Source organism: Emys orbicularis, chromosome 11, assembly GCF_028017835.1.
Source record: "Emys orbicularis isolate rEmyOrb1 chromosome 11, rEmyOrb1.hap1, whole genome shotgun sequence".
NCBI classification, from domain to species: domain Eukaryota; kingdom Metazoa; phylum Chordata; order Testudines; family Emydidae; genus Emys; species Emys orbicularis.
The window spans coordinates 27,329,296-27,617,653 of record NC_088693.1 but is presented as its reverse complement, the minus strand read 5'-3'; the positions used below and the strand labels follow the sequence as shown (position 1 = coordinate 27,617,653).

The 288,358-nt window shown below is 40.3% G+C and overlaps 2 protein-coding genes across 2 annotated transcripts; both read left to right on the top strand.

The window, feature by feature from the left end:
• Positions 1–9,204: 9,204 nt before the first annotated feature.
• On the top strand, positions 9,205–30,258 carry ARL5A (ADP ribosylation factor like GTPase 5A). Its single transcript, XM_065413167.1, has 6 exons — positions 9,205–9,266; positions 12,505–12,565; positions 14,822–14,969; positions 17,038–17,121; positions 27,731–27,882; positions 29,300–30,258. Exons 1-6 carry the CDS (start codon positions 9,221–9,223, stop codon positions 29,346–29,348), a joined length of 540 nt encoding a protein of 179 aa, XP_065269239.1. The 5' UTR covers positions 9,205–9,220; the 3' UTR covers positions 29,349–30,258.
• A 52,911-nt stretch (positions 30,259–83,169) lies between these two features.
• Positions 83,170–284,943, top strand: NEB (nebulin). Its single transcript, XM_065413682.1, has 165 exons — positions 83,170–83,205; positions 85,645–85,689; positions 88,188–88,373; positions 89,999–90,106; positions 90,923–91,027; positions 91,343–91,447; positions 91,554–91,658; positions 92,418–92,522; positions 97,802–97,906; positions 98,101–98,208; positions 99,732–99,848; positions 101,372–101,473; positions 101,559–101,666; positions 101,760–101,864; positions 102,579–102,677; positions 105,411–105,515; positions 106,133–106,240; positions 106,324–106,437; positions 107,235–107,432; positions 109,482–109,589; positions 111,048–111,146; positions 111,782–111,886; positions 111,975–112,082; positions 112,932–113,243; positions 113,338–113,544; positions 115,462–115,566; positions 115,955–116,062; positions 117,339–117,650; positions 118,913–119,119; positions 119,397–119,501; positions 120,875–120,982; positions 124,802–125,113; positions 126,110–126,316; positions 127,018–127,122; positions 127,288–127,395; positions 127,913–128,224; positions 130,451–130,657; positions 131,965–132,069; positions 133,109–133,216; positions 134,744–135,055; positions 135,205–135,411; positions 136,043–136,147; positions 142,992–143,099; positions 144,219–144,530; positions 144,759–144,962; positions 145,546–145,650; positions 146,659–146,766; positions 147,538–147,849; positions 149,166–149,369; positions 150,429–150,533; positions 150,640–150,747; positions 151,889–152,200; positions 160,317–160,520; positions 161,616–161,720; positions 161,826–161,933; positions 163,466–163,777; positions 168,637–168,840; positions 169,957–170,061; positions 170,168–170,275; positions 171,486–171,797; positions 172,530–172,733; positions 173,876–173,980; positions 174,086–174,193; positions 175,331–175,642; positions 177,172–177,375; positions 177,969–178,073; positions 179,648–179,755; positions 180,336–180,647; positions 181,759–181,962; positions 182,634–182,738; positions 183,394–183,501; positions 184,487–184,798; positions 185,875–186,078; positions 187,909–188,013; positions 188,183–188,290; positions 188,944–189,255; positions 190,247–190,450; positions 190,653–190,757; positions 192,091–192,198; positions 192,939–193,250; positions 193,945–194,148; positions 195,132–195,236; positions 195,955–196,062; positions 197,757–198,068; positions 198,968–199,171; positions 199,476–199,580; positions 201,014–201,121; positions 201,885–202,196; positions 204,501–204,704; positions 204,948–205,052; positions 205,661–205,765; positions 205,863–206,174; positions 208,085–208,189; positions 208,457–208,555; positions 209,268–209,369; positions 209,595–209,702; positions 211,071–211,382; positions 211,550–211,658; positions 211,744–211,844; positions 212,375–212,479; positions 213,774–213,881; positions 213,980–214,093; positions 217,420–217,617; positions 219,058–219,162; positions 219,680–219,784; positions 219,877–219,981; positions 220,370–220,477; positions 221,464–221,577; positions 222,157–222,354; positions 223,782–223,886; positions 224,887–224,991; positions 225,508–225,615; positions 226,279–226,386; positions 227,260–227,367; positions 227,909–228,013; positions 228,105–228,209; positions 228,406–228,504; positions 228,779–228,889; positions 229,065–229,169; positions 230,683–230,787; positions 231,576–231,680; positions 232,476–232,580; positions 232,888–232,992; positions 233,724–233,828; positions 234,324–234,428; positions 237,498–237,602; positions 239,923–240,027; positions 240,233–240,340; positions 241,641–241,745; positions 242,552–242,656; positions 242,774–242,878; positions 243,746–243,850; positions 243,939–244,049; positions 244,986–245,096; positions 246,454–246,555; positions 246,712–246,816; positions 251,832–251,942; positions 252,100–252,204; positions 252,949–253,053; positions 253,473–253,577; positions 254,495–254,605; positions 255,019–255,129; positions 256,213–256,326; positions 256,465–256,569; positions 256,942–257,046; positions 259,084–259,188; positions 260,054–260,146; positions 261,943–262,035; positions 263,662–263,754; positions 264,184–264,276; positions 265,409–265,501; positions 266,079–266,171; positions 267,356–267,448; positions 268,079–268,171; positions 268,657–268,749; positions 269,239–269,331; positions 271,226–271,318; positions 271,591–271,683; positions 271,955–272,047; positions 273,050–273,157; positions 273,488–273,671; positions 275,135–275,227; positions 276,567–276,716; positions 283,673–283,782; positions 284,770–284,943. Exons 1-165 carry the CDS (start codon positions 83,170–83,172, stop codon positions 284,941–284,943), a joined length of 23,358 nt encoding a protein of 7,785 aa, XP_065269754.1.
• Positions 284,944–288,358: the final 3,415 nt, after the last annotated feature.

Below are 288,358 nucleotides of genomic sequence, written 5' to 3'. Positions count from 1 at the left end.
TTAAAGAGTTTATAATTCTTTTTAGGTACATCTAGTAGCTATTTCCTTTGAAATTATGGTGGCCAAAGTGAGAGCAACCATTGACACCTTTTGGCTTGGTCTTAGTGCTGCCTCACAGTAGACATGCCTTTTTGGTACTGCCACTACAATTTTTAAGCAATGAGCTACTGTTTGTACTTTCTAGGGCTGGATCCTGAAAATGCTTACTGCTGACCATAAGGCTTATTAATGTTAAGTCTAGTAATAAGCATTTGCAAGTTCTGGCCTTCAGTGTTGCATACTGTTTATCATATGCCTTACAAATATTTTCTGGGACATTATTAAAAAGAGAGCATTCTATTGCTAAAATAACCCTTTGTTATTACTTCTACTCTGTATTACTACTAGAAAATAAAGTAATGTAGCAAGAAATTATATTGTACAGTACAAAATTATAGTATATATATTTTTTGCCAATAATATAAAAAATAGAGCAAGGAAAAAAAGCACATTTGTAATAGCACAAATTTACAAGAAATCCATGTTACATTTGCCATTGCATTTTTGAAAAAGTAGGTACGTTGTTGATCCAGTTTCAGTGGATTTATTGCATTTTCCATCATTTTAACTTGCTGCCTGAAACTTCTCCAGCAATTTATTTTACAGCCTTGCAATTTGCATATGTAATTTGCTTTTTCCATGAAATTTTATCCCTCTTCAATGTTAACTCAGTAAAAAAAATCAGTCTTTTAAAATTAGAAAATTTGTTATACTCATTTCTCCTATTTCTACTCCCAAATTTTGAAATCATATGACGATAAGTAAGGTCTTAATTAGTGCTCATTTATAATTTTTTGGCATAAATGACTGAAGAATATACCACTAATCATATTTGTAGTCCAAGGTCTGTAATGAAAATGAAAATATCTCAAACAAAATGACATCCTGGGGCTATAAAAGCATTTTTGCCATTGCATACTATTATGCTATTGGGGAGAGGGGTTGAAATATGTAAAAGCTACTAAAGGGTCCATACTAGCCCACCTAAAACTTCCAGTGAAATCACCGGGAGTTTTATATATGCAAGGAATGCATTCTCAGGCCTAAAATATGTATACATTTGAAATAGGCCTGATTCTTCTCCCATGTACACTGGTGAAGTCAATGGTGTTGCATTAGTGTAATAACAGTGTAGGAGGAGAGTCAAGCCAAATAAAATACTGTATGTGCACTAAAAATAGATATGGCAAAATAATGTGGTGAAAACAATCATCCAAACTCTGAACCATGGACCTTGGGCTATTTACCTCCCAGTCAGTCTCTGATTATTGGCCAAACCTGTTTCCACTGACATTGCAGGGAGTTTTCCCTCTTGCATCAATGGAGGCCAGTTCAGGCTAATTATGGTAGAGAAAATTATTGCCTTTATTAAACCAAAAGAGTACAAATTTATATTTTCTTTGTTGCTGATTTGCCCCTTCCTATTTTTACTTATATAGATACTGTATGTGTAGCATTCTACAAGGCATGCTGGGTAAAATATACTATGCAAATGTGTACAGTGTTGCATGTTTTGCTCTCCCTCTGCTTTAGTGGCTTTCAAGGAAAAAAAAGTGGTGTTATTTTTGTGAACAGAAACATTAACAAAGAAAATGCAGACCGCATGCGTACAATAGCCTAATTTCTATGGATTTGTTTTATGGAATTTAGATGTATAAAAATGAACTGCATTAAAAAAAAATTTCTATAATAAATGAAAAACTATCTAAACATAGTGTTTAAAGACTTTTAGTCTTTGACGTCTGTTCTTGAACTGTACACACCAGCTCTAATTCTCAAAAACTTTAAATGTAGGAGACAAGCCTTCAAAAGGTTGGACAAATGCTCAAAATGATCAACGAAGAACAACAGCAGAAGATGTTCAAAATTATGTGGGAATTAAACGTGTTTGAAGATTTCATTAACCTCAGATTCAACATTCTGCCTGATATAAATAATGTACAGTTAATAATCAATGAAATTGAGAGAAATGATGTACATTTGGGCCTACAAAGTGAATGATGCACTGTTCAGGAACATATGGCCCCCAATGCTTGCGACCCAAAAGTGCAGCAATTTACTATAAAATCAGTCTCTATATTCCATACATTAGTGAAAAACTCCTACTTAAGGCCTAATCCAAAGACCACTGAAGTAAATGAAAAGACTCCCATGGACTGCAATGGCCTTTGGATTAAGTCCTTGATGTGCTGGTCTATCAGTTTACAACCCAAAGCTAGTCCAATACACAAGATTAGCAAATTACAGAAGAGTATGTGTGGTATGAAGGACTGTGGGGAGGAGTCGGAGCAAAGCCAAAATACTGTTTATGCTACCCCTGAAATCTCTGTGAGAACTCCTTGTGGAGTTCTTCCCCTATTGGTCCATTGGGGAGCAAGATTTCTTTCTCCACAGAATAGACTGTGGGGCTGACTTTCCGAGGCTAACCAAAATGTTCAGAGTAAATCACTACCACTTAAAGTGTGAAGTAATCTCATCTGTGCCCACTGGTGGATGTTCGCCTATAACTACCAACTGCAGGCAACACAAGCACTGTGTACACCCCACTCAGCCCAGTATCCTACCACAAGCCCTGTAAATTGCAGGGTAGCAATTTACATGCCCCCATCTTATTTCATTACAGTGCCCAGTCCCTCGTCTTCTGGACACCCACAACGTACACCGATCCAATGCCTCCATGTTAACTGGCTCCTCCTTCCCCTGTTAACTGGCTTCAGCTCAGTTCAACACTCTCCTTAGCACAAGGCACTGAGACAAATCTCTAGTAAAACCAAATTGAAGTTTATTTAACAAAGCTTGATTAAACATTCCAATAAAAGCAAGTAACAGGGTTTGGAAACAAGGTTACAGGTAAACAAAAAACATAACACGCACTCTATAGTCTATGTTTATTAACAAGTTACTTTCCTGTCTAATAAGGTATTTCTCATCCAAAATTCAGTCCATACAGTGCTTGTCCAATCCAGAGAGCTGGGATCCACTTTTCATGAGACACTCATGCTGCCACAGTATCTCCTCTGTAATGGATCATATCTTATGCTCTTTCTTCTTTTTCTCTTATATAGTCCCAGGCTTTGTCATTTTTCATAATCAGGGTGTTTTATTAACTCCAGCTCAGTCCTGAGGGCCCCCTATTCAGATCCTCTTTTTGGGGTCTTTTGTCTTTGTAAATACTCAGGCCTGCATCTGGTCCAGCCTGTAAACACAGGGCTTGTTGGGCTGAAATATGTTGATTGTTCTCACTCTAGACTGAGTTAGCTGAGACCCAAGTCCACCTCAGGTCACATGCTTCATTTCCAACAGTTTCAGAACATAATATTCTACATTTTACATATCTCTTAAAATATTTCCCAAACCAACATTGCGCAATAACCATGACAATCAGCTAGTTCATAGCTTTCGTCACAGACTACAAACAACCTCCTTCAGAGAAATAGTGGGAGGATATACCAGCCTGATGTGTCTGGGCACATCTGTGTCACAGGGGCTCACCGCCAAACCTGGGAGATCCTCAAGGATCCACGTGGGCGGTGGTCATCTGTACAGAGAAACTCTGCTTTTGCACTAGCTATGGCATCTGGTGGACCAGTCCAGCTTCCTAGCAGTGTGATTCCATAATGATCACCGGTAACACAACTATAGTCTGTCAATGTTTTTGTTATGAGCCCTCTGCCTGTTGAGGACAATATACAGTATCAGATAAGCCACGTTACTTGCATCTGATTTAACTTTGACTTTTAAGTTCTTACTGCACATGCAGTTTCTTTCTTTCTTTTTTTTTAAACATTTGAATTCAATCAGTTTGACTAAGCGGCACAAATGAGTCATGATCCAGAGGCAAACACATGTGAGTTGTGCTCTGAGCTTGTTTATTAATAAAGTGCTGTGAGATTCTGCTATGAAATGGGATGTAAAGTGCAAAATTATATAAGTATTAGTTTATATTTCTTCATATTATCCTAGAATAGATGCTAGAGATGGGAAAGATTTATTAAGCCAGTTAAGCCATCCCCTCTGCCAGTTCAGGCTTCTTCCCCTTCATTGCTTTGAAAATCCTGGAAGCCTGTAGAAATGGAAAAAAGAAGGAGCTCTTAGCCAAGCTGCTTCCAGTAGTGGGTGACCACTGCATCAGAAGAGAAGGAGAAAAACAGAAGTCACTCCCAGGAACAGAAGCCTCAAAAAGGAACCAGAAGCCATCATCTGGACCAAAGCCTCCATCCAGTGAGAAAGGAATGTTCACATCAGCAGTGGACTGGAAGGAAGATAGAGGCATACAAGGAAGAAGGAGGTCAAGCAGCAGGAAAGCCATTGAGAGGCAATCGAGGGGGACCAGGCAGCATCTGCAGGGGGAGAGGAGTACCAGGCAGCAGAGTAGGTGAGAAAGGGAGCGAATGATAGAGAAGCATGTGCTTAGGAACAGAACAGATGGGAGGAGGAAATGCAAAGCAAAAGAAGACTATGATTAGGGTTTTCAAAAATGACACAACACTTATTAGAGATAGCTGAAGTACCTAGATGTTTTCCTATTATTACTCTTCCGTGTAAGCAATATTTCTAGTTGCCACAAGGAATTTGTGTCAATACCAACAGGATTGTAACTGGAAGACTGGGTTGGGCAGCAGTCCGTGAGACAAATCCTACTAGGATGTAAAAATGTTTGAGAATCCCCTGTCTTAGATGACTTATAAAATTGTTTTCTGTTTTTAGTGTCTCATTAGAGATGGACAATGTCAAATCATCATGCTGTATCACAGATTTAGTGCTCTGTATCCATTAAAAATCACCCACAAAAAAGTTTATTTTAATGAGACTATTGATCTTGAAAAACTTTCATTTCTCTGAAATGAAAATATATGCCATGTTAAAGAGTCTCCATCATTGTTGGTTAATGTTAGCAGGCACAAAAATTGCTTCATGCAAAGCAACTGGATGTGTGTGCTTTTCAGCGGTCTTGAGGAAACCAGTGCAATTGCTCTTGTATCACACAAGTGCAGCAATTTTTTTTATTTGTTGAAGGTGGTCTGGAATAAATTGTTAAATAACCAATACAGCCAGAGTAAGAGGGACAATTGGCACATTTGTCATGTAAAACTTGACACATGCACTATGGTACGCTCTGTTTCTTTGTGGCATTCAAATGATTCTAAAGTTCTTTGGCCTGGTCTATGCTGCTGGGGGGAATCGATCTAAGTTATGCAACTTCAGCTATGTGAATAACGTAGCTCAAGTTGACGTACTTAGATCGACTTACCATGGTGTCTTCACTGTGGTGAGTCGACTACTGCCGCTTCCCCGTTGACTCTGCCTGCACCTCTCACCGAGCTGGAGTACCGGAGTCGACGGGACAGCACTCGGGGATCGATTTATCGCATCTAGATTAGATGCGATAAATCGATCCCTGCTTGATCGATCGCTGCCCGTCGATCTGGCCGGTAATGAAGACATACATTTCCAAGTCACTTTTAATAAAAAACTGTTATAGCACTAAAAAATATTTAGGGGATCAGAAAAACATTGCAAAAATGATGCAAAGGCAGCTTGAATGAGGGTCTTTATCTTTACATCATGGTGGCCACTTTAAACTCTAGATAAGTAGGGTTTAAATCAACGCTCAAGATTGGTAGAATAAACATTTGATCAACCTCAAAAATTACAGTAAGATGGTTTAAACATCCAGCTGATAACAAAGTTTGAGGTTTTATTTCAAATGAGAATTGCAAAGATGCATTCTGAAGTTAAAAAACAAACTGTGTGCCACTTTTGATTTTCATGTTGCCCATCTATTCATATCTTCCAGTAAGTTGGTAACGGTAAATTTACAAAAATCCTGACCTTTTCAGAGAACTCATGGTATGCTCATAGTTTACCATACCTAGTAACTTTATAAATGTAAACCTACTTACAGATGAGAATTACTTAAACTGAATGCAATGCAAGTACTGCAGAGTGGTCTTAAAAATTTGGGCCCTAATGTCAAAAACACATGTATGTTTATAATTACAGTCAGTAATCCCACTGAAGTAAAAAACGACTACTGATAAGTGTAAAATCACGCATGTGTGTAACAGGATTAGAGTTTGGGGGCCAAATTCTAGCAGGTTTTATGCATTGGAGCTGCTAGGCAACTCACAGCCAACATGGGAAGAACAGGATAGAAGTTGTCTATGCATATTCTGTCTCTCTCCATAACCCATGCAGACAACTTCATAGGATTATAGAATTGTATGGGTTGAAGGGACTTCCAGAGATTATCTAGCCCATTCACTACACCCTGAGGAATGATTAAGTATACATACACAACAAGGAGTCTGGTGGCACCTTAAAGACTAACAGATTTATTTGGGCATAAGCTTTCGTGGGTAAAAACCTCACTTCTTCGGATGCAAAGTGAGGTTTTTACCCACGAAAGCTTATGCCCAAATAAATCTGTCTTTAAGGTGCCACCAGAATCCTTGTTGTTTTTGTAGATACAGACTAACACGGCTACCCCCTGATACTTAAGTATACATAGACCATCCCTACCAGATGTTTATCTAACCTGTTCTTAAAGATCACCAATGACAGGGCTTCCATGACTTCCCTGTTTCAGTGCTTAGGGCCAGTGCTTGGACCCTAATTCTCCTTTGGTGCAGACTAAGCCCATTACTTCTTATTCTATGCTTGGTGGACATGGGGAACAAATTGATCACCATCCTCTTTAAAACAACCTTTTATATATTTAAAAACTATTGTCATAACCGCTCCTCCCACCTCTTTAGTCTTCTGTTCTCTAAACTAACATGCCCAATTCTTTCAACCTTTCCTCATAGGTCAGGTTTTCTAAACCTTTGATATCTGTTGCTGTCCTCTGGACAGGCTCCAGTTTGTCCACATCTTTCTTGAAGTGTGGTGCCCAGAACTGGACATAGTACTGTACTCCAGCTGAGGCCTCACTACTGCTGAGCAGAGTATACGTGACACTTACAGAATGACATTTGCCTTTTTTGCAACAGCATCATGTTGTTGACTCATATTCCATTTGTTATCCACTATCATCCCCATATCCTTTTCTGCAGTACTGCTCCCTTGCCAATTATTTCCAGTTTTGCATTTGTGCATTGATTTTTCCTTCCTAAGTGTACTACTTTGCACTTGTCTTTATTGAATTTCATCTTATTGATTTCAGACCAATTTCCCAAATTTATCAAGACTATCTTGAATGCTGCTCCTGTCCTCCCAAATGCTTGTAACTCCTCCCAGCTTGATTTCATTTGCAAATTTTATGTATTTTGTCTATTCCATCATCCAAGTTGTTAATGAAAATATTGAATAGTAGTGGACCCAGGCTAGACACCTGCAGTACCCCATTTGCTATATCCTTCCAGTTTTACAGTGAATTATTGTTGCACCCTCTGCAACAGAAACTGCAGAAAGGCATTCTAAGTCACCGCCTAGGGGCAAGTGGTATGGTCACATGTTTATGTGAGATACCTACACAAACAGTCAGTGCAGATTGCTGCTGGCCATAATACTTACAAACATTATCATTACTTTTAAAGCATATAAGTGCAGCAAGTGGGTTTCATTTCTATCCCTACCCTGGTCAGAATCTGGCCCTTAGAATTTTACTCTTCAGTTGTTCCCTGGTAACTCAGAGCAAGAAACAGAGCTAGTACTTCCAACCGCACACATCCAAAAATCATTAGTCAGGCCCCTAAATATCTTCAGATTGGCTTAAAAAATCATGAGATTTTCAAGATCATGCATTTGGCACTCTTTTTGTATGCCTTCTGTTTTTCGAGCCCTTAGGGTTCATATTTTCAAGATTCTTTCCACAACCACGAGGGCTATGAAACTTATTTTCTTTAAAATGAAAACTGAGATTCTCATGTAATCACAAAAAGAACAGGAGTACTTGTGGCACCTTAGAGACTAACAAATTTATTAGAGCATAAGCTTTCGTGGGCTACAGCCCACTTCTTCGGATGCATAGAAGGCATGGAGGCTGTTCAACCATATGCATCCGAAGAAGTGGGCTGTAGCCCACGAAAGCTTATGCTCTAATAAATTTGTTAGTCTCTAAGGTGCCACAAGTACTCCTGTTCTTTTTGCGGATACAGACTAACACGGCTGCTACTCTGAAACCTGTCATCTAATCACCTGGCTCCAGAAAGTTGGGCTTTAAGAAAAACACCCCAACACTGTGAGACTTGATTCAATCAAGAGTTGGCAACGCTGCCTTTCTCTTGTCCACAGTCACACGTGGTGTTTTCTGCAGCGTGGCACGGGTGGTTCTGGGCACTCATGGCATGGTGGTGGTTGGCAGGGAGCAAGGGGTAGACACAGCAGCAGCTAGTAGGGGGCGACTGAGGGGCAGTCCTGGCAGTGGTCTGGGGCAAGCGCAGCGAGGTGGCAGGGAGCAATGGGCAAGTGCAGCGGTGGGTTGGCAGGGATGAGGAGGGGCAGTCGGGGCGGTTGGCAGGGGACATGGGGCAGTTACAGAAGTTAGAAGGGGGCGGTTATGGCGGTTGCCAGGGCGGCAGGCGGTCACGAGCGCTGGCAGGGGCGACGCTCGGCATGGGGGACGGCGGCCCCAGTGGCGCTGCTGGGTGGGCAGGGCGCTGGGGGGGCGGGGTGTGGGTGCTGTAAGGGGCAGGCCCTATGGCTGGCGGAGGCCACACGCCCATTGCCCTGGATCGGCCCCGCACTCAAGGGCCCAGCCTCCACCGAAGCTGCCCGGGCTGCAGGCGGAGCGCGCGCGACGGCTCGTTCAGTACCCTGGGGCCGCTAAAGTAAAATGAGTCACGTGCACGTCTCTGCCCATTCGCGGAACTCGCCTACTAGGGGGCGGGCCGTGGTATGCAAATGACTCTTTAATAGCGTCACGCCCCTCTCTCGTTCGCTCGGCCCTTCGGGTGGACGGTGGCCCGGAGGAGCGACTCGTTGTATTTTATACCCCCCCTGGAAGCCGTGGTCGGGAAGGCGAATCGGAAAAGGGAGCTGGGCTAGTGGCGATGTCCGTGAGCGGGGGCTGCACGGCCAGGAGTGCGCAGCCCCAGCGGGCCCGGCGCGGCCTCAGCCTGCCACCTCCTCGGGTAGCGCGGGACAGGGGCCGGGACTGAGCCGCCCTGGGCCCAGCAGGGAGAGCAGCCGCGGAGCCCAGAGGAGACGGGAGCTGCCGCGGGGTCGGGGCCGCCCGAGGATGGGAATCCTCTTCACCAGGATCTGGAGGCTGTTCAACCACCAGGGTGAGGGGCTCGGTCCGGGGCCGCTAGCTCGGCTGGGGGGTGGGGGCTCTCCTGGGGGAGGAAGCGGGGCCCGGTGGAGGCGTCCCGGGGGTCCGCTGTGGCTGTGCCGGGAGCAGTGATCCCGGCAGGCCGGCTCTGTGCTCGGGCTCGCTCCGTTTACGTGTCACGCTCGCCGCCCGCACCCAGGGCAGGTGCTCCGTGGAACCCAGCGCTCCTGCGGCATCAGCGATGCACCGCCCGCAGCGGGAGCGGAGCAGGCTGAGCCGGGCAGACCCGAGTCCAGGTTCCCCGTCGAAGTGCTGAGGCGTGCAGGGCTAAAGAGCGAGCAGGAGGCGCTCTCGTGTCCCAGCTGTGACTCAGAAGCGCTTGTGGGGAGCAGATGGGGTCACTCCTCATACTGCAGCTGGACTCTGACATTCACAGAGGAGCGAGAAGGGTCAGAAAGCAGCACTGGGTCGCTCCGTTTTTGGCTAAAATACACCACGTTCCTTTTCTGCTCATATTACGTTTGATTGTTATTTTTTCCAAAAAGGCAAGCACCGGCTCAAGAAATAAGCTGTATCATTAACTTCTTTGTATCAAGCGTTCTCTGATTGTATTAGTAAACTTGTTTCTCTGCATCTCTATAGTAGTGACTTTTGCCTTAATGAGTCTACAAAACCTAGTTTAGTTTTTGTTTAGGAAAAATGCTCTGTGAAGATCACAGAGTACTTGAAGGCTAAGAGATGAATTATTTAAGTATGAACCAAATACAACTTCTTATGGTGCCACATAACGTTTCCTTCCTTCAGTAGATTAGATTCAGAACAATTCCTGCTATGTTACTCTCATCCAATATTCCCTAGTCCATGGAATAACTAGTCCAATTGCTTGTGAGTTTTAACAGAAAAGTTGGCTAGTAATCTTTACAAATGAACTCCACATATTATGTTTTATTTGCTGAACATTACTTAATAGTTGTCCCTCTCTAATGTGTTTAAAGGCAGAGACAAGAGTTGGCAGAAGAGAATAAAGGTACAGAAGTGATTTGTAGAAATTAGGCAGAGAAGTGCAGATGGAGAAAACATATACTCAAAACAGCACTCCTTTAATGACAGATATGACATACTGCTTCATGAAAGTGCTACAGACATGGAGATGTTTCAGGAATTATGAAAAGTGTCCAAATCACAATTTTTATACTGGGTCAAGTAATAAATAAGTAGTGAGCATAACACACATCCTAGTTTGATAAATTTCTTAAATGAGACAGGGTGACACTTATCACAGTACACTGCTCAGATATGCATTCTGTGGTCAGAATAAGGCAAACTGCAAAATACTTCAGAAAACTTTTAGTTAACGTGTTTGTGAGTTTTTCTGCTTCTCTGCTGTATTTAGGGTTTTTTTTTCAGGAGAAAAGGAAGCGACTAACCTGCACAAGGGAAAAAATAAAACTGACTAAGCAAACTGCTGTCAAATGCAAAAAGTGAATAAGTTGCTTTAAAAAAATTACTTCTTGTAGTTTAAAATAATCTTAGGTTACTTGTAACCATAATAGATACAAACTCTACAAAGCAAAGTAGTTTTTTTTTTTTTTTTCTCTCTTTGAGTTTGAATTTTGCCTTATCAGGTAGTAATGAAAGAGTTTCTTATGTAATTTTTTTGCGTTGTCTAATTTTTTTAACTAGATGTAACAATTAGAATATCTGAATATCTTGTGTTCCACATTAGTTTTCTGTTAATTAGCAGCCTCTTTCATGGCTAGTGTTTTATTTTTTAACCTTATTCACGGTATTAAGCTATCTGCAATTTGTCTTTCGATTTGTGTGTTTAAAAAAAAAAAAGCTAGCTGGACTAAGTAGGGAGCATTAGTGCCACCTGTAGCCATGACTAAGATGTAACTGAGATTCTGAGCAGCATTGGGTGGAGCCAAAAAGGTATCTCATAAATATTTTGCTCATCCCCAAATTTATAAAACTTATTTTTAACATCAATATTATAATTGCAATAATATACATACAATCATACCATACTGCTGAGTATGCTCTGTCGGGTCTTGTTGCTTAATGTATGTTTTATTAGTGACAGTCAGTAAGTCTTAATAGCTGTCATGAAAACTGCTTATTTTAGAAAGAATATATTTTGTTCCTAATGCCACTTTCTTCTGAAAGATCTCTAATATCACATAAAATGCATGTTAACTTTTCTGTAAGTAGAATTTGTAAGCTCCTTTAAAGTTGCTTTTCAAATGAATTTATACAACTTTATACATACATGCTGAATGGCCCCCATAGTCAGAGCATTATCCATTCAGCACAAAAACTTTTAAACCCCACTTTTTTGTCTTTATTGCAATATCCAGCTCCACTGCAGGTCTTCTGCTCCAGGTGATTTCCTAGCATCCAGTATGCTGGCGACATCACACCTGAAACAAAAGCGCCTACTTACAGGGGGTCAGGTAATCAGCCATTTTTTTACAATATTGTGCAGTTATGCCAAGTTATTCAAACTTGAATTTATACCCTCTGGGCTATAAAACAGCTCTTCAAAACCACACAATATTGATTAAAAACAAAAAGGCACTTACGTGACCCCCTGTTTTAGAACAATTGCAGCCGTAATGGGAGGAATTACTGCTGTAGTTGAGGTTTGGGTATACTTCAATGGCTTGATTTTTAGCATGTCTGTAGACCACTTGGGCAAAAGAATACCCTTGCTCACATTGATGAGCCCTTACTCACATGTACATTTTCTTTGAAGTGAATAAAACTGAGTAAAGTTGTGTACTTTAGTCCATGGTGAGTAGCTCCCAACAATACCACTTCTTCTTCAATTTACATTTTGGTAAATAGGAAATAAGAGATGCTGAATGAATATAAATACTTGGTTGAGGATGGCATTTGGTTTCAAAATGAATTTGCTTATAAGAGGCTCCAAAAAAATGATCAAGGCCCAATTGTGTTGTGTGCTATACAAATGTATAGTAAGACCGTCCCTGTCTGAAGGACTTAATTTAGTTAAGAGAACACTCAACAACTAGGTGTTACAAAAAATAGAGGGAAGACAGCAAAAGCAGTGATAGTTCATGTTACCATGTGTCTCTATCTATGTATACAACGTGCTTTGATGCGTGTGCTTTTTTTTTTTTTTTTTTTTAATTTAAAACAAGCACCAGTGTGAACTCTTCGCTGAAAAGCGCTAAAGTGTTATTAGCTACAATGGTAACTGTGACTTACCAATTAAATTTTTATTTCAGAGCACAAAGTAATCATTGTTGGTCTGGATAATGCAGGAAAAACAACCATCCTTTACCAGTTGTAAGTACATACTATGAATTCGCTGGCAAAAAATATTAATGTATTTTTGAGAAATCCACTCTGCATCTTGCTCTGACTTTTCATTAACGCCTTTTGTTTCCTCACGTCAGTTTAAGAGCAACACACTGAGCATAGGTGGTGATCGTTTCATACATAAAAATGGTATTGGGAAATCCTGTTGTCTGACTGGTTAGAAAGCAACTGATTCTGGCCCATCAGCAGGGTTTGGAGCTACTTATATTTAATGAACGGTGTCATAAATATCAATGCACCATAACAAGCTATGGCTATTTGCTGGTCAGAATTCAGGATCTTAATGGCATTTATAATGTATAGCCACTATTATGTCAGGGACCACCAGTATGCACAAAGTTACTGAGATTCATACATTTTGTGGAAGTGTTGTTACTATCTAGTGCCTAAAAGTCAGCCAGGAATGAGGCCCTGGGGTAAGATCCATGTTAGTAAAAGCTGTTTGTGTTGAAGATTAGAGGTGGTTTGGTCAACCAATCCATGTTACAGGGTTTTTTTTTAATATGGAGTCGTATCTTTTTCACAGTAAGCACTTCAGTATTTTGAAAACTGATTTAGTTGGGGATTGATCTTGCTTTGAGCAGGGGGGTTGGACTAGATGACCTCCTGAGGTCCCTTCCCACCCCGATATTCTATGAAAACTCTTTTGACTCAATCCCAAAAACTGTTCAAGGAGTGTTTAAAGGGCTATTGTCATCTAGGTTACACCATAAGCTTATGTTTTGGATTTTGTTCAAAATAGATGTATTTATAACTCTTTTAATGTTTTGTTTGAAACTCAAAGCCCAGGCAGTATTTGCAACCTCAGAGTACATTAGCACAATAAAAGCCAGAAAAATAAAATTCAACCAAAGGTGTCTTGCTCTGTCATTTTCATTATTCCCTTCTACCTCTTGCTCTAATCCTCCTGTTCCGACCCTGCCCTTATTTCATCTTCCTTACAAATGTATGTTATGATGAAATCACTTATTACATGCTCATATACCACTGGGCAGTGGGGATTCGTTCCCAGAATACTACTGCTGGATTCTGTTCAAATAATGTTCTAACAGCGTTTCAAGACTCAAATCTCTCTCCGCGCAACCGAAGACTTAGAAGAAATTGGAAAACTTTAGACAGTCTTTTTATTTTTGTCAAGTGCACTGGTCAGTTTATGGAAACAATAGTAATCATAAGCAAGTTCTTGAAAATGCTTCATTTTCCTTGAAAATGTTTTTGTGTGGGCAGTACTGCAATACATTTCATTTACTTTGAATCCCTGCATTGGATACTCATGGATACTGCTAATGTGTTACTTTGGTTGTCTTGGCAACTAAGTCCATCAGTTGATGTACTGAGTTGATTTAAAACAGTATTTTAAAATATCTTGGTTTTTCCTCAAAACATTTTCTTCTTTAACTTGTGGTTTTTGACTTATGGGGGTGGGTTTAGGCAAAGGGAGGAGGAGAACTGATACAGTATATTGGGATGGGGTTGTCTTGGTTTTCTTTTATTATTATTTATTATTATTTTTCAGCAATCTTATAAATCAAGTTGTTTAGCACCATTCTTTTTATTTCAGAGTTGGAGAAGAATAATCATTCTCTCCCAGACTGAGCTACAATGTGCCAAGTTTCATCGTGGTGGGGGAATTGACGTTTTTCTATCCACTCTTAAGCAGTGGAAGCCCTTAAAACAGAGTAAAAAAGAAGTGCTCTCTGAGGGCTTGTCTACACTACCACACGGGATCAATTTAAGATATGCAACTTCAGCTACGTGAAGTCGGCATACTTAGATCTACTTACCGTGGTGTCTTCACTGTGGTAAGTCGACAGCTGACGCTCTTCCGTCGACTCCACTTATGCTTCTCGTTCTGGTGGAGTACTGGAGTCGACGGGAGAGCGCTCAGTGTCAGGTAGTGTAGACAGGTCCAATCCGGCAGGTAGTGTAGACAAGCCCTCAGTTTTATAGTTACTGATTGTGCAGATTTGTTCACTGGAAGTCAAACAGTAAATCATTCATCTGCTGTTTCTTTTCTTCACCCCACCCCTTCTGTTGCGTCAAGGAATGCCTACCACAATTCTGCAGATGAGCCTTCCAGTCTGAGACAACTGTCCATTTTAGTTTTTAAAAAATGGGCCAATTTTGTGGTCTAGTATGTGTGACCGTGCATCTCCAAATACAGTTGACTTTTGTCAATATTGCGTATGCAGTTTTTGATCAGTCATTCTTTTCCTTTTGTAGTTCTATGAATGAAGTGGTGCATACTTCTCCTACAATAGGCAGCAATGTAGAAGAAATAGTGGTTAATAACACACGTTTTCTAATGTGGGATATTGGAGGGCAAGAATCTCTTCGATCTTCATGGAATACTTATTATACAAACACAGAGGTAAGAGTTTATTCCCTATTGGAAGATATGTTCTTATAAGGAATTAAAATAACCTCTTTATGAATAATCCAAGAGAGAGTTTGGTTAACTAAAGTTTATATCTTACTCCATTTCAAATATTACTGTAGCACTTGTAGACATTCTGGATGCTTGTATTTCAATTTGTATGTCATCTTCTTAGCATGCGGTTCCAGTTCACACCTATATATCCCATAAGCTACATAACAAAACAGTATAATTTAAAAGAACCAGAAACTAACCATCAAAAAAAGTAAGAACTTTTCCATGTAAGGTACCCTTTTTAAAAATGAGAATAATCACATGTGAAAATTCCCCTTATGCTTTTCACAGACAATCTTAATCAGGCACAAAACCCACACTGAACTCTTTCAACATATACATCACCAATATTCATGCATCTTTAACTAAGAAAAGTACATAATTGGTGATATCAGAAACTCTATGTAGTTAAATTGGAACCTTTGCTGCATTGTCAAGGTTGTCAGTTCCTCCCAACATGTTTTTCCTTCAGTGCTAAATGTTCTGTACTCTGCCCCTGGACCAAATAATGAAGAAACTTCGCTTCTGAAAAATGATTTAATCATCATAAAAACTGTAACTGTTTGGCCATTTTCAAGTGACTCAGATGTGCATGTAACTCTAGATTTCCTGTCTTCCAGCTGCATGCTTTTACTTGACATGGGGGTTGGGGAGGGCATGTGTGTGACCCTAGCACAGGCTACCCACTCTCCCTTTTAAAATAATTGCTAGTCATTTCATTGCAAAATAGCAGGGCAGGTGGGGGAAGGAATTCGGCGAGTTAGTGTGCTGCTCTTGTAAGAGCATATCAATTACAGTCAATGGGAATTGGGTGTCTCTGTGCCACTGAAAATCTACCCCTAAAATTGTAGTTTATTAAGGATGAAATCCTGACCTCATTTGAAGTCAGTGGGACCAGGATTTCACCCTAAATGCTTACAGAAACTTAAGAAACAATTGTTCAGTTAAAATGGGCAAAAGTGAAATCCAAAGCCATGATAACAGAGCAGGCTTCCTGAATTGTAGAAATAAACAATTTAAAGAGGACTTAAATAAAATAATAAATAATTTTGCATGCCAAATTTATTAGTATACAAACTTAAACATAAATTACAAATATTTTAATACTAGAATTATCAACGAACCATTGATTTGTGGACAGAACTGTAATATGCCTATGAGTAGGGCTCTACCAAATTCACAGTCCATTTTGGTCAATTTCACAGTCCTAGGATTTTTAAATAGCAAATTTCATGATTTCAGCTACTTAAATCTGAAATTTCACGGTGTTGTAATTGTAGAAGTCCTGACCCAAAAAGGAATTGTGGGGGGTCGCAAGGTTATTGTACGGGGGTTGTGGTATTGCTACCCTTACTTCTGCGCTTCTGCAGATGGCGGCGCTGCCTTCAGAGCTGGGCACCTGAACAGCAGAGGCTGCTCACCAGGAGCCCAGCTCTGAAGGCAGGGCCGCCGCCAGCAGCAGCACAGAAGTATTGTCACCCTTACTTCTCACTGCTGCCTGCAGAGCTGGGCCTTTTGTTAGCAGCCGCAACTCTCCGGCCGCCTAGCTCTGAAGGCAGCAGCGCAGAAGTGAGGATGGCGTGGTATGGTATTGCCACCCTTACTTCTGCGCTGCTGCTGGTGGGGTGCTGCTTTCAGAGCTGGACGCCCAGCCAACAGCCACTGCTCTCCAGCCACCCAGCTCTGAAGGCAGCGTAGAATTGAGGGTGGCAATACTGAAACCTCCCTAAAATAACCTTGACCTCCTGCAACTCCCTTTTGGGTCAGGACCCCCAGTTTGAGAAACTCTGGTCTCCTCCTTGAAATCTGTATAGTATAGGGTAAAAGCACGCAAAGACCAGATTTCATGGTCCATGACGTGTTTTTCATGGCCGTGAATTTAGTAGGGGCCTACCTATGAGGGAGGAAGTTAACACTTTGCTTATGACCCAGGGTGCACATCTATTAAACTTGTTTAAGAGTATGCACACTATGTATTTGTTTACTGATCATTTTTTACCCTTTAAAGTTTGTCATCGTTGTTGTAGACAGCACAGACAGAGAGAGAATTTCTGTAACTAAAGAAGAACTTTATAAAATGTTAGCACATGAGGTGAGTAGTGTTTTTACATTTTTGGTGAATATTTACAACTGTTTTTCTCACAAATAAATAGCATGTGAATGTATTATTTACCTAACACACTTGGCTATTTGTAAATATATTTACAAAAAACGAGTTTGACTCTTCTCTTTTTTCCTCTCTTGTTTCCCTACTACAACATAACTTTTTTTAAAAAACTTTTTATTAAGGCAAAGTTACAATAAAACATTAACATGCTACATCATACATTGCTTATTCAAGATCAAGTTAATATTAAAAAAAAAATAATATTAAAAAAAGTTTGTGGCACGCCGGTTGGGAAACCCTCCTCTTCTGAATATGCTAAAAAGGGTGCTGAGATTTCAAAATACCTATCCTCTTTTTAGCCCTTCTCTTGTGTACATACTTGTTATGAAAGTGTTTTCCTTTACAAGGACAGTCCATATTTTACTGTACCACAATTCCATAAGAGAAGTCATATTTTTCCAATAATGTGCAATACTAATTCTTCCTGCTAACAGTAAAAAATAAATTAATTTGTCATTCTGTTTGAAATGTGTATCTTCTGCCAGAGCACTAGGGTTCTCTAGGAAGCTGACATTTTGTCATAGATGAATCTCTTTAATGATGTCCTCCCAAAACTGTCTAATTCAACCACCACATGTGCAAATATGTTACCCTTTCCCTGCAACCTCTCTAACAGAGCACCTCCCTACTAGCAAAGATATGATGGCATCTGACTGCAGTTAAGATCCATCTATATTGTATAACAATTTTCTTTTAACTACACAAAATGAAGATGTATATCCTCTTTCCCATATAGAGACCCACTCTTCCAGATCAATTTCTTTGTTCAAATCTTGCTTTGGACCAACTTCATTAATTCCTGACACCGATGTCCTTTCCCTTAGCTACTTTCATTAATAATCAGGAATTTATCCCTAGGAAATATAAGTGATTATTTGTTGTGGGTAAGAGCTGAGATTACTCAGATTTAGACAGCTGTTCCTGGGTCCTGACTTGAAATTCTATCAAGAAATATGTAATAATGTAAATAGTATAAAGATAGTATAAACTGTGTTTTCAGTTTTTATAAGTCAGCATTTTATTGTGAAATATGGATACAGGATGGCTTATCTAGACCTTTAACTATGTTAGAGGAATTGTCCCAGGAGTAAGCAGGAACAAAAGGTTTAATTTCTGAGATATGTACAAGTTTGACTGAAAAAGATCTTGATAAGAAAACATAACTATTTTAAGAAATCTTTCTGCACAATGTTGTGATCTTAAAAAATTAGTGACTCTCTTCTATACAGTAAAGTAAATTCAAGAAAGTGTATCTGTCTGTAGTGTACATGACATAATTCTGAATGCCTGACTTGGAAAGCACATAACTATTAGTTGGATGACTAAACCTGCTGTTTGGAGGTAGATAAAGAGCAGGGCGGAGGGTAGCCCAAAGTCCAAGGGCAGCACTTATATGAACCCATCCATGGCTGCTGGGAAGTACCAGGGTGCTGTCCCCAGACCTTGATTAGGGGTTCCATCTTTTTATGTCTATATGTGTGTGTGTGTATATATAGATATAGATATCGCTAGCAGGGAACAGCCAGAACACTGATCTATCACTCCAGAAGCTCTTGGCTGCTGCAAGCAGGTGAGGGTAGAGAAACAGAAAAGGTTTCCATTACTCAGTTCCTTCCCCATTCCCGCCCACCTTTTTTTTTATTTTATTTTTTTTGAATGAGGTCAGAATTGTTTTCCTTGTTGAATAACTCAAGCTTCTTTCTGTGCAACAAATAGCTTAATCTTGTAGTTTTACTTAACAAAACCAAAAGCAAGCTGATACTTAGGCTTGGAGAGGTCTTCTGTGAGCTGACTCAAAAAATAAAATTGAGTACATCTGATTCTTTCTAAAAATATTGGGAATATTTTGAGTATTGAAACTGAATTAAAAGAATAAAATTGACCAGAAAACATTAAAACAACTTACAAGGCTGTGGGTAAATATTGAAGCCCTAGAAAGATAATTAAATAATTCATATGTGATAATTGACTAAATGAGAACACAGTATCTCTCTCTCTCTAGTGAAACCACAGAAGAATCCTTTGATAAAGGAGACGAATGAGACCAATATAGTATTTCTAAATGAAAATGCCACAAATGATTCAGATGCCTCTTGCAAACCAGCTTTTTCTTTTTAGATAGCAGAAAATACCCATGTTGGAGGGAAGGGAAGATCGCCAGTATAAATGAGAAATGCTTTACAAGGAGGCTGTTGTAGTTAATATTTTAGTTACCCAGTGTCATACAATTGATATACTATTTAAGAGACTTGCATTTGTGCCTACCATTAGATTAATTTTGTTTATTTTCCTACCCAAAAAGCAGTTCATGATTAGCACTTAGGGTAATGATTTACAGATGCCAGTCATAATTATAAAGACACTTTTTGTTCTGGTTACATCTAATATCCATTGATGCTTTAGCTGACCGGATATAGGACCCAACTTTGTTCTCAGTTATTTATACTGTAAGTTCTTCAGGAGAAGGGAACATGTCCTCTTACTGCCAGTAAAGAACTTGTCTGGGTGGGCTAAAGGAAGGAGCAGAAGGTTTGGCGCAAGAGGTTCCTGAATACTAATCCTGCCACTGAGTCACGTTTGGCCTTAGTCAAGCTGTTTCACTTCTCTTTTCCCTATATGACAAATGGTGGTAATACCCACCAACCTCGGGATCATAGCAGATTACATATGAACATTAAAAAAAATACACAAATTCTAGTGATAAGTTTCATCATTCTCAATTTACAGATGGGGAAAGTGAAGTAACTTGCTTGGGGTCACATATAGGTCATAAGTTTCAGGAACATACTGACTTTCTTGAAGTACGGTAGAACCTCAGATATGAACACCTTGGGAATGGAGGTTGTTCATAACTCTGAAATGTTCATAACTGAACAAAACATTATGGTTCTTTCAGATGTTTGCAACTGAATGTTGACTTACTACAGCTTTGAAACTTCATTGTGCAGAAGAAAAATGCTGCTTTTAACCGTCTTAAATTAAATGAAACAACCATGGAAAAAGTTTCCTTACCTTGTCCAAAAAAAATGTTTTTTAAACTGTCCCTTTATTTTGTTAGTAGTTTACATTTAACACAGTACTGTATTATATTTGCTTTTTCCCCCATCTCTGCTGCCTGATTGTGCACTTCCAGTTCCAAATGAGGGGTGTGGTTGACCGGTCAGTTTGTAACTCTGGTGTTTGTAGCTCTGAGGTTCTACTGTACTGCTACCTGCATCCTGTGCACAGCTGTTAATGAAATGTAAGGCTTGCTTAAGGGAATACTGTCCATTTGATTTTGTTGTAATTTAATCAATTAAAATATATACTTTCTTATATAGCACTCGGATAGTAAAAATCCGTAAATGCTTAATGTTAGCAGAATAAACAACTCTGTTTAGGAGAGTCTTTTGGGCAGGCTGAGAGTAGCAACACCAAACATATTTAGAACCTCTGCTTCCCCTTTCAGTCAGTGTACTCCGTTGCTTTCCAGTAATAGCAGAAGAGGTGAAATGGATCAAAAACCTTTTAGGGCTTAAGAAAGGCAGTGCATTAGGAACTATCTATACTCACATCATTGATATACTCACATTGGGTCCGATTTTATTTAATCTATTTATTACTGACCTCGGAACCGAATGTAGAAGTCGGCTGATAAAGTTTGCGGATGACACAAAGTTGGGAGGTATTGCCAATTCGGAGAAGGATCGGGATATCCTGCAGGGAGACTTGGATGACCTTGTAAACTGGAGTAATAGTAATAGGATGAAATTTAATAGTGAGAAGTGTAAGGTGATGCATTTAGGGATGACTAACAAGAATTTTAGTTATAAGCTGGGGACGCATCTGTTGGAAGTAACGGAGGCGGAGAAGGACCTCGGAGTCTTGGTTGATCGCAGGATGACTATGAGTCGGCAATGTGACGTGGCCGTGAAAAAAGCTAATGCGGTCTTGGGATGCATTAGGCAAGGTATTTCTAGTAGGGATAAGGAGGTGCTGCTCCCGTTATACAAGGCACTGGTGAGACCTCATTTGGAGTACTGTGTGCGGTTCTGGTCTCCCATGTTTAAAAAGGATGAACTCAAACTGGAACGGGTACAGAGAAGGGCCACTAGGATGATCCGAGGAATGGAAAACCTGTCGTATGAAAGGAGACTCGAGCTCGGTTTGTTTACCCTAACCAAAAGGAGGCTGAGGGGGGATATGATTGCTCTCTTTAAATATATCAGAGGGATAAATACCAGGGAGGGAGAGGAATTATTTCAGCTTAGTACTAATGTGGACACGAGAACAAATGGATATAAACTGGCCGTCGGGAAGTTTAGGCTTGAAATTAGACGACGGTTTCTAACCATCAGAGGGGTGAAGTTCTGGAACAGCCTTCCGAGGGAAACGGTGGGGGCGAAAGACCTCTCTGGCTTTAAGATTAAGCTTGATAAGTTTATGGAGGGGATGGTTTGATGGGATAACGTGATTTTAGTCAATAAGTCAATAACATGCCATCGCTGGTAATTAGTATCAATGGTCAATGTGGGTCTGGCTGGAGAATCTTGCCTGCATGCTTGGGGTTCTGCTGATCGCCATATTTGGGGTCGGGAAGGAATTTTCCTCCAGGGTAGATTGGCAGAGGCCCTGGAGGTTTTTCGCCTTCCTCCGCAGCATGGGGCAGGGGTCGCTTGCTGGAGGATTCTCTGCGACTTGAAGTCTTTAAATCATGATTTGGGGACTTCAACAGCTGAGTCAAGGGAGAGAATTATTCCAGGAGTGGGTGGGTCAGCTTTTGTGGCCTGCATCATGCGGGAGGTCAGACTAGATGATCGTAATGGTCCCTTCTGACCTTAAAGTCTATGAGTCTGAGGCCTTGTCTACACCCAGCCGCTAGTTCGGCGGCTGGGAATCGAAGTTCCGGGTTCGATTTATCGCGTCTGGTCTGGACGCGATAAATCGATCCCGGAAGCGCTCGCCATCGACTGCGGTACTCCAGCTCGGCGAGAGGAGTACCGCGGAGTCGACGGGGAGCCAGCCTGCCGCGTGTGGACAGCGTCTGAACCGCGGTAAGTTCGAACTAAGGTATGTCGACTTCAGCTACGTTATTCACGTAGCTGAAGTTGCGTACCTTAGTTCGAAGTTGGGGGTTAGTGTAGACCAGGCCTGAGTCTATAAATGCACAAAGTTTAAAAAAAAAAAAAAAAAAAAAAAAAAAAAAACCCTAAGAATAAAACAAAATTTTCCTCTAATCTTTCATGTATAGTAGTAACTTTAGTGATTACTTGTAGAATTAATAGATACAAACACTTCAGGTGGAAATGTGACTTGCAAATTGACAATGTCCCTTTAAAAACAGTTATTTTCAGGCCTGAAATTGTACTGTATATGTCATGTTCTATTAAAACTTTAATATTCAAGTTAAAGGCTTTCATTCTCCCCATGGTACCCTCTTGCCTCACACCTCATGGAATTTATAAAAGATGAATGTTTCTTAAAAAGTTGAATCTTCCCAGGCACTACATGTTAGTGACAAGGTGGTCTTTTGTTGTGTGATCAGCTAATAAAGAGTATTAGGCCACGATCCCTCATTGCGTAGCAGATTGGTAGACAGCTGCACCTGCATGAAGTACCATTGAGCCTCTGCAGTGATGCAGCAGTCTGCCCACACACTACAGGATGGCAGCCTTCGTTTTTACTAAGGATATGTAGTTACTTAGTCGGGTATAACTGAGGTTCATTTACCTGTTTTCTCTTGTAAGTGGTTCCAATTTGATGTGTTGAAAATTTTAATTTAATAAATTTAAATTTCTGATTATATTTAAGGTTTTAGGTTTACTAAATGTAAAACTGGCATTAATGTGGAGTAATAAGATGAAATACAGCCACATAAAATGGAGACCTGTGTACAAAGTAATCAGGTGGCACAATATAGGCCAAGCTGAAGATCAGCACTCTGATATTTTTATAACTAAATGTCTACTGTTAGTAGAGAGGGGAGGGGAAAATATTTCATCCTCTAACCTGAATATCGTTATAAGTGATCATGGTATTCTATAGAAATGTTTAAGAGCAAACAAGAGCAGTTCTTCCTTTAACTTTGACCTCCATTTTGTAGTCCACATATGAGATTTCAGTATTTAACTCTGACAGATTAATCTACCATCTATTTGTTTATGACAGATGGTGTGGTTGTGGGTGAAAGCCAGAAGAGAGGTAACTTAGTTCTTTGAGAAGAACTAAATGTAATATTAGGTGCCTATCATATGCAAAGCAAAACTCAGAAGTTTTGCTATTGCATCAGATGTTTACTAACTGGTTTTCATGCAATACTTTTAGGCAAGAATATGACTTCAAAAAGGAAATTGGGGGAGAACATAAGAACGGCCATACCGGGTCAGACCAAAGGTCCATCTAGCCCAGTATCCTGTCTACCGACAGTGTCCAATGCCAGGTGCCCCAGAGGGAGTGTACCAACAGGCAATGATCAAGTGATCTCTCTCCTGCCATCCATCTCCACCCTCTGACAAACAGAGGCTAGGGACACCATTCCTTACCCATCCTGGCTAATAGCCATTAATGGACTTAACCACCATGAATTTATCCAGTTCTCTTTTAAACGCTGTTATAGTCCTAGCCTTCACAACCTCCTCAGGTAAGGAGTTCCACAAGCTGACTGTGCGCTGCATGAAGAAGAACTTCCTTGTATTTGTTTTAAACCTGCTGCCTATTAATTTCATTTGGTGACCCCTAGTTCTTGTATTATGGGAATAAGTAAATAACTTTTCCTTATCCACTTTCTCCACATCACTCATGATTTTATATACCTCTATCATATCCCCCCTTAGTCTCCTCTTTTCCAAGCTGAAGAGTCCTAGCCTCTTTAATCTCTCCTCATATGGGACCCGTTCCAAACCCCTAATCATTTTAGTTGCCCTTTTCTGAACCTTTTCTAGTGCCAATATATCTTTTTTGAGATGAGGAGACCACATCTGTACGCAGTATTCGAGATGTGGGCGTACCATCGATTTTATATAAGGGCAATAATATATTCTCAGTCTTATTCTCTATCCCCTTTTTAATGATCCCTAACATCCTGTTTGCTTTTTTGACCGCCTCTGCACAGTGCGTGGACATCTTCAGAGAACTATCCACAATGACTCCAAGATCTTTTTCCTGACTTGTAGCTAAATTAGCCCCCATCATATTGTCTGTATAGTTGGGGTTATTTTTTCCAATGTGCATTACTTTACATTTATCCACATTAAATTTCATTTGCCATTTTGTTGCCCAATCACTTAGTTTTGTGAGATCTTTTTGAAGTTCATCACAGTCTGCTTTGGTCTTAACTATCTTGAGCAGTTTAGTATCATCTGCAAACTTTGCCACCTCACTGTTTACCCCTTTCTCCAGATCATTTATAAATAAGTTGAATAGGATTGGTCCGAGGACTGACCCTTGGGGAACACCACTAGTTACCCCTCTCCATTCTGAGAATTTACCATTAATTCCTACCCTTTGTTCCCGGTCTTTTAACCAGTTCTCAATCCATGAAAGGACCTTCCCTTTTATCCCATGACAACTTAATTTACGTAAGAGCCTTTGGTGAGGGACCTTGTCAAAGGCTTTCTGGAAATCTAAGTACACTATGTCCACTGGATCCCCCTTATCCACATGTTTGTTGACCCCTTCAAAGAACTCTAATAGATTAGTAAGACACGATTTCCCTTTACAGAAACCATGTTGAGTATTGCTCAAGAGTTTGTTTTTCTATGTGTCTGACAATTTTATTCTTAACTATTGTTTCAACTAATTTGCCCGGTACCGACGTTAGACTTACCGGTCTGTAATTGCCGGGATCACCTCTAGAGCCCTTTTTAAATATTGGCGTTACATTAGCTAACTTCCAGTCATTGGGTACGGAAGACGATTTAAAGGACAGGTTACAAACCTTAGTTAATAGTTCCGCAACTTCACATTTGAGTTCTTTCAGAACTCTTGGGTGAATGCCATCTGGTCCCGGTGACTTGTTAATGTTAAGTTTATCAATTAATTCCAAAACCTCCTCTAGTGACACTTCAATCTGTGACAGTTCCTCAGATTTATCACCTACAAAAGCCGGCTCAGGTTTGGGAATCTCCCTAACATCCTCAGCCGTGAAGACTGAAGCAAAGAATCCATTTAGTTTCTCCGCAATGACTTTATCGTCTTTAAGCGCTCCTTTTGTATCTCGATCATCAAGGGGCCCCACTGGTTGTTTAGCAGGCTTCCTGCTTCTGATATACTTAAAAAACATTTTGTTATTACCTTTTGGAGTTTTTGGCTAGCCGTTCTTCAAACTCCTCTTTGGCTTTTCTTATTACATTCTTACACTTAATTTGGCAGCGTTTATGCTCCTTTCTATTTGCCTCACTAGGATTTGACTTCCACTTTTTAAAGGAAGTCTTTTTATCTCTCACTGCTTCTTTTACATGGTTGTTAAGCCACGGTGGCTCTTTTTTAGTTCTTTTACTGTGTTTCTTAATTTGGGATATACATTGAAGTTGGGCCTCTATTATGGTGTCTTTAAAAGCGCCCATGCAGCTTGCAGGGATTTCACTTTAGTCACTGTACTTTTTAACTTCGGTTTAACTAACCCCCTCATTTTTGCATAGTTCCCCCTTTTGAAATTAAATGCCACAGTGTTGGGCTGTTGAGATGTTCTTCCCACCACAGGGATGTTGAATGCTATTGTATTATGGTCACTATTTCCAAGCGGTCCTGTTATAGTTACCTCTTGGACCAGCTCCTGCGCTCCACTCAGGACTAAATCTAGAGTTGCCTCTCCCCTTGTGGGTTCCCGTACCAGCTGCTCCATGAAGCAGTCATTTAAAGTATCGAGAAATTTTATCTCTGCATTTCGTCCTGAAGTGAAATGTTCCCAGTCAATATGGAGATAATTGGAAATCCCCCACTATTATTGGATTCTTAATTTTGATAGCCTCTCTAATTTCCCTTAGCATTTCATCATCACTATCACTGTCCTGGTCAGGTGGTCTATAATAGATCCCTAATGTTATATTCTTATTAGAGCATGAAATTTCTATCCATAGAGATTCTATGGAACATGTGGATTCACTTAAGATTTTTACTTAAGGGAGGAGGAGTGGGAGAGACGATTTCACTATAAGAAGGAAGAAGTCAGATGTCTCATGACGTATGGTAGAATTTATTAATGGGGCCAGTGCTCCTTGCTCCATATTAGCTTGCTATTTGAGTTTAAATGCAGCATCAATGAAACAGTTGTCTTGAGGTTCAGTGGCTGCTTGATCCAAAATGCACTATATCAGTTATATACCATGATGAAATTGCATGCTACAATCGGCAACTTCTGCAGTATCTAGTCTGTTGCATTTAGAATATGTAGTGGTTATATAATGTTTAATTTGTAGTTAAATAACGAAGCTTTAGTATTGCTTGTACAAATTTGAGGGAAATGAGGGAAAACTAGAACTTTAAACAACATCAGCTTCATTGGTTTGTCACAATTATCAGACAATTTTTTTGCTTTAGGAGCATCAATCCAGTAGTGACTGTATGACTTTGTTAACTCAAGGTCTGACATAATTAACATCTGTTTGCAGTGTTGTTGTAGCTGTGTTGGTTCCAGGATATTCGAGAAACAAGGTGGGTGAAGCAATAGCTTTTATTGAGCCAACATTCTGTTGGTGACCGAGACAAGCTTTTAAGCTTACATAGGTCTTACTTCAAGTCTGGAAAAGGTACTCACTGTCTCAGCTAAATACAAGGTGGAACAGATTGTTTAGCATAAGTAGTTAACACTTATCTGTTATGGAAGGGTCTGGTGCTGCTTTGAGTTGTGAGTCTATGGGGGGGGCTTGCTTAGGATGATGAAGTTGGAAGGTTGTTTTGAAGTCCAGATGAGGTGATTCAGGAAAAATTTCTTTCAGGATGTGGCCCCTATCTGCGTGGGCTGGAGCTTGGGCTCTGAAGCCTCGGGAGTGGTATGGTCTTGAGAGCCCAAGCTCCAGCCTGAACTGCAACTTCAAAATGCTGTCTACCGCTGTTTTTTTTGAGCCCTAGTGTGAACCTTGCTAGCCTGAGTCTGACCCTGGGTGGGAGGCTCACTCCAAAATGCTGTGTAGACATAATCTCTGTGTGTGAAATGCTAGTGCAGATTAATGCACCTTGTCCACGAGCCCTTGAATGAACTGTTGATCCACTGTGGATCCATAATAGATTTTAAAGATGGAAAAAACTCTCTAAACAAAATGACAAATGTTTCCATTGCCAATCAGAAACTGTTAGACTAGCAGTTGCTCTCATATTTTGTAAGTTTCAGTTATACTTAGAAACACAGGCAATATGTTTTCATTCTGGATTTTGAAGCCTTTCAAAATTCTAAAAGCAGAATGTGTGTTGGCACTTAAGTGAAAGATGCATGCACAAATGTTTTCAATATCATAAAGACACTTCCAAATCAGAAACCTAATTTGACTCTGAAAAATCTTGAAATCCTAATAGAAAAATAATTAAACCTCTAAACATTTTTCTGTCTCTTCCTCTGTAGGATTTAAAGAAAGCAGGTTTGCTTATTTTTGCGAACAAACAAGATGTTAAAGAGTGCATGACGATAGCTGAAATATCCCAGTTTCTGAAACTAACTTCAGTTAAAGATCACCAGTGGCATATCCAAGCATGCTGTGCTCTAACTGGCGAGGGGTAAGAATTCTTCTTGGGAATACTTTCTGAATAATTTTGGTACCTGTATCGTGGTATACATAGGCTGTTATTTGACGTACATCCCCTAGCACACCTATGCATTCTGAGACCTGACTCTCAAGGCACATTGAAAATTATATCCTTTTAAACATGAATTCTTCTTGTGCCCTGTATTAAATTCAGCACCATATAGAACATTCAAGAAAAACAAAGACCTGCCCCAAAGATTTAGTACCACTGGGAAATAACTGTCGTGTACTGTGAAGCGATACTGTTCGTTACGTGTATGGGTTGTTTAGCGTCTGAAAAGGTGTAACTCACCTCACTAGTCTTTGTTAAAGCACACAGCAGTGGCAGTTATGTGGCAGGTTACAATGAAACGCAGATATGTCTGTTACAGAGAACACCTGCTTGCTTATGTGAACCAGGGAGTTAAGAAACCTTTATCTATTTTTCTGGTATTGTCACTGAAATAAGCAAAATAAAATGGAGAGAGACCAAGGTGACTTGAAGACAAATTTTAATGCCAAGTCTCCAAAGTGACACTAGTAATTTATTTTAAAATAAATTCAAAAAGAGCATTTAAAATCTGACAGTGTCAATTGAGTGCATTCATATTCGAGGTTATTTGGGAGAATTTTAGTGGTATCCTGAAAGGCTCCATGTTTCATTACCATTTTCCTTTAGGTTGTATAGTCATGTCTAGCTCAGATAGAATTTAAGTTGGCTCAGTAATCTAGTTTCTTGTTAACATCATATAAACCACAACCTAACTGATACTCTTGAAAGTCATCAGAGCAGTGATGGTTCAGATGGGTACAGAGACTGACCTGACCCTAGATGTGGTCACATCAGGTCACTGTGGTGACATATTTAGGCTTGGCAGAATTCAATTTTTGAGGAATAATATCAATGTTTATTTTTAAGATTCTTTTTTCTATTTCTATCGATTTTTAAGAGTTCACAGTTGCAGTGAATTATTTAATGACAGTTGATGCTGAGATTCAAAAAGTTTTAAAGCTGTATAACCATTAAAACACAAATCACCAATAGCACATCTTAAAATATACAAAGAAAACATCCATAAATCAAACTCTAAGTTCAAGTAGCATTTTTCTTTCTTTGAATCTCCGTAAATTTTTATTATTGATAATCTTTTTCATTGGTTTGTGTATGTGTGGTGAAATCGTTTGCCAACATTTACCAATTTAAAAATCTAATCCTTCAAAGCCTAAACACATTGTTAAGGGATTGTGAGAAGTTTACAATCTTACTTTTACTGTTGTGTAGATTGAAATGATAAGGTTGCAGGACTTTCACAAGCACATGCTGTCTGAGTTCTGACTAAAGTTACCATGACAGAATATTTATAGGGTTTTTTTAATGCAAAAATACATATTTTAATTTTTATTTACAGATTGTGCCAAGGACTTGAATGGATGATGTCAAGACTTAAAATCAGATGATTTTTAATGACCTCTTTGCACCGACATTGCATACAAAAGTGCTGTACCTATGGATACCTTGGTTACCTGTACCTATGGTAACCTGCAAAATTAATGGGTTAGATGTATTTATAATAAACTGATTTCAACTTTATTTTCTACACACATATATTAAGACCACCTCTTTGAAAACAGATGAAGATGAAGGCTCTAGTTTATTTTCCCATTAGTTTACTCTGAAGATAGGTTTAAAAACGGTGGTTGACATTCTTCTCAAGATAAAGCCACTCAGGACTATGTGTGGTGAGTATGAAGTGAGAGGAAGGAATTTTTAACTTTACATTTTATATTCCAATATAACTCTCCTAGTTGAAGGTGTTGGCCTCATTATTCCAGTAAATTAGCAAGCAAATCAGTGGCATAGGTATTGACTTTCCAGTATTTTAAAAACTTGTTCAAATGTGCTACAGATACAAAAATATTTTCCTCTGTGTACTGTACATATTTGTGTATATTTATACCTCAAGTGTAGGTTAACTGAAATCTGTTCCAAGAAAAAGTGAATAACACTGCATCTCAGTGTACTGAGAATAGTACTAATGTTGAGATTGTTGACATGTCACAACTGCTTTTCCTTTGTTCTCTGTACTGCTCTAACCTTCACCAAATAATTGGTGCACCATTTCTTTATAAAGTGAAATCTCTTAAGACTATTGGTTTTTATGCTTGTCATATATATACTCTGCAATTAAGAATGATCACAAAAAGGGATAGTGTGTCTGAATGTGGATTTTATACTTTGTTCAGTATTGGCAACTAACTGCAATTCTTTGCTAAAAGGTAAAGAATCCAAAAAGTTAGCATTCTCATTTTGTTGGATAAGACCATTCCAAAAAATGCCTGTGTTGTGCTCTGCTTTATGCCATCATGTTGAGTATTTATGATAGATTCCTATCTAGGGGGTAAATCTTCACCGTTAATAAAGGAGAAATGTGTCTTAGTTTTCCTTATGCAAAGAAGTGACCAAAAAAGTGTGCTATAATGTTCTCACCAGAAATCTTACAGAACAGTCTATTTTGTATTAATATGTTTTCAGAGAAAGAGGATACTGACTGGTGATAATCCAAAATTGCTGAAGTAACTATTTGTATCTGTGTATAAGAGACTGACATGGGGGAGAGGAAAGGATCAGGGCCGGCTCCTGGCACCAACATCGCAAGCAGGTGCTTGGGGTGGCCAATGGAGAGGGGCGGCACGTCCGGCTCTTCAGCGGCAATTCAGCAGCGGGTCCCTCAGTCCTTCGCGGAGGGAAGGACCTGCCGCCGAAGTGTCGCCTATCACGGCTTTTTTTTTTTTTTTTTTTTTTTTTTTGGCTGCTTGGGGCGGCAAAAACGCTGGAGCCGGCCCCGGAAAGGATACACTATTCCACTGTAACTGATGCTTGATTCTGCTCCTATAGAAGTCCATGTGAAAACTCAGAATTAAATGATGTATGTAAATGATGCTTCAGTATCATAATGCTGAGGCCCCAACTGAATGGTCATGATTCATAGGGAATATGCAAAGAATTATGGGAATCATGACTATCCTGTCCTTCCTATATTGGTAAATGGGAGGAGTGTGGGCGTCCTAATATAGAAATAGTTGAGAACCACTGGTGTAAAGGATTTTGGTTCTTCATGAGAATGACACTTGGGTGGTGTGAAATGTTATTGGTATCATGAAATGTGTGCATAATCATAATCACAGATTTTCTGTCTTATTCTGTACATGTGTATATTTAAGTAATATTGTAAAACTAGACAAAAAAAAGTTTAAGGACAAGACCATTTTAAACCCGGTTTAATTTTTAAGGCAGTTTTGAACTCCTCTTTAGAAGATGAGATTGTGAAACACATCCAGTTTCCATTTAATTAGTTTAGTTTATTTGTGTACTGCATTATATTGATTAAAATGTTGACATAGTATTCATGGGGGACAATAATGAAGACCACTTCAAAAGTGTGTATTTAACAGCTGAGTTGTCCCAAGTATGAAGTATAACTTTCTGATCTAGTCATGAAATCTCTTTTGCTAATTGGCTGATGGAGGTTCGGCTATATCCATTTTTTAAATCCATACATGCATTTATTTACATAAAAGGCATGCACAGAGATCAGTGTTATTAACTAACTGGTGTATTGCATAATGTGTAAATGTTTTAAGGAAAAAATAACAATGCAAAGACTGTTTCTTAGTTTTATCTGCAGGTATTTTCAAGAAACAAAATTTGCATCCTTAGAACACGGAAATGAATAATTTTAGCTTTCCTACTCTAACAAAAAATAAAATGCTGAACTTAACTACATTCATAATGTTCATCTTCAAGTACCGCGACTACTCTTTTTCTAGATTTTCTTTCATGCTTGAAGTGCTATATTCTTTTGTCTGAATCGCTGTTCCTTTTAAATTGTAAAGTTTTTTTATAAGATAAAAATTACTCTTATTAACAGAATATGAAATACAAAACCGTATTCATATACAATTCTTTAAAATATTTTGTTGGAATTTGCTGTTCTTACCCTCTTCAAGGTTTTTATGGCTTAAAATGTTTGCCTAATAAATAGCATGGCTGAAGGGAATCTATAAATATTTTTCTAAAAGCATGACTTTTATGTCACAAACAGGGTTTGGAGACCTTCTAATGCATGTGAACTATCTTCCCTCTTCCAGGTGACAGGGAAACCATCCATTTCCATTTCTATCTCAATGCGGTAGCCAAATATCCATGTGATTTATTATTTGTGTTGAAGTAGTGGCAAGAGGTCCCCATCAGGGGTTGATATCTTATTGCATGCACAGGGAACAGCATTCACACTCAATAAATTGTTCCAGGCCCAAAGTGTTTATAATCTAACCAACCATATACAACTTTGGGCTTTGAACAGTAGTGGAGTCTTAACTAAGGGTAAACTAGGTAATCCACCCACTTCTTCCTGCTACCTTCAATGTTGCATATGTGTGGTTTAGGTTTAAACTTACTTTTAAAACCAATGGTGATCCCATTTAAACAGAAAAGAGAAAGCGAGGTTGCCTTTCTCCTCTAGTCAGGACCTGTTACTTAATATGCATGTAACTTTACCAGCATTGTATGTTTGGAGAATTGTTGATTTCTAAACTGGTAATCAAGAGGGGATATGTATGAAACTGATATGAATCTTGTGTTTATTCTTAACTAAAAGTTATAATCAGCTGATTAATATCTCTTGCTTATGATATTCATTGCACCTTTTAGAATGTGGAATTTTTTTTCAGGGGAAAATGAGATAATCTTGAAGATGTAAGCAGGTAGTATTGTCTAGTAGTTTAGAGTACAGAACCAGGGATAGGAGATTTGGGTTTTGATCCTGGTGACCTTGAGTGATTCATTAATCTTTCTTTTGTCTCCATTCCCGTATCTAAGATGGGGATGGGATAGTTGCCATATCTGCCTCACTGCGGGGATTGTGAGGCTTCATTAAAGTGTATCAAGTGCTCAGATTTAAGGCACTATACAAAATAGAAATTTTGCACCCAGATATTACAATGATGGCCTTAGCAGAAAAGTATGTAATAAGATTCTGTCTGCCTGAAGGTGTTTTAAGAGAATTTGTGCATTTCTTCCAAATTATTGTAACGTGAACTTTTACACAGAATGTGTAAGCATCTGTATGCAGTTCATGCTTGTTGGTTTTATCCCACTGCAGACCCCTCTTTGCTCTCCATCTTAATATGTAGCTCCTTGTTATGCATGGAGATATGTTAATTATAAACTTAATTTAGGTATGTTAAGGCTTAATTCTGTACATAGAAGAAATTCTCTTTGCCTAATTTCATTAACTTTCTAAAGCCACTCCAATTCTGAACAGTTACATTAAATAGTAAGTGACAGAACTTCATTTGTGCTGCTCTTAGTAATGGTCTGCAGTTCCATCTTCTCCCTATTGTTCTTGGCTTTTATACAAATTTCTTTTATATAAGCTTAACTCCCAGTTGAAATGTAGAGTCCTATACATAACTCCCACTGAGATCAATGCCAACTGAGGGTAGTGTATGGTCTTTGGTATACAACTTGGGAACGATTTCCCCCCCCCCCCCCGTTTTCTTTTTTTTTTAAGTTCATGTATACCTCAAAATGACCTTAATAGTTAAAGGTTTGTGTTTGAGTTGTGAATATCCATCTGTGGAAAACTGAAAGGTACACTTGATGAATAATTTGTGATATGGTCTAATTGCCACTAGTATCTTGAAAAATAAATAACTGCATGTAGATTAATTCTTTTTTAAAAAAAATAAAAAAGTTACTAGGAGACAGCATGTAGAATTTTGGAGAATAGATCAGCAATACATGCAGACATCTAGCCTCATAATTTTCATTGTGCTGCAGGGAGACATGGTAGCTAAATTCCTATGCATTATGCTGAAAAAATATTCCTAATTGTATTTTTCCTTATTCCATGTACTACCTCTTCTAGTTAGTTTTGTGTATACCAGTGGTCCCCAACCTTTTTGTGGCCAGTAGCACATTCATGTTTTCAGAAGACTGTGGCGGGCGCCAACAATTTTTCTAGGCTTATTTTGTATTTGTACATTAAATAATATGAAAAACATCATATTTAATATTACATAATGTATGAATCCATAAGATAAAAAAGGTAATTTTACATGTAAAAGGTATTAATTAAATTATTCGGCAATTACTCTTTCACCTTACCATGTGAATTTGCTCTTTTTTATCTACCTGTAAGAGAAATTAAGGAGTTTTTACAAAATAAATATCATAAACATTCGGTCCATTCTGCAGAGGCAGAGCAGTTTTGTTTTGTCTTGTTTTTGGCGGCCGTTCTGGGCAGTGCAGAGAGAAGCCTGAGAGAAGCTGCGAGGACAGAGAACACCAGCGCCCGCAGCACTCTGTCCCCAGCAGGTGCGGGGACCTGGCTTCTCTCCCCTGCTGGGCACTAGGCGGGCCCCGTGCCTGCCGGTGACACGGAGCACCGGCGCCTGCAGCCCCGGAGTTCTCTGTCCCCGGCAGGCGCGGGGCCGCGGCTTCTCTCCAAGCCGGAGAGAAGCTGCAGCCCCGCGCCTGCCGGGGACAGAGAACACCGGCGCCCGCAGCCGGCGCCCGTAGCCTACACCCCCAGAGAAGCCACAGCCTCATGCCTGCCAGGGACAGAGAACACCAGTGCCCGCAGCCTGCAGGCCTGGAGTTCTCTGTCCCTGGCAGGTGCTGGGCCGCAGCTTCTCTCCCCTGCTGGGCACTAGGCAGGCGCACATAAATGCCCCGGCAGGCGCCATGGCGCCCGCGGGCGCTGCGTTGGGGACCACTGGTGTATACCATGTTATATACACGCATCTAGCTGTGTGAACACAAGTGGTGTTGTCCCTTCCTCCTTCCCGGTTTAACCTATACTTGATGGCTAATTTAACATTTTTGTTACACAGTATTCAGAACCTTCTATACCCATACATTCCAAACATTTCAGTTTCCCACAATTATCAGTTGTTGTGTAGATGTAAAGCTTATTTTGTGGGAGGGAGGGTAACTTACTCTCTTAACAGATCAGCTCCAGAGTATAGGAAACTGAGTTCCGATAACATTTAAGTATATGACTTAAACCCAGAAAGGAAGGAAATTATGGTAAGAGAAGACCCATGCCCTGCAAGTGTTAAATATAAAAACATTTAAGTGGAATTTTTTTAATTGGCTACTTTAAAAAAAAAAAATGGCAATAACTTTGCTTCTGTCAAACCAATTGTATGTGTGGAAAGCAGTTTTTCAGAGATTCCATTCAAATGAATATAATACCAAGCCTTTAAATAGTCCATCCTTCAATGTTACAAGTTAAGTATGGTATGGTACTGCATAAAGACAGGATATAATGAAAGAGACTGAAGATAGTCTCTGCATATTGTAATGAGGTATACAATATTGCAAATCATAATATTGTATATAATTATTGAGGTGAGAAAATGCATTTAATGTACAGATCTGAAAAAAAATGGTTGTAAAGAAGCAAAAAAAGTTGCAACAAAAAAGTCATTAGAAAAGAATTGTGTCCTTGCCTTATTGGGGTTTACCAGCTGATTATTGTTGTTAATATATCTAGTGTATAGAATGTTCTTATATGCATGCAAGTGCTATTTTTTTATTTGAAGAAAGTTTAATAGTGCCATCTAAATGACTCTTGGGTTTTGTTGTGCATTATAAGACAACTTTTTGTGCAGGTACACCTGTTTTTTGAGTGTCCTTTATGATTTTAAATTTGAAGGTATAATTTGTACTGAATTAACTTGAAAAGGCTGTTTCACTCAATAGACTGTAAATGATTTTTCTAAGCCAGTGGTTCATGCTACTCTTGTTGAAACACTTCCCGAACAAAACACTGATGAAGTAGAGCGGTTGGAAGAGAAGGTGAAGGAGCAGACTATTCTCCTACAAAGGCGTTCACAGAAGGAAAAAGTGGGAGAACCACTGCTTGAACTGTTTATGGTCAATAAATTTTAAGATGCTGTTGTGTATGATGGGCTAATAACTATCTGAGCCATTTTAAACTCTAGTATGTTTTTTTAAAAATGCCTTTTAAAAGTGTTTAAACATGCCTTTGGTTGTCTACTACCTAAATTGTCTTCAAAATTCTGTCTAAATTGACAGAAATAATATGTACACGCCTTGTTACAAATTGGAAGTTTGAGGAATACATATATACTTAAACTAATGAACCTTTTTTGCTTTGTGGTAATTTTTAAAAATTGTGGCTAATTTAGTCTCCTTTAGCTAAAATTTTGTTTTCCTTTTTGTATCAAATGCTTCCTAGATAGTTGAAATGATCAAGACAGCCAGTTGGGAGGTGGGCAGACTCTGCTATGCCTCATGTATGCCATGTCTGGATCTCAGAGTAATTATACTAGTTTTGTCCATAAGACATTCTGTGTTCTGCACTCCACCCTGGCTCAGCTGTTTCTGGAATACCTACTTGCATTATTGTTCCCCTAACTCCAAAATGGAGCCAAGTGGGGTTAGCTTGTTGCTTTCTCTACACTTTACCAAAAACTAAGCCACATTTATTTCTTCCATTTAGCCTAATTTCTTCTTTTTAGTACAATTAGGTACAAAGGGCAAAATTCACTCCACCTGCACAAAGCTGGAGTTATCAGCTCTCTATGCAGGTGGAGTGTGGAGAGGCTAGGGGACATGAAATCCAGAAAGGGGTCCGTTGGGGGAATGGCAACTTCTAGCTAGTTGCGTGGGGCCAGGGGATCTGCATAAATGCAAGTAATTGGGCCCCCTTGCCTTCTTCCTGGCCTTTTGCGCCATCTGGTGGAGGGCGGTAGCAGGGTTTAAGGTGGGTAGACTCTATGTATCCTATATGCTATATGTAGAAGTCTGTTTCTTGCTTATACTTCAGTAGAGAAGCTCTGGCTCTGAACCAGTATTTGGGCTTTAAGAACCTGTAGCTGCTCAAAGCACATACAGAGTATAAGAAGGGAGAGCAGATTGGGGAAGGAGGAGAGAGAGACAGTCAGAGACACGCTCCACCCATCCTTCCTCCCTATGCATCTGTCATGAATCTTTAACTTTCAAGCCTCCGACTTTGGCCTCTATCAGTTTTGTCATCTGATAGTCTATTAGAACATTAAATAATGTAACTGAGAGACCATATCCCTGGCATACTTCTGATTCTACTGAAAACAAGCTTGCAATAAATATATAAATGTGAAACGTTGCTTTTTCACCCTAAATATTGACCCTCATACAGGTAAATGTACCGATGGCAAAGTGCCTCCATTAGGAACTCCTAGATGGTACAGTGGGTCTGCACTGGTACTCTACATTCCGGGTGAAAATTGCCCTAAATATATATCTGATACTCAAACAAAGGAGTTTGGCATTTTAATATGGATTTGATGTTTGTCTTCCCAGCTTGAAGCTGCAACATTGGAAATTTCCATATCTGTAGTGTAGGAGGTGATGAAAACCTTAATTTTCAATTTCCAATACAAATTATTTTAATGTTATTCTTTTCAAATAAAGAAGTTTTGTTTTTAGATGGTACAGTAATAAGAATTTTAGATCTGTAGGAAGTGCATTGGCAAAGTAGTACTACATGAACACTTTCTAACCAAACTGTTAATGGTGATCTGAAAGATATGTACAGCTACGGAAGTTGGTCCAGCTTGTGTGTCGAATATCCTGGGATCAAAATGGTTACAACTACACTTCAGTGCTTAGCTTTGTGCTGTTAAATTATGGTCAGTCAATGGGAGAGATGCTGACTTTTAAAAAGTGATGGACTGGTTTGGAGCTCATTTTCAACAATACTTCAACAAAATAAAAAAAAAATGCAAGTGGATCATTGTATGTGTTGTCATTTTACAAATAAGAAAACTGACTTGGTAACCATCATACTCTTTTAGTGTGGAGTTTCTGGTGCTTTGGAAAATATTCAGTTCGGTATAATGTATGGAAAGAACTAAAAATGTTAGTCTCTTTACAGGCTGTGAATTGCTTTTGGTTTTCTGAAGGTTTCATAAATACTGTATCATGCAAATGATCAACTATTAATTGATGTGTGAATCACATAATAGTAAAAGTTGCTGATGTTGAAAGTGGATACAATATAACAGTATGTTATATCAAAGTTTAGCTGACTGACTGTGAGGGTCACTTTTTTGCATCAAGTTGTACAAAGTACTGTAGAACTTATACAAGAGGAAATATGAAGGGATTTTTGGAGACTTTAAAAGATTCCAGGTTTTGTCTAACTGATCATGACAAACCTTTACAAAAAACCTAATTATTTTTTCTTTTGTGGTATATTTTTGTGTCTACTAAGTCTTAAGTGTTTTTTGTCATTTCTAAAGTCTTAAAGCTTCTTTAACTTTGAATTTGTTTCATTCATAGCAGGTTTTGCATAGGTATACTATGTATGCATATGAAATAGACATTAACCCATAACTATTTTGCTACTTTGGTAAACATGTCAATAAATTGTCACTTTAATGCTTATATCCTACCTCCTGTACCCATTTCATGTATATCACACTTTTAATATTCATTTGTACAGTTCAAATGTACCGCATATAACTATTCAGTTATGATTTTTCCCTCCACTATCATCTTTGTTACATCTTTGTTACAGCAATTCAAATCCAGTATGTATAACACTATTGAATTCAGAATGTACCAGCAGATGGGTTGCCTTTAAATATGGCTAGTGGTTTTTATTGTGTTATTAATTAGGTATTATTTACTGCAGAAGAAAAAATTTCAAGCTCCCAGAAGCACTACAGGGTTTCTGGGATAAGTCAGGCCACTTGGAGACCATCAGCTAGCCTCGGTTTAGGTAAAGCACAAGGTCTTGAGCTGCTGCTGGAATTGTAGTCAAACGGGGCTGAGGCTTAGAATCTTTCCTTTCACTCTGATCTATTGCTCCCTAATCTCTCGTGGGAGTGAAGTTTTTCTCCCATTCCAACATGTCTATGAGAAGCAATGGCAGTTGTGCATATTGGGGCATTTGGAAGGGGATAGAGATAATTTTTGACTGAAGAGCAGCATGCAACTTTCCTTAAGAATGCATCCCCCTTCCTACAGGATCTGTTCGGATCTCAGAGGTGTGGCATACATAGATGTCATTCTCTTCACCTGCTTACCCCCTTCATGACAGTTTTGGGAAGAGTAGAGCTTCTGCAGTAAGTGCTGCCTCTCATAGTGAGAACTTCCTATTGCTTTGATTCTGCCTCTCTCTAGCATCTGGTAGAACCATTGATTTCAATGCAAATGCCTGAAGAACGAGGTACAACTCATGAGTTAAGTGGAAGGAGTGTCTTCCTACCTTTATCCAAGGGGCAGACAGCTATGGGCAGCACATATGATCTCAAAATAAACGTTTTAACAATTAGATCAAAACTGATCTCTTTTTTGTGAGTTCAGTGAAGGGTCCCATCCTCTAAAATAGGCACTCCTCCTAGCTGTTTGTTTTGGTTTTGTTTTAGGATGGCAGTTAGCTTTTATTAATCCAAAGGGCTGTTTTGGTACTGCATTGAGCCAGACTTTCTCTGAGATAGTAGCTATTTACATAAACTTCAGACTTGCAGACTCATTAAGTACAGTCTGTTTTATTTTTGCAAATACACAGAGCCCCATGTCCCCTGATTAAAAGAAGTACTTATGCCTAGAGGAATAGGGCCGCTGGCTTACAAGTACTGTCTCTTTACTGGTTTCAGAATGGTAGCCGTGTTAGTCTGTATCAGCAAAAAGAATGAGTAGTACTTGTGGCACTTTAGAGACTAAACCTTATGCTCAAATAAATTTGTTAGTCTCTAAGGTGCCACAAGTACTCCTCGTTCTTTTTGTCTCTCTACTGTATATTGAAAGTTTGTATGAGGCTGACAAAATGCAAAACTTCAGTGTTCTTTGTAGTAAAATAAAGTTTACTTGAACATGTGAGTTAGACTTCTTTTAAAGGGTAAGTTAAATAAGACACTGAAGTAGTCCCCTCGCTGTTAGAATGTGACTTGATGTGAGAGTGTGACAGGATTAAACCTCACACTGGCACTAAAAGGTAAGCTGGTGCAGGAGAGCTCAATTAAGGTACTTGGTTGCAGCTGGTGGGTTAGCTAGGCCACAACTCTAGATAAAGCCCAGCTGGGGAAAGAAGCCCAGATGAAGAGGGGACTGCAGAGAGATAAAAGAAGAACTCTGCCATCCCTCTGGTCACTAGAGAGTATCAGGAAGGCCCTGAGAGAAGCAGATGTCAAGTAAGCCCAGGGAGGGGCTGTAAGAAAGTGTCTGAAGGAAGGCCAAGGTAGGGAGAAATCCTGGGAGGCAGCGAGGAGTCTTGGAGCAGACTTCAGCTGCTCACTGAATGGGTTCTGGACTAGAGGGATAGCTTAGTGGTTTGAGTAGGGTTACCATACGTCTGGTTTTTCCCAGACATGTCTGGCTTTTTGGTACTCAAATCCCCGTCCGGGGGGAATTGCCAAAAAGCCAAACATGTCCGGGAAAATACTTCTCCCCCCCCCAGTCCCCTGCTTACCTTGGCTCCGGCAGGCTGTGAGCTGCAGGCAGATTCCCCCGTGGCGGTGGCTGCTGCAGTTGCTCCCCCCAGACACAGCTCTGTAGCTGAAGAGCCGAGTTGCCCCAGCGGCTTCACGGTTTGCCGGGCAGCCCCCAGATCTCCAGACCCTGCTCCCCCGGGCTCTGAGCAGGGGGTTGGACTAGATGACCTTCTGAGGTCCCTTTCAACCCTGATATTCTATGAATGTGACAATTTATTTTCTGTTTTCTCTGTGAATAGAAGAACCCATTTGTTCCGTTGTTGGCGTATATGCTTATATCTGCTTTTGGCCACAGATTTCATAATGTAGTTTTCTCTCCATCTCATTTGGTTGTGATGTTTTTTTTTAAAAAGTTACATTTCCTTATCAGTCTGTTTAAATACATGGGAAAACTCAAAATTAAACAGTATATATTGTAAGTATTTCATCTAAGTTATATGAAAATATGCTCCATTACTGTGAACTTCCCAGGTTCTACAGGGCTGTGCTTTTAAGAGGCACAGCACACAACTTGCAGGCATGGGGGTGGTTAAGATGGCTTTAGGTTACCTTTGATTCCTGGAGGCCTGTTTAAGGCCTCTTGTACAGTGGGGTAAATGCATGCTATGGGGGTGTGATTTCTGAACTACACTAATGTGTTGTGCACTTTAATGTGGTGGTGTTTGAAACAGTACCCTACTAAGCACAAAAAGTTCCCTAATGTGCTTTATCAGCATTGTCTACACAGACCAATTAATGTGCAGTGTGTTGGTGTGCTTTAGAAATCACACCCCTGTAAAGGACGTTACCCCACCATGTGGACAAGCCTTGAGTTACTACAGCCTCCTTGGGCTGCATTAGGCACCTCAGTATTCTGCAATATCTTCACAGTGCTGTGGCCCTGTCCTCGACACACACCCCTTCAGCCTCACCTGTGGCGTGGCCCCTAGCCCAGGGCTTGTGAGAGAGTCCTTGGAGGACAGACAGAGCTGCCTCCTGTGCTGGGGGATTCCTGTGCCATATGAGGCTTTTAAAACTCTTTAACCTGGCATAAAGAGTCCAAGGTGGGGATTTTACCCATAAAATTTACTTTCCCACTGGTTTATATTGTATTTACATGACTCTGCTGTTTTAGAAGAGTTACTTGTTATAAGCCCTCAATGCTGATGAAATTCAGTGTTGACAAGCACAAGGTAATGAACAATACAAGTAACAATCTGAACTAGTCATACACATTAGTTAAGTTAGAACCCGACAACCCTCAGGAAACACAGCTGTGTATTACTGTAGATACTCAACAAAATCCACTGCTCATAGCAATGGTCCAAAAAACCAAACACACCCCAAATAAAATGTTAGGATGCAGAAAGAATGGGATAGAAAAGTAGAGTGGAAATATATTTACCATCTCTTAAATCAATGCTATTCCCTCAACTCTGCCTCTGAATTTAGCAACCCCCATTTTAAAAAGAAAAAGTAAAAATACAAGATGGTTGATAAAAATGATTAGTGGCCTGGAAAGACTTCTACACTGAGAGAGAAGAGTTGTAAAATTAGGGCTGTTTAATTTAGAGAGTAGGTAAATAAGAAGGGACATGATAGAGGATAACAAATGGTATAAGAAAGTAAACTATGTGAAAGGTACAGCAACTGCCTGAAGGTAGCAGCTTTAAAATTGATCAAAAGGAATCCACTCTTGTGCGGTGTATTAACCCTTTGGCGTCATAGCCACATAATATCATTGAGGCAAACAGCTTAGACTTCAGCTAGAATTAAATATATGGATAACATCAATAGCTACAATAGAAAGAATTTTTAAAGAGCCCTTATGCTTCAGTGCATAAACAAACCACTAATTGATAGGGCCAGGAAGAAAATTCCTGCAGGGGCAGATTATGCTATAGTTGTCTAATATGGGATTGAGGTACCTTGCTCAGATGCATAAAGTACTTGCTACTGTTTGAGATAGGAAACTGAAACTAGTAGTCTGAAATTTGATATGGTATAGCAATTCCTAAGTTATTAGCTAAAGTAGTGTTTCTCAGCCAATGGATTGCAACACCTGGGGCATGTGTGTGTTATGAAAGGCAATCAAGGAGGCCACCAGGCACTAAACATTTTATTATCTAAAGCAAAGAAAATATCACTCCCCAATTCCCCCCACACCCTTTACCCATCAAGGTCAAGGATTCTCTATCAACTTCTGAAACAAATACATTATATAGGCTTATAATTTTTATCACTGAGACACTAACTCTTATAGTAAACATAAGGTGGGATCATGAAAATTTTGACTTTGAATAAGGGGTCACCAACCTGCAAAGGTTGAGAAATGCTGATCTACAGCATAGATGATAAAATCCATAAATCATTTTTGGTTTTAAAAAAAATGAAGGCATTTTATAACAGTGCAGTAAAGGTGTTCGATAAGAGGACAGAGCCAGGAAGTGAATTTTTTGAACAAATGTTTTTTTTAATTATCTAAAATATCAAAGCTGCAACTAGTTACAACTTGTTAGTTTCATTTTTATTAAAATCTTTCCATAGGGATGGGCTTCCTTATGAATTTTGATGCAAACTCTTGGGCATAACTATATGTAATCTGATGAAAAGAGAGGAGATGTGGATGCATAATCAAATCATATCCATCTGTGCAGGAGTTATTTTGCTAAATCTTGCTGTTCTCAAAAGCAAACGGAGGAACTCCTGAGCTCCAAGCAGTTACTGTGTTCAAAGTAGATGCAGTGAGAGTTCCCCCCTCCAGTTCCAAAGGTGAAAGGGGGTTTTGGCAAATGCTGCTCCACCAAGCCTGGGAGAGGAGGCAGGTGGTCTCCCTTATGTTTTATCAGAGAAAGGGCAGCTGGGCTCCCCTTGCTTAAAAGCAAGCTGCTCATTAGTCTTCTGTGAGATCTCTGCCTAATGGTATGTCTACACGTAAACTGCAACAGTGGCATTGCTGCAGCTGCACCACTGTAGCACTTCAGTGAAGACACTACCTCACAGAGAGGCGGTAGGTAGGTCATCGGGAGAATTCTCCTGTCAACCTAGCATTGTCTACATTAGGAGTTAGGTTGGTTTAACTGTATTGCTCAGGGGTGTGGATTCGCTCTCCTGAGTGATGTAGTTATAGCAACCTAATTTCCTAGGGTAGACCTGGCCTTAGTGTCCACATCTGTAAAAGTATGATGATACCTCACAGGTGTACCATGAGTTAATTAAAAGAAACTCAATTTGAACTTTCTTTAACTGACTAATCTAAATGTCCCAGTTCTCCCAAAGTAAATCCTGCCTTTTTAAATTCCTTTAAAAAAAATACAGGTTTTTGTGCATCATATTGATGTTTATAAGGATCTTAGTAGCAACAAACATGCTTGTGCTAATGTCTCCTCCCTGGTACTCAGCTGCCTCTTCAGCTTCAGATTTGCTGCTGCTTTTACCAGTAAGCACCTACTAGTAGGGTCTGGGGAAGAACTTGTGTGTGCACTCCTATCCTTTCCATTCAGGTGCTTATACTGTACCTCTTGCCATGGAATCTGAGCATAAGACTAAAGGTATGCTGCTAGTGCAAGTGGCCAATGTGGTTTAAAAAAAACAACAACAACCCAACCTCAGGAGATTGGCTGTGTGAAAATGTTTTGTAAGTTTTCATTTATAATAAATTTAGGGCTCACTTTAGAAGTACCAAATCTATACAGAAGGAAACTCTCAAGTTGAAGACCTTCTAATATATGTGAAATATGAAGATGGTGTGGATAGCTCAGTGGTTTGAGCATTGGCATGTTAAACCCAGGGTTGTGAGCTCAAGCCCTGAGGAGGCCACTCTAGGGATCTGGGGCAAAAAATCAGTACTTGGTCTGGCTAATGAAGGCAGGGGGCTGGACTTGATGACCTTTTGGGGTCCCTTCCAGTTCTATGAGATAGGTATATCTCCATAACTATTAATGTTCTGATATGTAAATTTAAACTGTTTATGAGGACTATTTTTAAACTTTTTGGCAGGGTTAAACAAAATCCAATTGTGGATGGTGAATCATAATGCAAATAGCTCTGTAAACATCCCATGAGAAGAACCTACTGTCTGCTGATAAAGTGTTGTAGTTACCAAACACTACTTAAACAAATGATGTGAACTACTTTTTTAAAAGGTGAACCGTAAAGGGGAAAAAATGGATATGAGCCCTCTTCTGCTACTTCATGATGTATAAAGGAGGTCTGAAAAGTTCTTAATGGTTTTTTTTCATGCATTTTAGGAATATAAATTCTTATTGTCTCCATTTTTGTTGGAGGAATCATTGGATGATTCAGAAATGTAGATTGGTAACTTTCTTAGCCCATAATTGAAATGAGATGGTATACTGCCTCCTTAACACACAGCATTTTCCCACAATTATGTTAGCTAAAAGAGAGTTTTGAACAGTCTAACTAAAACTGAAAGAGGAAGTTAAATCTACTGTCTCAAATCATCCATAGTCTTTCAGAGTAGACAATAGCTGTATTACTAATGTAAAACAACCAGCAGGGGGAGAGGTAGAAGGAGGAATTAATGCAAATTTGCCAGGCCCATCTTTTACACATAAGAAAAAAGCACAACCTGCTTGTTTTTTCTTCACAGTTCCCTTTTAAATATACTGCCCTAGCTTTCTTCTGTCATGTAAGCTCAGAATAGAAGTTTTGATAGGTGAGGTAGTGGACTGAAGACAATTTTGTGTGGATACAAGTTCCATTTATACATTATTTGGAATAGAATTTCAGCATTTCATTATGCATTAATGAAAATGTTCAATATAAAAACTTTTAACATTTCTCAATCCTATTGTTTTGTGTAACATAACTGGAAAAATGAGCCATAAGGGTTTATTTATAACCGCACCAATAGCTATGACTTTGTGTTATCCTACATGATGTGGTGGCTTTTCAATGTTATGTGGTTAATGAAAAAAATTAAACCATGTTAAAATGACCTGCAACTTACTATTACCATTTTGTAAGGAGGACTGGTGTTGGGAATACTGTTTCATACACTATAGCACTCCAAATATGATGTGTTACTTTCAAAGGGGATTTTTCCTCCATGTAACAGAAAATAAGTGATTTTACAAATACCCTAGCACAGGATTTTTCATGTAATTATGAAACTCCAGCTTCTGGAAGAAATTCTACAGCCTGGGGCGGGAGGAAGAGTCTGGCTGAATGGTTGTGGTGCTCCTTTCTGGCCTTGGAATTTGTGAATCCCTCTCTTCATTCCCTTTGTTCGTAGGATATGTGGAGAACAGGATTGCCTGCATTGCCCTCAACATGTTCATAGCACTTGCAACTCTGCATTAAGATAATGTCTGTAATCAAATCAAAAGCTTCAGGGCTTCAGCCAGTCACCTGTAGGAGCTGTTTCCCTTGGTGCACAATTGGCTAGGTGTGTTCTGTTTGTCACCTTCCTCTGATGCTTCAGAGATTGGCCACAGCTGGAGATGGGTCACTAAATGGGGTGGACCAGTGCTCTGGGGTAGTACAGAGAATCCTCTTTCAAGATGTTTGGCTGGTATGTCTTGCTTCCATGCTCAGGAGTCATATGGCTCACCAGACTGGGGGTCATAAAGGAATTTTCCTCAAATCGGATTGGCACCTTCTGCAGTATAGGGTGTGGGTCACCTGTTATCATCTGGGCATGTCTCACCTAATCAGTTCCCTGCCACTGCAGAGGCATCAGGCATGGGTGGCATCTCGGTCTCTTCTGTTGTGTGCCACAGGCAGAGAACAGTTTAGTCTCCTGAGGACTGAAATGCTTTAGTCTTAACTCAAGTTATTGAGTTTAATATAAAGATATTGGGTGTAATTTAATGGCCTGTGCTATACAGGAGGTCAGACTAGATCTGCTGGTTCCTTCTGGCCTTAAACTATGAATCTGCAAGATAGCTACTGCTGTAGCAAAAAGAACAACTTTTAAAAGAAGTGTAAGTGCTGTCACAATAGTGTCATAGTGGGGCACACTGATTTCAGGTATTACTCATGATTGCTGTGCAGATCCACATATCTTCTTTCATCTTCCCATAAGGAGAGTATGGTGTATGTTGATGATGGAAATCCACATGATAACTTGCATTTATATTGCTCCTTTTGCTGTCTCACCTGCACTCTGCCCACTAATCCATCCCACGCGAGAGCTATTGACAGCATTCCAAAGCCCTGAGTAGCTTCAGACAGCTGCCTTTAGTTTTCTCCAGAATGATTTCACAAAAATGTCCCCAGGTGTGTCTCCTGTCCCTGTTCCCCCATTAAAATTGCATTGGTCTGAGGACACGATGAGCAATATTCAGACCAGGACCAGAGGACATAGGTTCTAATATCTACTCTTTTGTATAAAAGGTGGGGACGGTTAAAACAATCAATGGACAGAAATCCACTTGGGACGAGTAATAAACTCAAATCCTGAAATTCTAGCCCCATTGAAGTCAATGGGAGTTTCCTCATGGAGTTTAATGAGGCCAGGATGTCACCCAAAATTACTTATCTATGGGTAAGGCCCTACTTAATTTGTGATATTGCAGAAATTGTAGATTCCTCAATATTAGGCTTCCACTGCAATTTTTATTTTAATTAGCTTACTTTGTACAGCTCACGATTTGGGGATTTGCAACACACTCTTTTTCTCATTAGTACAGTAGAACCCCATTTAACAGAGCTGATAGCAGCTGGGGCTCGGGCTGTCAGCCCCACGCATTAATGACAGTAATATAGGTGCAGCAAAATGTCTGGTTATCAAAAATTTACCAGGCACAACGTAATACTTGAGTGTTTATATTGTTTCAGCAAAATTTTCTTACATAGGTCTTCTGTGGCTTTTCCAAATTACTGCCATTAATAAAGATCCATTATTACTTTCCCATGATTTTCCATGTCTTGTCAGCAATTCAGCTACAATTATGTGACAAATCATCCCACAATTCAAGTAGGGCCTTATCTATGGGATAATTAATTACTTGCACCTCTTAGTCTCACCAGGGATGAGCCATCCTTGTATCAAGTAGCGAGACCTATCTTATAGATTTTGTGGTCTCTATGGTTTTGAGTTAGAAAAATCATTTTGTAATAGTAGAGGACTAGGAACACCAGAAGGTGAGTGCTGTTATGAATTTGTTTGCTATTGTATAGGTATAACATGACAGATTCATGGGAAGGAGCTGGAGAGGTTATCTAATCCATGCCCCCCCCCCGTGCTGAGGAATGACCAGACTGTTTGCCCAGTCTTCTGGGACCTGACCCTTCCTCCATGAGTTCTCAAATATCATCACAAATGGTTTCAAGATTGCGTTAGCTAGTTCCTTAAGTACCCCACTGTAAATTTTCATCAGTCCCTGCTGACTTTGATGCATCTGGAATAAAAATGGTTATTTATACCATTGGAAAACTGGGGTTTCGCTTCTCATCACCTGTCCCAGCCCCTGTAACAGGAAATAGACGAGCTTTGGCAAATCATGAGATATCAGACTTTGAAATTGCAACATTAATTTTACATATAAGCTTTTTTTAGACATTTCATAAGATTCCAATTGTTCCACTTATAGCTGGATTCAATGAAACTAAGAGTGCCTAGCTTTACAGGAGGAGGGATAGGGGAAAAGTACAAATGTCCCTTTAAAATGTTTTAAAATAAAATAAAAATCAAAGTATGCAATGTAGTATAAAGTGTTATTAGCTTTGCCTGCATAACTCATGTAGCTTTCCACCCTTCAGGAATGTGACAGTCTCAATTCATGCCTATAAAACCTTAATACCACACTGCCAACATCACACGGTGTGTGTGTGTGTGTGTGTGTGTGTGTGTGTGTGTGTGTGTGTGTGTGTGTGTGTGGAGTAGGAGAGAAGGGTGTATGGGGATGTGCTCCATTTGTATGCTGTGTTAATAGATTATGATGCTTCTAGACTATCATGAAGGCTTTCCTAAGCAGGCTGACATCCTTGTTAATTTCTGTGAGGGGAGGGGTAGCACTTATTCCCCCCCCACTCTTTTTTTTTTTTTTTTTTAATACTTCAAACTTAAAATAGGGTTTTTCATGCATATATCTTGAACTCCCTTAAAGTGAAAGGTAAATACCATTCCCCAGGCTCTCCTTAGAACAATGGAGCCCAACTTTCTTAGGTAACTGTCCCAGTTCAGCAGACTTAGACCTTGCCTAGGCCTACATCTTGCCCTGCTCTAAACCCCAGCACACACTCAGAGTAGCTCCACTCCAGTGTGAGTTAAAGTGTGAACAGTTGAAGAGGCAGCTCTGGTGAACTGGGGACTAGCAGAGTTTATCATTGTTGGGAGGATAAACCTCTGGTACCAGTTAAAAGGACCTGGAGTGAAATCCTGGCGCCACTGAAGTCAATGGGAATTACTGGGCCACTGATGTTAACGGGGGCAGGATCTTGTTCCACGACAAGCCATGTTGATACATGTGTCAGTAGTTAGAAACCCTGTTGCATTATCATATGATGCCGGTCTTGTTTGTTTGGGTTTTTTTGTTTTGTTTGTTTTTAAAATGCTAAAATTCTCCTAAGTTTCTGAGTTGTCCTTCTGAATCTGCTCTCCAGTGATGTTTTGGTGTTAGGAAAAAAGATTGCAAGTAGAGAGCAACAACAAGGTGGAGTTTAAATTGGAATCACTTCATCTAAAGCAACTGTGTCTTCAGTATCTTGATTTCTTATGCTAGGCTGTTACAAAAATGTTACTTTGGGGGTGCATCTTACAGCAAAATCCTCTGCTTTGGTCAAAGGCTGACTAAATGGGCTTGACAGTAGGGACACAATCCTCCCCAAAGCTATCGAGTGGCAGCAGTGCTGCTCCATGGCTACTACTGCCTCTGAAGGCTCCAGTAGTTCACCTTGCAGCCATCACATCCCCCTGTTGGAGTGACCAAAAGAACCACTGCTTTTGTCTCTCAAAACCATCTGCATGCTATGTCGGAGGGAGCTCATATAAAGCCCCGCTCCACAGTCCATATGTGGTATGGATCCTGATCCTGTCATGTAGATTAACTATGATTGGTCTGCTGCTGGTTGGGCCATAGTGAAATAATTATTTTCACCCCCAAACACTTCCACTGGACATATCACCAGAACTGAACTTTGCACATTGTTAGGATTTTCATTCTGTTTCCTTGTATCCATAGTCTCTGAGCAGCTTCCACTGTTTCATCTTTTTCTGTCACCCAGCAGAGAATGGAAAAAGGGGATCAGTTCAAAAGAAAAATGCATATTTTAGTTGTACCATCTGCATGGGCAGGAGGAGCAGCATCATACAGATTGAGAAATAAAGCAAAGCATGGCGTATATAATTTTTTTTCTGCACTTACGTTTCTAAGCCTTGTTCAGCCAAATGCTATTGTTTCCTTGGTAACTTCAAAGGGGGAAAAAAATCAGCGACACACTAAATAGGCAAAATAGTGAATTTACTGTCTGTGGTATATCAAATTGTATCAAATTCAACCTTACTGTGCGTAGGTCTATAGATGTCACTCCCATTGCAGTTACATCAGGGCTGAGTCTGGCCAAAAATGCAGGGTGTGTGTGTGTGTGTTGTGCTATATAATATGCATTATTATGTGTTTCTGGTGGTTGATGCTGTGCAAATATAAAGACTTGTCTACATGGAGCAGCAATGCACACTAGAAGGGTATGATTTCTAAAGTGCACCACCGGTTTGCATGCTAACGGCCTGTGTAGTCACGGCTGGCATGAAGTAAAAGTTCTCTAGTGCACGTTAATGTAGTACTGTTTGGTGTGTGTTAAAAATTAAACCCTTCTAGTGAGCATTGCTGGGAAATGCTTTCTAGTGGGAAAGCCCTTAGTCCCCTTTCACAAACAACTTGCAATCTAGAACAGACCGATAAACAAAAAGGGTAGCACAAAGGGGTATGAAATACCATTAGTGGGGTCAGGAAGGTGAATGGCTATGTCTCAGTAAATAATTTCCTCCCTCCCACCTGCTTTTATTAAATAATATAATAGCTCTAAAAGCCCTTCACCCTTGTTATTAGAAGTGCCATACAGAGTTGGATTAAGGTGTAGGCGGCATAGGCCCATAACTAAGGTCCCAGTTCCTGGAATCACATGGATACATCAGCGTCTTCTCAGTTTCATTATTATTATTTTTTTTAATGAATGTCTGCAGCCCTCATGGCTGTGAGGAAAAGCTTGCAAACCTGACCCAATTGTAACCTGTGCAGTGATGAGTGAGTTGGCAAAAACACACCTTTCAAAGTTATTGCTGCAGGGAATTGCCCCATGCATCTTAGTGGTGCTGTTGGTCACTGCACAGTCTGCTGTGCCTGAGAGCCCTGCTGCATGTGGCAGGAAGAGAGGAATCAGTGGGCCCAGCCCACCAACTCAAGCAGGTATGTCCCCAGATGCTAAAGTAAACCCTAGGAGGGGGACCTGCTGCCACTCCCAGAAGGGAGAAGAGGGCCTCCATCCTGCTGGCCCTGCCTCTCCGGGTGGGATTGGTAGCTGGAGCCATGGGGGAGCAGAGGCAAGGCATGGCATGGATTGTCTAGGGTCTCTGGAATGCCTTAATCCAGGGGATGGCAACTTTTCAGAAGTGGTGTGCCGAGTCTTCATTTATTCACTCTAATTTAAGGTTTCGCGTGCCAGTAATATATTTTAACCTTTTTAGAAGGTCTCTATAATATACAACAATAGTTTAGTTATATGTAAAATAAATAAGGTTTCAAAATGTTTAAGAAGCTTCATTTAAAATTAAATTAAAATGCAGAGCCCCCCGGACCGGTGGCCAGGACCCGGGCAGTGTGAGTGCCACTGAAAATCAGCTCGCATGCCGCTTTCGGCACGCGTGCCATAGGTTGCCTACCCCTGCCTTAATCCATCCCTGATGGCTGTTCCCTGTAGGTGTTTGTTTGGAGGAGGATCTTCAGGCAGGAGTTAAATTCTGAATGGGTTAGTGTCCTTGCAATAACTACTGTATTTGCAAACTGACCTAAATACAGTCTGTCTTTTTAAGCCCTCTGCTACCTCAACCAGCCCAGCTTGGCGGGAGCATGAGAAATGAGAGGCCCTGCTTCACAGCAGGGCAGCAATCCAGACTTTGTCAGAGCCAAAGATCAATGCACTGAGACTGAGGTGCCTTCTCCCTGCTGCCAGCCCCCTCCATTTACACCAAAGGCCCAACAGCTCAAGCACCTCAGCTAGTTGCAAGTGCCATAGTACGTCAGAGGGAATGCCTAAGGTAGCCTGATCCATCATCACCTGTTCCTCAGTTAAAATGCACGCTACAGATGTTCTACCAAAAGTGTGATTCAGTCACTCATCATGAGGACTCAGAACCTTTAAAAGATGGGAATCTCAATAAAGCATTTGACCTAAGCCAAGTCTCTCTCTCTCTCTCTCTCTCTCTCTGCCTTCACTTCCACGTTACACACTAGCAGGAGCTCCACTGCCATTCTCTTGGGTTTACTTCCAACTTCCCTAGCCTGCCACAAAGTACTCTCTTGTGACCCCCTTCCTTTCCCCCCAGCATGCCTCCTGCCCAACTGCCTCCTTGCACAGAATATCTCCAACTGCACTCAGCACCTGGTGTGTTTTTTTGCATACATGCTGCTTCCCTGCTACTAGTTCCACCTATGAGGGCATGGTTCCTCCTAGCAGTAGGAGGAACTGAACTGCATTGGGAGAGGCCAGGGAAATGGGGGCATTCCTAGCAGAGAGAAGCCCAGGTCAGTCAGTACTCAGCTGCCAGAAACCACCCTCTTTCAATCTTCCTTGTGGTTCTGCAAAACCCTTAGGAACTAGCTAGTTCCCAAGGTTGAGCTAGTATCCTAAGGGTTAACAGCATCCAGTCTTTGCTACACAGTGGCTACTGCCTTGCACTACTGTGTTAGAAATCTTGTTCAGGGGATTTGCTTTCTAGTTACCTCTGACTACTCAGACTACTGCTAAATGCTAGATAGAAAGATGACAGCAAATGGAACGAGAATAATTTCTGGTTTTACTATGTTGTAATATGAAATTTTTTATTCCAGGTATTTATACAAGCTGTTAGCTTCAGGACTGGACTCGGGGGTTACATTCTCTGTTAAACGTGAGATGAGCTCATGCAATAAAACATGTATGCTGTGTAATGGATAATATAGCAGCTGCCTTCTTGTTGTTGAACATGGAAACCTTTTGTGATAGATTGCTGCATTTGTTGTCTTATGTTCTGAATGACTCTTGCACCATAAATAATTTATTTTGATTGTATAATTGGCAGCATAATGCAAAAGAAAAACTTAAGTGATACTTTAGGAGAACACAAGATCTCTCTCTCAAAATCTTACTTCTATACAGGCTAATTTGAATGGATTTTAAGCCTCCTCACATGGATTGAAAAACAAGAGATCAGTGCTAGGCCTTATTCAATAAAGGAACAGGGGATATACTAGACCATTAATCAAATTCACAGTTGTTATCAAATCAGAAGGTGTTGCAAATACCAGTGAGGACAGATATAGTACAAAAGAACAGAGAGAGACCAGAGGAACTGTATTGGCAAGAAAGAGATGAAAGGCTTTTCACCTGGGCGGGGGCGGGGGTGGGGGTGGGGGGAAGCCAGGGCCGGCTCTGACTTTTTTGCTGCCCTAGGCAAAAAAGCCACCGGCCACCCCCCCATTGCGGCAGGGGAGGGCGCCGAGCCCGGACGCAGGCCCACAATCCCCGACCGGCCGGAGCATCGGGGGGAGGGTGGCGAGACCGCCCGGGGCCCTGCTCTCCCTGACCGGCCAGAGCGCCGGGGGAGGGCGGCGAGCCCGCTGCGGCTCCGCTCTCGGGCTGGAGCGCCCCGCAGCGCCGCCCCCCTCCAGGTGCCGCCCCAAGCACATGTTTGGTGGGCTGGTGCCTGGAGCCGGCCCTGGGGGAAGCATGCTGTTACCTTTGAAGAAAACCAATAGGAAACACAGATATTCAGTCTGAGGGGACTAACAACAATATTTAATTTTTAATGACTAGTTTAACATTTGTCATTCATAGATTTCAAAGTACTTTTTAAAGAGCGAGTTTCTTTTTACGGATGGTATAACTGAGGCACAGAGGGGTTACGGGACTAGCACAAGGTCACACAGGAGGTCTATGGCAGGGCCAGAAATTGAACTGAGGACTTCTGAATTCCAGTCCAGTCCCATAGGAGATGAGGCAAACTCATTATTGTGTCCTTTAAAACTGAACTGCGCAATGCACTAGAGAATGAATTTTGGGGAAGTATCCTGCATTAGGCTAGATAATCTCATAGGACTTTTTCATCTCTAATTTCTATGATTCAGTATGTTTGTTTTCGACAAAGTCTAGAATGGTATTATAGGAAGTTTCTGTGGTGTTTTCTAGATTGTGTCTCCTGGAATTTAATATTGTGGCAACTGAATCCTTAGTAGATTAAAAGTGACTGTAATTCAGGAAATAAATCATTTGTGTGTTTAAAAATATTGAAAACTGACAGGTTAAAGATGTATCTGTGTTTTTTTTGTTTTTTTTTTAAGTTTTATCTCGTATTTGGTAGCCAACCCAGTATTCCAGTGTTACCAGATATTGTTCTTAATGTACAGGATAAAATGTAAGAATTAATTATGTCCTGAGTTAGAGGTCTACTTTTCCTATCAGTGTGTGGGAAGGTTTACATAAGGAGCTTCCATTAATTCCAATGTAAGTTAGAAATTTTCTATAGCATCCCAATCATGAATGTGAGACTAGCCCCAAGGGCTCTGGATATTGTAAGCTGTAAGGTGCCAAGGGTTTCATTTCATTTCCATCACATACACTCACCTGGATGGAAGAGCTATGGGGACTGGCTGATGGCCTAGTGGCTAGACTCTTGTATTGCTATGTAGGGGACAGAGTTCCAGTTCTTAGTCCTTCCTAGTAGCTAGTTCTGCATAGCCACTTGGGCAGTGGGGAGCTATGCTTCAGATCCTGATCCCAGCAGGTTTGAAGTGTTTGTAAGGACTGGGTCTTTGCATAATAGTTAGCATTCTATGCCACCCTATGGTATTTCCCAACTGAAGTCCTAGTATGTAGCTGTCACTATATCAAGAGTAGTTAGTGCTGTATAGTATCAAGCATATATTGTCATGCAAGAGCTTGTCTACACTTGAACGTTCATTCAGATTAAAGCAGAGTGTGAATTTTGGAAGTGGATTAAGCTAAACTGAAAGAGGCACTTTTATTCTAAACTAAGAGTGTCCCCATGGGGAGCTATTTCTCCACAGCTGTTCTGGTTTATTTATTCAAGAAGACAAGCCCTTAGTAATGCAGGCTTTATTCTCATTTTGTATCTTACTACTCTGGACATACTGTGGTTGTCTCATAGAGCCTGGTACTACTGTGTGGGAAAACTCCAGTTCTATGTCAGGTAAATACTAAGACATACCTAGACAAAGGCTGGTCTAAATAGATAATGTTCCTTGCTGTAATATATGACAGCAGGGCTTGAAGAGAGCACTCACTCTCCCCTTTCTGGGGAAACCATTCTGGCAATATATTTGCAACCCAAATAACTAATCCATGCACCGGTCCTCAATTCAAAGTTCTGTCCAAGAAAGTGGCTCTCAGTAGCTTGAGAGCGATATGACGTTTGCAGCTAATGCTAGTTCATTATTTTGAAAATTGTGTTCTCTAAAAAGTCACTTCTTTTCCTTGACATGTTAGGATTTGTACTATAATACGCTGCCAGTCCCCATCTCTCTCTCTCTCTCTCTCTATATATATTTTTTTAAACTCTGTAAAAGGAAAGGTTGCTGAGGCTTATCTGTCCCCCATGCTGCTCATCTATGTGGACAGTAATGATACTGCCAGGTGTGACCATGAGCAGATCAGCAGTGACTGCAGGGCTCTGGGAACAAGGGTGAAGAAGTCCCTGTCTACCTCCCAATTGAGGTAAGGGCCCAGGAGGAGATATGAATGCATGGCTGCGCAGATGGTGTCAACAGGAGGGCTTTGGCTTTGTCAACTGTGGGATGCTGTTCTGGGAAGGAGGACTGCTGGGAAGAGAAGGGGTCCACCTGACCAAGAATGGGAAGAGCATCTTTGCACACCAGCTTGCCTATTGAGGAGGACTTTAAACTGGGTTCAAAGGAGGCAGGTGACAAAACGCCACAGATAATCATAAAAAGGTGACTTTAACAGAGGGATAGATTTTTGGGGAGGACATGGAAAATTACAACAGAGGGAAATCATTGGAGGACTCTGCTCAACATCTTAGATGTCTGTACACAAATGGAAGGAGTATGAGGAATAAACAGGAAGAACTGGAAATATTAGAACATAAGCTAAATTAAGACTTAATTGGTATCACAGAGACTTGGTGAGATAAATCTCATGACTAGAATATTGGTATAGTGGGTACAGCTTGTTCAGGAAGGACAGGCAAGAAAAAAGGGAGGAGGTGTTACATCATACATCAATAATATATAGACTTACTCTGAGGTCCAGAAGAAGGTGAGAGGCAGACCAGTTGAAAGCCTCTGGGTAAAGATAATAGGAGGAAAAATAGGAGTAAGATCATGGTAGAGATCTTCTGTAAACTACCAAATGAGGAAGAGGAAGTGGGTGAGGCATTTCTAGAACAATTAACAGAAATCTCCAAACTGCAAGACCTGATAGTAGTGGGGGACTTTATCCACCCAGATATCTTTTGGAAAAATATGTCAAAACACAAAATTTCCAGTAAGTTCTTGGAATGTACTGTGGACAACTTTTTGTTTCAGTTGAGGAAGTACCTGGGGGACAGCCATTTTAGACCTGATTCTAACCAACAGAATATTTGGCTAAGCAGTAGTACTGCCAAAAAGAATTTTGGGGATATAGTGGATCAAATTGAATATGACTCTACAATGTGGTGCAGTGGCAAAAAAAGGCTATTATTATTCTGGGTTCTATTTTAAAGGTTAAAAAACTGGACATGTTTAGTCTTGAGAAAAGACCATTGATGTGGGACCCAATAATAGTCTTGGGTTGTTATAAGAGGACAGTGATCAATTGTTCTCCATGTCCATGGAAGGTAGGACAAGAAGTAATGGGCTTAATCTGTAGCAAGGGAAATATAGGTTAGATATTAGGAAAACCTTTCCAACTGTAAAGGTAGTTAGGCTCTGAAATAGGCTTCCAAAGGGAGGTTTTGGAATCCCCATCGCTGGAGGTATTTTAAGAACCGGTTGGATAAAAACCCTTCAGAGATGTGCTAGGTTTACTTGGTCCTGCCTTAGCACAGGGAGCTGAACTTGACCTTTTAGAAGCTTCTTCCAGTTCTACATTTCTATGGCTCTATAAAAAGAGAGCATACACTTAAAGGGCTACAGATAGCCAAATGCTATAACAATGCAGGATTTCTGACAACAACATTCTAGGAGGTACAAGTCCCCCACAGACCACAAGAATCCAGGATCTATGCACTATGTTGCCATGAGCTATAAAATAAGGTGAATTAAGGACATTGCAAATTAAATAAGTGAAACTTTACCTTCTGACTAACAGATGTATTGGAGCATAAGCTTTCGTGGGTGAATGCCCACTTCGTCGGATGTGGGCATTCACCCACGAAAGCTTATGCTCCAATACATCTGTTAGTCTTAAAGGTGCCACAGGACTCTCTGTTGCTTTTTACAGATCCAGACTAACACGGCTACCCCTCTGATACTTTACCTTCTGAGTCAGCTCTGAAAAAAATGCCTAATGCTGGTGCTAGGGGATACTTCCTGTTAGAGTTGTCTTTCATTAAATCAAAGTCCTAACCCATTGTAGACATTAAGGGTTATTTTGGGCATTTTTAATATGAATAGTGTCCTTAATGCCAGTGTCCTGGCTAAATTCCAATACAGGTAATAAAATTCTGCCTCCCTAAATTTCCCCATCATTAAGTGGCTATAGTGCAGTTTTCACTTTCTGTCCTAAGTTTACATAACACTGCTCCAGTTTCCACGGTGGGGAAAAGGGATTTACATATAGTTTGTATGTACCTTAGGATCCCATGGACATTATTCAGGTAAATTGTAGGAATTCTCATTGTGTACTTTGGGTGTCTACATAGAAAAGGTCAATTGGAGCTTCTCAGACTTTCCTCAGTCACTATAAAAGTACAAAAAACCCCACTTGAAGCACATCATCTTTTTCCTTTATTTATTTATTTAAAGCTGGTGTAAGTGGGAGTAAGATGTCAGGACTTTGCATCAATAAGCAGGATCCAGGGGTATAGAACGAAGCATAGGAATTAGGAAGAACAGTCAGAATGTCAGCATGCCAAAGGCCCAAGCAACAGAAGGAATTGATTTCAGAAGGCCTGTTCTCATATGATTTGATATGAGATACAACTTGAAACAGAAGTTAAATTGATTGTTCTATATTGCAAAAGGGAGACAGTATTTGTAATGATCTGTCTGCTTTCAGAAGATTGAGTTTAATGTGTCTCCCAAATGTACACTCCATGTACAGAAGCGGTAAGTAAGTAAATTTTGTAGAGTTGTAGCACTCCTTCCCCCCTCTCCCCTTAAGCCCCAGCAAAAATAACCACTATTGTGGCACTAATTTGTAAGCATACCACACAACTCTCAACAACTATAATGTAACGGTCTTTTATTAGCACAGTTCCCTCTCTGGTTTCCAGTGATCCCATCGGATATTAAAAATGTTCTTGTTTAAAATTCCACTAAACATTCCATAAGCAATATGAAAAAGCACTGGATCAGCACATCTTTCTTATACAGCCTGTGCTTCGCTGTCTGATGTTTTTAAATCACTTGTGTTGCAGCAGTTTAATGGTTATTGCTCACTCAGGCCATGTCTACGCTACAAATTTGTGTCGACAAAAGTGATGTCGATACCGAAAAGTTGACATGTTAAAAATCGCGATATTGTGTTCACACTTGCTCCCTCTGTTGGCAGATCATGTCCTCAGTGGGGGCACCATCATTCACTGTGAACAATGCACTGTGGGTACCTATCCTACAGTGCTTCTGTTGCTAGGTGTTGTGGGATGACGGAGCGAATTGCGGTGCATCTTGGGACCTGGCTAAATGTGCCGTGATGCATTGCTTTCTGTCACAGCACTCCATGGGTTTCCGGCTTTCTTTTGCAGCATTTTTTCAATGGCCTTCTTTGCTGTGCACCCTGGCATCTTTGTGAGAAGGAATGGATCCCACACTGCTCTCCTATGCTCTGTTAACTGTCATGAAGACCTCGCAGATAGCAGTGCAGTTAATCATGAAGTTCCTAACTGAAGAAGACTCGCAGGCGCCCAACATTCTGCATGATTTGGATAGGAGCAACTTTAGATTGCTTTTGGCATTCACAGAACAGGTGCATAGGGTAGACTGTCATTTTGGGGCTCGTGAAACAAGCACTGAATGGTGGGATTGTGTCTAAGATTTCCAAAGGGATCCACACCTCCATTTGAAATTCTTTAGGAGTATGCACATTAAAAAAAGTTGAAAACTACTGGTCTAAGGTGGTGTTAGTAGCACAGGCAAAAAAAAGAACCTTAGCTGTATATGATTTTTTCAGTTGACAATTGTCCCTTTATGAACAGTCAAGACATTCGCTTTTGGCCTGGAGTCAGGAAACCCGTGTTCTGGTACTGCCACTGATTATCTGTGGACAAATAACTTCATCTCTCTGTGCCTCAGCTTCCTAGCTGTAACATGGGGATAGTAATTCTTGCCTTCCTTTGTCATGTGCTTTGAGAGCTTTGATACAGCGTGTTTGATCCGTAGATAAGTATTACTGTAGTATTTGTACTGTGTGACTTTTACAGGGGATTCATTATATGGATATCCCTGCCCAGCATGCCCCCATCCAACATTGACCTGCCCACTATTCCTGGCACAGATCCTGACCCCACTGTAGACTTGCTCGGGGGCCCAAGGAAAGGAGGTAGGGAGGAAATATTATCTCGGAGCTGGCTGGGGGATGAAATCCATGCCCTGAGGGCCTCCTCAGAGTATAGCTAGGCCCTATGATCTGTCCTGTAATGTATTCAATCCCAGCATCTAAAAGCACTCTACTGATGCTCCCTACATATATTTACATGAAGTTAACTGATTCCATAAACTTTGGCCAAATTCTGATTTCAGAACTGATGTAACTGGAATAACTGATTGATGTCATTGGAGTTACTCCAGATTTGCACTGGTCTGCGATCAGACTTTCACTCATTGTGTCGCCTGACCTGGAGACAAATTACTAAAACAAAACATGATATAACACTGTTGTTTAACTCTGTGAAACTCATGTCAGCGTCACATCATTAGGTTAAGTTTAATTTTCCATTAAAATTCCAAAATAATCAATTGTTAAATCAGATCATTTCTTACTAAACATTTAAATATGCTGATTGTGGACTGAAGAGTAGTAGGAAACAATGAGGTTTATCACTCATCACTAATGAAAAGATTCCCAGTTTCTGGGAAGATGAGCTTTCTTCTTAATTGAAAGTAACCATTTGCTACGTGGTGACGGTGCTTCCTTTCTGCATGCTACACCAGTAACCGAATGTGCATTTTGTTGCTGCTATGTATAAAACAGCAGACAGCCAAGCATGATGGAGGTTGGCTTATTGAAGGGACAGAGTGCTGATGCTATCTTTTCCAGAGGCAGGGAAATTCTGCAGCTGTCTCTGCCCATCCACTATCATAACCGTGTTTTAAAAAAAGACCATGAAGTAATCTGCAGTTTAGCCTCCCAAGTAATAATTTTCAAGGAAATGAACTGAAAGATTGCTGGATTCAGTCAGATGAAAGCAATCCAGTGAGCATAGTTGCAATTCCCCCTGCAAAGGCCTTGCATGCTTTTCATCTATATAATACATGAACTGACTGGAGATACCTTTGACAGATAAAAGAAGAGACACTGAAAGATCAGTAACTTACTTTGTACAGTGGGAGACTGGAAGATTTGCATTCTCATCTTTGTGTGTGTGTGAGAAAGGAAGGACATGGGGGCAATTAGAGGGCAGCCTGATCTGTATTGTCATGGAAGCAAGAGGAAGCAGAGTAATTTACTTGTACTTGAGACCCAAGTTAAGGGATTACATTTGCAGTTTTGTGAAATACAGTGTGCAGCAAGAAAAGAGTGAAGAAAATAAATTAAGTCTAACCGTGTCTGCTCTACCTCTTACTTATGTTGGTTTGCCAGATACTTTAGATTAAACCATTCAGGCAAAACTCCCATTTAAATCAATGTCTCTTTGGTGTGAATGTCAGAAGCTTAGCAGAGAAGTTAGCCCTTAGGCTATACTGATTTACAACAGGTATGGATTGGCTCTTAGTGTTTAGCTAGAGTATCAGAGCTAACAGAAATAAAATTTATGACGCATGCTGGGAGATGTAGTTCTCTTGTGAATGCTACATTCCCTATTATAATGAAACCTGATCTTACTAATTTTAGCAACGTGGAGTGGGTGTATTGCTAAGTATCCAGAGCCACCAAAGAGTTTAGCAGTTAGAGCCATCAGAGATCATTCATGGTTGACTAATGCTGCTACTCAGATATTACAGAATAATAACTCTGGGTAGCTATTGTTGCTGATGGCCTCTCATAGAGCACTCTGTCATTGGGAGCTATTTCTACACTTTATTGACATCTGAATAACTAGCTAGTAGTCTCAAAATCTTAAGACTACTGCACCTAGAAATAATATCCTATTTCCAGAACTACATTAAAATATCTGAGAAGTACCAAGCATGTTACAGTGTTTCCCCCATGCTGGCTTTTTAAGTTGGCAACTAGTTTAGTGTACCGTTTACAATCAATATAATTTAAAGAGCAGAGTTCTATAAATGTCTAAAAATGGGTTTGGAATGAGTGGAAATATAGACAAGACTTGTATATAGTAGTTTTTAAGGAAGGCAATTTCTCTATCAATTGTCTGCAGGCAATTCCAGAAGGATCTGCATTTTCATCCAATTGTGCATTGCAATTTTTGGTTGGGCTATGTAGGTTGTAAAGGCATTCAGCCAGGTGCCCTGAAAATAAGCTGTGTGCTGATAACATGCTAGCTACAAATCTTGGCTAACTGTAGAGAGAAATCCAACTAAGTTCAGTCATCTACTGTTAAATTATTATTGTTGGAGGATGTTGTATTTAATGGTTATTGTTAATAAAGCTGTGTCCTTTAATACCAATTGGTTGGCTGTCACCCCTAGGACTAAGCAGGTTAGTGAATTGGATATTGAGTAGCTGACAGGAAGTCTCAGTCAGACAACTGCGGTCATGGCCAACTAGCATTGAGCCTTGTCTTAAATATTATTCTCATGTTTCTCCCAGATGATTCCTTCAAGGCGTGCTTCTTAAGTGTGTCTCCCACACACACACACACACACTTTTTCAGCCACCTTATCATCTTTTCAGCCACCTTGTTGCTACTGGAACTAGTCTTGCATCTAGCAGAAGCAAAGCAGCTAAGAAAGCGAATGGACAAGTGGCACTGTGCTGCCTAGTGAGATCTTTTTGAAGGAACCATACATGAATATGTAGGAAACATGGAAAAACTGGATGTTATAGAGAAGACAAGTAGCACTTCCCTTCCTCCACAGTTGAACTATATATTGATGATAATTCTCTAATTCAAACTCAACATCTTCATTTCTAGTCCATTTAAAGTTTGTGAAGGAAAAAACTAGCCTTCTGTGAAAGGGTTGGGAGCATAAGGTCTAAATTTACTTACAAAGATTGGTTTATTTCCTCATGCCCTCTTTGATGGACATAAATAACTCTCAGTAATGTCAATGTGAGTTACATGTTCACTTGGAAGGCAGAAGAGATGCCTCAAATGACTGCAAAAACACGACTAATTAGGGTAAACTCAGCTGAAGGCAAAAGCATATTTCTCCCTAGTAGTTTACGGTGGGGAATGACTTTAGTGAATAGTTGTATTTATCCCTCTATTGATCTAGTAGAGCAATGTGGAATGTTTGCAAAGCTATCCAAAGTAATTTAAAACTTGTCTACTGCAGAGTGTTTTTACATACACTGCGTCTGATCCTGAGAATTGCTGAACACTCTGAACCTGGGCTGGGTTTTGAATTAATCTGGTTGGTTTGTGATTTCTCATGATGCCATGCAGAACTCCTGATTATGGAACCAGAGGAAACCTGACTGAGGCCGATTTCCATGTTAAGGTTCTGGTTTGTGTTGAATTCACAGTGAAAGTTTGGGGCATGGATCCACAAGTGCTGATACCAAAGGACAGGCTTGCTGGAACCTTGCAAAATGAAATCAACAAGTTTGACACAGTTCAGGTTGGTCTCTGCTGCTGGTCACATTTTGGCTTCTTGGGGTGGAGTGAAGGGGAGAAACAGCACAGGAGTCCTTCTCCTGCACACCCATGCAGGAGATAACCACAACCTGGTGCTTATTGATTCCTGAGGTCAAGGTTGGAGGCATGTTATAGCTTCCAACAGCACGAGGCACCCTAAAGGGAACATGATATGGCATAGCCCTAGCCCCAGTCCCAGCCTTGTCCATACCCACTTAAATTAAAGGCTGTAGTAATTACCTGCCGATAGTCCATTCCCCATATGAGCCTGAAGGTCTCCTGCCACTGCAGCCAGAATATGTTTGGGATCTGACGCTGGGGCTGTGCACTTCTGTAACTGTGTTACAACCTGTGCATGTGGTTTTGAAAGCCACAATATTGACATGTATATTCATGCACAAGATAAAATTTTGAGAAACTGTGACCAGCAGTGAAAATTAGGGCAAAATTCTCCTCTCCCATCTGACCTGTGCATCTCTTATTCACAAATTGGCTCCCCAGTGTTTGATCTGCATGCATTTCACATGGAGAATAGAATCTGAGATCCAGACTGTGGGTAAGACTAATATTTTATAAGAAAACTGTAGTGCTAATATCCTAGTAAAGAAGAAAGGAGAATTTCAAAATCATACTTCAGATCAGATCTTATTTTCCTCTAAAGAAACATTAATCCTTGCTTGGTACAATCACTGATTATTTTAAGCACTATTGTGTGTGTTCCTGGAGATGGATTGACATGATCCTTTCTTTGTAGATCTGCCAGTATCTACTTATGTAACTGTTACATAAAAATATAAGAACATAAGGCCACCCTACTGGGTGAGATCAATGGCCCATGTATCCTGTCTTCCAATAGTAGCCAATGCCAGGTGCTTCAGAGGGAATGAACAGAACAGACAATCATCAAGTGATGGATCCCCTGTCATCCATTCCCAGTTTCTGGCACTCAGAGGCTAGGCTCAGTAGGGACACCCAGAGCATACGGTTGCATCTCTGACTATCTTGGCTAATAGCCATCGATGGACCTATCCTCCAGGAACTTATCTAATTATTTTTGAACCCCGTTATAGTTTTGCCTACACAACATCCCCTGGCAACAAGTTCCACAGGCTGACTGTGCATTGTGTGAAGAAGTACTTCCTTTTGTTTGTTTTAAACCTGCTGCCTATTAATTTCATTGGGTGACCCCTGGTTCTTGTGTGATGTGAAGGAGTAAATACAAATTTTATTCATTTTCTCGCAGCATTCATGATTTTATAGACCTCTATCATATCCCCCCTTAGTTGTCTCTTTTCCAAGATGAACAGTCTCAATCTTTTTAATCCCTTCTTGTATGGAAGCTTTTCCATACTCTCAATCATTTTTGTTGCCCTTTGCTGTACTTTTCCCAATTCTAATATATCTTTTTTAAGATGGAGTGACCAGAACTGCACACAGTATTCAAGTTGTGGGCACCATGGATTTATATAGTAGCATGATGATATTTTCTGTCTTATTATCTATCCCTTTCCCAATGGTTGCTAACATTCTGTTAGCTTTATTGACTGCTGCTGCACATTGAAAAGACGTTTTCAGAGAACTATCCACAATGACCCCAAGATCTTTCTTGAGTGGTAGCAGCTAATTTAGACCCCATCATTTTGTATGTATAGTTGGGATTATGCTTTCCAATGTGCATTACTTTGCATTTATCAACATTGAATTTCATCTGCTATTTTCTTGCCCAGTCACTCAGTTTTGTGAAATCCCTTTGTAACCCTTTGCAGTCTGCTTTGGACTTAACTATCTTGAATAATTTTGTATCATCTGCAAATTTTGCCATCTCATTGTCTACTCCTTTTCCCAGATCACGTATGAGTATGTTGAACAGCACTGGTCACAGTACAGATCCCTGTGGGACATAACTGTTTACCTCTCCATTCTGAAAACTGACCATTTATTCCTACCCTTTGTTTCCTGTCTTTTAACCAGTTACTGATCCATGAGAGGACCTTCCCTCTTATCCCATAGCGTTTTTTTGCTGTTAGATTTTGAGTCTTTTGCTAGTTACCCTCTATACACCTGAGAAATGTTAAATAATCACCTGACACAGAGTTAAATATGCTTACAATATTTTGCTCAATGGAGAGGTCCAAATTGTGCCTGGCTGTTATGTGGGTGTATAAGGGGGTCAGGCACAATGGTGGTCTTCAGCTCAGAGAGTGCAAAGATTCTGTCAGCACCAGCTTCTGTGAAGTGAGTGAAAAGGGAGCTGAGCCAGGGCCACATTCGACTTGGTACTCTTCAGTAAAGCATGCCAGGCACAGAGCAATGCAGGAGCTACATCCTCTTCAAGGGCGGCTGAGATGGCGTGTAAACCTCACACTGCTATTCAGAGGGTTAACAGGAGCCTGGGCGCTCACCTGCTGGCATCTGGAGGTGCTCAGTTAGCAGGTCTCCCTGGAAAGGAGTCAAGTTTCCTTAGAAGGACAGAGAAAGCTCAATTAAAGGAAGACTGAGGAGAGAGGAAGTGGGAAGTTCCTGCTCTCTGAGAATGGTCTGATATGTCAGGTAAGAGGAGACTTGGGAAGAGCCAGGGGAGTCCACTCTTCTATAGTGGCCCAGCATTCAGCTCTCCATAGCTACATGAGGTTGTTTGCACCTTTGTGCTGCTTTGGGCTATATCTGTGTCACAAGTGAATGATTTGGAACAATAAAAATAATTGTGTTAAATAGGGCAAAAGGTCAGTATTCTCCTTACTGCACAAATAGGGTCACTAACATAGGTGCTGGAACTAGGAGTGCTGGGGGTGCTGCTGCACCCCCTGGCTTGAAGTGGTTTCGATCATATACAGGGTTTACAGTTTGGTTCAATGGCTCTCAGCACCCCCACTATACAAATTGTTCCAGCACTCCTGGTCACTGAGGCAGAGTGGGTAATTGACTTGCTCAAGGCCACATGTTAGAGCCAGCACTGGGTCCCAGGCATGTCTGGAAGCTACCTGGATACACCTTTCCACTGGCATTATAAGGTAATATTTTGGCCAGTTTTTGAATAAATTGTCCCAAAAATACAATAGAAACCTACTTAGCATGAAGAAAAAGAGACTTTTAAAAGCAAAAGCTTTTCTCTCTAGTTCATAGTAAGTTAAATGTTTTCCCACCTAAATCACTTTTAATTTACTGTATTTTTACTTGTTAAACCAAAAAAGAGAGGAGATATCAAAGTAGAATATCTTCTTCTACACTTGGCCATATGTTTCTTCATATATAGAGCATTTATTATAACAAATAATTTTGGGCTCAGTTGTGAGCCACCTTATGAAGCGGTGTAAACCACTGGTGAGTTTGTTTCCCCCTTCATGCCCAATTTACAGAGGATGAGAATCTGTTACAGCTTCAGCTAAAGAACTTGGCTGTAGTGCAAACTGTAGAGAATAATACTTTCCCTCCGCAGGTCCCCACTTCAGTCATTGCTGCCAGTCAAAATGCTGGCCATCACAGCAGCACAATGTCCCTTGCACAGGTGACCTTCATTGTGATTTTGTGTGTGTGTGTGTGTACACACATGCACATAGTCATACAGCCTTTACAAGGCTGTACTCCCTTTCCTGTACATGTATGCAAGTAATGAACAGAATCATGGCTTTGCCCTGCCTCCCGCCCCACCCCATCCCCATGCATCAATCAGCACAGCTGAGCCAGTACACAAATAGAAGAAACCTGGGCCAGGTATAATAAGGATGCCGCAGATCAACGCCTCCATCCACTCATGCAGCAAGGTGGGAGTTCTCACTTCTGGTCTGTCCCTGCAGCAGTGCTACTATTTGCTACCTCTTGCTCAGGGCAAGTGGCAAAGTCACAATCAAGCTCTTTCTGCTCAAAAAGAATAAAACTCCAGTGGTTGGAATGGTCAGGCCAGTATTCCCGATTCCCTATTTAAGGACTTATTCTAAATCCCTTGAAGTCACTGAAACCCCCCCCAGCAACTACCATTGACTTCAAGGGGTTTGGGATTATGTCTTACATTCAGTCCTCTAGCAATAGTGATACTAATGCTCTTTTTCTATTACTTGGCTTTCAAGTCGCTGCCACGGCTCCCAATTACAGCATTTCATTTGAGAGTAGCTCTTTAGGGTTAGTAGTGCCATTATAAACCAGTATTTTATCCTTGAATAAAAAATTCCTCTGGGTTGAATCTTGCCAAGCAAACTCTCATAATAGACTGTAATTATTTCTAAAATTTCAGAGGTAATTGCTCTGTTCACTAGTAAGCTAGGTGTGAATGCAAACTAAGGAATGGCGAGGAGGACAAAACTGGACAATATGAGAGAAACTGCACAGAGTTCCAGGACTTCCTCTTTCCTCTGCTATCTGATGACAAAAATAAAGATGCTAAACATGCACAGCAAAAATTTTCCATATTGTTTTACTGTATTATGTGTCTGAACATAGTTCAGTAGGAATGTTCAATAGAAAACTAGTTCACCTTGGAGTTAATGGAATTGTATATCTGTTAGAAGTCACAGCTACCATTACAAATTATTCACCAGATTTGAAAGACTCACTCCAATTCCATGTAGATTGTTGAGCATCTTTTCGCCCCATAACTTACAAATGTGAGAAAAGGTTTGTGTGAAAACCTGGATTCAAATAATTCCGTAGTATATAAAACCTTGTAAATAATTCCCTATGTTACAATTGCAAGGGAAACATTACATACTTTTTAACAGCAGGTTGATAGGCAATATGCTTTTGTAAAAACTAGGTATCCTGAGTGAAATCCTGTCTCCTTTGAAGTTAATGGGAGTTTTACCATTGACTTCAATGGGTCCAGGATTTCACCCCCTGGTGTTTTGTTTCCTTACCTCTTATATTATGTAAATGTACTAAAGTTAGAAATTATCCGCTGAAGTGTATGGAGTTGTATGAAAGGAATCCAAAACTAACCCAAAATGTATTATCAGGAAAACCATCCATTGCTATCAGAGCAGTTTCTTCCTTACCGCTTTCTGAGAGAGCTGCTTTTCCAAAGTAGACCTTTCTTGTTGTTTCTTCCCTCAGTGCCTGGGTGGGGAAAGCCAACTGCTCCTTGTGGTTGTATGTTAGGATTCCTCTCAGCGTTAGCAGGAGAGCTATGCTTGAGATCATCTCTCTGATTAGCCTTAAAGTGAGTCTTAAAGGGAAATATTAACATAAAAACTATGGCACAGGTTGTGGTGTTCTTAGTGAACTGTGGAAAACCACCCCAAATGGCAATAGATCAGTTCCAGCTGTAAAAGAGAGTTTGAGTGTTAGCCATGTATAAATGTCTGGCCAGTGATCTACTGCATACATTATGATGTGGTCCCATAAATGCAGCATTGATTTTTTTGCATTTAAAAGAATCCCAGTTTGGGTTCTCCATAATGGGTTAGAGAGTTGGGTGGAAGGGCAGAGACTCATTCATTCATCTGATTTCTCTTGTTCTTATGCAGTCTTCTCTGTAGAGACTGTCAGATGTTTGGGAACCACTCATATTGTTTTCATACTTTTTCTTTGAGTCCATTCTAAATGGTGCTTGAAATATTCCCTAGTGGAGGCAGTTTAGAGTTTAGCACTTTAGATTAACCCTGTCACAAACCATCTTAAGAAAACACATGCCGATCGAGGGTGGAATAACACCTGGCACGTGTTTGCTGTGATCACGTACATGAAGCAGATGAGCCACACATTTCTATGAAATGCATACTTTTTCCTTGATTTCAAGTAACTCGGTTTCATAGCTGAACTGTTGTGACGCTGGCTTTCCACTAGATCCAAGATATGGAAGAGAACAGCATGGGTTGCTTTATTCTCATGTTTTCTGTTCGAGAGAGACCTGGAACCAAAGCCCTGTGTGCAAATACCCTCAATCATTGGGGTAGTTTGTATTCAGTCATGAAGTTTGCATTTTGGCCCTGTCATGCAAAAGAAACAGGATGAATTCACAAAAAGTGTGTGTTGGTCAAAACACAACTTTAGAATGCAAATAATTTCCTAACCTCTTAATTTACTCAGTAGGTGACAGTTCTCTTTTTGCCCAGAAACATCAGGAAGTGTTGTTCTGTCCTTGAAGTGTATGTTTCACCATCCATAGGACCACCCCCACCCTGTCCTTCCCCTGCACATACAGAGTCTTGTTGAATCATTGCAGTATGTTAAGCACTTGGTTTAAATATCAGAATTCTAGTGGGTTATGATGCAGTCATAATCTGTCACGATCAAAAAATAAGAGACAGTAGGTGATCTGATCTCTGAGTTTTGACTGCATTACCTCTCAGTGTATTATCTGCCATGATCTAATATTGTCTATTAATACCTTGAAAAAATGAGCAGCAGCACAGAGTAAAAAGTGCAGTGCATATTGTTACACATGACCCATCTCTTTTCCTAAGAACGTGTAAATGGTATTTTTAAAGTAAGGGTACTGGGCAAGGATTTGTCATAAGTTACAAGATGAGACATCAAGAGGATAAGAAAGTTAACTGCAGAATAGAAATGGCCAAATGGCTTCTGCAAAAGTTGGGTACAGGTAAAAGTACCTTTGACTCCAGTGCTCCTTCTCCTACAGGCATCTTCAATTGCAATGACTTGGAAGGGAAAGCTATCAAGCCGTTTATCTTTAGGTCACTGGTTTGTATCTTGCCTTGGTCAAAAGTCACCACAAATTATTGACCCCGGGATGTAATGTGCTGATCTTCATTTCAAACACCTTGAAGCTTGGGACTGTTTGAGGTCTGAGTTCAGGCCCATCTTTTATCATTACAGTCAAGAGGTTGGTGGATGGCCTGGATGAAATGAGTTAGTGGTATCAGTCCAGTTCCTAGTGGGTAAATGTCCACATCACAAAGAGCTTGTGCATCTTTTATCAGTGCTGTACCTCCTCTGTGGATAGAGGATATCAGTTTCCAGGGCTGTCAATCCAGAACCTATTATGAGTATTACATTTACTTTGATTTCTAAAAAATGGGTTCCACTTAACAAATATGTCTCCCGCAATGCTCACCACTTTGACTCATACTGTCAACAAAATTCTTGCCTCCACTAGCCACAAACCATACATAGCAGACTACAGGGCGTGTATTAGCAACTCCAGTCCCGTGAAGTTTCTTGTGTATGGTTTCTGGCCATTGGACTGTGGCAGTCCGGTGATTCTACTGCCCATGACCCAGTTATTCTGGCACTTCAGCACCCACACTCTTGAGGACATTGCTACTGTGGAGTTTGACTCCACAGTATCCAGGGAGCTATGGAGTCCCCATTGTGCAGCTTCTCTGTTTCTTGGGCAACCCTTCCCTTCCATAGGAGTTCTGTTGAGTTTGGAGACCTTCTGTGACTGATGTACAAACCAAAAGAATTCAGCCCTCACTGAACTCTCCTCACTATCCATGCTGAGACACACAACAGTTTCTTAACTTTTCCCTTTTATAAACCTATTTAAAAGTGATCAACACCTTCAACATTTGCAGAAGAAGTAGTAAAGATATATGTGTATCTATATAGTACTGGTGTTCCAGATGTACGTGAGTAGGATGAGTAGGGAAAAACACTGTTGGTCTGTCCCACACGTCACATTGCTATCTATCTACTCTTGTGTCTGCACCTGCAGCTTGCTAAGACAGAGCTTTGAAGAGGGAGAGAGTCTCAAGCTGCCTTGTTTTGTGCTCCATCTTTATTAGCTTGTAAGCTCTTCTTTTCTTGAGGATGGTTGGGGATATCTCTTTTGTGGCTTACATGCACTCCTAAAAAGGTATGAGTAGCATTTATAAAACTTATTCTGGCAGTCAGTGGATAGTCTATATATAAATTCACAAAGAAAATGTGGCTATTGAGATATAAAGTAGGGGTGCAGGGTACTGTAATGCAAGTCCTTCAAGAGGTCTCAGAACAGTGTGCCTGCTATTCCTATGTGCAATTACTAGCCTGGAATGGAGAAGAAATACAATGTAGTGAGGGATTACTGAACATTGTACCAGTATATTGTGTACAATCAGTCATTTAGTGCAGGTGTTTCTTTGCTTGTGATGCAATAGGAAAAGTCAACAATGTCAGATCTATCCTTCCATAGAATATTGTTTGAGACGCTACTTGGTAAAGTTAAAAGTGAAGAGTCCAAGGTTGTTAGGTGCCCCACTCACAATAAACTGGGAGGAATACATTATGGGCTGAGATACACCTCACTGTCATAACTCACCTGCTCTTCTGGTGTACCTGCTTATACATGGGAGTTGGACAACTAACTTTCTTATTTGCCTTTGACAATCCCAATCCAGTTTTGCTTATGTACTATGGGCCAAATCCCGATCCTGTTAAAGTCAATAGGAATTTAGTCAGTGAATGGAACTTATGATTTGGTCCTCTGTTTGTTAAAGGATTTTTTGGATTTTCATTTATAAAAAGAACCACCTTTTAGAAATGGGCAACTTTTATTAAAAAGTAAAACTGGCTGTCCATATGTAAGCTGCAGAGGTTGCTATGGTGTAACTAAGTTTATGTCCATTAAGATGCAGGCTCAAAAGTATTTTCCTGCCAAGACTTAGATGTTGAACACAGAAATTACAGCAACACAAACATTTGATGATTGGGAGATCCAGTTAAATGCGCTTAAACTCAACTTTAAAGTACTTATGCACATGCTTTATTTTAAGCACATGTGCAGGTCCATTGGCTTCACTGGGGCTACTCGGATGCTTAATCACATGCTTAATGCATGGTTGATTTGGGGCCAGACTGCTCAGCCCCTTACAGGATCGAGCCCATAAATGAGGTGTATTTTGGCATAGGTATGTGTGTACACTAGAAGAGCAGGTGAGATATGCTGGTGAGGAGGATCTGTGACCATAATGTATTCCTCCCTATATGCACAGGTACATGTGTTAATATATGTGGATATATTTTTAACCTTTAATGGGTATGTGGGTGTATAGATGCAGACAGCTCTGGAGTGGAAGTAGCAACTGATTATGACAAAGCACAACAATTGCAGGGGGGGCAAATATTGGTCAACAAAAGCAGGATAAACACCCTACTGTAATGGAAAGCAGCAGGGTGACTTTATTACTCACACAGACTTCGGTTTCTAAATTTTCAACCAAAAGCCATCCTCCTCTTTCCCTGATATGGTGAATTACATGCTGTCTATTTGTGTTTGTACAACTCTCTCAAGCTTGACATATAATAAAATAATAACCCAAATAAAATCTCCTCCTTAGCTTGGTTGGCTGGCAGTTTGGAAAACCCGAGCATGCCCAGATAAATTTGTTAGTCTCTAAGGTGCCACAAGGACTCCTTGTGATTTTTTTTTGGGGGGGGGGGGGGGGATAAAATCGTACTGAGTATTTTAAATTAAAGTCTGATTGAGTAAGAAAGATCTTCACAGTGGGGAAGAAAACTGATCCTCAAGGACATGTGCTCATGAAAATCTTTGCAAATGATCTTTTGATGTGTTTCTATTATGTCAACAGGCAAAATGAATAACTTCACAATACGTGTTCAGCATTAATCTATGTCACCCTGTATTGTGTGCATTATATTACCTATGTCTTTTTGTTTCCTGTCTCCTTTGTCTTTGACTTCAAGATACTATATAGAGACAACTGATATTAACATTATATTATCTCTTCTTTTTCAATCAGTTTATTACTTCTACAATGTAGGTAGATTCTTACCTTATTATCTTGTGTTTGATTTCAGTATAAAGGTCTTTCTGAGAGTCAGTTTGGTGCTTGACAACTACATTAGTTCCATAGGGAGTTTGCAAAATGAAAGAGGGTACATCTTGGCTTTGTGGTAATAAAAAAAGATTTGCACTCTCTGGGAATGAGCTCTTTGCTTTGAATATTTATTTACCACAATCAGTAAGGGCTATGACTCTCTAGTGATGTTTCTTGGATCTGAGCTGCTTTTTAGATCTTGTTTAAAGAAATACTTTTATGATTAAATTCACACACTAATACTGTGAAATTAAACATGGAAAAACTCAATGCATTTATTAGCTCTTATAAGCACATTTAATATGATTAAGAAATAATAATTTCTAACATGGCACCACACATTTACATGGTTCTTTACAAACACAATTGAGTAATCCTGCTGAAATCAGCATGACTACTTATGACGTGAGTAAGGGTTGCAGACATTCACTGACCACAAAAAGCTTCTAATCCTGAAGTAACTATCTGCTATTGGCAGTGGACTGGGAACTATAATGTGAAATGAGCTGAGTCCTGTAATAGAGCTTTGAACATGTGATACTTGCTTTTGTGGTGAAATTTAGTTTTATTTTAGAATAGAAGAAAAGACCTGCACAGACAGTTCAAACAATCCCAGGGCATTTTACACTATAAAAATGACTAAAATCTGCCCAAGAGTTGTGGGTTTTTTTAGGTTTTTAGATTTAAAAAAAAAAAACAGGAACAGTATCAACTCTTAACCAAGGGCTGTGGAATCTTAACACCCCACAACTCACAACCTAAAAGAGATCTCGGAGACTGTAACCAGGCCAGTAAAACTGCCAGTAGCTGATCTCAGTGAATAAATCCTAAGGAAACAAAGTTTTAGATCATAATGCCTGGTTTAGACAGATTTACTTCGGTCTTCTGGTTTTGTGAGTGGAATCTAGGTTTTAGTGCCAGATTGTGCAAAAGAGATGTGGCCCATGGACAGCTTGATATGTTACAGAGCAGTCTATAGGATGTAGAGTACATACATTTCAGTGAGAGCAACTTTTATTTCCAGGAGAATGGAACTGCCCTTTCATTTATTTTACAATTAGGATATCAAACATTGGTTACCCTGGGGTAAGTCCTGTAGTCATTCTCAGCTAGGCTAAATTCTTACTGACGTCAGCAGCCAATGGCCTAAATTGAAGGCTGAGATTAACTAAAGATTTGGTCCCCTTTCTTTTGAAAATGAACAGAGGCTGAAACTGATTGCAAATATATGAATACTTTTCCTACCCAATTGTCTGAGTAGCTACAATATATGTAGCTGATAGGAGAACCATATTGCTTTCATAATGATTTCCATCTAGTCCTGCTTTTGTTGCCATCTCAGTGTAGATGATAGAAAGTCTTCAAAAAGACCTCATTTCTAAGTTCAAATCACATTGCTTTGGGTTATAATGTTATTTACTACCCATGTCTGTTCTAATAATCCTAATTATTATTATTTCCTATTAATAGCACCCGTTGCAGGACAAGGGCCAAAGATGAGTGAGATTGGCATGCAACAGAAGCAAGTGAACTGAGCAAGAGCTGATGTTCTATGTATGTCTTGGTAGCTGTATGATTGTTTGACAGTTTTGCAGGATGCTGTTAAAACACTCTTTTGGGTGTAAAGCTACTGTATGTTGTTCCCAAGTGAATATTGACTACCCAATAGCATAATTATAAATGGGCTAAATTGTGTAGGTTTTTCAGCTAGTTGTCATTTCACATGAGGCCTGGTCAAATAGTTTGAGTGCATGCCTGGTGCTGGGAACTCTCGAGCTGTGACCCAGACTGTGATACCTACTCCTTCTGAGGCCTTGATCAAGTCATTTCAGCCAACGTTTGCAGACTTTGTTGCCTGAACTTAGGTGCCAAAATGGTTGGCTCAATTTTCAGAGATGATGAGATCTGCCAGCACCAGCAAGATTGAGGGGGGAGAAGAGGACTCATCTTTGACTAATTTTTTATTTAAAATAAAATGATTTGACAAAGGATCCACAAGTTTTTTTGTTTGTTTTTTTTTTAAAAACAGATAGGTTAAAGAAATGTGGAAAGTTGCATATCTAGCAATTAATTTAAATAGTATCCTTTAATTTCTTATTGACTGTGACCTTACTCAATATCTGGGGATGTCTGGACAGACAGATTAGACTGATCTAAGGGAATGGAAGGAGAAACGCTTGATGCTGTTGAAGTAGTGCACCAAGGTCCTCAGAAATGTTTTTAGAGTTTGACTCATTGAAATTGCTCGTTTATTTATTCACATTATCCATGAGAAAACATGATAGAAATTCCTTGATAAATAATAAACACAACAAACATTTCCAAATAATACTTCAAGAAATTTGTATGAAAAAGTTTATTCTTGTTTTACAGAAGAGTTCTTGGCTTTAAAGCAACAATCCATGGTAACAGTAGCCTCTCTGACTCAGAATGGCTTACTCTGCAATGCATTTTGTCATCGTTCATATCTAAGCAATAAGACACGACCAGCAGTGCATTTCTAGGTGATTATCGCACAAGGCTAAAAATGATAAGTCACAAGCCAAACATTAAGTGCCTGTAACCAATGGAGAAGTACAATAATAACTCTGAAACCTGGAGTATTGTAATGCTGTTAATGAATATGGCATCAATTCAAGGACAGCTCTACTACTAGTTACTGTTTGATAAACAAAATGTTTTTAATTAATAATCTCAAGGGTCCTCTTATCTTAATTCTTTAAGGGTTAAATCCTGAAAACCAGGTGAAGGCTGTGGAAAATCCACAATTCAATAGGACTCAACTGTGCAGGTAAGGGATAGGATTCTCTCCAGGATTCCTGGACCATACTACAGAAGAGGATTGTAGGGAGTGAGACATGAGGGCTGGGACAGTCCAGGGAAGGCTTTGGCTGGACATACCCACCAGCCAAAGCCTCCTTTGGAGATGAGCTGGAGTAGCGCAACACAAGTAGGCCATTTACACAGGGTGTGTACTGGGATAGATGTATTTTTAGTAGTTATGTGATCTGATTTCTCAAAGCTGATGTTCATCTGCAGTTCCACTGGCTTCAATGAGATTTGCAAGTGTTCAACACTTCCTTGAAAATCAGACCAATAGTGTGGTAAGTGTACATGACACCTTACAATGGATAAGTGTTAAAAAAAATGTGGAGTTCCTGCCTTCAAAAATTTCCACTGTAAAATGATTGCTGATTTAACTTCCATGTGCAGTTGGCAGAGAACAGAGAGAGAAGAGTGAAAAGAGGTCTGGACTTTGGTAAATAAAATAAACAAGGCTATTTAATGAATCAAAAGTGGAGTAAAATAAAAGTTGAATACAAAAAAAATAGGCACTGTAATATTTAATTTTAATTTTTTACAATTTTGTTTATTTTTAAGCATTTTCTTTTATCGATTTAAATGTCCATAGTTGTGCCAAATTATGAGTTTTAAACATTTTTTTTTCTATTTAAATTTTCAGAGTTGAGGGAAAATGTGGCGGGTCAGACAATAATTATTTAATGACAATAGATGCTGAGATTCAAAAAGTTAAAGCTTTATAACCATTAAAACACAAATTGTCAATGTCACATGTCAAAATATCCAAAGTAAATAGCCTTCATTCAAATGCGAATAAGTTCCCAAGCAACATTTTTCTTACTTTGCCTATCTGTAAATTTTGATTATTATCAATGGAAATATTTTTGTCGGTTTGTGCATGAAATTTATGTTTACAGACATTCACCAATAAAGATACCCCTTTAGTGACTAGGCACTGTGTTCAAGGCCAGGAGGAGACTAAATTTAGGAGGCCCATTATCTTGTCAGTTGCTTGTGCACAGCTCCCACTGAAGTCGATGTGCAGACCTGACTCTGAGCCAGGGCTGCCCCGGGGGGGGGGGGGGGGGCAAGTGGGGCAATTTGCCCCAGGCCCTGGGCACCACAGGGGCCCCCACGAGAGTTTTTCGGGGCTCCTGGAACGGGGTCCTTCACTTGCTCCGGGGGCCCCGGAAAACTCTCACGGGGCCCGGGCCCCCAGAGCTTCTTCCGCTCCGGGTCTTCGGCGGCAATTCGGCGGCGGGGGGTCCTTCCGCCCCAGGACCCACCGCCGAAGACCCCAGGCCCCCTGAATCCTCTGGGCGGCCCTGCTCTGAGCTCCTCCTGCAAAGAGCCAGGGCCAGGAAAATTGAAGACATCCCTGCCACGTGAGATTCCCTGGATAACCTTTAAACACACAGATAAAGACACAGATGCGGGGATAGATGGAGTAAGGCCTCAGCTTTAATAGCCTCTTTTCTAGAACTTGTGACCTATTGCAGTCTCACAGTTCAATGTTGCTTACTCCCTGAGGGCAGCCTATGTTCTAGGTCATGGGATCTGGCCTAACTGATTGACTCCTTCTAGTTCTACCAAAATATAACTTGAAATCAATGGAATTATAACAGAATAAAAGAAGCATAAGGCAATGGAGAATCAGGCTAATGTGCAGCAAGTTTAAAATGCAATTGGTGATCAAATAATCATAAAAATGTAGTGCTGGAAGGGACCTTGAGAGGTCATCAAGCCCAGACCCCTGCACTGAGGCAGGACCAAGTATGCCTAAACATGACCAGTATATGTCCAACTCATTCTTAAAAATCTCCAGTGATTGGGATTCCACAGCCTCTCTTGGAAGCCTATTCCAGAGCTTAACTACCCTTCTAGTTAGAAAGTTTTTTTTTTAATATCTAACCTAAATCACCTTGGCTGCAAATTAAACCCATTACTTCTTGTTCTACCTCCAATGGACATGGAGAACAACTGATCACCCTCTACTTTATAACAGTCCTTAACATATTTGAAGGCTGTTATTGGGTCCCCCCTCAATATTCCTCTCTCAAGACTAAACATACCCAGTTTTTTTAGTCTTTTCTCAGTTAGGGTTTTCTAAACCTTTTAATATTTTTTGTTGTTCTCCTCTGGACTTTCTCCAATTTGTCCACATCTTTCTTAAAGTGTGGTGCCTAGAAATGGACACAGTACTCCAGCTGAGGCCTTCCCAGAGTGGAAGTGGAGTGGAACAATTACCTCCCGTGTCTTACATACAACACTCCTGTTAATACAGCCCAGAATGATGTTAGCTTTTTTGCCACTGAATCACTTTGTTGACTCATGTTCAATTTGTGATCCACTACAGTCCCGAAATCCTTTTCAGAAGTACTACCGTCAAGCTAGCTAGTACCCATTTTATAGTTGAACATTTGATTTTTTTCCTTCCTAAGTGTAATACTTTGCTGTTGTCTTTACTGAATTTCATCTTGTTGATTTTTAGACCAATTCTTTAATTTGTCAAGGTTGTTTTGAACCTAATCCTGTACTCCAAAGTGCTTGCAATCCCTCCCAGTTGGGTATTGTCCAGAAATGTTATAAACTTACCCACCACTCCATTATCCGAATCATTAATGAAAATGTTAACTAGAACCAGACCCAAGATTGACTCTGGCGGCACCTCACTAGATATGGCCTCCCAGTTTAACAACGAACCATTGATAACTATTCGGTGAGTATTGTCTTTCAACCAGTTGTGCACCCAGTTTATTATAATATCATTTAGACAATGTTTCACTAGTTTGCTTATGAGAACGTCACATGGAACTATATCAAAAGCCTTACTAAAATCAAGATATATCCTGTCTACTGCTCTCCACTATCCACTAGGCCAGTAAGTCTGTCTAAAAAGGAAATTAGGTTGGTTTGGCATGATTTGTGCTTGTCAAATCCAAGCTGGCTATTCCTTATGATCCTATTATCCTATACATCTAACTTACCTAAATATTTTTAACATGTTCTTTCCCTGTTTTGGCTTGCATTCCTTTCCCCTTATTAATACTAATTGTGTTAAATAACTGGCCCATTAACTGTTTTAGTGAATACTGAAGCAAAAGAGGCATTAAACACCTCAGCCTTTCCTACATAGAGGCACACAATCCCCTAAGCCTATCCCTCACCAAGCAGGGGGAAAAAGATGTCACAGTTGTCATTTTTTATCTAGGTATGTGCTCAGATACTATGCGATGGGCAGCAATATAACAACCTAGGCAGGCAGATCCTCGTATTGATCAATGCAAACTAAAGAAAAGGGTCATTGTCCACTGACACTCAGGCCTGAGAAAGGCCAGACCAATGGGAGAGAGACTAAACATCTCAATACAGGTGTATGTCTCATGTAAGATGTATTCCTGCTTCATCTCACTCCAACTACCTACAGTACTTACAAAAGGATTGAAGGCATTAAACCCCCTCCACTACCCCAGGGCTCCAGAGCTCCAGAAGATGACAGTATAGCTTTTCCCCCTTGGTCCCATTAAGGGCATGTCTATGTGAAAATGTTTTACCAGTACAGTTATACTGGTATAGTTAAATCTATGTAGTCTCACTGGTTCAGCTCCCCATGTGGACACTCCTACTCTGGACAAAGAGAGCCCTTTCACTCCAGCTTAAACCCTTTCTAAAATAACAAACTAACTTTCAAAAGGCACCTCTGCTAGGGGAATAAGAAAGTCCACACAGGCTGCTACACTCGTATAACTAGATCAGCTCAAATAATAACTAGAGTTGATTAAAAATTGGCTATTGGGAGCAATATTACAGTTTCTCTCATGCCCTCAATTCTCTTCTATGGGCTAGGCTCCATGGTTGGACTGTATCTCCCTTTATGCACTGCAGTCATGGAACTTCCATGATGCACTGTAAAAGTTCATCCAGATGGGAGGCCGCAGTGCATCGTAGAAGATGTAGTCTAGTGGATTGGGGATGGCGGGGCACAAGACACCTAAAATACCACAACATCTCAGGCAGACACACTTTAATGTTGAAGTGGCCTGACATGAAATATTTTGTTCAGATTTTCCAGATGGGAGCAAAACTGACATGTTCCTGTGAAAAAATTTGATTTTGAGAAAACCATATTTTTGTTGAAAAAACATTGTGATGGAAAATTCCCAGCCAGCTCTACCAATAAGATGAAACTCAGTGAAGTGCTTGTTTTAAAACAAACAAACAAACAAACAAACAAACAAAAACAGCACCCAATGTTCCAACTTGGAACATAATGTTGATCACTGCTGTTCTGACATTCCAGAGAAATCAGAATGAAACATCAAGACTATATCAGTGGTAAACTTTCGCAATGCAGCCTGAGACATCACAAAACCTAAGCAAAGGTGTGCTGTTTTGAGCAAAAGGGATCCATTTTGGACATGAGTGGAAATCAATCAAAATTCAATGGTTTTTCATTGTTTTGACCAGAAATAAGACTAATCCTGATGGTTCTTGCAGAGCTTTGCTTTTGAGATTTGGGGCCTTAGTATGCAAACCATGACAATCAAAACTGGGAAAAGATTTGCTGTCAATCTCCTGTGACCTGGAAGTGCTAAGTTTTTCACCCTTAGAAATTATGATCTATATGGTAAATATATGGCCAAATTCCAATTTAAGTAATCACATTTTTATGCTCCTTAAATTCCCCCTGTAATTTTAATTGGCCATGGAATGGTCCACTCACAGAGTCTAGGACTGGTGCTGTTAGACATGTCCTGTTTCACAATAAAAATAGTTGCATTTCAGTGGCGGGCAAAGTGATTCCTGCAGCATGTGTGTCATTTTGCTCTTATTTAATAACTGCCTTAATGTGCTGTGCTAAACAGCAGCATAAAGAAATTTGCAGATGATATGCTACTAAACTAGCAGGAGTAGAGATGAGAGAGAATTGATATAAAGAGACTTATATAGGATGCAAACATGAACAGTAAATGAGATTCTGTCTGGCCAGTGGAGTCAGTGAATACAGACTTCTGTAATGTGACAGAGCTCTTAACCTTTGTAACCCTGACCCAAGTCAGGTGATTGGGTCCAGGAAATAAAGTTCAGTCCCTTATCAGAACCTCTGGGTGTCACACCCTTATTACAAATGCATCTAGGGAAAAGTAATCTAAAACTGAAACATTCAGTGTGAAAAAGAAACCTAGAAAGCAGTCATGCTGAAAAAGACCTAGAAGTGATAGTAGGTAGCAGATCAGTTAAAATCAATACTTCAGAGAAAAAAAGGGTGATATAATTTTGGGGTGTATGCATAGAAGAATCAGAATATAGAGCAGGAAAGTGATAATTCTGGTTATATAGCTCTAGTGAGACTCCACCTGGAATATTGAATTCATTTCTGAGCACCTAGAAAGATATTAACGAAGTAGAAAGAGTTCAAAGAAGTGAAAAAATATGATGAAGGGGATGGAGGGAGTGACTAATGAAGCAAAGAGCTAAAGAAGTAAATATATGGGTCACATATGATAACCATATACAAGTAACTTAAGACTAAAAACATCTTGGATGTAGGGGATTAATTAGGATGGTAAAAGGGGTTATAAACATGAGTTTCTGGATGAAATTAAGGAAGAGGAAGTTCAGGATGATTCTCAAGAAAACCTTCCTGACAGTGAGATCTGTTGATTGTGAAACAATATCTAAAGTGAAGTGATGGAAGCACTGGCATTTTAGGTCTTTTAAAAATAGACTGGTTAAAACACGAGAAATGTCACATAGGAAACAATCCTGCACTGATAGTGAACTAGATAATTTTCCATAATCATTTCTATTATTTTAATCCATGCATAATATACTTTATTTCTTAACCTTCCAAAATTTCTGCACAGAAGCATGCCCCATTATCATCTTATGTCTGTATTGTTTCCGTAAGCCTTATATATTTCTGAATTAAATTGCAAGCTTCTCATTGCAAGGAACATGTATTATTTGTTTCTAAAGCAGTGTGTGCCTATGTATGATATTCCATAAGCTTTGATAATACCAACAGATATAGTTTGCACTGTGAGTAAAGTTTGTTAGGCATTTTAGGATTGCTATGGATGAAAATAGAGATGGCCCTGAGCTGTGAAGTTAAGATCTAAGTCCAAATCCACATCTAACCTTTCTTCAAAGTGTTAGGGGGCATATGGATTCTGGGGTTTTTGTTCAGGTCCATCTCAGAGTAAAATATGCTGTATAAATGCAAATTCATTATCGTTACACATTCAGACAAAAGGATTTTCCATCTGGGTACTAACTGATATTTGTCTGCAGCATTCAACAGTAATTTATGTATCTTTTTTTTTTTTTTATCAAGATCCATTTCAGAAGAAATCCTAAAGCAGTTTAGTCAAAACCCTGATATGTTTTGGTTTTAGTTGAAAGCCAAAGAAGTGATTAACTCCCTTTTTCTTTGTGGATTTGCTGAACAGGTGCTCTTTTAAAGGATCACTAGGTATATTTAGCATCTGAAATTTGAGCAAGTCTAAATCTCATTGGCTGGCCTGGCCACATGATAATTTAGGATCTGATGCATCAGGCTTGCTTTTGCCCAGTGTTTCTCAGGAGGGAAGAGTTGGAGAGGCTTTGCTGCTAAGGAAAGTTTGTAGAATATTGCTGGTAAGTGGATTTTATTTTGCCTGTTTTTTTTTCTTTAGAGCCAATCGGGCAGTTTCTTATTCTGTAGCTTTTTGAGGGCTCTGTTCACTACTTACCCATGCAAGTCAATAGGTATTTTGCCTAAGCAAGAAGTGATGAAAAGGACCCTGCGTGGTTGCAAATCACAGTAAGTGAAGAGAAATCCTTGGATCTATGTCTGGAGGATATAAAACATGGGGTTTGGATAGACGTTCCCTATAGTTAAGTACATATATGTACCGCTGATGTTTGTGCTTAGACTGAGCTTTAGCCTCCTTTGCTCACCAGACATGCCACTTGTGAATTGTTTTTATGAGTTAGCCGTTTGGTTTAACAAAATAGGTTTCTTCTAATTTTTTCCCAACATATTGGCATTAAAAAGGGACAATAATGTATGTTCCTATATTTAACCTGCAGTACTGGTCTTCACTTGCCTCAGAAGGAATTGCAGTTTAGCTAGCTAAATGAAACCAGCCAACCACTCCATAGTATTAGCTTACATGGCAGATATCTTTGGACTAAAGCAGCTGTTCCAAACCTTCATCTACCACCAGCGTTAGAAATAGGGATGTATTGTCTAGTAGCAAGCTGTAATTTTGACAGGCCTATAGCATAACCATTCCATTAATTAATCCATCTGAATTTTGCAGCAATAACCTTTATTTCAAATATTGACCCAAACAATATGGTTTTCTATATTTTCTAGGTCTGAAGGAAAAAAATAGAAAAAAGCCACAAAAGCTAAGAAACGGAGCATCCATACAGGCTGATGGTGGGAAGAGAGAAATTAACCTCATTAATTTAAGGTCATTTAAAAATAATTATGCCAGATTTTTCTTCATTATATTTTTGCTTGTTATATTGTAACTTACCAAGGAAAACCCCATCCAAACAATAGATGAAATAAAATAATGGGCTATGTAAATATTACAGATAAGGAGAGTTCTCCAGATAATTTTGTAGTGGGGAAAATTCCAAACATATATTTTAACAAATAACCACATCTCTTATTTGTTCTTCAGTATGTGTCAGCATTGGATTCCATATATTTGACCTGAATTGTAACTGATATTAGCATGTTGCTTAATCCAGTAACACTGCAGTCTGAAATAAAGTGAAATAAAGTTAGATCATGATGGCTTTAATTTTTGTGAGTCACATGCTAAAGCTCTGCTCCTGACTTGCCAGTAAAATAATATATTGGTATTAGCAATTATTACACCATGACACACACACATAATGGACTTGACTAATAGAGTTTCATAATATTTGAATACTTTGGGCTAATATTATATTTTCATCTGTTATATGTCCAGTGCATAGGTGCTAGGCAGAGGAATACTCTGTGAAAATGGCAGACGACGAGGAGTATGAGGAGGTAATAGAGGTAAGAGAAAAATCTTCTAACAATGGAGTTACTTGTTTGTGAACTTGTAACAAATTAATGTTTTGAAGATGCATAGCTTGTGTCCATCTCTATACATAAGCAAACTGCTCCCCAAGTTTGGGTGTGTGCAGGTACATTAGACGGAACAGTGCCATCAATACAGCAGAACCTCTGTGGCTGCTGTTCCAGTATCTATTCGAATATGGATTGTGACCTTTCCCACCCATTGCAAGGAAGAAATATGAAAGTTCCATATTGGGGGCCTTTTGTGAGCCCTATGTAGGGCTGTATTGACCACATTGACCTATGTGGTCAATACAGTATGGATACTCAGTGTAGATCTGAGGCCAAATTAAACCCTGGTGTAACAGCACCAAAATCTATGGAGCTACAGCAGGGATGAATTTGACCTCCTTTAAGCTCATTGCTTTGTACCTCATTGTAGTGCCATGATTTGAGGAGTCCCCAATAACTAGGGACACAACAGCCTACTATCATGGGTGAATGTCAGTGAAAAAATGACTTTGCTATAAGATGGTTACACTATATTAATAAACCTGCCCTTAGTTATTAAACGATGTTTATTCCATTAAAATACATAAGGGCAACTGGAATGGCTTCCATAGTGTCCTCGGGGGGGGGGGGGGGGAGATAATGTTTATTTCAGTGACCAATTTTACAACTCTGATCCGCACAAGAAATCCTATGGATTTCTCATCTGAGCCAGGATGGCAGGGTGAAGCCTTCAGTGTTGAACACTGTATGTTTCTGATCGTCAGAAGCAGATGTGCTAATTCAATTAGTTACATATCTACATTATTTGTCTGAGGAAATAAATGTCACTGTTAGTACGGTCCCTGTAGATGTATTTTGGAATCTAGCTATAAAAGGAACTATTTCTCCAAATTGTTATGATTTCCTATATTATCTGTGATTCACCTTGTATGTAGTGACTAATAATATCAGTGTTAATTGTACCACTAGTTATATTGTAGTCAATCCCACTTCCATACTTATCTCCTTTTTTAGGCTGATAATTATTTATTTTATTTTTGATAAGGTGTCAATTTCCTTTTTTTTTTTAATTGTGTGATGTGGCTATGTTTTCCCAGACAGCTCCATTTCCTCCTGCTTTGTTTTTTAAAAAATGTATGCCTATCTATAACTACATCTCTTGGACAGCCTCAGATGGTTCTGCTTTATTAGCTCCCTCCTGAGATAGTCACAGGGGAGAAGTTATAAATAAAACAGCAACAAATGGCATCTGGTATCATTTTGAAGCAGCTCAGCCCTTTCCAAAATCATTAAATCTATAACCCTAGTTTTATATAAATCACATGATGTAAATCTGTGTAATCAACTTGTACCAGATATTTCTGTTTAAAGAGAGAGGAAAATTATTGCTGGAATAAGTGAATATTCTTTTACTCACACAGAGGGCTCAGAGTATACTGGGTATTTCATTTAAGGGATATTTCTCCTACCTCTGGATGTACTCGTCTACATTGGATATTGTAGCCATTTGTGATTTGCAGAGAATGCAGTTGATCACAGAACCAGATAGTATTTCACTGATGAGTATCTTGAGACTTTTTGGGAAAAGTGAGTCAGACACACTACGTTGTCACTGAACAGGAACTACTCAAAAACATAACCAGATATTAGGCCGCATGAGAGGTAGTTTGTTCTAGTTATTTGAGCAAAGTACTGAGGCCCTAGAAAGCCTGAGTTTTAATCACAGTTCTTTTAGGGCCTGATCCAAAAGGTGCATACTGATGTGCTGTGTGACCTTGGGGAAAATCACTGTGCATGAGATTTTCAGAGGCACAAATGGCAGCTGGACACTTAACTAATACTGGAAGTCAATGAGCGTTAGGTGTGTGTGTTTTTTTTTTTTTTAATTTCCATCTTCATCTTTCCTTCTCCATTGACTTCAATGAAATGTTACAGGTTCAGAGCAGCTGAGGCTCTGGCCCAGTCTGTCTCAGTTTTCCCATCTGTATAAATGGGTACAGTAAAATGGAGAGGGCTGTTGTGAAGTTTGATTGAAGTGACCGTCATCCAGGCTTTTGGGAAACCCTGGTTTCTTTGATACTGACTCTCTCTGTTGCTTTGTGCAAGTCATTTAATCTCACTGCCTCTGTAAAATGGCCATGATAATTAATAATCTTTATCACCTACCTGACAAGAATTTTAATTAGTTTGCAAATTGCTAATTATTATTATTATTATTATTATTATTATTATTATTAAAAATGAGCGGATCCTCAGAGCTCTGCCAGGGATGGAAAAGAGGCTCCTGCATGTCTGAACCACAACTACATCCCCCCCAAAATTGGGTTTGAAAGCTGTGTTTGTTATTGCTTCAAAGAGATAAGGAAGGCATTTTGCTGTGCTGCATGACCTTGAGAAATGATGAGGTTTGTCCTTTGTTTATAGTATTACACTGAAGAGACTGTCATTGAGGAGGGTGAACCAATGGAGGTAAAGGATTGTATGAGATTGCATGTGGAGCAAACGGACATGTTGTTAATGCAAAGCACCAAATGCATAATAAACCATTCTGTGTTTTGAGGGTTATTTCACCATTCTGACTGCATAAATATGAGCTGAAATAAGTGAAGATTACTTCTCAAGGGACTTCTATTTAATTTACAAGGGCACTCAGTACCTCTCAAAGTTGGGCCATGGATTACATGAACAGGAAACATGGGCTAGTGTATACTCTAATATGCCCTATGTACTTCAGCTATTCTGAAGACAAGTACAGAAAGATTCTTCCTGAAATCTATTATGTTTACACATCAGTTCAATTCTCATTCGTTTTGTATGACTTAGTCACAAGCAAAGTGATTGTTTCTATGTTTTTCCTGTTTCCGTTATTGCGATGTAGTGCCCCCAGGAAGTTATAAAAGTAATTTGAAATTGCAATTAGGCCATTCGTATGGATATTCCAACTCAGAGCTTTTTCCAGGTGAAATACTCCTCATAGTTTGTGGCTATCAAGATGCACCGCCTTATAGTTTTATTCTGTGGGTAAAGTGTTTCCTTTTGAACAAAGAGTCCTGTCACAAAATCTTTCTTGAATCCTTGTTCCAGTAAAATGCCCATTGACAAAATAGGAACTTTTACTGAGTAAGTAATTCAGGACTACCCCTGCCAAAAAAAAGGCCATGTCATGCCATTTGTTTTTTAAGATGAACTACCCAGTGAAATCAATGGCCACAAATTATTCAAAGTAAGCAATGGTGCAACAGATAGTTCTATATCTGACTTACCAGATTTGCATTACATTAATGATGGTAGTTTTTTTTATTTAAATAGAAAATTAGTCACTGTAAGCACTATAGCCTTTCTAATTAATGTGATTAGATTTTCTTCTGTAGTCTGTGGTGTATTAATACCCTGTAACCCCTTGGGTTATAATATGAAAGAGGAAAACTCACTGTACTTTCAGAATCACGCATTTTTTTTCTGCTCATTTTCTTTGATGAGGTCATGATTTAGGCACTGGTTAAGTCTATTCACTGGTACATGTAACTTTTTTTTAGTGTGAAGGTTTTACTGTCTAAGGGCCAAACTTCGTAAACTCTTCAGGGCAAGTACCATGTCTTATAGCTGTCTGCAAAGTGCTATGTACATTTATGGCGTAATAAACCAAAAAAAAGAAGTTAATATGAGTCAACTTCAGTTGAACCATTATTTGGCCCTAATGTAATAGGTAACAAGAAACAACATGTACTTTTTTTCATGGTTTTATCACCACATGCGTGCATTTAGGATTCTCCAGTGCCATTTAATGACAGAAAAGGTGCCATTACTTTCCTCACTGATTAGAAATGAATGGATATGGACTAACCTGTTGCAACATTAAAGTGAATAACAACATATTGGAACATTATTAGTGAAACACAACTAGTGCCCACAGAATAAAGCATTTTGAAAGATAAGTATTGCCAACATTTTCTTCTTTAGCTAATGCTCAATATATTTGCTATTCTACGTCATATTAATGCAAATAACTGTCAAGAAATCTGAGCTTCATTCATTCCCTTTTGAAGGCTTTCCTTTTTTTAGCAAATCTATTATGAAACAAGACTTGATGCTTCCTTATCCATGCACTTTTGAAACAATTTTATTTTTGTAAGTTATAATAATTTCTTTTAGTGTTTTTAATTCAAATCTTACTTGTATTAAAACCATTGCCTACAGCATGAACAAATATATAGATTGTTAAAAGGAAATTGACTCTCTTTCCCACTGAGCTATACCCACTGCTTATATACATATATCAGATAGTCTCTTCTGTGATTATGATCTGACTATCCACATCAGGACATGCAGGTTAGTAGAAAAACTGGATTCTGAACATACATTCAATCACCTAGTGAATCTTATAGTTATTGTGAAGATCTGAAGGGTTTAGTCATGTTTATCTTGCTATCTCAATTTCTTTCCTCTTTTGGGGGAAGGCTATTCCTTTTGAAGGCTGATAAGTGCCTTTCATCTACATTCACATCTCCCAGTGACATCAACAGGAGCTGTGAATGTGTGGATATGTGTTCCCTCCAATACTCCCAATATAGCCCTTAGTATTCAGATCATTTCTACACTTCGGGCCTATCTGTCATCGATCTACCCTCAAGGTTCCCTCTGACGTCAATGAGAGATACGCATGTGGAATGATGGCAGCAGAATACCCTCCAGACTCCAGAGCTGCTGGATAAAAACCAGAGAAGCTTGATTTAGAAATTGGCTAATCTGCAGAGTCTTCACACTGCCTGCTTGGATGATGTGTACTAGGCACATTGGGCAATCCCAGTAGGAAAAGTGGCCCACATTGTAGCTCAGTTCCCACTGTGGGGGGATCCTGAGTAGGAATTAAATGCCATTTCATCAGATAGGAGAGTTAAAAAGTTCTTGCTGCAAAATTATGGCTTATAATTAAAAATCCAATAAATACATATTGCCCACATTCCCAGGTAATCATGGAGACCACCACCACCACCACCACCACTGGAACTACTGGCCCCAGAGGCACCTCAGGAACCATTGAGCAAGTTGCACCGCCAGTCAGAAAGAGGATGAAAAAGATAAAAGTGGATTCGTCCAAGTTTATGACACCTTACCTGAAACACAGTCATAAAATGCAGGATCTGTTCAGTCAGGTAAACTCATACACTTGTGTCTTCCTGTTATGTATATTTGATTTAAAGAAACAATCATAGCAAACCCTAATATCACTGTAATGTCCTCTTCTGTATTTCCTTTCTCATCCTTGTTGATTACTGATATTTACAGTGAAAGAGGAGTTTACATCATTGCCTGATTCATTCATTGTTACGGTAGTGAATCATGATGTCACAAAAAGTGGCTTGAGGGAGGGGCATGAGTTCTATTGGTTATAACAGATATCTGAGAGCCAGGATTCCCGATGTCCATTCCTAGCTCTCTCACTGACTCTGACTCTTTGTGTTCTGCTGGAAAATTTATTTAACCTCTCTCTGCCTCAGTTTACACACCTCAGTTGGAATAATAATTAAAGATAGACCTGAGTTCTGAACTTACCCAAAGCTCAAGCATGATTGGTTTGTTTGTTTTTCATTTTTGGCCAACTATAGACAAAGGGCCAAGCTGCAAAGTCCAGATCTGGATCCAAACTTTCCCAAAAGCTTGAAGAAAGTGGTTCCAATCTGGGGTGCCACTTCATGCCCCGCTCTAAATACATAAGTGTTGTGAGGCACAATTAATGTCTATGAAGTGTTTTTACATTCTAAGATGGGAAAAAGAGGGTAGAAAAAATTAATGGTAATGTGATGGAAGTGATAACTTATTTTATTGTTTGAATTGGTCCAGGGGGAGGGGAGGAAGGACATGACAGATCATAATCCAGGGCCCAGTCCTGCAAACATTACACACGAATACTCCTAATCCTGTGAACAAGGACACTCACTTGAATAAGGGCTGTAGGATTAAGCCCACAACATGTAGGGAGTATTTTAAAATTGTAGTAGTAGTAGTGCACCTCATGCAAATAAAATCAGCAACTTGACTATAGCAAACATTTTAAGTGGGGAGACTGCCCAACTCAAAGTGAAAATCAATGGGAGTTGGGTGCCATAGGCCTCTTTGTAAAGCCCAGCTTTAATTTATTAAATTCAATGTGCCTGATCCTGATCTCATTGAAGTCATTGGGAACTTTGCCATTGACACCAATGGGAACAGGATCAGGTCATGTGGATTTTCAGCATATCTAAGCAGCTACATTCGTTATATTATTTTAAAAATATGTGTGTCATATTAATATTGTAAAGCCATAGAAACACTGGGACAAATTCTGCTCTTATTTCCACCTGTGCAGCCCCATTGACTTCAGTGGGGTTACACAGCTATAAATAAGAGCACAGCTTAAGCCATTGTGTTTTCAGAGATCCGAATACAATTTTGTTAGCTACATGATTTTTATAGAATAATTGTTATGATAGCAAAACCAAACTCCCTACGGGCCTAACCTGTGTCATAGCTGGGTGATCTGAAGTGAGCTCAAGAGGAGAAACAGACTATTCTATTTGTTACAGTGTACCAGATCCCCAGCTGGTGTAAATCAGCACACCTCCTTTGGCTCCAATGGGACTCAATTGACTTCAATGAAGCTACGCTGATTTACGCTATTTGATGATCTGGCCCAGTGTTGCTAACCCAGTGAAGATAAACATTGATGACTGCTCTAGCTAAAGCTTCTCCAGAACTTTGGGGGTTTGTCTGAGTAATGTTCAATCTTGTTTTCTTTCAGAACAAATACAAACAGCAGTTTGAAAAAGAAAAAGGAAAGCCATATGCTAGCACAGCTGATACCCCAGAACTTCGGAGAATTAAGAAAGTGCAAGATCAGCTCAGTGAGGTATGTGCTAGGCCTGATAAATCAAATGAGATATAAATTGGTAAGGGGCTGCATCTCCTGGGTTACATATTTTAACTATTGGCAGTAACCAAATAGATAATGTTGTGCAATCCAGTCTGGAAGCTTAGCAGAAACATTGCCAAGGTCTCTGGTGCAGGAAATGCAGACTCAATGACAAGCTTAAAAGTCTAGAATTCAGTCTGGGATTTAGGCCTTGGCAACAAGGAAGGAGAGATAATGGTCCTTGATCAGCTGGATAATAATTCCAGGTGGCTGTGGCCAAAAGGGGTTTGAAAAACTTTTATCTGAAATTAAAGATAGGATGCTGGGAAAATGTTGATTAAAGTATAAAGCACTGAATTAAATGACACTGCTGGCTACATCCTGTCATTGTTCTGCATGTGGAATTCCTGTTGAAGTCAATGGAAATATTGCCTGAATACTGCAAAATCAGACCTTTCAAAATGTGCTTAAACACTTCTCTTTTCATATAACCACATAACAAACAGCTGCCCTTAATAGACCCTGCTGATGTGCTCTAAAAGGTACTTATTTGCGTTGTTGTAGTCCCATTTCAAGTAGCACTGTGTTAACACAAACTAGGTACCTTTTAGGGAATGTCTACACTGCAATTAAAAACCCATGGCTGGCCTGTGTCAGCTGACTCGGGCTTGCAGGGCTCATGTTAAGGGGCTGTTTAATTGAGATGTAGATGTTTGGGCCTGGGACCCTGCAAGGAGGGAGGGTCCTAGAGCTCAGATGTTTTCTTGATAAATACTTCTCCCAATTAATTGTGTTTGGCATGTCTTGATCTAGGTTAAATATCGTATGGCTGGCGATGTTGCAAAGACTATTTGCCATGTTGATGAAAAAGCAAAGGACATAGAACACGCAAAGAAGGTGTCGCAGCAAGTGAGCAAGGTAAGAGTGTGAGTGACTCTGTGAGAGGGTTGTGGACATCAGTAGCAGCAAGCCATGAGTAAAGTGTGTAGGTCAGGGCCCTAAGAATGATTGTATCAAAATTTCAAAGTAACATAGGAAGATAATTAGCAGAGAAACAACTGAGCAAGAGAGAAAAGTGTTATACTTTGAAATGCTCCTCATTGAGGTAGTCAGTGGGTTTTCTTTGTTAGAGACTTTTTCTTCCTCAACATTTTGAAAAAGCTGGCTATGTACTAACACATTTTAGTGCTTTCCTCAAGCACAGTTAACCAACATGCTGGTCTTTCTGTCCAGGTTTTATACAAACAGAACTGGGAGGAGAATAAGGATAAGTATCTTCTTCCCCCCGATGCTCCAGAGCTTGTGCAGGCAATAAAAAATACGGCAATGTTCAGTAAGGTAAGAGCAGCTTCTGCTCTGGGGCAGTGTAGTGCATGTATCATTGCTAGTGAGTGGTTATTTCATTCCAAGTAATTACTTCCTGACACTTTTTTCTCTCTTTAAGAAACTGTACACAGAAGATTGGGAGCAAGACAAAACATTATTCTACCCATACAATGACAGTCCAGAGTTGAGGAGAGTAGCAAAGGCCCAAAAGGTTCTTAGTGATGTAAGTAGCAAAGCCTAATTGCCCATTTCAATAGAGTGGTGTCACGCTGATTTACCTCTAGAGACTTCTCAGTGGATTTGCATTGGCATAAAACCACTATAAGGGAGTAGAGAATCAGTCCCAAGATCCAGTGTGGATATTTATGAAAACGGTAGTGCTATGTCTGTTGAAAAGCACTGAATGTGTTGAATGTTTATAAAGTCTGAAGAGACTGGCGATTCTGAGTTGTGTTCAGAAGAATTAATGTAATCAAACCGTTACTGGCCCAATCTTCTAGGATGCTGTTTTCAATGGGATATAAGAGTGTTTAACATCTCTCAGGAGACAATGAGAACTTTTCAGGATTGGGCCTATACACCCAGTTCTCCCATGTGTAAAACAGGGATAACAATACTTCCCTACTTCACAGAAATGGTTTAATTCATTAATGTTTATAGAAGCACTTGAAGAACTGAATACCTCCTTGGTTAAGGAGCTATATACGAGATGTCAGTGGATGTTGAGGGCATTCAGCACCTCATAGGATCAGGGCTCTGAAATCCAAACTATTAATGTATTTCAAAAGTCCCCTAGCAGGTTAGTAATTTCTCTCTTTCTTAAAGAACACTGTAGTAGTTACACTGGTTGAGAGAGCTTATTTTGCAGCAGTGGAAATGACTGCTTCTGTTAATGGAAGTGTTAGAGAGGTCAGGAGTAAATGTTCTGTTGTTTATTTAAACAGGCAGTTCCTGTAAATGTTTACTCCTTGAATTATTTCAGATTGTTTACAAAAAGGGGCACGATGAACGAAAATCTAAATACACTTCTCTGCCAGATCCACCTGATGTGGAGCTCGCCAAGAAAGCGACTAAGCAGCGCAGTGATGTGAGTATACTGCACCGCTTTCTCCCAACTAGACATCTTGCTTAAGGATTTGGAGAGGCAGAATCATTTAAGTGCAAATACATTATATACAGGCTGGGTTCAAGAATGAAATAAATAAATAAAGAAAGAAACAAACAGATCAGTCCTCACAAGGGGATCTATGTTTGCCATCTAGTCTTCCATGATGACTGTCAGGGTTTTTTTTCCTCCTCATCTTTTTCAATTCCCATATTCACCCCCCTTCTTCTTTCTTCTCTCCTACACCCCTCTCCCCTTCCTCAATCCTCTCATTCTCCTTCTTTTTCTGTTCTCTCCACCCTCTTTGTACTAGGGGTACGCTATAGAAGGTCATAATGATCAACATAACCACTATGTTGCTTGTTTAAATTCAAATAGCAAAGTGTTTGTATGTATGGGTGCATTTTTGATTATATAATATTTTCTAAGGAGTCCATAATTTGTTCTCAAGGAACACATTTATTTTTCTAGTAGGACTGGATAATTGATCTTTGATTATGAAATGCACCTGTGGGATCTTAAAAATGAACAAGCTGTACTCATGTTGTAGAATATATTTAAATATGAATTTCAATGCAAAATTATTATACACATTATAGAGTCCTTCATTTCAAACATCCTCATGTTCACAGATCTCAGTTAGAAGAAAAGTTTGTCAAACAAGATGTCTTCAGCGTGATTTTGCACACTGAATTAGCTAATGGCAACAAGCAGTGAATCCTTAGGGCATGATTAACAAAGGCCCTGGCACCAGTCATCTCCAGTCTATGTTCTGGTATAGTTAGAGTAAATCAGTACCAAAGAATGCAGGAGATGGGATGGAATATAGAGAGATAAAAGTTCAGCTAAATAAATGGGACTAAGTCATGTAGACTCCTAAGTTAGAAGTAGGATTTTAACTCCGTTCCGAATGTAACTGTGACTAGGGTTACCATATTTAACAAATAAAAAAAGAGGACCCTCCACGGGGTCCTGGCCCCGCCCATTTCCCCACCCCCAGCCCCGCCCCAACTCCGCCCCAACCCCACCCTAACTCCGCCCCCTCCTCCCTCCCACTCCCAGCCACGCGAAAAGGGCTGCCCGAGCGCTACCGGCTTCACGGTTTGCCGGCCAGCCCCCAGACCCTGCGCCCCCAGCCGGCACTTCCCCAGCGCAGCGGAGCCCGGGAGGGGAAGCGCCCAGCCAGGGGCGCAGGGTCTGGAGGCTGCCCGGCAAACCGTGAAGCCGGTAGCGCTCGGGCTTCGGGCAGCCCCCATGCCTCCGGACCCTGCGCCCCCGGCCGGGCACTTCCCCTCCCGGGCTCCGGCGGCGCAGGGTCCGGAGGCATGGGGGCTGCCCGAAGCCCGTAGCGCTCGGCTCTTAAACAGAGCCGAAGAGTCAGGGGAGGAGCAGAGCCGCCGCGGCCGGAGGCTCTGCTCCTCCCCTGACTCTTCGGCTCTGTTTAAGAGCCGAGCTGCCCGAGCGCTACCGGCTTCGGGCAGCCCCCATGCCTCCGGACCCTGCGCCGCCGGAGCCCGGGAGGGGAAGTGCCCAGCCGGCGGCTGGGGTCCGGAGGCAAGGGGGCTGCCTGAAGCCCATAGCGCTCGAGCGGCTCGGCTCTTAAACAGAGCTGAAGAGTCAGGGGAGGAGCAGAGCAGCCGCGGGAGGGGAAGTGCCCGGCCGGCATTTTTCCCGGACATGTTCGACTTTTTGGCAATTCCCCCCGGACGGGGGTTTGATTGCCGAAAAGCCGGACATGTCCGGGAAAAACCGGACGTATGGTAACCCTAACTGTGACTAAAGAGTAGCTGATATATAATCATATTGCTTTGTACTAGTAATTAACTACAGCACAATGTTAAGGAATCACAATTATTGACCCTTGAGGTTGAAAAACCATTGATGAACATAGTGATGAGCTTAGCTATCAGCAGAGAGAAAATATTTTATTTGGAGAAAATTTCTCAGATAGCTGAAGGACCTTACTTCGCAACCTTACTCAAATGTAGCTCAAAAGATAAATGCATGTCAAAAAGACCTTATCATGGAACCAGCAGGAACTAACTGATCACTATATAAAGTTAATGAAATATGAGTAGCAGTCAACAGGCTATATGTAGTTCATGCCAGTGAAAACAAGAGCATTTTGTTAGCATTGTTTTCCATAGCCAGTCTCTATGAGTGGCATAAGAACTGAAGCAGCATGGAAGTGCTCAGATTTTCTGAAGCATGCAAATAAACTGGAGTATCAAAATGTAGCCTGAAGCATGATGGCACCAAGTCAAAACCTTTGCACTGCATCCATTAGGAAACAGATAGGAACTAGACTGGAGCAGACAATAGTTTATTTCTGATGAGCTTGAGTACAAGCTGATAGTAATCATATGCACCATGTAAAGGGTGTGCAAACCCTGCATAAATCTGGGTGGTCCCCTTTGGTTCTGTGACATGTTGTGTCTGCAGTAGCAGGAAATTCTAGTTGAGTCAGTAGGGGAAAATATGTGTGTTAGTGAGAAGTCATGGATCGTAGTTCACAACTGAAGCTGCCTCAGTGCAGAGCATGTACAAGCTGCAGAAAATAAGAGCGCTTGTTATTAAAAGAGATAATTTGATTCACTGAGTAAGCTTTGGAACAAGCAGAGGTGGAATTTTGGCTTGTGGAATTAGTTTCCCTGATAGAATAACACATTGTTTTAGAAATAGGTAAATCAGACTATTAAATCTAATGTATATGAGCAGTATATCTGCACCACCTAAAACACTGTTCAAGAGAAACCAAGACACATTTATAAACATGGAGGTGGATAAATTGAAGTGCACTTAAAAGGACATTGCCTTTCCTCTTATGGTCAATTGTGTAAAAGAGAAAAATGGTGACAATTGCTGGGGGAGGGGAGCAGGATTTGGCAATGATTGAACAATCTAATTTATATTGCCAAAATGCTGGTGTAAATTATAAACAGCTATACATTTTCCAAGCATGGTGCTCATTGTCCAGTGAACTGTAGATGATTTTGGGTGAGAGAGGGAGAGATCCATATATTCTATGTCTAGAATTTTCGAAGTATCCTAAGGTAGATTTCCTTGGGCACTTTTGAAAATTTCAGCTTGTGTATCCTAGAATCTAAGTCAGATTAAACCAAAAGGATCTGCGTCAGTATTCTCCCATAGAGGAGAAAACCAACAGCAAGCAACCTCCATATTGGTGAGAATATTGTTGAATCTAAGTCTTATTTCAGCTAATCAACTGAAAAGGAGTTATGAAGAAGGAGCTAGGCGTTAACCAAGCAATGGAATAATTAAGCCAAAACATCCATGACAATAGCAGATAAAATGGATTTGAGGCACTTGAAAAACTTGAAGCAATTTTTAAAAATAACAAACAGTTTTGAAAACAAACATGTAAGGCAAAAATAAAGGGCTATTCCAGAGAGATTGATATTTTATTTTATTTTAATTCAGTTCATTATAGCAGGATTATAGCCAGACCTGAGCCATTCTTCCCAAACCTGAGCCATTCACAAATCTGAAGAACTGTCCCAGGTTGAGGTGTCATTAGAGGAGGTTTTGGAACAAGTTGATAAATTAAACAGTAATAAGTCAGCAGGACCAGATGGTATTCACCCAAGAGTTCTGAAGGAACTCAAATGTGAAATTGCAGAACTACTGACTGTAGTCTGTAATCTATCATTTAAATCAGCTTCTGTACCACGTGATTGGAGGATAGCTAATGTGACACCAATTTTTAAAAAGGGCTCCAGAGGTGATCCCAGCAATTACAGGCCAGGAAGCCTGACTTCAGTACCAGGCAAACTGATAGAAACTATAGTAAAGAACAGAATGGTCAGACACATAGATGAACATAATTTGTTTGGGAAGAGTCAACATGGGTTTTGTAGAGGGAAATCATGCCTCGCCAATCTACTAGAATTATTTGAGGGGGTCAACAAGCATGTGGACAAGGGGGACCAAGTGGATATAGTGTACTTAGATTTTCAGAAAGTCTTTGACAAGGTCCCTCACCAAAGGCTCTTAAGCAAAGTAAGCTGTCATGGAATAAGAGGGGTGGTCCTCTCATGGATCAATAACTGGTTAAAAGAGGGGAAACAAAGGGTAGGAATTAATGGTCAGTTATCAGAATGGAGAGAGGTAAGTAGTGGTGTCCTCCAGGGGTCTGTACTGGGACCAGTCCTATTTAACATATTCATAAATGATCTGGAAAAAGGGGTAAACAGTGCCGTGGCAAAATTTGCAGACAATACAAAACTACTCAAGATAGTTAAATCCAAAAAAGACTGCAAAGAGTTACAAAGGGATCTCACAAAACTGGGTGACTGGGCAACAAAATGTCTGATGAAATTCAATGTGGATAAATGCAAAGTAATGCACATTGGAAAACATAATCCCAACTATACATATAAAATGATGGGGTCTACATTAGCTGTTACCACTCAAGAAAGAGATCTTGGAGTCATTGTGAATAGTTCTCTGAAAACATCCACTCAATGTGCAGCAGCAGTCAAAAAAGCTAACAGAATGTTGGGAATCATTAAGAAAGGGATAGAAAATAAGACAGAAAATATCTTATTGCTTCTATATAAATCTATGGTACACCCACATCTTGAATACTGCATGCAGATGTGGTCGCCCCATCTCAAAAAGATATATTGGAATTGGAAAAGGTTCAGAAAAGGGCAAGAAAAATGATTAGGGGAATGGAACAGCTTCTGTATGAGGAGAGATTAATAAAACTGGGACTTTTCAGCTTGGAAAAGAGACGACTGGGGCGGAGGTATAGAGATCTATAAAATCATGACTGGTGTGGCGAAAGTAAATAAGGAAGTGTTATTTACTCCTTCTTATAACACAAGAACTAGGGGTCACCAAATGAAATTAATAGGGAGCAGGTTTAAAACAAACAAAAGGAAGTATTTCTTTACATAACGCATAGTCAACCTCTGGAACTCTTTGCCAGAAGATGTTGTGAAGGCCAAGATTATAACAGGGTTAAAAAAAGAACTAGATAAGTTCATGGAGGATAGGTCCATCAATGGCTATTAGCTAGGATGGGCAGGGATGGGGTCCCTAGCCTCTGTTTGCTAGAAACTGGGAATGGGCAACAGGGGATGGATCACTTGATGATTACCTGTTCTGTTCATTCCCTCTGGGGCACCTGGCATTGGCCACTGTTGGAAGACAGGATACTGGGCTAGGTGGACCTTTTGGTCTGACCCAGTATGGCCGTTCTTATGATTAATATACATTATTTCATTTTGTTATAGTTTAAGTACCATGAAGACTATGAAAATAAGATTAAAGGCAAGTGGAGTCAAACTCCTTGCTATGAAGTTGCAGTTGCAAGGACGAATGCTGATAATTTAAGTATGGTAAGAGAGTTATTTAGACACTGGGCCAAATGTATGTTTGTATCCTGTATTTTTATCAACCCTGTAATGCCTGCTATATTTTTTCTGCTTTGTTTATAGTACTTCTCTTTTTTCTATTTAAGCTATATTATGGATGACTATTTTCAATGGTAGTTTATTTGATACATTTTGTTTTCTTTTTCCGTTGCTTACAGAGAAAATACCAGGAAGAGTATGAGCTCATGAAAGACCAAATCTACTTTATGCAAACTGACACTCCAGAGTACCAGGCTAATAAGCGAGTTGGAATTGCTGCCAGTAAAGTAAGTTAAGAATTCCCCCATTTACTTAGTTTGGTTCCACTTCTGCCAAACTTCTGATGACTCCAAATTATATTCAAGAACTTCAGCTGTGAAGCCCCTTTGATACAGAACTTTCTTCCTTGTTCTGTCTGAGACTTCTATTATGGGCCAGATCCTCAGCTGATGTAAATCAATATAATTTCATTGACATCAACAGAGCTATGCAATCGCACCAGCTGAGGATCTGGCCCAATATTTCCCTATTTAAGACATTTCCTAGATCAGTGATTCTCAACCTTTTCTGGTTGACAATCCCTTATTCAATGTCCAAAATTTCTGTGATCTCCTTACAGTTACACTTGTACTCTTATTTTTATAGTATCAATGATAACAATGATACATCTATATAATTTATTTGTGCGTGTATTTCAAGAGGTTGCTGGAGTATACTTGACTTTGAAAGGTAAAGGTGGGGGAATGAGAGGAGGGAGTGGGGGAATGAGATTTTTTTGCTTTAGATTGTAATAAATTTTTCAATGCCTGACAATCTCCCCTGATTGTCTTTTGTGGCGCTGGAAGTATGACCCACTGATTTAGAAACAGAGCCTTGGATCTGTATATATCTGTTTATGGATTATCCAGGGCAATAAGGATTTGACTTTGGAGATTGTCTATTAGAGGGTACAAAGCTTCTTGGGACACACTGAATGAAAGCTGCTACATAAGAACAGTTGGCATTCTGTTGAATGCTATATTCATTATAAAGCAACAGCTTAGTTCAGGGGTGGGCAGACTTTTTGGCCCGAGGTTGCGAAACTGTATGGAGGGCCGGGTAGGGAAGGCTGTGCCTCCCCAAACAGCCTGGCCCCCGCCCCCTATCCGCCCCCTCCCACTTCCTGTCCCCTGACTGCCCCCCTCTGAACTCCTGACCCATCAACCCCCCCCCGCTCCTTGTCCCCCTAACTGCCCCCCGGGACCCCACCCTCTATCCAACCCCTGCTGCTCCCTGTCCCCTGACTGCCCTGACCCCATCCACACCCCTGCCCCCTGACAGGCCCCCCGGGACTCCCACGCCTATCCAACCCACCCTGTTCCCCGTCCCCTGACTGCCCCCCCCGAACCTCCGCCCCATCCAACCGCCCCCTGTCCCCTGACTGCCCCCCCCGGAACCCCCTACCTCTTATTCAACCCCCCCGCTCCCCACCCCCTTCCCATGCCAGAGCCAGCCACGTCACCGTGCTGCCCGGCAGGAACTTGCAGCCCCGCCGCCCAGAGAGCTGGCAGCACGGCAAGTTGAGGCTGAGGGGGAGGGGTGACAGCAGGGGACGGGCTGGGGGCGAGCCTCCCCGGCCAGGAGCTCAAGGGCCGGGTAGGATGGTCCTGCGGACCGGATGTGGCCCGTGGGCCGTAGTTTGCCCACCTCTGGCTTAGTTGCTTAGAAATTATGCTCTTTCTCTGATATTCACTTCGTTTCCAAGAGCAGCCCTTCTGAAAAGGGCTAACCAAGAAGACAGTCCAAATATACTTTTATTTAATTTCTATAGGTGAAATATAAAGAAGACTATGAAAAGAGCAAAGCTACTGCAGATTATAATGTACTTCCTGCTACAGAGAATCCATTGCTGAAACAGCTAAAAGTTTCAGGAAAGCATCTGAGTGATGTAAGTACCATAAAAGTTCAGTTTGAATATTTCAGCTATATGATATAAACCAAGCCCATCAGTTCTTTATGGTATGGGTGCTTGGGGCAGGGAATGTCTTTTTGTTCTGTGTTAGCACAGTGCTTAGCACAGTGGGGTCCTGGTCCATGACTAGGTCTCCTAGGACATACGGTAATACAAATAAATAATAACAATAAATAATAATAATTAATAATCTTCACTGAAGCCTCTTAGTAGTTGCAGGTTGCCGCATGAAGCTTTGTTTACTGTGAGATACACCCACCCAGTCCAACGATACTAACCCTTTAAGAGATAAAGACGGAGGTTTTGGCAAGTTGAGGGAGTAGTTAACTGTTCTCTAATGTCTCCGTGTCATTGTCAGCTGTTACAGCAGTATTTGTGACGGTGTTATAGATCAGAGAGTCATATCCATTCTCCAACAGCTGGACGGAACTTTCATTGGGTGTCTGATGAAGCTAAAAGAAGTAGATTTCTCACATACTCGCATACATAGTTCCCTTCAGTGACGTAATGACAGCCGGGTGCTCCCCAGCTCCGAGCTGTGCCCCTGACACGCTCTTGCCTCTGCCCTGAAGGAGCCTGCCCTAGTTACGCCCTGCCAAGGGTTCAAAAATTATGAGTCAGCCCCCCCTAAAAATCACGAGACAGGCTTAAAAATCAAGAGATATGTTAAAAAATAAATATATTTTGGGTGCTTTTTATTTGCTTTCTGATTTTTGAGCCTTTAGGGAACTCTTAAGTCATGTTTTCAAGCTTTTCTCTCCAACCATGAGGAGCTGAAGTTTACTTAAAAAAAAAAAAAAAAAAAAAAAAAGGCAGCAGAGATTCTCACCTACTCCCATGCCTGGGGCTTTATGAAAAGCACCAATTGCCATGGCACTTGTGATAAAATTGTACGAGATTTGGTAATACTATCGTCTGCCCCTGTCTCCTAATTGCTGAAAGGGATTCTAGGTAGATTCTATCTAGACATGTTCTAGTTTAACATGTTTCATAAAAATTATTCTTCAGAAGCAGAACTGCTGCATAAATTGACTTGTGCTTAACAACCTGAAAAGTAAATCTGAAAATAAAATAGCCTTAACTATAGGTTGTTCCCTGCTCTTCCCCCTTTTGCTTTATATCCTCAGAATTTTCACCAGAGACAGGGATGTACCAAAACCCAGGATCTGAACACCATGACCTTTGGAAAAGTTTGGCTCTGGAATTAGATCTGAACTTTGCATCTGCCCCCTATATATAATGGACTGACACCCTAGAGCCTATCACATGGACATTTCAGCAAAACATAGATACAGATCCAAACTTTGCAGCCTAATCCCATCTCTGCTTTTTACATTAGCAGATTATTGCCTTGTCAAGCTGATGGCTTGCTTTTGTTTCTTAGTGTCATTTCAAAATGTTATCACTAAAGGCTTTAGTCAGAGTATCATTTCTGCTGGTGGAAATGAATGAATTTCCATGAAATCTTCTGTATTACCTGACTTTATTTTCTTTTGCAGAAATTATACAAGGAAGCCTATGAAAAGTCAAAAGCAACAAGCATTAATTATTGTGACACTCCAAAGTTTCAAATTGATAATGTTCTGAAAAACTTCAGTGATGTAAGTATTGTTGTAATTGTTCCTGTATTTCAGACATGACTTTCTCAGTTATATATATTTATAAATATGTGATTTTTTCCTGCAGGTTAAATATAAAGATGCATATCAAAAGAATATTTTGGGACATTATGTAGGAAGCTATGAGAACCCATATCATACACATTACCTGAACGTTGCAGCTATGAAGAGTGATGTAAGTATGACAGTGTTTTTGTTGATTTCACCATACTCTCATTGCAAGGCAAGATCACTTTGCTTACTATCTAATGTCACTTTTATTCCCTAGAAAAATTACAAAGCAGATTACGAGGAGGACAAGACAAAATGCTACTTCCCTCAAACCATAACTCAAGAGTATGAAGTTATAAAGAAATTAGACCAGTGCAAAGATGTAAGTATGTGGCAATAATTATTGAAAGGAAACCAATTAGTTGCAGAAGGGACTCACCCAAAGTCCATGAAAGTCAATTGAAAGATTACTATTGACTTCCATGTGTTTTGGATTATTTGAACATGTGATTTTTAAAGGCCACATTCATATGTATTGTTTTCAGGAGTTTCTCGTGACACCTATTGGTCAGGATGTGCTTAGTCTATTTATTTTTTTCAAAGAGGTGTAACCACAGAAGGCTGCTGCTCTGCTCTATGTAGCGTTTTTCACATCAAATGTTCTAAACACAACTTTGCCCCCAGTTTTCTAATTTTTATAGAATAAATCATAATGAGACCCACTGGATCAGACTATAAATGCCATGTACACCTTGTACGTGGTAGATTGCAGGGCTGCTACTTGCAGGTCAGGTTTCTGTTCCAGATATGGACAGATTACAGAGCTTCCTTTCCAGAGAGATACACATGATATGTTCACAATAAGATCCTTTAATGCAAACCCAAGCTCTGGCTGTTACCAGCTCTGGTAATTTATGTTACTCATGGCGCCACATAGTGGCTAATTATTATCATACAGTTTTATATTCCAGTACAATATGTATCATTACTGGGGGTACAGTTAGTATTTAGTAATGCAATATTACAGTATCTTATTAGATAGCAAACTTTATTTGTATGTATGTATTTGAAACATATTTTATTATTATTCCTCCAGAATACATACAAAAAGCATCCTGATCAAATCAAATTTACACAAGTGACCGATTCTCCAGTACAAGTTCAAGCACAGATCAATACCAAGCAGCTGAGTGAAGTAAGTAGCCTGACAAATTAAGCAAAACATAACAGATCACATTTTCACACTGATTTATGTAAAATATTTCAATGACTCTTTTGTGACTTCCTCTTGTGACAGCTATGCTGTAATAGATCCAGTGCAGGTCAATGAGGTTACAGTAATAAACTATAGATAATGGCATGAGTCTCAAATTCAGATCAAGATTCAGATTTCAAATCCTCCTCAAAGTTGTGTTGTCTGATCTGGAGTTTTGGATCTAGCCCATATTTACCCTGTATTCTGTTACCTCTGTATTTGTCTTACAGCTATAAGCAACTGATCGTTGTCAACCAGAATGTACTAAAAATTATTTACAGTTCTACCTAGGTGTCTGGTTGGCTTCAAATGTTGTTTAATAATAAATTCTGCTAAATGGATTAAGAGGGGAAAGGCAAAAATGCAAATCTCAAAGTATCTACAGTAATTTCTTTGATACTTAGTGGATATCAAAATGGAAGGGTCAGCTCCAGTTATAGTCAGAAATAACATCAGGCCAATATAATGAAACAAAGTACTTTTATTGTTGAACTGTTTTAGGACCAGTTCTACCCTCATTTACCTCCCACTGAAGTCCATGGGATTTACATTTGTGAAAGTGAGGGCATAATTTGGCCCTTCTGGCCTGATACTGCAAAGCGCTGAGCACTTCTTGAAAGATATTGAGTGCCCACAGTTAATATTATCTTCCGTGGAAGCTGAGGGTACTCAGCACTTTGAGGTCTCTTATTCCAGAATAGTTAAACACAGTCTCCTCCCTGCCCCTTCATACTGAGTCTGTTACCGATATTGACATTATATGTTCCTATAAGAAAGCACACATTAATAAAACCCACTTGGAACAGTGGGCCAATTAATCTGGTCCAATTGTCCTTCAACAAAACCTAACTGATGGCCAAATGAGGGCTGCCTCTGCATAGAAGCTCCAGTGCATAGAAAGGGTGGTTAAAAATCTTTTGACAGACTAATCAGCGACTTCTTGTGGTATTGAAAGGATCTGGGAAAATAACTTGAACTTGTGGAGGAGAGATAGCTCAGTGGTTTGAGCATTGGCCTACTAAACCCAGGGTTGTGAGTTCAATCCTTGAGGGGGCCACTTAAGGATCTGGGGCAAAAATCTGTCTGGGGATTGGTCCTGCTTTAAGCAGGGGGTTGGACTAGATGACCTCCTGAGGTCCCTTCCAACCCTGAGATTCTATGATTCCAACTAGAACCTTCACAATGGAGGTCTGTATGGACGAACACGGTACCAGGCACTTGCTCATCAGTTTTAGCTCAGACATCACTCTTCATCATGTGCCAGCTGTATGGCCCTCAGACAGAATAAACCAAGGTGGATTAACAGAATTGCTTGTTGGTCATGTCAAAAAGACATTGGTACTCTTTAACACATGTTCTGTAGAGAGGCAGTGTGTTCTAGTGGATAGAGTACTGGACTGGAACTCAGGAGATCTGGATTATATTCCTGGCTCTGCCCCTGGCCTGCTGGGTGACCTTGGACAAGTCACTTTCCCGCTCTGTGCCTCAGTTTCCCCATCTGTATAATGGGAATAATTATCCTACCTCTTTTGTAAAGTGCTTTGAGATGTGTGGATGAAAAGTACTGTATTAGAGATTGGTGGTGTTATATGTTGAATGTGTTTCTATTATATTTTGTCATAATTACTTCAAGAAAAAACAATGAAATTCTTCTGTGTCCAGGAAAAAAGGACAGTTCATGTGGGATTGGTCCCATATTATTTATTCGTTTTTAACAATGATCACAAACAATTGATTTATACTGCTAGGTCCTGATTGAAAGCCCACTGAAGTCAACGGAAAAGGCCCATAATTCTGCTGTGTTTGTTTTTGCAGCAAAGAATTGTGGACACTTAAAATAATGATATAAATGTAACAGAATACTCGTAAGATGACATATTAAACTGATTAACTTTTTGCTTTAAAAATTGGAGTGAATTTAGTGCTTGTAAGAGCAAAGAACTGGTTAGATCCAGACACTTTAAGGTCAAGCATTGTGCAAGCTTCTATATATATATTTCTGCCAACGCATCCCAATCCTGAAATGTAACACCTGTGCTATTCTAGTCCTGGATCTCGACCGAACTAACACTCCCAACTGAGTGGATTTAGTGCACGGACAGGAACCAGAATGAGATCATCAGTCTCATTTTCACTTGTGATTTAATTAAGATGGGAATCTATTTCTTCACAGGGGAAAGGCTAGTGCATTTACACACTGCGTTTTCTACTTTCTTGCCTTTCTACTTGATATGCAAAAATAAAAATCTGTTTCAAAAATGTTACTTAAGTAGAACTGAGCTGAATTACTGATAACAAATGTAACTGTTTCAGACCTGGCTAAGGATTCTTATTCTTAAAGTAAAAAATTCTGGCCTAGCTGTTTAACTTGCATTAGTGAGTGCACTAAAGACAGAGAACTAGAGTGTCAACTGGTGTAAACTGGCGTAGTTCCACTGAAATCAGTGGGACTATGCTGATTCACAGCAGCTGAGGTTTTGGCTCATAGAGTGAGGATATATCTCAAATTCAGATAAGCAAAAAACAGGAAAAACAGAATATTGTAAAACTGAAATTTGATCTGAAACAAAAATTTACCCTCTTGTTTACCTCTTGTATTAACCAATCACTGTGACCTATCTATTGTCCCATGGACTGTACCTTTCTTATTTGAATATTTCTGATTGTTTTTAGTTGAATTATAAAGCTAAACACGAAAATGAGAAATTCAAATGCCACATGCCACCAGACGCTCCATTATTCCTCCAGTCCAGAGTCAATGCATATAATCTGAGTGATGTAAGTATTAATGTAACACCTGCCTGTAGATGACACGAAACATTCATAACAAAGCATTTAGACTTGCACCTGGAGTAAGAACTCTAAATAATACTGATGACAAGAATAAATATTAGGAGATGTGAAAAAACTCCAGATAACTAATAAATTATATGTGTTCCATAGCACCTAGTAGAACCACTTATGGATCAGGTCCCCACTGAGCTGTACAAAATCAGAACAAAAAGGCGGTCCCTGCCCCAAGGAGCTTACAATCTAAATATAAGACAAGAGGCAACAGATAGATACAGACAGAGGGAGGAACACAGGTGAACAATGAGATAGTGATGGGCAGTGGTCACAGCTCACCAGCAGCCTAACCATTGTCAGTATAAAATGGATGGCCTTAAAGTGGAAATCAGTTATCTTTACACCCACTTCAACAACGGTGCAAAATAGTCTTTGTGTAAAAGAGAAGTAAGCTTGAAAAGTTTGATATGATAAACTGGGTTTAAATTAATGTTCTAAACAAGCAACATGTTAATTAGAGGCTCAAAATATTGACCGTTATTTTATCCTCTAATTGATGGATTAGTAGTTGATGTCATATCTTACTTCATTTATTTTCATGTCCGCAGAACTGGTACAAGTATGACTGGGAGAGGTCTAAAGCTAAAAAATTTGAAATCAAAGTTGATGCAATTCCACTTCTTGCAGCTAAAGCTAACAGTAAAATTGCAAGCGATGTAAGTATGAAATATGAATGTAGCTGAAGTAGTTTAGTTGTAAATGTGAAGCGTGGTTTCACATATATGTTCTCACTGTGCAGGTGGCATATAAGAAAGACTATGAACTAAGTAAAGGGAAAATGATTGGAGCCCTGAGCATTCATGATGATCCCAAGATGTTACATTCTGCAAAGGTGGCCAAACAGCAGAGTGATGTAAGTGTCTTTCTTTTATCGTTGTTGTTTATTCATTTATATACTGTGTGCTAGGCCTTTTATAGACATATCAGAGACAAAAGCTCAGCTCTAAGCCACTTACAGGCTAATTTAGAAAATGTAAAGGTAGGTGGGGGAATGGCTCTTCTCCAGCCCTCCCCATGCACCAGCTGTTTGTGTCTCATGCAGAACCCTTATTCTGCATGCAGAGCTGTGATACCACCTACACTCTGGCACTGCTGATGGTGTCTGGTCCCTCCCCACAACATAGCATCCCTGAGAGTCCTCAGTGTGCAGTCCCAATTAACTATGGGTGAAATTCTATCCAGAATGTGGCTTGTTTGTGTAACAGATTAATAAGGTGTATGTCACATCCCTCTCTACTGGGTAATACATATGAAGGATAACAGGCTACTACTGCTGCCAGGTAATGAAATTGCTCCCTTAGCTCAAGTGCTAAAGGTCTGTGCTCTGGTGTTGGACACTCTTGGCTTAAATCTGTCTGACAGCTAATGGTGGAGGTCATCACATTTGCTGATATAACAGTAGTTTCAAAATATAGATTAATGACAGCAAATTATTTACCATTTCGTATCTGAGGAACTTCTTTTAAAATAATATTCTGTGCCTTATAATTCCATCTGTTTCTAATACATCTCATGGAGTTAGCAGATATTGAACTTATTTAAAACATTTGATGTTGCCAGGAGGTAACTTTCTTCTGAAAAGAATATCTGTTTTTACAAAACTGTTTTCTGTGTTAATCCAAAACATATGTATTGAATTCCTTTCCACAGCATGAGTACAAGAAGGGCTATGAATTGTCAAAGAGCAGATATACAGCACCTCTGGACATGATTCCAATCACTCAGGCTAAGATATCTCAGGCTATCGCGAGTGGCATAGACTACAAGCATCTCCTACATAATTACTCTTATCCTCCTGACAGTATTAATGTGGAACTTGCAAAGAAGGCCTATTCTATGCAGAGTGATGTAAGTGGTCATGCTTTGATATGTGTGGTATTATGGACCAGTTCTATGAAGGTTCTGCTGATGCAAATGGGTTATTTACAATTCACTGTACGTGAAGTGTGAGTGCAAAGCATGCTGGTAGTTAGCATAAGTGCTGAAAATACAAAGCCTTCTAGAAATATATGATATTGACTAAAAGTATGTGTGCTATTACTGACCAGTTCTGTCAATGTAACTAATGTGGAGATCAGGGCTGGCTCCAGGTTTTCTGCTGCCCCAAGCGGCAAAAAAAAAAAAAAAAAAAAAAGCCGCGGCAGTGCAGTTCAGCAGTGGGTTCTTCGCTCCCTTTCTTCCCTCAAAGAGGAAGAGAGGGACTGAGGGACTTGCCGCCGAATTCCCGCCGAAGACCCGGACATGCTGCCCCAATAGCAGGCATAGTGCCGCCCCCTGGTATTGGCTGCCCCAAGCACCTGCTTCTTTAGCTGGTGCCTGGAGCCGGCCCTGGTGGAGATGCTCAAGGCTACAAATACTGTATGTGAAAAGGATTGTCTTAGATATGCACTGAAAAATGATATGCAAGAGTGACCTCTAAGGCAGAATGTACAGCTGCTAACTTGATTTTCTCTTTTAATGAATTTTCAGTAAACTGGCTGTGCATGTATTATGGAGTCATGATAGTGACTTTGCAGTTCAAGTTGTAAATTACTTTCCATTATAAACCTTATTTTGACCTAAGTCACACCCCTACTCTAACTTTCTCAAAAAACAATCAGAAGTCTTCTTCATCTGAAATGTTTGATTGGTTGCCATGGTTCAGGGCAAGCTTCACCTCTGACCCCTTCCTTCATCTCTCTGAGTTGGCCCCCTCTAGGTCTTAGGCCTAAAGCCTTCACCTGCATTGTGGTGGAATTCCACAATTCTCCCACTCTTAGACTAGGTCTCCAGACCCCATTGTACTATAAACCTGAGGGTGAAGGCCATGCCCCCTCTGTGCCCTCAGGCCTGCCAAGGGACCCTTATTGGAAATGGGAAGAATCCTGACTCACTCCTCTTTTAGTGCCAGATGTAGAAAAGATGAGATGAGGGGAGCCATAAGCCATGTGAAACATAGAGGCAAACCCCCTCATCATGCAGTTTTTCCACAAAGGAAAAATCCCTTCCAGACCCTGGAACTGGTGATCAACCCTGCTGCTGGCATCACCAGAGATCCAGCATACTAGTTTAAGGGTGCGAAGGGAAACAGGAAGCCCACAATGGCTACTCTACCCAGACAGCAACCGATATCAATCCCTGTCCCCTCCCTCCACCACCACCAGAAAGGAGCCAATCACTAGCCCTGCACCACGTGTACCATCCATTGGCCCAGGCCCAGATTCAGCATGTGACACCCCCCCTCCTCTCCCTCCCTGGAGCAGGGGGAGAGAAGAGAAGAAACAGCCCCAACATACTGAAGGCAAAGTGTGTGTGTGGGAGGTGGGGGTCAGGAAAGGAGAGGTGCTCATGTAACACTCTCAGTTGAGATCTCTCCCCCAACCCCAAAATGTGTCTCCACTGCTAGCAGCCCCACCAAGGCCCCACTCAGGTAGCAAGATGAGCTGTTAGTTTATAAGCATTATTATGGCTCTTATTACCATAGCAATTGAGTACCTGAACAGTACAAAAGATAACTCTTTGTTTAAGGTATAGGTATTCCCAACCTTAATTATACCTTTGCAAAGGTCTTCTTTCGTGAATAGAATACAGTGAAGCCCCTTTAATGGGAACCAAGTGAATGCATTCAAGTTAACAGGAGATTCATGAATGCATTCAAGGGAGCACAGATATCTAAACTTTTATCACGAAGGAAGCAGCCTATCATGCTGATGGTGTAATAAAGATATAGAGGCCTCTCTATATTTTGTAAGGACATTCCCCTCTTTCCCCTTTGCCTCCTAGGCAATTCCAGTTTTGTTGATATAAAAATTAACATTTCAAGCTTCCTTACAGCTATGACTGTTTGAAACATGGATAATTCAGACCAATGTAAGTGTTCTCTTTTCATTGAACTCCTCATTTGTCTTTCTGTTCCAGAATGAATATAAATCTGACTACAATAGCTGGATGAAAGGTTGTGGCTGGGTGCCATTTGGGTCCATGGAAGCAGAGAAGGCTAAGAGAGCTACAGACATTCTCAATGAGGTAAAGAAATGCAATGTGATTAAATTAATTACTATTCCAATCGAGTGCACACCAGAGCAATATTAAGGCAACAAGGCACTACTCTTCACACTGTATATCATGCTGTTCATTTACATGTGAAATACCCTTTCAAGTAATCCATGCCTTTAATGGAATTCCCTGCAAGATCAGTCCAGTGGGTAACGAGTATTTGATACGAATACTGATATTCACCAATATTAAAAACACACGTTCTTTCATATATTGGTTTCCTCCTACACAATATTTAAGTGCTCTTGTTACTGAGTAGTGTTTGGGACTATAAAGAGCCAAGAGTTCCTGGAGGCGGAACATCGTTCCTGCTAGTTCTGAGTGTCACTGACACAAAGAGGGCCGGGCCCGCTTTCCACCATTGTTTTGAACCAACAAGAAAGAAAAAACTAGGCAAGACAAGAAGATTTCCTTCAGATCTTCCTGAGGTTGAAAAGGCAGCTCAGCAAAATTTGCTCCGTTTTTAGATCACAACCATCATCAGCAGAGAATCAGAGAGCTGCCATTATTTCATATTTCACATACGATAGGCTGAAGTTAGACAGGAGAGTTGTAGTGAACAAAAATAAACTTAATGATTGGTGGATATCCTGCCACCAATCTGCATTCAAATTCATCTTGACTTCTACTAACACTGCAGGATATGGTCTGATGTCTTCTTTTAGGAGTAAATTAGGCACACCACACATCCAATGGCAAGTGCTTATATAATTTTCTGAGGCCTGCAATGAAACTTTACTTAACGGCAAATTTGATGGTTTGGTCCAGGTTTGCAATTTATGCATATGGATGTTTTTTCTCCAGTTGTCTTTTTCACCTACACTTGTCTGTTTGCGATTACTTTTTGACTTCAATGGGATGATGGATAAATGACTAAGCTGAAAATAATCATCATAGTATGATCACTATCATTATAGATTGCAATATGATGCATAGGAAATGGAAGATACTGGACCAAATTCTATTTTTTCTCATGCCTGTGCAACCCAGTGAAGGCTATGAGGTTGTAAAGGAGTAAAGAAAGCAGAATAGGGTCAAGAGCTTCCATTAGTGCCAATGGAAGATACGCACCAAGGTCAACATTTTAAAGTGTGTGCACTTATGTTGCGTGTGCAAAATATGCACACGAGAGCATGAACTGGTAACAAAAGTGTGCAAAATCATATCTCTCCGTATGCTTTTCCATTTTGAAAGTACAGCGGCATGTTCATACACACAAATGTTGCAAATGCAACACAGTAATTGTTTGTTTATGAAAATACCTAATGTCACTACGATTAAAATTTTCTTTGTATATAAGGACACATCTGATGTAAAATTACATTGTTATCCTATGTTCACTTTTGCAAAGAGGTGCAATGGAAATAGATTAAAAGGTGTTTTTAGCCATCAAGGAAATGTAACATTGACTTTTTATTTTCTGAACAGAAAAAATATCGCCAGCATCCGGACACTATTAAATATACCCAGATTGAAGATGAGCCTGTTATAGTACAGGCTAAAATCAACCAGGCCCAGAGGAGTGATGTAAGTGCTGATATTTCTAGTGGACTTATATACATTAACAAATTGAATTCTGAAGTCAAATGCGCCAGTTCACCTCTTCTCAAAGTGCTATCAGACAAATCCTGCCCCTCCCTTCATTGGTGTGGATGTCCCCACATGCAGTGCAGTCAATGTGGTTCCACTGCACAAGAGGCAAATTCAGCCCTGGTTCAGGCAGGTGAAACTTAATTCAAGTAATCCGAGTTTCCTCGGCGATACCTATACACAAGACCTCCCCTTACTGAGTGCCTTTTATCTTAAGGGCACTCATGAAATTATCCTCAAATGTACTGAATACAATTCATTGTGTTACCAGAAAATAACATCTGTTGGGGAACCAGATTTTGTCAGTCACTCAAATGGTTGGTTACCACAGGTTTGAGAATATGTGTGTACATGTAGGTATTATACTCTCTCAGTGAAATTATGGCCCTGTTGAAGTTAATGGGCGTTTTGCCATTCACTTCAATGGGCCTAGGATTTCACCTTTTAAATAACAGTATTGTATACATAAAAGTATTACTATTATGTAAGATGCTATATGACTCAGCATGTTTTAAGCATTTATAATTTATAAGCATTTGACTGACAAATTTATTTTTTACTTTCTGTTGCAGATATTATATAAAGCCAAAGGTGAGGCTATAATTCACAATTATCACCTACCTCCAGACATGCCCCAGTTTATCCAGGCTAAAGTTAATGCCTACAATATTAGTGATGTAAGTTTACGTTGGAGTAAGAGCACTTGATTTAACATAAAGTAATGGAGGCTTAGATTTTTATTTCAAAAGTGACATTTTCTTCCAGAACTACTACAAAATGGACATGGAAGACTTAAAATCAAAAGGATATGACCTAAGAAATGATGCTATTTCTATCCGAGTTGCCAAGGCTGCTAGACAGGCTGCCAGCGATGTATGTACATCCCATTTCATGTAACTATTAGTTACATGTAGTGATGATTTATTTTAAAATTGGTTGCATTTCTATTAAATCTGAGGGATTGTTTATTGAGGTGGGGTTTTATTGAATTCTTTGCTGGGTTATTTTTCTGAACGCTTTAATAGACAGTGAGTCTGTTTTTAAATTATTGTTTTGTTACTTAACTAATGTATTTTAATGATACATAAGTGTCAAGAAAAATCTGACACTCATTTTTAACACACATTGAATAAATAAAACATCACCAACTCTACTGTAATGAAGAGAGACAATGAGGTCTCCTGTTCTAGTCACAGTCCTGTGTCCAAGGAATACCGGAGTTATTATCATGACTCTGTCAGTAATTGGAGCCTGGTCTTAAAGTCATGGAAAGACTCCCAATGACTTCAGTGGGCTTTGGAACAGATTCTTGGTGTGTAACCTTGGGGAAGTCACTTAATATACCTCTGACTTCCCTCCTCCTCCATGTGCAGTATTGGGATAATAATACCTACCTTGGGGTGGGGGTGGGGGGAAGCTGTGAGGATTAATTAGTTAATATTTGTACAGCAATGAAAATGTAAAGAGATATAAGTATTAAGTTTTATTATGATTATTTTAATGATAAACAATTACATTTGTTGCAATTTAATAATTATAATTTCCCTAGAATTGCTTCCTTATAAATGGGGGTTCTTTTTTTTTTGGGCTTTTTGTACACTGCAAAAAAGGGGGCTATTAAGGTGTAACAATACGTGTTTCTTACAAATTGCTTCCTTATAAATGGGGGTTTAAATTGCTCACTAAAGAAAGTGTATTTTATGTCTGATTGTGCTTTGACAGGTCCACTATAAAAAAGACTATGAACTTGCCAAGGGTAAACTTGTTGGCTTCCAGAGCCTCCAGGATGACCCCAAACTGGTTCACTATATGAATATAGCCAAGATGCAGTCCGAGCGGGAATACAAGAAAGATTATGAGAAAACAAAAACCAAATACAACATCCCATTAGATATGGTCAATGTTGTGGCTGCCAGGCAGGCTCAGGACATTGCCAGCAATGTTAATTACAAGCAGCTGATCCACAATTACACTTACTTACCTGATGCAATGAACTTGGAACTCTCCAAAAACATGATGCAGATACAGAGTAATGTAAGTAACATGCTTCTTTGTACAGAATGTACCCAGAGGGATCAGGCAAAGGCAAACATAACTATCTGATCTGTGTGGTCACTTCTTTTTGTAGCATGCCTACAAAGAAGACTATGATAGCTGGATGAAAGGCATTGGCTGGATCCCCATTGGTTCATTGGATGTAGAGAAAGCCAGAAAAGCGGGAGAAGCCCTGAATGAGAATAAATATCGTCAGCACCCAGACACCATCAAATTTACCAGTGTGGTGGACTCCCCGGTTATGGTCCAAGCTAAACAGAATACACTTCAACTCAATGATGTGAGTAAGCCTGGGAGAAAGGGAACATAACAAAATAAGGAAGTGTCTACAGAAATATCTATATCTACATACCGGTTTAAGTGAAATAAACAATCACACTATTTCCCTGTAAGTGGTTATTACATCTGTGGAAAGATATTTCCGTACCAGAGAGAAAAACAGTGTGTGTGTGTGGGGGGGAGTTCTGCAGTTTTTATAGCTGTGATATTAATATAGTCTGATATGAGCATATACACACAAACCCCCAACGAACATGTATAATGGGTTTTGTACTGAGTATCTCTGCTGACTTCAGTGGACTTACTCCTAATTCCAATGATTCATAGATTTTTAAGGCCAGAAATGACTGTTATGATCATCTAGTCTGATCTACTGCACAACAGAGGCCATAAAACCTCACCCAGCATTTTACACTGTGGTTACTGAGAGCAGTATTGGCTAGATCTTCAGCTAGTGTAAATCACTATAGCTCAAAGGGTGAAATCCCAGCCCTGTTGAAGTCAATGGTAACATTTCCATTCACTTCAATAGGGCCAGCATTTTATCCAAAAGAGCTATGCTATTCTGATCTGTAGCAGCTGAGGATCTGGCCCATATTTTAAATTGCAACACTGAAATGAATTAAAAATATTTTTACAACTGTATGTGCAACTACAGATATCACACAAAGTTTACACCCTCAGACTTATTGACTCTCAGGGAGTCCAGTCCAGATTTGTAAAGGTATTTAGGCATTGCTGCACTTAGCATTGCAACACTTCAGTCTCATTTTCAAAAGGGATTTATGCACTAGGAGCTTAAATCCTATTGACTGTCGATGGGATTTTGATTCCTAAGTGCCTAAACCCTTTTTGAAAATAAGACTTAGGCTCCTAAACCAGTTAGGTATTGCAATGCTGGAGTGCGGCAATAGCTAAATACACCTCTACCTCGATAGAACGCTGTCCTTGGGAGCCAAAAAATCTTAACGCGTTATAGGTGAAACTGCGTTATATCAAACTTGCTTTGATCCGCTGGAGTGCGCAGCCCCGCCCACCCGGAGCACTGCTTTGCCGCGTTATATCAGAATTCGTGTTATATCGGGTCGCGTTATATCGAGGTAGAGGTGTACCTTTAAAAATCAGGGCCTCCCTCTATGATGACACAATTAAATTTGTAAGATAAAGCACTTTTAGCTTCACTGGATAAAGGGTGACCATACAAAACAGATTCAGGGTTTTAGTTCACGCTCCAAGATCAGAATGGTCATTGTGAACTTATGAAACTGAAAAGGACAGGAGAATCTCCCTGATCTTCATTTCATTAATCCATACGCTTTGCTATTGTCACAAAAACCTTCCAGTCCTGGAAAAGGTTTAATAGTAAAACACTATGGTGAGGTGCCATTTTACTAAGTCTTTTTAGAATATACTTACAGTATATTTACTGCCGTTTTAAGTATTAGCATAAATACTTAAATCCAACCAGAACTGTCAAATTTAATGGACACACTACATTTTCCTGCCTTGTGGTGTTCCCATCTTCACTAATTCATAAAATTCAGTAAATCACAATGTTTTTTAGTCATTGCAAGGTAGCCAGGTTCTGCTCTGTATTACAATTCCTTATCATTGTCTTGTGCTGTCTCTCTTTCACAGATGGGTATGTTTCTATGTGCATTTGTTTCATACTAATGTTTAATTTTTCTATATGTGCTTTTCCTCTGGTGGAACAACTTATGGCATGATATTTATATCATATAGGCTAGTACATAGCCTGTAAAATCAGAGCCTGTGCATGAAAGTGCAGTCACTGATTTTATGAGATAGGTGGCAATATATGTCTGTGAGACCAAACTTGAGCCCTCTGTTAATACACAGTGATCTGAAGCTCATTATGCTTGGAAAGAAGTGATTAACTATGTCATGTGTTTTGCAGAGGTTATACAAATCTTCAGGAGAGGAAGTCAAACATAAATACACCATGACACCAGATGTCCCACAGTTTATCCAGGCTAGATACAATGCAGCCAACATCAGTGATGTAAGTGGTTTCTTGAAGGATATGACTAAGTCACATGCTGTTAATGAAATAAGTAGTGATGAGTAGTGTAAGCTACATAATATGTCCAAATAATGATACCACATAAGCAATTCACCTGGCTTTTGGTTGATATGCAGATGCAGTTCTACATAATCAAATTATAACAAAATAATTGCTGTCATTGTTATTTTATAATTTGAATTTGCAAACCAGTATAGCTTATTTAATGTGGATGTATTCTAATAAATGATGAACGAGGTACATGGTACCACTACATCATCCAGATCCTGCAATACTTATAGTAGTTCAGAAGTAACTGTTTGAATTGTGTGCAGTTCACATGGTACTATTAACCCTCCTGAATAATATTTGAATTTTCTTTTTTTAGGCATATTATAAACACGATTACCATGATTTGATAGCCAAGGGGAACAATGTGTTAGGTGATGCTATTCCATTTACTCTAGCTAAGGCCTCAAGAAACATTGCTAGTGACGTAAGTATCAATTTCAGGTAAATTTTGTGTCATTTCTCAACAAAAATCTTACATTATAGGCCAGATTGTGAACCCCTTACCCCCATTAGCGAGCAGTTACTCACACAAGAAGTCTCTTTGGAGTCACAAGTGTGAGTAACAGATTCTCAGTCTGGCTCAAAATGTTAGTTTAAGTAATAAATTCTCTAATAGAATATTTAGGGCCAGATCCTCAGCTGGAGTAATTGGACATAGGTCTGCTGAAGTCAGTGGAGCTCTGTCCACTTACGATAGCTGAAGATCTGGCCTTTAAAATTTAATGCTTGTTGAAAACGCTTATAAAAATTATTCTACTTCAATTTTCTTAACATAATTACTAATGAGGTCTCCTTAGGGTAGGCAGCTTACCCTTTACCTGCTCTGGTTTGAGTTAGATAAAGTGTGATTTTTATTAGCTTTGTAAGTTGGCTCTGATCCTGCACCTTTTATGTGACACTTTTGCCTTACCCTCTCTCAGAAGTTGCTAGCCTGCTCTGGCAGAGATGCTATATATCCAGCCTCATTGTTTGGTCATAGTTTCCCCCACAGTTTTGAGTCATTCTGTTTCCACCTTCTCTGCGTGGGCAGTGAGAGACTGACTTCCAACAGGATCCTCTTTCCCTTCAGCTATGGTGGTTTGCCAGCATTACTATATGGAAAGGGTTTGAGAAGGCTGCTGATAAAACAGATTGTTCTAGTAGCAAAATGGGAAGAGGCCTATTTTATTCTGATCTCATTGCTTTATATAAACAGAAGCTGCTGTGGTGTCTGTTTTAATCCATTTGTCATAGATGGCTATATGACAAAGCTATTAAACAGCATAATCTGGCTATGGTAAATTGCCAGATAATCTATTGCATGCACATTGCAGTGGCATGATACACTTCATCCTGGGACATATTTTGCCATAGAGTGGAGGGGGAACCTACGTACGGCTCAGCAGGCTTTATTGTGCTAATTGCACAAACTGGAGGCTGATCCAGTGATTTTAAATCACACCACTACTACCCCCATTGCTACACTGCTAGTAGGGCAATATTGGGATATTTCCAAGAAAGTCTAGTATACATATAGACACTGGGTATTCCATTTGGGATGGCTGACCCATCTGAACTACCTGCACCTCCTCCAGTACCTTCCCCAAAGAGCATTACAAGAAAGGACACCTTTCTGTTGTCTAAACATTAAATCTAGATATCAATATACATATCCAATAGATATGCAAAGTACATTTACCCTCCTCTCCCTCTCCCTCCAGTATAAATACAAAGAAGCTTATGAAAAGGCAAAAGGAAAACATGTTGGTTTCAGAAGTGTGCGTGATGATCCCAAACTTGTTCATTATATGAATGTGGCAAAGTTGCAGTCTGAGCGTGAGTACAAGAAGGACTATGAGAAGACCAAGACCAACTATCATACACCTGCTGATATGATCAGTATCCAGGCTGCTAAACAGTCTCAAGACATAGCCTCCAATACCCACTACAAACATCTGATCCACCATTACACCTATCTGCCGGATGCCATGAATGTTGAACTTACAAAGAACATGATGCAAATTCAAAGTAATGTAAGTGTTTCAACTTTGCCAATTTCATAGTTGCTTAAAAACAATACAATGCATCCCAAGAAAAGTAGAATAAAAGCTTGATTATTATTATCTGGAAGGTCCCATTGCTGTGTTAGAACTCAGCATATCCCTGTAAAAAATTTTAAGTAGACTTTATTATCTATTTGGGGGGAAACTATACAATTTTACTTTGGCAGCTGATGGTTTGGAGCTTTGGAGGTGTTACATTCCTGGCTAGAGTCCTACTCAATGGGATTTTTGGCATGTGCGTACTAGTAGAGATTGTACTTTTGGAATACTGAATTCATAGGACTTTTTAAAATGCCTTTTATCACACTTGAGCACAAAACTGATTCTTTGTTTTGCAATGCACCCCATTTTTGTTTAGTTAACTAAGGAGCTATTTTGAAAGCTCCTTGATCTTCTCCTCATCTCAGACTGAGACCACATAATAACGAGGTGGCTCCTTATCAGCGAGAGTGGGCAAAAATATAACTATTATTATTAGAAAGTCAACCCATACAGGGAACCAACATAGGACACTACATTCCACTTAGACCCTTCATGGGTTTTGCAGGAATGGGGTTTCAGTTGGCTGAGTGGACACTGCACTCTGCACTGCAGAACTGGTTTCTGAACCAGCCTCTGCAAGGCCAGCATGGAAGGTCAGTTTGAGAGTAGGTTGGGGGCAGGTCAAGGGAGGAGCCATGGATTGAGTGGTCCCAACCTCCCAGCACTTCACCTGCAAAGATACCCTGGGTTTTATGCAGGTGAAGTAAATTTAACCCACAGTGCTATAAATTTCACATATTATACAACAGGTGAAATATGGCAAACAAAAATCCAAGTCATTGCCCTAAAGAGTTTATTATTGTAAAAGCAAGTCCAGTCTAGTCCTATACAATGCAGAACAAACAAAGAATGCTCAGGGTCACTGTGTTGTAGCAGGAATGTTTTAAGAATAGGTGGGACCGTAGAAGGGGAAGAGAGAAGGAACTTGGTAAATATTAATTGAGAGAGTCTACCAAATGTATGAAACAAGGCATGTAGGGCACCCAGGACAAAATCCCAGGAAATTATAGAGAAGTGTAAAAAGGGTAAAGCAAAGCTTTCTGTTTCTCCAATAAGAAACTATAAATATTTTCTGTCAAATGCAGACCACACTGACTAGGTCATGTGATTATCACTTTGAATAGAAGGAATGCTATTCAATGGGAAATTGTTTGCAATCTTTGACCAATTTAGGATTTGTCTTTTTTCAGAACTTGTACAAACAAGATTACAACAGCTGGTTCAAAGGTATTGGATGGAGCCCTCTGGGTTCTCTGGATGTTGAAAAGGTTAAAAAAGCCGGAGAGGCATTAAATGAAAAGAAATATCGCCAGAACCCAGACACCTTCAAGTTCACAAGTCTACCAGACTCAATGCCAATGGTTTTGGCTCAGCACAATACCAAGCAACTGAGTGAGGTAAACAGTTTCTCCACACACTACTGTGGACAGGACAGAATTTGTCAGTTGTATATGTTCCTGATTCGTTGTCTTATACCATTGTTGTGATATGCATGTATTGAAATACAAAGACTCAAATGTAATCTAATAGACCTTTTGCGTTTTAAGGGCTATACATGTAGTAAAACTGAAGTTTATCGGTAAGTGTTAAACATTGCTACTTGTATATGATTAAGCTGATGCGACCTGCCTTGTATCTTGTAAAAGAGATATTGTGTATTATTTTCCTTCTTAGATAAATTATAAGCAGGATGGTGAGAAACTGAAACACAAATACACTCTGGACCCTGATGTTCCTCAATTTATTCAAGCCAAGGTCAACGCATTAAACATGAGCGATGTGAGTATTTGACAATAAATTATTCAATTATTATTGTGTATTAGTATTCTATTTATGGGGGTTTTGGTATATTTGTGGTGTAAAATTTGAATACTGAAAATGTGTAACGCTCCAGTTCAGCAAAGCTCTTGCCTGCATGCATGTACTTAAAGCTAAATGTGTGCTTTAAGTGCCTTGTTGAATACAGGTGGATGTAACATATGCTTGAGTGCTTTGCTGCACTGAGGCCTAAATGACTAGTTAGAAATAATAAGAAACTCAGAATATCATTTAATGTCCAGATTCAGTTCAGTGTGGAGATTGAAATTCTTTCTTTACTTCACTTAGGGGAGGGACAATAGTTCAATCTCTATGACTAGTCAATCCTTAGCTTTAGTATCTATGTATCTATCTGTGTTTCTAGCCTATCACTGCAAGGTTCTCTGCTGAGACTGCCAGCAAGGGAACAATGGAGCCCTTTCATAGCAATTATAATAGTGAATTTGGTGATGAGGACATTTGCCCTCTAGGAACTGGCCAGAGATCACCAACTCCTTTTATATAGTCCAGTAGATAACATCAAGTCATTTTGAACCACTGCCAATCTGGTGTCAGGGTCACACCAGCAACTGAGAGATATTCTGTTACCAATCCCTGAACTAATCACTCTGCTTCCTGCAGTTTACTTAAAATGATAGGACCTAATCCTGAAGCCTTTACTTAGGTACATTTCCCATTGACTCAGTGAAGTCCAAATGGCTTTTGAGCAAGGGCCTTCCCTAGACTTATTTTTTGGTTCGGTGGCTGAACCCAAAAATCTGCCGGGGGGTGGGGTGAGGGGCAGGGCAATGTGTGCGTTTCAAACCAACCGCCCCAAAATCTTTCCGGATGAATGAAATGTTTCAAATGTTATTTTGAATTGACATTTCATTTTGAAAATGTCACGTTGAAATGAAATGTTGAAATGGTGGTTTTTTAAACGTTAGAAAGATATATTTCAACATTTGCAAAAAATAATCCGTTTTTTCAGCAGAAACTTTTACTAAATTTGACCTTAATTTGTGAATAATTTTGATGCCCCCAAAAATTCATGTTGGGGCAAATTTACTATTTGAAGAAAAAAAATTACATAGTTCTAGACCTCGTTTACTACCATTGTTAAGGCCATTTTTCCTAGAAATTGCCAAAAATGCTAACTGAGAAAATGAGACAGTTTAGCTACACTGATTTGAAGTGACTACTTGAAAACACTGAATTATCCTTGTAGTAAACTTGAACAGACCTAAAATGAATGTTACGCAATGTAATATTTGTCATACAGAAACACGAGTTTACAGTAGTCTGTTAAGATTATTAACTACTCGTAATAAGAAAAATTCTTTTTTTTCTTTAAGGCTTATTACAAAGCAGACTGGAAAAAAACAATTGCCAAAGGGTATGATCTGAAACCAGATGCCATCTCTGTAATTGCTGCTAAGGCTTCCCAAAAGATTGCCAGTGATGTAAGTATAATTTGGATAGAAATTGGAGGATCTACTTTATTGTAACTTTCTGCAGCACATAATACTATACTCTGAGCCAGTGGCATATTATTGCCTAGGCCAACAAGGCCTAGGCCTAGGGCAGCAAATTTATAGTAGCAGCATTTTTGTAATCACGGCATCAGTGACGCCACGATTCTACCAATCATAGCACGTATTGAAACCACCAATGACGGCGCGACGCCATTTAGTAAACATACTCGTGAGAATCACAAAAGTTAATAATATGACCAGAAGGAAGAAATTAAGCAGTTCTCGGTTTTGGATCCATGCGCGGTCCCGCACTATAAGCGAAATCGCGCTATACAGACGCGCGTTCAAGCGAGGGTCCGCTGTACTTGTAATTTTATTTATAATAAAACTTGTAAATGTTCAACTATTTTAATGATATTTAGATTCATTTTAGTTCAAACAAATTTGTAAAAAAAGTAAAACAAGTTCATATGGGGCCGGGGGTGGCAATTATGCCAGGGCCTAGGTGCGGCAAAATCATTAATCCGCCACTGCTCTGAGCACTATTTTGTGATGCTATGCAATTATCAACTGATATGGATTTCCATATGGACTTCAGAAACAAGCTGAATACAGTCATCTCTTGACTATCTGAACCCTGGTTACCTGGAAGTCTTGTTTATATAGTATGCCCACCCTAAGGTCTGAATGAAGTTCTGGTCCTGCCAAGTTCTTTCAAGTTCCTCTTGTGCAGCTTATTTGTGCAGAGTTCTGAAGCGCTATAGTTCTAGTCCTCTGGCACGCCTGGACTCCTCAGGAGTTACTGTTTTAATTTAGATGGAGTCTATGGGCCCAAAGAGTCAACAAACATGACCTTGAACTGTCCAACCTTAAACACTTTTAAACAAGGTTTGGTTCACAGAGACCTCGGCTTGCTTAGTACCGTGGCAAACACAACATTAAAAATCCTGTTAACCTTTTATTAAAGATACAGAAAGAATGAAAAACAGTTACAGCATTTGAAATGTAAAGTACTAAGTAAGGCTTTCGTTTTAACCATATTCCTTGTTCCCTTTTGGCTGTAGATAGCTTTTAGAAGGAACCCCCCCCCATTGTCTGACAATGATAATAAAGACAACAATAACTGTCCTTTTGGGGGAAAAGAGAAAAAGTTTAGTTAAGATGGGCTGGAGCAGTTGTTGTTGTTGTTGTTGTTAAAGTCTGATCCCATTTCCTAGAAAACAAAATGCGACAAACACACAAAAAAGGGATAAGAAGAGAATGGCAAAGATAGAAAATACAGCTTCTGTCTCTGACTTTCACTTTTAATCTCACTGCTGAAAAACACAGACACACACACATGGTCTTATCAGCCATTCTGAGTCCTGGCAAACTTGTGTCAGAATCGGGCTGTTTAGGGAATTGTGTTTAGCTGCCTCTTTCTGGTCACAGGCTTCCAGAAGTATTGCAGAATATGCAGTCTTGGCTGGCTACGCCAGATTTTTATTAGACAGAAGGCAAAAGGAGAGGGATGAGAATGAGAAGCGGTAAAGGGTACGTTTATACAGTGAGCGGCAGCAGACAGCAGCGAGTCTCAGAGCCCAGATTGACAGATTTGGGCTCATGGGACTTGTTAGGGGCTTTCCCTTTGCCCCTCCCCTGGTTCTTGTCACACAGACAGAAAGCAGAAGACCAGAAGTCCGAAGTGTAGGCAATGCGATGTTTATTGGGGTTAATCAAGCAAGCATATCCATAGCTTTGCACACCAGTAGAACCTTTTCCCCTTGTCCCCGTTTTCCCCACCTCCTCCTCCTTAGCAGGCTTTATACCTGTAGTGTACGCCCTTGGTCCCACCCCTTATAATTTATGGTCGTGTTCCATTCTGGAGCATCGTGAGTCTGGGGGCTTCAGTACTATCTCTTTTTCCCCTATGTGAGGGGTAAGGCCAGGCTTTTCTTTGGCTTTTAGTGTTTCTTATGCCTCCTGCCCACCCCTTCCTCTTTGCCCCTCTTAACGGGTTGCTTGAAGTTGAAGCAGGCCTGTCCTTCAAGTGTGTGCTCGTATATTAAACTCCCAGTCTACCCAGCAACAGGTTAGCTCTGTTTCTTATCTCTCTTCACCCCATCTGCTTGTGGGCAGATGCAATACAGAGTGTCTTTGTTCTTTGTTCACACCTATTAGTAAGAATGTAAAAGTATCAAAAATCAAACCCAAAATTCTATCCCAGGCTAACAAACAGGCCTATATACTAACAGGGCTCAAGCTACAGCACTAAAAATAGCTGAGCAGATGTTGTGGCTCAGGCTGGAGCTTGGGCTTTGAAGCTTACCCTCCTCCTAAGGCTTCAGAGCCCAAGCTCCTGCCTGAGTCGTGATGTCTACACAGCTATTTTCAGTGCTGTAGAGTGAGCCCTATGAGAGCAAGTCTGTCAACCCAGGCTCTGAGACTTGCTGCTGCGGGCTGTATGGAAGAGCCTAAAGCGGGGAAGAAAATGAACATATGGGAGGATGTGTGCACATGTGTGACACAATGTCATGTCCCAGGTGATGGTTGGGATTCAGCCAGAGCTGGTGGAGATGCCAGTGTCTTCTGGCCTGCTCTGGTCGGGACATCTCTCAGGATGAAGAAGGCCTGGGGTCCCAGGAGACAGTGGGGATGGCACCCACGATGGTCAAGCTTGCTCCAGCAGCTGTTGGCAGAACGCTATTTCTTCTGCTAAATTTTCCCAAAACACTTTTATTTTTAAGAACCTCAAGATCGAGTGTTGGGTGGAGTAGTCCATCCTCTCATTATTTTGTCCACCAATAAACCTAATTTCTGACACCAATTTTCACTCCCTTTTTACTCTTCAGCTCACAATTAGGGTAAATTTGGAGGTCCACTTATCACAACAGGAGGCAACTGCAGTATCAACTGGTATCAGGGAAGCCCAGCAACTTTTAAATCAGTGGTGTCAGCTGAGCAGGCTTTGAAGTCTGCAGAGACGGGGAACCCTGATTGAAATTCACTCCTGTCCAGCATGAGCACAAGACCTGTGAACCACTCAAGTCCCACTTAAACCCGACTCCCCCAAATACCTGAATCCTTACCTAGATGTTTTGGAGCATTTGGTGGTTTGGGTAGTACTGTAAGAAAAAAACCGGCAATGGGGCTGTGAGAGGGAGTGGAGTAGAGCCATAAGATATAACAGACAAAAGGTGTAGAGACAGTGAGGGGGAAGAGATTATATACTGTATCTCAGAGCTGCGTGAATACTGGATTTTTCCGTTTGCTGGCAATTCTGAAAAACGGAAAAAATATGACTTCAGATTGAACTGAAAACAAAATTTTTCAAAACTTTCAGCAAATAAAGAAGTAAAAAAGTTCTGATTTAACTGTTTGAATTTTTAAAAATAAAATTGAAGGAAATTTCAAAATGAAAAGTTGTTTAGAAGTGAAACATCGATATGTTTCATTCTGATATTTTTCTGAATTTTTTTTTTTGGGGGGGGGGAGGTTTGACACAAACAGTTTTTGCAAATTCATGTAGGTTTTGCCAATGTTTTAGTGTCACTGAATCTGCTTTTCTCTGAAAAGTTTTGGCGGAAAAATTTCTCCCAGCTGTGCTGTCTATATCTATGTGATAGGTATAGCTTGGAAAGGCTGAGGACTGAAAGCCAGCAACTCTCTTCCCCAAACCTAATTAATCAGTTAATGTCTGCAAAATGATTTCAAGATATATGTTATGAGCTGTAATTATAACAGTATTGAAATTCAAAGTGTTAAACGAATCATAAACATGTCTACCTTTTCCAAAGGTGATAAGGTTTTGTTTTCCTTTTTCTCTAGTACAAGTATAAAGAATCATATGAGAAAGAAAAAGGCAAACACGTTGGATTCCGTAGCCTGCAGGATGATCCTAAACTGGTTCACTACATGAATGTGGCCAAAATGCAGTCAGAACGCGAGTACAAGAAGGGTTATGAGAGCAGCAAGACAAAGTATCATACACCCCTAGATATGTTCAGTGTGACAGCTGCTAAGAAAGCCCAGGAAGCGGTTACAAATACCAACTACAAACAGCTACTACACAACTATACACTCTTGCCGGATGCGATGAATGTGCAACTACCAAAACATATGATGCAGATTCAGAGTGATGTATGTAACTTAACTTTACTTGGTTATACTATTTTGCCAAAAGAGTCAACTCTTTTTTAATAGCCAGTGGCAGATTAAGGCAGGATGGAACAAACAGGTGTTCGTTTGGGGGTACTAAGTTTTCCAAAGAGTTATAGTGATTATATATAGTGGATTCCAGGATACTCGCTGAGCAAACAAACCCTAGCTCCAAACATTAAATTACTTCCCAGCCAAGGAACATATTTTCTGATCATAAGTACATTTCGGTGGTTGGTGTTATTACTTTCTAATTGTATTGTGATATTACTGTTTATTATTTGTATTGTGGTAGCACCTAAGTTTTATCTATATATACCTATATATAATATCTCTGTGTAGCTTAGAGTCCAATTTTTTGTTTCCTCCCTTCCCCCTCACTCCCCAGTATCTTCTAGGGCTTTCATAAATAGATCACTGGAAGGATCTATTTTGTTGAAGGATCCTTTACATTTTGTGCCTCATCTCCATTTCTCCCCCATAAAATACATACAATAGCTTTATTCTTCGCATCCTCATACTGTTTTAGGGCAGGTCCTGAAGTTCATGAAAGCTGATGAAAATTTTGTCTGAGCAGGGATTTGTACTATCCGGCCCTATAGAAGAAATTGCTGAAGAGATAGAATTGCTGAGAGTAAATTAATTAAGAGTGTCAATAAGACATTTATTCTAAAAAAAATGATTATGCTCCCTCTCAGTTTTCCTACTTTATCCATCAAATTTTGCCCTCGAATGTGTGCATTTAGCTTCCAATGGGAGTTCTGAACATGAATCATAGAGAAGAATTTAGCTCTATATTTTGAATGATCTTTAATTGCATCCTATATCTTTGAAAACCACAAGTGAGCACTGATCAATTTTGCTCATATTTTTCTTTCAAAAATGACCAGGAAAAATTCAAAGGCTTAATTTCTTTTTGTGTGTGGAAATTCTGATTTCTCTTACCCCCTTTAACTTCTCTGTTTATTTTGTAAAAAGAGTCTTTACAAAACAGACTTCAATAACTGGCTAAGAGGAGTTGGTTGGATGCCAATTCAGTCTTTGGATGTGGAGAAGGTCAAGAAGGCTACAGAGATTCTCAGTGAACAGAAATATCGCCAGCACCCAGACAAGCTAAAATATTCCATTACAACTGATGCAATGGAGCAGGTGCTAGCTAAACAGAATGCGCAGACCATGAATAAGGTGAGAATTTGCTCAGAGGAACCTGGGTTTCTATATTAATGCCTCAGTCCTGCAACGTAAAGCGCACTGAAGTCACTGGGGTTCCATATAGGTGCATCGGTCTGCCCGTATGCATCACTTTGTAGGACGGGGGCCTCAGACATTATGGAAGCACCATAGTTAAAGGTGTGCTGCAATTTGCATTAAGAGCAAGATTATAGCTCTATGTTCTGTTTGGATTTTATTGTGTATCCTCCCGATATGTACAGAATTGTCATTCTTTGTGTGTGTGGGAAATACTATTAGTAATGAGTGAACTGCAAAAGCTTTGGAATTCTGATTTAGTTTGGATAAGCACTCCCTGAAATGAGGATTCTTCTCTGAAGCTCATCCAAAGCATTTGGGACACAACCAGTGGGTCATGGATGTATACCTGAGCGCACAGAATAGGGGAAAACAATATGTACATTGAAAATCTGCAGTTACAGTCTGTTGCTTATGATAATATAGTTTGCATAATTTATCATAGGAAGTACAAAAGAAAGATGAGGGAAATTGTCACTGCGCTATAGTTAGTTTTTTGTATAGGTTATTTGTAATACTTATGAAGTTTTGTGCTGCAGAGTCTTATTTAGCACACGTGAGTAAAATGAAAAGAATCTTTTGTTTTATAATGAATTGCAATGTCTTTTTTGATATTAAATATCACTTTGGAATTGCAGAGGCTCTACACTGATAAATGGAACAAAGAGAAGACAAGCATTCACGTTATGCCGGACACTCCAGAAATTCTGCAGTCGAGGGTGAACCAGATCACCATGAGTGATGTAAGCTGTCATAATCAAGCAGGACATTCAGTGTCAGTTAAAAATGCACTCCTAAAGTGGTGCCCTTTATAGTTCTCATTTTAAAATATTTAAATGCCGATGCAGGGCTAGTAACATTTCCACCTTCATAACAAAAACTTTGTTCCCTTTTATGTTTTGGATTAGAAATTATACAGGGCTGGCTGGGAGGAGGAGAAGAAGAAGGGTTATGACATGCAGTCAGATGCTATCCCAATAAGGGCAGCCAAGGCCTCCAGAGACATCGCAAGTGATGTAAGTTCTATTTTTAGATTGCACTCAGGTAAAATTATGAAAGGAATGTAAACTAAGAGGAATTCAGGCTACTTCATGAATAAAACAAGTCAAATTTGGGCTGATTCAAACCCTAGAGGATATCTACTTCACAACTGGTTTTTGAAGCCTCCTGGACAATCTAGGTTTGAATTACATGCTTGGTGTGGTAAATCTTGGAACAGTTCTTGTTCTGAATATTTATTTCACAAGCCTCCAGTGGATCCTCTGCGTATTCTGTACCCCTTGATCATTCTTGGCTTGATCCTGCAAAGTGCTGAGCACCGTAGCCCCATGAATTCAATGGGTTACTTATATGCTTAAACATATGCTTAAGTGCTTTGGTGGATCAGGGTTGTGGTGTTCAAAACTTTGCAGGGTTGAGCCCTCTGTGATAGGTCAAACCGAATGTTTTATACCGTTTAAAAAATAAATGTATGCTTAATAATGCATTCTTCTGTATTGAGTTTACCATGATATGTTTATTTTCTGCTTGCAGTACAAATACAAACTAGCCTATGAACAGGCAAGAGGAAAGCATATTGGGTTCCGTAGCCTTGAAGATGATCCCAAGCTGGTGCACTTCATGAAGGTGGCTAAGATGCAGTCTGAGCGTGAATACAAAAAGGACTATGAGAAGTCAAAGACGAGATTCCACACCCCAGCTGATATGTTCAGTGTAGTGGCAGCCAAGAAAGCACAGGAAGTGGCTACCAATACAAACTACAAGCACCTGCTCCACCATTACAATGTTTTGCCTGATGCTATGAATCTTGAATTAGCCAAAAACATGATGCAGATACGGAGCGACGTAAGTGAAAGACTACAACCTTTGTGTTACCAATTAAGTGATATTTAGTTTATGAATAAATACCATAGGTTAAATCCTAGAGTTTTATAGATAAACTAGTGCAATTGTATATCAACATGTAGCAAGTATAAAAGAGCAGTCCATCAGTAATATGCACATTGTATTTCTTAGAATAATCTGAAATATTAAACTAAACTAGTTTATAAAGTATTTAGATGGGATCAGATGGCAAGTTTGCCCACTTTGTTTATATGCTTGTCACGTGTTTATAGCTTACAAGTCCCATTTGACTCAAGGAGTAATACTTGTGTGCAGCCCAAGCCAAGGAAAGCTTCACTAACAGAATCATCAGATATTCTCCAAGAAATTATCCTTTCATAATTAGGGGAACCAAAGTTGGGCCCTATTGTGTCTCAGAGGGATGTTTCCAATGTATAGTGTTACTTAGGGATACTCCCGAGGTGATGGAGCTTACACACTGTTTCTCAAGGCTTTGCCTAAAGACACAATCTAGTTCCTTTTATTGAGAGGGGCTGATCCTGCAGCCCCATTTGTGTATGCTGTAGCTTCACAGAAGTAATTGGGATTGGAATTGTATATGGAATGTGTAGGAATATAGGCCCACATTAGATCTGGGTGAACTATGGTTTCAATTTGAGTTGGGATATTAATGTGAACAAGAGGCCCAAAGCATGGAATAAAAAAGAATGAAACCATGAGGAAAATTAGTTGTTGTGTTAAACTTGTAGTGACCCTTCAAATGACCAGTAAAAAGCAACAGAGGGTCCTGTGGCACCTTTAAGACTAACAGAAGTATTGGGAGCATAAGCTTTCGTGGGTAAGAACCTCACTTCTTCAGATGCAAGTAATGGAAATCTCCAGAGGCAGGTATAAATCAGTATGGAGATAACGAGGTTAGTTCAGTCAGGGAGGGTGAGGTGCTCTGCTAGCAGTTGAGGTGTGAACACCAAGGGAGGAGAAACTGCTTCTGTAGTTGGATAGCCATTCACAGTCTTTGTTTAATCCTGATCTGATGGTGTCAAATTTGCAAATGAACTGGAGCTCAGCAGTTTCTCTTTGGAGTCTGGTCCTGAAGTTTTTTTGCTGTAAGATGGCTACCTTAACATCTGCTATTGTGTGGCCAGGGAGGTTGAAGTGTTCTCCTACAGGTTTTTGTATATTGCCATTCCTGATATCTGACTTGTGTCCATTTATCCTCTTGCGTAGTGACTGTCCAGTTTGGCCAATGTACATAGCAGAGGGGCACTGCTGGCACATGATGGCATATATAACATTGGTGGATGTGCAGGTGAATGAGCCGGTGATGTTGTAGCTGATCTGGTTAGGTCCTGTGATGGTGTTGCTGGTGTAGATATGTGGGCAGAGTTGGCATCGAGGTTTGTTGCATGGCTTGGTTCCTGAGTTAGAGTTGTTATGGTGCGGTGCGTGGTTGCTGGTGAGAATATGCTTAAGGTTGGCGGGTTGTCTGTGGGCGAGGACTGGCCTGCCTCCCAAGGTCTGTGAAAGTGAGGGATCATTGTCCAGGATGGGTTGTAGATCACTGATGATGCATTGGAGAGGTTTAAGCTGAGGACTGTAGGTGATGGCCAGTGGAGTTCTGTTGGTTTCTTTTTTGGGCCTGTCTTGTAGCAGGAGGCTTCTGGGTACACGTCTGGCTCTGTTGATTTGTTTCTTTATTTCCTTGTGTGGGTATTGTAGTTTTGAGAATGCTTGGTGAAGATCTTGTAGGTGTTGGTCTCTGTCTGAGGGGTTGGAGACAAGGGGTTGCTACAAGACCGGCCCAAAAAAGAAATCAACAGAACTCCACTGGCCATCACCTATCTTGATCAAATGCTTATAAATGTTTTGTTACTGTTTGGATGTAGTAAATTGCTTATTAGTTAGGCTTTTAGGAAAGTTTAGGGCAATTGTATAAATACCATTTGGTGTTTGGATTTAATACATGAATTTATGGTTAAATTAGTGTTGTGGCAATACCCTTCATAAATAATAATAATTCCAATAGAATGCAAGAATGGGCCTTAATAAAACACACAGCACTGCTGTAAAAGGATGTAAATTTTGGATACACAAAAATTATTCCATTGTATTCATTTAAATGTACATATGTTCAAAAACTCAAAGAAACACTAAACTTACAAAACAAGTAGAAGGGGACCCAGAATTTTTCATGCATCAGGCTGATTTATTTCCTTCTCCTTACAGAATCAATACAAAGCTGACTATGATGAATTCATGAAGGGTGTGGGATGGATGCCAGTAGGCTCTCTGGAAGCTGAGAAGAATAAGAAAGCTATGGAAATTATAAGTGAGAAGAAATATCGCCAGCACCCAGACAAACTGAAGTATTCCAGTCTGATGGACTCTATGAACATGGTTCTAGCTACAAATAATGCTAAAATCATGGACAAAGTATGAAAATATTTTGTCACAATTCAGTTATGCATGCAGTGATAAAAGACAAATGGGAGAGTCGTGTGAGCATTTCTTTTTGAAATGATCAGTTCTGGCCACAGATGAATATGCTGGATTCTCATTAACTTGATCCCCATAGGCCTTGACACAACCAAGGAAAAAGCTGGCCACAATATGCTAAGAAATTCCGAAGGGAGCAGATCTGAGGATTCCTTTTTGTTAGCAAACCATGCTCACTGCAAGAGGACACGTCAAATTTTCAAAAGCTCCAAAATGTCTTGGGAGCCCAAGTCCCAGTTCCAAAAGTACCTACATCAGTTTTGAAAATGAGACTTAGGCTCCTGAGTCACTTTGGCAGTTCTGAATATTTTACCTGAATTATGTTACTGTGATCAGAAGCCACTGTGTAATATGAACATACTTTGTAGTTACACTTTAACTTTTCATTGCTGATTCACCCGCTGAGCTGCCATCATCCATTTAATAGAAATCAGCTCAGTACTAGAATGCACTGTAACAGGGGTGGGACAAAATTAAATGGATCCTGGATCCACCAGTGTTTTAGGCCATTACAGAGGCTCTTAAACCCAGTTCCCTAAGATGAGCTCTTATCTACCTACTACTGAAATCTTGCCATTACTCTTAAGCTAGACAGCCAAGTCACCCTGCCTCCTGAAGGCAGACAGCGGACAGCAATGAGCTGCGTGCAGAGCTATTGCATAATACTCTGACACTGAATAGTTCTTTCTCTGGGTACAGAACCCGAGGATTCTGCTGGATTCTGTCACTAGATACGTTTGAACACATTTAGGAAGTTAATCTTTCCTAGATGCACCAGGTATGGTTAGTAACCGTCAAGCAGGTATGTACTATGGGACTGATTCTTCTCTTCACTTATATACCAGTGTAACTCCATTGACTCTAATGGAATTATTCTTTATTCACAATGTTGTAAGTGAGAAGAGGATCAGGTGTGTTTGGGGCATTTTTTTAGCATGTCAGCAAACTTTGTCAGGTCCCATCACACAGGAGCGTTTATAATCCTGTAGTGTTAGGAAACCTCAGACTCAAATTTCCCATGTTTTGCTTTATCCTGCAGAGAGAAAGTAACTAGACAGCTGCATTTTCAAAATAATTAAAAAGAAGTAACATTTTAAATTAAAGGCCAAGTTCTGTCCTTGGATTCATACACTATGATGTGCATACATTCTGGGGACTTATTTGGCCCTTATAAAAAAATAACTGTGATAATAATGTGCTATACTTGATTTCTTTGTTGACATCTTTTTTATTCGCCCTTCCAGCACCTGTACACACAAGCATGGGAAGCAGACAAGACAAAAGTTCACATCATGCCAGATATTCCAGAGATTGCTTTGGCAAAAGCAAATGCATATAACATAAGTGAAGTAAGTACTGCTACTCAGACTGATTAGTTGGCACTATCTTGCAGTTACCTAGTTTTAGGAATAATTAAAATGACAGTACTGTAGAACCTCATTTATTCACCCTTCACTAATCCATAGTAATTTGCACTCAGCAAAGATTTCATAGCAGAAGCTGTAATGAGTTGCCACAGTAAAAAACAAAATATACTGCAGAATATTTATGGGTACATTATGAAATATTAACATAAATAATTAAAATGGGATTTGTAATTGTTAAAATAATAGTTTGGGTATCTTTGATTTTTTTTATTGTTGTTTTTCCTCCCTAATTTATAAAATTTAGTCCATAATCCACAACAGTCTCCATTTTTCATGCAAATTAGTGTGCCTCTGCTGTATGTAATAGACAAAGTGGGCCAGTTTCAACCTCTGATATCTAAATTTCACTGCTAAAATCTGCACATGTAAAATGAGGAATGGCATGTATAGATACCATCTTGCAATGCTGTATCCATCTGTTGTCTCTTGCTTTATACTTCGATTGTAAGCTCTTTGGGCAAGGGCCGTCTTTTTGTTCTGTGTTTGCACATCATCTGGCACAAAGGGATCCTGGTTCATTATTGGGGCTCCCAGGCAGTATGGTAATCTAAATAAATAAATAATGTGCACAAAAGTAGATATTTTTTATTGCATTTTTGAAATGGTGGCCTCTTCCTTATGGATACAATTTGCGCCTTCTAAATTTTCACCAATATTTTTGCACTTGAAGAAACAAATCAGGGTCTTTTGCCCTTCTAGTTACCTAGCTGCAGGTGCAAATCAGAGAGTTAGAGATGCAAATACTCTGCGCTTAATTTTGAAATATTGCCCCGTTGTGTGCCTGAATGCCTTAAGACACTTGTTGTATGAGTGTTAAATATATGAGGATAGAGCAGTGCTACTGAAAAGTTCTTGTTTCAAATGATCACATATATGGCATAGTTTATTCTGTTTTTATATGCATTAGTGCATTTTAAAAAAGGAATATTCTCTCTCTTTTTTTTTTTTTTCCAATTTACAGAAAATGTACAAGCATTCCTTGGAAGAGTCTAAAAGGAAAGGGTATGACCTCAGAGCTGATGCTATCTCCATTAAAGCTGCCAAAGCTTCCAGAGACATTGCTAGTGATGTGAGTTTTTAAAAGAGGAAACTATCTATTGTCAAATATTATGAAGCATTCATTTATCGACTTGATTCCATTTTGGATGCTTTTATTTTCTATATTGTTTATAAATGTGTTTAATAAGTATAGCTTTTGTGACATTAAATTGGCTCACAGTGATCAAAGAGCAATTACTTCATTAGGAAGATAGGGAGATACATAAGGAGTGATTCTAGAATGGCTCTCATTTAGAAAACCAATTTTACCTGTATAGTACGAGTCGTTTGTCAAAGTGACTTTGCTGGAGCACTTTTTAAAGGTGATGTATATAGTAGCTGCGTGCTTTAGTTTAGATATATACGTGTTACTCCTTAATTGCTGCATTATGGAGTTCAGATGTTAACCTCACCAATATTTGAATGGAACAAAGGGCACTTTGTAATAAATTATGTTTGCTGCTAATACTACAATGGTAGGACCTGATTACTCAGCTTGTACTCCGTCTCTGTTTAGGTGACATTTGCACTGAAGTCAGGGGGGCAAATCCTGCACAGAAAACCAGTACAGAGTTTCACTGTGCAAAGGTGGGATGGGAGAACAGAACTCAGGGTCCACACTGAGGTTCCCTGAATACCAGTGTTCAGGCTTTGGGTGTAGCAAGGACAAAACTAGCCTATAGAAGGGGGGAAGGGGAAGGCTGAAGGAGCTGATGCTGTGTTGATCCTCAAGATCTTCCCCACAGCAGCCTCAGAGTTACAATAGACACTGCAGAATGGATCTGCAGCTGCTTCATAGCCTGGGAGAAGGTTTCCTCCCTCCCAAGCCCTCTCCAAGGAGCTCAGCAGTGCAGCTCAGAGCCTGATACTGGGTCTGTGCACTCTGCTGACCAGGATTTAGGCCAATGGGAGTGTTGCTTGAGTATGGACTTAGTTCGGGTTTAAGGTTTTAATCCATTACACTGTTATTAAGAAAACAAAACTCAGAAACAGTGAGAAGCAGCTTCTAAGTTTAAAAACAATTGTTCAGTCTTAGAACTAAACATAACCACAGAGGTCATTTGATCTTCAAACTTGGGCCAAACTCCAGACCTGAGCTCAAAGTGTTAGTAAAATAAAATCCAAACATTTTTCAAAGGGATGCCTCCTGCAAATTGGGACTTCTTTAGTTTCTTATCAGTCTCTCAATCTTCTCAAAGTATGTGATGCCATGACAGTGAGATTCAATAACAGCTGCTCTCAGAGGCTACATGAGGCACTGCAGGGAGAATGGCATTATGAAGAAACTTTCCTTTTCATGAAAAAGATTTTTAGGACAATTCTTTTAAAAATGTCCCTCATAAAGATCAAAGAGGTAGGACCCCTGAGTTTTTTCAAGGGTTAGCATCAGGTTAAGTAGAAAAAGCTACTGGTGCTGTGTTTGCCACAGTGATTTTTAAATAGCGTATTTCTAATAGACATGGATTTTTCTCAGAGGAAAGGTTGCTTAATTGTTTTCTCAATTTGATTTGTTATAGGCAAGGTGGTTTTAAGGCCTTTTGTTCTGTTTTCTTCACAGTACAAATACAAATTAGGTTATGAAATGGATAAGGGGAAACTTGTAGGCTTCCGCAGCCTCCAGGATGATCCCAAACTAGTCCATTTTATGCAAGTGGCTAAGATGCAGTCTGATCGTGAGTACAGGAAAGCCTATGAGACCAGCAAGACCAGTTACCATACACCTGCTGATACATTAAGTATCAGAGCAGCGAAGGAGGCACAAGGTAATATAACCAACACTAACTACAAACACCTGCTGCACAAATATATCCTCCTACCAGATGCAGTTAATGTGGAACTGACCAGAAACATGAATCGGATTCAAAGTAATGTAAGTTACTGTTTTTTGTTCTGATTTGGCCACTGCCTATACTACTTTTTCAGTTGTGTGTGAAGATTTTTTTTTTTTTTAAACAAGAGAATTTTTCTGTTGCTGAAGTTTGTAAAATGTGTTTTTCCTTTTTGTCATCTGTATTACAGAATAAGTACAAAGAGGAGTACAATGAATGGTACAAAGGACTTGGTTGGAGCCCTGCTGGTTCTCTGGACGTGGAGAAATCTAAGAAAGCCACAGAAATTGCAAGTGACAGGAATTACCGCCAGCACCCAAGCCTTTTCCCCTTCACAAAACAGAGTGACTCCATGGACATGGTGCTAGCAAAACACAATGCAGATGTGATAAATCAGGTGAGTGGATACAGTGAAAATTGTGTATGTAAACGATCCCTGTGTAATTCAGTATCACTGCCTTTCTCCAACATTGCTTAAAACACATGCTTCCCTGGCAAACTTGCTTTGCCAAGATAATTTCTTTTTAACGTGTGAGAGAACCAGCCATTTACAGATTTCTTTTACCAGATCCAAGCACCCAATTACTGGCTAAATAGTTCCTTCTCCCATTTTTCTCTGGGTTAGACCATGCCATTGTTACTTGTACAGTCTCAGTTATTCTCACTGGCATGATATAAATGTTAATTTCTAATTCTGGGGTGCGGGAGGGGAACTATAAGCTTCCATAACAGCATTAAGTATCAGGGTCTCATCCTGCCCTCTTTACTAAGGAGAAACACTGGCTTTAAACAAATGACTGTGGAACAGGCTGATAGTCATTGCTAGAAATGCTCACTAAGGGCCTGATGAATTGACCTCAGTGGGAGTAAGATTGGATCCTAATTCACTTGAATCATGGATTAAGTCACTAAAAATAAATACAATCAGCATCTCTCTCTCTCTCTCTCTCTGTCCATAAACAAAGTACACACGGAGAGATCTATCTATCATTCATATTAGCATATCTGGTACTCTTTTTTTCCTGTAGCATATGTACACTCAAGCTTGGGAGAAGGATAAACTTCAGCTTCATGTGATGCCAGATACACCTGATATTCTACAGGCCAGACAGAACATGGTAAATTACAGTCAGGTAAAGAGTTTTAAAATACTTTAGACTGTAGTTCATTTTTGAATATATTAGTTCTGTTTTCCTCAATGAAAGGTGTCCTGTTATTTAAGAGTAAATATTTGTTATGAACTAGAGGGAAATGAAAAATAGATGGGACTTCGACTCCTATGTCACTTAGGAGCTTCTGAAAATTTAATCCTAAACTCTTGCTAAACATAAATATTAGCCCTGTTCAGCAAGGTGAACTCAGAAAAAGGCTTAGTGCATTCTTTATACCTCCCACAGAGATGTACAGGGTCCTTCATGGCCTCAGTCAGAGTAGGTTACAAATTCCTTGTTATAAAATTCCAAACCCACTATGTGCAGGTTTCTCAACCAATCATCATGGACCCACTGGGCACTGTGATGTCCTGTCGCTTTAAATGTTTGAGCACTCCTCTGTGCAAAACCTCACCTTCATGTTGATTTCAGTTTTGGTGCCAGCACAATGAAGACGCCACAGCAAACAGCTGTGTTTCCATCAGCTCCCTTTGTGTCTGTTTGTCTGTCTCCCTCTCTGCTGGGTTCAAATATAACATACTGGCAATGAGGAATTTATATTTCATGAATATCCTCTGTTCCCACTGCCTGAAGAGGAAGAAATAGCAGATAATAATATGTATAAAAGGGGGAAAGTTCACCTCTAGGCACCAGGTGACAGACTGCTGCTTTTTGCTGCTGGGACAGTGTGAGCCAGCTAGCTAGAGAGGGGAAAGTAGGCAAATAAAGATAGAACAAAGGATCTGGGTCGCAGTTACTGCTGGAGCTGTCCAAACAGAACAGTGAGGGGAATGTAAGCAGCCATCTTGGCTGACTACTGGAAGAAGGCAGCATGTGAGATAGCTTTAGCCTTCACTGAGAGTCTTCAGCCAGCAGAGGGAGCTGAAAGGAAGAATTCTGCATTCTACAGTATAAGCACACAGCCAGCAAAGGGAAATCAAGGGCAGATAGTGCACAGTTTAAAAAAGGGGGAATTTCACTGTGGCAGAGATGATGTCCAGGAGGCGTGAAGTGCAACAGCAGAGCAGAGTAAAATGGCAACTTTTCCGGGCAATGTTGATGAGTCTGATGAAAACCACAAATCATGAATGTACCTTGAATGTTTTGAGCAATTTATTGCTGGCAACACCATTCCAGACAGACAAATGGTTTCAGACTTGCTGACAGTGATGGGTCCAAAGGCATATAGACTGCTGCGTGACCTGTTGTGTCCAATTGTGCCTGGAACTTCCACATATGCTGCAATTACTGCAGCAATACAGGAACACTTTTCTCCTATCCCATTGATGATAGCAGAATAATACCAGTTCCATCAGTGACCTCAGGGAAGTGGAGAATTGGGAGCACAGTTTGTTGCTGCTCTAAGGAAGTTGTTAGGGTATTGTCAGTTTGATGCCCTGTGTGACCAGTTTGTCTCTGGATTATGTAATGACGAGATCCAGAAAAAGTTAGTGTCTGGGTCAGTGCTTACCTTCAAGATGGCTGTTGAAGTAGCTATTGTCATGGAAACTGCAGAGAAGGATTCTCTGGACTTTAATGTGAACCAAGATGATCACATCCTGCATTGGCAAGACAAAGGACCATGGGAACATAAGAAATTTCCATGTGGCCATTGTGCACAAACTACGCATGCTGAGAAGGATTGCTGGACATGCCAGGTTACCTGCAGGAAGTGCCAGAAGAAAGGACAAATTGCCATGGCCTGTTGCACAGTTCAATGACTAGCAATCCAGAGTAACCATCGATCTAAGAAGACATCTATGAAGATTGAACTTCAGAAAGAACGGAAGTCGGAAATTCATAATGTGGATAAAGACAAGAGTTCTAATGACACTGATCAAGACCTAGCCCTACACATGTTATCAGAAGTTGGAGTAAAAAATGGCATCTTGGTTACTCCCTTGATTTAAGGTTTTCCTGCAAGAATGGAACTTGATACTGGAGCTGCCATCTCACTGATTTCTGCATCTACCTATCACCAGATATTGTCACAAGCGCCTCTGGAAGAAACCTCCATGGTTTTGAAGCATTGTTTTGGAGAAAAGTTAGTAACAGAAGGGATATTCCGGGTGCCAGTTCAACTAGATGGACAATCAGTTGTTTCACTCTTGTATGTAATCAAAGGAAAGTTATCACCATTATTTGGCAGATCTTGGCTTGAGACGCTCAAGGAGAATAGGACCGAGATCATGGTGACCATGAAAGCACCTCAAAGTCTTCTAGAAATACTGGACAGACACTCCAAAGTCTTTGAACAAGAACTTGGACAGATGAGCAATGTGTCAGTGAAGCTCAGTATTAAGTCTGATAGACAGCCAAAATATTGCAAGCCCAGAGTTGTGCCTTATACTCTGAAGCCTCTAGTAGAAGCTGATATGGACCATTTAGTGAACACTGGAGTCTTATCACAGATTTCACATGGTGAGTTGGCTACACCCATCATACAAGTAATCAAGAGAATGGCTCATTTCCAGATTTGTGGCGTTTGTGATGCTGAATCCAGTTTCATGTTTAGACCAGTCCACTAACTCGTATTGGAGATTTGTTTGCTACTCTTAGTGAAGGACTGTGTTTCAGTAAATTGGATTTGCTCAATGCATACCTACAAATAGAGATTGATCCCACATCTCACAAATATCTCACAATCAACATGCAAAAAGGCTTATTTTGTTGTAACAGATTGCCTTTCAGTATCACATAGGCACTTGTCCTGTCCCAGAAAGCTATGGATGAGATTCTGAAGGGACTGAACAAAGTTCAGTGCTGTTTGGATGACATCCTTGTTACATGAAAGGATCCAGAGGATCATCTTCAAAATTTGGATGTTGTCTTGCAGTGTTTGGAAGGCCATGGACTGAGAGTATGTCAAGACAAATGTGAGTTTTCAAACCTTCAGTTGAATACCTTGCACATGCAATTGATACCACAGGCTTAAGGAATCACCAGAGAAAAAGAAGGTGGTTCTTCACGCACCACTCCAGAGAATGTGTCACAGTTACATTCATTCTTAGGGCTGCTTAACTACTAATCTGGTGACAGTATTGGCACCTTTACATGAAGTGTTACAAGCGAAGAAAAAATGGAAGTAGACTGTGTGTGTGTGTGTGTGTGTGTGTGTGTGTGTGTGTGTGTGTGTGTGTGTTTTTAAGGAAGCTAAGAAACTTGACATCAGCCGAAGTTCTTACTCACTTTGATGCCTTACTACTATTGCAATTGGCTTGTAATGCTTCACCATCTGAGTGTATGAGCTCTTTCCCCATATTTTTCCTGATGGCATGGAGAAAACAATTGCCTTTGCTTCACGAATGCTTACTATGCTTGAGAAGAACTATGTACAAATAGAGCAAGAAGCTCTAAGCATTATCTTCAGAATTCGGAAGTTCCATATCTATCTGTATGGTAGATATTTTACCTTGCTGATGGATCATCTCCTGTCACTTTCAATTTTTGCACCTAAACCATGGAATTCTATTATTAATTGCTGCTCGGATACAATGGTGGTCATTGCTACTTTCAGCTCATTCCTATACTATTCAGTTCTGTAAAGGGACTCAACACGGCAATGCTGATGGGCTGCCATGCCCAAGCTCCCATTAGCCCAAAGAAATGTCAGATGAAATGTTTTATCTCAATTTGATGGAGAGGTTACTCATCACTAGCACCGATATCAACACAAAAACCGCTAAGGATGATGTGCTTTTTCTTGTGAAGGGAATGGTATTACAAGGTACAGTGTTAGATCATAAGAATCCCCAGTTTACGTCACATCAGCGTGTTTTATATCTAAATCACAATTGCATCTTATGCAGAATAAGAGTGATCATTCCGGAATCACTTCACTCTCTGGTTTTTGTGATGGTCATTTTGGCATTGTGTGAGTGAAGGCCATAGACTGGAGTCATGTTTGATGACAAAGATATTGAGAGGAAAGAGAAGTGCTATAGTACGTGTCAGTAAATTCAGCATGATCCTGGCCCAGCTCATTTACACCTTTGGTTGGGGCCTCAGACTCATTGGACACATATTTGCATGGACTTTGCCCGACCTTTAGTCGTAATCAGTGTGTATTCAAAGTGGCCAGAGATTTTAGAATGATTTCTACTACAGCTACCAAACCCATTGGACATCTCTGGATGTTTAGCCAATTTGGCTTACTAGAAGTGTTGGTGAGTGACAACAGACTTCAATTTTGCTCTGAAGAATTTCAGAGGTTCCTAGCTTCAAGTGGAATTCAGCACATATGTTCTGCTCCATACCATCCTGCTACAAATGGACTTGCAGAATGCTTTTACAGTCATGTGAGGCCTGCTTAAGAGCTAACAAGTCTATTTTGAGTCATCAGCAGAAACTGGATAATTTCTTGCTTGTCTACAGGAACACAACACGTGTTACTACCCAGGAGTCATCTGCAACTCTTCTCTTGAAGTGATCTTTGTGTACCTGTTGGGACCTGCTACATCCTGATGTTGCCTCCTCTGTAGCCAAATCCCAATCTATGCAAATTGATTAATGATGTGAGACTCATCATCATTTTTTTTCAAGTAGGAGACTCAGTGTAGACTCGCAACTACAGTTGTGGAGTGAAATGGGTACCTGGAGAACTTGTAAAATGCACAGGACTTGTTTTGTGTGTGGTAGAACTGGTGGTATTTTATGGAAATGACATATGGATCAGTTGCAGTCTTGACAAGTATTGGAGTTGGGAGATGTTCCAGTAGGACTTTCTGTTCCTCCTTTCAAACGTCCTTCCATTACAACTCCTAATGTCAACAGTTTGGTGGAAGAAACTTTGGTACCAGATCCAGTTGATTCCTTACCCCGAACTGTTCCTGTTGTGAAGGGCACTGCCACACCATTGTCACCATATTATCCCAGAGAGTGCAAAAACCAGTTGTATGCCTGAATTTATTTATTGTTTAGTTAGTGAGTTGTTATTCCAGGGCAGAATAATCCCTTGCAATTTGAGAGTCTGTGGTAGTCCACCCGCACTATTTAGGTTATATAGTGTTTCATGTTAGCCATGTAAACGATGATGTATATAAATTTGGGAAGTTTTTTAAAGGAGGGTGGAGAATGAGATGGTCTGCCTCTTCTAATGTTTAGCATTCCCAGTGCAAAGCCTCACCTTCGTGTTGGTTTCAGTTTTACTGCCAGAACAATAAAGTCTCCATAGCAGACAGCTGTGTTTCTATCAGCTCCCTTTGTGTCTGTCTCTCTCCTTCTCTGCTGAGTCCAAATATAACAGGCACATAGAATATGAAGCATTTACAGTCGTTTCCACCTTTCTTTCTGACTGTCTTTCTTAATTTTCCTTCTAAATATAGGAGAGTGACAGTCTGTGCTAGAGATTTTTCGTAAACGACTTAGTTTTTGCTTTCCGTGGATAGTTAGAGGCAGGTCTATTAACTCCAAGTGCCAAGTGTTTAAACTACATGTGCATAGTTCAACTGGATTGCATTTTTTTAGAGCTACAGTACATCCTTATTAATAGGAAATTTGCAAATCTATACCCAATATTAGTAGTTCCTTCAGTTCCACTCCAGTGGCCAAACTTTCCAGCAAAGTATTAGTGAGTGAGGAAGGTTGAGCTGGTGTTCAGGGCATTAGACTAGAAGTTGGGAAGCCTGGGTTCAAATCTCTGCCCCACCACGGACTTTCTGTGTGGTTTTGGACATATGAATTAGCCTGTCCACCTCATTTCCCTCTATGTAAAATGGGGATAATAGCACTTTCCTACCTTACAGGGGTGTTGTGAAGATAAATACATTAAAGATTTTGAGGCATTATGGTACTGGGGACTATAGAAGTATGCAAAATAGAGAACGAAGTCTCACGTTACTAAGGCTTCTTGGACCTGATCCTCAGCTGGTGCAAATCAGCATGTGTTCTCTGAGATGGAGCTCCACACGACAGTGGACATCAGCTGAGGATGTTGGCCCTGTTAGTTTTTACAAATTATCCAACAATATAGAACATACTTGTGTGTTATGAAGCATTAGCATAAATAATCAAAACTAAACTGAACAAAGGATATTTGGGGTGTCTCATCCTTGCTTTTGGACTGTTTCATTCTCAGGGTGCATCCAGTGCTGCTAGCCTCGCAAAGAAAGAACTAACTGAACTCTGATTTTTAACCTGGTATGATAGATGGGGATCAAATTCTTTCCTGCTGTAATGCCATTTGCTTTGGTGGAGTGACAAAGGGAATGAATTCATCCCTAAATATTAATTATTCCTTATGTAAGAACAAGCATTGCAAACAGATTATTTGTAATCTAGTAAGCACTTGTGAAAAAAAAACCTATAATGTATTAAAGACACAATCCCTAATACTGCCCCTAAAGTGTCAAATCTTGAAGTTCTTACCAGAGGGTCTATTGTAGGTTTAGCCACAGCCTTGCATTAGACAGTGCAGATCACATTGCCCCAGTGAAAGTATCAGTAACTATAGTAAAACAATGTTTCCAAATGCTCCCCAGCACACAGAGGGTGCAGTGTATGCTGTCCTGCATATCTGGCCTGCTCTGCTCGTAGGGAAAGGGTAATGAACAAAGAGTAGCCTGCTCCCTGAATGGGATTCTTTGTGCTCTCACTTTTTGCATCCATGCAGGGCTCAGCCACAACCTGGCCCTCAATTTTCACACACACTTTTCTCAGGCAAAATTTTTGCCTGAGTAAGTGCTGAGTTAAAATGGAGCGTAGTATTCCGGATTTGGATTCCATGTTTATGCAATGGGCCAGCGTATTAAAACACGTGTTCTATTTGTATTGTTTTTACAAAGATGCAAGGGGAGTTTTGGAAAAAACTATCTGTTTTCAATTTTAGAAACTGTACAAACATGGATGGGAAGAAATGTTAAAGAAAGGCTATGACCTCACACCTGAAGCCATTTCAGTGAAAGCAGCCAAAGCTTCGAGGGACATTGCAAGTGATGTAAGTGACATTTTCAATTCGATCTGTGATGAATTTTATGCACTCAGTCACAGTCTAATAAACCTCATTGGGCCAGGTCCATCCCTGTGCTACAAAGGTGTGCTGGAAGGGATAGAGAGCTAAGAGAGCTTTTCCTCCCTGTTTCAAAGTAGCAGCCGTGTTAGTCTGTATCCGCAAAAAGAACAGGAGTACTTGTGGCACCTTAGAGACTAACAAATTTATTTCAGCATAAGCTTTCATGGGCTACAGCTCACTCTATGCATCTGAAGAAGTGAGCTGTAGCCCACAAAAGCTTATGCTGAAATAAATTTGTTAGTCTCTAAGGTGCCACAAGTACTCCTGTTCTTTTTCCTCCCTGTGTAATCAGTGGGACAGACTCTCTTAGCATTGACAAGAGAGTAGGAGAGAGATTGCTCTCACATCATTGCACCATGACCCCAAGCTTGCCGTCTGCCTTCTATGTGGCATGGGAGCAGCCTGTACTACCCAGAGCTACCTCCTCTATGTTTTTAGAGCAGCAGCAAATTTTGACCCACTAACTCCTCCCACCGCCCTGAGTCAATCTACCATGCAGCTGTAGAACAGGTCTCAGGGCAGACACATGCCCAGCACTGCTCCACATCCCAACCTTGTGTATAAGGACAGGTGTTTGCTAATTTTTAGGGAAATGTTCTGGATAGTCAGGACCCTACATTTTCCAATGCTGACTTTTATCCCTTGAGACACTGGATTATGTCTCTGCCTGGGAGTAAGAGGAAGCGGTCTCTCCAGATTGTAGTTAGTTGGTAATTTGTGCAGTGGAGGAGACATTCTGAGAGATGTGCAGCCTGCTCTTCCTACGGAGTCCAAAGGCTCAATTCCTTCAGCAGCAAAGGCATTCCTAGAACACTAACATCAAGCAAAGTTATGCACATACATCAAGAGAATATTAGACCCCTAAGTGTGAAACCATAATGATCTGCTCAGCTTCTAGCATCCAAGAGAGCAAGAAGTTCAAGTTTGCTTGTGAGTCTAACTGCCACCATACATGGCGTGCTGGTGAATGTATCTGATAAACTGTTATTTCCCCATTTTCTCATTCTTGCCTTAATTTGAGTACCACAATCTTTATGATTTTAGTACAAGTATAAAGAAGGTTACCGCAAGCAGCTGGGACATCACATTGGATTCCGCAGCCTACAGGATGATCCCAAACTTGTGTTGTCCATGAATGTAGCCAAGATGCAGAGTGAGAGGGAGTACAAGAAAGATTTTGAGAAGTGGAAGACCAAGTTTAACATGCCTGTGGATATGTTGGGCATCCTACTGGCTAAGAAATGTCAGTCGTTGGTTAGTGATGTAGACTACAGACGGATCCTACACCAGTGGACTAGTTTGCCAGACCAGACTAGCGTCATCCAAGCTAAGAAAGTATATGAACTACAGAGTGATGTAAGTTTCCTTTTTACTTGATATATTTCTTTTATATTTATGAAAGATATGTTCATTATTGAAGAGAATCTGGTGTCCCTGTAGAGCAGAAATGACATTTCCTCTTGTAGTTCCAGCAAGACAGATCATAGCTAAACAAGCTCTATTAATTGCCAGTTAATCTTTTAACGTAGTTCATTGATGCAGACAAGCGAATGACTTTCCCTGATTTGTTTGGTTCCTTAACAGAATGTATATAAGTCAGATCTTCAGTGGCTTAAAGGCCTGGGATGGATCCCCTCTGGCTCTTTGGAGGCAGAAAAGAACAAGAAAGCTTCAGAAATCCTGAGTGAGAAGAAATACCGCCAGCCACCAGACACTGTTAAATTCACAAGTATCCCTGATGCCATGGACATAGTTTTGGCAAAGTCTAATGCCAAAAATAGGAGTGATGTAAGTTTCTGAAGGCTGAACATTTAATTGAACAGATAAATTAACTTGTAATTTATTTCAACCTCTTATATAATGCTAAAATTAATATAATTTGAGTTAACAGTGACTAATATGTCTTTAAAAAATAAATTTTCAAATTGTTGGTCATAGTTGTCTGTTTAGCAAAATGTCAGATGTCTGTGATTTTTGGTCCATTTGGCATCTTGAGTTCAGCTGTCAAGAAGTCCCAAATGTGATTCAGGAGATTATCGTGGCTTATCTACAGAATTTATTCAATGTTAATCATAAATAATGTCTTTACCCATATTTAACCTTATGCTGTATATGGGACTGCTATAATGATGACTCTTTGGCCTTCCACATACAAAAGGGATGCAAACAATTGTATTTAAATAGAACTCTAAGTGATTCATGCATTATTTTCTTCAACTATCCATCCAGTACCATTTATATCCCCCACACTTGATACTTGCGTGACATGTTCTTGTATTGCTGTTAAAGACATAAGGTGAAGCTGAATGAAATCTGCTATTTATATGAAGATTCTATTAGACACACTGTTCTTGTTTGTTTCTCCTTCTAGAGACTTTACAGAGAAGCATGGGACAAGGACAAGACTCACGTTCACATCATGCCTGACACTCCTGAAATCCTTTTGGCTAAAGCAAACTTAATCAATACAAGTGATGTAAGTTTGACTCCATACTATACTGGATGTTCGACGAGCTTATGATTTGAAAATTCATTTCATGAATGCAGTCTAAATTGCAGTAAAGTCCTTCAGAATTTATTCTGGAACTCTTGAATTCTTACAACCTTTAACATACCCATGGTCTTTTTCTGGTAAACTTGTTATGTGGAGGGAGCCAATATGGCAGTTATTGGATTACAAGAAAAATCCCAACAAAGCATGCAGTAGGAGGTTGCTATCTTTAGATATGTCCATTTCATCCCTATGCTCAAATCAACATCTTAGATACCTCTCCAATAAAATGTAATTAGTCTAGCAACCTGTGTGGGATAATGTCTAATTGTAGTGAGTTGAATTTTTAGAATTCTAGAGCACCATTTTTTGTCAAATTCTCCTTTGTCATGGAACATAAGAAAGAAATGCCCAAAAGATTTATCACTAGTATTCAAGAGGAGAGGTCATGATAGGTTGAAAACAGACACACGGGGAATCAGAAAATATGCATTGTTGACCTTCTCAGAAGTCCATGTCATTGTGGTCTGGAGCAATGTTTATTAATCAGATTACATATGTAAAGTAAATGACAGTATTGGTTGCAAATGAGTTGCAACCAAAAACTTTTATTTACCTCTCCCCAGTCAAACTATTGCAGTTATGCAATAATTTCCACCCTTAGTTTGGTGGTGGAAAATATTCTGTAGCAAGAATATCACGCAAGACTTTTGACTAATTTCTAGCACCAAGAAAGCCATCCGAGTCCTAAAAATGTGCTTTTTAATTTAAAAACACGATAGCTCGGCTAGCATGCATTGGCAATTGAAAATTAGTAGTAGCCAACTTCATTTGATAAATCCACCCTTGTTTTCTGTACAATGTAAAAAATTGGAATCCAGTTCTTGAACTATGTGTAAAATACATAGCATTTCCTTTCTCTCCAAACATCAACATTGGAATACTTTTCTGCAAAGTGTGCTTGCAATCATTATTGCAAACTTATCTCAACAGAAACTCTACAAGTTAGGATATGAAGAACTGAAGAAGAAAGGCTATGAACTTCCTCGTGATGCCATATCACTCAAGACAGCAAAGGCATCCAGAGACATTGCAAGTGAAGTAAGAGTCTTACTAAACTAAAATAACAGACAGTGTGGTTAAGCACTATGGGGCTGAATCAGTGCTGATTGAAATCAATGGGAGTCTTTCTGTTGGTGTCAGTGGGATAAGGTCTTTCTGTCTTTCAAAAAAGAAAAAGAAGGCATACACTGGATGCTTCAATGCAAAGCTAGTCACCCAACAATACATTGTTTGTTTTTTTCAGTCTGTTACTATATAGATCAGTTAAACCCAGTTTATTATTGAAATTTTGTGGATGACATTGACATTTTATTTCATTTGAAAATTGACATCGTCCATCAGTGACTTAGACTGTGCTATGGAGTTGCATGTAATTGTTTGAAGATGAATATGTCACTCACTGAAATAGAGTTTGAATTCAGATTTAATATTTCATATCAAACCTGGAATTAACCATTACATGGACTGTTATTTGCTAAGTATAACCTGGATCCCACAAACCTGTATGTGAATATTCCCAATGAAGTACACTAAGTCCAGTGGAATTCACCACATAAATTGGGACTACATAGATGAGGAAGGGTTTGCAAAAGCTGTGAACCCCATCCAATGAAATTATAAGGGCTATATCTTCTACTACAGTGGGATTAAGGATGCTCAGCTATTTATAGGAATCAATCATCACCTCATAAGATTAGGTTCTTAGTATGTTATGATAACTAAGGAGTTTCACCAACAGTTTTTACAAAGGTAGCATTTCTAGGTTGAATCTGAAAAAGCATCATTTGTTCTTTTCTTTCTTTCCAACAGTACAAATACAAAGAAGGGTATCGCAAACAGCTTGGCCACCATGTGGGAGCCCGCAACATACAGGATGATCCCAAGATGGTGTGGTCTATGCATGTTGCCAAGATCCAGAGTGACAGGGAGTACAAGAAAGATTTTGAGAAATGGAAGACCAAGTATAATAGCCCAGTGGACATGCTGGGAGTCGTGCTGGCCAAGAAATGTCAGGAACTAGTCAGTGAAATTGATTATAGACATCCTCTGCACAAATGGACATGTCTGCCAGACCAGAACAATGTTGTACATGCCAGGAAAACTTATGATCTTCAGAGTGATGTAAGTCCTATTTTTACCAGCTTTGTGAAAATGGAAGTGTTTTATTAAATATATTTTTGCTCCAATGTCAAAAAACATATTTAAGGGCTATATTTCTGGACTCTTTTGCCCTGCAAAGACCTTTACATACTGGATTGGTGGGTATTTTCAGACCAGTGACAATAGAAATGAACTCTTCTACAGTTAGTAATTAGCAGCAGTCAGCCTACTTTTTGTGTCCTTACTAAGTACTGATCTCCTCTTGAGCAATTTGGAGTTAAGTTTGTTGCAGTGGATTTGAACAGTGGATTGGAGCAGAGTGAGGGCAAGACAATCTGAATTTCATGTCTTTAAATAATTACTATTTTGGCTGTATAAGTGACATGTTAAGAGCTAAAGGGGCTGGGAAGTGCATCCTCATCTGTGACATTTGCCAGATGAAGAGATGGCTGTAATTCCTGAAATGCACATTGAATGTCTAGGTAATCTCCATTATAGTTGTAGATGAATCTCCATCCTGACAGAAACAGAATTTCCAGCAGGTGGAGTAAGATTTCTGTGGAGTAACTAGTATAGGCAGGATCACCCTTGGTTTCAGAGACTGTTTGGGCATGTCTACATTGTAACGTAAGCCCAGAGTTGTACAGCTCGAGTTAGCAGACCCTGGGTTTCTTGATTTAGGGCTTGGGAATTTACAATCATTTTGTATCTCCAGATTAGGAACTTTTGAACCGTGGGTGCCAACCTGGTGTTCTAGTGTCTATGCTGCGGTGTGGAGGCCCTAGTACAGCCACTCATATCCAAGACTTCCTAATGCCCTCCAAAAACATGCTCTCCAACCCTTTGTTTGTGGTGCGCTGTGGGAAAACTTGACTGTCCACCAAAGTTGACTGTCCTGAGAACAAAGAAAGTTGGTCCATGGGATTGTGGGATACTTTTGGTGGACTCCCAGAGCACAAGTCTACATTGCAAAGCAATAGGGATTGAACTGTGGGTCCAGGCTTGACTCAGGCTTGGAACCTCCACTCCTTTGGGGTCCTGGGACCGGGGTCCGAGTTCTGGTTTAGTGCAATTTATGTGTAGACCAGACGGTGGGGGTGGGGGTGGGGGGGGTTGAGCCTGAGTTTGAACCCTGGGCTTACACTGCAACGCAGATATACCATCAGTGTTGAACTAGCCCTGTCAGAGGGCTGTGAGGTGATAACCTCTGTTATCATATGATATTGATTAAACAGTGAGAATCTCTTTAATTGGTGCTGCTTTGCATTGAAGAAAAATGTTCATGTTGTCTAAATAAATAAAATAATGAACTTTCTTGTCTTCCTCTATAATTTCAGCTTTTATATAAATCAGATCTTCAGTGGATGAAAGGCATTGGCTGGTCCCCAATTGGCTCTCTGGATGACGAGAAGAATAAGAGAGCAACCCACATCCTGAGTGACCATACCTACCGGCAACACCCAGACACGATCAAATTTAATAGCCTGCTTGATTCTCTACCAATGGTTCTGGCAAAGCACAATTCTGAAATTATGAACCAGGTGAGTTTTCTATTTATTTGCCATTAGAATTAAAACAGTATAGTTTTTCTGGATGCGAAAGTGTTTTTTCTTAAAGGAAAGTAAGGAAGTTTACATTACAATACTATAGCCATTTCATTGAATGTCAGGGATTTATTTCCATTATAACTGACTACTTTTGTTTTGTATTTTGAGTTTCTAGCACATAGTTAAGGTATATTTTAAAAAATATATTTAATAGTTGCTTATGTTTAAGATCAGAAACATGAAAAAGTGGTTTAATAAGAGATTAGCTTTATGTTTTAACATGTTATTTTATGTTACAAAATAATTAATGTAAAGAGCTAAGCTGTATATTTCCTTTTCAAGGAGGGGAGCAATTATTTATCATGATTGTACAGACAATTGGCCAGCTATACCTAGCAAAGATATTCATATAAATGTCAGGTGAATTGTTACCCAGAAAGTTTCAAGATTCAATAGATCTGTGCTAATTTGCATTTCTTTATCTTCTCAAAACATAGTATCCATACCCTTACTTCCAATCTCTCCGACCTATTGGCAGAGTTTACAGTGAATTGCCATATTTAAAAGACTTAATCATAATTCCAAAATACCTAACAGGTTATTTGTCAGTTAATCATGAAGTATTAAATAATTGAAGCTGAACTGTCATTGTCAAATATAAAGGAAAAAATGCATTTGGTTATGTGTAATGCTTGCTTTATTTACTGTGATTTACTCTAGATTAGTCACTCTGGGTGAAATCTTGGCTTATTGAAGTCAATGGCAAAATTCCCATTTGACTTCAATGAGCCAAGATTTCACCTCTCGAGTGTTATGTCATGCAAAAGTCTCGCTAAAGTCACTGAGCAGACTTGTGGAGTGAGTCTCTAGGTCAGTGCAAACGAGAACTTCTGTTGTTATTTTAGTCTTAGTTATAGTTGTTATGGACTGCATGAAACTCTTAGGATTGCTGATCTTGATCATGCTTATTCAATCAGAATTATATCTTACCCGAATAATGACTGAAGTCTTCATAATTCCAACATCTTATTACATTTGCTGTTTGCTTTTCAGCGCTCATATACAGAAGCTTGGAATAAAGACAAAACTAGTATCCATGTGATGCCAGATACCCCTGATATTGTATTGGCGCAGCAGAACAAATTGAATTACAGTGAGGTAGGTGATGCCTTGCTTAAAAATTAAAAGGCAGTATGTGAGAATATTTAGATGAAAAGAAAATGCATTATTTCTGAAATGTAATGAATATTTGTTATGATTTTAGAAACTGTACAGACTTGCAATGGAAGAGAACAAGAAGAAAGGCTATGACCTACGAGTAGATGCCATTCCAATCAGGGCAGCTAAAGCCTCCCGAGATATTGCAAGTGAGGTAAGTAAACTTGGACCCTCTCCTCTCAGTTTCAGAGGTCTCAACATTGTAGTGAGCAGTTAAGGGCATGTTTCATCAACACAATCGTGTAACACACTTTCCAAACAACACACTTTCCAAACAATAAATAGGAGTGCAACTGGAATAAATCTTTATTACAGTTCCTGTAGGTCTGTACTTACTTTATCTGTGGCAAGGTTCCACTCCCAGTATCTGTTGTCTAATTTGAGGATCTCTGTTTGATGGCTTGAGGGGTGTGACAAATGAAGACATCTTGTCCAGTTTTGATTCTAACTAATGCCTCCTATTTAATAATTGCTTGTCAATATTTTTAGCTGAAATAATCTTTTTGTTGTAGTGAAACCTTCCAATACTGCCTGTCAGACCTTCCCAGTAACAAATCCACTTAATTGAAACTGGCGTTTGGAAAAAAGTGTGTTTCACCTTGTTAACTAGTAGACTTTATGCAAAAGCATTAAACAAATTGGACTGAATTTTAGGCTAAATACTAGTTGAGAAATTGACATGGCCATGACCATGTACAATGGCTTATCCAGTCACAGGGAGAAGTTTTTCCTTTCAGAGACTGTCAAGCTGAACTATTATTGTAGTATGTTGAAGGTCTATGTAATATTTTGATACTTAGTAACCAAATTTAGAACCCATTTAACAATATTTTCTAATAAATTTGCTAGGCATATTTGTTTTTATCTGTTGCATTTTAATTTTCTTGTTGTTTCTGTAAAATTGCCAATAAAGCACTTTGTGTTTAAGAACATCTTAACGAGGTTGAGGCTGTTATCTGAGGAAGTAACTGATGGGCACCTCATAGAGAGAATCTGACTTCTGACCTCAGGGGAGCCTGACCAAGGAATTAGAAATAACTTCCATACAATATCTCAGGCAGAGGAAGCTGTAGTTTTCCTCTCCAAACACTCCAAAGACCTAGTCACAAAGACATCTTATTACTTCCATGTTTAAGGAACTCTTGTGTCTAAACTTCTTTTTAAGTGCAGGGAGCCCTACGAGCTCATGATGAAGTCCTCCAGGGAGTTGCTATAGGATTATAGGATGTTTTCTTAGCCCCCACCCCTGAATCTTTCTTTCTTAAACTTTTTTTTTTTTTTTTTTTTGCCTACAGTACAAATACAAAGAAGGGTATCGCAAACAGCTTGGCCACCATGTGGGAGCCCGCAACATCCAAGATGATCCGAAGATGGTGTGGTCTATGCATGTAGCCAAGATCCAGAGTGACAGGGAGTATAAGAAAGATTTTGAGAAATGGAAGACCAAGTATAATACTCCCGTGGATATGCTGGGAATTGTACTTGCCAAGAAGTGTCAGGAACTGGTTAGTGAAGTTGATTATAGACATCCTCTGCACCAGTGGACATGTCTGCCAGACCAGAATGATGTTGTACATGCCAGGAAAACTTATGATCTTCAGAGTGATGTAAGTCCTACTTTTACCAGCTTTGTGAAAACTGAAGTGTTTTATTAAATACCTCTTTCCTGCAATGTCAAAAAACATATTTAAGGGCTGCAATTCTGGACTCTTTTATCCTGCAAGGACCTTTTCTGCTGCATACTAGATTGGTGGGTTATCACAGTTTCAGGTCAATTGCACGTGTATTCCCCTTCCATGGTCCAGCAAGGGGGCACCCACTTTAGGCTTCTGGCTCCCACCCATCACCTCTTTAGGATGGAAATCTGCATCTCAATCCCCACTGACTGGGACTCCCTGCCTACAAGTGTCAGTGTCAGACTCCACCAATTTGGTCTACTTAAGGTATCCTCTCTACACCTATGCACATTATACATCATTTGAAAGTGTATTATGTGTAGTTTAAGATGAGGAATGATGTGGAGCTGTCAAGTGGTGCCATTACCACAGAAACTGGGATAAACAGTGACACCATCAACATGTTAAAATAGCTACTCTGAAATATTTGCTTTTGTTTGTTATTTTAACTCTATGCATTATTTCAAGATGAAATTGAATTTCTCTGTCACTTCAAAGCATCACAACAACAACCTAAAGGATAAACATCTATTAATAATTTTTACAGGTGTAATGTAGTTGTGTTGGTGACATTTCTAATCAAAATCATGATCATCATCTTGTTCATAATTATGGTCTCTGTTGAGAGTGTGTGGGTTATCATGGTCTTCATTGCCTTGCCATGTACACAGTTCTGTGCAGGGTAGATTATTCTGATTACAGACACAGCTGATTGTGCAGGGACCCCTATTGGCATATGTACAAAGAAGGTCTTGTAAAAGCTCAGATGCCATTGGGCCCTTGAACCATACAGGAAGTAGTTGATCATCCATATTTTTCCATCCATGATGCAATGGTGATCCAATATCTGGTCTATCTATATACAAAGTTATCTAAATCTTTAACATTCTCTTCAAAACTGTCCTTCTAATGTGGGAGTTTAGTAAGTGACTTGTCCTTTTCAATGGTTAGATTGAGGCGCAAAACAATTCAGGTCTCTGTGGGTCTCCTTTTCTTACTCGCTCTGGTCATACAGCACCGCTCTCAACTTCCTGGCTGCAGAAATTATGGCTTGTCCATCATTTTCTCCAAATTTGGCAAGATCTCTGAAGCAGTAAGCTCCCTTACTAAACATCTGTATCAGTGACCTAATTACTATGGTTCTTTTGACATTAAGAGACCCAAAAGCCATATTGGTTCCTACTTCAGGAAGTGTTGCCTTTCTTATTAACAAGAGAACCAGCAAAGACTCTGGCAGACTCCAATTTCTTTACTCCCAAGGCCAAGTGAGTGGACAGATGGTACCAGGTTCCTCAGGAAGGGTTTGAGCATTTCTTTACTCATTCAGTTCCTGATTGTCTGGTGATAGCAGCTGCTAATGAGCTGTCTTGTCAAACCTTTACACTTCAGCTACAAAAAGGATGCAATTTAGGCCACAGCATTATTCTAGACCCTTTTTCCAACAGAGACCTCAATATCCCACTAAGAAGAGATCAAACTTCCTAGACATCACTAGCCATATTCTACTGTGGTGGGCTATTCTTACCAGACATCTGTGACCTCAAAGCAGTTGCTTTGACTTTTTGATCAAGGTCAGCATACTGATGATATCTCCTCCCTTTGGGTCACACCTATCCCTTTTTTACTGTGCTTGGGAAAACATTGTGTCAGACAAGTTGCTACTCAGCATGGTAAAGAAGGGCTATGTTATCCTGTTCCTTTCCATTCCTTTTCCCAAACCACCTTCTCTGTCCCTTTTCAGGGACTCCTCTCATGACACCATGTTACTTCAGGAATCATGTTTTTTTTCTAGAATTGGGAGCCACAGAGAAAGTACCTTACTACCAGAGGAAAAAGCTTCTATTTCCAGTACTTCTCAGTCCCAAAAAAAACTGAGGTCCTCCAGCTCATTCTAGACTGAAGAAAGCTGAACTATTTAATCAAAAAGATCAAGCTCAGGATGGTCCCCCTTACTTCTATTATCCCTTCCCTGGAGACTGGTATGGTGCCTGACAAGATGCATACATCCATGTGGCAATACATCTCTCCCACAACAAGTACCTTTGATTTGTGGGAGGCACCAACCACTACTAGTACACAGTGACCCCTTTCAGTTTATCATCAGCCCTGAGGTTCTTCATCAAATGCATGTCAGCAGTAACAGCCATCTCTATCATTTGGGCATTCAAATATTTCCTTACCTGGATGATTAGCTGATCCAGGCATCATCAAGCATCTGGGTCCTAGTCATCAGACAAATATTCTCTCATCTAGATCTGAAATTAATTTGGAGAAATCTCAGTTACAACTCAGTAACTGCATAACTTTATAGGAGCAGAGCTCAATGCTGGAACAACCATAGCTTATCTGTCAAGGGAGAAGCATCAGTCTATAGCCACCCTTACCAATGCCCTCAGCTTCAGCACAATGACAACAGTGCATAGCTGTCTTCTGTTCCTGGGCCTCATAAATGTACATAATTCTGCATGCCAGACTTCACCTTTTCTATCTGCAAGCTTGGCTTCATTCAGTATATCATCCTTCCAGGCACCATCCGAACATGCAGATTTGCATACATGCTCGAGTGCTTTGCTTTACTTTACAGGTGGGTGGGTGGTCCTGAGGAATGTGTGCAAAAGGTTTCTGTTTTTCTCTTTGAACAGACCATGACTTGGTAACAAGCCTCCACCAAAGGATGATGGAGACATAGAACCATAGAATTGTAGGACTGGAAGGGACCTCGAGAGGTCATCTAGTCTAGTCCTCTGTATTCATGGCAGGACTAGTATTATCTAGGCCAGACCTGACAGGTGTTTGTTTAACCTGCTCTTAAAAATCTCCAATTATGGAGATTCTACAACCTCCTTAGGGAATTTATTTTAGTGCTTAGCCACCCTGACCCTAGTTTTTCCTAATGTCCAACCTAAAATGCCCTTGCTGCAATGTAAGCCCATTGCTTCTTGTCCTGTCCTCAGAGTTTAAGGAGAACAATTTTTCTCCCTCCTCTTTTTAACAACCTTTTATGTACTTGAAAACTGTTGTCATCTCAGTCTTCTCTTCTCCAGACTAAACAAATGCCTTTTTTTCAATCTTCCCTCATAGGTCATGTTTTCTTGACCTTTAATCACTTTTGTTGCTCTTCTCTGGACTTTCTCTAATTTGTCCATATCTTGGTCAACCTCAGACACAAGGTCTTTGTTCTGCTTCAGCTTCGTGAGCACTCTCAGAAGGAGAAGAGATGGAGAGAATGCATATAGGAACTGACCGGACCAGGAAAGAAGAAAAGTATCTGCAATGAAACACGGTCTGTGGCCAGCCCTGGAGAAAAACCTGGTCAACTCAGGAGATTTCCCTCAATATAAATTTATTAGAACTCTAAGCTATTTGTTGGGCCTGTGAGATATTTATTCCCTCCATCGAAAACCAGGTGGCGGAAGTTCTCAGAAACAACACTACAGGGAGGTGCAAGTTTGTCTGAACTGTGCCAGGAGGCTTCCTCCTTTGGAATCTGTGTATTCATCGCAATGTTTCCCGGAAGGCTTTTCACCTTGCAGGAGTGAGAAATACACTCCTAGTAGACACCCTTAGCTAGGTTTACACAAAGCATCACATGCAGTCAATCAGGAAAGACATTCTCTTCCAGGTTTTTTGCTGCTAGGGTACCCAGTAATAGACTTGTTCATGACCAACCTCAACAAGTGCATGAGGTTTTTCTGCATGAAGCTGAAGCACAACAAATATTATTAATCCACGTTGCACAGACATGGCCAAGACAATTTTGGTTCATGGATCTGCATCACCTGTTGATCAGTTTATCGACAATTCTACCACTAAGTACTGAACTTCTGTCACAGAAGCAGGGCAGATCTCTTCATCCAAATCTCAAATCTCTCCACCTTACTGTGTGGATCATCTCTTAGTTGAATACTCATAAGAAAACCTGTTTCTGAGAGATGTGGGCCATTTTGGTGAGCTGCAGAACGGAATCCACTAGAGCCACATACACATCAAAGTAGAAGAGATTTTTCTATTTGGGCACAATCCCGCATTACCCTCAGACTAAGGTTATGTACATGGTGGGTATCTTCTGCATCTGAAATCATCAGGCCCCTCAAATAGTTCTGTGGGAGTTCACCTGCTTTTTACTTCGGCAGTACACCTGCCAATAGACAGGTTTTCCATTTTCTCGCACCTTCTTGTTTCTTGATTTTTAAAAGGCCTAACCAACACTTACCCTCCTGTGTCAGTTCCGGTACACAGCAGCAACATGGTCATCTGTACATACCTTTTCTACTCATTATGCTATCATGCAAGGCTCTCGTGATGATGCTAATTTGGTAAGTTGCTGCTACTGTTTCTGTTCAGATGATCAGAAGTCCCTTTACTTGTAATGGAACTGCTGTTGAGTCACCTATCTGGAATGTATATGTGTCCAATCACTCAAAGGAGAAAAAGCATTATTCACCTTGCAGTAACTGTTGTTCTTTGAGATGTGTTGTGCACATATACATTCCACAACCCTCCTGCCTTTCCTGCTACTTGGGTCATTGCTTATAGGAGTGTGAAGGAATGGAGAGGGAGGCAGTGCACACGAGAACATGGTCACATGCATGGCCTTGTGGTACTGCTGGTAAAAGTCTTTGACTCGAGTGCACTGGGAGCATATATACCTATTGTGGAATGTATATGTGCACAACACATCTCAAAGAACAACAGTTACTGCAAGGTGACTAACCAATTTTTTTCCCTTGTATCCAGCCTTCGATCCTGTCCAACACAGTCTTTCTGCAGTTTTGACACGTTACAGTTATCATATCTGTCAAAGACTTCAATTACAGAATTAGCTGTGTCAAATCCATTTAGGACCTGCTCATATTCTTAGAAGCCAATTTATCAACTATGTGGCATTTGTCTCCAGCTATCATTTGTATGACAGCCGTGGCATCTCTGATGTACACTGCAGTTTCCTTGTTGCACACTCTTAGCTCATGGTTCTTTTAGCTTGAGTTTCCAGCTGTGGCCCTAATTTAGCTTTGTCTGTTCTTCTCATTGTTCCATCAAAATGGTAGAAGTACATAGGCACAGATCCTGTTGGGTGACTAAGATCACTTGCCCTTGAAATGTCTTCCCTGCATCTTGCTGAGGACAAGACTCTGGAAAACAATTTTTGGACTGATAGCTGCTGCAGTTGTCCCTCCCTTGCCTGGCTTAAATTTGGTCATCTACACCATGTCAGCAAATTTTTTGATGCCAGATTTCCTGCAAATCTGGCTGCAAAAGCTATATGTGCTATCAGAATCAAGAGCATTTCCCCCAGATCTCTCCATTTGTTCTTTGCCAACATGTGCTCTTTTCAGCAGAGACTCTTGTGCATTTAATGTTACATGCAATTCAGTAGATATGTTGATAAGCACATCTGGATGTGATTCATGGTCAAAGGGATTTATCATATTGTTGAAGACGTGTGGTAACAGCTGTAACATGCTCTTCATCTCTCTTCAGTGCAGAGGCAAGGACTTGTTAGTGCACTTTGTCTTCACTACTTCTTGCTAGAACACTTCTTTCTGTAACAGCTTTTCCACATTACTAATATGAATGTGTGTATTGTCATCTCTAACACTAATACTGACCTGTGTGTGTCACTGAATTAAAAAGTTATTTTCTAGACTATTTCAGAGGCTAGTACTGCATACATAGACAGTTACACATAAAAAGCTTCTACCAGGCAGACTAGATGCTACACTGTACGTACAAAAGCTTACAAATGGAGAAGGAATTGGGAATTCATGTACATTTATATCTATCCTTTATCCAGTACAAACTATGGACATAAAATCTACTGCTACTGATGCACAGCCTTCCGTGTGCGACTGATCTGGTCAGCCAATTTCAATTGGAAATGTATGAAACTATTATAATCACTTGTGAGATGCTTTGACAATTAAGAATGCAGTGTGAAAACATTTCATGTTAGTGTATTGCAAAATATTGATATTTGCCATTTTGGTCACATGCTACACATCTTCACCATTTCTTTAAAAAAATACTTGTCTGTGCAAAACCAATAAAAAAAAATCTTTTAATACATTATCATTTGGTAGCTTTGACCAACAAGAACCACATTAAGTTGTTTAAATCAATCCGTAAAAATGTGGTCCTAGTCAGGTTGCAGTGTTTCTGGAACTGTGCAAAATGTGACAGTTACTGATTTTGGTTATTGTTGTTTCACCTTGGCTACAGGCTTATGACGCCACTTGACAGCTCCACATCATCTAAACATACTTAAAATATACTTTCAAATGATATACGATGTGGGTGTGTGTAGGGTGGACCATTGCCACATGCCTATATGCCCAGCAAGACAGATTGCTTAAAAAGGCCAGTTCCTGCGCTTTCTTTTCTCTCCAGGTTCTATGATCAGTGTTTTGCCTGCAGTTATAAGTTACCACACAGCTCCTTCTAAGCAAGAACATTTTTTTCATAAAGTAACAGCATTACTGTCACCGCTGGGTTGTGGGTGGTTAGACCTAATAGCCAGAGCCAGAGTCCGCAAGACAGGAGTCAACTGTGTCAGGATACTAGGAGATCAGTAGCAGGAGACAAACTGGAGGTCAGAACATGAATCAGATGCCAGAAATCACGGCTGGTCCGGATGCCAGGATATCAAATGTGGGATGCAGGAAGCACAAGGCACCCAGTCCAAACCGGGGTGGAGCCCAGTTGTTCAGACAGTTTCCTGTTAATAGATGAGCAGGCCAGTCAGCTGATCCAGGACTCTGCCAATTGGACTGCAGGGGGGGATCCTCAAACTAGGCTGGGTTTCATGGTTCCAGGTAGGTAAGCAAGCATCAGCAGGCTGCCAGATGGAGGGTTGGAGCATGACTGTTCCTATAAACCTTACAGACCCAAGTTCGAGACCCGTGGGCTATGACAAATACAAAGAAAACATATTAAAACAATAAAGAATGTACGTGCATGCTAAATAGTTTACCGCAGGTTGCCCACTAACACCAACCCCTGGCTCAGGAAGGTACCAGTCCTTCATATCCCACTGGATTTTCCCCAGGGGTTGCAAATTAATCTACACCTGGCAGTTCAGCTGTTTCTTTGTACATCTTGGACCTTTGGTTGCCAGTCTCCAGAATAGGTAATCAGCAGACCAGGACTCTCTCCTGAGGGTGCGGCTTCAAAGACTGGGTTTTTGCGTAGCCAGAATTGTAAAATTTGCATTAATCTCTCCACAGGAAATCCACTTAACACCTATTGTCCCAAAAGTCACTGCATGTCTGGCACACTTCCAATAGAGTCCTTTGAATTCCCAGGTCTGACATTCCTCACATCTCCCCCGTAGAGAGGTTACATACAGTCCCAACCCACACTAATATATAAAGTAAATATGAAAAGGTCTTCCAAGGTGATTGTAGGAAATTGCCATATCTGTGAGGTGGGTATTTTTGGAACCGTGACAATAGAAGTGATGCCTTAATTAGCTCAGAATTAACAAGAGGCAGCCTGCTGTTTGCATCCTTACTAAATATGGATCTTCTCTTGTGCAGTTTGGAGTTAAGTTACATTTTCTGCAGTGGATTTCAACTCTCCATAGAGCAGAGTGAGGGCAAGACAATCTGAGTTTCATGTCTGTGAATATTTACTGTTTTGGCTGTATAAGTGACATGTCCAGAGCTTGAGGAGGTAGGAAGTGCCTCTTCACCTGTGACATTTGGCAGAAGAAAAGAAATGGCTGTTAATTCCCAAAATGCACGTTGAGCGTGTAGGTTATCCCCATGCCAGTTGAAGATGAATCTCCACCCTGACTGAGACAGAACTTCCAGGGGGTGAAGTAAGATTTTTGTGGACTAACTGAAGTGGGCAGAATCCACCTTGGGTTTCAGAGTCCATCACTGTAGAAATAGCCATATCAGAGGATTACAAGGTGAATACCTGTTGTCATTAGATATTGATTAAACATTGAGGCTCTCTTTAAGTGGTGCTGCTTTTCTTTGAAGAGAAAATATTCATGTTGTCTAAATAAAATAACAAACTGTCTTGTCTTCCTCTGTTATTTCAGCTTTTATATAAATCAGATCTTCAGTGGATGAGAGGCATTGGCTGGTCCCCAATTGGCTCTCTGGATGACGAGAAGAATAAGAGAGCAACCCACATCCTGAGTGACCATACCTACCGGCAACACCCAGACACGATCAAATTTAATAGCCTGCTTGATTCTCTACCAATGGTTCTGGCAAAGCACAATTCTGAAATTATGAACCAGGTGAGTTTTCTATTTATTTGCCATTAGAATTAAAACAGTATAGTTTTTCTGGATGCGAAAGTGTTCGTTTTTAAAGGAAAATAAGGAAGTTTACATTACAATACTACAGTCTTTTCATGGAATGTCAGGGATTTATTTTCATTATAACTGAGTACTTTTGTTTTGTATTTTGAATTTCTAGCACATAGTAAAGTATATTTTTAAAATATATTTAATAGTTGCTTATGTTTAAGATCAGAAACATTGAAAAGTGGTTTAATAAGAAATTGGCTTTATGTATTTACATGTTATTTTATGTTGTTGCAAAATAATTAATGTAAAGAGCTAAACTGTATATTTTGTTTTCAAGTGGGGGTGCAACTATATACATATTTATCATGATTGTGCAGACAACTGGCCAGTTATACCTAGCAAACATATTTATATAAATGTCAGGTGAATTGTTACCCAGCAAGTTTCAAAATTCAATAGAACTTTGCTAATTTGCGTTTCTTTATCTTCACAAAACGTACCTCCTGTCTCTCTGATCTAATGACAGTTTATAGTGAATTGTCATATTAAAAAGACTTAATTATATTTCCAAAATACCTAACAGGTTTTTAGTCAGTAAATTATGAAGTATTAAATAATTGAAGCTGAACTATCATCATCAAATGGAAAAATGCATTTGGTAATGTGTAATGCTTGCTTTATTTACTGTGATTTAAACTAGATTAATCATCCTGGGAATCTTGTCTCATTGAAGTCAATGGCAAAGTTCTCATTGATTTCAACAATGTCAAGTAGAATATCACTCAAAAATCTCACTGAAATCACAGAGTGGACTTGTGGAACAAGGTACTAAACATAAGTGAAGGTCTCAGTGAACTTTATTCGTTAGTTAGTAAAATTCAGTAATTTGCAGTGGGTCTTGAGGTAAGTGCAGAGAAAACTTCTGTTATTTTAGTTTTAGTTACAGTTGTTCTGGACTGCATGAAATTTTTAGGATTTCTGATCTTGATTACGCTTATTCAGTCAGAATTATATCTTACCCTATTAATGACTTAGGTCTTCATGATTTCGAACATCTTATTATATTTTCTGTTTGCTTTTCAGCGCTCATATACAGCAGCTTGGAATAAAGATAAAACTAGTATCCATGTGATGCCAGATACCCCTGATATTGTATTGGCGCAGCAGAACAAATTGAATTACAGTGAGGTAGGTGATCCTTGCTTAAAAATTAAAAGGCAGCATGTGAAAATATTTAGATGAAAAGAAAGTGCATTATTTCTGAAATATAATGAATCTTTTTTATTTTTTTAGAAACTGTACAGACTTGCAATGGAAGAGAACAAGAAGAAAGGCTATGACCTACGGGTAGATGCCATTCCAATCAGGGCAGCTAAAGCCTCCCGAGATATTGCAAGTGAGGTAAGTAAACTTGGACCCTTCTCCTTTCAGTTTCAGAGGTCTCAACATTGTAGAGAGCAGTTGAGGGCATGCTTCATCAACACAATCATGTATCCAGCAACACACTTTCCAAATACTAAATAGGAGTGTAACTGGAATAAAATCTTCCCTACGGGAACTGTAGGTCTGTCCTTATTTTATCTGTGGCTAGGTTCCACTCCCAGTATCTGTTGTCTGAGGATCTCTGTTTGATGGTTTGAGGGGTATGGCAAATGAAGTAATCTTTTCCAGTTTTGAGTCTAACTACTATTTCTTATTTGACAATAATTTTCTACTCAATGTTTTAAATGAGTTAATCTCTTTGTTGCCATGTAACCTGGCATGATTTGGAGGGCTGGGTGGCTGAGCGGACGCGGAGCTGGATGGGACTGCTCCGATGGCTTTCCCTCCAGGGGAGGGCACTGGTGGTTAACCAGCTGGTCCTGTCCATGCACTGGCACTGGCTCAGCAGCCTGAGCTTGCCCCCGGGTATCCTGATCCGCCTCCAGAAGCTAATTCTGGAGTTCTTCTGGCCGGGGCTGCACTGGGAGGTTCTGAGTCTTCCCCTGGAGGAGGGCAGACAGGGTCTGCTCTGCCTGTGCAGTCAGATCCATGTCCTCCGCCTCCAGGTCCTGCAGAAACTCCTTCATGGTGCAGGTAGTTTGGCGTGGAGTGCGCTGGCGCACATCTTTTCCTATTGGCTCCAAGGGCTCCATTACGACTAGCAGCTCTTTTACCTCCATCCAATGGATCTTCCATGGGACCTCTCTGAGCTGCTGGTTTTCTACCAGGACCTCCTGCGGACCAGGAAGCTGATCTCTGTGACCAGGTCCATGGTGGCCTCTGAGGGAAAAGATCTTCTCATGGAACCCCTGATAGACAACCCCCAGCTCAGTGTTCAGGTGGCAGAGTCCCCCTTGGTTTACCGGACGTTGGTTCTGGCAGGTGCCACCAGGATCGGAAACCTCCTGGATTATGACTGGGGCACTGGGTGGATCCCCTGGCGCTCAGCCGGTGCATGGGGCTCTCCATCTTGCGTGTCCCCTGGTGCATTCTCCAGGAGGTGAGGGCAGCCTTACCACCCACCTCTCAGGCTTCCCTCAAATGGGTCCTGTAGTAGGGTACTCCCTGCCCACCCCTCACCTCTGGACTTCACCATAGGGCCCCTGCCCTGCAAGCCCCCTGGCTGCCACCTCCACACCACCCAAGCTGGCTGCATGACCTGCCGCCGGTCTGTTTCCAAACTGCGCCTAGGAAACAGCTATATCCGCTCATGCTCCACCCCCTTCATTTCCTGACCATCAAGTCCCACCTTGACACCAAGTGGCGGGACCTCCTACCACCTATGGAGGGTGAGGAGCCCAGTGAGCCAGTCTGTATTCCATCCTGATGGATCTTGATTGGCGGCTCTTTCACGGATGATGATGAAGTCCTCCAGGGAATTGCTATAGGATTATAGGATATTTTCTTTAAAAAACCCCCTGAAACTAATTGAACTTTTTTTTTGCCTACAGTACAAATACAAAGAAGGGTACCGCAAACAGCTGGGCCACCATGTGGGAGCCCGCAACATCCAGGATGATCCGAAGATGGTGTGGTCTATGCATGTAGCCAAGATCCAGAGTGACAGGGAATACAAGAAAGATTTTGAGAAATGGAAGACTAAGTATAATACTCCTGTGGATATGTTGGGAATTGTGCTGGCCAAGAAATGTCAGGAACTGGTTAGTGAAGTTGATTATAGACATCCTCTGCACCAGTGGACATGTCTGCCAGACAAGAATGATATTGTACATGCCAGGAAATCTTACGATCTTCAGAGTGATGTAAGTGAAAACTGAAGTGTTTTATTAAATATCTCTTTGCTGACCTGTCACAAAACATATTTAAGGGCTGCATTTCTGGACTCTTTTATCCTGCAAGGACCTTTTCTGCTGCATACTAGATTGGTGGGTTATCACAGTTTCAGGTCAATTGCATGTGTATTCCCCCTCCATGGTCTAGCAAGGGGACAGCCACTTTAGGCTTCCGGCTCCCAGCCGTCACCTCTTTTAGACAGAAATCTGCATCTCAGGCTCTCCTGACCGGGCCTCTCTTCCTACACTGTGATATTAGGCATGTGGCAGACACCACCGACTTGGTTGACTTAAGTTATCATCTCTATCCTGTGCACATCATACATAATTTGAAATACTTTTATGTTTACTTTAAGGTGAGGAATGACGTGGAGCTGTTAAGTGGTGGTGTTACCATAGAATAAACAGTGACACCATCAACATGTTAAAATGAAATATTTTGAAATATTTGCATTTTTTCTGTTGTTTTATCACTGCGTGCATTATTTCAAGACAAAGTTGGATTTCTTCACAACAACCTAAACGGTAAAACAAAATTTAACAATAATTTTTTACAGGTGTAATTGAAATGTAGTAGCGCTAGAGACATTTCCACTCAACATCATTATTATCCTCTTGTTCATTAGTATGATCGCTGCTGAGAGTGTGTGGGTTACCATAGTTTCACTGCCTTGGCATGGACACAGTTCTGTGCAGAGAAGTTTATTCTGATTACAGACACAGTTGACTGTTCAGTGACCACTACTGGCATGTGCACAAATAAGGTCTTGTAGAAGCTCAGATGCCACTGGATTCTTGAACAATATAGGAAGTAGTTGATCATCCTCATTTTTCCATCCATGTTGCAATGGTGATCCAATATCTGGTTTACCTATATGCAAAGGCATCCAAATCTTAGTTTGACATGCTCTTCAAAACTTTCATCCCATGGTGGAAGTCTGGTCAGTGACTTATTCTTTTTGATGGCTAGACTGAGGTGCAAACAGATCAGGTCTCTGTGGGTGTCCTCTTTCTTTCTTTCTTTCTTTCTTTCTTTCTTTCTTTCTTTCTTTCTTTCTTTCTTTCTTTCTTTCTTTCTTTCTTTCTTTCTTTCTTTCTTTCTCTCTTTCTCTCTTTCTCTCTTTCTCTCTTCTTTCTTTCTTTCTCTGGCCATACCACACTGCTACCAACTTGCTTGCTGCAGAAATTGTGGCTTGTCCATCATTCTGTCTCAATCTGGCAAGATCTCTGAAACAGTAAGGTCCCTTTGTTTTGACAACATAGAACATGAATGTTTCCAAATACCAAATAGCAGCAACAGAGAGTCCAAGCCTCTTAATGCATGTATAGCAGGTAGTACGTTGCAGAAGTCAGGAATGAGTGTGTCACAGATTGCATGAACGTATATGAAGCAACACTTGTCAGTTGTGCTGGTAATGGTGCCTCTTTCAAGCCACATGTTATGTACTTGTTCCATTTTTGGAATGTATTGAACAGCAAAGGCCAAAACATCTGTATCAGATGACCTAATTACTATGGTTCCTTTGGCACCAAGATACCCAAAAGCCATATTGGCACATACAGCATGCAGAAGCATCCTTGTGTCTGCTTCCTCTTGAGAACTGTACTAGCCTTGGGTTTCCTCAACACCTCTACTGATGATAGACTGTTTACTTCACTATTGGAAAAGCCTCTAGCAAGAAGGAGTGTTTGTGTTGGATGTGCTTCTAGACTCTCAGGTGCCCACAGAGGAATTTTATAAGTGATAGCTTGTTGGATGCTTTGTTTAGAAAAAATTTTCATGGAGGCACAGGGTGTCCACCAGTCATCTCATTCTCCTTCAGGTGACAGTGCATTTGTATATTTCACTGTAGTGCACTCGAGTTGGAGATTTTTGCCAGCAGTATTACTAGGTGTTGCATGCACCCCTGTTCTCCTCGTGCTTTCAGGTGAGGGTATACAAGGGGTGTGTTCACTGCCTCCTTCTCAATTCCTTCTCACCACCTGTGGTGGAAGTTGGATCTCCCTGTAGCTTTAGCTTTGGTCAGTCATCTTTCTTATACTTTTCTATATATAGCTTTTATAATTATAGAGTACAGTGCAGTATAGTATAAAATAGTGTAGTTATTTTAGCTACAATTTTATTAGTACCTGTAGGATTTACTATGGAAAAAAAGTCCAGATTTTAAACAAATGTGCCACATGCAGCACTGTTATCCCTGTCACGGATCGGTACAAGAGTTGTTTGATTTGTGTGGGTGAGGGATGTGTGAGGGACAAATGTCCTATTTGTACCTCTTTTCCTACCTGCACTAAAGAGCAGAGAAACTGTCGTCTTAATGATGCAACCTTTGCATGAGCAGAGTCCCAGTGGTGACCAAGGGGACTCTGGATCAACTTGGAGGGCTCCTTCAGCTTCTTCTGACTGCTGATGTAAGTCTGGGAGCAAACATCTTGCTTCCCCTTCTCTGTGTGGATCAAAGCATTCTAAACATTCATACTTTGACAAGTCCTCTAAGTCTTGGTCTTCTCCCAGACAATCATCTGGTAGGTCCTGTGGTACTGGTTCGAAGCCTCACAAATCAAAGTGCTTACTGGTCATGTCAGAGGTAGCACTCTTGCCTCCAGCTCAATGGGGCTGTGGAGACCAGCGAATTCACCCATGCTGGGTCCTTCTAAGTGTTCTTCAGCTCCACTGGATCCTCTGGCACCATCCGCACTAATATAATTAACTGAGGTACCTTCTACTCCTCAGGCTTTCCTAGCAGCAAGGGACCTTCTTTGTTTTTCGCTGCCTGACTCTCCTCTATTTCAGCTAGTTTCAGTATCTCCTCAACTGATAATGACTACACATCCGACACCGATTACACAGTCGACTTCGCTGATGCACCTGGCACTGACATCTCGCTTGGAATCGATGATGCAACCAGCATTGACAATGCAACGAGAACTGATGTTGCAGTCAGCTCTGCTGATGCATTTGGAACCAATGACACACACAATATTTATGCCAGCATCAGCTTTTCGGCCACTCTAACCTGTATCTTCTACTGACCCTTGTGTGTCTTCCATACCTAGACCACTGAGAACATCAATGGGAACAGCTCCCCCTACCCTGTGTTGCCTTCTTCAGGCTCAGAAGAGGAAGAAGTTGTCTCTCCTCTGAGATCCTTCAAATCTTTCTATAGATCTTATCACTGCCAGATCGAAGGATCAAGACTGGTTCCCAGGCAGGGAAATTCCAGTTTGGGATCCCTCATCATAGATGGCTTAGTCCATACATTACCCTCCATGGTAATATTGGTCTTGGACTTCCCCAAAAGACTCTATAGCAGTGGTGGGCAACCTGCAGCCCGTGGGCACACGCAGCCCATCAGGGTAATCTGCTGGCGGGCTGCCAGACTGTTTCTTTACATTTGCACGGCCGCCCACAGCTCCCAGTATACGTTCAAATGATATACGATGTGGGTGTGTGTAGGGAGGACCATTACCACATGCCTATATGCCCAACAAGACAGATTGCTTAAAAAGGCCAGTTCCTGCGCTTTCTTTTTTCTCCAAGGGCTCTGACCATTGTATTGCCTACAGTTATACTTTACCACACAGCTCCTTCCAAGCAAGCAAATTTGCTCATAAAGTAAGAGCATTACAAAGAAAACAAAATTAAAACAATAAAAGAACCTCTATGCATGCTAAACACTTACCATAGCGAACCCCTAAAGCCAGCCCAGGGGTCTGGTAGGTGCCAGTCCTTCAAAACCCACAACTGGGTTTTCTCCAGGGTTACAAATTAATCTCCACATTATGTCCATAATCGGAACCCAGGCTGGGCAGTTCAGCTGTTTCTTTGTGCAGCTTGGATCTTTGATCTCCAGTCTCCAGAACAGGTAATCAACAGACCAACCGCCCTTCCCCCACACCCGTCCTCAGGGCGCAGCTTCAAATTGCATAACTAAAGTTGGAAAATTTGCCTTAACCTCTCCACAGGAAATCCACTTAACACCTATTGTCCCAAAAGTCACTGCATGTCTGGCACATTTCCAATACAGTCCTTTGTTTTCCCAGGTCTGACATTCCTCACATCTCCCCTGCAGAGAGGTTACAGACAATCCAAACCCACACTAATACATACATTAAATACAAAAAGGTCTTGCAAGGTGATTGTAGGAAATTGCCACATCATGGGTATTTTCAGAACAGTGACAATAGAAGTGATACCTTAATTAGCTCACAATTAGTAACAAGCAGTTTTCTGTTTGCAGCCTTACTAAGTATGGATCTTCTCTTGTGCACTTTGGAGTTACGTTACATTTTCTGGAGTGGATTTCAACTCTCCATAGAGCAGAGTGAGGAAAGACAATCTTTACTGTTTTTAATAGCAAAGATTGTCTTTATTTTTAATATTTACTATTAGATATTAGAACTAGTTAATATTTACTATATTTTACCATTTAATATTTTTAATATTTACTATTTTGGCTGTTTAAGTGACATGTCCAGAGCTTGAGGGGGTAGGAAGTGCCTCTTCACCTGTGACATTTTGTGGAAGAAAAGAAATGGCTGTTAATTCCCAAAATGCAAAACAGATGAATCTCCACCCTTACTGAGACAGAACGTACAGGGGGTGCATTAAGATTTTTGTGTAGTAACTGAAGTATGTAGAATCCACCTTGGATTTCAGAGTCTGTCAGTGTTGAACTACCCTGTTAGAAGGCTGAAAGATGAATACCTCTGTCATCATATGCTATTGATTAAAGATCGAGACTCTTTAAGTGTTGCTGCTTTTCTTTGGAGAAAAAATGTTCATGTTGTCTAATAGTGAACTGTCTTGTCTTCATCTGTTTTTTCAGCTTTTATATAAGTCAGATCTTCAGTGGATGAAAGGCATTGGCTGGTCCCCAATTGGCTCTCTGGAGGATGAGAAGAATAAGAGAGCAGCCCACATCCTGAGTGACCATACCTATCGGCAACACCCAGACACGATCAAATTTAATAGCCTGCTTGATTCTCTACCAATGGTTCTGGCAAAGCACAATTCTGAAATTATGAACCAGGTAGTTTTCTATTTATTTGCAATTAGAATTAAAATGAGATAATTTTTCTGGATGCAAATGATTTGCTTTTTGGTTTCTAAGGAAAATAAAGACGTTTGCATTACAATACTACAGTCTTTTAATTAAATGTCAAGGGTTTATTTCCATTATAACTGAGTACTTTTGTATTTTAAGTTTCTAGCACATAGCTAAAGTATATTTTAAAAGTATATTTTGTAGCTGTATATGTATAAAAACACAAACATCTGAAAGTAATTTACCAAGATTTGGTTGTATGTTTTTACATGTTATTTATGACATTATAAAATAATTCCTCAATGTAAAGAGCTAAACGGTGTATTTCCTTTTCAATTATTGTGCAAGCAACTGGCCAGTTATAGCTAAGAAAGATATTCATATACATCTCAAGTGAATTGTTACCCAAAAACATATAATGATTTAATATATCTTTGCTAATTTGCATTTCTTTTCCTTCACAAAACATAGTACCCATAATGTCACCTCCAATCTCTCTGATCTAATGGCAGACGTTGTAGTAAATTGCCATATTAGTAAAACTTAAATACATATCCAAAATTACTTAGATTATTTGTCAGAAAATTATGAATATTAAATCATTAAAGATGAACTGTGATTGTCAAAGATAATTGAAAAATTGCATTTGGTGATGTTTAGAACTTGCTTAATTTACTGTGATTTAAACTAGATTAGTCATTCTGCGTGAAATTTTGGCCCATCAAAGTCAATTGCAAGATTCCCTTTGACTTCAAGAGAGCCAGGATTTCACCTGTCAAGTAGTATGTTGCTCAGAAATATCACCAAAATCACTGAGTGGACTTGAGAAGCAAGATACTACGCAACATGAGTGAGGGTCTCAGTATCTGACATTTATTCATTAATAAGTAAAATCCTGTAATTTGCAGTGGGTCTCCAGGTCAGTGCGAACAAGAGAATTTCTGTTGTTTGTTTTAGTTACTATTGTTCCAGCCTGCATGAAACTCTTAGGATTGCTGATCTGCATCATGCTTTATTCAGCCAAAATTATATCTTACCATTTCAATGACCTGAGGTCTTCATGATTCCAACATCCTATTATATTTGCTGTTTGCTTTTCAGCGCTCATATACAGAAGCTTGGAATAAAGACAAAACTAGTATCCACGTGATGCCAGATACCCCTGATATTGTATTGGCGCAGCAGAACAAATTGAATTACAGTGAGGTAGGTGATGCCTTGCTTAAAAATTAAAGGGCAGTATGTGAGAATATTTAGAAGAAAAGAAAGTGCATTATTTCTGAAATGTAATGAATATTTGTTATGGTTTTAGAAACTGTACAGACTTGCAATGGAAGAGGACAAGAAGAAAGGCTATGACCTACGGGTAGATGCCATTCCAATCAGGGCAGCTAAAGCCTCCCGAGATATTGCAAGTGAGGTAAGTAAATTTGGACATTTCTCTCAGTTTCAGATGTCTCAACATGGTAATGAATGGTTGAGGGCAAAATCCGTCAACACAATCATGTATCAAGCAGCACACTTTCCAAGCAATAAGTAGGAGTGCAACTGGAATCAAATCTTCTGTATAGTTCCTGTAGGCCTGTTCTTACTTTATCTGTGGCAACGATCCACTCCCAGTATCTATTGTCAATTTGAGGATCTCTGTTTGATGGTTTCAGGGGTGTGACAAATGACGTCATCCTGTCCAGTTTTAATTCTAACTAATGTCTCTCTTACTTTATAATTGCTACTCAATGTTTTTAGCTACATTAATCTTTTTCTTGCAGTGTAACCTACCCTTGCTGCCAGTCAGACCTTTCCCAGTAACATACCCACTTAATTGAAATTGGTATTTGAAAACAAATGTGTTTGGCCTTGTTAATTATTAGACTTCATGCAAAGGCATTAACTGTCTTGGACAGGAATTTAGTCCAAATGCTAGTAGAAAATATCAGATGTTTATGATCATAATCCAATGGTTTATCCGCATTCAAAGGGAAAACTTTTTTTCTTGGAGACTGTCAAGCTAAGTTAATATTGTGGTATGTTGAAGGTCTATTTTCTATTTTGATTCTTAGTAACCAAATTCAGTATCAGTTTAACAATGTTTTCTATTACATTTGCTAGGCATATTTTATTTTATCTGTTATATTTTATAATTTTCTTGTTGTTTCTGCAAAATTGCCCTTAAAGCACTTTGTGTTTAAGACCATTATAACCAGGTGGAGGACTGTTAGCTGAGAAAATTACTGATGGGCACTTCAGAGAGAGAAACTGAATTCTGACCTCTGGGGAGCCAGACCAAGGAATAAGAAGTAGCTTGGCTACAATGTCTCAGGCAGAGGAAGCTGTAGTTTTTCTCTTGAAACATTCCAATGGTATATAGGCGACCAGACCTAGGCACAAAGACATCTTATTACTTACATGTTTAAGGAACTCTTGTGTCTAAACCTCTTTTTATGCAGAGAGCCCTACGATTGCTTTAGCACTCAGATTCCACACTCTATGAACAGAACACTTCTTCATATAAAAGCCTCCACAGTCTCAGCTTATGAAGAAGTCCTCCAGGGAGTTGCTATAGGATTATATGTTGTTTTCTTAACAAATCCCCCTGAAACGAATTGAACTTTTTTTTTTTTAACCTACAGTACAAATACAAAGAAGGGTATCGCAAGCAGCTAGGCCACCATGTGGGAGCCCGCAACATCCAGGATGATCCTAAGATGGTGTGGTCTATGCATGTAGCCAAGATCCAGAGTGACAGGGAATACAAGAAAGATTTTGAGAAATGGAAGACCAAGTATAATACTCCTGTGGATATGCTGGGAATTGTACTTGCCAAGAAGTGTCAGGAACTGGTTAGTGAAGTTGATTATAGACATCCTCTGCACCAGTGGACATGTCTGCCAGACCAGAACGATGTTGTACATGCCAGGAAAACTTATGATCTTCAGAGTGATGTAAGTCCTACTTTTACCAGCTTTGTGAAAACTGAAACGTTTTATTAATTTTTTCATCCTATGTAAAAATGTATTTAAAGGCCTTCATTTCTGAACTCTTTTTCCTGCAAGGACCTTTGCTGCAGCACACGGGATAGGTGGGTATTTTCAGAATGCTGCCAATACCATTCCACAGGTTATTTAGTTCACAGTTTGCAGCATGTAGCGTTCCTTTTGCATCCTAAGTACTGATCTCCTCTTGTGCACTTTGGAATTAGATTTTCTGCAGTGGATTTGAACTCTCAGTAGATCAGGGAGAGAGTAAAAGCATCTGAGTTTCATGTTTGTAAATATATACTGTTTTGTTTGTACAAGTGACATGTCCAGAGCTTGAGGTCCTTCTTATCTCTGATATCTGAGAGAGGAAAAGAAATGGCTGTAATTACCAAAATGCACCATGAGTGACTGGGTTATCTCCATGCCAGTTTTAGATTAATCTCTGCCCTGACTGAAACAGAACTTCCAATAGGTGGAGCAAGATTTTTGTGGAGTAATGGTGTAGGCAGAATTAAGAATCTGTCAGTGTTGAACTAGCCCTGTCAGAGGGCTGTGAGGTAATGACCTCTGTCATCATATGATATTGATTAATCAGCGAGAATCTCTTTAATTGGTGCTGCTTTGCATTGGAGAAAAAAAATGTTCATGTTGTCTAACTAAAATAGTAAACTTTCTTGCCTTCCTCTTTAATTTCAGGTTGTATATAAGTCAGATCTTCAGTGGATGAAAGGCATTGGCTGGTCCCCAGTTGGCTCTCTGGAGGATGAGAAGAATAAGAGAGCAGCCCACATCCTGAGTGACCATACCTACCGGCAACACCCAGACACTATCAAATTTAATAGCCTGCTTGATTCTCTGCCAATGGTCCTGGCAAAGCACAATTCTGAAATTATGAACCAAGTGAGTTTTCTATTTATTTGCAACTAGAATTAAAATGATATAATTTTTCCCAATGCTGATGTTTTGTTTTTTGGTTTTTAAGGAAAATAAAGGAGTTTGCATTACAATACTAGAGCCTTTTCATTGAATGTCAAGGATTTATTTCCATTATACCGGAGTACTTTTGTTTTGTATTTTGAGTGTCTAGCACATAGCTAAAGTATATTTTAAAAATATATATTTAATAATTGCTTATGTTTATAATCAGAAACATGAAAAAGATTTTACTAAGAGTTTGGTTGTACGTTTTGAGATTTTTTTTTTTATGTTATAAAATAATTTCTCAGTGTAAAGAGCTAGGCTGTGTATTTCTTTTTCGAGTATTTATCATGATTTATCATGATTGTGAAGAAAACTGGCCAATTCTACCTAAGAAAGATATTCATATATATCTCATGTGAATTGTTGCCCCAAAACATCTCATTATTGTATATCTCTTTGCTAATTTGCATTTTTTGAACTTCACAAAACATAGTATCCATACCCTTACCTCTAATCACTCTGATCTAGTGGCAGAGGTTGTAGTGAATTGCCATATTAGTAAGACTTAATTATACTTCCAAAATATCTAATCCATTTTTTGCCAGAAAATTATGAAGTATTAAATAGTTGAAGCGGAACCATCATTGACAAAGATAGTGGAAAAATTGCATTCGGTGATGTGCAACACTTGATGTATTTGCTGTGACTCAAACTTGATTAACCATGTGGGGTGATATCTTTGCCCCTTTAAAGCAAAATTCCAGTTGACTAGAGTAGAGCCAGTATTTCACCTGTTGAATGGTACGTCACTCAAAAATCCTACTGAAATCATTGTGCGGTCTTGTGTAGCAAGATACTACGCAACATGAGTGAGGGTCTCAGTATCTGACATTTATTCATGAATAAGTAAAATACTGTAATTTGCAATGGGTCTCCAGGTCAGTGCGAACGAGAAATTTTATTGTTATTTTAGTTTTAGTTACAGTTGTTCTGGACTGCATGAAACTCTTAGGATTACTCATCTGGATCACGCATATTCAGTCAGAATTATATTTTATCATTTTAATGATTGAGGTCTTCATGATTCCAACATCTTAGTATATTTGCTGTTTGCTTTTCAGCGCTCATATACAGAAGCTTGGAATAAAGACAAAACTAGTATCCACGTGATGCCAGATACTCCTGATATTGTATTGGCACAGCAGAACAAATTGAATTACAGTGAGGTAGGTGATACCTTGCTTAAAAATTAAAAGGCAGCATGTGAGAATATTTAGATGAAAAGAATTTCATTATTTCTGAAATGTAATGAATATTTGTTATGATTTTAGAAACTGCACAGACTTGCAATGGAAGAGGACAAAAAGAAAGGCTATGACCTACGGATAGATGCCATTCCAATCAGGGCAGCTAAAGCCTCCCGAGATATTGCAAGTGAGGTAAGTAAATTCAGATCCTTCTCCTCACACTTTCAGAGGTCTCAAGTTCATAGTGAGCAGTTAAAGGAATGCTCCATCAACACAATCATGTATCAAGCAAAACTCTTTCTGAACAATCAATAGGAGTACACCTGGAATAAAATCTTTTGTATTGTTCCTGTAGGCCTGTCCTTACTTTATCTGTGGCAAGATTACATTCCCGGTGTCTGTTGTCAATTTGAGGATCTCTGTTTGATGGCTTGAGGGGTGTGACAAATGAAGTTATCCTGTCTAGTTTTAATTCTAACTAATTTATCTTATTTAATAATAACTGCTAGTCAATATTTTTAGATGAATTAATCTTTCTGTTGAGGTGTTATCTAATGTCAGGGTGTCCCCCTCCCCCCGCTCCTGCACCCCGCTTACCCCATCTTCCATAGAGCAGGGGGAACACACCAGGGCTCAGGATGGAGGGAGCTTGCAGCAGCTGCGGTCTCAGCAAGCTGATCTAATTAACAAGGCAGTGTACTTAAGGGGGAAATGCTCATCTCTCTCTCACACACATACCCCCTCTGCCCCTGCTGCCTTGTAAAGTGAGAGAGTTAACCCTTGAGGGCTCAGCCAATTGCTAGTTCATCATTTAGCAGTAAGGGAAATATCCCACCCTCGGACTCCTCCACCTCAAGCAAGCTTCACAATCATCATCACTGTGTACCAGTATTAAATTGTTTGTTTAAAACATATTCTGTGTGTGTGTGTGTGTGTGTGTGTATATATATATATATATATATAGTCTTTTGTCTGGTGAAAAAATTTTCCCTGGAACCTAACCCCCGCATTTACATTAATTCTTATGGGGAAATTGGATTCGCTTAACATCGTTTCGCTTAAAGTCGCATTTTTCAGGAACATAACTACAACGTTAAGTGAGGAGTTACTGTATTTACATATTTAAGGGACTCTTGTGTCTAAGCCTTTTCCTAAGTTCTAGGTGTCATATGAGTGCTTTAGCACTCAGAAATAATACTTTATGAAGTGACACATATTCACATAAAAGCGTCCAAACTCTCCACTAACCATGAAGACTCGAGAATTGCTATGGGATATTTTCTTAACAAGAAACCTGAAATTTGTTGAACTTTATTTTTTTGCCTACAGTACAAATACAAAGAAGGGTATCGCAAGCAGCTAGGCCACCATGTGGGAGCCCGCAACATCCATGATGATCCCAAGATGATGTGGTCTATGCATGTAGCCAAGATCCAGAGTGACAGGGAGTACAAGAAAGATTTTGAGAAATGGAAGACCAAGTATAATACTCCAGTGGATATGCTGGGAATCGTGCTGGCCAAAAAATGTCAGGAACTGGTTAGTGAAGTTGATTATAGGCATCCTCTGCACCAGTGGACATGTCTGCCAGACCAGAATGATGTCATCCATGCTAGAAAGGCCTATGAGCTACAGAGTGACGTAAGTACTGAATGAGAGAGCTTCCAGTTGTATCAGTAAGGCTACGTTTTAGTCACAGGTATTTTTAATAAAAGTCATGGACAGGTCACAGACCGTAAATTTTTGTTTACTGCTGGTGACCTGTGCATGACTTTTTTACTAAAAATACCCCTGACTAAAACTGGGGGCGGGAGACTCGTGGTGAGGGGGGTGCAGTCCGGGGAAGCACTGTGGGTGCTGGGGAGGGGGGCACAGGTGCTTGGGGGCGAGTCGGGTGCTGGGGAGGGGAGCCACAGCCTGGGGAAGCACCACGGGTGATGGGGAGGGGGGCGCAGGTGCTGGGACGGGGAGTCGCAGCCCAGGGGGGATGCGGGTGCTGCGGGGGGAAGGTGGGGAGCTGGGTCAGGCTCCTGACCCAGCTCCTGGGAAGCAGCAGCCCCAGCTCCTTAGAGCTCCACATGCTGTTTCCGCTCTGCTCCAAGCCCCAGTTCTGCAGCTCCCATTGGCTCAGAACCGTGGCCAATGGGAGCTGCGGGGGCGGTGCCTGACTGCTGGCAGAGGCAGCATGTGGAGCTAGGGGAGATGAGGGAGAGGACCCCCGCCCCAGGTAAGCAGCGTCCCTGAGCCCTCCCACACCCAAACTTCTGCTGCTGGGGGGCCCTGAGACTGCCCCAGCAGCAGCCAGTGCGACTGACCCGGGGACTGCCCGAGCTGCTCAGACAGCTCCTGGGCCAGCCACATGGAGCTGCTGCAGAAGTCATGGAGGTCACAAAAAGTCATGGAATCCGTGACAAACACGGAGCCTTATGTATCAGTGATCACAGGTGCATAGTAAATGATGCTTTCAGCATAATATCTTTCCCTTTTGGTGGGTGCAGAGGATCTGAAACCTCTGGAATGGGGGTTCAGTAGTTCTATTGTGCCAGTGAGACAGGCTAAAAAGAAGCTCTGAAAGGGAACGCCACATCTTGTCCCCATCACAAAGTGCTGTTCCATGATTATTTTCTCTTTGGCTGAATAAAGTCAGGGTCACGGTCAGTGGGTGTATGAGTCATGCCGATTGATTGGATCTTAAACCCACTTGAGGGGGGAATCAAAGTGAGCCATGCCCACAGTAGTGTCTATGGAGTGGCTTCTTGATGAAACTTGTGGGAAGGTTTCATCCTTCCAGCTCAGCTAAGGCTCCCGAGCTCACCGCTGTAAATTTGGATGTCTGAGTGAGGGTGTTCTGACTGGAAGTCCCTCAGCTCTGGAACTCATGGCCTTATTTATCCAAGACTGTTGACCTTCAGTGCATACTGAAAAGCCCATATTTTCTCTCAGGCTTTTCCTGACAGGTGGTAGGATGGAGGATACCTGAGAAAGATGGGGAGGCAATATACGTCTAAACTGAGGGGAAAGATTGTAGCTGGCTGGCTAAGAGCCAGTGCAGAGAGGGAGGAGGGGTTTGTTTCAGTGCACAGGGCTTGCACAGTCCCTGCATGAGATGTACTGGGATGTTTAACTGGGTATGTTAACTAAATAGTTACCTCTGTATTTACTGTTAATAGAATTGCTACAAGTCAGATCTTCAATGGTTGAGAGGCATCGGTTGGGTCCCAATTGGTTCCCTGGATGTTGAAAAAGCCAAGAAGGCTGGAGAGATCCTTAGTGACAATATATATCGTCAGCCACCAGACAAATTAAAATTTACTAGTGTAACGGATTCTTTAGAAATGGTCTTGGCCAAGCATAATGCAGAAACAATGAATAAGGTGAGTCCTAGCCTTCTGAGAAAGGTACTAGTGCTGCAAACTGTTAAATATAACAAATTACATTTGTAATTATATGTATTAGACCCAAATTACATTACCAAATATGTATTAGACCCAGGCTATAATGATCAATTATCTATAGTTCCAGACACACATTGTAGCAATTTGTAAAATAGCTGGGAACTAGTTGTCTCTGAAAATGTCCATACATTAAAATAATTTGTCGTAGTATTCAGGGCCTCAATGCTTGCCTACACTTTGTGGACCTGATTCAAAGCTCATTAATGTCAATGTGAGTCTTTCAGTTGACTTTACTGAGGTTTTTATTAGTCCCTATGCACAGAGGGAGTGCAAAATAAGGAAGAGCAGGAGTATTTTCCAATGGAAATCTTGCAACTTAAGCACATGGTTTTTGAAATTGAAGCCCTTTCAGAATCTTGACCTGGAAAGAGGTTAGTGTGAATATAGATATTATATGATTTGTAGGCGTTACTTGAAGTAATGTTATTAAAATACTTTATTATGTTTTATGAGGGCTTCATATGTTGATCATTATACTGTTTATTGCTGTTGGTTTGTTATTTCATTTGCAGCATTTATACACTGAAGCCTGGGATAAAGACAAGTCTCAAATCCACATGATGCCTGACACACCAGAGATTACGTTGGCAAGACAGAACAAGCTCAACTACAGTCAGGTGAGCAAAAGCACAGTTTGTGTCATGAGTGTAATAACAATCTAAGTGAAAACCTGCTGTGTCATTGGCTTGGCCAAAATATATTTTAACAAACTTGAAATAAATATTTACACTAAGTTTCCTGACTTATCCCATAACATTGACCTGCCAAAAAGTCATCATCAAAATGTTTTCCATATTCCAGTATAGTAGTCTTCAGGCTTGATTGTGGAACCTTTATTCATGTTGGTGAACACTTTTTTGAGGAGAGTCCCTGTGACGGGATTGGGACTCACCCCATGGCGCCTCCTACTGGTTGTCTCGGGAATTAGCTCTGTCCAGTGGAGCGCCCCCTCCTGGTGGTGTCCCATCCGTTGTCTCGCCCTCGGTTGGCGTGTGGACCCATGTCATTCTCCGGCTTGCGGCGTCCTCTTCCGGACCACTGCCCTCAGGCAGTGCCCCTTAGTCCATCCACACCCACTTCCGGGGGGGGGGGTTTAACAGGAGTCTTTGCACTGGCCTTAGCGGCCTGCCACAACCTCCAAGTCTAGCCCCTCTTACGTCAGGGGGCAGGTTGCAGCCTGACTCGGCCACTGCTCCACAGCCTGGTGCAGCACAAGGGGGAAAGAGGGGGACCCAGGCCTGCCCGCTACTCTGGGTCCCGACCCAGGGACCCTCTAACGGCAGCCTCTCGGCCCTCCTTCTCTCCCCTTGCCTTCAGCCTTCCCTGGGTCACTTCCCCTCTGACCCCATTGCACCCTCTAGGCCCTTCTACTCAGGGTGCTGGTCTCCTGCTCAGGAGACAGACCTTCCTCCCTGAAGGTCTGGGACAGACTGCCTCTCCTCTCTCAGAGCAGCCTTTTTATAGGGCTGAGCCTGGCCCTGATTGGCCGTCTCCAATCTGGGCCCTGATTGGCTCCCAATAAGCCCTTCTCTTATTGGCTGCCGGGCTGCACAGGTGCACTGGCCTGCTGCAGCCCCCTCTAGCATGGGGGTGGGGCAGACACCCCACCACAGTCCCACTGACTTTAAAGAGATGAATCTCTTGTTAAGTGATCATCAGTATGAGCTAAGGGTCCAAAAATGGTTCTCCCGTGAATTGCTGAGGTTCCTCCTGTTAAAGGTACTAGTGCTAAAAAGTTGTGAAATTCATCCTGTATTTGAAAACATCAAACAAATCATTTCTAACTTGATTCTTAAGAGCTAAAGTCCTTCTGATCAGTGTAAGTAAGGGGCAAATATATAAGCATCAATAGGTGGTTGCTTTGGAAAGTAAGATTTGGTCCATTTGCAGTGGAGAAGTTGTCACTACAAATGTGGTCTGTAAAATTGTATTTTATTCTACATCAGTTAAAGAAGAAGATAGACAAATAGTACAACCATTAGCTAGACTCTTTGGCCCAGATCCTCAGCTGATCTAAATTTACACCCAATGATGATCTGGCTCTTTCAGTTAAGAAAATTAGATTGTTAGATCTGAATAGATCGTATGATAATTCTTCTTCTTGTTGTCTTTCTGAGCTAACTGTTTTGCAGAGAAGGCAACATGCATAGTCCAGCTATGAGAATTTAACTCTGTTTAGTTCTTTTCATAGAGTCTATATAAACTAGCCATGGAAGAGGCAAAGAAGAGAGGCTATGACTTGCGAATTGATGCTATTCCCATCAAGACTGCCAAAGCATCCAGAGATATTGCCAGTGATGTAAGAAACTGCTCTTTATTTCTCTACATACTTACATGGGACCTTTGCATTCTGTAAATTCCATATGTAAATTCTGCAATAGGAGGTTTGATTAAACAATGAAGATGTGGTTTACATGTTGTAAAGCTGTAGTGCATATATTTAAATATTTAAATTGTAAAATAAAAATAATTACAAATGAAAATACTAAGAGATTCAACTTCACATGCATGGAATAGATAAAAGACTGTTGTAGTACATAATTTTAGGCAAAAAAAAGACCTATTTCATTAATTAAATCTTTAATTGTTAATAAAAACCCATAGTTCATGCATATCACAATTATTTCTCTTTAACATTACAAAAAGTAAGTTTAATAATTCTTTATATACCAGAATGTCTATCCCATTTAAAGTTCTAATTCACAATCCAGTTGCCTAGAATGCAAACCCATGACACCACTTTGATAAAATACCTTGAAAGCATCATGATAGCTATAGTTTATAAATATTTTTTGGAGAGTTTCTTGTTAGAACTATTTAAAATTAATAGTCACAACATTATTAATTAACGGAACATTATATTTTGCTTTTTCCTTCAGTACAAATACAAGGAAGGGTATCGCAAACAGCTTGGCCACCACATAGGAGCCCGCAACATACAGGATGATCCCAAGATGGTATGGTCTATGCATGTTGCCAAAATCCAGAGTGACAGGGAGTATAAGAAAGATTTTGAGAAATGGAAGACCAAGTATAATAGTCCAGTGGATATGCTGGGGATTGTGCTGGCAAAGAAATGTCAGGAACTGGTCAGTGACATTGATTATAGACATCCTCTTCACCAGTGGACGTGTCTACCAGATCAGAATGATGTCATCCATGCTAGAAAGGCCTATGATCTACAGAGTGATGTAAGTACCTTTTCTGTTTCAGTTCCAGAAGATGACTGTATTTGATACTGTACCTTAGATGAAAAATGATTTCACATACTGATAACAGCAGAGCCAAGTGTTCTCAATAAAACACCAATTCTAGTATTGTAACAGGTTTTGTTACAAATGGAAACTTAGATTAAATCCATTAAAAGACTCCTTAATTAGTTCAAATTTAAGACCAGTTTAAGCACATTTGTCCCCATTTATGAGTTATTATTGAAATTATGAGAAATTCTTAATTACTCATGGTTTTAGTCCAGGTGAAATGCAGTGATTTTTAACTAAGATTCACTACTTTGAGATTTTGGTTTTATTCAAACCTGGACCTTGAAGTGAAATGAGGAACGGGTAAAGCTATAATATAGTGATAATCCGAATCACTTGATATGGATCAATATATCAAAGGAAATGTTCATACAGATTCTTGCAAAGCAAAATTGCCAAGCTTCGTGCATTTCAGTATTATCACTAGGGCTAAAATTGTGAACCACAAGAAGCAATGTCAGAATAACCATGTTGTAACTGGAGAGGAGCCTGAGTCAAAGAAATATGCATGACACGTAGTAAATGGCAGGTTGTGCAAGGGTGGCATTGAGGAAGGTACAAAGTCTGGAGACAAAGAGAATATTCTGGAATGTAGCTGGAGTGGAGAGTAGGGACCAGGAGGGGTGTATGTAAAAAGATGAAAGCACAGATGTGCAAAAAGCATATTGATAAAAATCAAACATAACTAGAGTAGCTGGATAGCATTGTTTGGGTCTCGGAGGTCAACCTGAGAAAGAAAGACTTGAGATGAGTTCTAAACATGGCTCTTCTGTATGGTATTGCTTTTCAATGATGAATTCTATGGATGAAATGGTAGTTTTGCCATTTACTTCAATGGACCAGTATTTCACCCCTGAATTCTAGCCCAAATCCAGGTTTTACTATATTATAGCTTTTATTTTGTTTTCCCTTTTCATATGCTGCATGTTTTACTCACAGCTAGCTAGTTGTTCAGTAGTTATAAAATTTAGATAAAATGTATTGGGATGATAATCTGGAAAAGTGAACTAAGGAATTTCTTTTGTATTTATTTTATTAACAGAATTACTACAAGTCAGATCTCCAGTGGCTGAGAGGCATTGGTTGGGTTCCAATTGGTTCCCTGGATGTTGAAAAAGCCAAGAAAGCTGGAGAGATCTTAAGTGATAAAATATACCGTCAGCCTCCTGACACATTCAAATTTACTAGTGTGACAGATTCTCTAGAAATGGTCTTGGCCAAGAATAATGCAGAGACAATGAATAAGGTGAGTAATGACTTGATAAGTAACACATCAGTGCTGTGCTACTCATGATTAAAGACAGAAAATTAGGAATACCTAGGGGTCAGCACCACTATGTTGCGCGATGGACACTTGACAAAATTACCGTACATAGTGACGGACATTGGGGGGTTATGTCATCCAGTCATTCAACGTTTCTCGAAAAATTACCACCGACCTCAAAATTTTTACCGTGGACACTTGTATCCGTGTACGGACACGTTGCCGACCCCTACGTGATTCAAAGTAATGTTGATGTCCTGAGATAAAACAGTATGTTTGCAAAGCAGTACGTAGGACCTATCTTATTAAGTACAAATGGGGACATGTAAAGCAAGAATCAAGTTACTAAAATTATTCGGATTATCACAGTGCACTTTTTCTTGGGCATATGTGTGTAGTCAGTTGCAATAGCTCATCAGACATCTTAGGTTTGCTTCAGCCTTTTTATTATTGTAAACTGATGTAATCAATTTCTAAATTTGGAGCCAACTATGCGCCGCTCTCCTCAGATATATTCCCTTTGCCTATAATAGGAGTTTTGCCAGAGTAACGATGGCAAGATTTGATAGATAGTTACTGTAGGTTACTACTGAATTACCTTTCATTTCTATTCAGAAATAATAACAATAGTCTCTTCCTGTCTTCCTTCTTAGCGCTTATACACCGAAGCATGGAACAAAGACAAAACTGCAATTCATGTCATGCCTGACACTCCAGAAATCATGCTAGCAAAACTCAACCAAATAAACTGCAGTGAGGTGGGTAAAAGTAAAAAGCTGAGAGGATGAAATAATGAGCTCTGGACAGTACAGTTTTGTTATCTCTGGCTTTTCAATGAATACGATAATGCTGCTTATCTGTGTAGTCCCACATGTGGCCAGCAATGTTAGTTGAAACAGATTTTTGCTATAATTTACATTATCTTCTTGGTGTCTGACTTCTGATTTTCAAAAGTACTATCAGCATTAAACTAGGAGCTTATCCTGTGGTAAACCCTTGACATATATAAATAGCACACCGGGAAACTCCCCTCTTTCATTTTGCCAGTGTCCTTGTGAAAAAAAGTTTTTCAGGAAATAATGTGAATTTGCAACAGTGCAAAACTTCGCATCTGGGAACACCTTTCACCTCATTTCTTGGTCTTCAGGTAGATTCCCACCATCCCTGGTTTCCACTCCCTTACTGCTGCCAGATTTATACAATAAAATGTTGGAAATGTGCATTTTCCTACTACCTAGGGCAGGTAGCTATGGGTCGTATTTAAATCAGGTTTACCCATTTTGAACATTAATCATTTTTTCTAGTGATTTAATGGGTTTTGTTATATAAATGTGTAACAAGCTTAACTACAAGGGAGGTGTATAAAGTACCTGGTTAATGAGATAAAAATATAAATGGTTTCCTTTCTCATAGAAATTGTACAAATTAGCCTTGGAGGAATTGAAAAAGAGAGGTTGTGACTTCCGTGTTGATGCCATTCCAATCCAGGCTGCCAAGGCATCCAGAAATATTGCCAGTGAAGTAAGTAACCTTTTTGTTATATCTACAGGGACATGGTTCTTATGGGAAAGAGTTCAGAATTTGTGCTCTATAATTTTTCTATGTAAATGCTTTTAAATTGTACAATAGATTCTATTGCTATCCAATAATTATAGTGCATGCTTCTTACATCTGAAAAGAAAGGACCATATCGAGATCTACAGTGATGGATGCCTTAGACATATACATTGCAGTGATAAAATAAATAATATAAAGCCTAATCCTATGCCCATTGAAGTATTTCCATTGAGTACAATCGGTGTTGGATCAGGCCCATAGTGAGATTATATAAAGTACCTATTTACTACTTTTTGAGATTAGAATTAAATGCTTCAAAAGTCCCCCAGAAAAAATAATAAATAATATTAACAGTCCTAAACAATCCCCTTTTTCTGCCATGAGAAGATTTTAATGCTGCTGAAAAGTTGTTGTATTGAAAGCCCATGTGACTGAAGTCATCCAAGGAACAGATATGGCATAAGCAATGACAATAAAGTCTCCCTTTCACTACTCTGCCAGTGTGCCTCATTGCTCACCTAGGGCAACACCAGTTAGGGGTTAGAAGTAGTTCACTCTCCAGGCTGGTTATGTCCTTGGCATCACTAATTAAATAGAAGATAAAGGTGCCAGTTGATGTTAATTTGTCAGCAGATGTTGTATGATAAAATTCTTAAGGAAAGAGTACATCCTAAAAAATTAAAAGGATGTGGGACCACAAACAAGATAGTAAGTAGATAGTTGTAAGGGATAAGGTAGGTAAATTTAGTAGTAATATGTTTATGGAGATAGCAAGATAGAATACCTTAGAATATTTTTCTCTTCTTCTGAACGAAATGAATAAAATAGCATATTAAAGAAAGTGTAACGCGTTGATTTCCAGTATGAGGGTATGCATGTTCTAGTTAAGTTGGGTACATCATTTCTGAATTGAAAACTGTCACAGTGATATAAATATATTTTATTTTAGTACAAATACAAAGAAGGGTATCGCAAGCAGCTTGGCCACCATGTGGGAGCCCGCAACATCCAGGATGATCCTAAGATGATGTGGTCTATGCATGTAGCCAAGATCCAGAGTGACAGGGAGTACAAGAAAGACTTTGAGAAATCGAAGACCAAATACACTAGCCCAGTGGACATGCTGGGAATCGTGCAGGCCAAGACATGTCAGACACTGGTCAGTGATGTTGATTACCGCCATTACCTGCATCAGTGGACATGTCTGCCAGACCAGAATGATGTGATCCAAGCTAAGAAGGCCTATGAGCTACAGAGTGACGTGAGTGCACAATATGTGTAATACATGCAACAGGCCCAATTTTACCCTGACATGCCTGCACACAGATGTCTGTTTAACATGCTTACTATGGTAGAGCCTAGGAGCCAAGAGTGGAGCCCCATTGTGCTAGGTGCTGTACCAACAGAGAGTAGCAGACGTCCCTGACCTGAAGAGCTTGCAATCTAAACAGATGAGACAAACACAGGGTAGGGGAAGGGGTAGAACACGCAAGCAGAGTAAACAATGAGATGGCAGCAAATGTCATGTTAATTCCATGATTTTTTGAGGGGATGGGGGTTACTTAGGAGGGGATCAGCTAAAGCAAAAGAAAAGGGAAGGGGATGTGGTCAGGGGAATAAGGTAGGTGAGAAGATGGTAAGAGGGGGTAGGTGTGGAATGAAGCTCAGGTGACGAGACTGGGAGGTGAAAGGAAAGGGTTGGAGCAAACAGCCAATCAGCACAGGCCAGAGAAAGTCTAGTCAAAACTGGACTTCTGGACATTCGGAAAACTTTCTACAAAGATCCCCGCTTTGGTTGATTCAGCCCCTACCAGCTGGAATCTCTGGCTGTCTCCTCTCTGTAGCTCCCTGATGTGGGGAGTGAAGGGGGAGTTGAGGTAGGCACCATCTGGGTCCTAGTGCCCTCAGAATGGAGGGGTGTCTCCCCTGTGCAGTTCTGGGTCCAGGAGAAGGGTGGCCCCAGCTGGGCCCCATTTTTTCCCCTTCTTCCCCAGTGCAGTAGTCCCTGCTTTGGCTTCTTCTGCCCCTACTGGCTTGTGAAATGTTCCATATCCTGTTACCGATCCTTTATCACCAAATCCTTGTTGTTTTCTTGATCTTTGATCTGTCAGAGGTGCCCTAATAATGTGTCTGTGGAGTCCTTCCATTTTCCCATTCGTTGTGCTGTGTAATAATTATTTTATCTATCTTGGAAGAATGAGTGTCAGAATCAAATGACCATTTTGTAGTAATAGATAATGTTACATGAAGTGAGTAGTGTATACATCAGTTGCATTTATTCATATATTCATTTGATTGTTCCTACAAATGACTGACTGAACATTAATTAAATTTTAGGCTGTTTACAAATCAGACCTGGAATGGCTGAAGGGTACAGGCTGGGTCCCCATTGGTTCCATGGATGTTGAGAAGGTTAAGAGAGCTGGAGAAATCCTGAGTGAAAAGCAGTACCGCCAGCCCCCAGACCAAATCAAATTTACCAGTGTGACCGATTCCCTGGAGTTGGTTTTGGCAAAGCAAAATGCTGAGACAATGAACAAGGTGAGTCTCTCGGAAAAATTCACAGGTGTTACTGACTACGAGGGTTGGTTCATGGAATGGGCAATGCACTTTGGTTGAAAGAGGTAAGTGTTCCCAAAGAAGCAAAATGTCAGACAGCATCTGCTGCTAGGTAGCTGTGGTTACCAAGAGTCCTTTAGATCCTTTGCACTTGGTAAGAAGGTTGGCCCCTTCTTACGAAAGTTGGCCCCTTTTCTTTCAGATGTAGGATATCTATGTTTTTCCTCCTCCAGACTGGATTTCTTTAATGCATTCTCTGTGCAGCTATACTTTAAATCATTTGGAAATTGCAACTGATGAAGTGTTGTTTCCCACAGAGGAGGATGTTCACTCCAGAGCCTAGGTTCCACATGTGACATTCTACACACCTTATGCTTCATGTGTTATGGTCTTAATCTGGGGGTTAAGTGGTGCCTAGGACTGTGTGTAAGGCCTCTACACTGGGATTAGAGCACTTTACCCCAGTGCTCTGTTATCTGCACTGGCTGCCTAATAGAGCTGGTCAGAAAATTGCATCAAAATCAACCGTTGATTAAAAACAGAAATAAAATTTTTGGTGAATTTCTATTCCTTCTTCTCCCCACCAGTTTCAGATTGGCTGTAGTGCATAGGGTTTTTTATTTTTAAAAACTCTCAACGCAATGTATGCCAGAACTCCTTTATGGAAAGTGACCTACTAAGCAAGGTTGAGGCTGTTTGCAGATTGCAGAACCATTTCAGACAATGCTGCAAAACATGCAAATGTAGTGTCCCCACATAAGGGACATGGGGCACACCCATCTGGGACAAGGTGCGATGCTAAGCAACACGTTGCTGAATGCATTACTGGAAGACAGTCAGATACTACAGTGATAAGCATGGCATACGAACCTATATAGAATAGTGAGACATCTGTTATGTATGTTATTGTGCTGTATGGTGTAGACGGGAGCACCAGCTCCTGTATGCCAACTGAGAGCTCAGAGGCGAGAGCTTGTATTCCCTAGGGAATAAGGTGCCTCCCATTTATAGTAGCCTGGGTAGGGTAACTAACGTCACAAATTGTCTCTTCCTCCTTCTCCCTAAAATATATATTCCAGAGAGTCCCGGATACAATCCTTCTCCCACTACAGCCTCCCAGCAATACTGAATCAGCCAATTAACGTTGCAGAGCGGATTGGGGCATAATGAGGAGGAGGAGGAAGTCACCCAGTTGGGTTTTGCAGTTGGAGATCACAATGTATCAGAGGATTAAAGATTTGCTCAAACTGTCCCTATTGATTTATTAGGGTGTTTTCAATGGGTGGGTCTTAGTTTTGTAGGTATGTGTTCAGAAGTTGGCTATATATATATGCCATGTTCTGGTTTAAGGCTTTGGTTTTGTAGACTTTTGCTAATTGTTGCTTTCAGTTTTACTGTATTTTTCTCAAGGTGTGCAGAATTCTTTGGGCACAAGCAGACAATGCATATCTATTATGTACCTTTAGCTTTCTTTGAGTCTCATCCCAAGCTCCACAGTTGTATTTATCAGGGACCTGAACCAAAGCTCACCATAATCAATGGGAGTCTTCCCATTGGCTTCAATGGACATTAGATGAGCTGTGGGCTAATTATGTTAAATGTATTGTACAGCCATACTTCGGCTATGAAAGCTGGCAGATAAAATTATTTGATATCAAGACACATGGGAGTAAATTCACCTATAAGCCCAATTTAGTTTTTCTTTGAAAACACTGTAGATTTAAAGTATGAAATCCTTCCACTTGCAAAAACTGTGTTTATTTAAACATTTCATTAAAAACTTTTTAAAAATTGTTTCCCCCCCTTCCACAGCGTTTATACACAGAAGCCTGGAATGCTGACAAAACCACAATTCATGTCATGCCAGACACTCCGGAGATTTTGTTGGCAAAAGCCAATTCAGCTAACGTTAGCCAGGTAAGACTATTTTAAAAAACATATCAAACAAATACAAAATCAGAAATTAGGTAAGCATTCATTTCACTTTTAAAGAACCTCTTTTAATGTATAGTTTCATTTTCTCTATAATAAACAATTTGTATAATACTGTATTTTCATCTCACATATTTTGTTTTCCTCTCTGTAGAAACTTTACACACAAGGTTGGGAAGAATCCAAGATGACGGATTATGATATAAGAGCTGATTCAATTCCAATTCGAAGTGCAAAGGCATCAAGAGATATTGCTAGTGAAGTATGTGCTTCTTCTGCTAATCTATCATTTTAACTGTATATTAAGGGTTTTTCTCATTTTATTGTTAGTAAACTTGTGAAATAATTAAAATATGCATTCTTTAAAATGACAAAACATAGGAATAGAATAATAAATTTAAAAATAAAAGTATATCAAATTCTGGTTTAAAAAATAAACACCATGGAAACAGATAAGTGCAGAAAAATATCCAACTTCACACTGAAGAGAGTGTAACATTAAAATTATTGACATTAAATAAACCATCCTAGAAATATATATTATAAAATATTAACACATCACATGATACTGTATTACTGATATTCAGGGAGTGAGGGGATATTAGGGATTTCAACCTCTGAATCAAGATATTTGCCTATGAGAAATGATTTTTGTTCCTATATTACTATTAAACTGAGACAGTACTGATCACTGATGATTATTTTGCTATCTTTACATCTATGTGCTAATTTTTATTCATTTTGTATCAGATTTGCCTCATGTTAAGTAGGCCATGTACTCAGCTTATATAAATTGGCCTAGCTGCTTTGACGTTAATAGAACAAAACTGAATTATGCATCTGAGGATCTGGTCCATTATTCACTTTTCCATTAATATATAAAACATAACTGAACTCTGTTTCTGTTTTTAATAGTATAAATATAAAGAAGCATATGAGAAACAGAGAGGTCACCATATTGGAGCCCGCACCATACGGGATGATCCAAAGATGATGTGGTCTATGCATGCAGCAAAGATCCAGAGTGACAGAGAGTACAAGAAATATTTTGAGAAATCAAAGACCAAATACACTAGCCCAGTGGACATGCTGGAAATTGTGCAGGCCAAGAAATGTCAGGAACTGGTCAGTGATGTTGAATACCGCCATCACCTGCACCAGTGGACATGTCTGCCAGACCAGAATGATGTGATCCAAGCTAAGAAGGCCTATGAGTTGCAGAGTGATGTGAGTAAAAAACAAATGCAAAATAAGTCTTTTATATGCGTGTGTGTGCAAATATCTATTCAAACATTTGAGAGTAAAATTTATCCATTATGTACCTGATCCTGTAAACAACATTTTTTTGCTCCAAATGAGAATGAAAAGTCAAATGTGAAGTTTTTCACAGGAAGGAATTTCAAGAAAAATACCATTTGGAGAGAATCAAAACAGATTTTTTCTGCTTGCTGGCCTTGCCTAGTAGGTTCTTGCCAATTTCACTTTCTCTCCCCATACAAAAAGTGAAATTGTCCAGAGCCTTCCAGGCAGGCACTCAAGGAACTTACCCACGAAAGCTTATGCTCCCAATACTTCTGTTAGTCTTAAAGGTGCCACAGGACCCTCTGTTGCTTTTTACAGATTCAGACTAACACGGCTACCCCTCTGATACTTGACCCAAGGAACTGTCATTTTCCAGCAAAATTTAAAGTTTCCCCCAGAAATTTTGAATATGTGAAAAGAGCATTTTCCATCAGAAAATCATTCTGATTGAAAATTCCTGACCTGCTCCACTTGATTTCCAGGCAAGTTAGGAGTGAAAATGTGCATGCAAAAGGCTTGCTTTCAAACACTGCACCCGCAGAGCAGTGTGCATGCATTTCCCATTATTACACTTGCCACTTAGTAATCGCATGTGCAAATAGATTAATGGTGAATGCTTGTAAAGCTATGGATGCTTCTCTTCAGTTGAGAGCACTCTAGAATATTAGAATCTGGGCTTCTTCAAATTCCAGTCTCTCTTGGGGAGCCCAAGTTCAGTTGTGGCTAAAGTACTCATATTTGAATGTTGAGGTGGTAATTGGAATTGCAAAACTTTATTCAAATTTACCAGTTGCCCGAAAAATTATGGTGATGGGGATGCCATCCTAATTCTGCTCTATTTGTTGGATGCATAGGGGACAGATTAGGTTTTGTATCTGAATTTTTTTCTGTAATTATAATATTAATTTGTTTGTAGAATGTGTACAAGTCAGACCTGGAATGGCTGCGAGGCATTGGCTGGATGCCAGATGGCTCTGTGGATGTGGATAGAGTGAAGAAAGCCCAGGAGCTCCTGAATGAGAGATTATACCGTCAGCGGCCAGACACATTGAAATTCACCAGCATTGTTGACCCACTACCAGTTGTCCTGGCTAAGATCAATTCTAAGCAGATCAGTGAGGTTAGCTGGCTTTTATGTTACCATAAATTTTCTGCATTCATGCTCTCATTTTTGTGGATCCTTCACTTGTGTTAAAAATTCATAAAATGAGAACCCTAATGTACATAATAGTTTATACCATGAGATCAATTTAACTAGAAAGTAACATACTGTAATTGTCTTTCACACTAATTGAATAATGATGTCTTTACTTTCTCATTAGCCTCTCTATCGTGAAGCCTGGGATAAAGAGAAGTCACAGTTCACCCTACCTGCTGACACCCCTCAGATGCTGCAATCCAAAGTCAATGCTCTGAACATGAGCAATGTAAGATCTTCAAGTAAAAATATGTAGTGTTATTGAAATGAACATTGCCACATGCATCATTTTTAGCCTGCCCTGTTTCAGAACTCTTATGAACTTCCTGGTTCTGACATAAGCGCAGATTTACTATCTTTATTTTTTGTACTGTTTTATATTTTAGAATGTAGGTGAAGAAGTATTATGATTCATTTAAGCAGTATAATATGGTTTAATGAGTCCAATGTTCATGAAGCACAATGGGCCAGATTAATTAATCTGGAGTCAGTGGCATTCCTCTCTCTCTTTGTTCTTTGAAGCCAATAGAGTGTCACCCACTTATGCCAGCAGTGATTCTGACCCAAGATCTAAACCATGGACTTGTTGTCTGTCTTTTTGTTATCCATAAATAGAGCCTGTCACCATAGCATCTAGATCACCATATTGACTGTCTAGTTAAACATATAATGTGTTGATAAGAAAATAAAGTAATGAAACAGTGGCATTTTAAAGTTTAATATATACCCTTGCCTGAATTGTCCTCTTTATGACAACTTCCTTTGGGAAGTTTGGGGTTTGAAAAAGATATTATAGGCCAAAATACCATGCAGCAAATATCAGTGATGTTCTTGGGATGGGTGGCCCACAAAAACCGGCTAGCTTTGGATGAATGAAAGCACATCAAGCACTGGCTTCCATCTTATGTATCAATTAAGTTCCCCTGAATAGTCTTGCTTCTTTTAGCTTCATTTGGACTCCTAGCATTATTCTTACATGGTTTCTATTTTGAACTTCCTTGATTTGTTTTTTTAATGGCTGCATGACGATCATTGTTTCGAAGTAATTTTAAAATCTTTTAATGTTGATAGCATTAATTTAGAAGATCATCTTGAACCTTAACAGTTTCAGTGGAAGAGAGTGAGATGCTTCCATTAAAAATACAGCAAGACTTCTAATACCAGTGACTTCTCTGTGAGACTAATACAAGGCATAATCCAAAGACCATTAAAGAAAATAAGAATATTTTATTATTTCAGTAGGCTTTGGATCAGGCCCACAGTGTGAATGGATCTGATATGCTACAGGAATCCCATATGGGGGAATCCTTCTGCCCATACAGTCTCATTGAAGTCAATGGGGCTGCAGATGGGCACAGGACTCTGTGGATCAGAGTACAGGTGTGGGACCTATATAATTAATCATGACTTGTACAGTAATTATCAGTTAAAGGGGTAGGAATAATTTTTGTAACCCACAAAACTGTAAGGATCAAATTAAAACATCAATGCTATAAATCTAGGGAAACTATGATTTATGAGAAAAATAAATTCTAAAATTGTGTCTTTGATTTTGATTACAGAAACATTATCAGCAAGCCTGGGAAGATGCCAAGATGAAAGATTATGACTTAAGAGCCGATGCCATTTCTATCAAACATGCCAGAGCTTCCAGAGACATTGCTAGTGAGGTACAATCTCTGTTCCCTCCCTTTCATTTCTATGAAAGGCCATGCCCTTTCATCCTCGTATCAAACACAGCAGACAATTTTGTAGCTAGCTAAGCTCAATTCAAAGCTGTTGTGTACTCAAATATGAACAGCATGCTGTCTTGTATACTTGCATTATTTTAAATCCTGTCTTGACCCTCTCTTTCTAATAGAACTTAAAGTTTGCTATTGGCAAAATATTAATGATAACAGAACATTGTATTTTGTATTTGTTGTATCAAAGTAGTTGCAGTAGAGGTTCAGAAAGCTATTTTGTAATATACTGTAAACTTTTAGCAACCAAACATTTGCAGTAATTGAAGCACAGACTATATTTCTGCTGCTTCCAATACATAATTCAAGGGTATTATCTGTTAAAATCTAAACGGTAGCAGTGCTTATATAACTTACCAAGCAATTGGAATAACTGTGTATTGTAACTAGTGAGGGAATTCTGAAGTATTTTTCTTTTATCATGGTTTTAAACTTTTAAGATAGATGGACCACATTTTCCAGAGTTATTGGTAATTTGGAGAATCAGTTTTTGGGGGTCCAACGTGAGACACTGGACAGTGGACCTGAATTTCAGAAGTGCTGATCTAGTACCCTTTAAAATCCTTTGTGTTCCCAAGCTGGGCACTCATACACACTAGTTGCTTTAGAACATGTAGACTGGCAAATTATGACTATTTCTGCTATTGTTTTCTTTCTATGTTTATTAGTACAAATACAAGGAAACCCACGAGAAACAGAAAGGCCACTACATTGGATGCCGAAATGCAAAGGAAGATCCCAAATTGGCATGGGCTGCACATGTAATGAAGATGCAGAATGACAGAGAGTACAGGAAGGCTTATCACAGTTCAAAGGCCATGGTCACTATACCAGTTGATATGGTGTCTGTCCAAGCAGCCAAGCAATGCCAATCATTTGTGAGTGATGTTGACTACCGTCAGTATTTGCACCAGTGGACATGTCTGCCAGACCAGAATGATGTGATCCAGGCAAGGAAGGCCTATGAGCTACAAAGTGATGTAAGTAGGAGTGTATACACAAGTGGGGGATGCCACATTAATAACTGTTGAGATATAAGGCTCTGTAGGCACAACAAGTTGACATGATGATAACCACGGGGGATTTGCCCACCCCAACGCTTTCTGCAGTTTCTCCTTCCTTCACTAGCTCTTCAGTGGTTGTATTCAGGTTTTTTTTCCAAATGTGGGTCCTTGCTGTGAATTCCCATAGTGCTTATTTGTGGCTACTTTTAACATACTTGAACAGTTGCCTTGAAAATGCTGTTGTGCTTTTTATGCATTAGTAAATTTCTACTGAGTTTGTGCCTATATGTGGGGGAGTGTGGTGTGAAGGCTGACAAGGATTTGTATGCTTTCTTTGAAGCATTTCCTTTGTGCCTTAGCAATTATGTGTCATTGATGAACTCTTCACTACAGAGGGATCATGATGCTGATGCAGCATCTGTTAGCAGTCCAGTTTATCTATTTCCACTTTTGGAATGTTCATGAAGTACATTTGTAAGAAAGCAGGGAGTGTTTTCAAGAGACTAAGAATCAGGGTTACTTGATTGCAATTCTGGCTTTGCTGTGTGACAGTCAGTTCCCTTTGTGGTTTGCTCTTTGGGCAGGGCAAAGTAGCCCCTTGGCAATGCACTGAGAATAAACTCACATGCTAGCCATATATAATTAATAATGCAATTATGTTTGTTTGTAGAATGTGTACAAGTCAGACCTGGAATGGCTGCGTGGCATTGGCTGGATGCCAGATGGCTCAATAGATGTGGATAGAGTGAAGAAAGCCCAAGAGCTCCTGAATAACAGATTGTATCGAACGCGACCGGATGAATTGAAATTCACCAGTATTGTTGACACACCAGAGATTGTGCTGGCGAAGACTAATGCTCTGAATCAGAGTGGCGTAAGAAATGTGTTACATTTGTGCTTGAGTGTCCCTGTGCATATTGTGTTTTATTATTTAAAATAGAGGAAACAGTATGTTTTATATAGAATTCGAGCTGCCAGGGACTCTCAGGGTTTTAGAAGGAGGCGTTCCCCAATAACTATTAATCAAGGAATAAACAGGGTAATGTGAAACCCTGTTACTGATAAGGAATGCAAATCATTGCGCAGTATTTATTTCAAACAAATAATCAAACAATTATTAAAACAATCTACCAGTTCCAGACCATAGTTCTGACTATCTCCCTGTGCATTTAGAGTCAAATATCTCTCTCACTGAAGTCAAGGAGAGTTTTTCTATTAATATGGATGAATTGGAATAAACCTTCAAAAAGGAAGATTGAGCAGTTTATGGTTTCTCTATTGCATAAAACTGGCTCTCCACTTTAAAGTGTTATATTTATAAGTAATATAAAATAGTGTATATATGTATAAAATGAATTTTTAAAATAACTTCAGTGCTTCCCCTTGTGAACAGTGCAACAAAACACATTAAATAAAGCAAACACCTCAATTAGAAGAGGATCTTGCCAAAAGCAACCTATCAAACCCAATACATAATACATATAGTTTAAAACTGAATAGCTAGTCTTGTCCTTCACAGTACAGCTATGCCAAAGAATGGATGAATCTACTTCCCAAACAAGTGTGAATTGGAGAATGAGGGAAAATTTTAGAGAGGAACAATTTTTGGGGAAAATGAATTAACCCAAAAGGAGATTATTCAGAATCCAAAAAAGGCTTAAGTTAGACCCGATATCTTAGTTCAATTTCAGTAAAAAGTAGCCTAGTCCTGTTTACATTGGATCAGTGGGAGTTTTGCCATTGGATTCAATGGGAGCTGGACCAAATGTCCAAGATGAGATCAGATATATATCAGAAATGGTGAAGATAAGTTTCTCAACAATGTACTAAATATCTCTGTGACTGCTTTGTCCTTAGGCTTTATATCGGGAGGTTTGGGATAAAGAGAAGACCCAGTTTACCCTTCCTTCTGATACCCCTGAGATGTTGCAGTCCAGAATCAATGCTCTGAACACCAGTAAGGTAAGATATTAAAGTAAAAATCATAAATGCATTTCTTCAAAAATACATATCAAATTCCACATTGCAAAGCAAGATAATGTCCATTCAGTCATAACTCAAGCCAGGGTCTGACATATATGTTCTAATGTAATTCTCTATCCTATTCAAAACTCAAAACCTGCTCCATTATAAACCATATAAATAGGTAGAGTAAATATCTAAATTCCAAATGAATTAACTTGTGAGAGATAGTTCATGTTATGTTGATGAATAAACCGGGGCCATTGTACCCAAATGAATTTTTGGGAAGAAGGTAACTTCCTACCATATAAAAGGGAAACATCAGTGATTAAAGAACTCAGTTTTGGGCTTGATCTATAAGCCATAGTCTCAATGATTTAGTCTTTGGATAGATTATTTCTTTTCACTTAGGGCCAAGTGTGTCTTAGTAAATGTATTTTAGCACAGGCAAACCTTTGGTAACCATAACACATGCTCCCTCACAGGCAGCTGTGAAAGTGATCCACATAGAGGAACAGATTGGATTTTAAAGGGGATTTTTTAAATTTAAAAACTATACTGATTATGATAATGTATACAAATTTTATATTCCATTTTGAGTAATTTGAACTAAATTTATATTGATTACTGTCTATGAATATTTACATTATTGATTACTGTCTATGAATTTTTACATTATTTGTCTATGTGCATGTTAACATATTCACTTCATCCACAGAAACTGTATCAACTAAGCTGGGAAGAAGCCAAGGAAAAAGGTTATGACTTAAGAGCTGATGCCATTGAAATAACACATGCCAAGGCTTCTAGAGACATTGCTAGTGAGGTACAGGCTGACATCTTATTTATTTATTTTGGGTAAAGCTAATGTAGTGTTCTTATTAAAAACACTAATGTCAAGGCTGTATCCCTACTTTGAACTTTAGGGTACAAATGTAGGGGCCTGCATGAAGACTTCTAAGCTTAACTACCAGCTTAGTTCTGGTCCGCTGCCACCATCCCAAAGCTAATTCCCTTTCCTGGGTAGCCTTGAGAGACCTTCACCAATTCCCTGGTGAATACAGATCCAAACTCCTTGGATCTTAAATAAGGAGAAATTGACCCTTCCCCCCTCCTTCCTTTCACCAACTCCTGGTGAATACAGATCCAAACCCCTTTTGGATCTTAAAACAAGGAGAAATTGACCCTTCCCCCCTCTTTCCTTTCACCAACTCCTGGTGAATACAGATCCAAACCCCCTTTGGATCTTAAAACAAGGAGAAATCAATCAGGTTCTTAAAAAGAAGGCTTTTAATTAAAGAAAAAGGTAAAAATCATCTCTGTAAAATCAGTATGGAAAATAACTTTACAGGGTAATCAAACTTAAAGAGCTCAGAGGACCCCCCTCTTCTGTCTTAGGTTCAAAGTACAGCAAACAAAAATAAACACTCTGGTAAAAGGTACATTTACAAGTTGAGAAAACAAAGTAAATCTAAGATGCCTTGCCTGGCTTTTACTTACAATTTTGAAATAAGAGAGACTTGTTTAGAAAGATGGGGAGAACCTGGATTGATGTCTGGTCCCTCTCAGTCCCAAGAGCGAACAACCCCTTAAACAAAGGACACACACAAAAGCCTTTCCCCCCCCAAGATTTGAAAGTATCTTGTCCCCTTATTGGTCCTTGGGGTCAGGTGTCAGCCAGGTTACCCGAGCTTCTTAACCCTTTACAGGTAAAAGGATTTGGAGTCTCTGGCTAGGAGGGATTCCATAGCACTGTACACAGGAGAGCTGTCACCCTTCCCTTTATAGTTATGACAGGCTGACATCTTATTTATTTATTTTGGGTAAAGCTAATGTAGTGTTCTTATTAAAAACACTACAAATGTATTTATATCAATAGCCGATTCAAAAAAAATTGTTTTAAAACTATGCATAGGTTTCTAACAATGAGTAATATATTTTATATTATTTATAATCTTAGTTGCTTCTTATAAGGATTTTTAAAATGTCAAATCATAGCAGTTTCACACTAAGTATGGTTAATTTAAGTAGATCATAAACCACCAGTGATTATGTAAAAGTGAGAGTTGAATTATTTTGGAAATAGTTCAGGTAACTAAATATTTCTCCTCTGTTTTGCAGAGGCTCAGGTAAAGTCCTGAAATGCATCAGAAGTTTTGGGTGCTTCTCCAACCCTCTGAAACTTTTGGATCAGAAAAATGGTGGAAAAATATTTTTAATACGTGCTTCTTTCCATAAAACACATGTAGAGCTAGCTTACAGCAATTAGGACCTGATCCAACTTCTGCTGAAGTCAGCTGAAAGATTCCCATTGACTTCAATGGAAGCAGGATCTGGTCTTTAACGAGAGGCCTTGTAAAGAAACAATCCTTTTAGTTTACTTACATTTTAACAACTGAAACAAAACATAGACACTTTAAACTGCAGTTGCAGAAACATTTATACATATTTAGATGCCTGATGAAAACGCTCATTTGTTTTTATTTCTTTGATTTCTGTTTTTTACAAATACACGATTAGTACAAATACAAAACAGGTTACCGCCAGCAATTAGGCCACTATGTGGGATTCCAAAGCCTTCAGGACGATCCCAAGTTGGTGTGGTCCATTCATGCGGCCAAGATCCAGAGTGACAGAGAGTACAAGAAATATTTTGAGAAATCGAAGACCAAATACAGTAGCCCAGTGGATATGCTGGGAATCGTGCAGGCCAAGAAATGTCAGACACTGGTCAGTGATGTTGAGTACCGCAATTACCTGCACCAGTGGACATGTCTGCCAGACCAGAATGATGTGATCCAAGCTAAGAAGGCCTATGAGTTGCAGAGTGATGTGAGTATATCAATATAGTACATAATAATTCCCAAGAACTACATTTTGTCTAGAAAGAGGGTACCCAAACTCACACTAGATTTTAACCTTTAAAGATAGAAATATGTGATGAATGATTTACCAGGCATTTACCACAGGAGTATTTTTACTTACATTAAAAAAAATGTTTCCCTTTCTTCTGTCTGACATTTTCTGGCACTTTCTGGTTCACTTGGATGCTTTTTATCTTTTGCAAAGCAGGGTGTGCCAGAGGCATTCATTTAGGGCAAGGAGCCTTTAAAGGAAGGTGCCACATAAAAAGCATCACTGAACATTATGTGGTGGATTTAAGACCAAAACAACTGTTTTTGTTGTGCTGTTCCCTGCAGGGTAATTATGTAGCAGAAATAAAAACTGGTGATATAATTCGTTTAGTTTAAACTACGAGAGTACAAATACAATTAATTTTTCTACTTGTCTGACTTTCTCTTGTATGGCTGTACAAGAGAAAATATTTATTTTGGGCAAGAATGTGGCTTGTCCTATGCTCTCTTATTTCCCTCTGAGGACGATCTCCATCACTGGTCACAGCATGGGGGAGGGAGGGAGGGAGGGAGCAGCCTGCTTCGGGTCACTACCTCTTTTCTAATTTAGAGGGCAGGCAGGGACAAGGACTAGGTGGAGCCTTAATTCCATTCTTCCCCCAGATTCACTGGCCAGAGTATCTGTGTCAGTTTATACAGGTAGCAGATTAGGTCTTTCCTAAATTAAGGGGGAATCCAAGAGGAAATTGTGACCATGAGAGTTACAGCTCTCTGTTTGATCTGCTCTTGGAGCAGTGCAGTACACTACCTTGTTAGGCACTGACAATAAACTCCCATTCTTGCCCTATATAACTAACAGAACAAGTTTGTTTGTAGAATGTGTACAAGTCAGACCTGGAATGGCTGCGTGGCACTGGCTGGTTGACCCAAGGCTGTGTGGATGTGACTAGAGTGAAGAAAGCCCAGGAACTCGTGAATGACAGATTATACCGGCAGCGGCCAGACGAATTGAAGTTTACCAGCGTAGTTGACCCCCCACCAGTTGTCTTGGCTAAAATCAATGCTCTGCAGATCAGTGAGGTAAGATGGCCCTTATATAACCATATATTTTCTATATTCACACTGATATTTTTAAAAAGCAACAGAGAGTCCTGTGGCACCTTTAAGACTAACAGATGTATTGGAGCATAAGCTTTCGTGGGTGAATGCCCACTTCTTCGGATGCATGTATTTTTGTGGCTCTTTCTGTTGTGTTAAAAACACATCAGAAGAGAACAGTAACATATATTCTAGCTTAAACCATGAGATCAATTAATTTGAAAATAATAGAGTCCAGCCTCTTTCACACTGTAATTGAATAATGCTGTCTTTACTTTCTCATTAGCCTCTCTATCGTAAAATCTGGGATAAAGAGAAGACGCAGTTCACCCTTCCTGCTGACACGCCTGTCATGCTGCAGTCCAAAATCAATGCTCTGAACGTCAGCAACGTAAGATGTTTAAGTAAAAAATACGTAGTGTTATTGAAATAAACATTGTCATATGCAGCTGTCGTTTTTAGCCTGCCCTGTTTTAGAACTCTTATTATGAACTGCCTAGTTCTGACATAAACATAGATATACTAATTTTATTTTTTGAATTGTTTTGTATTTTAGAATGTAGATGAAGAATTATGATTTGTTTAAGCATAATACATGGTTAATGAGCACAATGTTCATGAAGCACAATGGGCCAGATTCTGGAGTCCGCGGTGTTCTGTCCTCTCTCACCTTTTTCTTTGAAGCCAATGGAGGTTCACCAGCTTACTCCGGCAGGGATTCTGGCCCAAGAGCTAAAACATGTACTTGTTGCCTGTGCATCTATTATTTTCAAATAGAGCCTGTCAGTATAATATCTACGGCATAATCTTCTTTGTCTGGTTTAATACACCATGTGTAGATAAGGAAAACAAAATATCCATAAAGATAAGCACATTGGTGTTGCATAAATTGTCCTCCTTATGACAACTTCCAAAGGGGAACTTATGGGTTTGACCAAGATATTTTAGGCCCACATACTATGAAGAAAAAATCAATGACATTCTTGGGCTTGGAGGCCCAGAAAATTGTCTGTCTATGGAAGAATGGGAGAATACTTCAGGCTTTTGTTTCCATCTTATATACTAATTAAGTTTGAATATTGCAGTCTCATTTGGACACCTAACATTATTCTTACATGGTTTTTATTTTCAACTTCCTTGATTTTTTTTAATGGTAATATGACAATAATTGTTTCAAAGTGATTTTTAAATCTTTTAATATTGATTGCATTAATTTATAAGATCATATTAAATGTTAAGTTTTCAGCAGAAGTGTCAGAGGTTATGGGCCTACTGCAGGAGTGGGTGGGTGACATTCTGTGGCCTGCAACTTGCAGGAGGTCAGACTAGATGATCATGATGGCCCCTTCTGGCCTTAAAGTCTATGAGTCTATAAATACAGCAAAACTTCTAATGAGCTTATTGATCGGTGACTTCTCTGTGAGACTAATACAAGTCAGAATCCAGAGACCATTGAAGAAAATGAGAATCTTTCATTACTTCAGTAGGCTTTGACCCAGGCCCACAGGGGGAATGGATCTGATATGCTGCATCTATGGCCGCATTCCTGCAATATGCTAAGTGTGGGGGAATCCTTCTACCTGTAGAGTCACACTGAAGTAAGTGGGGCTGCAGATGGGCACAGGACTCTGTGGATCAGAGTACAGGTTTGGAATCTATATAATTAATCATGACATGTGTGCAGTAATTATCAGTTAAAGGGATAGGAATAATTTTTGTAACCCACAAAACTGTAAGGATTAAATGAAAACATCCATGCTATAAATCTAGAGAAAATATGATTTATGAGAAAAATGAATTCTAAAATTGTGTCTTTGATTACAGAAACATTATCAGCAAGCCTGGGAAGATGCCAAGATGAAAGACTATGACTTAAGAGCCGATGCCATTTCTATCAAACATGCCAGGGCTTCCAGAGACATTGCTAGTGAGGTACAATCTCTGTTCCCTCCCTTTCATTTCTATGAAAGGCCATGCCCATTCATCCTCGTATCAAACACAGCAGACAATTGTGTAGCTAGCTAAGCTCAATTCAAAGCTGTTGTATACTCATATATGAACAGCATGTTGTCTTGTATATTTGCATTATTTTAAATCCTGTCTTGACCCTCTCTTTCTAATAGAACTTAGTTTGCTACTGGCAAAATATTAATGATAACAGAACATTGTATTTTGTATTTGTTGTATCAAAGTAGTTTCAGTAGAGGTTCAGAAAGCTATTTTGCAATACACTGTAAACTTTTAGCCACCAAACATTTGCAGTAATTAAAACACAGAGAATATTTCTGCTGCTTCCAATACATAATTCAAGGGTGTTATTTTTGTCATTACTGCTTTCAAGTTATCTGTTAAAATCTAAAATGTAGCAGTGCTTATAAACCTTAGCAAGCAATTGGAATAACTGTGTATTGTAACTAGTGAGGGAATTCTGAAATATTTTCTTTTATCATTGTTTTAAACTATTAAGATAGATGGACCACATTTTCCAGGGTCATTGGTGATTTGGAGAATCAGTTTTTGGGGGCCCAACGTGAGACACTGGACAATGGACCTGAATTTCAGAAGTGCTGATCTAGTACCCTTTAAAATCCTTTGTGTTCCCAAGCTGGGCACTCATAAGCACTAGTTGCTTTAGAACATGTAGACTGGCAATTCATGACTATTTCTGCTATTGTTTTCTTTCTATGTTTATTAGTACAAATACAAGGAAACCCACGAGAAACAGAAAGGCCACTATATTGGATGCCGAAATGCAAAGGAAGATCCCAAATTGGCATGGGCTGCACATGTAATGAAGATGCAGAATGACAGAGAGTACAGGAAGGCTTATCACAATTCAAAGGCTAAGATCAACATACCAGTTGATATGGTGTCTGTCTATGCAGCCAAGGAAGGTCAATTATTAGCGAGTGATGTTGATTACCGTCAATATTTGCACCAGTGGACATGTCTGCCAGACCAGAATGATGTGATCCAGGCAAGGAAGGCCTATGATCTACAAAGTGATGTAAGTAGGAGTGTATATACAAGTGGGGGATGCCACATTAGTAACTGTTGAGATATAAGGCTCTGTAGGCACATCAAGGTGACATGATGATAACCACGTGGGATTTGCCCACCTCAACGCTTTCTGCAGTTTCTCCTTCCTTCACCAGCTTTTCAGTGGTTGTATTCAGTTTTTTCCCCAAATGTGGGTCCTTGCTGTGAATTCCCACAGTGCTTATTTGTGGTTACTTTTAACATACTTGAACAGTTGCCTTGGTAACGCTGTTGTACTTTTTATGCATTAGTAAATTTCTACTGAGTTTGTGCCTATATGTGGGGGAATGTGGTGTGAAGGCTGACAAGGATTTGTATGCTTTCTTTGAAGCATTTCTTTTGTGCCTTAGCAATTATGTATCATCAATGAACTGTTCATTACAGAGGGATCATGATGCTGATGCAGCATCCGTTACCAGTCCAGTTTATATTTACTTTCAGAATGTCCATGAAATACATTTGTAAGAAAACAGGGAGTGTGTAAGAAATTAGGAGTCATTATTGCTGGGTTCCAGGTCTGGCCCTGCTGTGTGATAAGTCCACAAATCAATTTTTTTTGCTTGAATTTGCCATCCCTAAAATCGGGGAAATAATGTGACTGATTCCCTTTATGAGCATAGGGAGTGCAGTGTAAACTCTCAGTGTACGTGTGAGTAGCTGCACAAGAGGGAATATTTTACCTCAGGTGAGGTTTACATTTCAAATCAGCATATTCTGGAATCTGGATCAATACATCTCCTGTCTGGCTCCACCCACTCCTCAGCCACTTTTACGGTTATGTTGGCTGACTCCAGGCCCTCTATTCTGCAAACATCCTTAGTTTATTCCTTTTCATCCAATAGCATGGTGATAGGTGGGAAAGTAGTTTTTGCAGCTGGGCTGGTAAATTATTATGTTGGTTTTTCAAAGCTAAATTACGAACATATTGAGTGGAGGACTCTTTGAGTATCTTTTTACTTCACTGACCACCTTCATAGGCCTTGCATTCTGATGCCTTTCCCCCTAGATAAGCTCATCAGCCATACAACGTATGGTCACTTGAGAGAGACATGACAAAAACCCTCTTCTCAGAGGCAGTTTCTGCCCAGCATTCTAACTACATGTGTACCTGGGAGGCAAACTACACAAATTCTGATCCTTGCATTGCGGTATATTGCACTAAAAAGGGTCGATAAAAATAAATGATTTTTTTATTTATTTTTTTTATTTTGTTTAAATTATAGTAGGTTTATTGTTTTAAAAATAAACCTGTTTAAAATTAAATCTGAATTGGATACAAAATATATTAAGGCTTAAACTTCTTATAATCTCTTAAAACATTTATATAAATAATGAATAGGCTGAATCCATGAAACGCTATCAAAAACTTTGAGTTAAAGACTACTTTTTTTATATAAAGAAATAATCAGGGGGAAAGTATCTAACTTTTGAGGTCAAGCTTTATAAATATGGCACAAGAGGTCATGTAGTGTATTAAGGACTTGATCCTGTAGGGCACCCAGGCATATTTGAAAATTTTCCCAGGCTGACCTGAAGTAATCAACTGCAGTCAGTGAATTAAACTGATTCCTCTGTTTAATAAATCATTTAGTTATAAATATGAAACATGTTTTGATAAGAAAAGGTTATTTACATAACATTTAAAGGTTGTTTTGTTGAATAAAAATAAATTTTATATGCTGTTTTATTTGTTTAATTAAATTCCAGTTACCATTCTAATGCAGCTCGCACAAATCATGAGCAAAAATTTAATTATCTAGTAATCAAGCAATATATCATTCTTCATTTTCTAACATACTAAAAATGTAAAATTTATAAGAATCTGAAAATGTTAATATATAACAACTGCTTAAATAAATGTATATAGTTATAGTGTACCCTTGTAGGTAGCTAAAGATGTTCCAAAGCTAGTGTAAAGGCTCTATTTAGTTGTAAATCAACATGTTTGAATGGTTATATCAGTTAATGAGAATGCACCTTTCTTTAGAAAATAGTTGAAAGACAAATGGAAAAGTTGATTAAAATCAATTATTTAAATTGAGGTTTTCCACTTGGTGATTTAAAATCACTGATTTAAATCACTTTGGTTTAAACCAATCAGCCCTGTCAATAGTATAAATTAACTTTATATAAAAGTCAATAAAAGGGAGTTCTGTCTCCAGCTCAAGAGTGTTTAGTATTTTCCTACCCATCTACATTATTTAGTATGGATTAAAATAATGAAGGTATTACTTATGACAGTTATGTTCCTCTCTGACCTTATCTGTCACAGGCCTTATATAAATCTGACCTGGAATGGCTGCGTGGCATTGGATGGATGCCAAGTGGCTCTGTGGAAGTGAAGAGAGTGAAGAATGCCCAGGACATCCTGAGTGAAAAGATGTACCGCACACCTGTAGAAAGTTTGAAATACACCAATATTGTTGACACTCCAGATGTTCTCCTTGCTAAGACTAATGCTGTGCAAATCAGCCTCGTATGTTACTTCATGCTTATAATATAAAATTATTTCAGTGCAATATATAATTAAAGAAAACCTCGCTGCTAAAATGTTAAACTAGTTATTTGTATTTTAAGTTAACCTTAGAAGCATTCCAAAAGTTTAGACTTTTAGTGTTCATAATTCTGGGTGGACTTTTGGCCCACGATGCTGTGAAGTTATACAAAAGGACTGGCATATTTACAATATATATAATCTCACAATTTTTTATTTTCCTAGTCCAAATACAGAGAAGCTTGGGACAAGGCCAAGACTACGATCCACGTGATGCCAGACACACCTGAAATCAACCTAGCCAAGGCGAATGCTATTCATGTTAGCAATGTAAGTATATCTATAGGATTTCTTAGGTTTCTATAAGTTGTTATCTGAATCCTCTGAATTTTAAGATTCTAAAGTATTTTCAAAACACATGATTTAGCCATGTGAATACCCACTGCAATCAGTGGGAGAGTCACAGGTTCGGTCCTCGTGCGATGCTTTGAACATCCCCCCCACTACGAATATAATTTTTAAAGTATTTAGACAATTTTTTAAATATTTAAGTAACAACTAGTAACAATGCTATCCATGATAATTTCCTGCAATCACATTAAATATTAGCAATATAATGCATTATTGAAGCCACACATTTTATTGAATTAAGAAAATTGCTAGCACTTACAAACTTCTCCTAAATCTTTACAAACTCACTTTAGTTCAGTTCTGATTGCAGTTCCTTAAGTTATACCTTCAGAGTACTGGAAGCACCGCATTGTATTTGCAGTAAAGGAACAGGAGACTTCATTTACTTCAGAACTTGGCTGAACAATGCACAAGAATAAGTGACAGTGAATTTTTTTTAATGTGACTACTTTAAATGCACAATTGTTTCGCTGATTGCAAATGTGAAAGTATTAGAAAAATGATGGGCCAATTTTCTGTCTTCACAGAAACTTTATAAAGAAGCTTGGGATGAAGTGAAGATGAGCTGTGATTTTAGGGCAGATGCCATCCCAATTAAATCAGCCAAAGCCTCAAGAGAAATTGCCAGTGATGTAAGTATGGAAAGAGGGCATTTCTAGATTTTCACATCCATTTCTAAAGCCTCAGAAATGTTAGTAATTTACATGGTGGTCTTTGCTCTGTATCCAGTATAAATACAAATTAGATCATGAGAAGCAGAGAGGACACTATATTGGGACTCCGAGTGCAAAAGAAGATAACAAAATACGATGGGCCCTGCATGCAGCCAAGCTTCATAGTGACCTAGAATACAGGAAACACTTTCAGAAGTGGAAGACAAAGTGCAGTATACCAGTGGACATGCTTCCCATTGTGGCCGCCAAAAAATGTCAGACTTTGGTCAGTGATATTGATTACCGTAATTACTTGCATCGGTGGACATGTTTGCCAGATCAGAATGATGTCATACAGGCTAAGAAAGCCTATCAACTGCAGAGTGATGTGAGTTAACAAATATTCATATTTTGTCTTCTATAATATTGCCTTCTCTATAGGGGTCTACTCCAGCTCTAACTGAAGTAAACAGGAGTTTTTCTACTGAATTGAGTTGGAGTTAGATTGGGCCTTTTATTAGTAGATATATAATTTTAAGCCATTATTATTATTACTACTGTAGCACATAAGTATATATCGCTCTCTATCAAACAAACTAAAAGACGGGGTCCATAAAAGATCTTACATTCAAACTCAGCACAATACGTGAGATAAACATTGGGTCACAGGCACTGTAATTCTATAAATATAAACGCATTAATTTTAAAATGAAAGGGCAAGGTAATATCTTTTATTGGACCAACTTCTGTTGGTGAGAGAGACAAGCTTTTCGAGCCACTTCTCCAATATCCTGGGAGTCTACCCAGGGCCGGCTCCAGCCACCAGCCCTCCAAGCATGTGCTTGGGGCGGCGCCTGGAGGGGGGCGGCGCGGCGGGGCGCTCCGGCCCGAGAGCGGGGCTGCGACTGGGCTCGCCGCCCTCCCCGCGGCGCTCCGGCCGCTGGGGAGAGCGGGGCCCCGGCCGGGCTCGCCGCCCTCCCCCGGCGCTCCGGCCGGTCGGGGAGAGCAGGGCCCCGGCCGGGATCTCCACCCTCCTCCCGGCGCTCTGGCCGCCGGGGAGAGCGGAGAGCCCCGGCCGGGCTCTCTGCCCTCCTCCCGGCGCTGGGGGACGGGGGGGCGGCGGGTGGCTTTTTTGCCTAGGGCGGCAAAAAAGCCAGAGCCGGCCCTGCCTGGGACCGACATGGCTACAACTATGCTACATACAATAATTAAGCAGTAAGACATAAAAACTAGATCATTGCTGAGCAAGCATAGCAATAGCATGTATCAGATGGTCTTATATTGTATAAATGCAAAGGCAGAAAGATGTTTACCACTTGAGAAATACAAGAGTTGCTTTGAAATTGTCTTTATTTCTACCTGGGGTGCCATATTACTGTTATAAATTGGAATGTATAAACTAAGGGAATACAGTTAATCTTGTGCATTTGTTGGTCATTACATGCATTGCTTTGGTGCCATGGACAGCCAGTGTCTAGACATTTAAAGCCATCTAACAACAATCTGTATTGATCTCATATGAATTAAGTTTTTACAATAAAAACATGTTTAGGATACAGATGGTCAATATTTAGCTTCTCTGATTTGAATGGTAAAAGACAGAACACTATTAAAGAACACTACGTATAAGTAGTTGGTGAAATAGATTATGCAACTTGGTATAACTTAATTACCGTATATACTCGTTCATTAGCCCGTTCGTTTATAAGCCGACCCCCCAAGATGGATAGGTAAAAATAGCAAAAATTGTATGACCCATTCATAAGCTGACCTTTTATTTCAGGGGTTGGCAAACTTTGGCTCCTGGCCAGGCACGGAGATCCTCAGCTCCCAGTGGCCGCGGTTCGCCATTCCCAGCCAATGGTGCCACTTCCCGCAGCTCCCATTGGCTGGGAACGGCAAATCGCGGCCACTGGGAGCTGAGGGGCTCCATGCCTGCAGACGCTCCAGGTAAACAAAATGACAATGTATTAGATATTCAATTCAATGATTCCATAGAGTTTAAAATCATCAAATTTTGGTGTAGACCCTTTTATAAGCCAACCCCCGCTCTTTGATGCGTCACTTTTTTACCAAAAATATTCAGCTTATGAACGAGAATATACGGTACTTACCAGACTTAATGCCATGTTTAAAATATGGTGAACATAGAGATCATATTGATATTAAGCCCAATAATGTTCACCTTGAAATCTATGGAAGTGAAAGACGAGCAGGGTCAGACCTGTTATTTATGAAACTAACTGTGTTGGGCAGAAAACTCAAACTAAAGACATGGATTCTGTTTTGTCTCCACAGGCTGTTTACAAATCTGATTTGGAATGGCTACGTGGAATTGGGTGGATGCCAAATGACTCAGTTGGAATCAACCATGTCAAGCATGTCCAAGATCTCCTGGATGAGGTAATTATTAAGTATAAGTGTTAAATATTCATGTGTGTTTATAACTGCATGTATTTGTAATTTGCAAATGCATCAACATTTTACTTTTATTGAAATTTTTGTAATAAAAAGCTGGATCTTTCCACTATATTTGTCTTGCATTGGCTTGTAAATTAATTCTGGTCTTCCATGTAGCTTTTCTTTTTCTCTTTCTAAATGGGATTGTTCTGTTTGGGTAGAAGATACTGCAATACAATTTGATAATTCCATTGTTTTGCCCTTTTACAGAGAAAGTACCGCACAAAAGCTGAAACTCTCAAGTTTACTCCAGTGGCTGACAGAGTTGATTATATCACGGCAAAACATAGTGGTGAAATTCAGAGTGATGTAAGTATATTGGTTTATTTTGGGCCTATTAAATTTATCTGCAAGACTTTGTTTTTAAAAGGAAAAAAGTAATCCAGACCTCATTCTGGCCCAATACCTGTGGATTCCTTGAATTTGTGGGATTGATGTGAGTATTGCTGAACTCATCCACTTACTTTGTGCTGAAAGGGACTGACTTCTGAAGAAGAGTGATCCCTCCCAACCATTGTGAACTTTGCAATATGAGACACTCGACAGTCCCTTCACCAGCCAGGACAGAAACTGGCATTTTGTGGCTAGAATAAGTTATGTGAAGGCAGAATGTCATTTTTTCTGACCGTTTTGAAGGCCAGCATATGAGGAGCTAGCCAATGGGCATGTCATGACCTGCCCTTCTATCCATGAGCCCATGCACCTTTTATTCAATGTGCCTCCCACTGGAAGAGAATAGGCCAATATCAGCTTTTTATTTCCTGCACCAGTACAAATTGGGACATGCCTCCAAAGGTACATGGCTTTGTACCATGATCCTGGAGTTGCCTTTCATACATAACTTCCTCCATTCTTTAATGTCTCTCTGTGTGGTTGGGTGTCTTGTGTGAATTTGGCCCTGAAAATGTCGACAATAATAATCCTTATAAATCATTTCATATGTATAATTGCAGTTTTGATGTTACATTTTCTAAATGTGATGACCTAACAATGTGTTTATTCCATAAATCTTTTTTTGCAGATTAAATACCACCAAGACTGGAATGCCATCAAGTCAAATTATACTCTAACAGACACACCACAGCAAGAAATGGCCCGACAGGCAGCCAGAATTCTTAACCAGGTATGTGTTCACCACCTGGAAATACTTGATCATCTGACAATTTGTAGTCACATTAATAACTTACTAGGAGAATATATAATATTTGAACTGATTGTCTTTCTAAGAATGTCCTGGAGTCAGAATCTCAGCTTCTAATATTTTATATGGTCACATAGCCACAGAAGGAGTGATGGTTATAGTGGTTTTATTCTTGGTTTTAACTTTTTCATGTTTTATTTCCTACAGAACCTATACAAGGAAAGCTGGGAAAAAGTGAAATCTATTGGTTATCTTTTACCTCCTGATGCTGTGCAGCTTCGTCATGCCAAGCACTCTGGTGATGTCCAAAGTGAGGTAAGGGTGTCTTTTTAGGTAATCACGTGACTTCAGCAGGAGACTACTTGGGGCCCGGCAAACCTGCAAACCCATAACCTCAACAATTTATATTCAAAAGGCTTCAGTGGGAGCCAACCCCTAGCTTTGTTTCAGTGATCTTCTCCAGACCACTGCCCTCTAGCTGTCTCTAGTAATCAACCTTGTTTTATTTAATATAGGGGTATTGCTGGCTAAGGGCCAGGTTCTGATACACTTACTCGCCTTGCCACCTTACTCCATGAATAGTCCCCTTGTAGTCAACATAGGTAAGGGCCTCAGAATCTGGCCCAAGAGAATAGCGAATGCTCTAATAATGTGTAAAGGTGAGGGCCTGTTGTGGCACTGTAGGTGTGCCCCATCTTAATTTCTCCAAGTAGAGCAGCAGGAGATTCAGTCCAGGGCAAGGAGAAGCCGACACACATTATTCAGACACCATGGTCCCGTCCAATAAACAGTTTATCAGGCCCCGGATTTAGGTTCCCCAAACTTACAATCCTCACCCAATTCTCTGAGTCAGGTTAGGCTTGTCTCCTGGTGTCTGAGAGAGCACCTGCCACCAACTACAGTCTGTCTGGCTTCTACTCCTCTCTCCCTCCTGCTCTGCTTCCTGTTCTTATTTATATAATTGAGCCCCTCAGGGAAGAGCCTCCATGATGATCTCCAGGTTGTAGATTCCAAGCTGAACCTTAAAGAGATGCTATCCTTTTCCCCATACACCCTTTCCTGTAGTGCAGTAGGTGGAATTCTGTTGGCCATCTTTAGGAGTACAAGAGACTTTGTCATGAACAATCTGTAAGATCAAATACACCACAAGTATTTTGGCATAAAACACATACTGAATGTATTACATGATTGCTTGTCGATAGCGGAATATGCACATTTCTAAATAAAACAAGTAACATTGCTCAGAGTAGAATTTTAAATACAGCTTGGCAAACTATTGATGCAATTTTCAAATTCTTTTTTTCAAACTATTTATAAAGTTATGGTGATATGCAAATATGAGCAAAGTAATTGCAAGGTGTTCTAGTTGTGCTGAATAAGTTACTGTATCCCCTGTTTAAAATGTGGCGGAAAATTAAGCTAGATAGTAGCATTGCCATTAAAGAGGAAGGAATATATATCCTAACGTTATCACTCACCTCATCCTATAGTATATGTATCATGTAATGTACTGAAAATTGAGATGTAATTAGCAGCACATTGCCTATATAATAGGGTTCCATTTATTCCTGATGTTGAAGAAAACATAGATTTTACAGGGTAGAAAGAGAAGAAACCGGTTCAGTTGTGTTCGGTTCAGTATTCAGTGCTGACATTTAAATATCTTTTCTCCCCCCTTGCCAGCTGCAATATAAAGCTGAGTATGTTAATCACAGAGGTCACTATGTTGGTGTTCCTAGTATGAGAGATGATCCCAAGCTGGTGTGGTTTGAGCATGCAGGCAAGATCCAGAATGACAGATTGTACAAATCAGCTTATCACAAATCAAAGTCCAATATTAACATTCCTGCGGATATGATATCAGTCTTGGCGGCCAAGGAATGCCAGACATTGGTCAGTGATATTGATTATCGGCAATACCTGCACGAATGGACGTGTCACCCTGACCAGAATGATTGCATCCAGGCAAGGAAGGCCTATGATCTGCAGAGTGATGTAAGTGATTTCCCTTATTTATATTACATGATTTTGATTCTTTGCGGGTTTATGTACATGGTCTGTACCACGTAAGCTTAAAACAAACAAAGATTCCTCTTTAGTTTAACTCATGCTTTTGTCTATATAATATGTGTATTTCTTTGCATTTGTTTTCATGTTTTCAGAATATCTATAAATCTGATCTGGAATGGATCCGGGGTTGTGGGTGGATTCCTTTGGATTCAGTGGAACATAGGAAAGTTAAGAAAGCCCAAGAGTTAATAAATAAGGTGAGTGAAAGTTTTCACAAATACAAGTTTCCCTCCTATTTCCAGTGCATGGTATTTAAGAAGATTTTGTCATCTCTTTTTGCAGAGAGCCTATACGAAAGAAGCCCTTGATAACTATTCCCACTTCACAAGTGTGGTTGATACTCCGGACGTTGTTTTGGCGAAGATCAACTCTGTCAATCAGAGTGATGTAAGCATTATTTTTTTGGCAACTATAAGAATGTATTAGCAAAATTATTAGATGGCTTGATTATTACTGCTAGGATGGGGTCTATAGTTAATATATTAATGCTGCAGTTTTGTTTGGTAAAAGTGTTAAATAAGTGAGCAACACAATATTACTGTACCATTACATTTTGCATTTTTAAAGAAAATTTAAGATCTCCAATAATCATAGTCTCTATACATTTTGCTTAAATTATTAAAAAAAATTAATCCTGTTCTGGGTGAAACCAGTATAGTACACTGGCTTAATTTACAGAACACCTACTAAAATATTTCTGCAGATCAAGAGTTTTCATATCCTTAGAATAATGTATGAAATTTTTGATGAACCATTATGATGATACTTGCCTAGGTCCCAGAGTGACTGATATTCACTAGATAATATAATTCAGATAAGGTAGTGCAAATGGGTGTAAATGCCTGTTCCTCACAAGCAGACCAATCAACTAATTAATTTCCTATAAGCCATTAACACAGTCTTTATTTTTTCTTTAGCTGAAATACAAAGAAACATTTAACCTTGATAGAGGCCACTTCATTGGTTCTGATGACACTCCAGCATTGAACCACACCAGAGAGATGTCTAAGCTCTATAGTGATGTAAGCATATCTAACTGACTAAACTTAATTTTATTATATACTAATGTTAACTGTAATTGCCCTGTGGATAGCGCACTGGACTGGGACTGAGGAGACCTGAGTTCTATTCCTGACTCTCCTACTGGCCTTCTGAGTTACCTTGGGCGAGTAACCAGGGCCGGCTTTAGGAAGTGCTGGCCCCAATTCGAATAGTTTCAATGGGGCCCCAGCAGGGATGACTCACCCTGCGGCGCCCTGGGTCTTCGCTCCGGGTCTTCCGCGGCACTGAAGGACCCGCCGCTGAAATGCCGCTGAAGACCCGGAGCGAGTGAAGGACCCGGAGCGCCCCTGGGTGAGTAAAAATTTAAAAAGCGCTTAAGTTAGGTGCTCTTCTTTAGGGCGCGGGGCCCTCTTAGGCACAGGGCCCGATTCGGGGGAATCGGCCTAAAGCCGGCCCTGCGAGTAACTTCCCTTCTGTGTCCCATCTATAAAATAGGGATAATGGTACTTACCTTCCTTTGTAGAGTACTTTGAGATCTACTAATGGAAAGTGCTCCACACCGGCTATAAGCATTATTATTATAAATATTTTGCATGTAAAAAAATGTTTTAGATTTTGCGAAACATCTGGATATGTTACTGATGAAACTTAGTTTTATTTACTGCTTAAAGGCCAGATTGTGAACCCTTTATTCACACTGCTGAGCAGTTACTCATGTGAGTAGTCCCATTAACTTTAGTGGATGAGTAACTATACCTGCTGAGGTCAGTAACTGCTCATTGATACCAGTAAAGGTTTTACATTCCAGCCCTAAATTATGTTTATAGTATTTAACACGTTAAACATCTGTCTGGAAAACACCTGCCACATAGTGGAGGCTACCATAAATAAATACTAATAATAGGACTTGGCAGGTTTGCATGTTTGTGAGGTGTACATCTGGATATACATCTTTTCCAATTCCAGCTAGTGCTTTAATACCAGGCTTCCCATTTAAATTATGAAAGGGGGCTATCAACATTAGAGGCCAGAGCCCTAAATCAGGAAAGCATTGTTACTCAAGTATGAACGCAAAGTTAAGCTTGTGCTCCAGTGCTTTGTTGTATTGGGACAGAGATTCTGGTCCATTATTCACACTGAGAAATACCTTACTTGGTGAGTGATTCTGCTGACTTCAGTGGGGACATTTGTGGAGTAAGGTACTACTCCATAAGAGGGGAAGAAGTTGACGCTACGTATTTTGCTAATGTGGCATGTTTACTGGAAAATATACTGTACATTTAATCAAAACCTATATATGTTTTCTTTGTCTAGAAACGATATAAGCATTCATGGGAAACTGGTAAGGCCATAGGCTATACTTTACCTCCAGAGTACATCCCTATAGTTGGAGCTAAGCATGCTGATTATATTAACAGTGAGGTTAGTATGAATCTTCTTTTAATTATATTCCGCATATCTTTTTTTTGTGGCATTCTTATTTTAATTATCTCAACAATTTCCATGTGAATGTTTTGCAGCTTAAATACAAAGAGTTCTATGAGAAGCAGAAGGGCCATTACCTGGCTGGGAAGCATATCTCCGAATTCCCCAGTGTCGTTCATTCTCTAGCTTTCCAAAAACTAAGGAGTGCGGTGAGGGTTTTTTCTTGCTATATTTTCTCTTTTCCATATTTAGTGTGTGCCTAACTCTGATCCTACAATCCTCCCATCCACATGAGGGATTTGCACATAAAAGGCCTTTAAGATTTAACATCTAGCTAATATTAGTGTATTGATGAAATCAAAACATTATTTTATATTGGCATATCTTTTTCTGAGCCATGGGTGCTTAGCCAGGGATAAACAATTATATATGAAACTAAGAAACGAAGAGGAGAGGTAATGAAAGATTAGATATATTAGTATAGAAAAAACCATAAGCTTTTACGGTTTGCCATTTACTCCTGGGGGAATTCTGCGCCACTGCGCATGCACAGAATTCGTGTCCCCTGCAGATATCTTTGCTTCCCTGCCGAAAATGACTTTCTGACAGTGAAGCAAAGGGAAGCTGCAAAAGAAGTCACACATCACTTCCTAGGAGTGCTGGTACAATGTTTTAGGCACCCAGAGTAGCCAGCAGAGAGGTAAATCACCATGGGGCTGGGAACACCCCAGTCAGTGGCTCCTACCCTGAGCCGGGATCAGCTGGTAGTGCCAGCTGGGCTGGAGGCAGGAGAGGATGGGACTTCCTCTTCCCTTGCAAGGAGTGACTGGGGTTGTGTCAGACCTACCCCCAGAAAACTCCCCCAGCTGCAGGAAGCTCAGCATCCTCCCCTGCTTCCTGACCCCATCACTCCTCAGCTGTGGGGGGGAGGAGTCACTGTTCGGGGAGCTGCTCCCCCATCCGCCCAACCCTCATGCATCCAGACCTCCCATACCCAGACTCCCCTGCCAAGCCTCACCCGGTACATCCAGAACACCCCTAGTCCTCCATACCTGAATCCCACCCCACTGAACCTCAATCCCTGCATCTGGAGCCCCTCTGCACCCAGACCCCCTGCTTTGGGATCCCCACCCCTGCACCCAGACCACCCCCCACTGAGCTCCCTGCACTCAAACCCCCACCCTGATGCTCCACTTCCTACACCACCCTGAGCCCGCACATCCAGACCCACACCACTGACTGCCAACTAGCTGCCCCTGACCCCCACCCCACCAAGCCTCACTTCCCCAGCACCCAGACCCCCCTGCTGAGAACCCACACCCAGACCCCTCGGCTGAATCCCAACAACCTTCACCCCTGCAGAGTCCCATTGCCCCTGCACCTGGAACCCCCCAACGAGCCTCTGTGTATCCAGATCCCCCCACTCCTAGACTCCCCACTGAGCTGCCTGCACCCAGATTGTCCCACACAGAATCCTCTCACCCCACACCTGGATCCCCCCACACTGAGCCCCTCCACAGTTGGACCTGCCTGGTTGAGCCTGCCTGCCCCACACCTGGTGCACCTGGCGCAGAGGGGCATGGCTCCAGGGTGTTTCTAGGACAAGACTTATGCTGTATCGGGTGCAGCCTCACCGCTGAGTCCATGTTCCTGGGGGTTGGGGGGCTGCAGGGTGATCTCCGACCTTCATGCAGCCAGTGGCCTTTGCTCCCCACTGCCATGCTGGAGCCTCTGCATTTATTTATTAACAAATAAAACTTGCAGAATTTTAAAATATTGTGTGCAGAATTTTTTGGCGCATAATTTTTAATTTTTTGGCGCCGAATGCCCTCAGGAGTAACCATTGTGTGAAATCTGAGCAGAGAGATGTACTGTATTGCTCAAGCTACCATAGCTTAATAGAGGATTCTGATTAGAGTTCAGTGTTAGCTAGCAGCACTTGGTGTAATAGTAGGCCTGTTAACTCTAGCAGGGATTTAACTAGATAGTGATATACATAATGGTCAATCTGTTACCCCCACCACCTCACCACTTCACGCTTATAATCTCCCAAGGCATACATACAGTTACAAACAAATACGGTCACTAATATTGTGCATGCAATTAGACAGGGAGATCTAGCTAGCCACGTGTTGTTAAAGATCTGATGAAGAACAAAAACAGTGCTCATAACCACAAGAAATGTTGTTTCCCCAGCCTCCTAGATTAAAAGTTGTAGCTGGAGTTTAGGCCTGCTTTTACAGTAACTCCTCACTTAAAGTCGTCCGGGTTAACTTTGTTTCATTGTTACGTTGCTGATCAATTAGGGAACATGCTCGTTTAAAGTTGTGCAATGCTTCCTTATAACATTGTTTGGCAGCCACCTGCTTCGTCCGCTGCCTGCAGGAAGAGCAGCCCGTTGCAGCTAGCTGGTGGGGGCTTGGAACCAGGGTGGACTGGCAGCCCCCCTATCGTCTCTCTGCTCCCCTAAGTTCCCTGTGCGGCAGCCGCCCAGCAGGCTAGCAATTGCCTGGCAGTTCAGCTGTCCCTCCCCCACTTCCGTGTGCTGCTCCTGCCCTCTGCCTTGGAGCTGCTCCCGGGAACCTCCTGCTTGCTGTGCAGAGGAGAGGGGGGAAGAAGGGGGCTAATGTCAGGGTGTCCCCCTCCCCCTGCTCCTGTACCTTATCTCCACAGAGAAGGGAGGGGGGGACACGACAGGGCTCAGGACAGAGGGAGCTTGCTGGCAGCACTTGCTATCTCAACTTGCTGAGCTACTTAAAAAGGCAATGTACTTAGAGTTGGATCAGTGTACTTAAAGGGGCAATGTGTGTCTCTTTCACACATGGTGTGTGTCCCTGTCTCCCCTCCCTCCATTCATGCTGCCTTGTAGAGTGTGAGGCTACATTAACAACAACATGTTAACCCTTGAGGGCTCAGCCGCGTGCTAGTTCATCATTTAGCAGTAAGGCATTCCCTGGGAAATATCCCACCCTCTTCCACCCTCTGACTTCACCACCTCAACCAAGCTTCACAATCATCATTGCTGTGTACAGTATTAAATTGTTTGTTTAAAACTTATAGTGTGTGTGTGTATAGATATAGATATAAATAAAAATATAGTCTTTTGTCTGGCGGAAAAAAATTCCTCCCCCCCACCCATTTACATTCATTCTTATGGGGAAATTGGATTCGCTTAACATCGTTTCGCTTAAAGTAGCATTTTTCAGGAACATAACTACAACATTAAGCGAGGAGTTACTGTACCTCAAAGTCTCATGCATTTTCTAACCAGCTGTGTGAGTCTAACAGGACAAGGGCCACTCCTTCTCTTATAGCACTCCAGTAGAATTAATTTTAAACATTTTAATTTAATAATTAAGTATTTCTTCAGCATTATAGGCTCAGTCCTGATCCCACTGCAGTCAATGGGAGTTTTGCCACTGAGTTGAAAAGATGCTGTATTAGACCCTGTGATATAGCTCTGTTTATAGTCAGAGCTGTGCCTGAAAAATACACATTTTTACTCTCTCCTCTGTCCCCCATACTTCCTTTCCAGCTGGCCTACAGAAAGAATTATGAAGACACCAAGGCAAACGTCCATATTCCAAGTGACATGTTGAATCACCTGTTGGCTAAAAAGTGTCAATATATCCTCAGTGATCTTGAGTACCGAACCTACCTCCACCAGTGGAATTGTTCACCTGAAGAAAATGATGTTGTTCTGGCCAAGAAAGCCCAGGAGATTTTGAGTGATGTATGTACCCTGTTTAGTCATTCCAAGTTCGGGTAGCTTCACAGCTTTCTGGCTAAATTACTTTTTTTTAAAAAAGTAGTTATATGTGAAATTAATAACTGCTTCCAAATTGCTTAATAACATCATTTAATTGAATCTGCCATAACATTCAGGGGGGCTTTAAACAATTTCTCAAAGGATTTTTCGTGAGCTTGTTATTTATTATTTGGTTTGAAAATTGGAAAAAAGTTAAGATTTACAGGCCTAATCCAAGTCCACTGGAGTCCACAATAGGTTTTTTTTCCTATTGCCTTCAGTGAACTTTGGGTAAGGTCGTACAGAAACATACAAACCTGACTTGCGCAAGCATGCCAGTAGCTTCTAACGACTAGGGTTGGTGTAGGAGGCATGTTGGGAATACAAAATGTGGCCAAAGCACTGCAGTGATCCTCAGGCATCATAACGCTCCCTTTGGACTGCTGTAACTTACACTGGGGCCAAAACTTAGGGGTCTGGGGCAAAAATCAGTACTTGGTCCTGCTAGTGAAGGCAGGGGGCTGGACTCGATGACCTTTCAAGGTCCCTTCCAGTTCTAGGAGATGGGATATCTCCATTATTAAAAAATTATTAAAAAATTAAAAAAAACAGCTCCCAGAAGCTTCTGGAATCAGAAGAGTGCAAAAGTGGTTTACCTGTGCCCTGCCACCTTTGGGTGCTGCACCAAGGACAGGGATCAAAGTCCAGTACACTGGTACAACTGACAGAACAGGTTGGAATGCACTGGCTTAGTTGACCATATAATTGTACTATAAAATCAATATGAAATGGTCCTTTTTTACCCAAGAAGGTCTGATTACATCTGAATAATCTGACTCTACATGCTGTGGGTTGCCACTTTGTTCTACTTTTACTTCTCATATAAATTCCTGTAGAAAAAGCTGAAAATAGCAGAGACTAAGGCCTGGTCTACACTAACCCCCAAATTCGAACTAAGGTACGCAACTTCAGCTACGTGAATAACGTAGCTGAAGTCGACATACCTTAGTTCGAACTTACCGTGGTTCAGACGCGGTCCACACGCGGCAGGCAGGCTCCCCGTCGACTCCGCGGTACTCCTCTCGCCGAGCTGGAGTACCGCAGTCGACGGCGAGCGCTTCCGGGATCGATTTATCGCGTCCAGACCAGACGCGATAAATCGAACCCGGAAGTTCGATTGCCAGCTGTCGAACTACCGCGGTAGTGTAGACCTGGCCTAACTGTGATACTGAACACTTTTCTTCATTCTCAGATATAAACTTTCAAAACTGATTTTAATTAGTGAATAAGACTGGGTCACAGTCTTGAGTAGCACTCTGCCTTGCTATGTGGGAGACATTTATTTGATTTGGGGAAGATGCAATTACCACCTTTCAGGCAGGTTGCACATTTTCTGGGAACTGATTTAGTTTTTCTTCTTTACAGGTTGTGTATAAAGATGATTTAAATTGGCTGAAAGGACTTGGATGCTATGTCTGGGACACCCCACAAATCCTGCATGCTAAGAAATCATATGATCTCCAAAGCCAAGTAAGCAAATCTTCCTCAAATAAGAAGAGATGGTGGGCCACATTTTTATTTCATTTACATTCCTTGGGGTTTACACCACCATAGCTGAGAGCAGGGCTTGATGCTATACAGTATGCTTTAGATCAGCCAAATAAAAAAAAAATGCAATGTAGTCTTCCAGGCTTATCTGATAGAGACCTCATTATTTCCTCCTGTTATTGAGAAAAGCACAGAACCAAGGAGAACTGGAAAGGAAGCAGTTTAACAGAGTTTGAACAAGCACGTTCATTTTAGTCTGAAGATTGCGAGATTGGTCTGCTTAGATGTGGACTTTCCACGGCTGAAATTTCTTCATGTGGAGTGATCAGCTCCCAAGACTTCTTGCTGTTAACATTTCTGAATAAAAATTATAATATACAGTACAGAGACCTATTTTAACAAAGGAAATAGATGGCTGATGGACCTAGAAAACATGATGAAGTTGCTAGGGAAGCAAGTCTAGTTATTCTTAGAACACTTTTTGTCTGTGTTTTCTTAGCTGCAATACACAGCTGCAGGAAAAGAGAATTTGCAGAACTACAGTGCTGTTACCGATACACCGCTTTATGTGACTGCGGTCCAGAGCGGCATCCATGCTAGTGAGGTGAGTCATTCCCCTTTTTCCACCCAGAAACTTTCCCCCATTCCCACAGATAGTTAAAACACAGTGAATTAATCACTATATCTTCCTTAAAGGTGAAATATAAAGAAAATTATCACAAAATTAAGGACAAATATACAACTGTGGTGGAAACAGTGGATCACGAAAGAACCCTAAATCTGAAACATCTTTTTAGCAATGTGAGTGTTTTAAACTCTTTTGTTTCTTTCAAGGAGCTAGTGTGCTGGGATTTATTTTGTTTTTGCAAACTCCTTAGTTCCAGATGCTAGGCAAAATACAGTGTATTGATAAGCTGATTCCATGTATCAAAGCACAATTGGGGACCAATTCTTGCAGGAGACTGGGCCCCAGTGGATGAACAGCTGGCTTTTGTCACTCATGGAATGAGCTTTTGGGCCTGGTGGGTGATTATTCTGAACCAACATTCAGTCGATCAGGGTTGAGTAAGAGTTCAGAGGTCTGCAAGGGTTTAAGTTAAGATACAAATGATTTTGATTGCTTTCCTATACTGTGTGTTACGTAAGAGTTTTGAAAAACATATTCAGAGATCTTTGTATTCCCACTCAGAACCTGTACAAGGAAGCCTGGGATAAAGTGAAAGCCACTGGTTACAAAATGTCCTCTGATTCCGTCTCTCTGTCTCGTGCCAAAGAACTGAAGCATAATGCTAGTATTGTAAGTTAACATAATATTTTAAGCTTCTCTATCTTTGCAGCTCATTAATGCTAGCAATAAAGCCCTTTTCTGCTTTGCATTTACATAGCACAGCTGTACAAAAATTTAATATTACTATTTATTTTTATTTCAAATGTGTGTCTATGAGTAGGTACACAGTCATTCATGCAAGTAATTTCTTCTCCCCTGGCAGCCTTATTATCTATTGACCACAACTTGGTTCTTGCTCGAAACAAGAGCCTTCTCAATCTTTCTACCAAATACTTCAATAAAAGATTGGCTTCTTATATCCCTAGCCAAAGTTTGCTTTCAGCAATTTCTTCGCTTTTTATATTTCCAATTTTTAGATATAAGACAACAGGATCTAAACCTCTGGCTAGATTTGAATTTGAGATACTGTTACATTTGGTGGATTTAACCACACAGGTTCAACTAAAGACATATTTCTGTGATTCATCTTTTGATGAGCATAATTCACGTTTTGCGGTACTGTTGGAAAGCTCTTCCTGACAATCACTATACAAGACATATGATAGATGGGCCTCATTCAGCAATCCATCCTATGCAACAAAGTACTTAAACATGTGCTTGAAGTTACACATGTGCTTAAGTGCTTTGCTGAATATGGCTGGATTCATGCACGTGCTTAGCTGCTTTGCTGAACTGAGACCCATAAAAGATAGTTCCCTTCCTGAACATTTTTATATCGACCTCTGTAAATATAGAGAGCTGGAATCATTTTCCTACAATAAATTAATCAACTTGTTTATTCCTTCTATTTTACAAAATTCATCTGGAAGCTGTCATTATCTATATGGCATCATAGGTACACCTAACAAAACAGAAGACAAGATCCTGCCCTGAACTGCTTTCAGTCTCCACTGACCTCAAAGGAGTTGTGCCCACTTCAGTTACCAGTGAATTTGGATCTAAAAATGTAGTTGTCTTCCTGGAGGAAGTCATTTTATCTCCTTGTCTCTGCTTAGGTCAAGTATCGGGAGGAATATGATAAGTTTAAAGCACTTTACACTCTACCCAGAAGCGTTGAAGATGATCCCAACACAGCAAGATGCCTTAGAGTTGGCAAGCTTAACATTGATGTAAGTATCTTTTTTAAAATTTAAGTTCTCCTGATAGTCAAAGCATCCACATACATTAATCAAGATTTCATATTTAAATATGTTTGGCAACTATCGATATTTACTAAACTTTCTCCAATATGTATAGAAATATGTTTGTGTTTGTTCTGCTACATTTTCTTTTGTGGCTAAGCCTTTGGTAGTGTATCTGTAGAACAAGGTCTACCCAGGGCCAGCTCCAGGCACCAGCTTACCAAGCAGGTGCTTGGGGCGGCCACTTCGGAGAGGGGCGGCACGTCCAGCTGTTCGGCGGCAATTCAGCGGACGGTCCCTCACTCCAGCACAGAGCCAAGGACCTCCCGCCGAATTGCCGCCGCAGATCGCGATCGCGGCTTTTTTTTCTTTTTTTTTTTGCGCCGCTTGGGGCGGCAAAAACCCTGGAGCCGGCCCTGGGTCTACCCTACAAAAACTACCATGTTAAGGAACCTTCTTATAACATGAAAATGTTTGTTCTAACTTCTATTGCATAAGAAAATCAACAATTTAAAATGATGTCAGACACTTTTCTCCCATTATTAACATAATATTTTAATTTCACAGCGTCTGTACAAAGAAGTCTACGAAAAGAACAAGGCCAAAATCCACATTCTTCCAGACATGGTAGACATTGTAGCTGCTAGGGCCACACAGAAAAAAGTCAGTGAAATTGATTATCGCCTACATCTCCATGAGTGGACCTGCCTACCAGACCTTCAGATCAACGCTCATGTTCGAAAAGTCACTGACCAGCTCAGTGAAGTAAGCCTACAAATTATATTATGTCACTGTTCAACTTTCAAAAAGATTTCTGTTGTTAGATTCTGTCTGTAATAGGTGAAATTGTGTTGCAGAAAAAATGTTGGAACGTCTTGAGATGGCAATATTTGTGCATTGTTTTATGTCCGCACATAACAGCTGTCCAAGACTATTTACAAACATTGCTTATACCACAGGTGTTTAGCTTAGATCAAGCTGAAAAGGTACAGTCTGGTTTCTCCCCAGTATGAACATCAGACCACAGCACTGCAAGTCTAGTGATCAGACAGTTCTTCAAACTCCTTCCCATGTTGTGTTTATAAATTACCCAAAGTAATTAATCAATAGTGCAAGGTACTCTGGAAATTTGGATGCCCCGGGTGGGTTGACCCATGTGGCAAAAGGCTCTCCAGGATTGCTCCAATATGGGGGCAGGCCAGAGGAAGGGCCATAACTTCTGTGTTTCTGCAAATCCAGTGGCCGCAGTAGAACATGCAAGTGTTACACCTCTACCTTGATGTAACACTGTCCTCGGGAGCCAAAAAATCTTACCGCGTTATAGGTGAAACCATGTTATATCAAACTTGCTTTAATCCACCGTAGTGCGCAGCCCCCCCCTCCCCCCCCGGAGCACTGCATTACCGCGTTATATCCGAATTTGTGTTATATCAGGTCGGTCGCGTTATATCAGGGTAGAGGTGTATTTGTGGGCAGTAGCTGCTACTCCATCAACTAATTGGGTGCAGCCAGTTACTCTGTCTATATGCAGGTAAAGTGAATTTCATCCACAGAATAGATATGCATACCAAAAAAAGTTCAGAATTGCAGCCTTTTTTCAGTACTTCTTTCTTTTTATTACTGTCTTTCATACCGATAAGTATAGCTGCTGGAAACAGGGACTGTGAGAATTCCTTGCATTAGCACAGGTTTATGATCTCGCTGAAGATTTGTGTTTTCTGCTTAGTTTCAGAAAATACAAATTTTCACACAGTTGCTTAGATTTTTTAAAGTATGTTTTGATTGTATTTGCTTTTAAAAAAAACACACTCAGATTTTGAAAAAAAAATGCCCAGAATCTGAGAGAGAAAGACAAATCATTTGTATTAGGCAAAATTCCCTGGATTTTGAAATGCCCGGTGTATAACTAACTTATTTCAGCAGCAATGCATCATTATGCAAAATACAGGTTAGTTGAAAACCTTCCCGTCAAACTACTTCTAATTGTATAGGCTCCCTCACCCTGCACCCTCAGTTCAGTTAAAAGCTAAAAGAACCAATAGTGCTTGTTGTATCAGGGTCCAGGCAAATTAGTTTCAGAATATTGGAAAAGATATTTACTATTGAAAGCTGTCATCTAGGGTTAATGTATAGCTAAGGGATTAAGATGAAGTGAAATTCTCAAACGTTCCTTGTTTTCTATAATACTCTAGATTGTGTACAAGGATGACCTTAACTGGCTGAAAGGCATTGGCTGCTTTGTTTGGGATACTCCTGAAATTCTGCATGCCAAACATGCATATGATCTTCGCAGTGATGTAAGTCTGAATTGTCTCTAGTTCGGTTCTGCTTTTCAGTTTCCTTCACATCTAGTCTCACTCTTTAAAATACCATGGGGACGAAGCCTGGAAGGGCATTGCATGTCCTCCTTACACTGAAATGTTCAGATTGAGTTCTTTACATTGTATTGATTTGCAATAATTAGGTGTTGTCATATAGGCCCCCTCCCCCCCACAGGAAAGCACTTAAGCATTTGTTTAAGTCCATGCATATTCAGAAAAGTGCTTAAGAATGGGCTTAAGTCTGATTGACATTAGTGGGATATACATGCTGAGGCGTTCTCCTGGAATGGGAATGCTTTACTGAATCAGGGCCACTGATTGGATGCGGGAGAGGGCACAGGGCTGGGGCAGAGAGTTGGGGTGTGGGCTCTGGGAGGGAGTTTGGGTGTGTGTGGGGGGGCTCAGGGCAGGGCTGGGGTGCAGGAGGGGGCGAGAGGTGCAGGCTCTGGGTGGCACTTATCTCGGGGGGCTCCCTGGAAGCTGCGACAGGGCCACTGTGCTGTGTATACTGTACAGCAGCACTGAATGAAAATTCATACAATCTAGAAGTAATATGTCATTGATTTTGATGAGTCAATTTTTTTTGCAGGCAAAGTTTTCTTACCCATTATTAGTTGAGGATTAAGCAGTTGCAGTAGTTGTAGATAATGGTTTTGATTACAAAGAACACATCTCCTCAAGAGTTTTTATTAAGAATTTTGGGGGCTCATGGTTTTATATGGTACATACAAATATTTAATGACAGAATAGTTATGTTATTGAAGTATTCTAATATTGTGTTATTGAAGTATTCTAATGTTCCCCAAGTGTAGTGCTATGACTGTTTTTATCTGGTCAAATATCTCACCTGAGTACTTTTTTCTTTTCTTTTTGCTTAAATATAATTGACTTTACTGAATTACTAATATTGTGCATAAGCAAGTTGTTTAATTAAACAACCAGACTTACAAAAATCAAATTTTCTTTCTCTCTGCAGATTAAGTACAAATCTAACGCAGAGAAAATGAAGAATGACTACACCATGATCACTGACACTCCTTATTATGTCCAGAATGTCATTAGTGGCAAGAATCTGAGTGATGTAAGTATTTATACCACATTTCATCCCTGTATGATATGTATCATGTCTCAATAATTCCAATAATATAACATTTAATGACGTGTTGGAATCACTTCATGCTAGTCCACTACCACCCTTTGCTATACCATCAATAGAATATTAGGCAACAGCTGCTTTCAGCAGCATGGCAAGCATGTTCCACACAGACATACCCTGAATGTGAAGCTTTTTCCCTCCACATATTTCAAAAGATGGTCCTGATAAGCCAGCAAACACTAATTGACCCGCAATAAGTTAGACCAGGAGTTCTTAAACTTCATTGTACCGTGATCCCCTTCTGACAACAAATATTACTACACGACCCCAGGAGAGAGCCTACAACCTGAAGCCCTTGGGCGGTGGGGCTTGGCGACCCCATTAAAGCAGGATCGTGACCCACTTTGGGGTCCTGACCCACAGTTTGAGAATCACTGAGTTAGACAAACACATATCATGAAATGGTATCAATAGGCTAATTGTTTTTTTCTTATTTCCTAGGCTGTCTATCGCCATGCATATGTGCATAATATTAGAGGCAAAATGACCCCCACCGATAAAACAGTGGACTTGGTGCGGGCAAAGCATGCTCATAAGATACAGAGTGAAGTAAGTATCGAGTTTTCATTTCTAATAGGATACTAAAGAATAATGGCCAACTTCTGCTGTTGGGTGTCACATACGCTTGTTCAGCAATATTGGGAGTTGGGAGTGTATATTTCCAGTTTACAAAACTCCAGGGAATTCTCCCCATTAGAACTGGTTATGTTCTCTGTGATTGTTCTCGGTGAAGATGCCAGCTCTGAATACAAACCTTTCAAAGCCAGCAATCCAATCTGTGAGGCCGTCATTCTCTTTGCTGCACTCCAAGACCGGAGATCCAGAATACAGTCTGTTCAAAACCATCTGGCTTTTTGAAAGCCATCTATGCAAGACCCAGCCAGCATTTCTTCATTGCATTCTGGGTTTAGAGACAGAGAGTTCATTTTCTCTAAACCTCTTCCTTGTATCCAAAACCCAGCTTATGTGATGATTTCAGCTTTTCCTCTGGCCTGTCATGGCTAGTCTTTATTGCTCTAAAATTAAACTAAAAAATCTGCGTGAATGTACAAGGATACCTGATATATCTCTATTATCTGCATGCCTCAGATGACCTCAGTGGAGTTAAAAAGGGAAAGATTTGGTCCATTGCAAAGAAGATACTTGCTATGCAATACCAACAAACTCCCTCACATATTTTATGTAATTGTAACTTTTTTACTTTTCCTGCAGAATCTATACCGGGGGGCTGGCTTACATGCCCTCCCCACTGGATACAAACTCCCACCAGATACTCCAGGCTTTAAGCTTGCTAAACATGTCCAATACATAGGCAGCGATGTAAGTAATATACTAAGTTCTTTTAAGATATGGTTTGCAAGAGAATATTTGGTGATCTCTAGGCATCCTATGTGAACATACAATATTGCTATAAGGAAGTTGCTATTCAGCTATGCAGCCAATTATGTTTGCCCTGAGTATCTGTAAAAGCTGATGAACTGTACAGAGATCTGAATATTTTGCTATCATGACATAAATTTCCCTCTGATATTTATACCTTATCAAATGCATGAGAAGTGAAACAAAATCACTAATCTCAATAGAAATAGCCCCCCAAAGATTAGTTTCTGCTACATCATTTTGAGCCACAGAATCCAAATGTGTCATGAAATCTCTCAAAGTTAGCATGATATGTATCTATTAAAAATGTGTGGCTTATTTTCCATAGTTCAGGATAAGGGTCACATTTTGGGCTTGATTTAACTCTGTCAGTGGGAGCCACCTTGCCCCAGGAAAAATTAACCCCTGAGGAAGGGCAGGATGATCTGGTGGGAGAGCGTGGCTTTGATTTGTGCTGGGGTGCCCTTCTGGCAGAAGCTCTCACAGAGTTAGCTGAATCTGAATATCCTTTAAGCCCTCAATACACCACCTACCCATACAGATTTTTAAAGGTATTTAGGTGCTTACAAATGCATATAGATGCCTAGTAGGATTTTCAGACGTGCCTAGGCACCTACTCTCATCTGAATACCTTTAAAAGTCTGGCTCTTTGTGCTGTACAGAAGCTGCCAAACCTGAATGTAGTCCTTTATTTATATTGGCTGTAAATAGTAGTAGATAAACAGGCATTTATTACAGATGCAGTCACATCCAACATCATATATGATTGTTCTTACACCCTTTTATTTTAAATCTTCTTTTTTAATTTTACAGCTTAAATACAAAGAAGCCTATGAGCACATCAAGGCTAAAGGCTACACTCTTGGGCCCAAAGCTGTTGGCTTTGAGCATATAAAGAAAGTGAATAAAGTTCTTAACGAGGTACTGTAAATGTTAATTACCAGTATATATGTTTGTATTAATGCATCATTATTTGATATTGCTGGTGTATAATAAAATACATTACAACATAATTTCATAAAACAATCTAGCTGCTATTTCATAAAAGCTCTTGAGAAACTGATAAGTCTTTGTGCTAGTGAGAGCCATATTTTCAACATTTTTTGGCCCAAAGCTTGCAAAAAAACCCACACACTTTCTTAACCATTGATTTTAAAATGTGCTTAAATTAAGCACATACATAAGTGTTTGCATGATCTGGGCCTTGGAAATGTGTTACAGAGAATCTAAGATGTTAATCAAATAGTTGTTGTGAAATGTCTTCACCGTATAAGAACCAAACCTTTCTAGTAAAGTGGTTCAATTTTCTCCTGTCCTTCTGTACTATATAGTGCATGGAAGTAGAAGGAAGTCTGCGGTTAACAGAGCAATAGCTATTTATTTTCTGCTAACCCGGATGCTTTGTGTCTTTCGTTTAAGAGTTCTGTTTTTAACACATGGAATACTCTCTCCTTTGGTGCAGAGGCTGTATAGGGAGATATACCACAAAAATAAGGACAAGATTCATACCACCCCTGACACACCAGAAATTCGCCAAGTCAAAGCCACACAGGAAGCTATCAGTGATGTATGTCTCATTTTTCAGTTTTATAAAAAGGAGATGCTTGGTATATTCAGCATGATTAAATATATGTAATATTTCCCCTTTTGTCTTTCAGCTGATCTACAAGGCAGATTTCTTTAAGATGCGGGGACATTTGATTTCCTTGCCATACACCCCTCAAGTGATCCATTGCCGCCACGTTGGAGATATCACAAGTGATGTAAGCAAAGATACCTTGCCTTTGAATGTGATGAGCCAAACTCTCTTCCTAGTCACACATGTGCAGATGTCAATGGGAGAAGAATTTGACTTGACATTTAAATTGTATACAAGCTAAAATAATGTGATTGTTTGATGATTCACTTTTTTCCAAAAGGATCAACTTTTAATTTTCTGTTATTATGATTGCTTCACAGAATAAATACAAAGAGGATCTACACTGGTTGAGGGGCCTGGGTTGCTTCCTATATGATACTCCTGATATGGTCCGTGCTCGTCACTTGCGGGAGCTTTGGGTATGTTCTTTTTTCTGACACACAATTTAATATTGATTCATTATTTACTGATGCACAGTTGTCAAGATGATCTGTGGTAAGTGCTACGTCAGAATGATTAAGGAACTCAGAGTGTTTCGTGCCATGCTGCTTCAAAACAGCTGATTCAAAGTAATAGCAATAGAGGGTGATGCCGCTGTAGCAGCCATTACCCATGTTAGCCTCCCCTGTACATTTTCTATACACTGCTGAGAATACTGCAGCTTCCTATGTGTCATGTTTATTACCTTTTCAGTCTAATTACGTATACACCAATACGGCAAAGAAGATGCGGGATAAATACAGTGTGGTTCTGGACACTCCCGAATACAGGAAAGTTCAGGAGCTGAAGGCACATTTGAGTGAAGTAAGTATTGCATTATTTTATCTGTTCAGGTTGGCAATGATCAAAAGAAGCTCAGATCATCTCACTGGATTTCCTGATGTATTTTAGACTTTATCCTTTCCCAGCTTTGATTAACTAAATGCTAATTGAACATTTGTAACAAAGGAAATAATTGCCAGGCTTTGTCTCCTTCTAGGTGGTTTACAGAGCTGCAGGCAAGAAGCAAAAGACGAAATTCACGTCGATCCTTGATACACCAGATTTCTTACGAGCCAAGAAAGGACAGAAAATACAGAGTCAGGTAAAAATTCTTCCTTAATAGAAAAGGGGCTGGGAATCTGTGTTGATCGTTAAATCCATCTTACTACAGTGCTCCCCACAACCCTTCTCAAGTCAACTTAGAAATCTTAGAGATGACTTGTAATAATGATTAATACACATTTTCAAATGACAACATGATTCTCAAGCTCATGATGTTTCTTTAACAAACATGTCCAGTTCTGTTCATCTGAAGTAGCAGAAATCTTTATTAAACCCCAATACAACTCCATTCAAATTCTCTAAAATCCCAACCCAGGTAGCCAAATAAATCTGTCTTTATTAATGGGCTCATTAGCCAGGTAAAATGATGACATTTTTTAATTGATGTGCAGTCTGCCAAGTGACGTGAAAAACCTGCATGTACAGCTTAGACAAATCGGTAGGTCTAGTGTGTGCACGTGCGTGTGTGTGTGTGAAAACAGGCAGAGGGTACAAAGAGTTCTTCTCCCTTAGTGCATAGGGGCCAGCACAATAAGGCTCCTTGCATTCACAGTGTGTGAAAGTTACCTAGAGTGGCTGCAGCACTCAGTGGCTCAAAATAGGCCAGAACCAGAACCCTTCCTGCAAGTGCTAGCACTCAGAGGCTAGCACAAGGTGGACTCCCTTCTGTACTTCTTTAAAGGTATAATTCATACATATGAGCAGTCTCCCCTTAGTGCCCCATGAGGAGCTGTGCCTGCCTTTGCCCTCCACATGTAGAATGTGTGTGCTATGGGGCGGCTCTGTGTATTTTGCCACCCCAAGCATGGCAGTGAGGCAGCCTTCAGCGGTGTGCCTGCAGGAGGTCCGCTGGTAACGCAGATTCAGCAGCATGCCTGCGGGGAGGTCTGCCGGTCCTGCGCCTTCGGCGTACCCATGGCCGAATTGCCGCCGAAGCCGGGGGACCGGTGGACCTCCTGCAGGCATGCTGCCGAAGGCAGCCTGACTGCCGCCCTCACAGCGACCGGCAGGCCGCCCCCCGCGGCTTGCCGCCCCAGGCACGTGCTTGGTGCCTGGAGCCGCCCCTGGTGTGCTACACCTGGACGCTACATCTCCTGCTATCCCCAGTGCTGCATGTGGTTGTCAAAGCCAGAAACTTGCTTTTAATTAGTGCATCTGTCATACGTGTTGTTAATTTACACCTGGGTATGTACCCTGTAGTTTTTCCAGTTACTAAAGGTGAAACCCTGATCTTGTAAATAATCAGTAATTATTTTTAAGGATGGCCCAGAATAAAAGCTCTTAATAAGGGCCGTGTGAAGGCCATTGCTATTATGCTCCTTTGGGATTTTGATTCGTAAATATTTTGCTTGCATTTATGGAGTAGCCAGAGTATTGAGATGGAAGAATGATGAGGTGCGGGAGGGCCTGGAAGATAAATGACTGGATTACATTTTCATGATGTCTGTGTGTGCGTACGCATTTTCAGCACACAGTCATTTTGTAGGGTTCCCAAGATAAAGTTCATTAGAAACATATTCTTTGAATGTTCTGTTTTTCTTTCCTTGTCACAGTACTTGTATGTAGAGCTAGCCACCAAAGAGAGACCCCATCACCATGTTGGTGATCAGACCCCAGCCTTGACGCTTGCAAAACACGTGAAGGACATGGTCAGTGAGGTAAGATACCTGCGCCCATCTTCAGCACAGTTATACTATGTGACGGTTCCAATTCTAACATTAATAGGGGCGAGGAGTGTAGGGGTAACAGAATACACCTTTCTTTTATTTTAAATCTTCTGATTCTTAAGTATTACATTTCCTTGTATGATCCCTGGGTACTTTTTCATTTACTATATAATTCTAACACACATTAATGTTTTATAAAAGAGAAAAATCATCTGCTTCTAAATGCATATCTGTAATATTCAGACTTATGAAGCCATGGATGTAGTTTTAGCACCTGCCCCCTCACCACCAATAAAATAAAATAAAATAAAATAAAGTAAATTAAAATAAAATAAAATAAACCCTTTAAGGGCTACATTAATAAATAAATGAAACCCTGAATTTGGAACAGAAGCTGGTTTATGTGTTTATTAAAAGTGGACAAATGTTGTCATGGTACAAAGCTACTCATTAAAGTGAGGTTCAACAACTATTATTTTTAACTCTAGCCCCAACCCCCAAAATAAAAAAATGTGTCCACCCCTCTGTAAGGCATCATGCAGAGCAGATTGGTTAGGACCTGGTTCTACACGGTGCTGAGCACCTTTCGGGAGCTGCTGAGCAACTTCAACTCCCATCGACTTCAGTGGAAGTTGAATGCACTTAGTATCTTGCAGTAATGACGCTCAACAAAGTGTACTAAATGTAGCTTCCCTGGGTGTTAACACAACATCAGCTGGGCAAATATCTTTGTCACTAATTATATTTTTGTTCTTTTCCCTCCTGCCATCTGATCTTAGAAAAAGTACAAAGCCCAATATGAGAAGATGAAGCACAAGTACACAACTGTCTCTGACACTCCTATCCTCATCAGGGCTAAGAAGGCTTACTGGAATGCTAGTGATGTATGTATCCCGCAGACACCATCACTGACACTTTCTCTCATCTTTCGATAGAGCAGAAAAGGAGCTAGGGAAAATGAACATATGGCAATATATAAAATAAAGACTGCCCGTGCATCCAAATCCCACTGTGGTGCATGCTGTATCTGTCACTCCATCTCCATGCTGATCAGAAAATGTCAGTGAGATTCCTATGTTTGGACTGAAGGCACCATATATCTTCTTATGTTTGTCTTTTTCCAGCCAATCTTGTGTTCAAATATGCTAGTCAAAAAAAAAAAAAAAAAAAAAAAGAGAGGGCGAGATAAATAAATCAGGACAAAATGAATTGCCTCCCCATGTGACATTTACAAATAATATAGATTAGAGTGAAAGTACTCGTGCTGGAAGCAAGCACAGAAATGCTTTTATCCCACTTCTTCATCTCAGTGCTGTTTGAGGAATAAACCTCAGTCCTCGCTGAGCGTTCATTCCCTTTTACTTAGAATGCAGATTCGGAAAAAATCAATTTCTGTCTGAGCTGACCTGGGTAAGGATTTGAGGATGAAATGAGTTTTTGTTTCAAGTGTGGAATATTAATTTAAAGTTACTTGTAGATGTGTTCTGCTATAGAATGAGATCTGTGGTGTACATTTTTGATTGCAAATTGCCGCCTGGGCCATTAAAAATCTGAAAGGCCATATGTATTGGGCTGCCCATCAGGTCAACTTGTTCAGTTACACATGTCCAAAATAGAAAGGCAAAAGACCTCCGCTCTGCACTATATAACTAATTTGTTCATATTTTTCTTCTTATCAGCTACGCTACAAAGAGACCTTTGAGCAGGCAAAGGGTAAATATCACACAGTGAAAGATGCCTTGGATATTGTCTATCATCGCAAGGTCACTGATGACATCAGCCGTGTACGTATACAGCATTTCTAGTCCTGATTAATGTTTGTCATTAACTGTATGAAATGAGAGCTTTTATATTTAATTCCCTCCCAGTGAAAGATCCTGGGCCTAATTCTCATGTACACTAAGGCCACTTTGCATTGCTAGTATGGTGTAAAAGGTTAGTGTAAATGAGAATCGGGCCCCACATTTCAAGTACGACTTTGGGGAGAGTCAGTAGTGAGAAGTAGGAATGTCATAAAATTGGGTGACTAATGTGTTATGTTTTCGAACTGTTTTACATCATTTACAACTTTCTTTTCAACTCCTTTTGTAGGTGAAATATAAGGAAAACTATATGAACCAGTTGGGAATCTGGAGATCTATCCCAGACCGTCCGGAGCACTTGCATCATCGTGCAGTCACAGATGCTATCAGCGATGTGAGTTTGAATGGTTATTGTATATTAGACATTGCATTTTTAAAGCAGGTGTCCAAAATGGAGGGCTCTGCGGTGTCCCTTAACTCCTCTCAGGTATCTTCTGCTGAAATGAAAGAGTGATCAGTTTTGCGGTTGCCTGGCATGTTTTCGGAATCAACAGAGCAAATCAAGTGAATAAGGCCACTTCCTATTGAAAGCAGTGACAAAACTCCCATGGACTTCATTGGAAGTTGAATTGGGCCCTATTTCTGTTGCTTGAACTTGTTTGTCACATGACAAGCCCCTAGCAGCACTTTAGCAGTCTTTCTGGCTTATTACAACGTGTGAAAGACACTGGTACTTTTAACTATCTCAGTGGTGATTTTTTGTGAGCATGTTATTGAGACATAAAAACAATGCTCATTTTTTTTCATGGCTTAGATTTAATATGTGAAATCCTGTGGCAACACTCCCACTGGAGTCAGGATTTCACCCAATGCCTGGGCCAGGCTGTGCTCTCAATTACAACTGTGCAATCCCAATGATTTAACTGAGGTCACAAGCCGGCCCCTTAATTGTATAAAAACAAATGTAGTTAGCAAGGTAATTGATGCAGGAACTCACATAACTATTACTGTTGTGTGTTCGACTTAGAGCTGGATGGTATTTCAGCATTAGTAGGATCATATTTTTTGTTGCCATCTGAAATTATTCCAAGTTTTTAAATTTCTCTTCTTACTTTCTTTCTACAGGTTAAATACAAAGAAGACTTATCATGGCTCAGAGGCTTTGGTTGTTATGCCTGGGATACTCCTGATCTTGCTCTGGCAGAAAAGAACAAAGTCCTCTACAGCGGGGTACATACATCTCTGCATGACATTTGGAAGCATTTTTTTAAAGTTTGGTTGTGTGATGATTATCTTTTAGCTAAAGGACCAAATTCTGCCCTCCGATATGGATATGCATATCTCAGGACAGAATTTGGTGCAACACATTTTAAATAATCCAAATTACAGTATCATACAGATCAGAGTAAAGGAACCTTTTAGTTAATCCTTTCTATCCACTGCCAGTGCAATTGTTCTCTACTGCACATTTTTTAGTGTTTCCAAGTCTAATTTATAATGTCTGAAGGTTTGATGTTTCCATTGCTTTCCTTGGAAGACCATTACAAACAGTAGACTTCTATATCTACAGCTACATTACCCAAGTAATATTTTTCATTTTTAAATGTATTTATATATGCAATAATTCCACTATTCCTTTGAGGTAGACATTTTTTCAATTCATATTTTTTCATGGTCTTTCTTTTAATTTTACGCTGGAATGACTAGTTTCTTTGTTTTCTCCAGTGTAAGTACAAGGAGTCATCTGAAAAGACAAAATCTCAGTTTGAGTATGTAGCAGACTGTCCAATTAATAGACATTTTAAACATGCAACTCAGCTAATGAATGAGGTAAGTACAATAACAGACCTATATAGCATATCATGATAAAGTGGCATCTCAAGGCCCTTCATTAAATTAAAAGTTCATCTGTCTTGCATAGTGGAAAATACATTGAAATAAATGAAAAGCTACTGAAAACAAATGTGTCTTAAAGTTAGACAAAAATGAAGAAGGGCAGGGATGTTCTTGATATCTATAGTGATGAATAAAGCAGGTGTATAATAACTAAAACAGAGTAACCTTTTGACCCACATTTCAGCAGTAAAAATGCAAAGAGCTCTCAGTTGCTGACCAATAAAGAGTCAGTAACTCAGAAAGGTATCAGTTTCCTTTTTAGCAACAGGGTTTTAAATCAGTAAAACTTGACTTGTGATTGTCATATGAAAATGGTAAAGAATCACACTGAATAAAGAACTTCATTAGCATTAGGAAAACAATACTACCCACAAATCTATTCTATCCATCTTTGTGTTTCACCACAGAGCTTCATGCTAGAATTCCCCAGCCCCTGCTGCAGATTTAAAGAAACAATGCACAATGGTAACCAATTGCAACTGGGCCGAGATTAAAGTAATCTGATAATGTAGCCACTGTGACTCCTAGAACAGATGCTGTATTTTATAAATGATGGACTAAGCCTTTTTAAAACTCTGTTCTAGACATAGTTTTTGTCAGCCTAAAGCTGGCATACAGATCTCCAGAATATAACCAAACTCAACCTCTAGCACTTTTTGACATGACAGTTGATGTTCAGAATATAGCATCTAGATATTTTATTTTACTCAGCTGACATCTTCTCACAGTGGTCAGCATTAAAATGTCAACATTTAGTAGCAGATGCAATACAGTATTTCTTCTTCTAAGTATAGAAAAAAAATGATTGTATTTCCAATACCACTATGTCATAATTGTTCACAATTGCAGATATTACAAAGAACCAGCACATGCTATAAGGGGCCTTTTATATCATAGAGTTATCTTTGTTAAACAGCACAAATGAGCTATTTTAATAAGTCAGGCATAAAGATATATTTTTAATGCAGTTGCATGTGTTTAAATAAGCTTGCCAAAAGTGTATTTTACAACATGATTTATAGTGATACATCCCAGTGATATTTACAGAAATGCGGATGATCTAACATTGTATTGAGTGGTGTATATTTGTGCAGTAAGGATTTAATTTTCAATATATTGACCATCTAGGGATGATTCTGAAGTTCTTTTGAATGCAGAGTGGGTATTACAAGGCAGCTTAGGAGAGAGTTGCAGAAAGGGGCTGTAGTCTTTTTTAAGTTTTACCTTGTACCCTTAAATATAAATTTGGGAATTTGTTTTATAAATAAGGCTATGATTATGTCATGGAGGTCACAGAACTCAAGAAATCCGTGACTTCCAGAGACCTTGGTGACATTTTCTGCCCCAGGCTGGAGTTCCCAGCTGGCCCTTCCACAGCTCCCAGACCCCGCCCTGGTGGGGGGGACCCTGCAGCTCCCAGTCCCTGTCCTGGTCGGGGGACCCCGCAGCTCCCAGCTGCGGTGGGTGGATCCTGCAGCTCCCAGCCACAGCAGGCGGAGGGAAACTCCCGCAGAGCTGTGGTAGGCAAGAGGAGCCTGTAGCAGCCCAGTCCCCATGGTGGGGGACCATGGAGCTCCCACTCATTACAGGTGGCAGGGAACCCCGGAGCTCCCAGCCACCATGGGTGGTGCGGGGCCCAGAGCTGCTCAGCTGCCGCACAGCGGGACCCCAGAACTCCCACTCACCGTGGCGGCAGGGACCTTGGAGCCCCATTTTGTCAGTGATATTTTTAGTCAAAGTCAGAGACAGGTCATGGGCTTCCGTGAATTTTTGTTTATTGCCCCTGTCCCTGACTTTGACTAAAAATATCCGTGACAAAATCTTAGCCTTATTTACAAATTATCCACATTTCCTCTGTTTTTTCTTTATTTTTATAATTTGGGTGAGGTCCTGAACAGTATCCTTTTAAATCTTAAATATTATGCACAAGATGTCCGCTTTGAAGCTGTTATCTCAGGGTTTCTTTGTGCCCTCGCCTTTTTACTATGCCTCAATTTAACATACAAATCTGAGTATGAGACGAGGAAAGATAGTTATAGTTTTGTTGTGGATGAGCCTAGAATCCTACTGGCCAAATGGAGAGATGAACTGAGCAGTCAGTTACTGTAGCAGTGCTGACCAGTGCAAGCAAAATGTGGCTGGATCGCACACAACACACATCTTTATCTGCCTGAAATGTCTATAGCCAATGATGTCATAGTCTCACCTATGATATTGCAATGTTCTAGTTCAGCGTTATCAGACAGTATCTGTTTTGCCACCCGAAGACCACAGCTGCTTTTTGAGTTAACTAGTTTATGTCTTTTCTCTATGTATTCTCATATATTGTGCATCAATTGATATTTGCATGACATCTTTCTCACAGAGACAAGGTGGGTGAGGTAATATCTTCTATTGGACCATCTTCTGTTGGTGAGAGAAACAAGCTTTCAAGCTTACACAGAGGAAGTTGGTCCAATAAAAGATATTACCTCCCCCACCTTGTCTCTCTAATATCCTGGGACTGACAGGGCTACAACAATCCTGCATACATCTTTCTCACCTACAGTCTGATCCAGTGTCCATTGAAATCAATGGACAGAGTCTGATTGACTTCAGTGGATGTTGGATCATGCACTTATTCTTGACTATGTTTCTTTTTTTTTAAATGATTTTTACACTTATTTGCAAAGTAGATGGAAAAAATATAAGGCAACTGTGAGCTTGTTCGATTGGTTGAATGCCCTTTTGGTCTAAGATTTATTCTTATTTTCCAAAAGGTGTTTCAATGTTCTGATTGTTTTAAGGAGTTGGTAAATCATTGCAGGCCCTACAAATTGGCACCATTCATTAAAAATGCATGTTTAAAATTATATGGATGTATATTGTCCAGGCATGCAATGATGTGAGTACACATTATGCTTGCCTAAATCTCATCACTCTGAATGTGACTGTAATCTAAAGCTGTACTGTTCATTGGCTTCACAAGTATCTTTTGTGCTTCATTGCTCTTTTCATGGACAGAAAAAATACAAGTCTAGCGCCAAGTTGTTCCTGCAACATGGATGTAATGAAATTCTGAGACCAGATATGCTGACAGCGCTTTACAACACAAACTTGTGGAGCCAGGTAATGTGAATGGCTGCTGTTGCAGGAAGGCATTATACACACAGTTTAGCTGCTTGAATTTTTAACATTTTAATATTTATGAATTCTCTGAATTTCTACTGATCTTGAGCTCTAATGTTTCCCCATGCATTTGCTATTCTTTACTTGGTAATGTAGCATCTGAAATTACACCTATTATTCCCTGGGCCTGATCCAGCTCCCATAGGAGCCTGAACTGGCTTTCCATTCATCTACTGGGCCACATTATAACCCTCAGTAAAAAATGTTAATAGTGAATATTTCCTAACATAGTTCATGGGCCAAATCCTGCAAATTCTTACATAGGTGAGTAACTTTACTCATGTTCATAAGTGTTTGTAGGATGAAGCTGTGAAAGTGGCATTGTATCCCATCCATCACTCATATCACCCAGGAACCGGTTGTGCCATCCTTTCTCATACTGAGTGTTACCGTGCCCTGTGCACAGTCCCCTGGACAGAACTGGCTCATGAATGTAATTTAAACCTAAGGAAGCATTTATTTTATGCATTTATCTGCAGCTCTGCACTGAAAATGGTCTGGAGTCCCACCATCCCAGGTGGAGCATTGGGAGTCCTAGTGTCTCCAGAAGACCCATACTTTTCAGAGCTCTACAGTAGTGCAAGGAGGAGTGCAGTGTACTCTTGCCACTATGTGTGTGTGGGGGGGGGGAGGAGAACACGAGGGAGTTGTGGCTCCACCTACTGCATGCCCCAGCTTTTCTTTTCATCCAGTTTAGTTTCCAGGCAGTCCTTGTGCAGGCATGCAATGGGGAGAAGCTCTTTATTCCTTTATGTTCACATTGGGCAGAGGGGAGCACAATTTAGCTATTCCATTATTACAGAACAAAGAAAAAACAAACACTTTTAAAATTTCTGATTATGAAGAAAAGTAAATTCATCAACACGTAAATGATTCTAATATTTAGTGTTTAGATTTAGTTTTCCAGACTCATCAAATCTGGACTCCTACATAGTTTCTGGATGTACCAGGCGGATGTTAATGCAACTCATTCCAGAGCTGTTACATATTTATATCTGTACTTGAGTCAGCTGCATTTGTTAGTGTTTAAATTTTGTAAAATTCCACTCTGTGTCCTCATTCCGTACATACTTGTTACCCATGTCATTGGCAAAAAAGGAAACAAAGCAACAACAACACAAAAACCCACCCACAACACCCTTTTCTAATAGGCCAGCTAATACTGTTCCTTTTCAGCTACACATGGAAAATGTAATATTGCAAAGCAATTACATGGGAGCTAATAGATTGAGACTATATCAACATTAATAAAATCCCACTGCACAGCACTAAGATGGCAAAGGCATTTTTAGACAATTTCTGTCGAATTCAGCCATGGAATTCTATTTATTTTCTTGTTTAAAATGTTGCCAAGTAAACTCGGGTATATTTGAAGTATGGAAAATAAGCACTCAGCCTGACCTGCATGTTCACATGAGACGAGTCTGTTCTGAGTGGTGTTTGTACACTCTTTTCTTTATTTTGTGTCCCTTGCTGCTCTTGTCTCTAATGCATGCATGATTTTCTCATTTGTAACCAAAATATTCTCAGTTTGGATGATTCAGGGAATAAAGTGAGTTAGTTTTTTTAAAAACTCTGGATTTCCTCCACCTGTCCCTAGCCCATCTGTAGTAAATTTTCATTCCTAGTGCCCAGTCCAGCTCTCATTGTATTTCATGAGAACAGGATTAGGCTCAGAGCTGGACAAAATGATCCTTAAAGAAACTATACACACATATTTCAAGCATTGTTATGGCATCGGTGCCCCAATATTGTTTGGCATGCAATGAAATATTTAGAGGGTTTGCTTGGTCCAGTCTGCCATGTTTATATTTTCCCAGACCTTAATTAAAGTCTTTCAGCCTGGTACTGATTTTAAAAGGGAATCTTGTCCAGTGTGATTAAAAACAAAAGCAGCACTTTCACTGACCTTACAGAACTGCTTAGAATCCTTTTTAATCTCAGAGTTCTATTTTACACCTTCAGGCCGATGTACTTGCAGTGCCAGACTGTGGAGCTCTTATTCACGTTGGAATCAGCATGAGACCACATGCGGGAGTAATTCACACAAGCAGGCCCAGATGCTCCAATATGAATAAGGGCTTCATGCAGTCCGGCTCATAGGGCCACATTCTGTCTATGCATGCATGCCCAGCTTCCACTGACTTCAGTGGGAGATGGGCCCATACATTGCAGTATGCAAACTTAACATGATTGTGTCTCTTCTTGAAGATGTTTTCTTGTTTCATATAGTTAACGTCCTCTTCTTTCCCCCCATTAGTTCAAATACAAGAGGCAGTATGAAATGCAGAAGGACAAGTTTACTTCAATTGTGGATACCCCAGAACATCTGAGGACTGCAAAAGTCAACAAGCAAATCAGTGAGGTAAGTATAATTACCATAATATCATAATGCTAAATATATCTTAAGTACATCTTCCTACTCTGAATTGTGACCTTTGAAGTATGCTAATTAAAAAATTGAGTCCTCCTCAGCCACAATACAATATTTTTCAACTTGACTTTTTAAAAAACACTTAAATTGTGCCTGGCTAGCCAGAATAATATGATTTAACAATTTTTACCCTCAGATTATTTACAAGATGGAATTTGAGAAGGCCAAGTCTAAAGGGTACACCACAATCCATGACACCCCTCTCTTACTACTTATGCGCAAGGTCAAAGACAGAATAAGTGATGTAAGTAAACTATGCCTGGTATGTGATATCAGTATGATGCACAATTAACCTTTATTTTACTACACAATACCATTTATTTCTACCTTGTAGGTAATGCTGCCATAACAACTAGCCTCTTATTAGAATATATCAATATTATTTTAATTCAAATTTCCTCCTGCCACATCTGACACATTCACAGGCAATATAACAATGTTTTGAAAAGCTATAATCATTCATGTAGCTTTTCAGCGTAGTTCATGGGGTAATGATGGGTGGAATTAGAACAGTTCTTACCTGTAATGAAAGCTGCAGGTTGAGCTATTATCTTTTTAGAGCACAGGTCTGGGCGTCTGGTTTCTTGGTTTCTCTCTCTGGGTTGGCCAGTAGCTTTTGTGTTGCCTTGGATTAATCACTGTCTCGCCATTTTCTCATCCGTACTGTGGGGATAATAAATACCCCAGAACAGTGTTCTGAGGCTAAATTAATTAATGTATGTAAAAGACTTTTGAAATTCTCAGATGAATGGTGCTATAGAAAAGAAAGGATGAAAGTATAGGAGAGCAAGGCTGGTCCAATGGTTATAGCACTCCTCTAGGAATTGAGAGGTCCGGGTACAAGTCCCTGCTTTGCTACAGACTTCCTGTGTGACCTTGGGCAAGTCACTCAGTTGTTTTGTGCTTCAGATCCTTATCTGTAAAATCAGGATAATAGGATTTCCCATCCTCATAAATACATTAAAAGATTGTGAGGTACGTGGATACAACAGTAATGAGGGCCATATAGATGAGAAGTAGAAAGTATTAATATTATCTAGTTGCCCATACACAATTCTGAAGGACAAAAATTTTCAAAGGTGGCAGTGATTTGGAGTATCTACATTTTTGAAAGCTCAACTTGAGCCCCCTTAAAGAAGCCTGATTTTCAGAAAGTGCCGAGCACCCACTCTCTGAGAATCAGGCCCCTTTAAAATATCTTGTATTGGGCACCCAACAATGAAGGCACCCAGAATAATTAGTCACTTGAAAATCTTGGCCAAAAGTTTCAACACAAGTTAGTGTGGACTGTGTATTTCATGTTGAATTAAATTGATACATCTTTATGTTTCCATGCAAATGGAACTCCAGCTGAAGACAGTGTATCTTTTGTGTATGGAATGGCTGAAAACAAGATCTATGGATGCTTCTTCCTTTTCTGTTATAATTTTTAATTAAACAATTAGGGGAATTGCCTAAAAGTAGAATTCCACATACTGTTGTTGTTTTACTTTCATTGAGTTGTAGCACATAAATAAATACTCAGAATATGTTTCTTTCACTAGCTGAAATACAAAGAAGTTTATGAGAAGAATAAGTCTCACTGCAACGTTGTACCAGATGCTCTTCATATTAAAGTTGCCAAAGCTGCCTACAAAGTAAACAGCAATGTGAGTTCAGTGCTATTAATGCTTTTCACTTTTATCGTCAATGGCTTGTATTTCAAAGGACTCTATGGGAATTAGGCACTCACCTTCCATTGAAATTCATTGGGACTGTGGGCCCCTTTATGTTCTTTTTTGAAAATCACAGCCAGTATATAGAAAATTTTATTCGGAACATCTCCATTAAGTGTGGATTTTGCTGAAACCCCCAACGTGGTCTTTGTGTTCTTTTGCTTAACAGATAATTTTGATGATCTTTGAAGAATGTGGTGTTTTATCACAGGCTGAAATTAAATGCTGAATTTACAAAGCATTATCCATGCACACAAAATTTCCAACATGTAGCACAAACACCAATTATTCCTTAGGCACCTCCTAATTCCTCAGGCATGGAGGTGTAGGTGCTCCTAGTATTTTCCATGCTAATTTATTTAATCTTGTAGCTAGCATAAGTTCTACATAGGAAGGGCTGAAGGGCTTCACACCATTGGGTGGGTCCAGGATGCACTGAGATGGCTAGTGAGATAACACATCCACTTTCTTCAAGGCCATACCCACTTTTCAATCCTGCATATGCTCCTTCAACCTGGCAGGGAAAAAATCAGCACAAATAGACTTCCTCTGCATTGTCCATGACTCAGAAGAGAAGCACATCCCAAAAGTGCTGCTTTCATGGATGTGTACTTTTCCAAGCATGACTTCCTTCCTTTCCCCCAATTCTCATGCAGTTGTTCAGGCAAGGGGAGAAATAGGCTCTGTATATATTGAGTTTATGAACGATATGATTTTCATTAATGTTTCTTTTTAAACAGCTGGATTACAAGAAGAAATATGAAGCAACCAAGGCTCATTGGCAATGGACTGTTGATAGACCTGACTTTCTCCAAGCAGCCAAGGCATCCCTGCAACAGAGTGATGTGAGGAAACTAGAAAATATTGTATTAGCTTATGCTCCGTCCCTCCCACACCCCATCACTCTTTCACAGCAAAGGTTTGGGGTACTTTTTGTCAGCTTTTCTTTTCTTGTCTGACAGTATGACTACAAGCTAGACCGAGAGTTCCTTAGGGGATGCAAACTATCTGTCACAGATGACAAAAATACAGTTTTGGCTTTGAAGAATGCCATCCTGTCAAGCGATGTAAGTATTTGAACTTCTACTTTATGTTTATTCCTTTGCTAACAGTTTACATGCTATTTAAGGAACCTAAAACCTACTTTGTGTGTCCAGTTGTTTTTGTAAATATAATACCATCAAAATGGAAACTCTGGAGTTTGTGAATGTCATTCTGTAGAAATTTGTTGCAGATAATTTCATCTGGGCATAGTTTCCGAACCTTGGTTCCTAAATAGGAGCGGGGGTTGCTCAATATCTCTGAAAAATATGCCACTTCTATTTAGGCATTTAAATAAGGACTTAGGGAATCTAACTTTAGAAATCTAGGTTTGAAAATTTTGCTCAGAATTTCATATTTCATTATTTAGGCTTGTTTGTTCATTTTATTAACAAATTGACAAAATCTGGGATGGTTTTGGTCTTGCAAACCTCATTGGTTTGGTCTGGTTGATTTGCAAACATAAACTAGAGGCAGTTCAGATATGTGGCCCTTTTTATCCAAATACCCAACTTTTATGGTAAATAAATTATTCTGGTTTTGAAACAGGTTTAAACTCCATACATTGAAATGCATGTATTATGCTTACATACTTAAAACCAAAGCTGCTGCTTTCATTTGGGCATAGTACCATGCCTGTAGAATAAATGTTGGCAATACAGTAACAAGATCTGAGTTTAAGCTCTAGTGAGATGTGTAGGAATATATAGGCTGGAGCATATTAAAGTTGACAAGCAAATCAAACTATGGGCCTAATCTTGAAAACCCTTACTCACATCAGTGGGTTTGCAAGGCTCTGCCATATACAGTAAGATGAGTATATTTGAAGCCTATTTTTAAAGTCAGCATAAGACAAATAAATTGCGTAAAATAACATCTTTTCTCTCCTCCAGGTAAAATACAAAGAGAAGCATAACAAGGCTAGGGGAACATGCCTTGCTGTCCCAGACACACCTCAGATCCTCCTCTCTAAGTGTGTCAGCTCTCTTGTATCTGAGGTACCACATGCAACATTGTTTGTCTTCATAAATAGTTCCTTCTTATACCATATATTTCTTTCAACTATTTTTTTCTCTATGCATTCAGAACAAATACAAAGAGCAAAGTAAGAGGCAGCTTCCACATGGTTCTTATACAACCCTGCCTGAGACACAGGACACTGTTCGTGTCAAAGAGGTGACCAAGAATGTCAGTGAGGTGCGTGACAAGTATAGTGCAACATTTATTGCTCATGTAGAATTTTGCTATTGCTACATTCCCAGTATTTATTTGATCATATGAAGCATTTTTTTTAGATTCCTCCATATGCATTTTCTAATTTCTGTCTAGTGAGACATTTGAAATCAATAGAACTGCTCACGACCTTAAAGTTAAGCATATGCTTAAATGCTTTGCCGCATCGGGGCCCAAAACATCACATCTCATAGTTATTAACTATGAGGGATCTCCTCAGACATGCTTTAGGTAACCTTTGACGCTGTAAGTTGCTTCCAAAGTATTATGCATTAGCAGGCACTCTGGATCTTTACTTTTTCTAAGTGGTAAAGATTTTGTTGGTGGCAATAAACAATGTCCCTTTGGTTGGGGTAATATCTTTTAAAATATTTCAAGAGACATCTTCCTGCTATCAGTCTTATTTCCATTTCCAGCTCCAACACATTGTCTTCAGGCTGGATTGGAGAACTGCTGTTGAGACTGTAAACTGTAATGGGCAGGTTATGGCCTGTTACAGGTGCACATTCACCGGCACCTGTTAACCTCCTACCATTCCCATGAAAGGATGGAGTGTTGGAAGAAGCTACCACAGAAGCCTTTGATTAGACAGGAAGGACTGGAACCATTTCAGGGCATTTCCAGTCAGCCCTTCAGTTTCCTAGAGGTGGGATAGGGATATTTGGTGATTGGAGGTATCAAATGCTGCAGAGGGGTTCAGCGGGATGTGTATGGATATTTCTAAACACTGCAGGGAACCAGGTTTCCTTGTCTCTGCTGATGCATGTTTAGAAGAAGTAAGTGATATCTCTGGCTAGCTCAGTTGGCTTCTGTGAGGCGTTATTGTGAGTGTCAGAAGAACACAGCTCCTTGTGGGAATAATGAGTGACATATAATACAAAACCTTTTTGCTCCACACAGACAAACTATAAAAAGAAGTTTGTGAAGGAGAAAGGCAAGTCCAACTATTCCATCATGCTGGAGCCTCCTGAGGTGAAACATGCCATGGAAGTTGCTAAGAAACAGAGTATTGTAAGTTTGTCCTGCATTTACATCAAGCAAACAGCCCATATGACCATTTTCAATTAGAGTCATTCTCAAATCAGAAAAATCAAATTGGTCTGATTTTGAGCTGGATGTCTCCCCAGCCTCCATTTTGCAAGGGAAATATGCATGAAATTATGTGTAGGCAGAGAATTTCACCTAGAGAAATAAAGGCCATCTCTGGACAATGTGATTGGGAATTAAAATAGTTTGCTCGCAAATAACAGTGACTCCACAATAATGTTTTCTTTCATTTTTTTCATATACAGTTAAAATTGCATGATATTTATTACTTCATTTGAAAATGACTTACAAAAGCTGGTCCCAAAGATCTGTTCCCAGTGAAATCAGTGGCAAAACTCCAACTGACTTTCACAGCAGCAATACTGGGTTCTCAGTGGCTAGATGACACTGAACTGGGAGGAGTGGTAGATACACTGGAGGGTAGGAATAGGATACAGAGGGACCTAGACAAATTAGAGGATTGGGCCAAAGAAATCCGATGAGGTTCAACAAGGACAAGTGCAGAGTCCTGCACTTAGGACAGAAGAATCCCATGCACTGCTACAGACTAGGGACCAAGTGGCTAGGCAGCAGTTCTGCAGAAAAGGACCTAGGGTTACAGTGGACGAGAAGCTGGATATGAGTCAACAGTGTGCCCTTGTTGCCAAGAAGGCTAATGGCATTTTGGGCTGTGTAAGTAGGGGCATTGCCAGCAGGTCGAGGGACGTGATCATTCCCCTCTATTCAACATTGGTGAGGCCTCATCTGGAGTACTGTGTCCAGTTTTGGGCTCCACACTACAAGAAGGATGTGGAAAAATTGGAAAGAGTCCAGTGGAGGGCAACAAAAATGATTAGGGGGCTGGAGCACATGACTTATGAGGAGAGGCTGAGGGAACTGGGATTGTTTAGTCTGCAGAAGAGAAGAATGAGGGGGGATTTGATAGCTGCTTTCAACTACCTGAAAAAAAAATCCAAAGAGGATGGATCTAGGCTGTTCTCAGTGGTACCAGATGACAGAACAAGGAGTAATGGTCTCAAGTTGCAGTGGGGGAGGTTTAGCTTGGATATTAGGAAAAACTTTTTCAATGGGAGCGTGGTGAAGCACTGGAATGGGTTACCTAGGGAGGTAGTGGAATCTTCTTCCTTAGAGGTTTTTAAGGTCAGGCTTGACAAATCCCTGGCTGGGATGATTTAGTTGGGGATTGGTCCTGCTTTGAGCAGGGGGTTGGACTAGATGACCTCCTGAGGTCCCTTCCAACCCTGATATTCTATGTTTCTATGATTCTATCAGTAAACACTAGAGTAATCCACTTTCCTCTGTGTTTGTTTTCATTGATTAGGTTCAATACAAAAAAGATGCTAAGTCACAGCTCCATTACACATCTATAGCAGATCGACCAGATATTAAGAAAGCAACCCAAGCTGCCAAGTTAATCAGTGATGTGAGTATTTTGTAAATCTCCTGTGTACCTCCTTAGCAGTATTTTTCCTATAGCACACTGTATCAATATAAATTATTAGAACAACATGTGGAGGTGTTTGCATTTTATCATTAAAAGCTAAACATTTTTATGTACTGATTGATTTGTCTTCAATAGATTCAATACAAAGCCAAGGCTCGAGGAGAGGCTTGCCTTGGTGTAAGCATGCTGGGACGTCCAGATATGGAACTTGCTAAGGAGGTGTCCAAGCTTACTAGCCAGGTAATAATAAATGTTTGCAAATTTTGGAGCGGTGTGAATAATGGCATGAGTTCAGATTCTTCTGGGACAGAAGTCAGTAGACTTTTTCAACCACTTCAGAATTGAAGATGGAAATAATTCTAGATAATTTTAAGGGGAGTATGGTAACTTGAAAAAAGTAACTCATTGGGCAGAGTTTGTGTGCTTTATTAAAGAAGCAGCAAATGTTTGTCTAAGGGGTATTCTGTGTATAATGGGACTGATATAGCTTTCAGTGATGTAAGTGGGTCTTAAGTCACTATTCCCTTGCATTGTAGTCATTCACATCTGTGCAAAGTGAGCATACAAGAGTTTTGCAAGATGGCGGAGAATCATGCCCAATGGCTAAAGCTCAGCTGACTTCAATGGGAGCAGAACTGAGCCCTTGAGAGATGGTTTTTGGGAGCGGGGAGGTTGGGCCTTGCTTCTTTTGTGGTTTCTTTGTCTGTCCTCTTTTCTGCATTCTTCACTTTTCTTGACACAAACTTCTTATGTCTCCATCTTATTAAGAATATGTCACTTGTAGTCCCTCTGAAATTTTCAACGTAAAGAACTTTACACAAGAGGAAGTGTATCTTCAGGGAAACCTACCATGTAGAAATAAATGACAAACATCTGAGTTGCTCTGTTGGTATTAGAATTTGGAAAATAATCCCTGAATGCTGAAGACAAGTCTAAAATTGGGCACCCAAAATTAGAGGTCATTTTTGAAAACTCGCTCTTTGTGCTTCACTTCAGCCCGTCTGTAAAAAGGGGATGATAATACTGCTTACCCACCTTTGTGAAGTACTTTGTAATGGTCAGGTTGTAATCACTATATATACAAGTGCAAGCTATTATTTTACATTAGAGATTTCTAATATCCTTTCCATTTGACTATTCAAGATAAGGAATTATTTTAATGTATGTCTTTCAAATAATTCATTACCTTTTATTTTTGAATGAATACATCATGTTAGTATAAACTTCCTTTATCTGTAAAATAATCTGGAACATCAGTTAGTGTGGATCTTACTCTTGCTGTTTCCTGTGGGAATTTTTCAACCAGGACCTCACCACCACTTGGTTCTCTCACACAACTTTATGCTTGATCCCTGTGATGGTCTGCTGTTCTGATCTTGCTATCTTGCTACGCATTATAGGTGGAATACCTCAAAGGACACATGAGAGGGCATGGAGCAGCATCTTATGATACACCAATGATGAGACACGTTAAGAAAGCTAATGTCCTAAGTAGTCATGTAAGATGGATTTAAGTGACACAAAAGGGAATGTCACTTTTCTGTACCTTCTTCTATATTGTATATGACCTGTGTCATTCCTAGCACAAGACAATCAGCCTGAATTGTAAATGAGTTTATAATGCACCAGTTGCACTATTTTTTCTGCAGTCTTTGTGTCAAAAGTGTGGAATGCACCAAAAATTTGTGAAGCTGACCATTTGGCTAACACCTCTTTTTTAACAGTGCAAAGACTGTGCATGGGAACTCTGTGAGTGGGGAATTTGACTAAACCAATTTACAGTGGGTAGAACTTGAAGCCAAATTCTACCCTTGCCCTTCGTGCAGCTTCCAGTGATTTTAATGGATGTCTCCAAAACACACAGCCGAGGCTGGAATTCTGCTCTTAGGATTTAAATTGAAAAAATGCAGCTATATAAGCTGAATTTGGTGGGGTCTTGCTCTCTTGAAGACAACATAGGAAATGGGAAAGTATGTGCCGTTAGATGATAGTGCTTAAACTGAAAGATACAAAATCACACTGAGATGGAGTTAAGGAGCTGATACTGAACTGCAAAAGCAAAGAAGTCTTAATCCCTCGTGCATTTAGATTTTGCAGCATGTATTTGTGTTACTTTAGGTCGCTCAGCAGTTTGTACACACTCTTCTACCTAGGCATAATGGCCAATGAAAACAGTGTGGAGTCCATTGCCTTAATGGGGATTTGTAAAAAGACATTCCTTTACTGTTTTTACAGTAATCAGAAAAACAATAGGAAACCCTGATACCTGCTCCCATGTGCTCTGACTCAGTCAATGAGATCCTCTGCCATGCTACAGATCATTCATTGAGGTCAGATTGTTTCCTTCTGCACTGATCTGGTCAGAAGAGGGTTTATGTGAATCCCTGTAATGTGCTCTTGTTATTTCATTGGAAACCAAGAGAGATTATTCAGTTGCTGGCCCCAGGATCTATACCCCAGACCTGTTGTTGGCCACACCTGAGGATCAGGGTCATAGGAAGTCAATGGAATTGTGCCAATTTACACCAGCCAAAATATTGTCCCATTGTCAGGAATGCGATGATGATGTATGTCATTTTCAACACACGGATGTGATGATGATGTATGTCATTTTCAATAAACTGTGGATGAGGTTCACCCATTCACTTAGCTTCATGGTGTCAGAGTGGTACAATGCAGCCAGTATGTTTCTGTAAATTTGGCCCCAAACCTCTGGCAAAATAAATTCTGATTGCAATTATTTCAGGGCACATATTTTCTAATACTCCTTCCCACCTCAGAAATCATGGGTATTATGGCTGTGTCACAGGGTGTGAACTGGCAGCGCGCAGATTCCACAGCCTATTTTGCTCAAATATTTCCAAAGGAAAAAAGGGGTTTTACTGTTTTTCCATGTCTACATGTGATTACTGCATGCAACTGCAGCATGTCTAAACATCACCTACTATATTTGTCAGGTAATAAGAATCTTTCCTTGGAGCTGGGTGCCTATTAAGCGCACACATGCTCCATAAAAGCAGACTTTACAAGGAAAAGAAGAAAAGCAGCATAACTCATCAGTAATGAACAGCGCTCCTTTTTATGTGTTTTAGCTTCAATTCTGTTTTTAAGTATGACCAAACCTTCCCTTGGTCTTTGAGTAACTTTTTTTTAGCTGGCTTGATTTTCATCTTGAAAGAAACCGAGTTCGTTGAGTCTTGAAATTGATGTGGCATGTCTCCATTGTTGTCTTCTTTGTCATGTTTACTTTTCTGGGCATTTCCTATTAGAGAAGCAGCATCTCACCCATCTTGTTCTCCTACTTTTACAAGACATGTACCCATTACGTTCTCTAACCATTCACCCTTTTTTGTTTTCTCTGTGTGTCTGTTGTAATTGTTTTTAATTTGGAGCTATGTTTAGTTTCCCCCTTCTGTGATCATTTCTTTTCTTATGAGTTCAGCAAATGTGAACTACTCTACTTTGACATATGGGCCTGATTCTGATTATTACACCAGTGTGTCTCCATGGACTTTAGTGCATTTACACCATTGTGATATCAGAATCAGACACTAAGTGTTGCTCTTGAATGGCAAAAAATATTGATGTTCTTTGTTTTCTTACAGCAAGTATAGAGCTGGTGTAGAGCATGAGACTGTATGGATAAAATATGCTAAAGAATGTAAAAGCCAAGCATAAGTGGAATGTGATTTATCTATGCATTGAAGCATCTTTTGCTTTTACTAATATGGAACTGTATGCTACTATTTCTGTAAACGTGTTTAAAGCATAGGTATAATTCCCAGCATGATCCATTCCTTTCATCAGTTGTGTCCGTCAGCTCTTCTGTAGATGACTTGTTTCATTTGGTTATTTGTATAAATAGCACTTGTGGATTTATTTTTACTGGAGAATTATTGATGGCTAGTGCTGGAAAGGGCCTCCTGTCCCTTCCTCACCTGCCACAGTCTCTTACCCTCGCGCAGGATGTGTCTGTGGGTGAGGGAAAGGAGGTGTCATTGCCTCACCCCCTTTCCACACCCACCTGTGGATCAGCAAGGGGCAGCACATAGAATATCTCTGCTGGCTGCAGCTCAGTTAGAATGGCCACACACCCACCGACTCACACCCACCCACATCTACAATGTGGGCTCTGATTGTAAAAGCCAGAATTTAACCCTAAACTCTTGAGAGCCAACTAGTTGGAGTTTCGACCTCAGTGGGATCAGTATTTGGTCCTAATTGCAAGATCTCATGTACACTTTAAGATCTCTGCTGAAAGTACCTCAGCAACCCCCAAAGGCAAAATGACTTTCCTGTTCAAAACGTGTCCCTAATTGGAGTGCAAGGGTCCCTGTCCTGTGTATTTGTAGACACTGGGAACAGTGGTCATCCCCTGTAGGTCCACAGGAAATAGTCACCTGCATATAAACCTAGAGCCAGTGAGAGAGAGCAGATCACCATGTGTGAAATCTTCGTCCCATTAAAGTCAGTGGCAAAATTCCCATTGATTTCAACAGGGCCAGGATTTCACCTTATGTCTGTTGAACTTTCATGGACTTGCATTAATGTTCATGGTTATGGTTTAACCTGAGCCTCCACCTTAATTCAGAGTGGGACTAGGGATCTTGCTTAGCCTGTTGTGCATCCCAGTTCCTAATGATTAGTTTAAATTTACCCTTTCTGAAGATGTGACCACTCTCCCTTTTTGTATGTATCACCTCTTTTTGATTAAGATAAATTGTAGTATCTTCATTATGCACCTGAAAATATTTCTGCTGCCTCATTTATGCTACTACCTCTTGAGTATTTAGGTAGTTTTCAAATCTCCCTCTTCTCTAAGATACACATATTAAGCTTCTCTAACCACTCTTTGTACAATTGCCAGTTGGTCCCTTTGGGTTGGATTCTGCAGTCATACATGCCTGCACAACTCCCACTGATATGAACATTGGCCTATCTTATTTAGCTATTTTTTTGTCAACTTTAAAAAAAAATCTTTTTCAATTTACCAGCCTTATCTGCATGTGAGGAGCTAAAACCTGTGTATTGAATGAAAGCTATGAATGGTGTCTTGTAAAAACAGAATGTGCATTTTCTTTCCCATATCAGGTGATCTCTAAAAAATCTTTTATTCCAATGGATGTCTTAAAATTATTGCATTTTTTGATCCTCTGTTTGCCATCAGCTCTTTGTGAATGTGGGCTTCTTCAGTCTCTGGCCCAAAACAGGCTAATGTTCAGGAATAATTGAAATGCTTTGTTGTTTTCCATTAGTTGAAGTATAAAGCGAAGTTTGACAAGGAGAAGGGTAAGAGGCCGAAGTATGACTTGAAGGAGGCCAAGATCTACAAGACCTTGAAAGATGCTCACAATATTGCTAGTGAGGTATGCCTACTCATTACAATCTTTTGCATTTTCCGGGGGGGGTTAAAATTTTGGCTTTGACTAGCAGAGTCCTACTTTGTGTTACTAATACATTATATGTTAAAAGCTTTATTTGCAGTCTTCTTTCCTGATGTTGTTTGATATTTCATTCCTGTAGGTTAAATATAAGGCAGATCTAAAGAAACTTCACAAGCCTGTGACAGACATGTCAGAATCGCTGATAATGAACCATGTCCTGGGTACAAGTCAACTCGCCAGTGCTGTAAGCTCATTAACTAACCCGAGATCTATTTGATTTTCTATTCCCATTCTGTATTGACCTCTGCTAACAATTTCTATAACAGCTCCCTCCTTTACTGTTCCGAGGACATCACCTGGTAGTGATCTCTTTCTCTCCTACCTAATGATTATTACCTAGCCAACTAGCAAAATTAATACATCCAGCCTTTGGACACTGAAATCTATACATGTAGAACTGCTATTATTTTAAAACCTCTAACCATTTTTTAACTGTAGTCATTTTTTACATTTTCGACTGATCATATCTCACTAACAAATACCAGGTTTCTTTTCCATTTTGTCCTCTTTTTTTGGCAATTCTTTCCTATTTATTATTATTTGTGACTTTCTTTTTTTACTGTTTTTAATGGGATTTTTGTGTTTAATATCACCCTGCTGTAGTATCACATAATGATGACTCTGTCTAATATAGCACTTCAGAATGATATAAAAGATCAGTCATTATTACATGACATAACCCTATTTCTTTTCTTTTCCTGGTGTAAAATAAAATCTTGATCCATTTTGAGATTATCAGAAAGGACAACTGTCCATCCCAAATCTTTACAAATAAATCTATTTGGGGGTTGCTTTCCCCCCACCTCCCTCATGTTGTTAGATTTCTAATTGCTATTTGATGTGCCATTGAAGTGTTTGCATTAGTTGGGCCTAGGAAGTAGACCTGATCAGGTTTTTATTGAGGTGGTACTTGATGCCTTCCCTTCAGTACCAGTACAAGAAGCAATATGAGACGAGTAAGGGTCACTACCATGTGGTGCCAGATAACCTTGAACAGCTTCATCTAAAGGAGGCTACAGAACTACAGAGTCAAGTAAGTTGGTCAAGTGTTTCTCATTCATCCATTTACTTTCAATGTCAAACAGTCACTGCAATTACCCCTAGAGGGCTCTCTCTGATACAGAATGAGCCCGGTGTCAACCTGCTTTATGCAAACTATACAAGCAGGAACACAGAAGTCAGGTAGAAACATTTGCTCATCTATTCCTATTGAACGCTCACTATATGTATGCATGTTTTTGACACAATAGCAAGTCTGTCCCTTCCATGTCTTTAACCTGTGATGGCAGCAAATAGGAGCCCTGTGCATTTCAGTGAGAGAGCCAGAGACTGCAGTTCATTTTCTAATGGAAGTCTATTGACTGAATGAAACAGAAACCTATAGGTCCATGAGCTGGTATAGCAGCTGCTTCTCTGGTAATTTGGAGCCTAACTTGGGTCTCCTGTTGTCAGGTGAAATACAAGGAGAAGTATGAAAAGGAAAAAGGAAAAGCCATGCTGGACTTTGAAACTCCAACATATATCACTGCTAAGGAATCTCAGCACATGCAGAGTGAGGTAAGATGCTTCATCAGTGAACTCAGTAGATTTAGATTTAGGAAACCTCTGTATAGAGCTGTTTCATTGTTATGTTTTCACAGTGAACTGAAAATGGTTGGGGGTAAACCTTGAATCGTGTTGTGCCCTGTAAACTATAGTTACATTGTAATGTAAGTTCCAGTATACCTGCATTACCAATGGAATCATACTTCATTAATTCAAGGGATTTCAGTGTGTAACTATAAAGGATGTACCTTTGACACTCTACTTACATCAACAAACTGTAATAAAGTAGCCCATACTTGACCAATAGCTTTGAATCTATGGGAGAAATACAGTGTGAGATTACCATTTTACTGAAGGTCTTGCAGCAGAATGTATTACATGAGTTATCACAGTCTTGGGAAGACTTTTCAAACTGTAAATGTAAGTGCTCAGGATATCATTCTTATTGGACACCTATATTTTTCAGCAACTCTGTTTAATTGCTGTTTGTCTCTGTCACAGTATTTTTCATTGGCCTGTCATTCTATCCTTTCAAGCAGTTATTTCTTATCAGCTTTAAGTTTTGATCTTGTTTTGTCACATTGAGAAACTTATACATGTTGAAACACACTTGTATAAGGTGGTCTGTCATGCTGTTTGGGTGCTTCCATGGATTGTTTGAACTTCTTGCCATATACAGACAATTAGAAACACTTCTGATATAGGGTCAGCTCCAGCTTCCATTGAAGCCAATGAGAGCTGTTTCATAGACATCAGTGGGAGCAGGGTTATGCCCACAGTTACCTTCCTGGAGATGGTGACACTGTGAAATCAATGGAGATAATTAGAAGTTGCTCTTTTGTCCTGGTGCATTTATTTTGAAGCGATATGAAAAAAGTAATAAATATTTGCTTTATTTGCTTTTTTCTCCTTCTTCCTACTCATATTAGAAAGAATATAAGAAGGACTATGAAGAGTCCATTAAAGGCAGAAACCTTGCTGGCCTGGAGATTACACCATCTTTCTTACATGTCAAATATGCAACCAAAATAGCAAGCGAGGTAGCAGCTACTCTGCATTTACTTCCTCTATTGAGCCAAATAATTCCACTAATTAACCTCACCAGTATATTCCCTCACTGCTTACCCATGTATGTTAAGTATATTTTCAGATGTCTTTGTACCATGATGTAATTTGTTGCATATGTTAATTCCACTAATTGTTAACTGTATTCACATTTATTGTGTCCCTTTACATCAGCATAATTGTTCCTGTGTGTGTGCATCCATAAGAGTTTAGAATGAGTTCTGATCTCTGTCTTTAGAGAGTGTATAACTCCAAACAATATTCTTTGTTACTTAAAACAAAACAAACAAACAAAAACCCTGCTCGGTCTCATTTTTTCTTTACATCAGAGTAGCGGAACGATGTCTAGTCTATTTCTGCAGTTTCCCCTTATTTTTTCTTCCTATAGAAAGAATACAGGAGGGATCTAGAGGAAGGTGTCAGAGGTAAAGGTATGACACTCTTGGAGGAGACTCCAGACATGTTAAGAGCAAAGAATGCAACTCATATCCTAAATGAGGTAAGTCAAATAGCTAGCTGGAATAAGGCCTGACTGGAACTAGAACCATTCCACATCATTAATGCACAAGGTGACGTTAACACAGAATGACAAATGTTGCTAGACATGGCCTTTGGGAAAGGGAAGAGTGTTCCAGTGAGCTGGAGAATGGGAGCCAGCACTTGTTGGGCACTATTCATGACTCTGCAACTGACTTTCTGTCTGAACTTGTGCAAATCACTTTAACTACACTGCATATCTGTAATAGAGGTATTTCACAGTAACCACTCTCACAGGAGTTGCTAAGTTAACTCATGTTTCTAAAGGCTTCACCACCATTGGATAAAAGGAGACTTCCAAGTGCAAATTATTATTATTATTATCATTATTATGGTATGTCAATGTAATACTTCAAATTAAATGTATCTGATAACTGGCAAAGGGGATATTTGAATTTGTAATATATTTGTATTGATGCTGCAGCAAATTTGTGCAGTTAAAGTTTATTTTATTACCATAATTTATATTACAACTGATAATGGGCCAAATGTAGCAAAGTTTCTGGTGTAAATTACACTGACTTGCACCAAATAAATCCTTTGAATCCCAGGGAAGATTCACCCTAGTGTTTCTGCTACTGTGCTTCACATAGTTACCATCAGGGGGCAACATTTAATTCCAGAGGTTCTGAAGCCGTTATCATACATTTTTCAGACAGCACTAGCGTCTAATTGCCCACCTCCCAGCACAAGTGGCTGCTCCCTACTTTCCACAACCTGGTCCCCTAGGGAATTTCTGCCCTGAGACTTTGCTCCAATGTTTATGATGCCACCGTCAGCACAACCTTGAAATAAACCTGGCTCATGACATTTGTCCCATTTACTGCTGTATTGTTGTCTGTTCTGAGCATTTACGTAGTTTTTATGGAAAATAAATTGTCATGAGTTAATATATTTGAATTTAATTTTGTGGTTTTGTGTGTATGATTGTCATATGCCATTTCTAGATGATGAAGCTATTTTGTAATGAGACTCTAGTTAAACTTGCCAGCGCCATCCCATTCCACATGTATATATTTTTTCAAATTATTATCTTCACCCATAGAAAGAGTACAAGAAAGCACTGGAGCTTGAAATCAAAGGAAGAGGTCTGACAGACCTGGCTTTGGAAACACCAGACTATATGAGGGCAAAGAATGCCACTGACATTGCCAGTCAGGTCAGTGTGAATAGCGCAGACATAAAACCTGATGACTTTTTAAAAAGAAACCTTATGAAGAGTATTTTCTGAGTAGATGAGAGAAGACAGTGGTCATAGATATGATTGAGGGTCCCTAACTGAAATGTTTTCCAACAGATTAAATATAAGCATTTGGCAGAAATGGATAAAGCCAATTACACCTCTGTTATCGATACTCCAGAGATCATTCATGCCCAGCAGGTCAAGAACCTTTCAAGCCAGGTAATGAGATTTAAAGAGTCGTGGTTGTTGTTCATTCTCAGTGAGTCTCTCCCTTACTTGATCATTAACAGATATTAATTCAGAGCAGATTTTGTCTTAAAGCAAATTAAACTAACCGGCTGTAACAAAATTCAGGAGAGAACGCTGGACATATGCTACCAAAGAGCTGTCAGACTAGCATCTCTGACCGACATAAATGTCAGTCAACATTTAAAAAAAAAAATCCCGCATAAAGATTATTTTATGTGTTTGTATCGTCCACTGAATTGCTCACTACTGTTTAAACTTGCATTAATCAGCAATAAATAATGCTATACTATTTTTTAATTATCTTTAACAGAAAACTATTTTTTTTAAACATTGATTTAACAGAAAAAATATAAGGAAGATGCAGGAAGGACCATGTCACACTACCTGTCTGTTGTAGACACACCCGATATGCTGAGAGTCCGTGAGAACCAAAAGAACTTTAGCACTGTACGTATACATACCAAGCCATTGTTTATTGTCATACAACAGAGAACGTCCATTTCCCATCTAATTAGCTTGGTCCTGTTTTAAAACCCTTATCCTTATGGCCCTACAAATTCACCGTCCATTTTGGTCAATTTCACGGTCATAGGATTTAAAAAAATTTAAATTTCATGATTTCAGCTATTTAAATCTGAAATGTCACAGTATTGTAATTGTAGGGGTGCTGACCCAAAAAGGAGTTGTGGGGGAGGGGAGGTTGAAAGGTTATTGTAGCGGGGGTTGCGGTACTGCTACCCTTACTTCTGTGCTGGTGCTGGCGGGGTGCTGCCTTCAGAGTTGGGTGCCTGGCCAACAGCCGCCAGTCTCTGGCCACCCAGCTCTGAATTCAGTGCAGAAGTAAGGGTGGCAATACTGTGACCCCCCCTAAAATAACCTTGCTGTGTAGTTGCGGCACCAGTGCTGGCAGAGAGCCCGGCACCAGTGCTGGCAGAGAGCCCAGCACTGTAAAACCACCTCCACAAGGGGAGTAGCTAGCAGTGCTGGGAGTGATTTTCACTCCCCTGAGTGAGAAAGTTTCAGCGCTGTAAAGTGGCAGTGTAGACAAGGCCTCAATTTCTGAATTTACTGACAAAAGCAGTTGTGCATTACTGTAATATTTACTCCGAACATGTTAGTCTACATTACCTTAGTTTAAAATTTGCTTTAAAAATATTTCATTAGTGTGTTGCTGAAGATTATAAAATCACATCTCTGAAAAATCCTTGCATAGATTTTTAGATGCACAATCTGAGTATTCATCTTTAGCCTTAAATGCTTGGATCTTCAGATGTATAGCTTTTAGAATAAATCCTTCAAAAGACCACCCTTATCTAAAATACACATGCAAGCCTGGGCTGCCATTGGGCATAGGGGCACCAGTTTAATAATACTGCATAGGGCCCCATAAATCCTCAGGAAGGCCCTTCCCACAGCCTCCTAAAAAATACAGTTCCTATACTACAAAATACAAGGAAGGAAGGTGGGGCTGCTTAAATGGAGCAAGAGAGTCCCAGGGTATGTCTACACTGCAGCTGAGAGCAAGCCTCCCAGCCCAGGGAGGCAGACTTATGCTAGCAGGCTTGATCTAGTGTGCTAAAAATAGCAGTATGGATGCTGTTTGGGCAGCAGCTTGGGCTCTTAAGCCCATCCAACACCCTGGGTCTGAACTCGGATGGCTAGCCCAAGTCTCTGCCAGAGCCATAATGATCACACTGCTGTTTTTAGCACACTAGCTTGAGTCCTGTTAGCCTGAGTCTCTCTACCTGGGCTGAGGCGTTCACTCTGAGCTACAGTGTAGCCATAGCTCAGTGGTTCTCAACCTATTTACCATTGTGGCCACATATGCAGCTCTCCATGTGTTATGTGGACTGCATCCACACAATATAGCTATACTACCCGTATGGCCCTGAGGCTGTCACATGGGTCACAGCTGTGTGCTGATTGGGCTGAGAACCACGGCCATAGGCCTAAAGACGTGGACAAAAATTTAAATTTAAAACGGAGGCGCGGAGCAAAGCAATCAACTGCCAGCTGCCGCTGGTTGGCCAATAGAAGGAAGAGAACCCCTCTCCCGAGGAAGACGGATCACCCCCGTGTTCCTCTAGCATTCGCGCCCTCCTTTTTCTTGGGGTTGTCCACCTCACTGCTGGTATTATTAAGTTTCCCACCCATTGAGCCTGGTGGATGACATTATTTTTCAATGGTGTGATTTTTTCCTAGTTCTCAGTCGTCACCTTTCTAGAACTTTTTTATTTTATTTTAAGAATCTATTACTAATTTTATTCTGATTAGCTGCAACCCGGGAGAGTATCTTTTATGTTCATGGATTGTAAAAAATCCCACCACATGTGATGATGATTCAATGTCTCCTCAGAATATATCCTTGACAAATATTTTATTTTCTATCTTTAAAAAAAAGAAAGCTTTTAAAAAGACAAGAGTAAACTCTTATGGACTAGAGTTGATATCCCAACCACATTTTTCTTTTCTTTTTTTTAATAGCTTCAGTACCAGTGGGATGTAAAGAACAGTAAAGGAAAAGTTACAGTGGTACAAGATACACCAGAAATACTGCGTGTTAAAGAAAACCAAAAGAATTTCAGCTCGGTATATTTATTTTACACATTTTCAATGCTAACTCAAATAATCAATTTTAATATTTTAAAAACACTTTTTAGACCTTTTCTTGTATACACTTATGTCCATGTGTAGCCTTACTGACTTCAGTGGAGCTACTTATACTTCAAATTAAGCACGTGCATGAGAATTTGCAGCATCAGGTCTTTAGTGTTTCATACTAATTTTACACTTATTTTAGTTAGCTGACTTTTACTACCTCTCATATCTGTTGCTGCTTGCCCAAACTTCTCACTCACTTTCTGTTTTGACAGTTAAGCTGTCCTATGTGCAGTATTATTAGTGTTCACCCTTATTTTGTCATGTGGCCATCTAGTGCTGTGAGTTTGTAGTATAACAATCTTGATGTGATGCAAATGTCATCTTTTAACAGTAAATCAACTATGTCTGTCCTGATTTGTTTCACATTTCACATGACTTATCTTAAGGAGTTAAGTATTTCTCTTGTGTCATGTTCACATTGGTCACATTGCACATTTAACTACAGAAGTCTGTCCAAACTCTGGAGAGTGATACATTTCAGTCTTAAACTAAATGCTACAAAATGGAATACTATTATCCATAAAATGTGCTACTGCAAATAAAAATGATCCAAACCCTTTGTTTCCACAAGGGTCACTGCTTGTAGTAGGAGGGACTCTTCAAGGTAGGCAAAATAAACTTTACTGACCTTATTTTGCACCCGTTACAGCTAGAGCTCAGAATTGGCTCCGAGCCTATACCTTTGTATATTAGTTTGGCCCACCCACTTTCAGATGTTTTGTAGTCACTCTCTAGGAGGGACAATATTGTGTTTTCTGTGCTTAACTTTGTTGTCTTGGTTCTGAATATTAAGATTTTATATAAAGAAGATATTGGAACAGGAACAGCTATTGAAAAGACACCTGAGATGCAGAGAATTAAACGAACCCAGGACGCGATTAGCACGGTACAAAACAATGGATTTCTAACACTCTACCTGTGCTAATACAACTCAAATAATTTCCTCTTCCTCACTCGTTTCCTTATCCGGTGCTAACAGCAGTTTTGGAATTACTTACGAAATTAAGGGTTATCTTAGAGCCTTTGCCTATTACCATTTGTCAAAAAATAGTTTCCTAACAAGCTTTAAAAAGTTTTATTTTCTTCAATATTTGTGGTAGCTCTTACTAGGAAAATCTTTCAAATGATTAACAATATGCTAATTATAATATTTTTCTAAAACATGGAAGCTCTCATTCTAATTCTAATCTCTCCCCAAATGTGTAATTTAACACATTTTTATATCAAGTTTACTTTGCATAAAAGTTTTAATATTCTAAAGTATGAATAAGGATTTATTTATGCACGTTGGGAAATGCAATTTTAAGTATTTAGCCTACATATAGTTTATGCTTTGAATGCTGATGTCATATTAGGGCAAGGGATACTAAAGCTTGCCTCTTTATTCAAATGTTTGCTTGATGATGGTGAGAGAAATTTGTTCGGGAGAAAGTTGTTTTTGCATCTTGTAAAAAAAGGAGACAACACTGATTTTTTTACAATAGACTTTTGTATGCAGCCTCACCCATGTTGGATAGTATATGTCTCATAAATCCAAAACTTGAACACCTAAATTCATATAGAAAGCAAGTAGCAAGGTGACAGGTCTGTTCAGTGTATTTAGATTTATGTTAAAAATCAATTTCAGTCTACAGTATTATAAAACAGAGCTATTAATGGTAGCTTAAACTGTAGCTGAGATTCCCTCTGCTTACAGCTTTACTGTGAAAAGGACTGGAATACTTTAAAAGTAGATACCTGCTTTTAAACTGGATGGCTGTATTGGTCAAAAGTGCAGAGACATCTCTGGTCCTATTGAAATGAATGGGATCTGCAGGTTCTCAAAATCTTTGGAAATCAAGCTAATTCTGTTTGGGTAGCTAAATATGGATTTAGGTGCCTAACTTTAGGCACTTAGACTAAGATTTTCAAGTGACTAGCAATTTTGACAATTCATTTTTTTGGTGCCTAAGTGATACATCTCAAATTAGGCCCAAATTTTAGCAGTCATGTGATCAGCACTTTCAAAATACCATGCCCTCTTGAGGTGTCTCAAGTTGGATGACCAAATCTTGGGCTCAGGTTTGAACATTTTACTTTAAGAAGCTAAGATTGTCTGCCTCTTTACTCTGGGGTCAATTATTGGTTGATTGGTTTTTGATGCCATGGCAACTCTGGCTTTTTTAAAGACTTGAGAGCCAAAAGATTCATCATCTGTGCCCTAGAGAAACGCTCTGCTCCTGTCTATTACATTAGAATTTATTGAAATTTGGGTCTCAGAAGGAGATGGCTCCCTATGAAGGGAAGATAAGATTTCTTTATGGACAACTGAACTTTATTGAATACACTTGCTTAAAGATGACCAAGGTCATCTCACTTATGGCAAAAACAGGTCCGCAGGGGAGAAGGATGCATGTCTGAACCCACTGCATGTCCTAGCCTTTTCTCTAATTCCCATTGCATTGTATGCGGCCCGTTTACCTTTAGACACACTGAGATGGCTTAAGGTAGCCTGATAATGCAGATCAGTTTTGGCAGAATCTTCCTTGAAGACTGTCCTTCCACATGGGTGTATGTAATGCTTTAAGTTTCAATACATTTTAAATGACCTGTTTCTTTGTTCTATCATGTAATTGGGTACCATATGTATATGTTTAATGAGCTTTAAGTATTTTTGTTTTTTGAATGTATGTGACTTTGCAGATTAAATATAAGGAAAGTATTGGAAAAGGAATTCCAATTTCTGATCTTCCCGAAGTGAAACGTGTGAAGGAGGCACAGAAGCACATCAGCTCGGTAGTGGCTGATATTTTTTGCACTCATCTGTGTGACCTGCACAGTCATAACACTATGCTTGCATTACTAAATAGTCCTCTTTCCTTTCTAATAAATACTATCGTTTCCAACTAGGACTTTCAGGGAGGTGTATGCCCTTTGCAGAGCTCAAGCTTTAGCGTCCATTAGCATTAATGGCTTTTGCCTGTTGAAAGGAGAATGTACCTCTCAATCTTTATGATGAGCACCAGCAGGGCACTAGAATTCAATTTTCTTCACTACTCAAGCTTGGAGCTTGATAAACTCAGCCACTTAGCTGATTTAATTCTAAATATGTGGTTAAGAACAAAAAAATGGTCAGGTAGTTTCTTAAACAATTCTGCAGTGTTGTGAATGGTTGGAGGGAAATCTCACTAAAAGTATCTGGAGCCATATTAATTGTCACAAAATCCAGTTACAGTTCTGAGTATAAACAGCATCTTGGCCTTCTTTGTTACTCTGTTGTTAAAGAGTCATCGATTTTTAGGTGACATTCCTCTTAACTTCAGTGAGAGCATTGCATGTAGACTCATGAGCAGATGTGGTCCTTTGCTTATTGGTACCTCAGTTATTCATTATAAAAGAATTCTCTTGAGTGATGGCAAAGTCCTTATAAGTGACTGTAAGTAACCTTTAAGTAATAACTTTCCCTTTCCTGTCCTCTGTCCCACCTTTTCCCTCTGAGCTCCTTCTGATACTAATTGGTTTTTACAGTTCAGTTTTGCATAATCTGGTTATATTTTCAAACTACACTGGTGTTTGCTAACCTTGGATTTACCTCATCTCATGCTTTGAATGCCTTATTTACCATATATTCTAACAGTTTTCTGGTTTTGGTGGCATACTGAAGGCATATAACGCAGTATGTACATCCATTTTAGTGATTTACAAGTTATATCTCTAACACAATTGTAGTTCTGGTTCTTATGATCAGACTTCGGACTGAAGCATTTTATATGCAATTTCCTTTCATGAAAATGCAAGCAATTATTTGATCAAATAATTACAAATGAAGACGAATCTAACTGTATGAGAGCTGAAATTCAGATGTGCTTTCTCGTCAGAAAACTAAAACGAAATGGAGGCACTCGAGTATTATTAATAGTTAAGACACAGAGATAGGTTAAATCTTGAAAGGGGACTTCATGTGAAGTGGAGCCACATTGTCTCTATACAGTGCTTTCAAAATGTACTACACAGCCCTCTAAGAATTTTAGCCATATGTTAACACTATAACATAAAATATCTATCTCTGAAAATGTTAATTACAGGAAAAATAGCACATGGGAATTTTCAAAACCAGATCAATGTGGTTTTTTTAAAGAACTGCACCAATTTTAGACCCCAAATCAGCTATGTATTTAAGCATGTGTGTAACTTTAAGTGGGCAATCCCATTGACTTCAGTATGTTCATGTACTTAAAATTAGATGCCTGTCCAACTACTTTGTTGAACCAGGGCCTTAAAAACACAGACCTGCAGCCAAAATAAAATGTGCACATATTTACATGTAATCCAAACAAACTACATATCCAGCTTCAGTTAGGTTTCTGTGAAAAGTGAACAGTCTTCTCATCACCTCTGTGGGTGCTTATGTTCTTTCTGCAGGTGTTGTACAAGGAGGACCTCGGGACAGGAATCCCAACACCTATGACTCCAGAGATAGAAAGAGTCAGACGCAATCAAGAACACATTAGCACGGTATTTCTCAAAGAAATAAAACAACTCATCCTTTCACAATAACATCCTAACAACCATTCTTTGTTTCTTCAATTATTTAGAAGAAAACTACCAACATGAAATATTTAACTTATCTCCTGCCATTCCCATTGTGTTTTTAACCTTTTGAGTGATTTACAGTTTTATATAAAAATTTTATATACAAAAAACACACCCTGAGGTCAGCAGTGAAATTAACATGGCATTTTCCCTCTGCAAGTTTTTTTAATTTTAACTCGCCAGCTTCTGAGTATTTATGGAATAATCAACCACCATGCATCTGCCTTTAGTATTCACCTCTAGAAGTGTGGAATAGTCAATACTATTACTAAACACTGTTCACCACATAGCCAGACTTAATAACCTTGCCTGGTTTGAGTACTTTTTTGGATACTTTCTTGTACCTCACAGGTGTTGTACAAGGAGGGCTTGGGGACTGGGATCCCAACACCTGTCACTCCAGAGATGGAGAGAGTCAAACGCAATCAAGAGATCGTTAGCTCGGTATTTCCAAAAGAAAACAACAATCCCGTTAACTCCTCCATATTAAATTTCTTCCTTTAACCCTTCACAGGGCTTTGAATCACAGCCCTTTTTTTTTTAAACTGAACCACTAAACCTGTCACCATCCTAGTGTAGTATTTTAACTTTCCATCCCAGTCTAACTTAGTTATAAATAGTTCCTTCACTGAAATTTTAACCATATTTACCCTACCATATTTCCCCCACTGAAAAACATGTGATGTTCAGAGTGGATTCCCATCCTCTTCCTCAATAACACAGTAGATGTTTCTAACAGCCTTTGGCATCACCATGTTAGTGCAGTGCAAATGTAAAATAAAACCTAACCTTTCTTTAAAGCAATAGAATGTAATTAGAACATGACATGTCTTTCTTTTGTTGTTGCCATGTTGGATGCTTTTCTTGTATCCTGCAGGTCTTTGTAAACAGACCCGGGGCAGCATTGCTGTCGTTCCAGAGAGGAAGAGAATTACATACATAATGAAGATTTATTATAGTACTCACAATCCCCTAGGATAAACTCTTCTGGTCCTAATACATTCCATTTGAATTGCCATCTACAATTCATGAATTTTACGTCATGATGCTTTTTTAACAACTTTTTTGTGTCCCTGTTTATATGGGGGGAGGTTTGAATTCATTTTACACCTACTCAAACACCATAGTTTTGAAATTCTGTCCTGACTTCAGATTCTTATGCCGCTTAGGAGAATACAATGTAGTTACACTTTTTGATACATGTACTTACCACAAGCTACTCTGATCTCATTTAAACTGGTACAAGTCTGGAGATATCCATTAAAATCAATTAAATCACTCCAGATTTACAATGAAGCAAATTAAATCAGAATCTGGCCCACTTGTGCCTTCATATTTCCCCACGCATCTCTTATTAATGGGAATTGTGGGTGCATAGCTGAGGTCACAAATACTGCATAATCATCAATATTAGTTAATTTTCCCTTTAACTTTTCCTAGTTTGGAAAAATCTAGGGGGGGTCAGGATTGATATAGAAAAATCTGGATTCTTGATGCTTAACATGTACATGATGTTAAGTGGAGATTTGTTGACTTGCTTCTTCTTTTTCTTTGACACTTCCTCGTTGCCACACAGGTGTTGTACAAGGAGGGCTTGGGGACTGGAACCCCAACACCTGTCACTCCAGAGATGGAGAGAGTCAAACGCAATCAAGAAAACTTTAGCTCGGTATTTTTTAAAAAGAAAATAGCTACCTTTAACACCATTTCGGATGAACTTTTAAACATTTATAAAAGTTCCACCCTTTTCCTTTCCTGTAATCAACTTCTAAAAATACGATCATCCTCTTTCCAATTTTCAGTAACTACTACTTATTTCTTTTTTTTTTTTTGGTACTTTTTATGAGTTATGTAATTCTGAGGAACTCCTAACCACCATTTCCACCCCTCTATTTTCCAAACCTCTGTTTAACTTTTAAAAAACTAGAACTATTTTGAAGTTTTAATGTAACACTAGGTTTTTGATTAGCCTCAATCCCTTTTTTCCCCCACTGTAGTGCACGTAAAAAATAAGACATGGTATTTCTGCAAGTCTAAAGAATTCTATCCGAGTTGATCACAATTCCTGTATAACACTGATCTTAGCTGGCTTATTCATTAACACTTCCTGCTTTTTTGGTGCAGAGTGGATTTGGTAGACCTAAAAATTGTATTCCTTATGATCAACACTTACCCCCATCAAGTGGAGTATTACTGACCTTTTAAAAAAAAAAATTTTTTTTTAACACGTCCTTGTTACTCAACAGGTGTTGTACAAAGAGAACCTGGGGACAGGAACCCCAACACCTGTCACACCAGAGATTGAGAGAGTCAAACGCAATCAAGAAAACTTTAGCTCGGTATTTGACCAAATGAAAAAAGTTTCCTTTAACTCATTTTTAAATGTTTTAACCTTTACCAAAATAACTATACTGCTATCCTTTCCCTGTAATCAACTTATACTGATAAAACCATCCTTTCCCCCATCTTTTTCTGCAGTTTCCAGTGGTTGATACCTTATTCCTATTCATGTTTTATGGTTTAGATAATCCTGAACGTTGCTATCTATTTTTTTTTTTTTAATAACAGGCTTTTAAAAAAAAAATTACCTCAATCCTAGATTTTTTTTTTCTGGTTTAATGCACATATCAATTAAGACATGTTTGGCCAAAACCTTAGCTGATATAAATCTGTATAATTTCAATGTAACTACACCAATTTAGACTGCTGAGAGTCTGTCTCAGTATTTCTGCAAGGGCTAAAGAAGCATTTAGTTAGTATTTAGAGCAGACTGCTTCTTTTCTGTCATGTCAGATGCCTTTTGTCCCATCCTTACCTATCTCTCATGGTGCAAAGACTCTCAGTTGAATTCTTATCTGTGTAAACTGGCATACCTTCATTTGAAGCTCTGGTCCTATGGGTCAAAATTGCCAGCATAGGTGCATTTCTTAGAGAGAGAGAGAGAGAGAGAGAGAGAGAAATTTCACATGCAGTCAGACAGCAATGTTAAATAAGTATTTCTCAAATACCATTCCCAGATGCAGTCTTTATAATGTAATCCCTGTGCCCTTTTCAGAATAAGGCAGCAAGATTCCTTAATCTTAACTCTGGAACCATTTTATTGATTTTTTTTTTATGACTCCTCCTCATTGCACATGTTATACAAAGAGAATTTAGGGAAGGAACATCAATCTCTCTCTCTCCAGAAACACAGGGTCAAATACAATCAAGAAAATGTTATTTCATTATTTATGAAAAATCCCTTCATTCCTTTTTAAGCAACATTTTTATCCTCTAAAATAGCCTTCAAACCTAGATATTTCATGTGATCCACATATAAAAAACCCTCTTTCCATCAAAATTGATCACAATGTATTGTATATTACACTGACTCTACAGCTTTTATTTCATTAATTTGTCTTGCTTTTAGTTCGGGGTGGCTGTGAAAAAATTGTATCCCTCACACTTATCCCTTTCTGCCAGCACACGAGATATTATTGACTCTTGCTTTTTTTTGGGGGGCTATTTCCATGTTACCCCACAGGTGTTGTACAAAGAGAACCTGGGGACAGGAACCCCAACACCTGTCACTCCAGAGATGGAAAGAGTCAAACGCAATCAAGAAAACTTTAGCTCGGTATTTTTGAAAGACAAAAGTTTCCTTTAACTCCATTTAAAATGCACATTTTAATCTTTATAAAGAAAACAAAAACCACACACCCTATCCCTTTCATGTAATTAACTTATACCAATAAGACCATCCTCTTTCCATCATTTTACTGCAATTTTACAGTGACTGTTACTTAATCTTCTTCCTAACTTTACTATTTGTATGATCCTCAGTAATGTTAACCACTTTACTCCTTGTTCGAACTTTTTTTTTTTTTTTTTTTTTTGTCCTGTTGGATATTTTAAAAAATCTCTATTGTATCTGTCACTCACCATGCAAGGACCATGGGTCTGAATCTCTAATAGAATAGAGTGAGAGGCAGTCACAAAACTTTCTCATGTAATCAGATTACGTTTTTGATCTGTGTTTGCCAAGAAAACCATTCTCTGGTGGATTCAATACATATTCCACAATAAGACATTAGAATTATCTGGTCTTGAACCCATACTCCTTGCACAGCCAAAACTTTCATGGCATTCAGCCAGTATAGAAAAGCAGAATCAGACCAACCAGACTTAATACCTGACATAATGTGGCGCTTTATTAATTGTTGCTTTTCTGATTTTTTTTTTTTTTGGATGCTTCGTTACCACACAGGTGTTGTACAAAGAAAACTTGGGGACTGGAACCCCCTTACCTGTCACTCCAGAGATTGAGAGGGTCAAACGCAATCAAGAAAACTTTAGCTCGGTATTTCTGATAAGCGAAAAGTTCCCTTTAACTGTTTCAAAATGAACTTTTTTAACAAATGACACTGACCTCCCACTATTTTAACCTATTTTTGTTTTGATGTTGTTGCTTTTTAAAACATTTTTAATGCCACATTTCTAATCTTGAGAACTTTTAACCATTTGCCCTTCTTCACTTTTCAATCTTTATTTTCTCTGAAACTTTTACGTTCATTTTTTTTTTTTTTTTTTACCACCACCCATTTTCATAACAGCCTCAACTACTGCTTTTTTGTGGTCTTGTTAAAACACAATATTTGTTCAAAGAATTCTTTTGTGGTTAAAACACAAGGTTAGATCTGTATTTCCCCAGATGCATTCTTTTAAAAATGTAACACCGAAATCTTACAACATGAAAAGATAGAACATGCCCTAAGGTTCCAACTTGTAAACAAACGGAGTTTTATTTATTGCTGCTTTCTATGGCTGCTTTCTTATGTCTCACAGGTGTTGTACAAAGAAAATGTAGGGAAAGCTACCCCAACACCAGTCACTCCAGAGATGGAGAGAGTCAAACGCAATCAAGAAACCATTAGCTCGGTATTTTTAGCAGGAAAAACACTCTTTTTAAGATCTGAACTGTTTAACCTAACATTAGAGGTTTTAACAATCCATGCTTTCTAACTTTAAAATGGATGTGAATTCACCTCTTGGCAAAAAATTCCTACCTTTTACACTTATAAATAAGCTACAGAGTCTCATCTTTAATCCTTTGGTACTAGGATTTTATTAGAGCAACAATTTAATTGACTTTCTTTTTTCAATAAACAGTGGGGGGGGGGGGGGTTGTTTTGTTTTACCCTTCCAGACTCCTTATTCTACTAAGCTATTTTGCTTTCATGCAGTGCTGATTCCTTAATGGAGCCATTCCTGCAGCCAATTAGATCAATCACAAAGCACTTATTGATTTTACTGGAAACAGGAATGGGCCCCAAAAAGTAACCCTTTCTAAATGTGATAATTCAGAAGCTCTTGTTTTTATTGTCATTGCCTTTTTATGATTTTTGGATACTCCTTTGTATCATGTAGGTTTTGTACAAAGAACACGTGGGGAAAGCGACCCCAACACCAGTCACTCCAGAGATGGAGAGAGTCAAACGCAATCAAGAACACATTAGCTCGGTACCTATAAAATAAACAGTTTTTCCCCCTTTGCTCCTATTTTTTAATAAAATAACACTAACATATTTCAGAAAGGCTTTTAGCTTAAAACGTTAGATATGGCTCTGTTTGCATAATAATTTCTTTTGCTCCTAAAAATAAACCTAGCTTTAGTGTTAACAGTCTGCTCCTGGAATTTTAAGATTGTTTTATAACCTAGCTCTGTGACTGTAGGGCTCTATCCAGATATTAACAGTCTCTGTGGCTGCTGGCCTATACGAGCTCAACAGTACTTCCTCCCTATTGTTCCACTGAATCCAGTTAGGAACTGACCTGGTGACATGCTCTAGACCTCTGTGGGAGTTGGAAGTAGTTGACAGTATCTAGGGCCTTGGCTACACTTGTGAGTTACAGCACAATAAAGCCTCCCAGAGTGCTGTACCTCACTCCCCGTCCACACTGGCAAGGCATGTACAGTACTGTATCTCCCTGCCTACAGCGCTGCTGGTACTCCACCTCCCCGAGAGGAATAACGTTTGCTGCGCCTTGGCTACAATTCCCGGCTGTCAGTGTGAACGAGGAGTTAACTTACTGCGCTGTGATAATCCCCTTATCAAGTGGCCACTCTTCTCATTGTGATCGGCCGCAGGAATGCGGAAGTGCCATTTCAAAGCTCCGTTTCGGAGAGAAAAAGCAAACATTTTGCTGTTTGCTTTGAGTGAGTGAGTGAGAAGCAGGGGGGTCTGAACTTACAAGATAGCGTGCTGACACACTCTCAGCACTCCAAAAACCCACTCGCTCTCCCCCTACACTCCCTGTCACACTCCACCCCACCCCCCTTTTGAAAAGCACATTGCAACCACTTGAATGCTGGGATAGCTGCCCATAATGCACTGCTTCCAATGCAGCTGCAAATGTGGCCACGACAGTGCTGGCAACTGTCAGTGTGGACAGACTGCAGCGCTTTCCCTACTCAGCTGTACAAAGGCGGGTTTAACTCACAGCGCTGTACAGCTGCAAGCGTAGCCATACGCTAGGAAACATTGAGAACCACATGGGCTTAAACATTAGGGCGTGATCCAGCTCCCATTAGAATCAGTGGGAGTCTTTCCATTGCCTTAACTGGAATTGCACAACTGTACAACCTGCCCCTTTTAAGGGATGAAGTCTCATATTGCCATATACAGCAGTCAGGGTCCTGGGAGTGATGTAGTGAGATTTACAGAACATCTGCCCCTGGAGTTGGTTTTTAATTTGGCTGACTGGTGTCAATCAGCCAGAGAAATAAACATCTCTGGCTGAGAGCTTCAAAACAGAGACAGAGAGAGAAGAATCCTTTCCAAATGGTGATTTAGTGGAGAAAGTAGTAAGAAGGGATGTCTTCACTGGGGAAACCCCCAACCACCCACAGTGATCATACCCTGGCAGCTGTGAGAAGGTTCAGTCAATGGAGTCTCATTTGGGTTGGGATTCAGATTACAACCAGTTCAGGTGATTGAGAACTGAAGAGCCTCTTACCAACTGCCCCTCCTACAGCAATTCCTCCTTCAATCCTAATCTTAAGGTTTGCATAATACATGAAGGCAGTGATGTGGTGCATGGGAGTTAGGGACTCATTTTTCAGGTCTCCTGGAGCAACCTCTTTCTTGACTAGGTCTGCCCAAGGCACAGACAACTTCCGCGAGCTTGTGCATCCTGCAGTACCATAAATATTTGCAGCTGGATAGAGCCCTTCTATTTTAATATGAAAACTTCCTTTTAAATTCTTTTTTCCAGTTTTTTTTTCTTGCTCTTCCACATCCTTGTCCCTTTAGATGTTTGGCATTCATGCAGTGCTGTGTAACATAACAAGTCATGATTTTTTTAATTTGATAAGTAACTTGTTTTTTCTGGATACGTCTTTTGTATCCCGTAGGTATTATACAAAGAAAACTTGGGGCGAGCAACCCCAACACCTGTTACTCCAGAGATGGAGAGAGTCAAACGCAATCAAGAAAACATTAGCTCGGTATTGTCTTGAGAAAATAAAATGTGATGTGACAGTGCATTTTTAAAAAATACCTTTCATCTGACTAGTTTTGTTTCTCCCCCACATTTTTAAATGTAATTTTAATTGGCTTTTTAAAATTACAAGCATTGATTTTAACAACTTTTTAAATATTTTTTCCAGAGGGATTTTTCCTATTAACACAATAAACTTTACTATTACAAAAGTAATAGTTTTAAAAAATTCACTTGTACATTTTTTGTGATTTTTGGATACTTCTTTGTAACTTGTAGGTTGCTTACAAAGAAAACGTAGGGAAAGCAACGCCGACACCTGTAACTCCAGAGATGGAGAGAGTCAAACGGAATCAAGAAAACATTAGCTTGGTATTGAAAGGAACAACCTTATATTAAAAAAAATAACAATCCTCAAAACTGCTTCTAATTTTACCCCAATTTTCTCAACTTGCCTTTTTTTTCCTTTTGAAATAATTATTTTACTTTTTGCATAATGAAATAACGTTTTAACTGCTTTACTTCTTGATATCCTTTTATCCATGCAGTGATGAGTATGATTAAACAATAACACAATTTACACCATGATTCATCAACAATTGTCTAGTCTTTGACTTCTGGACACTTTTTTTGTGTGCTATAGGTGTTGTACAAAGAGCACATGGGAAAAGGAACTCCGACACCTATCACTCCAGAGATGGAGAGAGCTAAACGCAATCAAGAAAACATTAGCTCGGTATTTGCTAGGACAAATAAATAAGCTACAAAATAACATTTTAACATTATAAATCATTTAGTCCTTTCCTCATTCAACTTTAAAACATCTAAATATTAACTTCCTTACCTAGTTTTGAAGTTTTAAAATGATACTAAAATATAACTCTAATTCCTGGAGTTTTCCATTCCTTGTTTTAACTGGCTCTCTATTTTCATCTGAGTCCTTGTTTTACATAACAATTTGACTTCAAATAACAAATGTAACCATCTAAATTCCTGGTAATAGCCTCTGTGTTTAAAGTGCGTCTATGGTATGTGATGCATAATGGACATTCTTCAGCATTATGGGTATTTTCTGTTAGTAACTTGTGTTCTACATAAAATGTATTCATTCCTACAGGCAGTAACGCCCCCCATAAGCTGTTACTCAAGACAGCAGAGACTTGTCATGCCCTCTCCTGGCAAATTCTTATGCATGCAGATAGTTTCACTGAACCTATATGGCCCTCATCAACACAGTATTTGAGAGCCTAATTCCCCTCCCCCCCATGTAATTGAATATTAGAAGGATAAAATCGGCCTAATTATTTTCTCCACTACTCACTGATAACTCCATGAAGTCAATGAGTTGAATGTCAATAAATGAGAACAGAATATGGCCCAAAATACTGTCTAAGGTTTGGCTCTGGCCTTTGTTTACCAAGGCAGCAATTTTTTTACATACTCATCTAACAGAATTAATCAGGCTTTCATCACTACTTTGCCTTTAAAAGACTTTAGCGATCAGAGTAAAAGATCTTTTACTTAGTGAAAAGAAAGTTTGAGGCATGTTCTTATACCGTGCCTCTCAAAAGCCAGTGCTATCCATGTCTCAATGACTAAACTAGCGTGGTGGCCTAGAGGCTCTCTCCAGCATGTCCTCATTTATTTTGTCTCATCTCGTCACTCCTGTGCAAAATGTCTCTGAGAATTCAGAGCCAGCGTACTGACCCACATTCACTTCCTGTTTCTCATTTGTTAGGTCCTCTATTCAGATAGTTTCCGGAAACAAGTGCAAGGCAAAGCAGCCTATGTATTGGATACCCCCGAAATGAGGCGCGTACGAGAGACCCAGCGACACATCTCTACAGTAAGGCTTCCTTTTTTTTAGAAGGTCAGCAAGTGATGTAATCAAAATTTAAGTCAGTTCTTGAGCGATCAGAGTTGTCACGTCATGGATAATGTGTCTATGGTGATTCTGGTTGCCATATTTAAATAGCAAAAGCCAAACTGAGTTTATCCCTTATAGAATCCACAAGGGATACATATTTGGGACTTCCATGTCTCTTGGATTTCAGAAGTCAGAGATGCCAATGCACATCTTTACTAGCTATTAATTCAAGGCAAGCAGAAATACCAATAGTAGCTACTCTACAGAGGAATGGACATGTCTTTTTTTTTTTTTTTTTTTTAATTGTAGGTGAAATACCATGAAGATTTTGAAAAACACAAAGGTAGCTTCACGCCTGTGGTTACTGACCCCATTACAGAGCGTGTGAAAAAGAACATGCAGGACTTCAGTGATATTCACTACAGGGGCATTCAAAGAAAGGTTGTAGAAATGGAGCGAAAACGAGTGGACCAGGATCAAGAGACAATCACAGGTATTCAGCACTCACACTGCATAGAAGTACTGAGAGCATTTCTTCTGCCCTATGTAAAACTCAACATGGTCATGAAAATTTACCATCCTAAGCACTTTTCACAGATTCCAAGACCCGAAGGGACCATTGTGATCATCTAGACTGATCTCCTGTATAACACAGGCCATGGAACACCCCCAAAATAATTAATAGAACAGTCTTAGAGGAAAAACATACAATTTACCTGGCCAGCTGCTCCTGGGACCCTCTGTGGGGGAGGGGAGGCTTATGTCAGGGTGTCCCCCTCCCCCTTGCCATGTACCCCTTCTCCACAGAGCCAGGGAGGGGGACAGGGCTCAGGAGCAGGAGAGCTCAGCTGCCAAGGTCTGAGCCTTCTGGTGTGAGTGCCTTAAAGAGATAGCACATGGTCTCTCATAGACTTCCCCAGCAGCCAGCACACTCACACAATCTGTGTGTGTGTGTGTGTGTGTGTCTCCCTCTCTCAAACACACACACACACACACACACATATACAGTCTCTGTGTCTCACACACACTGTCTCTCTCTCACAAACACACTCTTTCACACTCACATCCCAACACATTCTTGTGGTGGTGGCGTTACTACTTGGTGCTTCCTGCAATGCACATGTATGCGCTGTAATTTTGTTCTTTCAAAGTGCTGTTACTTTAGTTTTTTGACTGGTCTATGCATTTCATAATTTTATTTCTCTTATGCTTAAATTTAGTTCGTTGAGTAGTGAATTCTAAAATGCCTAACCTGGCCTGACTGGAGTAATTATCCCTATGGTAACTTAAAAAAAAAAGTTTTTGTTTCTGTTGGTGGTGTACATCCACACATTATTGGTGAACATAAAATTAATTCCACACATGGATAGAAAACATTAGAGGGAACACTACTTATGTCTAGTCTGAATTTGTCTAGCTTTAACTTCCAGCTGTTGAATCACGTTAGATCAGTTTGATTCATTAGTCAGCGTTACTTTGAGCTATTTTAGTCACCCTTCAATTTAAATGTTGCGAAGCTCTCTTCAATGGACAATATTAGCTACACATCGTGCAATCTAGAAACCTACTGTTTGATCCAGGTCTTTCTAAATTTAACATAGAAAGATCATAATTCATATTGATTTAAAATATTGTTTTAATTTCTTTCTAAGCACAGATGGACATATCCTTGCAGATCCTGGAGACGCGGTTGGCAAATCTGTTACTGTACAATGGCATCACTTGACAGAGTAATAAGGAAATGGGCCTTGCACAATTATCTGGTCTGTGTTACAGCCAGATTTGAGAAGTATAGTTTTAAGTTCTCTTCAAACTTCTCTTATGGCCTTCAAACATATTCAGCTCCAAAAGACAAAATTACTGCGTATAGGAACGTCTTATGTTCCTATTCTTTTCCTATTCAAGATGTAAGTGGACTTTTGGATAGCTGGTAAAAACAGTACATTTCTCTTTCAGGTCTTCGTGTGTGGCGTACTAATCCTGGATCAGTCTTTGACTATGACCCAGCAGAAGACAACATTCAGTCTAGAAGCTTGCACATGATTTCTGGTGTGTCCCACAATAGCTGCCGTTGACCAGATGTTCTATTCAACACAGTGTGTGGTCAAATGTGTTGTTACTTGAAATGTATGTTTTTAGATACACAAGGACAGGTCAACTCTCTATCTACTATCCAATGAAGATTGAATTCCATCAGCAGGTTAAGGAATACAACCAAATAGATTTCCATGTTGACTTGTGGAAGCACTTTATTAAATATGGCTAGGATTTTCAAACCCACCTAGGGCCCAATGTCCCACTGAAAGACAACAGGACTTGCCTTTGAAAATCCCAGCCTACATGGCTATATGTTTAAACTTATCTAGTTGTACGCATAGTTAACTGGATATTTGATATTGCTAATCTTCAGAAAACATATTATTTAACCTCAAGTATATACATGTATATTATGCCTTTAACACAGATGCATTGGATTGTCTACTGCTGGCTTAAATCACTGTATTATAGTTTGCTTATCAAATGTGCGTCTTTCATTACTTATCTAAAATGAAATGGATGCAGAGCTGTTAGTCTTCTTTTTCTTACTCCCTTTCATTTTTAGAGAAAAACTCTGTACTGCAAGCACCAATAAGAAAAATGTTTAGCAATCTTGACCCAGCTTTGTGTTACTTGGGTGGGGGCGGAGGTTGATTTATGAATACATATTGCATCCTCCATGTTTTGGAAAATTCCAATCTAGTAAGAGTGACAACCAAAAGGAAGTTGTGTTCAGCTTCAGGTTTCATTAATGTTTATAAATGGCCCTGCTAGTTTTTACTTATCATGTTAATAACTTAACTGAGACCAAGTGCCTTTAAAATATCACATTTTGCTTATTCCAAAGAAAGTGATAGTTAAATGTTGGCAATGTAGGTACCATCCAACCAGATACAGAAAAGGGAACATGAAGAGAAGTAGAGCAGCTGCCCTATAACTAGAGGGTGCAGCAGGAGAGAATGTTGGAAAACAGAATAAAAATATTGCTCTTTGTATTAAAAAAAAAATATATTTAGGAACATTACAATTGTGCCTATTAGGTTACAATTCTATCATGAAGTCCCCAGTGCCCCTTCAGTAGCACTGCAGCTGTATGTGTAGTTGAGAGTCCCTAATTCTGTGGTTTCTCCATTAGCTTTCTAAGCAACAGTAATATTTAGAATGTAAGTAACTTTTGCTTAGCTGCTTATATCTACATGCCAGATTCTCTCCAGTTTACTGTATACCAACATAACTGCACTGATGTCAATAGTAATGCACTGTTAGAGAAAAATATGGCCTTTAGTAACAGCGTACCACCGAGGTAAATAGGTCCAGGCACTCAATCTGGTTTCTGCTTGTTCTCCTCCAGTCCAAGCCCAGCGCCGCAGCCGGGAGCAATCCCGCTCTGCCAGTGCATTAAGCCTCAGCGCCGGGGATGAGAAATCTGAGCATTCAGAAGGCGCTGATCACCACCTGTCTTATTACAGCAATGGAGGCCTCTTCACCACAACTACAACAGGTAGGAAGGGAACAAAATCTTGGAAGAGCTCAGGATAAAAAAAGACTTGGGTAGCCCAGTCTCATTTCTCCTTTGCATTTTGTAAGACAGCTCCCTACCTCATTCTCACTAGTGCTTCATCTAACCTACAAGTAAATGTCAATAGAGCTATGGATGGTGTTAACCATTAGGACATTACCTAATTCTGAGGCATTTAACAACATAGCCATTAAGAACTGGCCTGTCCCTAAAGAAGCACCAAAGTGGGACAACAGGGGCCTTGCCTGGAGAAAGGAAGACGTTCTAGTTGGACTATACTGGGACACTTGCCTGCTGCAAGTCCTGATGACTAACTCACCTATACCAGGAACCCTTTCTCCCTAAGCCTGTACTTCTCACATGTCATGTCTCACTTTCTTGCTGTCCCGGAAGCAGCAGGGGAGGAGGTGGCACAGGTTGGCTGAATGGACTGTGGGAGGGAGAAACTGACACACAGCTTACGATATGGAAGCATGGTGTCAATGATGGAGAAAGTCTCTGTCCCCTTTTGGGGGTATGGGCTCTCTTCCAGCATTCTGTAGGAAGGGGATGGGCTGGGGAAAATGGGAGGGATTATATGAGTAGGAAGAGATGTTGAACTCCTACTGAGGAACTTTTGGCTCACATCCCTCAACTTTAAAACCTCAGGGAAAAGGTATTACAGTGTGCCACTACAGTACTTCAGAGGTGGTTAAAGCAATAGTACTAAGAGTTGGGACTCCTGGCCCCGCAGCGACCCCTGGAGTGGCGCCTGTATATCGCGCTATAAGGGGAGCCACGGGCTCCTTCCACCCTCAGTTCCTCTTGCCGCCAGTGAAGGTAGTCGGAACTTTGCGCTCCAGCTTCGCTGCAGCCCTTCTTCTCTAGCGGTACCGTTCGTCGGATCGTTCTCAGTGTTAGCTTGGGCTCGGGGCATGCCCCGCACCCCAGGCTTCAAGTCGTGCGACTCCTGTCACCGTTCTATGCCCAGGAGCGATCCTCACGCTAAGTGTCTTCGCTGCCTGGGTGAGACTCATATTAGGGACTGTTGCAAGATCTGTAGGTAGTTCAAACCAAGAACTAAAAAGGAGAGGGACTTCAGACTTCGAGCTCTCCTGATGGAGTCGGCGTCAGCACCGACACCGATGCGCAGATCGGACTCGGCACCGGCCGCCACGTCGTCGGTACGTAGTGAGGCCCCCTCTACCACTCCACGCCGCTCTCCCTCCAGGAAGCAAGGGAAGGGCCCGGCCTTGCAGCGACGCCGCGATAAGGACAAGGGGGAGGCTGGTCCCGCGCTGGGCAGCCCTCGGTTCCCCCCAGGCTTAAGACCTCTGGTTCATGTGGAGCGGAGCAGCCCAGTGCCATCGACCCAGACATCCCCGGTATGGATGCCGTCAACACCGGAGGCGGTGCAGGCGGCAAAGGACATTGTCTTTGCCCATGCCGAGCTTGCAGCTGAGTACAGGCCCCAGGTCTCGAGGCAAGCCCCCGTTAGGTGCCCGTCAGACCTCTTCGGCGAGCTGCAGCTCCTGCTCCGGGGATCGCTCCCCGCACCGCTCGACGCGCAGCGCCGCTCTTCGGGTGACTCCCGGCCACCGTCAATGCCGCCCTGACCCTCTGACCCGCCGTTGAGATGGGAATCGCGGGCCCCCTCTACGCCACCCGCCAGCGAGCGCAGGCACCGTGAGAGGCGTCGGGAACGCTCCCCGGTCAGGCGTGGGTACCGGAGCCGATCTAGACACGCCAGACATCGTCGTTTGCGCTCCAGCTCCCGCTCGACCAGACGCCGCGCTAGAGACTCCCCACGTGGTACCTCGGCGTCAAGGCACCGGGCTTCGTACTGCCGTCACGTGTACCCAAGCAGTTCGTCGAGGGGGTATCATTCCTCGTCATCGAGGCCCAGATCGCGAGGGAGACGTCGCCACAGGCACCGTTCCCATCGCTCACGTGGCACCGAACGCTCTTCGGCCACCTTGGCCTCGGCACCCCTCTTCCCGTCCTCGGGCCGTGTTGCCCCGCTGGGACACGTTGTGCCGTCAGGTACCCAGCAAGGTCAATGGCATGGTACCCCGTGACAAGGACAATGGTGCCAGTGGGCACCGTGGCAGCAGGTACCGGCCCAGCCCAGGGCCCGTTTCGTCACCGGAGCGTCCCAGGCTCCATCGGCCTCGTCGGGCCGTCCACAGGATCAGTCGACGGGCCAAGACTCAGCGGACCCGCGACCGGACTCCGACCTGGGTCTCGACGCCCCGGCACCGATCGCGGTGCGCGGCTCCGCGTGTGCTGCGTCTCCGGCACCGGACAACGCCATTGTGGCACCTCCGCTTTCAGTCCCGCAGGAGGACTTTAAGGCACACCAGGACTTGCTGAAACGGGTGGCATCCAGCCTTCAGCTACAAGCCGAGGAGATGGAGGGACCGTCTGATTCCCTCTTCGTTTTATCTCCCTCGGTACCGGGCCGTGTGGCCCTGCCATTGCACCAAGGTGTTGCCAACATCACCAGTTCCCTGTGGCAAACTCCCACCTCCTTGGCTCCAAGAAGCTGAAAGTACTTTGTGCTGGCGAAGGGTCACGAATATCTTTATTCCCACCCGGCGCCTAACTCACTTGTGGTTGAGTCGGTGAACCACAGGGAGCGCCAAGGCCAACCCGCGCCCACCCCTAAGAACAAAGACGCCAGGAGACTCAACTCCTTTGGCAGAAAGATTTATTCATCAGCTAGTTTTCAGCTGAGAGTAGCCAACCACCAGGCCTTAATCAGCAGGTATGACTTTAACCTGTGGGAGTCCTTGCCTAAGTGCGAGCCCCTTCTCCCAGACAAGGACAGGAAGGACTTCAGGGCTCTGGTGGAAGAGGGGTTGGCGGCGGCTAAGGCGGCCCAGCAGGTGGCGTCGGATGCAGCTGATACAGCGGCTCACTCCATGGCTTCCGCAATCTCCATGCGCCGGGCGTCGTGGCTCCTGTTATCGGGTCTGTCGACGGAGGCCCAATCTCTGATGCAGGACCTCCCATTCAATGGCAAGGCGCTCTTTGCGGACCAGATGGACGTCAGGCTGCATGGGATGAAAGACTCCCGCACCACCCTGCAGACCTTGGGCCTCTACGTCCCTCCGGCGAAGGACAAGGCCAAATCGCTCCCGGCAGCTAAACCTGCTAGGAGCAGATACGCGCCCCCATATAAAAGGCCTAGAGACCAGAAACACCGGTCTCGGAGGCAGTCCCGCTCCACCCAGCAGCCTGGTCTCCCTAAGGGCAAGAGGCAGGGAAAGCGACCCCCCGACCAATGAAGTTTGTGTTCTGCAACCGATTGTCTGCCTTCCTCAGGGCTTGGTCCTGCATAATGTCAGACCAGTGGGTCCTCAGTACTATTTCCAAGGGATTCATTTTGCAGTTCACTTCTCCCCCGCCAAGCCACCCACCCCCCCATCATGGTCCTGGGGGATCCCGAGCATGCCCGCCTCCTAGACCAGGAGGTGGATCAACTACTCAGCCTCGGGGCGGTGGAACGCGTCCTGACACAGTTCCAGGGCAAGGGTTTTTACTCCCGTTACTTCCTGATCCCTAAGGCGAAAGGGGGTCTCAGACCCATCCTGGACCTGCGCAAGCTGAACAGGTTCCTAACCCGTTCCAAGTTCCGCATGGTGGCCCTGGCTTCTATTATCCCCTCCCTAGACCCGGGGGACTGGTACACTGCCCTGGACCTCCATGACGCTTATTTCCATGTCCACATTTTCGAGGGGCACAGAGGCTTCCTCAGATTCATGGTCGGGACGGGGCACTACCAGTTTGTGGTCCTCCCCTTTGGCCTGTCCACAGCCCCCAAGGTGTTCACGAAATGTATGGCAGTGGTGGCGGCGTACCTCAGGAAACGGGGGTACAAATCTTTCCTTACCTGGACGACTGGCTCCTTAAGGGCGAGTCTCGTCCAGAGGTGGAGTTCCACATGCGACTACTCCTGGCCACCTGCAAAAACCTAGGCCTAATCCTGAACGAGGCCAAATCTACTCTAGTGCCAGTCCAGCGCATGGAGTTCATTGGGGCTCTCCTAGATTCCTGCAAGGCTACGGCCTCTCTTCCCCTGGACAGGTTCGAGACCCTAAGGGATCTCATTGCCTCGGTCTCCACGTTCCTGGTGACCACAGCCAGGGCATGCCTCCGGCTCCTGGGACACATGGCGGCCTGCACGTACGTGGTTCACCATGCCAAACTCCGGATGAGGCCCCTCCAACTCTGGCTAGCCTCCCAGTTCTCCCAAGCCCGGGATGGCCTGGACAAGATCCTCTCAATCCCATCCCCGGTATTGGCTTCCCTTCAGTGGTGGTCCCTCCCGAGCACTATGCTACAAGGGGTTCCCTTCAGGGAGGCCAACCCACCCATAGACCTGATGTCCGATACTTCGGACCTAGGCTGGGGAGCCCACATGGGAGACGTGCAGACCCAGGGGACGTGGTCGACCCCAGACTTGTCCCTGCACATAAATGTCAGGGAACTCAGGGCGATACGACTGGCGTGTATGGCATTTCTCACGCACCTCCGTGGCAGGATAGTCAGAGTCCTCATGGACAATACCGCTGCCATGTACTATATCAACAAGCAAGGCGGGACTCGTTCCCTAGCTCTCTGCCGGGAAGCCCTAGCCTTATGGGAGTTCTGTATAGCCCACGATATCTCCTCGAGGGCGGCTCACCTCCCGGGCGTCTGCAATATGCAAGCAGACTGCCTCAGCAGGGTCTTCTCCCCCCAGTACGAGTGCTTGCTCCCCTCGGAGGTCACCCACAGGATCTTCCTAGAGTGGGGAGCTCCCCAGATTGACCTGGTTGCTACCCACCAGAACTGGTGCTGCCCACAGTTCTGCTCCAGGGGACGGGTGGAGAATGGTGCACTCTCCCACATGTTCCTCATGAGCTGGTCGGGCCAGCTCCTATATGCCTTCCCCTCGCTCCCCCTCATCACCAAGGTCCTGGAGAAAGTAAAGGTGGACAAGGCGAGGATCATTCTCATGGCCCCGCCCGCACTCGTACGGGCCCCTCCTACGTTTCTTGGCAGCCCCCCTGAGGGCGCTACCGCTCCGCCCGGACCTCTTCTCCCAAGACGGAGGACGCCTCCTCCATCTCAACCTGGCCACGTTCCACCTGACCGCGTGGCTGCTCCGTGGCTAAACTAGGAGAACAAGTGTTCGGAGCAGGTTAGGCGAGTCCTCCTGGAAAGCCGTCCACGCATTGGACGTACGTGGTGAAGTGGTCCAGATTTGCCAGGTGGGCGAGTAAGTGGGGAGTTTCCCCCTCCGCTGCTCCTCTCCAGTTCGTCCTGGACTACCTTTTGTCCCTTAGGACCCATGGTCTGGCACCAGCCTCAGTCAGGGTACACCTCGCAGCCATATCGGCTTTTCACCCGCCAGTGCAAGGGCACTCGGTCTTCTCCCACCCTATGACCTCTGGCTTCCTGAAGGGCCTAGTCCATTCGTTCCCATACTCTAGACCCCCCCGTGCCACAATGGGACCTCAACCTGATCTTGTCACGTCTCATGGGGCCCTCCTTCGAACCACTAGCCATGTGTTCCTGGTCACACCTCTCGTGGAAGGTGGCCTTCCTCGTGGCAATCACATCTGCCCGATGTGTCTCAGCGCTCAGGGCCTTGAACCCCCCTATACGGTTTTCCATAGGGATAAGGTCCAGCTTCGCCCACACCTGGCATTCCTCCCTCCATATGGAGCACAGTATCTTTCTTCCTGTGCTCTGCCCTAAGCCCCATGCCTCTAACGAGGAACGTTGCCTCCAGACGCTAGATGTGCATAGGGCGTTGGCTTTTTATCTAGATCGGACTAAGCTGTTCCGGAGATCCTCTCAACTCTTTGTTGCCTCGGCCGCGCGGGCAAGAGGGCAACCTATCTCTACCCAGCGGCTCTCCCGCTGGATTATCTCATGCATACGCACGTGCTATGACCTGGCAGGGATTCCCCCGCCACTTATCATTAAGGCTCACTCTACGAGGGCTCAGGCCTCATCAGCTGCCCATGTCCCCATTCAGGACATCTGTAGGACGGCCACGTGGGCCTCAGTTCACACGTTTACTTCGCATTACGCAATCATCTCCCAGTCTAGGGACGACGCCGGGTTCGGCAGGGCGGTACTTCGTCCCGAACCATTGTGAACTCCTACCCACCTCCAACAGATACTGCTTGGAATCACCTACTGTGGAATACACAGGAGCAATCACTCGAAGAAGAAAGGACAGTTACCTGTTCCATAACTGGCATTCTTCGAGATGTGTTGCTCCTGTCTATTCCACACCCCGCCCTCCTTCCCCTCTGTTGGAGTTGTCCAGCAAGAAGGAACCGAGAGTGGGGGGAACCTGTGGCTCCCCTTATAGCACAATATGCAGGCGGCACTCCAGGGGTCACCACGGGGCTCCCCGGCTATGGATACTGCTAAGGGAAAAACTTCCAGCACTGATGCACGTGGGGAGCATGCACACCTACTGTGGAATAGACAGGAGCAACACATCTTGAAGAACGCCAGTTACGGAACAGGTAGCTGTCCTTTCTCTTCCCAGCTGTGCAACAGACTGTGTGACATATGGCCCAGACACGTGAAACAACTTGTCCAATTTTTGAACCTCATAACCCTGTGAGGTAGATATTATGGCCCTTTTAAATATCTGCACACCATTCAAGATACTCAGGTTTTTTTCAATCAAACCTTTCATCTAACAATACATTTTAGCCATGACAAAAACATAACTACACAATCTTGAGACAGTGGCTGAGACCCCAACTGATGTACATTGGGTTAAATAAAATTAAACTGATGATTTGACCAAGTATCTTTATTCATGTTAAAAATACTATTTGTATGCAAAGTCCTTAGCTCAGGAAAAACTTGAGAAGGGGGAAGGGAAAGAGAAAAAAAATAGTCCTCCAACTCATTTATCATTTAAACAACCTTTTCTTTTCCAGTGGCTTACAAACAAGCTAAAACTATAGAACTGCCACAACAAAGATCTTCTTCTGTTGCCACCCAGCTGACAACAGTGTCTTCCGTTCCCTCTCACCCATCTACCACGGGTGTAAGTAAAATTGATTACATTGTTTGTGGACTGTCAGGCCCAAGTTGTTTTACTAGCTACAGTAAAATTAATGATTGTGTGATTTTCTTTAGCCACTTTCACCTTTTCCCCATGGTGATCATACTGAATAAACAGACTCAGTTTAGAGCTAGTACCATTTATGCACCTGAGGCCTTCTATTGACTGCAGCATCTGAAATCTCCTGTGATTTAGATAACAGGCTTGGCTTCTCCAAGTATAATAGTTTCGTCAGATATCAGACATTAAACAACGTTGGCGGTCCCTCAAGCATTGATGAGCACCAAGACACACCGCATGCAGAAACTGATTCAGTAGCAGATGTGCCAGCATGCCACACTGATAGTGGAAGGTCTGGGCAAAACGATGCATCTTGCATGAGTTCCAGCCCAGACCTGAAAATTATATAGTAGTCTTCTCACCCTCTAAGGGCTGCTTTTTAAACCTAAAGCCAGGGACCACATTTATTACCATTAGCTGAGGGCATGCAAGTTAAATGACAAGTTCTAGCTGTGCCGGGGGAATGCAAGGTGTGTACAGTGCTGCCCTCAGCAAGAGTTCTGCAAGGGGAGGGTGGCTTAAAATTGGTGGCTAGAGCGCCATACAAGTCTGCCATTCAGAGTTGCCCAAATGATACACTAAGATAGGGCATCCCTTTTTTGGGCTCCAGTCTCCTTCATAAAGTGGACATTACAGACTGTGCTGTGTGACTGCCAAACTAACCTCTTCTCCCACCCCACGTTGTGCAGGCATGGAATACATGGCTGAGAACTGGAGCTGAACGTATCCTGCAAACTACAGAGTTTATTTATTGGGGGAGGGGGAATTGGGCTAAATATTTACAGGCATAAAGAGTATGAAATTACATCCTTGGGTGGTACACTGCTGCCTTATAACCTGTTAAAAAAAGCCATAAGTTGCCACAAATTGTTCAACCTCTTAGTATGACTTTTTTTCTTTGTTTAATAGAAGACCTACCGTGCCATGTATGACTATATGGCAGCTGATGCTGATGAAGTTTCCTTCAAAGATGGAGATGCAATTGTAAATGTCCAAGCTATTGATGAAGGCTGGATGTATGGGACTGTACAGAGGACTGGCAAGACTGGCATGCTTCCAGCCAACTATGTAGAAGCTGTCTAAATGAAAATTAGGTCTTCCATAAAGCATATTTACATGGTCAAAACACAGGCACGTTGGGGTTTTTTTAAAACCCCAAATCAGACTGGCCACTATAAATTAAACCCCTTTCTAAAGTGCTTATTGTTTTCCCCAAGTGATGGTGTCTTACATATTGTCATGCTAAAAAAAAATAGAACAAAAATGTTTTAAAAAACACCATTTACAATTCATTTCTGATGAGAATGTTTGCTAACACACGAGTAGTCCCTAGAGCAGTGTGTTCTTCCAAACTCTCTTTAGGACTGGACTTGTTCATAAAAACCTATTACAATGCCATCTTCCCTGAGTTATTTTTATGCAAGCAAAATTTTGACACAAAGGGTTCTGAGTACCTTTTGGTTTGGAATCCAGTTGAATTTCACAGTATTCAAATATAATTTTAAAAAGTCTGCAACTTTGTTGGTTTTATTGGTTTTCCTATCATGCACCCTAGGATTTTTCTATGCTGTTCTAAAAATGTTTGAATATATTTATTGTTCCCAATAAGCAACATGTAAACTTAACGTCTCAAACCAGCCAAACGTAAACCTGGAAAAAGCCTCTCCTCTCTTCTGCTTGCTGAGCACTGATGCATGTTTTTTTCATCCGATTGTGGTGGTGTCAGTAGTCACTAATTTACAAGGAAACAGCTTTCTAAGTTCACATGTCTGCAGTATGATTGATGCATTAACTTTGAGTCAAGAGCAGTGAAACAATCTGCATATTAAACAATCTTGCTACAAAACAATCTCGTCTGAAAATCCTTGAATTATACATATTCAAAGATCTTTATTCCACTGTTACAAGATATAGTTGAGGCCAAGATTTTAAACAGAATTCAGGAAAGAAATGGACACATTCATGTGGATAACGAGAACTTCAGTTACATTAGAACGATTTTTTTAAACCAACAAGTTTGAAAGGCATATAAAACACACAAAAATGCTTCAGGGCATTAGCTAACCTCTAACTGAGGGGTTTGGGAAGAAATTATGGGCAAATTAACTAACTTCCTCCCATCTAGTCCTGGCCCATCAGATAGAATACTGTAGTACAGGTACCAGTGGTCTAATGATGCAATATGAAAATGTCTATGTTCCATTTATCAGCAGGTTAAATTTTACAGCAAAGTGGTCCAAGCAGCCTGACTAATATCTCTAGAAGACTGAAGCCTCTCCTTTGGCTACGTTACCTGTGTATTTTCAGCACAAACTCACTCATGTTCTGGGGACCAGTGGTTTTTCAGTTGCCACACCATGACGTCATGGTCCTGGAGAACAGAGCTTTCTTACCAATAATTTCCTTTCTGTTAATTGTCTCTCTTACAATTCTTGATGTCTGGACTGTTCTCCTCTCGCTGCAGCTCACAGAGGCAGATTAGAGTTTTGGAGCTGCATGGTCTGGCCCTTGCTCCCTCTGCTCACTCCAAGATGAGTTATTTCCAAGCTGTAAAACTTGCATAAAATTAACAAATATTCCAGAGATAACAAAATGACTATGTACATTGGACTAAAGATCAACAGTCGTATGGTAATGTTTCCACTTAATAACTGGGCAGAATTGTGGGAGAGGCTGCTAGCAGAAAGACAATTATCGGTAAGAAATTTTCCGTTCTGCAGCTCTATGTCTTCCACAGTTCTTTAAGTCTGTGAAGTAGCAAGCACTGAACAGATGTAGGGAGGGTTTAGAAAAAGTCAAAAAATAAAAATAAAAGGAAAAATGGTATCCTTCCCCATCTGTATTATTTGCTCAGAGGGCAAAATCATTTACAGGCTACCACCTGCAGCATTTTCCTGCCAAAGGATGCCCCAGCAGAGGATAGGAAGTCCACCTTGTAGTGCTTCACAAACAAGTGTCTGCTGTGGATGTATTAGCTTGTTCTGTCCACGAAGTCGCCAGAGTTTGCATAGTGTGTGCCCTGATCCCTTCTGGAACTGGAATCTCCTGAAGCCTTCTACACTTCCACAACGTGTGATCTAATTACTTAGCAATAGAGGACTTGGAAGCACTGAGTCCTTGCCATTTTGGATGGAAGGATACAGCAGGGCCCCTGCTCTCCTCATGGACTGTAATTTTAAGGTACATTTTCAGCATGCTTCTGACATTTACCGTGTGCCATTTCTCCTTGGTGGGGTGTTGTGTCCTTAGACAGAATGAAGGTAAAACCCCCTTTTGGGAAGCGTGGAAAGAAGAGTTCACCTTTAGGATAAATGATCCCAGAGTTCTGAGCTCCACCTTGTCTTCACATACCATGCAGTAAGGTTTCTGCATAGAAAGCACCATGAGTGCCGACATTTGCCTGGCAGACATGATGGCTATCAGAAAGCAAGTTTTCATTGACAAATAAAATGGTGACACTGACACCAGTGGTTCACAGGGGTGTTATCAGGGCTCTCAGTACAAATGCAAGTCCCACTTGGCTAACGGACTGCCCTAAGGAATGTAGCTGGGGGTTCTCTACCAGACAGCCCCGAAATCCTGCAAATGTCACACTGCTAAGGGCAGACAGCTGACGTGCAATGGCACTGGGTTGGGACCTTTGTCAAAGACTTATTGAAGAAAATTAAGATAGCAAATCCTAGAAACCCAGGAATTCCAGCTATGTGTTTCTGGCACAAGGTCGCAAAATTTTGTCCAGACAGGAGTATGCTTTCAAGGCTGATACTCTTAAGAGAAAGAAATATTCTGATGACTTTGAAGGACAGACCTAATGATACTAGTGCTTCTCTTTCAGTAGCCAAGCTGTTAGATGCCGCCTGTTTGGGTCTGCCTGAAGCAGAGGACCTGGTTAGTTATTCTGCTTCTTTGGGAGCTGTAGTGACCCAGTTTTGCAAGATCCCTTTGTAAATCTTTGCAGTCTGTTTTGGACTTAACTGAGTAATTTTGTATCATCTGCAAATTTTGCCACCTCACTGTTTACTCCTTTTTGCAGATCATTTATGAATATGTTGATCAGCACTGATCCCAGACCAGTACAAGCCCCTGGGGGGACACCACTATTTACTTCTCACCATTCTGAAAATGGACCATTTATTCCTACCCTTTGTTTCCTTTTAACTGCAGTGCCTGGGAATGCTTTCAGGATCATCTAAAGAGCCTTAATTTAATGACAAACCTTTTGTTATCTTAATCACCCTGCTTCTGTTTATAAACAAACTTCCTGCCCCAAGAGCAGAAGCTGTTAGCAACACAGAACTCATCACATTCCACACAAGCTCTGGCCCTTGGGTGCTGAGCACCCACTATTCCCCCCCCCCCGCCTCCGGGCCGCTTGAGCATCGGATCACCCATGGAGTCGATGCCTATGCTGTGGACGAAGCAATCCATTCCTCCAGGAAATGGGAGATTCTGCCCCCAAGTGCCAGCTCTGGGCAGAGACTTATGCAGCCTGTCATGT

Bases quoted from the DNA above. Each gene is read 5' to 3' on its own strand.
- ARL5A (XM_065413167.1), top strand. From the start codon at position 9,221: ATGGGAATCCTCTTCACCAGGATCTGGAGGCTGTTCAACCACCAGG. The intron at 9,267-12,504 runs GTGAGGGGCTCG...TTTTTATTTCAG, and splicing joins GAGGCTGTTCAACCACCAGG to AGCACAAAGTAATCATTGTT. The intron at 17,122-27,730 runs GTGAGTAGTGTT...CTTCCTCTGTAG, and splicing joins ATAAAATGTTAGCACATGAG to GATTTAAAGAAAGCAGGTTT.
- NEB (XM_065413682.1), top strand. From the start codon at position 83,170: ATGGCAGACGACGAGGAGTATGAGGAGGTAATAGAG. The intron at 228,014-228,104 runs GTATGTCTCATT...TTTGTCTTTCAG, and splicing joins CACAGGAAGCTATCAGTGAT to CTGATCTACAAGGCAGATTT. The intron at 242,879-243,745 runs GTAAGTATTTGA...TCTCTCCTCCAG, and splicing joins ATGCCATCCTGTCAAGCGAT to GTAAAATACAAAGAGAAGCA.